The 286925-nt window shown below is 46.4% G+C and overlaps 8 protein-coding genes and 1 long non-coding RNA gene across 12 annotated transcripts; all 9 read right to left on the bottom strand.

Moving 5' to 3' along the window:
• Nucleotides 1-5305: 5305 nt before the first annotated feature.
• LOC134417007 (endonuclease domain-containing 1 protein-like) lies at nt 5306-10212 on the bottom strand. 2 transcript variants are annotated; one of them, XM_063153668.1, is made up of 3 exons: nt 10093-10212; nt 7726-8044; nt 5306-7132 (listed from the first exon to the last, which is right to left on the bottom strand). In XM_063153668.1, the coding sequence occupies exons 2-3, from the start codon at nt 8008-8010 to the stop codon at nt 6590-6592; spliced, it is 828 nt and encodes a 275-aa protein (XP_063009738.1). In that variant the 5' UTR covers nt 8011-8044; nt 10093-10212; the 3' UTR covers nt 5306-6589. The 2 variants fall into 2 exon arrangements, with proteins under 2 accessions (XP_063009738.1, XP_063009739.1); XM_063153669.1 differs by lacking the exon at nt 10093-10212 and adding an exon at nt 9597-9620.
• Nucleotides 10213-24758: 14546 nt separating this feature from the next.
• LOC134417903 (endonuclease domain-containing 1 protein-like) lies at nt 24759-43894 on the bottom strand. The gene is made up of 3 exons (XM_063155774.1): nt 43676-43894; nt 27331-27649; nt 24759-25322 (listed from the first exon to the last, which is right to left on the bottom strand). Exons 2-3 carry the CDS (start codon nt 27613-27615, stop codon nt 24783-24785), a joined length of 825 nt encoding a protein of 274 aa, XP_063011844.1. The 5' UTR covers nt 27616-27649; nt 43676-43894; the 3' UTR covers nt 24759-24782.
• LOC134417006 (endonuclease domain-containing 1 protein-like) lies at nt 37994-41625 on the bottom strand. Its single transcript, XM_063153667.1, has 2 exons — nt 41313-41625; nt 37994-39299 (listed from the first exon to the last, which is right to left on the bottom strand). The coding sequence occupies exons 1-2, from the start codon at nt 41595-41597 to the stop codon at nt 38664-38666; spliced, it is 921 nt and encodes a 306-aa protein (XP_063009737.1). The 5' UTR covers nt 41598-41625; the 3' UTR covers nt 37994-38663.
• A 7550-nt stretch (nt 43895-51444) lies between the features above and the next one.
• On the bottom strand, nt 51445-55599 carry LOC134417005 (endonuclease domain-containing 1 protein-like). The gene is made up of 2 exons (XM_063153666.1): nt 55288-55599; nt 51445-53269 (listed from the first exon to the last, which is right to left on the bottom strand). The coding sequence occupies exons 1-2, from the start codon at nt 55567-55569 to the stop codon at nt 52730-52732; spliced, it is 822 nt and encodes a 273-aa protein (XP_063009736.1). The 5' UTR covers nt 55570-55599; the 3' UTR covers nt 51445-52729.
• A 7757-nt stretch (nt 55600-63356) lies between these two features.
• Nucleotides 63357-70683, bottom strand: LOC134417004 (endonuclease domain-containing 1 protein-like). The gene is made up of 3 exons (XM_063153665.1): nt 70528-70683; nt 68162-68480; nt 63357-65185 (listed from the first exon to the last, which is right to left on the bottom strand). Exons 2-3 carry the CDS (start codon nt 68444-68446, stop codon nt 64643-64645), a joined length of 828 nt encoding a protein of 275 aa, XP_063009735.1. The 5' UTR covers nt 68447-68480; nt 70528-70683; the 3' UTR covers nt 63357-64642.
• Nucleotides 70684-80234: 9551 nt separating this feature from the next.
• Nucleotides 80235-86574, bottom strand: LOC134417003 (endonuclease domain-containing 1 protein-like). The gene is made up of 3 exons (XM_063153663.1): nt 86437-86574; nt 84084-84402; nt 80235-82065 (listed from the first exon to the last, which is right to left on the bottom strand). Exons 2-3 carry the CDS (start codon nt 84366-84368, stop codon nt 81505-81507), a joined length of 846 nt encoding a protein of 281 aa, XP_063009733.1. The 5' UTR covers nt 84369-84402; nt 86437-86574; the 3' UTR covers nt 80235-81504.
• A 5418-nt stretch (nt 86575-91992) lies between these two features.
• LOC134417002 (endonuclease domain-containing 1 protein-like) lies at nt 91993-97417 on the bottom strand. The gene is made up of 3 exons (XM_063153662.1): nt 97139-97417; nt 94303-94621; nt 91993-93165 (listed from the first exon to the last, which is right to left on the bottom strand). The coding sequence occupies exons 2-3, from the start codon at nt 94585-94587 to the stop codon at nt 92620-92622; spliced, it is 831 nt and encodes a 276-aa protein (XP_063009732.1). The 5' UTR covers nt 94588-94621; nt 97139-97417; the 3' UTR covers nt 91993-92619.
• A 2403-nt stretch (nt 97418-99820) lies between these two features.
• LOC134417948 (endonuclease domain-containing 1 protein-like) lies at nt 99821-103133 on the bottom strand. Its single transcript, XM_063155815.1, has 2 exons — nt 102694-103133; nt 99821-100659 (listed from the first exon to the last, which is right to left on the bottom strand). The coding sequence occupies exons 1-2, from the start codon at nt 102973-102975 to the stop codon at nt 100120-100122; spliced, it is 822 nt and encodes a 273-aa protein (XP_063011885.1). The 5' UTR covers nt 102976-103133; the 3' UTR covers nt 99821-100119.
• Nucleotides 103134-145948: 42815 nt separating this feature from the next.
• Nucleotides 145949-262965, bottom strand: LOC134417001 (uncharacterized). 3 transcript variants are annotated; one of them, XR_010027485.1, is made up of 5 exons: nt 262898-262965; nt 227125-227383; nt 203445-203526; nt 148258-148341; nt 145949-147653 (listed from the first exon to the last, which is right to left on the bottom strand). It is a non-coding gene; the product is annotated as an uncharacterized LOC134417001 (long non-coding RNA). The 3 variants fall into 3 exon arrangements; XR_010027486.1 differs by lacking the exon at nt 262898-262965 and adding an exon at nt 262715-262758; XR_010027484.1 differs by lacking the exon at nt 262898-262965 and adding an exon at nt 260890-261035.
• Between the last annotated feature and the right edge of the window lie 23960 nt (nt 262966-286925).

Here is a 286925-nt window from a genome sequence, read left to right as displayed (position 1 = left end):
TGTCCCGCTGTTTGTCCAGCAGAAAATGCAGATCCCCAGCTGGCTACAGCCCCTTTTCAGGGAGCTGTGGAGAGAAATGATCTCTCAGAGCCCCCATGTCTGGGCTAAAGAACCCCAGCTGCCTCAGCTGCTCCTCACAGGCCTTTCCCTGCAGGGCCTTCAGCAGCTCCATGGCCTTGCTCTGCACGGCCTGCAGAGGTGGCCTCGGCCCGTGGATCCAGCCTGTGCAGATCCCTCTGCAGAGCCTTCCTGCCCTCCAGCAGCTGAGTCTCCCTCCAAACTTGGCGCCATCCGTGATCTTGCTGAGTGCTCCCTGCATCCCCTCATCCAGATCATCAAGAAAGATCTTCAAGAGGACCGGGCCCCACACTGGGGACAGCGCTTGTGGCCGGACACCAGCTGCATGTGGCACTGTCACCAAGGCTCTCTGGGCCTGGACATGCAGGCAGCTCCTGAGGCAGCCAGGAGAGCACCTCTCCAAGGCCTGGGCTGACAGCTTTTCCAGGAGAATGCTGTGGGAGACTGTGCCAGAGGCTTTGGTGAAGTCCAGGTAGACACTTCTACAGCTCCCCCCTCATCCAGTGGGCCGGTCATCTGGTCATCAAAGGAGATCAGGTTTGCTATTATGTTCTGATTTTATTTTCTTAATTGTTAGGATTGGGATGAAAGGAGCAGGAGGGAGTGTTTCTCATTTTTATTTTAAGTTTTCATTAATTCTTATCTGTATTACAGTCTTACAAATTGTGAGTGCTGTGGCATTCTACTAAAAAGATACAAAATGGCCCAGTATCTTTCTCAACCAATTCTTTTAAGGCTAAACTATCGAATTAAGAAATGACACGTAAATTACTTTTACTTTTAGCACAATAACTAATCACTCCGAATCCATAAGGTAGAGTTTTCTAACAAATTACATAAAACAACCCAAACTCATGTGAAAAATAAGGTGAAGAAAAAGAACTTGCTGGGGCCCAAAATCCTCCCTCTTGCTTTACATATATTGCTCTATTCAAAAATGTTAAACCCTAAGCTTTTTACCCTTTGCTGATGCATACTTCTATTCAAACTATACACGTGCACTTTCAGGGCTATCAATGAATTCTGGAAGCCATCTCCAAGGCCTCAGGTCAAATGCAGTATTCCCAGTAAGGTCTGTACCTTTCAACACAGACGGTTTAAAATTCTCAGCATCCAGGCTTCCAACAGTTCCCAAGGCAGGACCAGCCTTTCCTGTGGCCCTGCTGGCTGGGACTGATGCCTTTATTCAACTGGATGTGCCCTCTCATCACTCAGGACAATCTGCTCCAAAACCCTTCTGGGATGCAAGATCAGGTGAACAAACCTCTAGCTACACAGATTCTCCTTCCAGCCCTTCTTGTGGATGGGTGTCACAATGGCCAAACTCCAGGCATCTGGCACCTCCCCAGGGACCCAGCACTGATTAGAACTGATGGGGTTGGTGTGTTGCTTTTGCACAGGCTGGATTTTTGTAGCAGAAGGGCCACAGAGGTGGCTTCTGTGAGAAGCTGCTGGAAGCTTCCACCTTGTCTGGCAGATTCAGTCCCTGATGGCTCTGAAGATGGAGATGCTGGTGGCCACAGCTGGGCCAGTTAGAGATGTTGGTAAAACCTCTGCAGTAACATATTTAAGAGGAAAATCAAAGCAAAGTGGCGTGTGCAGTTTGAATTGCAGCCTTAGATTAGGAGGAGTTGAGAACATGTGAGGGAAACAACATGGAGACACCAAGGTGAGTGTAGAAGGAGGAAGAGGTGATGCTCCAGGTACCAGAGCAGAGATTCCTCTGTAGGCCATGGTGTGAGTGTGGTGAAGCAGCAGTTCCCCTGCATGCCCTGGGGATTAATGGGGAATGCAAAGTTCCACCCACAGCCCATGGGGATACATGGGGAGTGCAGAGATCCACCCACAGCCTATGGGGATCCATGGGGAATGCAGAGATCCACCCACGGCCCATGGGATCCATGGGGAATGCAGAGATCCACCCACAGCCCATGGGGATCCATGGGGAATGCAGAGATCCACCCACAGCCCATGGGGATGCATGGGGAATGCAGAGATCCACCCACAGCTCATGGGGATCCATGGGGAATGCAGAGATCCACCCACAGCCCATGGGGATCCACGGGGAATGCAGAGATCCACCCACAGCCCATGGGGATCCATGGGGAATGCAGAGATCCACCCACAGCCCCTGGGGATCCACGGGGAATGCAGAGATCCACCCACAGCCCATGGGGATCCATAGGGGATGCAGAGATCCACCCACAGCCCATTTCAGAGCTGCCCACGCTGCAGTGAGTGGATGCTGGGGACCACTGGGAGACCTGGTGAAGAGAGGGGGCCCCTGCTCCCCTGTTACAGCAGCCTGTCCTTGGACTGCACCCAATGGAAGGATGACCCAGGCCAGGGCAGTTTGGGGAGGTCTGTGTGCCTGTGGGAGGGACTCCTGTGTCAGCAGTTTTGGTTGGACTGCTGCTAGTGAGAGTGGAGCCACACTGCAGAAGTTCAAGGAGAACTGTCTCCCATGGGAGGGACCCCACGGTGCAGAAGGGGAGGGACTCCTCTCCCTGAGCATTGGAAGAGAACCTTGGGTGATGAACTGACCAAGCCCCCCTCACTCTGTCTGCCTGTGCTGTTGGTGGGAAGGAGGGAAGTGTTGAGGAAAGAAAAGGTGTTTTAAAGGGCAATTTTACTTATCACTGTCCTCTGATTTCGTTAGTAATAAACTCAAGTTCTATCTCCAACTAGAACAAATTTGCCCTTGAGGCTGTTTACTCCCAATCCTTATCTCAACTCATAAATATTGATTAATTATTTTTTCCTCTCCTCTTTCTGGCAGTGACAGGGGAGGCTGAGTGAGCAGCTTTTGTGGGTTCCTGGTGTTTGACCAGTGTCAAACCACGACAGTTGTTCAAGCAGCCAGTGGCTCCAGAGCCTGGAAAGTGGGGGCAGTGAGACATGGCATGAGGAATGGTGAGGATGAGTGTGGTCCCAAGCCCCAGCCAGTGTGCAGAGGTGGGTGAGCAAGTCAGAGGGAGCCTCAGCCTGAGGTACAGCAGAGGTGTCTGCAGAGGGGCCTCAGCCTGGAATCACTCTGATGCTTTCATCCCAGCAGGGGCTGTGTCAGCATTTGATCCCAGCAGAAAAAATCCATCCAGGCAGAGGAGCTGGGAGGGCAGGAGCTGTCCAGCAAAGGCAGTGAGAGTGATGTGCTCACTTTGCTCTCATAAAAGCAACATCTTCTCCCAGAGGTGTGTGCAGCCCCGCTGGCACAAGGCAGGGCTCTGGCTGCTGTGGCCATGGTCGCTGGAGGCAAGAGGAGCAGAACTGCATGGTGCTGCCAGGCCGTGCCCCGTGTCTGCCCTGGCACCTGGTGCCTGTGCTCAGGTGTGCAGAGCCCCCAGAGCTGCCCCTGGGGAAGGGGCCTGGCCTCTGGCTGCTGGCCCAGCTGGGGGTGCCTGTTGCCCAGGATGCTGCAGCACATCAGCCAGCCCCAGTGGGGCTCTCCAAAGCTCAGGGCAGCTGCAGGGGCCCAGGGTGCAGCTCTGTATGCAGCTGAGGCAGGCCTGGAGCTCTGCTGGCTGCGGTCACAGCTGGGACACCAGCACACCTGGAGACACCTGCATGGGGCTGCCTCACTCTGCAAACCCACCAGAACCTGTGTTTTAGTGCAGCCCCCAAACAGGTTGGTCCAGGCTGAGCAGTGAGACCCAGCAGGACAATGAACAACAGCCCCTGAGCTGAGATGTCCAGTGCCAAGCTGGCACCTCTGAAAGTGACACAGCTTGCATGAGCTGTTGGCACCCTGGCACACTTGGTTCATGTCATTCACAGGAGAATGACTGGTGTCTGATGGTGACAGTTGTGTGGGTGTTGTGGCATCCTCTGATTGCATTTGCCCACTCAATGTCCTGCAAGGATGCTCTGGGCACTGTGACTTTACTGGTGGTTGTAGAAATTTAAGCGAGAAGCAAATTGTGGTTTATAGACGTGTCGTGGTTTGACCGGGAATGGGACATCTGGGATATGTTGTTTTGCTGTGGTCACCAATGGGTGTTCGGATTTTAAGATGAGCACCTGGTTTGACCAGTGGGGTATTGTATCCGCCTCTTGAGACTACAAACCCAAGGAGTTAAAAGCAGGGCTCTTGTCCTTCAGAGTCCTCCTGGGATTTCTGGCATGAAGGGTTGGGCCTCCCTCCCCAGGCCCAGTTGATGGTTGGGCTGGGGGAGGGGAAAGCCACGTGGCCCATCTGCGGTAGGCCCGGATTCGGTGGAAGGGTGGGAGGCATTGAGCGACCTGTTTATCCCCCTCCCCTTTTTTTGGAGACGGAGAGAACGCAACCTGTGCTTGGACTGTTATCTTGAAACTTGATATCATGTGCCAGCAGCACGGCTGGGAGGAGCAGGGGGGGGCAGCGAGCAGCCCAGCGGCCTGGGAGAGCTTTTAACCCTTGTGGATAGTGAGAACTAAACGGAACATTACCTTTCCTAGGAAAGGGATAAGAGTGGAAGATGAAGGAAGAAACAGGCCAGTAAGGGGGTCTGGCAAAGAGAAAGAGAGATGTTGAAGGAATGGAGGAAGATGGAGTGGCAATTTTGCTGGACTCTTTTGGTGTAGATCCATGGACTGTTTCCTGGTGATACAGAGGCTGCATTGCAGGGGGAAGCGGAGGCTCGGAGCCAGGAGAGTTTGGTGTTGAGACCCCTTGGCCCCAGGGGGTATAGAAAAATGGGAGGGACAGAGGTCCCAGAGATGAGAGTGTGCTCTGCTTGGAACGAGATGAGGCATCCTTAAAAGGCCCACCCTGAAAGCAGGCCTCTGCCCCATCCCATGCCTGGTGGTGAGAGCACCTTGGCATGGAAAGGAGATGTCACGAGATAGCAGGACTCCAGGTGGTGTGCTAACTGTGACAAGAAGTCCGTGGTACAAGGAAGGACTCCGTCTACTCTTCATAAGCTGAAGATTTGATTTTCTAAAGGGTGGTGCCAGACCGAGTGTGGATAATTTTGGGAAATGAATTGTACTGGGATCTGGAGGAGGAGGGGGAAGTGTTTCTGTGTAGTTTTCATTCTCCTTGTGTTTTCTTTTTTATTTGTGTGTGTAGTTTAGTAATTGTGTGTGTAGTTTAGTTAATAAACTTTTCTTTATGTTTAAGTTGGAGCCTGCTTTGCTTATTTCATGGTCACATCTCACAGCAGACATCAGGGAGAAGGTGTACTCATGGGGGCTCTGGCTTTGCCAGGCCCAAACCATAACAAGACGACATGACCCTGCAAGCCAGCACTGCAGCAAATCCCTTTTATTGTAAGCTCTTGCAAACTCCATGATGGGGCACACATTGGTCTTTGACAAGCATTGAATACATTTCCCCAAATCAGTTTCCCATCAATCTGCAGAAAAGCTTCAGAAGCAGAGCAGAGCATGACGGTGTCCAAGGAGTGCAGCACAGGAATTCAGCTTTGGCTGCTCCAGGCTCTCTATGGATCTGATGCCAAAGCCTGCCTGTCTGATACAACAGCTGCTGCTCTCAAGGTGCAATTTCAAAAGCCACCAAACAAAAGCATGTGCCAGGGTCACAGAATCACTGATTTGTTGTGTTTTGGAGGGACTTCTCAGGACCTTCTAGTCCACACTGCAGGCTGCAGCAGGATCAGCTAGAGCAGGTTGTCCAGAATCATGTATTGTTGGGCTTTGGGTATCTCTGGACATGGAGATCTCCAGACAGGATCTCTGGACACCCTGAGGCTCCCTGGTGCCACAGCCTGGCTAAGGAGGTGAGGGACAAGTCATCTGCACACTCTTGGGGACAGCTGAGGAGGAGAGGACTCGTTCCTCAGAGCTCTCTCCTGACATGGGCAGCAAAGCAAAGCAGCTGGAGGCTCTGCCCACATCTTTGTGCCTTTGAGCAGAGCAGGAGGTGCCCTGAGGGACAGAGCTGGAAACACACCAGAGAAGGAAGCAGCACAGACTCTGACCAGGACATTTGTCCCCCTCTCCTCTGCTCTGCTCAGACCCCACCTGCAGTGCTGCCTCCAGCTCTGGGCCCACAGCACAAGAAGAATCCAAAGCTGTTGGAGTGGAGTTCAATGGAGGCCATGAAGGTGCTCCAAGGGCTGGAGCATGGCTTCTCTGGAGTGAGGGTGAGAGAGCTGGGGATGTTCAGCCTGGAGAAGACTGCTGAGAGTGCAGTACCTCAGGGATCTCCAAGAGGGCTGGAGAGGGTCTTTGGGCAAGGGTATGGAGTGAGAGGAGAGGAGGGAATGGTTTCACACTGGTGGATGGCAGGGCTGGATGGGGTATTATAAAGCAGTAAATTACAGTGAGCAGGCTGTGGTATGAGTAAAAGTTCCCCAGAGCTGTTTTGACTTCCCCATCCCTGGAATGGTTCAACGCCAGGTTGGTGAGGGCTTGGAACAAGCTGGTGTAGTGGAAGGTGTCCCTGCCCATGGCAGGCAGTTGAGAATGAGATGATCTTTAAGGCTTTAAGGTCCCATCAAAACAAACGCACTCTGTGATTCTGTGATGTGTGTGAAAAGCCCCCGAGGCTATTCTAATGAGGCTGTGAGGCTTATTCCCGGGGACAGGCATTGTTGAACAGAGTAACCGTTCCACCGTAGAGCTTAGTCAACCTCTCCTCCAGCTCCCCCAGGCTGAGCTCCTCCACCTGGTTCTTGTCATTCTCAGCAATGGCCCCCCAAGCCTTTGGGGGCTTTTTGTCCAACATACAGCAGGCAGCTGACCAGATATGGCTGGGTCGGTTCACCCTGTTGTCAGATACGAAGGTGTTCCCAGGCACAGCACCCGTGATCACGTAGGTGGTTGTACAGCCCTGGGTCTTTTTGGGCATTGTTTTACACTCGTACTTGTTCCACTGGCCATTGTTGAGGCTGCTGTCCTGGGGCACTATGTTGGTCAGGGTGAAGGTAGCTGTCTTGCTTTCCCTGCTACACTGTTGACTATTGGGGTTCAAATGGCCTCGGTCCAAATCCTTCAGTGTTTTGTAGTCATCAAGGACAGCCTGGCTTTTTTTGATTTCGTCTAAGGTGAAATGATGTTGCCCTATGAGGACCGACTCTCTTTCCATCTCTCTAAGATTATTTTTACCTATAAGCTGCACAGGGAAAGAGAAAGAGGTGTTAGAATAGGGAATGGGAATAATGGAGAAGATTTCCCTGGTGCAGAAATCTCTGATGTTCAAAATCCCATTTACTGTCATTTCCGTGTAGGAAAATGTGTGAATCTGAGACAAATCATACACGTGCCCCTCCTGCATGAATGCAAGAGCTTTAAAGAACAAGCAGCTCAGAATCTGACTGCTCTCAGTTTGATTTGTGACCTTTGTGATCCAGCCTGCAGCCTGTGCTGGGAGCATGGATGCATGCATGAGACAAGGAGCATTTCCCACTCCTAGGACTGAAAAGTGAATTTGGTGATTCACCTCCCCTGCCAAATCTGCTTCCCTTTCCTCCTGTCTCCACAGCCCAAATCTGCCCAGAGCTCTCCCTGGATGTTCTCACACCACGCTGTGATTCTGTGATGTTATGTGTTGTTCCTACAGGTGTACCCCAGTCCTGGAATACCAGAGGTTACTTCCTGTAACCCCATACACAGGGAGATGTGCCAGAAAATGCGCCCTGGGAGGGCTACAGCTTCAGCTCACCTCTGAGTGGCTGGAGGGTGATGTGCTGTAAGAGGAACACTCACCTGAGGCTCAACAAACCACCACGTGTGAGGCCTCTTGGCATCTCCAGGCTCATATTTGTAAGCAGAGTACACTGGAATTCTCCTGTCTCTGTCGTACAGGGTGGCATAGTGATACGAGTTGTTGAAGCGCTGACAGATCCGGGCTGGGTTATTTGGATTCAGGGCATCGTTTGGGGGAATCCCATCATAGAAGAACTGAGGACAGCTGTCAAAGGAGTTCACCACCTCGCTGTGTCCCAGCCAGAGGCAGCTGGCCAACACCTGCAGCAGCAGCAGCCCCAGCATGGTGGCAGGATTTCAGTGAAGGGCTCTTGCTCCCCTGGAAGGCAAATGCAGAGGGACACTCAGCTTGGAAAGAGCAGGCCATGGCCTGGAGCATTTTCGTGAAGGGGGACAGAGCTGGCAAAGGAAGGAATTCTGAGAGACCAGGAAAGGAGTAATTTCTGTCCTCCTGCATATGGAAAAATTACGAGTATGACAAGGCTGAAACCAAAAACAGGGTTTAGGTGCCCAGAGGAGGCAGCAGTGGGAGCACTCAGCCTGTAGGAGGAAGGAGCCAAACCCACCAGGACTACAATCAGCTCTCACAGCAAAGGGATCTTGCAACTGAGGCACAGCCCTGGGACAAGGTCACCTTTGCCCACCTCCCTCCTGCTCTCAGCACCTTCCCACAGCACACACCTGCAGCTGGGCACGGACTCTGCTCAGCCCCCTGCCATGCTGTGCTGGGCTTTAATCTCATGGGCCATTGGGCAGGCAGAGAACAGCAATGCTGCACTGCCTACAGCTCTCTGGCCCCATGCAGGTTCACACAGACACTCAGCTCTTCCAGTCAGACCCAACACTGAACCCCAAATCATCCACCTGGGCTCCTGCCTCTCAGCTGACATGGGGCCATGGGTGTCCTGCTGCTCACCTTGCATTTCCACGTTATCCAACCCCAGACTCTGAACTTGCAGGCACACGGAGGGAGCAAATGAAGGGGCCAAGCAGATGGCAGCAGCAAGCATGAGAGATAACACCTCTATCTTATCAGCACAGTGGCTGCTGCAATGCCAGCCCTGAGGGGCAGCTCTTGCCCTGGTTGCTTGGAATTCCTGCTGATGCCCATCTTCAGCTTTGCTGATTGATTTCCCTGGACAGGCAAAGGCACCATTGCAGGAATTTCTTGGACAGCAACCTGTCCTGTTTTGTCTTTCTCAGTGCTGATGGGATTTTCAGCAGGCAGTAAGATCATTCCTTTATGAGAACAATGCTGAAAAGCTCCCTGGGATGATGGCAAACACACGAGGAGCTTTGTCTCCCTTCAGAGGCAGCACAGGTTTGGGAGAGCAGGGATGCTTCCATTTGCATTGCCAGACACTCATTGGACAGATTTAATATCATCAGCATTTGGGATAAGGCAGCTGGGACAGGCAGCTCAAAGGGTTCCTGGCACACAAAGCTGCCACAGCCTCTAAAGCACAAAGCCCACCTTGGGCTGGCCAGGGGCTGAGCTCAGCACTGCTGAAGGCTTGACAAGTCACCTTGCACATTTGCCCTTGTCTTCTTCTTCTCCCTGACCCTCATCTCTCCCTTTCCACTGGATTCAGGATGCTGAGCTGCACACAGCCCTGCTCTGACCCAAGATATCTGCTCCTTTTTCTCTTTTCCAGCCCTGGATCAGGAATGTGGTGACCAATGAGCTGCAAACTGAGAACTGCAACTACCAGTCTGAACTTTTTACAGTACTCTGCAAAGCATGCCCAAAGCTGCCCCAAATCAAGCAGAGAAGGGTCTGAAAAGTCCTTCTGCATGACCCACACCATGAGACTGAAAGAGATCTAACTAAGGTAATATCTAATATAACAGATTCATAGAAAAGAGCCTACCGTGAGAAGGAGCAGCACAGGATTCTGCTCGCAGCCCCTGTGGCAGAGGAGTCTCAAATGCCTCTGCTGCAGTGTCACACTCTCTGGGTTTATATGCTCTCCAGGAAGAGACAGTTGTTGGATTTCGCAAGAAGATTTTGAGTAAATTTTCCTGGGAATTTAGACCACACCTGTGTTTATCTAGAGGTTTTTTGCAAGGTCATGGGTGGAGTTTTAGTACTCAATAATCTCCCCCTTCCTTATTGTTCTACAGTTTGATATTAATTTTTAGGTAAGCCTTCTTGCGTTTCTTTCCCAAATCATTCCTTCTGTCTGTACCCTCCTGACTGACAGAAAACAACGAAGTCCGGCAAAATTCAGTGCATGCCTAAGCTCTGATTCCTTCTAGAAACTCAGCAGCTCCAGCCGAGGCTTTGTCCATATAGATATTTTTTTCTGAAATTCAGGAGAGATTTTTAATACTGGAATCAATAACGAGGAAGGAGAAAGAGCTTACCTCGTTGCAGAGTCTCAGAACAGTCAGCTGAACTGTTCCTTCTGTCTTCTCCCACGAGAAAGGAGAGTTTGAATCCTCAGGAGTGCACCTGCAATATATACCCTTTCAAAAATTTGCCCCTTGTTATAAACAAGTAATTCTACAGAATAGAGAAGTTTTCTATTTTTATTCGGGGGATATTTTCACACCCACCCTGAAATGTGCTGACTCTTGTTTATTATAGTTTCCCCAGAATTTCACCCGAAATTGCTGTGTTGCAGCATGGTATGTCAGGATAGGTTAACTATATACCCAGGCGTGAAGTTGCCCTTTTTGGTAAACTGTGAATTCCACAGAAAAGAGAAGTTTTCTATTTTTATTTACAGAATTTCTTCACACCCACTGTGAAAGATGCTGACATTGTTTTAGTTTCCTCAGAATTTCTCCCAAATTTGCTGCCTTGCAGCATGGCATGTCAGGGTCAGCTAACAGGGTCTGGTGGGTTCCTTGATCATTTCATCAATCCCACCAGCTGCAGCTGCTGCTGCTCCAGCACCTACACGTGTTTCTGCTCCCAACAGAACAGCTCTGCTGACACTGGATGGACTGGCCTGACTCTGATACACTCAGATATTCACAGTCTGTCCTTCTGCAGCCTCCCTGAACACCATTGCCATGGCCAGGCTACAGATATTCTCTTGCCTGGTTGCCAGGGCTGTGTGACAGCTCCATCCCAGCAGCCTGGGAAGGAGAAGGCTCTGGGGATACCTCAGAGCACCTGCCAGTACTTGAGGAGTCTACAGGAGAGCTGGAGACAGACTCTGCACAAGGGCTTGGACCTGACCCATGTGCTGGGCTCAGAGATAATTTTCTTGACAGTGGCAGGTGTGGGGCTTTGTTTTGGAGTTCTGCTGAACACAGAGTTGATAACGCAGAGATGTTCCTGGTATTTCTGGGCAGAGCTTTCACAGGCCAAGGCCTTTTGTGCTTTTTGTACTGCCAGACTGGCAAGGAGGCTGGGGGTACCTGGGAGGTTGGGAGGAGACACAGGCAGGACAGGTGAGCCCTACTGACCAGAGGATATTCCAGAGCATGTGACATCATGCTGTGGATATAAAATGAGGGGAAGGAGGAGGAAGGAGGGGGCATTTGAAGTGGTGGGTTTTGTCTTCCGAGGTAGCTGTTAGGTGGGATGGGGCCCTGCTCTCCTGGAGGTGGCTGAACACTTTTCTATCCATGGGAAATGGTGAAGGAATTCCTTGATGTGCTTTGCCTGTTTGCATAACTTTTGCTTTCCCTGTTAAACTGTCTCTATCTCCATGCAGGAGTTTTCCAGTTTTTCCCCTTCCAGTTCTCTCCCTGATCCCAGTGGTCAGGGAGGTAGGGAGCGGCTGTGTGGGACGTGCCTGCTGGCTGGGTTTAAACCACAGCATCGGGCCAAGCTGAAAGGGCTTGAAATGGAAGAAATGTTGGTTTAGACTGGATATTAAAAGGACATTTTTGACTGTGGGGTGGTGAAACCCAAGCACAGGTTGCCCACAGAAGCTGAGACTGCCCCATGCCTGCAAGTGTCCATGGCCTGGTTGAACCAGGCTTGGAGGAGCCTGGGATAGTGGGAGGTTTCCCTGCCTATGGGAGGGCATGGAAGTAGGCTGGTCATTAAGGCCCTTTCCAACCCCAAATATTCTGTGATTCAATGACCATTCATTCATTTAAAGCTAAATTGGACAAATTTTCTTCCATTTCCAAATGTCCAGGAATAATAGAATGATGAGTTGGTTGTTACCACTGTAAGTGTCCAGAAGAAGTGTGTTAGACCAAAGTTTGTTTAAACATGCTGGTTGAGTCCTGTGGTTTCTTTTGTCTCTGTTAACCTGGCAGTGATGTCTTAAACAAAGTGGGGTTTAGCCAGAATGAGGGAGAAGGCCAAGAAGAAGCAGATCTGGTGGAGGTGGGGCAAATTCCTCCTTTCTGATGGGGCCCAACTGACAGAACAAAGCAGGGCCAGCAGTGGTCACATCATTAGAAGGGGCCATAAACCATCGAAGACACCCAAAGTGTCCCCCCACTCCACAGTGCTGCCTGACCCAGTGTACAACATCTCCCAGGGGAAAAGTGGGGCAACCCCACATCATCCTGAATTCACAGAACCTACTGAACCCTTCAATGCAAAGGCCTCAACCCCCAAAGGATCGTCAAACTTTGGGACATCAAAGTTGGGAGTCTTGTTCCTGGATCAATGGAGGTATCTTATAAGAGATGTTTTTTTTTTTTTTTTTTTTTTAATGGCGGACAAGACAGTGTCCCTGCGCTGAGTTGTGCCGCGGAACTGTGCCGCAGAGCTGTGTCGCCGAGCCGGGCCTTGTAGCTGGGCCTCGGAGCTGGGCCGCGGAGTTGTGCTGCGGAGCTGAGCTGCGAAGCCGAGCCGCGGAGCCGGGTCTCGGAGCTAGGCCACGGAGTTGTGCTGCGGAGCCGAGCCGCGGAGCTGAGCCGCGGAGCCGGGCCTCGGAGCTAGGCCGCGGAGTTGTGCTGCGGAGCTAAGCCGCGGAGCCGCGGAGCCGGGCCTCGGAGCTGGGCCGCGGAGTTGTGCTGCGGAGCTGAGCCGCGAAGCCGAGCCGCGGAGCTGGGCCTCGGAGCTGGGCCGCGGAGTTGTGCTGCGGAGCTGAGCCGCGAAGCCGAGCCGCGGAGCTGGGCCTCGGAGCTAGGCCGCGGAGTTGTGCTGCGGAGCTAAGCCGCGGAGCCGCGGAGCCGGGCCTCGGAGCTGGGCCGCGGAGTTGTGCTGTGGAACTGTGCCGCGGAGCCGGGCCTCGGAGCTGGGCCGCGGAGCTGTGCCGCAGAACTAGGCCGCGGAGCTAGGCCGTGTAGCTGTGCCGTGGGGGTGTGCCGCGGAGTTGTGCTGCGGAGGTGAGCTTCGGAGCTGTACCGCGGAGTTGTGTCGTGGAGCTGTTCTGTGGAGCTGTGCCTTGCTCCCTTCCCTGCATTCTGCATCCCTTGAAGAGTCTCTGTTACTACCTTAGCAGCTTTGTGGTGCCAACTTGCTGCTGGAGAATTCCTGGAACTCTGAAACACCGGATTTTTAAATCCTTAATTTCCAAATCTCTGTATTTTTAAACCCCTAGACTCCTGTAACCTCGGATTTTAGAATCCTTGGATTCCTAAACTCTCGGATATCCTGAATCCCCGGATTCCTGAACCTCCGGATTTTGAATCCCCTGCCGTCTGGTTGTTTCTGGGGTGTTTGTTAATAATGGTTTCTACAAGATCAAAAGCTGTGGCTGGTATAAGTGATCAAGTTGGGCCCTCCAAAAAGGACGTGAGTGTACAGACGCACCCCTGCCCAGAATGTTTGAGTTTATTGGTGGCATCAGGGAGTGCTGTGGAGGAGAACTGTTTACGCTGCGAACAAGTGAACGACCTCCTTTTAATGGTGGCTGAGCTTAGGGAGGAAGTAGAAAGATTAAGGAGTATTAGGGAAAGTGAAAGGGAAATAGATTGGTGGAGTTCAGCCCTATCATCTTTAAGGGAGGTTACTAACCAAGAGACTGAGGATTTATATACCTCCCACTCTCAGACGCTAGAAGGGCATTTGGTGGATGAAGAGGAATGGGAATGGGTCCCTGTGAGGGGTAAAAATGGAAAAATCTGCCCCCCTCCATCATCCAGCCAAGTACCACTACAGAACAGGTATGAGATATTGGATCCAGAGATACAACTAGATGGTTTAGGAGAGAATTGTCTGCCTAGTGAACCTCCTAATTATGTTTCACCTGCAACACGAGTTATTACCTCTAGTACCAAGAAGAAAAGAAGGGTAATCGTCGTAGGTGATTCCCTCCTGAAAGGAACTGAAGGTCCTATATGCCGACCAGACCCATCCCACAGGGAAATCTGTTGCCTCCCTGGGGCCCGGGTACAAAATATTACTGAGAGACTTCCTGGACTGATTCAGCCCTCTGATTATTATCCACTGCTGATAATTCAGGCTGGCAGTGATGAGATCGAGAAGAGGAGCATTAAGGTAATCAGGAAGGACTTCAGGGTACTAGGTCAGGTAATTGACAAGGCAGGAGCACAGGTAGTGATGTGCTCAGTCCCTTTGGTGGCGGAGGATAAAGATGGAAGAAATAGGAAAATTTGTATCATTAACAAGTGGCTTAAGGGTTGGTGTCATCGACATAATTTTGGATTTTATGACCATAGCGAAACTTTTACAGCATCTTCTTTGCTGGAATCAGATGGGGTACACCTCTCCGTTAAGGGCAAAAGGATTTTAGCTCATGAACTGGCAGACCTCATTGAGTGAGCTTTAAACTAAGCTCGAAGGGGGAATGGGAACCAGCTGAGCTAATTGGAAGCAGGCCCAAGAATTGTAAACGTAAGATAGGGGTGAACCCAGTTGCCCAGATGAAGTGCATGTATACAAATGCACGAAGTTTGGGCAACAAACAAGAAGAGCTGGAGGCCATGGTACAACTGCAAAGCTATGATGTAGTTGCCATCACGGAAACGTGGTGGGATGACTCATATAACTGGAGTACTACATTGGCTGGATACAGACTCTTCAGGAGAGATAGAAAAGGAAGAAGAGGAGGTGGCGTAGCTCTTTATGTTAAGCAAACCTTCGATGCCATTGAAATTGAAACAAAGGAAGAAGGTGTCGAATGTTTATGGATAAGAATTAAGGGGAAGGCCAACTACGCCGACATCACATTGGGAGTCTGTTATCGTCGACCTGATCAAGAAGAAGAAGTCGACGATCTATTCTATAAGCAGTTGTGCAACGTTTCAAGAGCATCAACCCTTGTTCTTGTTGGTGACTTTAATCTACCAGATATCTGCTGGGAATTTAACACAGCAGTCAAGAGGCAATCAAGAAAATTCTTAGAAACTATGGAAGATAACTTTTTGTTACAGCTGGTAGATGAACCCACCAGGGAAGGGACTACATTAGATTTGTTATTTACAAACAGGGATGGGCTGGTGGGGGATGTGATGGTTGGAGGTCGTTTAGGGCAGAGTGATCATGAAATAATAGAGTTTTCAATACTTGGCGATATTAGGAGGAGCACGAGTAAAACTCGTACATTGGACTTCCGGAGGGCGGACTTTGGCCTGTTTAAGAGATTAATTCAGAGTGTCCCTTGGGAAGCCGCCCTTAAAAATAAAGGAGTTCAGGAAGGGTGGGCTTACTTCAAGGCAGAGATCTTGAAGGCGCAGGAACAAACCATTCCTGTATCCCGAAAGATCAGTCAACGGGGCAAACGTCCAGCCTGGCTGGGTAAGGAGATCTTGGAAGAGCTTAGGAATAAAAAGAGGACGTATCAGAGTTGGAAAAAGGGTCAGGTCTCCAAGGATGTATTCAAGAGGGCTGCTAGAGTATGCAGGAAAAAAATTAGGGAGGCCAAAGCCCAGTTTGAACTCAGGATAGCGACCGCTGTTAAGGATAACAAAAAATGTTTTTATAAATATATTAATAGTAGGAAAAAAGGTAGGACCAGCCTTTGTTCCTTAATGGACACAGGTGGGAATTTAGTATTTACAGACGAGGAGAAGGCAGAAGTGTTCAATGCCTATTTTACCTCTGTTTTTAAAGAGAAGATGACTTGCCCTCAAGACTCCCGTCCGTCTGGACTGGTAGATGGTTTTAGGGAACAGAATGGTCCCCACATTATCCAAGAAGAGGCAGTTATAGAACTATTGAAATGCTTGGACATTCACAAATCTATGGGACCAGACGGGATCCACCCCAGGGTGATGAGAGAGCTGGCAAATGAGATTGCAAAGCCACTCTCTATCATTTACCAACAGTCATGGATTACTGGTGAGGTTCCGGATGACTGGAAGCTGGCCAATGTGATACCCATTCACAAAAAGGGCGCAAAGGATGATCCTGGCAATTATAGACCAGTCAGTCTAACATCTATACCTGGCAAAATAATGGAACAGTTCATATTACGTGCCATCATGCAAAATTTGCAGGATGGCCAGGGTATCAGACCCAGCCAGCACGGATTTAGGAGGGGTAGATCATGTCTAACTAACCTGATCACTTTTTATGACCAGGTAACCCGGCTAGTGGATGCAGGGAAGGCTGTAGATGTTGTTTTTCTGGATTTCAGCAAGGCCTTCGACACTGTATCCCATAGCATACTCCTACACAAGCTAGCTGGCCGTGGTCTGGATAGGAATACCCTTTGCTGGGTTCAGAACTGGCTGGATGGCCGGGCCCAGAGAGTGCTGGTGAATGGTGTCACATCTAGCTGGCGACCAGTCACCAGTGGTGTCCCTCAGGGGTCTGTGTTGGGACCAGCTTTGTTCAATATTTTTATTGACGATATGGATGAGGGCTTAGAGTCTTTTATTAGTAGTTTCGCTGACGATACCAAATTGGGAATGAGTGTAGATCAATTAGAGGGGTGTAGGGTTCTTCAGAGAGACTTGGAAAGGCTGGACATATGGACAGAATCAAACGGGATGAGCTTCAATAAGTCCAAGTGCCGAGTATTGCACTTCGGCCATAATAATCCCCTGTACCGATACAAGCTGGGGATGGAGTGGCTGGATAGTGCCCAGGTGGAAAGGGACCTGGGGGTGCTGGTTGACAGTCGATTGAATATGAGCCAGCAGTGTGCCCAGGTAGCCAAGAGGGCCAATGCCATCCTGGCCAGTATCAGAAATGGAGTGGCCAGCAGGAACAGAGAGGTCATTCTTCCCCTGTACTCGGCACTGGTGAGGCCTCACTTAGAGTATTGTATCCAGTTCTGGGCCCCTCACTTTAGGAGGGACGTTGAATTACTTGAGCGTGTCCAGAGGAGAGCAACGAAACTAATAAAGGGCTTGGAACACAAGCCATATGAAGAGCGACTGAGGGAGCTGGGGTTGTTCAGCCTGGAGAAAAGGAGACTAAGGGGTGACCTCATCACTCTCTACAACTTCCTGAAGGGTGGCTGTAGTGAGCTGGGGGTCGGCCTCTTTCTCCGGGCGACAACGGATAGAACAAGAGGACACAGTCTCAAGTTGCGTCAAGGTAGATGTAAGTTAGAAGTAAGAAGGAAATACTTCACAGAAAGAGTGGTCAGAAACAGGAATCATTTACCCAGTGAGGTGGTGGAGGCATCATCCCTTGAAGAATTTAAAAAAAGACTGGATGTGGCACTTGCTGCCATGATCTAGCTGAACAGTTAGAACATCGGCTGGACTAGATGATCTTATAGGTCTCTTCCAGTCTTGAAAATTCTGTGATTCTGTGATTCTATGTTGGCACCCTGGCACACTTTGTCCATGCTACTCACAGGAGAATAACTGGTGTCTGATGCCGACACTTGTGTGGGTGTTATGGCATCCTCTGATTGTATTGGCACAAACAATGTCCTACAAGGATGCTCTGGGCACTGTGATTTTACTGGTGGAAGTAGAAATTTCACTGAGAAGCAACTTGTGATTTATACAAGATGTGACCCTGCAATGCAGCACTGCAGCAAATCCCTTTTATTGTAAGCTCTTGCAAACTCCATGATGGGGCACACATTGATCTTTGACAAGTATTGAATACATTTCCCCAAATCAGTTTCCCATCAATCTGCAGAAAAGCTTCAGAAGCAGAGCAGAGCATGAAGGTGTCCAAGGAGTGCAGCACAGGAATTCAGCTTTGGCTGCTCCAAGCTCTCTATGGGTCTGATGCCAAAGCCTGCCTGTCTGATACAACAGCTGCTGCTCTCAAGGTGCATTTTCAAAAGCCACCAATCAAAAGCATGTGCCAGGGTCACAGAATCACTGAATTGTTGTGTTTTGGAGGGAATTCTAAAGATCTTCTGGTCCAGACTCCAGGCTGCAGCACGATCGACTAGAGCAGGTTGTGCACAATGTTCTCTGCAGCATCTTCACGTGTGGGGCACATGACTTGGGCAGCAGCATTCCTGACCACCTCCTGACCTGACCCCCAGGAGTTCTTGGCTGATATTCCTGTGCCAAAGTCCTGTTGCCAATTAGCAAGGGACATTTTGCCCAGGTACAGGAAGTGTGAACCACATTGCAGGGAGTGTAAACAGAAAGCCACCCGGATATACAACAGATAAGCTGTTCCTCAGAAATCAGAGCTGTAACTTTACAATATAATCTCATAAAAGTTGCCAAACACGGAACTTTGTTTCCCCCATGGACCAAAGGATCTTTGCTGAGCTGCTCTCTCAAGCAAAGTTTAGAAGATATCACTGTCTTGATTCTCCTGTTTCCTTCTCTTTTGGGACATCACATGGCAACATGCTCAGTCCACAGAATGTGAACCATTGGTGTTACTGGAAATGGGCTTAGCCAGCTGCCTGATCCAAACATGAGCAGTGAAGTGGCTTGAGGTCACAGTGTCTCCTCAGAATTCCCAGAAAAAAAAAAATCTATCCCGAGTGACAAAAACCCCTGTGACACACTGGAGCCCAGAGCTCTCCCCAAAGATGGACAGACACAGAGCAAACTGCAAAATTACCCTGCCATGGCAGTGCAGCTGCACCTTCCCAGGGAACTCAGGTGCTTCCCACCCCACCGTGGGCATGGAGCAGCTCTGGGCTCAGCAAAGGGCTCCATCCCTATTGCCCATTCACAGCAGGCTCAGCAGAAAGCAGAGGCAATGGCAGCTGAAAGGTGCCTGGCAGCATGCTTGTGGAGCTGGGGCAGCCCTGTGCTCAGCTCCAAGCTGGCTGCCTGGGAGAAGCACAGAATTATTTCTGTTGGAAAAGGCCTCTGGCATCGTGGAGTCCAACTTTGGACCAATCACGCCCTGCTCAAATGGACCATGGCACTGAGTGCCACATCCAGTCTCCAGGAACTGGGATTTCACCACTTCTTCAGGCAGTCTATTCCAATGTTGAATCACCCTTTATGTGAAGAAATTCCTCCTGAGGCACCTTCAGAATCTCCCCTGGTGCAGGTCGAGGCCTTGCCCTCTCATAATCTCGCTGGTTGTCCAGCAGAAAATGCAGATCCCCAGCTGGCTACAGCCCCTTTTCAGGGAGCTGGGCAGAGAAATGATCTCTCAGAGCCCCCATGTCTGGGCTAAAGAACCCCAGCTGCCTCAGCTGCTCCTCACAGGCCTTTCCCTGCAGGGCCTTCAGCAGCTCCATGGCCTTGCTCTGCACGGCCTGCAGAGGTGGCCTCGGCCCGTGGATCCAGCCTGTGCAGATCCCTCTGCAGAGCCTTCCTGCCCTCCAGCAGCTGAGTCTCCCTCCAAACTTGGCACAATCTGTGATCTTGCTGAGAGTTCCCTGCATCCAGATCATCAGGAAAGATCTTCAACGGGACCGGGCCCCACACTGGTCCCTGGGGACAGTGCTTGTGGCCGGACGCCAGCTGCATGTGGCACTGTCACCAAGGCTCCCTGGGCCTGGACATGCAGGCAGCTCCTGAGGCAGCCAGGAGAGCACCTCTCCACGGCCAGGGCTGACGGCTTTTCCAGGAGAATGCTGTGGGAGACTGTGCCAGAGGCTTTGGTGAAGTCCAGGTAGACACTTCCACAGCCACCCCTTCATCCACTGGGCCGGTCATCTGTTCATCAAAAGAGATCAAGTTTGCTATTATGTTCTGATTTCATTTTCTTAATTGTGAGTGTTGGGATGAAAGGAGCAGCAGAGAGTGTTTCTCGTGTTTGATTTTAAGTTTTCATCAATTCTTATCTGTATTACAGTCTTACAAAGTGTGAGTTCTGTGGCATTCAACTCACAAGATACAAAATGGCCCAGTATCTTTCTCAACCAAATCTTTTAAGGCTAAAATATCCAATTAAGAAATGACACCTAAGTTATTTTTACTTTTAACACAATAAATAATCACTCAAAGTCCATAATGTAGAGTTTTCTAACAAATTACATAAAACAACCCAAATTCATGTGAAAAAGAAGGTGAAGTAAAACAACTAGCCCGTGCCCAAAAACTTCCCTCTAGCTTTATACATATTGCTATATTAAAAAATGTTAAACCCTAAGCTTTTTACCCTTGCTGATGCATACTTTTATTCAAACTATACACCTGTAATTTCAGAGTTACCAATCAATTCTGGAAAACGTCTCAACAGCCTCAGGTCATTAGAGTGCTCCCTGGAGGATCTGTACTTTTCAACAGAGATGGCTTAAAATTCTCAACATCCAGGCTTCCAACAGTTCCCCAGGCAGGACCTGCCTTTCCTAAAGCCCTGCTGGCTGGGACTGATGCCTTGGTTCTCCTGGATGTGCCCTGTCATCACTCAGAACAATCTGCTCCAAAACTCTTCTGGGATGCAAGGTCAGGTGGACACACCTCTAGTTCCCCAGATTCTCCTTCCAGCCCTTCTTGTGGATGGGTGTCACAGTGGCCAAACTCCAGGCATCTGGCACCTCCCCAGAGACCCAGCCCTGATTAGAACTGATGGGGTTGGTGTGTTGCTTTTGCACAGGCTGGATTTTTGTAGCAGAAGGGCCACAGAGGTGGCTTCTGTGAGAAGCTGCTAGAAGCTTCCACCTTGTCTGGCAGATTCAGTCCCTGATGGCTCTGAAGATGGACATGCTGGTGGCCACAGCTGGGCCAGTTAGAGGTGCTGGTAAAACCTCTTCAATAACATATTTAAGTGGAAAATCAAAGCAAAGTGGCATGTGCAGTTTGAATCGCAGCCTTAGATTAGGATGAGTTGAGAACATGTGAGGGAAACAACATGGAGACACCAAGGTCAGTGGAGAAGGAGGGAGAGGTGATGCTCCGGGCACCAGAGCAGAGATTCCTCTGTAGGCCATGGTGTGACTGTGGTGAAGCAGCAGTTCCCCTGCATTCCCTGGGGATCAATGGGGAATGCAGAGATCCACCCACAGCCCATGGGGATGCATGGGGAATGCAGAGATCCACCCACAGCCCATGGGGATCCATGGGGAATGCAGAGATCCACCCACAGCCCATGGGGATCCATGGGGAATGCAGAGATCCACCCACGGCCCATGGGAATCCATGGGGAATGCAGAGATCCACCCACAGCCCATGGGATCCATGGGGAATGCAGAGATCCACCCACAGCCCATGGGATCCATGGGGAATGCAGAGATCCACCCACAGCCCATTTCAGAGCTGCCCACGCTTCAGTGGGTGGATGCTGGGATCCACTGGGAGACCTGGTGAAGAGAGGGGGCCCCTGCTCCCCTGCTGGAGCAGCCTGTCCTTGGAGGACTGCACCCAATGGAAGGATGACCCAGGCCAGGGCAGTTTGGGGAGGACTGTGTGCCTGTGGGAGGGACTCCTGTTGCAGCAGTTTTGGTTGGAGTGCTGCTAGTGAGAGTGGAGCCACACTGGAGAAGTTCAAGGAGAACTGTCTCCCATGGGAGGGACCCCACGGTGCACAAGGGGAGGGACTCCTCTCCCTGAGCACTGGAAGAGAACCTTGGGTGATGAACTGACCAAGCCCCCCTCACTCTGTGTCCCTAACCTGTTTTTGGGAAGGAGGGAAGTGTTGAGGAAAGAAAAGGTCTTTTAAAGGGCTATTTTACTTATCACTGTCCTCTGATTTCGTTAGTAATAAACTCAAGTTCTATCTCCAACTAGAACAACTTTGCCCGTGAGGCTGTGTTGTGGTGTGCTGTATTGTCCCATATTGGCCTTCCAGGTCACTTTCCCAGGTGTGCCAATACCTCTCTCCCTTCCCCCTTACCCCCATGCTGAGTGAGTCCTGTCACTCAGACTTAATATTCCAGCAAGTAGTCGTGTGGTTGGTCAAGTTCAAAGGATGCCACTCAGGCCCAGGGGTCATTGGCCTGTCTGGGTGTCATCTTCCCCTGAGACCCTGCCCCTCTCACCTGGTTGGTGGCTCACCTGTACCTCCTCTCCCCCTGTCCCTGAGCTTAAAAAGGTGATCAGAGCATGCGGCCGGGATTCTGTTGGAGCAGTTGCTCACGTTCAGACCTCTGTAACCATGGAATAAACCTCTGGACATTAAACCCTCCAGCAGAATACTCTCCTTTTTCTCTTCACCATCGCCTGAAGCTATCCCTCCTGAGGTAACGAGGTCCCTTACAAGCCTGGACTTGTTCAGTGCCCAGCTGCAATCTCCAGCAAGCCAAGGTGTCTCTGGGGTGATTCACCGCAGTTGCTGCCTTTGGCCCAGCAGCGAGGGTCAGACTGGCCCAGGCGCAATCTAACTGGTAATACTGGGAGCCTTTTATTTCCAATAAGGCTGTTTACTCCCAATCCTTATGTCAACTCATAAATATTGATTAATTATTTTTTCCTCTCCTCTTTCTGGCAGTGACAGGGGAGGCTGAGTGAGCAGCTTTTGTGGGTGCCTGGTGTTTGACCAGTGTCAAACCACGACAGTTGTTCAAGCAGCCAGTGGCTCCAGAGCCTGGAAGGTGGGGGCAGTGAGACATGGCATGAGGAATGGTGAGGATGAGTGTGGTCCCAAGCCCAAGCCAGTGTGCAGAGGTGTGTGAGCAAGTCAGAGGGAGCCTCAGCCTGAGGTACAGCAGAGGTGGCTGCAGAGGGGCCTCAGCCTGAAATCACTCTGATGCTTTCATCCCAGCAGGGGCTGTGTCAGCATTTGATCGCAGCAGAAAAAATCCATCCAGGCAGAGGAGCTGGGAGGGCAGGAGCTGTCCAGCAAAGGCAGTGAGAGTGATGTGCTCACTTTGCTCTCATAAAAGCAACATCTTCTCCCAGGGGTGTGAGCAGCCCAGCTGGCACAAGGCAGGGCTCTTGCTGCTGTGGCCATGGCAGCTGGAGGCAAGAGGAGCAGAACTGCATGGTGCTGCCAGGCCGTGCCCCGTGTCTGCCCTGGCACCTGGTGCCTGTGCTCAGGTGTGCAGAGCCCCCAGAGCTGCCCCTGGGGAAGGGGCCTGGCCTCTGGCTGCTGGCCCAGCTGGGGGTGCCTGTTGCCCAGGATGCTGCAGCACATCAGCCAGCCCCAGTGGGGCTCTCCAAAGCTCAGGGCAGCTGCAGGGGCCCAGGGTGCAGCTCTGTATGCAGCTGAGGCAGGCCTGGAGCTCTGCTGGCTGCGGTCACAGCTGGGACACCAGCACAGCTGGAGACACCTGCATGGGGCTGCCTCACTCTGCAACCCCACCAGAACCTGTGTTTTAGTGCAGCCCCCAAACAGGTTGGTCCAGGCTGAGCAGTGAGACCCAGCAGGACAATGAACAACAGCTCCTGAGCTGAGATGTCCAGTGCCAAGCTGGCAGCTCTGAAAGTGACACAGCTTGCATGAGCCGTTGGCACCCTGGCACACTTTGTCCATGCCATTCACAGGAGAATGACTGGTGTCTGATGGTGACACTGCTGTGGGTATTGTGGCATCCTCTGATTGCATTTGCACACCCAATGTCCTGTAAGGATGCTCTGGGCACTGTGACTTTACTGGTGAAAGTAGAAATTTCACTGAGAAGCAACTTGTGATTTATACAAGATGTGACCCTGCAATGCAGCACTGCAGCAAATCCCTTTTATTGTAAGCTCTTGCTAACTCCATGATGGGGGACAGATTGATCTTTGACAAGCATTGAATACATTTCCCCAAATCAGTTTCCCATCAATCTGCAGAAAACCTTCAGAAGCAGAGCAGAGCATGAAGGTGTCCAAGGAGTGCAGCACAGGAATTCAGCTTTGGCTGCTCCAAGCTCTCTATGGATCTGATGCCAAAGCCTGCCTGTCTGATACAACAGCTGCTGCTCTCAAGGTGCACTTTCAAAAGCCACCAATCAAAAGCATGTGCCAGTATCACAGAATCACTGAATTGTTGTGTCTTGGAGGGTCTTCTCAGGACCTTCTGGTCCAGACTCCAGGCTGCAGCAGGATCAGCTAGAGCAGGTTGTCCACAATCATGTATTGTTGGGCTTTGGGGATCTCCAGACATGGAGATCTCCAGACAGGATCTCTGGGCACCCTGAGGCTCCCTGGTGCCACAGCCTGGCTAAGGAGGTGAGGGACAAGTCAGCTGCACACTCTTGGGGACAGCTGAGGAGGAGAGGACTCGTTCCTCAGAGCTCTCTCCTGACGTGGGCAGGAAAGCAAAGCAGCTGGAGGCTCTGCCCACATCTTTGTGCCTTTGAGCAGAGCAGGAGGTGCCCTGAGGGACAGAGCTGGAAACACACCAGAGAAGGAAGCAGCACAGGCTCCGACCAGGACATTTGTCCCCCTCTACCCTGCTCTGCTCAGACCCCACCTGCAGTGCTGCCTCCAGCTCTGGGCCCACAGCACAAGAAGGATCCAAAGCTGTTGGAGTGGAGTCCAATGGAGGCCATGAAGGTGCTCCAAGGGCTGGAGTGTTTCTGCTCTGGAGTGAGGGTGAGAGAGCTGGGGATGTTCAGCCTGGAGAAGACTGCTGAGAGTGCAGTACCTCAAGGGTCTCTAAGAGGACTGGAGAGGGTCTTTGGACAAGGGAATGGAGTGAGAGGACAGGAGGGAATTGTTTCACATTGATGGAGGGCAGGGCTGGATGGGATATTATAAAGCAGTAAATTACAGTGAGCAGGCTGTGGTACGAGTAAAAGTTACCCAGAGCTGTTTGACTGCCCCATCCCTGGGAGGGTTCAAGGCAAGGCTGGGGAGGGCTTGGAACAAGCTGGTGTAGTGGAAGGTGTCCCTGCCCATGGACACAGGTGAGAATGAGATGATCTTTAAGGCTTTAAGGTCCCATCCAAACCTAACCACTCTGTGATTCTGTGATTCTATATGTGGGAAAAGCCCCAGAGGTTATTCTAATGATTATGCGAGGCTTTTTACCGGGGACAGACATTGTTGAACAGAGTAACCGTTCCACCATAGAGCTCAGTCAACCTCTCCTCCAGCTCCCCCAGGCTGAGCTCCTCCACCTCATTCTTGTCATTCTCAGCAATGGCCCCCCAAGCGTCTTTTGGCTTATCACCCCTCAGGCAGCAGGCAGCTGACCAGATGTGGCTGGGTCTGTTCACCCTGTTGTCAGATACGTAGGTGTTCCCAGGCACAGCACCCGTGATCACGTAGGTGGTTGTACAGTCCTCGGTGTTTTTCTTCATTGTTTTATCCTCATAGACCCTCCACTGGCCATCGTTGAGAGTGCTGTTCTGGGGCACCATGTTGGTAAGGGAGAAGGTAGCCATTTTACTCACATCGTTATGCATATGCCCAGTGGGACACAAATGGCCACGGACCAAAACCTTCAGTCCTCTGTAGTCATCATCTACAGCCTGGCTCTCCTTGATATCGTCTGGGGAGATTTTGCATTTTTTCATGACGTATGACTCTGTTTCCATATCATTAAGATTACATTTACCTGTGAGCTGTACAGGGAAAAAGAAAGAGATGTTAGAATGGGGAATAAGAGTAATGGAGAAGATTTCCCTGGAGCAGAAGTCTCCGATGGTCAGGATCCCATTTTTTGTCATCTCAGTGTATGAAAATGAATGAATCTGAGAGAAATCATAGACATGACCCTTCCACATGAACACAAAAGCTTAAAAGGGCAACCAGCTCAGAATCTGCCTGCTCTCAGTTTGACTTGTGACCTTTCTGATCCTGCCTGCAGCCTGTGCTGGGAGCATGGATGAATGCATGAGACAAGGAGCATTTCCCACTCCGAGGATTGAAAGGTGACTTTGGTGGGACATCACCTCCCCTGCCAAATCTGCTTCCCTTTCCTCCTGTCTCCACAGCCCAAATCTGCCTAGGGCTCTCCCTGGATCCCCTCACACCACACTGTGACTCTGTGATTTGATGTGTTGTTGCTACAAGTGTATCCCAGTCCTGGAACACCAGAGGTTGCCTCCTGGATCCCCACACACAGGAAGATGTGTCAGGAAATCAGTCCTGGAGCTGAGGTTTCCCTGGGAGGGATACAGTTCATTCAAGGATGAACAGTTTTGCTCAATAGGCAAAAAGATCTCAGTGTGAATGGAATCTGTTACAGCAGTGCTGAGAATGTGTCCCAGAGCTGATCTGGGCCAGGGAGAATGTTCTGCAGCATCACTGCAAAGAACTTACAAATGATCAGCCTCTGAGAGGAGCCTGTCATCCCAAAAGTGTGCTTTTTTTTTTAGGGAAACTAAATACTCCAAAAAGGACTCAGGAGAAAATCAACAAAATCAAAGGATTTTTGGAAGGCCAGGGTCCAAGGTCTAGGAGGAAAATGCCAGGTTAGATAGGCATTGAAGCATTCTGGTCTAATGGCAAGTGGCCTGGTCCATGCAAGGCATTTGGACTGAGATTGTCTTGAAGGTTTTTTCAACATAAACCATTCTATGATTTACCAAAAAGAGAGAATGTGGAGGCTGCAGTGGTGCAAGACCAGATTAGGTGCTTGAGTTCCTATGCATAAGATGAAAAGATGATTTTTTTCATAACTTTAACATCATTTGGTTCATCTTTAGAGAAACATATTGAGCCTTCCTTTGGAGTAGGGCATATGGCTTCCTTCTCTGGCTCACCTTCCCCCAAATGCTGTCCTGCTGCTCTGTCCTTAGCAATGACAGGAATAGCTTCTTTATCTCTTCTGCAATTGGCCTGGCCTGTTCTCCTGAGGTTTGTCTGAAGGACAATTGTGAGGGCTCTCGAGCTTGTGGAGTTCTGTCTGTCTGCTGGATCCTTCTGGACCAAGCCTGAGCCAAAGGTGCTCAGGGGTCACTGCCCATGGATGGAGATCCCACCCTTGTGACTGGACCAACACTGATGCTCCTCACTTTGCACTGCCTAAAATGTCCCTCCAGAAATCTCTGCACAGTTAACCTGACCCTCTCATCTCCAGTGCCTTTTTCCCTGAGGCTTTGTCCCTGGGCCATCTCACCCCTTCTGTGTTTCTCCTCACTTCTCTCACACCAATCAAAGGCTGTTTAACACTTCACTGGGAGCAGAGAAGCTCTGCCAGGGATGCAGAACAGCTCAGGGCAAAGTGGGGATCAGAGCCCAGCAGGACTGTTGGTCCCTCAAGTTTTGCCTCTCCTGGATGCCTTTTCCCCATCCCTTGGTCAGCCAGCAGAGCAGGGCACAGGGAGGGGAAGCATTTGACTTTGTCATGTCATGCCAAGTAATGTGATTTGCTGTTCCTGTCAGGTGAAGGCAGAGAGCTGGGCACCTTTGGGATGTGATTCATCTCATGATTCTGCTGATGTCTCAGGTGCATCAGAGGAATCATGTGGTGCAGGTGTTTGAAGTTCAATGAGGAAATTCCCATCCAGTGTGTCCATTTGCATGTGTTTAGAGGGGTGTTAGGAAATACAAGTGGTAATTGAAATCCTGCAGCTCATCTCTGAATGGTTGGAGGGTCATGTGAAGTGCTGTAAGAGAGACACTCACCTGAGGCTCAACAAACCACCATCCTCGAGGTCTCTTCTCTTCTACAGGCTGGTATTTGTAAGCAGAGTACACTGGAATTCTCCTGTCTCTGTCGTACAGGGTGGCATAGTGATACGAGTTCCTGAAGCGCTGACAGATCCGGGCTGGGTTATTTGGATTCAGGGCATCATTTGGAAACGTCCCCGAATAGAAGAACTGAGGACAGCTGTCAAAGGAGTTCACCACCTCGCTGTGTCCCAGCCAGAGGCAGCTGGCCATCACCTGCAGCAGCAGCAGCCCCAGCATGGTGGCAGGATTTCAGTGAAGGGCTCTTGCTCCCCTGGAAGGCAAATGCAGAGGGACACTCAGCTTGGAGGGAGCAGGTCATGGCCTGGAGCCATTGGGTGCAGGGGGACAGAGCTGGGAGAGGAGGGCACCATGAGAGACCAGGAAAAGAGTCCTTTCTGTCCTCCTGCATATGGAAAAATCACGAGGGCAATAACAGTAGAACCTAAAACAGGGTTTAGGTGCCCAGAGGAGGCAGCAGTGGGAGCACTCAGCCCGTAGGACGAAGGAGCCAAACCCACCAGGACTGCAATCAGCTCTCACAGCAAAGGGATCTTGCAACTGAGGCACAGCCCTGGGACAAGGTCACCTTTGCCCACCTCCCTCCTGCTCTCAGCACCTTCCCACAGCACACACCTGCAGCTGGGCACGGACTCTGCTCAGCCCCCTGCCATGCTGTGCTGGGCTTTAATCTCATGGGCCATTGGGCAGGCAGAGAACAGCAATGCTGCACTGCCTACAGCTCTCTGGCCCCATCCAGGCTCACACAGACACTCAGCTCTTCCAGTCAGACCCAACACTGAACCCCAAATCATCCACCTGGGCTCCTGCCTCTCAGCTGACATGGGGCCATGCGTGTCCTGCTGCTCACCTTGCATTTCCACGTTAGCCAACCCCAGACTCTGAACTTGCAGGCACATGGAGGGAGCAAATGAAGGGGCCAAGCAGATGGCAGCAGCAAGCATGAGGGATAACACCTCTATCTTATCAGCACAGTGGCTGCTGCAATGCCAGCCCTGAGGGGCAGCTCTTGCCCTGGTTGCTTGGGATTCCTGCTGATGCCCATCTTCAGCTTTGCTGATTGATTTCCCTGGACAGGCAAAGGCACCATTGCAGGAATTTCTTGGACAGCAACCTGTCCTGTTTTGTCTTTCTCAGTGCTGATGGGATTTTCAGCAGGCAGTAAGATCATTCCTTTATGAGAAACCTGCTGAAAAGCTCCCTGGGATGATGGCAAACACATGAGGAGCTTTGTCTCCTTTCAGAGGCAGCAGAGGTTTGGGAGTGCAGGGATGCTTCCATTTGCATTGCCAGACACTCATTGGACAGATTTAATATCATCAGCATTTGGGATAAGGCAGCTGGGACAGGCAGCTCAAAGGGTTCCTGGCACACAAAGCTGCCACAGCCTCTAAAGCACAAAGCCCACCTTGGGCTGGCCAGGGGCTGAGCTCAGCACTGCTGAAGGCTTGACAAGTCACCTTGCACATTTGCCCTTGTCTTCTTCTTCTCCCTGACCCTCATCTCTCCCTTTCCACTGGATTCAGGATGCTGAGCTGCACACAGCCCTGCTCTGACCCAAGATATCTGGTCCTTTTCATCTTTTCCAGCCCTGGATCAGCAATGTGGTGACCAATGAGCTGGAAACTGAGAACTGCAACTACCAGTCTGAACTTTTTACAGTGCTCTGCAGAGCATGCCCAAAGCTGCCCCAAATCAAGCAGAGAAGGGTCTGAAAAGTCCATCTGCATGACCCACCCCATGAGACTGAAAGAGATCTAACTAAGGTAATATCTAATATAACAGATTCATAGAAAAGACCCTACCGTGAGAAGGATCAGCACAGGATTCTGCTCGCAGCCCCAAAGTGCAGAGGAGTCTCAAATGCCTCTGCTGCAGTCTCACACTCTCTGGGTTTATATGCTCTCGAGGAAGAGGCAGTTGTTGGATTTCGCAAGAAGATTTTGAGTAACTTTTCCTGGGAATTTAGACCACACCTCTGTTTATCTAGAGGTTTTTCACAAGGTCATGGGTGGAGTTTTAGTACTCAATAATCTCCCCCTTCCTTATTGTTCTACAGTTTGATATTAATTTTTAGGTGAACCTTCTTGAGTTTCTTTCCCAAATCATTCCTTCTGTCTGTACCCTCCTGACTGACAGAAAACAATAAAGTCCGGCAAAATTCAGTGCATGCATAAGCTCTGATTCCTCCTTGGAGCTCAGCAGCTCCAGCCTAGGCTTTGTCCATATAGATTTTTTTTCAGAAAGTCAGGAGAGATTTTTAATAATGGAATCAATAACGAGGAAGGAGGAAGAGCTTACCTCATTGCAGAGTCTCAGAACAGTCAGCTGAACTGTTCCTTCTGTCTTCTCCCACGAGAGAGTTTGAATCTTCAGGAGTGCACCTGTGCACTATATACCCTTTCATGTGCAATATATACCCTTTCAAAAATTGGCCCCTTGTTATAAACAAGTAATTCTACAGAATAGAGAAGTTTTCCATTTTTATTCAGGAGATATTTTCACACCCACCTTGAAATGTGCTGACTCTTGTTTGTTATAGTTTCCCCAGAATTTCACCTGAAATTGCTGCCTTGCTGCATGGTATGTCAGGATCAGTAAACTGTACACCCAATCATAAAGTTGCCCTTTTTGGTAAACAGTGAATTCCACAGAAAAGAGAAATTTTCTATTTTTATTTAGGGAGTTTGTTCACACCCACTCTAAAAGGTGTTGACAATTGTTTTAGTTTCCTCAGAATTTCTCCCAAATTTGCTGCCTTGCAGCATGGCATGTCAGGGTCAGCTAACAGGGTCTGGTGGGTTCCTTGATCATTTCATCAATCCCACCAGCTGCAGCTGCTGCTGCTCCAGCACCTACACGTGTTTCTGCTCCCAACAGAACAGCTCTGCTGACATTGGATGGACTGGCCTGACTCTGATACACTCAGATATTCACAGTCTGTCCTTCTGCAGCCTCCCTGAACACCATTGCCATGGCCAGGCTACAAATATTCTCTTGCCTGGTTGCCAGGGCTGTGTGACAGCTCCATCCCAGCAGCCTGGGAAGGAGAAGGCTCTGGGGATTCCTCAGAGCACCTGCCAGTACTTGAGGAGTCTATAGGAGAGCTGGAGACAAACTTTGCACAAGGGCTTGGACCTGACCCATGTGCTGGGCTCAGAGATAATTTTCTTGACAGTGGCAGGTGTGGGGCTGTGTTTTGGAGTTGTGCTGAGCACAGAGTTGATAACACAGAGATGATTCTCTTATAGCTGGGCAGAGCTTTCACAGGCCAAGGCCTTTTGTGCTTCTTGTATTGCCAGGCTGGCGAGGAGGCTGGGGGTACCTGGGAGTTTGGGAGGAGACACAGCCAGGACAGGTGAGCCCTACTGACCAGAGGATATTCCAGAGCATGAGGCATCATGCTTAGGGTATAAAGTGAGGGGAAGGAGGAGGAAGGAGGGGGCATTTGAAGTAGTGGGTTTTGTCTTCTGAGGTAGCTGTTAGGTGGGATGGGGCCCTGCTCTCATGGAGGTGGCTGAACACCTTTCGATCCATGGAAAATGGTGAAGGAAATCCTTGATGTGCTTTGCTTGTGTGCTCAGCCTTTGCTTTCCCTGTTAAGCTGTCTCTATCTCCACCCAGGAGTTTTCCAGTTTTTTCCCTTCCAGTTCTCTCCCTGATCCTGGTGGTCGGGGATGGAGGGAGCGGCTGCGTGGGACGTGGCTGCTGGCTGGGGCTAAACCACAGCACTGGGCCAAGCTGAAAGGGCTTGAAATGGAAGAAATGTTGGTTTAGACTGGATATTAAAAGGACATTTTTGACTCTGGGGTGGTGAAGCCCTAGCACAGGTTGCCCACAGAAGCTGAGACTGCCCCATACCTGCAAGTGTCCATGGCCAGGCTGGCTGGGGCTTGGAGGAGCCTGGGATACTGGAAGGTTTCCCTGCCTATGGGAGGGCATGGAAGTAGGCTGGTCATTAAGGTCCTTTCCAACCCCAAATATTCTGTGATTCAATGACCATTCATTCATTTAAAGCTAAATTGGACAAATTTTCTTCCATTTCCAAATGTCCAGGAATAATAGAATGATGAGTTGGTTGTTACCACTATAAGTGTCCAGAAAAGTGTGTTAGACCAAAGTTTGTTTAAACATGCTGGTTGAGTCCTGTGGTTTCTTTTGTCTCTGTTAACCTGGCAGTGATGTCTTAAACAATGTGGGGTTTAGCCAGGATGAGGGAGAAGGCCAAGAAGAAGCAGATCTGGTGGAGGTGGGGCAAATTCCTCCTTTCTGATGGGGCCCAACTGACAGAACAAAGCAGGGCTCAAGAGTGGTCACATCATTAGAAGGGGCCATAAACCATCAAAGATCCCCAAAATGTCCCCCAACTCCACAGTGCTGCATGACCCAGTGTACAACACCTCCCAGGGGAAAAGTGGGGCAACCCCACATAGTCCTGAATTCACAGACCCTACTGAACCCTTCAATGCAAAGGCCTCAACCCCCAAAGGACCGTCAAACTTTGGGACATCAAAGTTGGGAGTCTTGTTCCTGGATCAATGGAGGTATCTTATAAGAGATGTTGGCACCCTGGCACACTTGGTCCATGCTACTCACAGGAGAATAACTTGTGTGGGTGTTATGTCATCCTCTGATTGTATTTGCACACCCAATGTCCTGCAAGGATGCTCTGGGCACTGTGACTTTACTGGTGGAAGTAGAAATTTCACTGAGAAGCAACTTGTGATTTATACAAGATGTGACCCTGCAATGCAGCACTGCAGCAAATCCCTTTTATTGTAAGCTCTTGCAAACTCCATGATGGGGGACACATTGATCTTTGACAAGCATTGAATACATTTCCCCAAATCAGTTTCCCATCAATCTGCAGAAAAGCTTCAGAAGCAGAGCAGAGCATGAAGGTATCCAAGGAGTGCAGCACAGGAATTCAGCTTTGGCTGCTCCAAGCTCGCTACGGGTCTGATGCCAAAGCCTGCCTGTCTGATACAACAGCTGCTGCTCTCAAGGTGCACTTTCAAAAGCCACCAATCAAAAGCATGTGCCAGGGTCACAGAATCACTGAATTGTTGTGTTTTGGAGGGAATTCTAAAGATCTTCTAGTCCAGACTCCAGGCTGCAGCACGATCAGCTAGAGCAGGTTGTCCACAATGTTCTCTGCAGCATCTTCACGTGTGGGGCACAGCACTTGGGCAGCAGCATTCCTGAACACCTCCTGACCTGACCCCCAGGGGTTCTTGGCTGATATTCCTGTGCCAAAGTGCTGTTGCCCATCAGCAAAGGACATTTTGCCCAGGTTCAGGAAGTGAGAACCACATTGCAGGGAGTGTAAACAGAAAGCCACCCGGATATACAACAGATAAGCAGTTCCTCAGAAATCAGAGCTGTAACTTTACAATGTAACCTCATAAAAGTTGCCAAACAGGAAAGTTTGTTTCCTGGATGGACTAAAGGATCTTTCTTTAACTGCTCTCTCAAGCAAAGTTTAGAAGATATCACTGTCTTGATTCTCCTGTTTCCTTCTCTTTTGGGACATCACATGGCAACATGCTCAGTCCACAGAATGTGAACCATTGGTGTTACTGGAAATGGGCTTAGCCAGCTGCCTGATCTAAACATGAGCAGTGAAGTGGCTTGAGGTCACAGTGTCTCCTCAGAATTCCCAGAAAAAAAAAATCTATCCCGAGTGACAAAAACCCCTGTGACACACTGGAGCCCAGAGCTCTCCCCACAGATGGACAGACACAGAGCAAACTGCAAAATTACCCTGCCATGGCAGGGCAGCTGCACCTTCCCAGGGAACTCAGGTGCTTCCCACCCCACCGTGGGCATGGAGCAGCTCTGGGCTCAGCAAAGGGCTCCATCCCTATTGCCCATTCACAGCAGGCTCAGCAGAAAGCAGAGGTAATGCCAGCTGAAAGGTGCCTGGCAGCATGCTTGTGGAGCTGGGGCAGCCCTGTGCTCAGCTCCAAGCTGGCTTCCTGGGAGAAGCACAGAATTATTTCTGTTGGAAAAGGCCTCTGGCATGGTGGAGTCCAACTTTGGACCAATCACACCCTGGTCAAGTGGACCATGGCACTGAGTGCCACATCCAGTCTCCAGAGATTGGGATTTCACCACATCTTCAGGCAGTCTATTCCAATGTTGAATCACCCTTTATGTGAAGAAATTTCTCCTGAGGCACCTTCAGAATCTCCTCTGGTGCAGGTCGAGGCCTTGCCCTCTCATCGTCTCGCTGGTTGTCCAGCAGAAAATGCAGATCCCCAGCTGGCTACAGCCCCTTTTCAGGGAGCTGGGCAGAGAAATGATCTCTCAGAGCCCCCATGTCTGGGCTAAAGAACCCTAGCTGGCTCAGCTGCTCCTCACAGGCCTTTCCCAGCAGGGCCTTCAGCAGCTCCATGGCCTTGCTCTGCACGGCCTGCAGAGGTGGCCTCGGCCCGTGGATCCAGCCTGTGCAGATCCCTCTGCAGAGCCTTCCTGCCCTCCAGCAGCTGAGTCTCCCTCCAAACTTGGCACCATCTGTGATCTTGCTGAGAGTTCCCTGCATCCCCTCATCCAGATCATCAGGAAAGATCTTCAACGGGACCGGGCCCCACCCTGGGGACAGCGCTTGTGTCCGGCCGCCAGCTGCATGTGGCACTGTCACCAAGGCTCTCTGGGCCTGGACATGCAGGCAGCTCCTGAGGCAGCCAGGAGAGCACCTCTCCAAGGCCTGGGCTGACGGCTTTTCCAGGAGAATGCTGTGGGAGACTGTGCCAGAGGCTTTGGTGAAGTCCAGGTAGACACTTCCACAGCCACCCCCTCATCCACTGGAGCAGTCATCTGGTCATCAGAGGAGATAAGGTTCGCTATTGTGTTGTTATTTTATTTTCTTAATTGTTAGAATTGGAACGAAATGTGCAGGAGTGTTTCTCATGTTTGGTGTACAGTATTTAATAATTCTTATCTGTATTACAGTCTTACAAAGTGTGATTTTTGTGAATTTTACGGGATTCAACTAACAAGATACAAACTGGCCCAGTATCTTTCTCAACCAAATCTTTGAAGGCCAAACTATCCAATTGAGAAATGACAACTAAATTTTTTTTGACTTTTAATCCAGAAACTAATCACTTAAAGTCCACAATGCAGACTTTTCTAACCAATTACATACTGCTCCCCAAACCCATGAGGAAGAAGCTGAAGAACAACCGGCCAGTGCCCACAACCCTCCCTCTTGCTTTACATATATTGCTATATTCTAAAATGTTAAACCCTGTGTTTTTCACCCTTTGATATTACATAATTTTATTGAAATTACTTACCTGTAATTTCAGGGCTATCACTCAATTTTGGAAGCCTTCTCCAGGACTTCAAGTCAAATGCAGTGTGCCCTGGTGTGTTTGTGCCTTACAGCAAAGAAAGTTTAAAATTCTCAGCATCCAGGCTTCCAACAGTTTGCTAGGCAAGATCTGTCTTTCCTAAAGCCCTGCTGACTGGCTGGGACTGATGCCTTGGTTCTTCTGGATGTGTCCTGTGATCACACTCAGGACAATCTGCTCCAAAACCCTTCTCGGATGCAAGTTCAGGAGGACACGCCTGTAATTCCCCAAATTATCCTTCCTGCCCTTCTTGTGGATGTGTGTCACAATTGCAAACTCCAGGCAGCTGGCACCTCCCCAGTGACCCACCACTGATGGAAAGCAACAGTCCTCATGAATGAAATAAGGCAGAGTCCAAGCTGATCCTTTTCACTGTTGGGCTTCCCATGTATTTCCAAGCTTGCTGGGGATGGCAGGGCATTTCTGATTATTGCCAGGAGTGAAGGTCCTAGGAAGGGCCAGAGAAGTTGACAGAGGTGGCACTGATGGGGTTTGTGTGTTGGTTTAGCACAGCTGGGTTTTTGCAAGTGGGGAGGCCACATAGGTGTCTTCTGTGAGAAGCTGCTAGAAGCTTCCACCATTGTCCAGCAAACCCAATCTGTGGTGGCTCTGTCGAAGGACATGCTGCTGGCCACAGCTGGGCCAATTAGAGATGTTGGTGACACCTCTGCAGTAACATATTTAAGAAGAAAATGAAAACAAAGTGGAGCGTGCAGTTTGAATTCCAGTCAGAGATTGGGAGGAGGTGAGAACATGTGAGGGAAACAACATGGAGACACCAAGGTCAATGGAGAAGGAGGAGGAAGTGGTGCCCCATGTGCTGGAGCCAAGATTCCTCTGTAGGCCATGGTGAAGCCGCTCTGCTTCTGAAACCCATGGGAATCCACAGGGGATTCAGAGATCCACACACAGGCCATGGGAATCCAGGATATATTCAGAGATCCACCCACAGCCCATGGGGGATGTGCCCAGTCTGGAGCAGGGGGATGCCCTGAGGAGGCTGTGATCCACTGGGAGACCTGGTGAAGAGAGGGGTCCCCGGCTCCCCTGTTACAGCAGCCTGTCCTTGGAGGACTGCACCCAATGGAAGGATGACCCAGGCCAGGGCAGTTTGGGGAGGACTGTGTGCCTGTGGGAGGGACTCCTGTTGCAGCAGTTTTGGTTGGAGTGCTGCTAGTGAGAGTGGAGCCACACTGCAGAAGTTCAAGGAGAACTGTCTCCCATGGGAGGGACCTCACGGTGCAGAAGGGGAGGGACTCCTCTCCCTGAGCATTGGAAGAGAACCTTGGGTGATGAACTGACCAAGCCCCCCTCACCCTGTCTGCCTGTGCTGTTGGAGGAAGGAGGGAAGGGTTGAGGAAAGAAAAGGTGTTTTTAAAGGGCTATTTTACTTCTCATTATCTTCCTCTAATTGTGTTTGTAAAAAACTCAATTTCTATCTCTAAGTTGAACAAGTTTTGCCCTTGGGAGTGTTTACTCCCAGTCCTTATCTCAACTCATAAATCTTTTATTATTTTTTTTCTCTCCACTGTCCAGCTATGACAGGGGAGGCTGAGTGAGCAGCTTTTGTGGGTGCCTGGTGTTTGGCCAGTGTCAAACCACGACAGTTGTTCAAGCAGCCAGTGGCTCCAGAGCCTGGAAGGTGGGGGCAGTGAGACATGGCATGAGGAATGGTGAGGATGAGTGTGGTCCCAAGCCCCAGCCAGTGTGCAGAGGTTGGTGAGCAAGTCAGAGGGAGCCATAGCCTGAGGTACAGCAGAGGTGTCTGCAGAGGGGCCTCAGCCTGAAATCACTCTGATGCTTTCATCCCAGCAGGGGCTGTGTCTGCATTTGATCCCAGCAGAAAAAATCCATCCAGGCAGAGGAGCTGGGAGGGCAGGAGCTGTCCAGCAAAGGCAGTGAGAGTGATGTGCTCACTGTGCTCTCCTAAAAGCAACATCTTCTCCCAGGGGTGTGTGCAGCCCAGCTGGCACAAGGCAGGGCTCTTGCTGCTGTGGCCATGGCAGCTGGAGGCAAGAGGAGCAGAACTGCATGGTGCTGCCAGGCCGTGCCCCGTGTCTGCCCTGGCACCTGGTGCCTGTGCTCAGGTGTGCAGAGCCCCCAGAGCTGCCCCTGGGGAAGGGGCCTGGCCTCTGGCTGCTGGCCCAGCTGGGGGTGCCTGTTGCCCAGGATGCTGCAGCACATCAGCCAGCCCCAGTGGGGCTCTCCAAAGCTCAGGGCAGCTGCAGGGGCCCAGGGTGCAGCTCTGTATGCAGCTGAGGCAGGCCTGGAGCTCTGCTGGCTGCGGTCACAGCTGGGACACCAGCACAGCTGGAGACACCTGCATGGGGCTGCCTCACTCTGCAAACCCACCTGAACCTCTGTTTTAGTGCAGCCCCCAAACAGGTCGGTCCTGCCTGAGCAGTGAGACCCAGCAGGACGATGAACAACAGCCCCTGAGCTGAGATGTCCAGTGCCAAGCTGGCACCTCTGAAAGTGACACAGCTTGCATGAGCTGTTGGCACCCTGGCACACTTTGTTCATCCCTATTCACAGGAGAATGATTGGTGTCTGATGGTGACACTTGTGTGGGTGTTGTGGCATCCTCTGATTGCATTTGCACACCCAATGTCCTGCAAGGATGCTCTGGGCACTGCGACTTTACTGGTGAAAGTAGAAATTTCAGTGGGAAGCAGCTTGTGGTTTACAGACGACATGACCCTGCAATGCAGCACTGCAGCAAATCCCTTTTATTGTAAGCCTTTGCAATCTCCATGATGGGGCACACATTGATCTTTGACAAGCATTGAATACATTTCCCCAAATCAGTTTCCATCAGTCTGCAGAAAAGCTTCAGAAGCAGAGCACAGAATGAAGGTGTCCAAGGAGTGCAGCACAGGAATTCAGCTTTGGCTGCTCCAAGCTCTCTATGGATTTGATGCCAAAGCCTGCCTGTCTGATACAACAGCTGCTGCTCTCAAGGTGCACTTTCAAAAGCCACCAAACAAAAGCATGTGCCAGGATCACAGAATCACTGAATTGTTGTGTTTTGAAGGGACTTCTCAGGACCTTCCAGTCCAGACTCCAGGCTGCAGCAGGATCAGCTAGAGCAGGTTGTCCACAATCATGTATTGTTGGGCTTTGGGGATCTCCAGACATGGAGATCTCCAGACAGGATCTCTGGGCACCCTGAGGCTCCCTGGTGCCACAGCCTGGCTAAGGAGGTGAGGGACAAGTCAGCTGCACACTCTTGGGGACAGCTGAGGAGGAGAGGACTCGTTCCTCAGAGCTCTCTCCTGACATGGGCAGCAAAGCAAAGCAGCTGGAGGCTCTGCCCACATCTTTGTGCCTTTGAGCAGAGCAGGAGGTGCCCTGAGGGACAGAGCTGGAAACACACCAGAGAAGGAAGCAGCACAGGCTCTGACCAGGACATTTGTCCCCCTCTCCTCTGCTCTGCTCAGACCCCACCTGCAGTGCTGCCTCCAGCTCTGGACCCACAGCACAAGAAGGATCCAAAGCTGTTGGAGTGGAGTTCAATGGAGGCCATGAAGGTGCTCCAAGGGTGGGAGCATGTTTTCTCTGGAGTGAGGGTGAGAGAGCTGGGGATGTTCAGCCTGGAGAAGACTGCTGAGAGTGCAGTACCTCAGGGATCTGCAAGAGGGCTGGAGAGGGTCTTTGGACAAGAGTATGGAGTGAGAGGACAGGAGGGAATGGTTTCACCCTGATCGAGGGCAGGGTTAGATGGGATATTATAAAGCAGTAAATTACAGTGAGCAGGCTGTGGTACGAGTAAAAGTTACCCAGAGCTGTTTGACTGCCCCATCCCTGGAGGGGTTCAAGGCCAGGCTGGGGAGGGCTTGGAACAAGCTGGTGTAGTGGAAGGTGTCCCTGCCCATGGCTGGCAGTTGAGAATGAGATGATTTTAAGGCTTTAAGGTCCCATCCAAACCAACCCACTCTGTGATTTTTTGATTCTATAATATGTGGGAAAAGCCCCCGAGGTTATTCTAATGATTATGCGAGGCTTTTTCCGGGGACATGCATTGTTGAACAGAGTAACCGTTCCACCATAGAGCTCAGTCAACCTCTCCTCCAGCTCCCCCAGGCTGAGCTCCTCCACGTGGTTTTTGTCATTTTCAGCAATGGCCCCCCAAGCCTTTGGGGGCTTTCTGTCCAACATACAGCAGGCAGCTGACCAGATGTGGCTGGGTCTGTTCACCCTCTCTTCAGATACAAAGGTGTTCCCAGGCACAGCACCCGTGATCACGTAGGTGGTTTTACAGCGCTTGGTCATTTTTGGCATTGTTTTATGCTCGTAAGCATTCCACTTGCCATTGTTGAGAGTGCTGTTCAGGGGCACTACGTTGGAGAAAGTGAAGGAAGCCCTCTTGCTCTCTCTACTGAAGTGATGGCCACTGGGGCTCAAATGGCCAATGTCCAAATCCTTCAGTCCTTCGTAGTCGTTAAGGATAGCCTGGCTCTTTTTGATTTGGTCTAAGGTGAACTTTTTTTGTTCTATGAGGATCCAATCCCTTTCCATGTCTGGAAGACTATTTTTATCTATGAGCTGGACAGGGAAAGAGAAAGAGGTGTTAGAATGGGGAATGGGAGTAATGAAGATGATTTCCATGGAGTAAAAGGCTCTGATGGTCAAGATCCCATTTTTTGTCATCTCAGTGTAGGAAAATGTATGAATCTGAGACAAATCATACACATGACCCTCCATATTAACACAAAAGCTTTAAAGGGCAACCAGCTCAGAATCTGACTGCTCTCAGTTTGATTTGTGACCTTTGTGATCCTGCCTGCAGCCTGTGCTGGGAGCATGGATGCATGCACGAGACAAGGAGCATTTCCCACTCCTAGGATTGAAAGGTGACTTTGGTGATTCACCTCCCCTGCCAAATCTGCTTCCCTTTCCTCCTGTCTCCACAGCCCAAATCTGCCCAGGGCTCTCCCTGGATCCTGTCACACCACACTGTCATTCTGTGATTCTGTGATTTGATGTGGAGTTGCTACAGGTGTAGCGCAGTCCTGGAACACCAGTAGTTGTCTACTCTAGCCCCATGCACAGGGAGAAGTGTCAGGAAATCAGTCCTGGAACTGAACTTTCCCTGATAGAACTGCATTTCAATGAAGGATGAACAGTTTTGCTCAGTAAGAAAAAATATCTCAATTTGAATGCAATCTGTTACTGCAGTGCTGGGAATGTGTCCCAGAGCTGATCTGGGCCAGGGAGAATGTTCTGCAGCATTTGACAAAAGAAAATACAAATGATCTGCCTCTGACAGGGGCCTGTAATCCCAAAAGTGTCCTTTGGAAACTAAATACTCCAGAAATATCTAAGGAGAAAGTTAAAAATATCAAAGATTTTTTAGGTGTCTGGGGTTCAAGGTCCAGGAGGAAAATGCCAGGTTGGACAGAGCCTGGAGCAGGCTGGTCTAATGGCAAGTGGCCTGGCCCATGCAGGGGAGTTGGACTGAGAGGGTCATTAAACCTTGTGTTCCTTCCAACAAAAACCATTGTATGATATACCAAAAAGGGAGAACGTGGAGGCTGCAGTGATGCTAAGACAGAGTAGTTGTTCAAGTTCCTTTAAAAATTAAGATGTAAAAGATTTTTTTTTTAATAATTTCAACATCTTTTTGTTCATCTTTAGGGAAACATATTTAGCCTTCCTCTGGTGTAGGGCATGGGGCTTCCTCCTCTGGCTCAACTTCCTCCATAGCTGTCCTGCTACTCTGTCCTTACCAATGACAGGAATTGCTTCTTTTTCTCTTCTGCAATTGGCCTGGCCTGTTCTCCTGAGGTTTGTCTGAAGGACATTTGGGAAGGCTCTAGAGCTTGTGGAGTTCTGTCTGTCTGCTGTATCCTTCTGGGCCAAGCCTGAGCCAAAGGTGCTCAGGGGTCACTGCCCATGGGTGAAGATCCCACCCTTGTGACTGGACCAACACTGATGCTCCTCACTTTGCACTGCCTAAAATGTCCCTCCAGAAATCCCTGCACAGTTAACCTGACCCTCTCATCTCCGGTGCCTTTTCCCTTTGGGTTTTGTCCCTGGGCCATCTCACCCCATTCTGTGTTTCTCCTCACTTCTCTAACACCAATCAAAGGCTGTTTAACACTTCACTGGGAGCAGAGAAGCTCTGCCAGGGATGCAGAACAGCTCAGGGCAAAGTGGGGATCAGAGCCCAGCAGGACTGTTGGTCCCTCAAGTTTTGCCTCTCCTGGATGCCTTTTCCCCATCCCTTGGTCAGCCAGCAGAGCAGGGCACAGGGAGGGGAAGCATTTGACTTTGTCATGTCATGCCGAGTAATGTGATTTGCTGTTCCTGTCAGGTGAGGGCAGAGAGCTGGGCACCTTTGGGATGTGATTCATCTCATGCTCCTGCTGATGTCTGAGAAGACCCAGAGGAATCATGTGGTGCAGGCTTTTAAAGTTCAATCAGGACATTCCCATCTGTGTGTCTATTTGCATGTGTGTATTGGGGTGTTAGGAAATACAAGTGGTAATTTAAATGCTGGAGATCATCTCCAAGTCTCTGGAGGGTGATGTGAAGTGCTGTAAGAGAGACACTCACCTGAGGCTCAACCATCCACCACTCTGGAGGTCTCTTGGCATCTCCAGGTTCATATTTGTAAGCAGAGTACACTGGAATTCTCCTGTCTCTGTCATACAGGGTGGCATAGTGATACGAGTTCCTGAAGCGCTGACAGATCCGGGCTGAGTTATTTGGGTTCAGGGCATCATTTGGAAACGTCCCCGAATAGAAGAACTGAGGACAGCTGTCAAAGGAGTCCACCACCTCGCTGTGTCCCAGCCAGAGGCAGCTGGCCAACACCTGCAGCAGCAGCAGCCCCAGCATGGTGGCAGGTTTCAGTGAAGGGCTCTTGCTCCCCTGGAAGGCAAATGCAGAGAGACACTCAGCTTGGAGGGAGCAGGTCATGGCCTGGAGCCATTGGGTGCAGGGGGACAGAGCTGGGAGAGGAGGGCACCATGAGAGACCAGGAAATGAGTAATTTCTTTCTCCTGGATATGGAAAAATCACGAGGGCAATAACAGTAGAACCTAAAAGAGGGTTTTAGGTGCCCAGAGGAAGCAGCAGTGGGAGCACTCAGGCTGTAGGAGGAAAGAGCCAAACCCACCAGGACTGCAATCAGCTCTCACAGCAAAGGGATCTTGCAACTGAGGCACAGCCCTGGGACAAGGTCACCTTTGCCCACCTCCCTCCTGCTCTCAGCACCTTCCCACAGCACACACCTGCAGCTGGGCACGGACTCTGCTCAGCCCCCTGCCATGCTCAGCTGGGCTTTAATCTCATGGGCCATTGGGCAGGCAGAGAACAGCAATGCTGCACTGCCTACAGCTCTCTGGCCCCATCCAGGTGCACACAGACACTCAGCTCTTCCAGTCAGACCCAACACTGAACCCCAAATCATCCACCCGGGCTCCTGCCTCTCAGCTGACATGGGGCCATGCGTGTCCTGCTGCTCACCTTGCATTTCCACGTTATCCAACCCCAGACTCGGAACTTGCAGACACATGGAGGGAGCAAATGAAGGGGCCAAGCAGAGGGCAGCAGCAAGCATGAGGGATAACACCTCTATCTTATCAGCACAGTGGCTGCTGCAATGCCAGCCCTGAGGGACAGCTCTTGCCCTGGTTGCTTGGGATTCCTGCTGATGCCCATCTTCAGCTTTGCTGATTGATTTCCCTGGACAGGCAAAGGCACCATTGCAGGAATTTCTTGGACAGCAACCTGTCCTGTTTTGTCTTTCTCAGTGCTGATGGGATTTTCAGCAGTCAGTAAGATCATTCCTTTATGAGAAACCTGCTGAAAGTACCTTGGCATGCTGGCAGGCAAGCAAGTGGCTTTGTCTCCTTTCAGAGGCAGCAGAGGTTTGGCAGAGCAGGGATGCTTCCATTTGCATTGCCAGACACTCATTGGACAGATTTAATATCATCAGCATTTGGGATAAGGCAGCTGGGACAGGCAGCTCAAAGGGTTCCTGGCACACAAAGCTGCCACAGCCTCTAAAGCACAAAGCCCACCTTGGGCTGGCCAGGGGCTGAGCTCAGCACTGCTGAAGGCTTGACAAGTCACCTTGCACATTTGCCCTTGTCTTCTTCTTCTCCCTGCCCCTCATCTCTCCCTTTCCACTGGATTCAGGATGCTGAGCTGCACACAGCCCTGCTCTGACCCAAGGTATCTGGTCTTTTTTCTCTGGTTCATCCCTAGATCAGGAATGTGGTGACCAATGAGCTGCAAAATGAGAACTGCAGGTACAAGTCGGGACTTTTTACAGTGCTCAGCAGAGCATGCCCAAAGCTGCCCCAAATCAAGCAGAGAAGGGTCTGAAAAGTCCTTCTGCATGACCCACACCATGAGATTTAAATATCTCTAACTTGATATCTACTTTAACAGATTCATTCAAAAGAATGTACCGTGAGCAGCACAGGATTCTGCTCGCAGCCCCTGTGGCAGAGGAGTCTCAAATGCCTCTGCTGCAGTGTCACACTCTCTGGGTTTATATGCCCCCCAGGAAGAGGTAGTAGTTGGATTTCCCAAGAAGCCTTAAAAATAAATTTTCTTGGGTGTTCAGACCCCATCTCTGTTTGTCTAGAGGTTTTTTGGAAGGTTATAGGTGAAGATTGAGTACTCAATAATCTCCCCCTTCCTTCTTATTCTAGAGTTTTGATGGTAATTTTCAGGTGAGCTGACTTGATTTTCTTTCCCAAATCATTCCCTCCCTCCATACCCTCCTGACTGACAGAAAATACCAAAATGCTGCAAAATTCGATGCATTCATAAGCTCTGATTTTTCCTTGGAGCTCAGCAATTCCAGCCTGGGCTTTGTCCATATGTATATATATATTTATTTCAGAAAGTCAGGAAAGACTTTGAATATTGGAATCAATGGTGAGGAGGGAGAAAGAGCTTACCTTGGTGCAGAGTCTCAGAACAAGCAGCTGGACTGTTCCTTCTGTCTTCTCCCACGAGAAAGGAGTGTTTGAATGCTCAGCAGTGCACCTCTAATATATAAATACGGCATGCAGTCATAATTCGCCCCTTGTTATATACAAGGAATTCTACAGAATAGAGAAGTTATCTATTTTTATTCAGGGGCACGATCAAACCCACTCAGAAATGTGCTGACTGTTGTTTGTGATAGTTCCCCAGAATTTCTCCCGAATCTGCTGCCTTGCAGCATGGTATGTCAGGATAGGTTAACTATATACCCAGGCATGAAGTTGCCCTTTTTGGTAAACTGTGAATTCCACAGAAAAGAGAAGTTTTCTATTTTTATTTACAGAATTTCTTCACACACACTCTGAAAGATGCTGACATTGTTTTAGTTTCCTCAGAATTTCTCCCAAATTTCCTGCCTTGCAGCATGGCATGTCAGGGTCAGCTAACAGGGTCTGGTGGGTTCCTTGATCATTTCATCAATCCCACCAGCTGCAGCTGCTGCTGCTCCAGCACCTACACGTGTTTCTGCTCCCAACAGAACAGCTCTGCTGACACTGGATGGACTGGCCTGACTCTGATACACTCAGATATTCACACTCTGTCCTTCTGCAGCCTCCCTGAACACCATTGCCATGGCCAGGCTACAGATATTCTCTTGCCTGGTTGCCAGGGCTGTGTGACAGCTCCATCCCAGCAGCCTGGGAAGGAGAAGGCTCTGGGGATTCCTCAGAGCACCTGCCAGTACTTGAGGAGTCTACAGGAGAGCTGGAGACAGACTCTGCACAAGGGCTTGGAGCTGACATATGTGCTGGGTTAATGTTTTTGTCAGTGGCAGGTGTGGGGCTGTGTTTTGGAGTTGTGCTGAACATAGAGTTGGTTACACAGAGATGTTTCTGGTATTGCTGGGCAGAGCTTTCACAGGCCAAGGCCTTTTGTGCTTCTTGTATTGCCAGGCTGGCGAGGAGGCTGGGGGTAGCTGGGAGTTTGGGAGGAGACACAGGCAGGACAGGTGAGCCCAACTGACCAGAGGATATTCCAGAGCATGAGGCATCATGCTTAGGGTATAAAGTGAGGGGAAGGAGGAGGAAGGAGGGGGCATTTGAAGTAGTGGGTTTTGTCTTCTGAGGTAAGCATGAGGTGGGATGGGGCCCTGCTCTCATGGAGGTGGCTGAACACCTTTCTATCAATGGGAAATGGTGAAGGAATTCCTTGATGTGCTTTGCTTGTGTGCTCAGCCTTTGCTTTCCCTGTCCAACTCTCTGTATCTCCACCCAGGAGTTTTCCAGCTTTTCCCCTTCCAGTTCTCTCCCTGATCCTGGTGCTCAGGGAGGGAGGGAGGGGTTTTGTGGAACGTGGCTGCTGGCTGGTGTTAAACCACAGCACTGGGACAAGCTGAAAGGGCTTGAAATGGAAGGAGTGTAGGTTTAGAAAGGATATTTGGAAGATATTTGTGACTGTGGGGTGGTGAAGCCCCAGCACAGGTTGCCCACAGAAGCTGAGACTGCCCCATACCTGCAAGTGTCCATGGCCAGGCTGGCTGGGGCTTGGAGGAGCCTGGGATACTGGAAGGTGTCCCTGCCTATGGGAGGGCACGGATGTAGGCTGGTCATTAAGGTCCTTTCCAAGCCAAAATATTCTGTCATTCAATGACCATTCATTCACTCAAACTAAATTGGACAAATTTTCTTCTGTTTCCAAAAGTCCAGGAATAACAGAATGATGAGTTCTTTGTTACAACCACAAATATCCAGAAGTGTGTTAGACCACAGTTTGTTTCAGCATGCTGGTTGAGTCCTGTGGTTTCTTGTGTCTCTGTTAACCTGGGACTAATGTCTTAAACAAAGTGGGGTTTAGCCAGAATGAAGGAGAAGGCCAAGAAGAAGCAGATCTAGTGGAGGTGGGGTAAATTCCTCCTTTCTGATGGGGCCCAACTGAGAGAACAAAGCAGGGCCAGCAGTGGTCACATAATTAGAAGGGGCCATAAACCATCAAAGATCCCCAAAGTGTCTCCCAACTCCACAGTGCTGCCTGACCAACTGTAAAACCCCTCCCAGGGGAAAAGTGTGGCAATGCCCCACAGTACTAAACTCAAAGAACCCATTGAACTCTTTCATGCAGGGTCCCCACCTCCAAAGGCTCATAAAAGTTTGGGACGTCAAAGTTGGAAGTTTTGTTCCTGGATGAATGGAGGTATCTTGTATGAGCTGTTGGCACCTTGGCACATTTTGTTCATGCCATTCACAGGAGAATAACTGTTGTCTGGAGCTGACACTTGTGTGGGTGTTGTGGCATCCTCTGATTGCATTTGCACACCCAATGTCCTGCAAGGATGCTCTGGGCACAGTGACTTTACTGGTGGATGTAGAAATTTCAGTGAGAAGCAGCTCGTGGTTTATAGAACACGTGGCCTTGCAATGCAGCACTGCAGCAAATCCCTTTTATTGTAAGCTCTTGCAAACTCCATGATGGGGCACACATTGATCTTTGACATGCATTGAATACATTTCCCCAAATCAGTTTCCCATCAATCTGCAGAAAAGCTTCAGAAGCAGAGCAGAGCATGAAGGTGTCCAAGGAGTGCAGCACAGGAATTCAGCTTTGGCTGCTCCAAGCTCTCTATGGGTCTGATGCCAAAGCCTGCCTGTCTGATACAACAGCTGCTGCTCACAAGGTGCACTTTCAAAAGCCACAAAACAAAAGCATGTGCCAGGACCCCAGAATCACTGATTTGTTGTGTTTTGGAGGGAATTCTATAATCTTCTAGTCCAGACTCTAGGCTGCACCACAATCAGCTAGAGCAGGTTTTCCACATTGTTCTCTGCAGCATCTTCATGTGTTTGGCACAGCACGTGGGCAGCAGCATTCCTGAACACCTCCTGACCTGACCCCCAGGGGTTTTTGGCTGATATTCCTATGCCAAAGTGCTGCTGCCCATCAGCAAGGGACATTTTGCCCAGGTTCAGGAAGTGAGAACCACATTGCAGGGAGTGTAAACAGAAAGCCACCCGGATATACAACAGATAAGCAGTTCCTCAGAAATCAGAGCTGTAACTTTACAATATAACCTCATAAAAGTTGCCAAACAAGGAAGTTTGTTTCCTGGATGGACTAAAGGATCTTTGCTTACTTGCTCTATCAAGCAAAGTTTAGAAGATATCTCTGTCTTGATTGTCCTGTTTCCTTCTCTTTTTGGACAGCACATGGCAACATGTTCAGTCCAACGAATGTGAACCATTGGTGTTACTGGAAATGGGCTTAGCGAGCTGCCTGATCCAAACATGAGCAGTGAAGCGGCTTGAGGTCACAGTGTCTCCTCACAATTCCCAGCAAAAAAAATCTATCCCGAGTGACAAAAACCCCTGTGAAACACTGGAGCCCAGAGCTCTCCCCAAAGATGGACAGACACAGAGCAAACTGCAAAATTACCCTGCCATGGCAGTGCAGCTGCACCTTCCCAGGGAACTCAGGTGCTTCCCACCCCACCGTGGGCATGGAGCAGCTCTGGGCTCAGCAAAGGGCTCCATCCCTATTGCCCATTCACAGCAGGCTCAGCAGAAAGCAGAGGCAATGCCAGCTGAAAGGTGCCTGGCAGCATGCTTGTAGAGCTGGGGCAGCCCTGTGCTCAGCTCCAAGCTGGCTGCCTGGGAGAAGCACAGAATTATTTCTGTTGGAAAAGGCCTCTGGCATCATGGAGTCCAACCTTGGACCAATCACACCCTGTTCAAATGGACCATGGCACTGAGTGCCACATCCAGTCTCCAGAGATTGGGATTTCACCACATCTTCAGGCAGTCCATTCCAATGTTGAATCACCCTTTATGTGAAGAAATTTCTCCTGAGGCACCTTCAGAATCTCCCCTGGTGCAGGTCGAGGCCTTGCCCTCTCATCGTCTCGCTGGTTGTCCAGCAGAAAATGCAGATCCCCAGCTGGCTACAGCCCCTTTTCAGGGAGCTGGAGAGAGAAATGATCTCTCAGAGCCCCCATGTCTGGGCTAAAGAACCCCAGCTGCCTCAGCTGCTCCTCACAGGCCTTTCCCTGCAGGGCCTTCAGCAGCTCCATGGCCTTGCTCTGCACGGCCTGCAGAGGTGGCCTCAGCCCGTGGATCCAGCCTGTGCAGATCCCTCTGCAGAGCCTTCCTGCCCTCCAGAAGCTGAGTCTCCCACCAAACTTGGCACCATCCGTGATCTTGCTGAGAGTTCCCTGCATCCCCTCATCCAGATCATCAGGAAAGATCTTCAACGGGACGGGCCCCACCCTGGGGACAGCGCTTGTGTCCGGCCGCCAGCTGCATGTGGCACTGTCACCAAGGCTCTCTGGGCCTGGACATGCAGGCAGCTCCTGAGGCAGCCAGGAGAGCACCTCTCCAAGGCCAGGGCTGACAGCTTTTCCAGGAGAATGCTGTGGGAGACTGTGCCAGAGGCTTTGGTGAAGTCCAGGTAGACACTTCCACAGCCACCCCCTCATCCACTGGAGCAGTCATCTGGTCATCAAAGGAGATCAGGTTCGCTATTGTGTTGTTATTTTATTTTCTTAATTGTTAGAATTGGAACGAAATGTGCAGGACTGTTTCTCGTGTTTGGTGTACAGTATTTAATAATTTTTATCTGTATTACAGTCTTACAAAGTGTGATTTTTGTGAATTTTATGGGATTCAACTAACAAGATACAAACTGGCCCAGTATCTTTCTCAACCAAATCTTTGAAGGCCAAACTATCCAATTGAGAAATGACAACTAAATTTTTTTTGACTTTTAATCCAGAAACTAATCACTTAAAGTCCACAATGCAGACTTTTCTAACCAATTACATACTGCTCCCCAAACCCATGAGGAAGAAGCTGAAGAACAACCGGCCAGTGCCCACAACCCTCCCTCTTGCTTTACATATATTGCTATATTCTAAAATGTTAAACCCTGTGTTTTTCACCCTTTGATATTACATAATTTTATTCAAATTACTTACCTGTAATTTCAGGGCTATCACTCAATTTTGGAAGCCTTCTCCAGGACTTCAAGTCAAATGCAGTGTGCCCTGGTGTGTTTGTGCCTTACAGCAAAGAAAGTTTAAAATTCTCAGCATCCAGGCTTCCAACAGTTTGCTAGGCAAGATCTGTCTTTCCTAAAGCCCTGCTGACTGGCTGGGACTGATGCCTTGGTTCTCCTGGATGTGTCCTGTGATCACACTCAGGACAATCTGCTCCAAAACCCTTCTCGGATGCAAGTTCAGGAGGACACGCCTGTAATTCCCCAAATTATCCTTCCTGCCCTTCTTGTGGATGTGTGTCACAATTGCAAACTCCAGGCAGCTGGCACCTCCCCAGTGACCCACCACTGATGGAAAGCAACAGTCCTCATGAATGAAATAAGGCAGAGTCCAAGCTGATCCTTTTCACTGTTGGGCTTCCCATGTATTTCCAAGCTTGCTGGGGATGGCAGGGCATTTCTGATTATTGCCAGGAGTGAAGGTCCTAGGAAGGGCCAGAGAAGTTGACAGAGGTGGCACTGATGGGGTTTGTGTGTTGGTTTAGCACAGCTGGGTTTTTGCAAGTGGGGAGGCCACATAGGTGTCTTCTGTGAGAAGCTGCTAGAAGCTTCCACCATTGTCCAGCAAACCCAATCTGTGGTGGCTCTGTCGATGGACATGCTGCTGGCCACAGCTGGGCCAATTAGAGATGTTGGTGACACCTCTGCAGTAACATATTTAAGAAGAAAATGAAAACAAAGTGGAGTGTGCAGTTTGAATTCCAGTCAGAGATTAGGAGGAGGTGAGAACATGTGAGGGAAACAACATGGAGACACCAAGGTCAATGGAGAAGGAGGAGGAAGTGGTGCCCCATGTGCTGGAGCCAAGATTCCTCTGTAGGCCATGGTGAAGCCGCTCTGCCTCTGCAACCCATGGGGACCCACAGGGGATTCAGAGATCCGCACACAGGCCATGGGAATCCAGGATATATTCAGAGATCCACCCACAGCCCATGGGGGATGTGCCCAGTCTGGAGCAGGGGGATGCCCTGAGGAGGCTGTGATCCACTGGGAGACCTGGTGAAGAGAGGGGTCCCCTGCTCCCCTGTTACAGCAGCCTGTCCTTGGAGGACTGCACCCAATGGAAGGATGACCCAGGCCAGGGCAGTTTGGGGAGGACTGTGTGCCTGTGGGAGGGACTCCTGTTGCAGCAGTTTTGGTTGGAGTGCTGCTAGTGAGAGTGGAGCCACACTGCAGAAGTTGAAGGAGAACTGTCTCCCATGGGAGGGACCCCATGGTGCAGAAGGGGAGGGACTCCTCTCCCTGAGCACTGGAAGAGAACCTTGGGTGATGAACTGACCAAGCCCCCCTCACCCTGTCTGCCTGTGCTGTTGGTGGGAAGGAGGGAAGTGTTGAGGAAAGAAAAGGTGTTTTTAAAGGGCTATTTTACTTCTCATTATCCTCCACTGATTGTGTCTGTAATAAACTCATTTTCTATCTCTAAGTTGAACAAGTTTTGCCCTTGGGAGTGTTTACTCCCAGTCCTTATCTCAACTCATAAATCTTTTATTATTTTTTTTCTCTCCACTGTCCAGCTATGACAGGGGAGGCTGAGTGAGCAGCTTTTGTGGGTGCCTGGTGTTTGGCCAGTGTCAAACCACGACAGTTGTTCAAGCAGCCAGTGGCTCCAGAGCCTGGAAAGTGGTGGCAGTGAGACATGGCATGAGGAATGGTGAGGATGAGGGTGGTCCCAATCCCCAGCCAGTGTGCAGAGGTGTGTGAGCAAGTCAGAGGGAGCCTCAGCCTGAGGTACAGCAGAGGTGTCTGCAGAGGGGCCTCAGCCTGAAATCACTCTGATGCTTTCATCCCAGCAGGGGCTGTGTCTGCATTTGATCCCAGCAGAAAAAATCCATCCAGGCAGAGGAGCTGGGAGGGCAGGAGCTTCCAGCAAAGGCAGTGAGAGTGATGTGCTCAGTTTGCTCTCCTAAAAGCAACATCTTCTCCCAGGGGTGTGTGCAGCCCAGCTGGCACAAGGCAGGGCTCTTACTGCTGCGGCCATGGCAGCTGGAGGCAAGAGGAGCAGAACTGCATGGTGCTGCCAGGCCGTGCCCCGTGTCTGCCCTGGCACCTGGTGCCTGTGCTCAGGTGTGCAGAGCCCCCAGAGCTGCCCCTGGGGAAGGGGCCTGGCCTCTGGCTGCTGGCCCAGCTGGGGGTGCCTGTTGCCCAGGATGCTGCAGCACATCAGCCAGCCCCAGTGGGGCTCTCCAAAGCTCAGGGCAGCTGCAGGGGCCCAGGGTGCAGCTCTGTATGCAGCTGAGGCAGGCCTGGAGCTCTGCTGGCTGTGGTCACAGCTGGGACACCAGCACACCTGGAGACACCTGCATGGGGCTGCCTCACTCTGCACCTCTTCTAGAACCTGTGTTTTAGTGCAGCCCCCAAACAGGTTGGTCCTGGCTGAGCAGTGAGACCCAGCAGGACAATGAACAACAGCCCCTGAACTGAGATGTCCAGTGCCAAGCTGGCACCTCTGAAAGTGACACAGCTTGCATGAGCTCTTGGCACCCTGGCACACTTTGTCCATGCCATTCACAGGAGAATGACTGGTGTCTGATGGTGACACTGCTGTGGGTATTGTGCCATCCTCTGATTGCATTTGCCCACTCAATGTCCTGCAAGGATGCTCAGGGCACTGTGACTTTACTGGTGAAAGTAGAAATTTCAGTGAGAAGCAGCTTGTGGTTTATAGACGACATGACCCTGCAATGCAGCACTGCAGCAAATCCCTTTTATTGTAAGCCTTTGCAATCTCCATGATGGGGCACACATGGATCTTTGACAAGCATTGAATACATTTCCCCAAATCAGTTTCCATCAATCTGCAGAAAAGCTTCAGAAGCAGAGCAGAGCATGAAGGTGTCCAAGGAGTGCAGCACAGGAATTCAGCTTTGGCTGCTCCAAGCTCTCTATGGATCTGATGCCAAAGCCTGCCTGTCTGATACAACAGCTGCTGCTCTCAAGGTGCACTTTCAAAAGCAAGCAAACAAAACCATGTGCCAGGATCACAGAATCACTGAATGGTTGTGTTTTGAAGGGACTTCTCAGGACCTTCCAGTCCAGACTCCAGGCTGCAGCAGGATCAGCTAGAGCAGGTTGTCCAGAATCATGTATTGTTGGGCTTTGGGGATCTCCAGACATGGAGATCTCCAGACAGGATCTCTGGGCACCCTGAGGCTCCCTGGTGCCACAGCCTGGCTAAGGAGGTGAGGGACAAGTCAGCTGCACACTCTTGGGGACAGCTGAGGAGGAGAGGACTCGTTCCTCAGAGCTCTCTCCTGACATGGGCAGCAAAGCAAAGCAGCTGGAGGCTCTGCCCACATCTTTGTGCCTTTGAGCAGAGCACGAGGTGCCCTGAGGGACAGAGCTGGAAACACACCAGAGAAGGAAGCAGCACAGACTCTGACCAGGACATTTGTCCCCCTCTACCCTGCTCTGCTCAGACCCCACCTGCAGTGCTGCCTCCAGCTCTGGGCCCACAGCACAAGAAGGATCCAAAGCTGTTGGAGTGGAGTTCAATGGAGGCCATGAAGGTGCTCCAAGGGTGGGAGCATGTTTTCTCTGGAGTGAGGGTGAGAGAGCTGGGGATGTTCAGCCTGGAGAAGACTGCTGAGAGTGCAGTACCTCAGGGATCTCCAAGAGGGCTGGAGAGGGTCTTTGGACAAGGGTATGGAGTGAGAGGACAGGAGGGAATGGTTTCACCCTGATCGAGGGCAGGGTTAGATGGGATATTATAAAGCAGTAAATTACAGTGAGCAGGCTGTGGTACGAGTAAAAGTTACCCAGAGCTGTTTGACTGCCCCATCCCTGGAGGGGTTCAAGGCCAGGTTGGTGAGGGCTTTGAACAAGCTGGTGTAGTGGAAGGTGTCCCTGCCCATGGCAGGCAGTTGAGAATGAGATGATCTTTAAGGCTTTAAGGTCCCATCCAAACCAACCCACTCTGTGATTCTGTGATTCTATGATATGTGGGAAAAGCCCCCGAGGTTATTCTAATGATTATGCGAGGCTTTTTACCGGGGACAGGCATTGTTGAACAGAGTAACCGTTCCACCATAGAGCTCAGTCAACCTCTCCTCCAGCTCCCCCAGGCTGAGCTCCTCCACTTCATTCTTGTCATTCTCAGCAATGGCCCCCCAAGCCTTTGGGGGCTTTTTGTCCAACATACAGCAGGCAGCTGACCAGATGTGGCTGGGTCTGTTCACCCTGTTGTCAGATACGAAGGTGTTCCCAGGCACAGCACCCGTGATCACGTAAGTGGTTGTACAGTCCTCGGTGTAGTTCTGCATTGTTTCATTCTCATAGACCCTCCACTGGCCATTGTTGAGAGTCTTGTCCTGAGGCACTATGTTGGTAAGGGTGAAGGTAGCCATTTTACTCACATCGTTATCCATATGGGCACTGGGGCTCAAATGGCCACGGTCCAAATCCTTCAATCCTTTGTAGTCATCACGCACAGCCTGGCTCTCTTTGATATCGTCTGAGGAGATTTTGCATTTTTCCTTGAGGTATGACTCTGTTTCCATCTCTTTAATATTACATTTACCTGTGAGCTGAACAGGGAAAAAGAAAGAGATGTTAGAATGGGGAATAAGAGTAATAGAGATGATTTCCCTGGAGCAGAAGTCTCACATGGTCAAGATCCCATTTTTTGTCATCTCAGTGTATGAAAATGAATGAATCTGAGAGAAATCATAGACATGACCAACCCACATAAACACAAAAGCTTAAAAGGGCAACCAGCTCAGAATCTGACTGCTCTCAGTTGCACTTGTGACCTTTGTAATCCAGCCTGCAGCCTGTGCTGGGAGCATGGATGCATGCATGAGACAAGGAGCATTTCCCACTCCGAGGATTGAAAGGTGACTTTGGTGGGACTTCATCTCCCCTGCCAAATCTGCTTCCCTTTCCTCCTGCCTTCACAGCCCAAATCTGCCTAGGGCTCTCCCTGGATCCCATCACACCACACTGTGATGCTGTGATTCTGTGATTTTATGTGTTGTTGCTACAAGTGTATCCCAGTCCTGGAACACCAGAGGTTGCCTCCTGTAACCCCATACATAGGGAGAAGTGTCAGGAAATCAGTCCTGGAGCTGAGGTTTCCCTGGGAGGGATACAGTTCATTCAAGGATGAACAGTTTTGCTCAGTAAGCAAAAAGATCTCAGTGTGAATGGAATCTGTTACAGCAGTGCTGAGAATGTGTCCCAGAGCTGATCTGGGCCAGGGAGAATGTTCTGCAGCATCACTGCAAAGAACTTACAAATGATCAGCCTCTGAGAGGAGCCTGTCATCCCAAAAGTGTGCTTTTTTTTTAGGGAAACTAAATACTCCAAAAAGGACTCAGAAGAAAATCAACAAAATCAAAGGTTTTTTGGAAGGCCAGGGTCCAAGGTCTAGGAGGAAAATGCCAGGTTAGATAGGCATTGAAGCATTCTGGTCTAATGGCAAGTGGCCTGGTCCATGCAAGGCATTTGGACTGAGATGGTCTTTAAGGTTTTTTCAACATAAACCATTCTATGATTTACCAAAAAGAGAGAATGTGGAGGCTGCAGTGGCGCAAGACCAGATTAGGTGCTTGAGTTCCTATGCATAAGATGAAAAGATGATTTTTTTCATAACTTTAACATCACTTGGTTCATCTTTAGAGAAACATATTTAGCCTTCCTTTGGAGTAGGGCATGTGGCTTCCTTCTCTGGCTCACCTTCCCCCAAATGCTGTCCTGCTACTCTGTCCTTACCAGTGACAGGAATTGCTTCTTTTTCTCTTCTGCAATTGGCCTGGCCTGTTCTCCTGAGGTTTGTCTGAAGGACATTTGTGAGGGCTCTCGAGCTTGTGGAGTTCTGTCTGTCTGCTGGATCCTTCTGGACCAAGCCTGAGCCAAAGGTGCTCAGGGGTCACTGCCCATGGATGGAGATCCCACCCTTGTGACTGGACCAACACTGATGCTCCTCCCTTTGCACTGCCTGAAATGTCCCTCCAGAAATCCCTGCCCAGTGAACCTGACCCTCTCAACTCCAGTGCCTTTTTCCCTGAGGCTTTGTCCCCTGGGCAATCTCACCCCTTCTGAGTTTCTCCTCACTTCTCTCACGCCAATCACAAAGCTTGTTTGACACTTCACTGGGAGCAGAGAAGCTCTGCCAGGGATGCAGAACAGCTCAGGGCAAAGTGGGGATCAGATCCCAGCAGGACTGTTGGTCCCTCAAGTTTTGCCTCTCCTGGATGCCTTTTCCCCATCACTTGGTCAGCCAGCAGAGCAGGGCACAGGGAGGGGAAGCATTTGACTTTGTCATGTCATGCCAAGTAATGTGATTTGCTGTTCCTGTCAGGTGAGGGCAGAGAGCTGGGCACCTTTGGGATGTGATTCATCTCATGCTCCTGCTGATGTGGAAGATGCACCAGAGGAACCATGTGGTGCAGGAATTTGAAGTTCAATGAGGAAGTTCCCATCCAGTGCATCCATTTGCATGTGTTTAGAGGGGTGGTAGGAAATACAAGTGGTAATTTAAATGCTGCAGCTGAACTCTGAATGGCCGGAGGGTCATGTGATGTGCTGTAAGAGAGACGCTCACCTGAGGCTCAACAAACCACCATCCTCGAGGTCTCTTTTCTGCAGGCTGGTATTTGTAAGCAGAGTACACTGGAATTCTCTTTTCTTTGTCATACAGGGTGGCATAGTGATACGAGTTCCTGAAGCGCTGACAGATCCAGGCTGGGTTATTTGGATTTAGGGCATCATTTGGGGGAATCCCATCATAGAAGAACTGAGGACAGCTGTCAAAGGAGTTCACCACCTCGCTGTGTCCCAGCCAGAGGCAGCTGGCCAACACCTGCAGCAGCAGCGGCCCCAGCATGGTAGCAGGATTTCAGTGAAGGGCTCTTGCTCCCCTGGAAGGCAAATGCAGAGGGACACTCAGCTTGGAGAGAGCAGGTCATAACCTGGAACTTTTAATGCAGGGGGAAAGAGCTGGCAGAGCAGGGAATTGTGAGAGACCAGGAAAGGAGTAATTTTTTGTCATTCTGGATATGAAAAAAATCACAAGGGAAATAAGGGTGAAACCAGAAACAGGTTTTAGGTGCCCAGAAGAGGCAACAGTGGGAGCACTCAGCCTGTAGGAGGAAGGAGCCAAACCCACCAGGACTGCAATCAGCTCTCACAGCAAAGGGATCTTGCAACTGAGGCACAGCCCTGGGACAAGGTCACCTTTGCCCACCTCCCTCCTGCTCTCAGCACCTTCCCACAGCACACACCTGCAGCTGGGCACGGACTCTGCTCAGCCCCCTGCCATGCTCAGCTGGGCTTTAATCTCATGGGCCATTGGGCAGGCAAAGAACAGCAATGCTGCACTGCCTACAGCTCTCTGGCCCCATCCAGGTTCACACAGACACTCAGCTCTTCCAGTCAGACCCAACACGGAACCCCAAATCATCCACCTGGGCTCCTGCCTCTCAGCTGACATGGGGCCATGGGTGTCCTGCTGCTCACCTTGCATTTCAACGTTATCCAACCGTAGACACTGAACTTGCAGACACATGGAGGGAGCAAATGAAGGGGCCAAGCAGATGGCAGCAGCAAGCATGAGAGATAACACCTCTATCTTATCAGCACAGTGGCTGCTGCAATGCCAGCCCTGAGGGGCAGCTCTTGCCCTGGTTGCTTGGGATTCCTGCTGATGCCCATCTTCAGCTTTGCTGATTGATTTCCCTGGACTGGCAAAGGCACCATTGCAGGAATTTCTTGGACAGCAACTGGTCCTGTCTTTCTCAGTGCTGATGTGATTTTTAGCAGTCATTCAGGTGTGTGTGAAGTCCTGTATGAGAAACCTGCTGAAAAGCTCCCTGGGATGATGGCAAGCAAGCAAGGACCTTTGTCTCCTTTCAGAGGCAGCAGAGGTTTGGCAGAGCAGGGATGCCTCCATTTGCATTGCCAGACATTCATTGCCATCATTTTATATCATCAGCATTTGGGATAAGGCAGCTGGGACAGGCAGTTCAAAGGGTTCCTGGCACACAAAGCTGCCACAGCCTCTAAAGCACAAAGCCCACCTTGGGCTGGCCAGGGGCTGAGCTCAGCACTGCTGAAGGCTTGACAAGTCACCTTGCACATTTGCCCTTGTCTTCTTCTTCTCCCTGCCCCTCATCTCTCCCTTTCCACTGGATTCAGGATGCTGAGCTGCACACAGCCCTGCTCTGACCCAAGGTATCTGGTCCTTTTTCTCTGGTTCATCCCTAGATCAGGAATGTGGTGACCAATGAGCTGCAAAGTGAGAACTGCAGGTACAAGTCGGGACTTTTTACAGTGCTCTGCAGAGCATGCCCAAAGCTGCCCCAAATCAAGCAGAGAAGGGTCTGAAAAGTCCTTCTGCATGATCCACTCCTTGAGATTAATTTTTGTCTAACTAACTGAATACTTAACGTAATGTCAGATATATAAAAAGCAACCTACCGTGAGGACGAACTGCACGGAATTCTTCTGATAGCCCCAAAGTGGCAGAGGATTCTCAACTGTCTCTGCTGCAGTCTGAGACTCTTTGGTTTTATAGGATTTTACAAGTAGACTTTTGCAACAACTTGCGTGGGGTTTTAATACTCAATATCCTTCTCCACCCTTCCTAATCAAATGATAGATCTGAAATTTCATTTGACTTGGCTTGAATTTCTATGACAAGTATGAAATTCATTAAATGAGCATAATTGAAACTCTGCTGTGATTGCAGTCATGGAGAAAGATGGTTTTGAAGTAATTTAGATGATTGCTTTCTTTGTTGGGCTTCCCAGGTGTTTCAAATGCTGACTGTGCAGGGCGGGGCAATTCTGGGGACTGCCAGGGGGAAAAGATCCTTACGACATCACCCCAGGGAGCTGATGGAGGTGGGACTGATGGAGATGATCAAGCAGCCAGCCGGTGGTTCCAGAGCCTGGTTCCAGACGAAGCCATGGGGCATGGGATGAGGAATGGTGAGGATGAGTGTGGTTCCAAGCCCCAGCCAGTGTGCAGAGGTGGGTGAGCAAGTCAGAGGGAGCCTCAGCCTGAGGTACAGCAGAGGTGTCTGCAGAGGGGCCTCAGCCTGAAATCACTCTGATGCTTTCATCCCAGCAGGGGCTGTGTCAGCATTTGATCCCAGCAGAAAAAATCCAACCAGGCAGAGGAGCTGGGAGGGCAGGAGCTGTCCAGCAAAGGCAGTGAGAGTGATGTGCTCACTTTGCTCCCCTAAAAGCAACATCTTCTCCCAGGGGTGTGTGCAGCCCCGCTGGCACAAGGCAGGGCTCTTGCTGCTGTGGCCATGGCAGCTGGAGGCAAGAGGAGCAGAACTGCATGGTGCTGCCAGGCCGTGCCCCGTGTCTGCCCTGGCACCTGGTGCCTGTTCTCAGGTGTGCAGAGCCCCCAGAGCTGCCCCTGGGGAAGGGGCCTGGCCTCTGGCTGCTGGCCCAGCTGGGGCTGCCTGTTGCCCAGGATGCTGCAGCACATCAGCCAGCCCCAGTGGGGCTCTCCAAAGCTCAGGGCAGCTGCAGTGCTGTAACTGCGGGCTGTGGTCACAGGGAATCTGTTCTCCAGCCAGCTCACTCCCTGACACCAACGGGCTGTCACAAGAGATGCTGCCCCTTGATCTCTACGCAGACCTTCCATGGTGGTGGTGTGTACAGGGGCTCGCAGCTCCCTGCAGAAGACATCTGTGGTGCGGGTGACACAGCAGGAACACAATACGAGGGACTGTGGTGAAGGAATCGAGAGGGATCACTTGTTTGAGTTCTAAGGAAGGTTTATTTCCCCAGAGGAGTCAGCCCCAAGTGACAATAACTGAGGGCAAAAAGCTGTTTTTAGGAAGGCGAGGGAATAAAGGGAAGACACAACTTTTTACCAATAGGAAGGCCTTAGGGAAGGAGTGCAGGGTAAGGGCTATCCAATAGGAGCCAACAAGGGAAAGGAGCAAACCTTGCAGTCCAATCTTGCTTCGAGGAAGGGATGCAGGACAGGGAGCATTCCAGAGCAAAAGGCTGCACTGTCGTTTATAGACAGGGGCATTGACAAACGCTTGGCGGGAAAATCCTGGGGTAAACAATTCAGGACTAAACCATCAGGGGAGCCAAATGGGTACGTGGAATGAACTACTACAAACTTCTAAAAAGGAATGTTAAAACCTACTACATAAGAATAAACTGAAAAATACCAGACTACCACAGAATGGTAGCACTGTGTGTGGGTGACTGATCTGGGTGATGATGCAAACTGTGTTTGTAGCCCTCAAACAAACGGCCAGGGTATCAATGATCTCTGCCGCATCTTTGGGTGTGTGGCAAAGCACCTGGTCAGCAGCATTCCTGAACACCTCCTCACTTGGCCCCCAGAGGTTCTTGGCCTGATATTCCTGTGCCAAAGTGCTGTTGCATATGAGCAAGGGACATTTTTCCCAGGTGCACAAAGTGAGGACCTCATTGCAGGGAGTGTAAGAGAAACCCACCCAGATATACAACAGGTAAGCAGTTCCTCAGAAACCAGAGCTGTAACTTTACAATGCAACCTTTTAAAAGTTGTCTAACAGGAAGGTTTGGTTCGTGGATGGACCAAAGGAGCTTGGCCCAGCTGCTCTCTCAAGGAGAGGCCAGAAGATGTCACTGTCTTGATACTCCTGTTTTCTTGATTCTCCTAATTCTCTTCTCTTTTGGGACAGCACATGGCAACATGTTCAGTCCACAGAAAGTGAACCCTTGGTCTTACTGGAAAAGGCATAAGCCAGCTGCATGATCCAACCCCGTGCAGTGAAGTAGCTTGAGGTAGCAGTGTCTCCTCTCAGCAAAAATAATTTTTCCATGGTGGCTAAAATTCCCTGTGACACACTGGAGCCCAGAGCTCTCCCATAAGACGGACAGACACAGAGCAAACTGTAAAATTATCCTGCCATGGCAGTGCAGCTGCACCTTCCCAGGGAACTCAGGTGCTTCCCACCCCACTGTGGGCATGGAGCAGCTCTGGGCTCAGCAAAGGGCTCCATCCCTATTGCCCATTCACAGCAGGCTCAGCAGAAAGCAGAGGCAATGCCAGCTGAAAGGTGCCTGGCAGCATGCTTGTGGAGCTGGGGCAGCCCTGTGCTCAGCTCCAAGCTGGCTTCCTGGCAGAAGCACAGAATTATTTCTGTTGGAAAAGGCCTCTGGCATCGTGGAGACCAACCTTGGAACAATCACCACCTCTTCAAGTGGACCATAGCACTGAGTGCCACATCCAGTCTCCAGAGACTGGGATTCCACCACATCTTCAGGCAGTCCATTCCAATGTTGAATCACCCTTTATGTGAAGAAATTCCTCCTCATGTGCCACCAGAATCTCTTCTGTTGCAGGTCTAGGCCTTGCCCTCTCATCGTCTCGCTGGTTGTCCAGCAGAAAATGCAGATCCCCAGCTGGCTACACCCCCTTTTCAGGGAGCTGTGGAGAGAAATGATCTCTCAGAGCCCCCATGTCTGGGCTAAAGAACCCCAGCTGCCTCAGCTGCTCCTCACAGGCCTTTCCCTGCAGGGCCTTCAGCAGCTCCATGGCCTTGCTCTGCACGGCCTGCAGAGGTGGCCTCGGCCCGTGGATCCAGCCTGTGCAGATCCCTCTGCAGAGCCTTCCTGCCCTCCAGCAGCTGAGGCTCCCTCCAAACTTGGCACCATCCGTGATCTTGCTGAGTGTTCCCTGCATCCCCTCATCCAGATCATCAGGAAAGATCTTCAACGGGACCGGGCCCCACCCTGGGGACAGCGCTTGTGTCCGGCCGCCAGCTGCATGTGGCACTGTCACCAAGGCTCTCTGGGCCTGGACATGCAGGCAGCTCCTGAGGCAGCCAGGAGAGCACCTCTCCAAGGCCTGGGCTGACAGCTTTTCCAGGAGAATGCTGTGGCAGACTGTGCCAGAGGCTTTGGTGAAGTCCAGGTAGACACTTCCACAGCCACCCCCCTCCTTCACTGGGCTGGTCATCTGGTCATCAAAGGAGATCCAGTTCACTCTGCAGGACCTGCCTTTACTAAAGCCCTGCTGGCTGGGACTGATGCCTTGGTTCTCCTGGATGTGCCCTGTCATCACTCAGGACAATCTGCTCTAAAACCCTTCTGGGATGCAAGGTCAGGTGGACGCACCTCTAGTTCCCCAGATTCTCCTTCCAGCCCTTCTTGTGGATGGGTGTCTCAATGGCCAAACTCCAGGCATCTGGCACCTCTCCAGAGACCCAGCACTGATTAGAACTGATGGGGTTGGTGTGTTGGTTTTGCACAGGCTGGATTTTTGTAGCAGAAGGGCCACAGAGGTTGCTTCTGTGAGAAGCTGCTAGAAGCTTCCACCATGTCTGGCATATCCAGTCCCTGATGGCTCTGAAGATGGAGATGCTGGTGGCCAGAGCTGGCCCAGTTAGAGATGTTTGTAAAACCTCTGGAATAACATATTTAAGTGGAAAATCAAAGCAAAATGGCGTGTGCAGTTTGAATTGCAGCCTTAGATTAGGAGGAGTTGAGAACATGTGAGGGAAACAACATGGAGACACCAAGGTCAGTGGAGAAGGAGGGAGAGTTGATGCTCCGGACACCAGAGCAGAGATTCCTCTGTAGGCCATGGTGTGACTGTGGTGAAGCAGCAGTTCCCCTGCATTCCCTGGAGATTAATGGGGAATGCAGAGATCCACCCACAGCCCTTGGGGATCCATAGGGAGATGCAGAGATCCACCCACAGCCCATGGGGATCTTTGGGAAGTGCAGAGATCCACCCACAGCCCATGGGGATCCATGGGGAATGCAGAGATCCACCCACAGCCCATGGGGATCCATGGGGAATGCAGAGATCCACCCACAGCCCATGGGGATCCATGGGGAATGCAGAGATCCACCCACAGCCCGTGGGGATCCATGGGGAATGCAGAGATCCACCCACAGCCCATTTCAGAGCTGCCCATGCTGGAGTGGGTGGGTGCTGGGATCCACTGGGAGACCTGGTGAAGAGAGGGGTCCCCTGCTCGCCTGCTGCAGCAGCCTGTCCTTGGACTGCACCCAATGGAAGGATGACCCAGGCCAGGGCAGTTTGGGGAGGACTGTGTGCCTGTGGGAGGGACTCCTGTGTCAGCAGTTTTGGTTGGACTGCTGCTAGTGAGACTGGAGCCACACTGCAGAAGTTCAAGGAGAACTGTCTCCCATGGGAGGGACCCCACGGTGCAGAAGGGGAGGGACTCCTCTCCCTGAGCACTGGAAGAGAACCTTGGGTGATGAACTGACCAAGCCCCCCTCACTCTGTCTGCCTGTGCTGTTGGTAGGAAGGACGGAAGGGTTGAGGAAAGAAAAGGTGTTTTTAAAGGGCTTTTTTAATTCTCATGATCTTCCTCTGAATGTGTTTGTAATAAACTCATTTTCTATCTTTAAGTTGAACAAGTGTTTCCCTTGGGAGTGTTTACTCTGAGTCCTTATCTCAACTCATAAATCTTTTATTATTTTATTTCCTCTCCTCTTTCTGGCAGTGACAGGAGAGGCTGAGTGAGCAGCTTTTGTGGGTGCCTGGTGTTTGGCCAGTGTCAAACCACGACTGTTGTTCAAGCAGCCACTGGCTCCAGAGCCTGGAAGGTGGGGGTAGTGAGACATGGCATGAGGAATGGTGAGGATGAGTGTGGTCCCAATCCCCAGCCAGTGTGCAGAGGTGGGTGAGCAGGTCAGAGGGAGCCTCAGCCTGAGGTACAGCAGAGGTGTCTGCAGAGGGGCCTCAGCCTGAAATCACTCTGATGCTTTCATCCCAGCAGGGGCTGTGTCAGCATTTGATCCCAGCAGAGAAAATCCATCCAGGCAGAGGATGAGGCATGACAGGAGCTTCCAGCAAAGGCAGTGAGAGTGATGTGCTCACTTTGCTCTCCTAAAAGCAACATCTTCTCCCAGAGGTGTGTGCAGCCCAGCTGGCACAAGGCAGGGCTCTTGCTGCTGTGGCCATGGCAGCTGGAGGCAAGAGGAGCAGAACTGCATAGTGCTGCCAGGCCGTGCCCCGTGTCTGCCCTGGCACCTGGTGCCTGTGCTCAGGTGTGCAGAGCCCCCAGAGCTGCCCCTGGGGAAGGGGCCTGGCCTCTGGCTGCTGGCCCAGCTGGGGGTGCCTGTTGCCCAGGATGCTGCAGCACATCAGCCAGCCCCAGTGGGGCTCTCCAAAGCTCAGGGCAGCTGCAGGGGCCCAGGGTGCAGCTCTGTATGCAGCTGAGGCAGGCCTGGAGCTCTGCTGGCTGCGGTCACAGCTGGGACACCAGCACACCTGGAGACACCTGCATGGGGCTGCCTCACTCTGCAAACCCACCAGAACCTGTGTTTTAGTGCAGCCCCCAAACAGGTTGGTCCTGGCTGAGCAGTGAGACCCAGCAGGACAATGAACAACAGCTCCTGAGCTGAGATGTCCAGCCCCAAGCTGGCACCTCTGAAAGTGACACAGCTTGCATGAGCTGTTGGCACCCTGGCACACTTGGTTTGTGTCATTCACAGGAGAATGACTGGTGTCTGATGCTGACACTTGTGTGGGTGTTGTGGCATCCTCTGATTGCATTTCACACCCAATGTCCTGCAAGGATGCTCTGGGCACTCTGACTTTACTGGTGGAAGTAGAACTTTCAGTGAGAAGCAAATTGTGGTTTATAAAAGATGCGACCCTGCAATGCAGCACTGCAGCAAATCCCTTTTATTGTAAGCTCTTGCAAACTCCATGATGGGGCACACATTGATCTTTGACAAGCATTGAATACATTTCCCCAAATCAGTTTCCCCTCAATCTGCAGAAAAGTTTCAGAAGCAGAGCAGAGCACAGAACGAAGGTGTCCAAAGAGTGCAGCACAGGAATTCAGCTTTGGCTGCTCCAAGCTCTCTATGGATCTGATGCCAAAGCCTGCCTGTCTGATACAACAGCTGCTGCTCTCAAGGTGCACTTTCAAAAGCCACCAAACAAAAGCATGTGCCAGGATCACAGAATCACTGAATTGTTGTGTTTTGGAGGGACTTCTCAGGACCTTCTAGTCCACACTCCAGGCTGCAGCAGGATCAGCGAGAGCAGGTTGTCCAGAATCATGTATTGTTGGGCTTTGGGGATCTCCAGACATGGAGATCTCCAGACAGGATCTCTGGACACCCTGAGGCGCCCTGGTGCCACAGCCTGGCTAAGGAGGTGAGGGACAAGTCAGCTGCACACTCTTGGGGACAGCTGAGGAGGAGAGGACTCGTTCCTCAGGGCTCTCTCCTGACATGGGCAGGAAAGCAAAGCAGCTGGAGGCTCTGCCCACATCTTTGTGCCTTTGAGCAGAGCAGGAGGTGCCCTGAGGGACAGAGCTGGAAACACACCAGAGAAGGAAGCAGCACAGACTCTGACCAGGACATTTGTCCCCCTCTACCCTGCTCTGCTCAGACCCCACCTGCAGTGCTGCCTCCAGCTCTGGGCCCACAGCACAAGAAGGATCCAAAGCTGTTGGAGTGGAGTCCAGTGGAGGCCATGAAGGTGCTCCAAGGTCTGGGGTGTGTCTGCTCTGGGGAGAGGGTGAGAGAGCTGGGGATGTTCAGCCTGGAGAAGACTGCTGAGAGTGCAGTACCTCACGGGTCTCCAAGAGGGCTGGAGAGGGTCTTTGGACAAGGGTATGGAGTGAGAGGACAGGAGAGAATGGTTTCACACTGATGGAGGCAGGGTTAGATGGGATATTATAAAGCAGTAAATTACAGTGAGCAGGCTGTGGTATGAGTAAAAGTTACCCAGAGCTGTTTGACTGCCCCATCCCTGGAGGGGTTCAAGGCCAGGCTGGGGAGGGCTTGGAACAAGCTGGTGTAGTGGAAGGTGTCCCTGCCCATGGATACAGGTCAGATTGAGATGATCTTTAAGGCTTTCAGGTCCCAGCCATACCAAACAATTCTGTGATTCTGTGACATGTGGGAAAAGCCACTGAGCCTTTTCCATTGAGGAAGTGTGGCCTATTTCTGGGAACAGGCATTGTTGAACAGAGTAACCTTTCCACCATAGAGATTGCTCAACCTCTTCTCCAGCTCCTCCAGGCTGAGCTGCTCTACCTTATTCCTGCTGTTCTCAGCGATGGCCCCCCAAGCATCTTTGGGCTCGTTTTTCCCCAGGCAGCAGGCAGCTGACCAGATGTGGCTGGGTCGGTTCACCCTGTTATTGGATACGTAGGTGTTCCCAGGCACAGCACCCGTGATCACATAGGTGGTTGTACAGCCCTGGGTCTTTTGGGGCATTGTTTTGCACTCGTAGGCCATCCACTTGCCCGTGTTGAGAGTGCTGTCCTGGGGCACTATGTTGGTGAGGGTGAAGGTAGCAATCTTGCTCTCTTTACCGCACTGATGGCCACTGGGGCTCAAATGGCCACGGTCCAAACCCTTTAGTCCTTTGTAGTCATCAAGAACAGCCTGGCTCTCTTTGATTTGGTCTAAGGTGAACTTGTAATTATTTATGAGGGTCAACTCGCTTGTCATCTCTTTAAGATTATTTTTACCTATAAGCTGCACAGGGAAAGAAAAAGTGGTGTTAGAATAGGGAATGGGAATAATGGAGAAGATTTCCCTGGAGCAGAAGTCTCTGATGGTCAAGATGCCATTTTTTGTCATCTCAGTGTTGAAAAATGTATGAATCTGAGACAAATCATACACATGCCCCTCCTGCATGAATACAAGAGCTTTAAAGAGCAAGCAGCTCAGAATCTGACTGCTCTCAGTTGCACTTGTGACCTTTGTGATCCAGCCTGCAGCCTGTGCTGGGAGCATGGATGGATGCATGAGACAAAGAGCATTTCCCCTCCTAGGATTGAAAGGCGACTTTGGTGGGACTTCATCTCCCCTGCCAAATCTGCTTCCCTTTCCTCCTGTCTCCACAGCCCAAATATGCCCAGGGCTCTCCCTGGATCCTCTCACATCATGCTGTGATTCTGTGATTCTGTGATTTTATGTGGAGTTGCTATAGGTGTACCCCAGTCCTGGAACACCAGAGGTTGCCTCCTGTAACCCCATACACAGGGAGATGTGTCAGGAAATCAGTCCTGGAGCTGAGCTTTCCATGGGAGGGCTGCAGTTCATTCAAGGATGAACAGTTTTGCTCAGTAGGCAAAAAGATCTCAGTGTCAATGGAATCTGTTACAGCAGTGCTGGGAATGTGTCCCAGAGCTGATCTGGGCCAGGGAGAATTTTCTGCAGCATTGCTGAAAATAGGTTACTAATGATCAGCCTTTGAGAGGCACCTTTAATCCCAAAAGAGTCCTGGGGAAACGAAATACTCCAAAAACGCCTCTGGAGAAAGTTAAAAAAATATCAAAGGTTTTTTGGGTGTCCAGGGTCCAAGGTCCAGGAGGCAAATGCCAGGTTGGAAAGGGCTTGGAGAACGCTGGTCTGTCCTAGGTTGACTATATGATGCTTTTATCCCCAATCATCTTGTTCTGTTTATGCTGAATAAGAAGTTTTGCACCTTTAAGCCTTGTTCCAGAGAGTGAAGGGGGGAGAGAAGAAGCAGCACTTTGTTTTCAGACACTGCACTCACTTCTCCACATTCCTGCTCCTGGCCTGTGCTGTCTGCGGACGAACAGACAGCAGGACAGAGCTCTCCTTTGCTTTTAGTTAGTTTAGCTACCTGAGGCAAAGAAGTTCCCTGGACTGTGAATTTTTTTGCTTTTTCTTTGGACCTTTACAAACCTGCTCTGGCCTGAACACCAGAGGAACACCAGCAGCTCTCAGGCCGGGCCTGGGCCGCGGCATTTCCCGCACTGAGGGACTGCTAAGAGCCTGAGTGAGCTGAACTGCAACCCAGGGAGGGACTTCTCTGAGTTTGTCACCTTTTTGGGGGCAGCAAGCAGTTTCATTGTTTAATATCGTTTAAGTTTTATTGTTTAATAAACAGGTTTTTTTCCACTTTTCTCCAAGAAAGTATTTTCTCCCGGACAGGTTGCAGGAGGGGCCAATTGAATCTGCTTTCCTAGAGGAGCCCCTTTGGGGGTTCTCTCCAAAATTTGCCCTGAACCAGGACATGGTCTAACAGCAAGTGGCCTGGCCCATGCAGGGGAGTTGGACTGAGATGGTCTTTAAGGTTCCTTCCAACACCAACCATTCTATGATTCCTCAAAAAGAGAGAATGTGGAGGCTGCAGTAGTGCAAGGCCAGATTAGGTGCTTGAGTTCCTATGCAACAAATGAAATTATTATTTTTTTCATAACTTCAACATCTTTTGGTTCATCTTTAGGCAAACATATTTAGCCTTCCTTTGGAGTAGGGCATGTGGTTTCCCCCTCTGGCTCACCTTCCCCCGTAGCTGTCCTGCTACTCTGTCCTTACCAATGACAGGAATTGCTTCTTTTTCTCTTCTGCAATTGGCCTGGTCTGTTCTCCTGAGGTTTGTCTGAAGGACATTTGGGAAGGCTCTAGAGCTTGTGGAGTTCTGTCTGTCTGCTGGATACTTCTGGAGCAAGCCTGAGCCAAAGGTGCTCAGGGGTCACTGCCCATAGGTGGAGATCCCACCCTTGTGACTTGACCAACACTGATGCTCCTCTGTGGAGAGCCTGAGGGGCCATTCCCTGGTTTAGGGAAACACAAAAACTTCCCCCAAAAACCTGTTAGACCCTGTGGGCTCCTTCCCCGGTTCCTATGTCTGTTTCTATGCCCCTGAGTCACATCTCCCTATTCCCTGATTGGCCCTCATCTTTGCACTGCCCTGAGGCCAAGCTGACCCCCAGGCCCCTTGGCAGACCAAAATTTTCACCCTGTATGTTTGGGACCTGAACATCAGCCCGCTTGGCTGAATAAAACATCTCTGCATTTTATGCAAAGGCCTCTTAGGCTTCCTTACCCTAGACTATGCTAGCAGCAATTCAGCTTGCTACGCTCCTCGCATCTCACTGCTAGAAATGTCCCTCCAAAAATCCCTCCCCAGTTAACATGATCCTCTCATCTCCAGTGCCTTTTCCCTGAGGCTTTGTCCCTGGGCCATCTCACCCCTTCTGTGTTTCTCCTCACTTCTCTAACACCAATCACAAAGCCTGTTTAACACTTCACTGGGAGCAGATAAGCTCTGACAGGGATGCAGAACAGCTCAGGGCAAAGTGGGGATCAGAGCCCAGCAGGACTGTTGGTCCCTCAAGTTTTGCCTCTCCTGGATGCCTTTTCCCCATCACTTGGTCAGCCAGCAGAGCAGGGCACAGGGAGGGGAAGCATTTGACTTTGTCATGTCATGCCAAGTAATGTGATTTGCTGTTCCTGTCAGGTGAGGGCAGAGAGCTGGGCACCTTTGGGATGTGATTCATCTCATGATCCTGCTCATGTCTGAGAAGACCCAGAGGAACCATGTGGTGCAGGTGTTTGAATTTCAATGCGGACATTCCCATCTGTGTGTCTATTTGCATGTGTGTATTGGGGTGTTAGGAAATACAAATGGTAATTTAGATGTTGGAGATCATCTCCAAGTGGCTGGAGGGTGAAGTGTGTAAGAGGGACACTCACCTGTGGCTCAACAAGCCAGTACCCTGGAGGTCTCTTGTCAGATCCAGGTTCATATTTGTAAGCAGAGTACACTGGAATTCTCCTGTCTCTGTCGTACAGGGTGGCATAGTGATACGAGTTGTTGAAGCGCTGACAGATCCGGGCTGGGTTCTTTGGATTCAGGGCATCATTTGGGGGAATCCTCGCATAGAAGAACCCAGCACAAGTAGCAAAGGAATTCACCACCTCGCTGTGTCCCAGCCAGAGGCAGCTGGCCAACACCTGCAGCAGCAGCAGCCCCAGCATGGTGGCAGGATTTCAGTGAAGGGCTCTTGCTCCCCTGGAAGGCAAATGCAGAGTGACACTCAGCTTGGAGAGAGCAGGTCATGGCCTGAAGCGTTTTGGTGAAGGGGGACAGACCTGGCAGACGAGGTCACCATGAGAGACCAGGAAATGAGTAATTTCTGTCCTCCTGAATATGGAAAAATCACGAGGGCAATAACAGTAGAACCTAAAAGAGGGTTTAGGTGCCCAGAGGAGGCAGCAGTGGGAGCACTCAGCCTGTAGGAGGAAGGAGCCAAACCCACCAGGACTGCAATCAGCTCTCACAGCAAAGGGATCTTGCAACTGAGGCACAGCCCTGGGACAAGGTCACCTTTGCCCACCTCCCTCCTGCTCTCAGCACCTTCCCACAGCACACACCTGCAGCTGGGCACGGACTCTGCTCAGCCCCCTGCCATGCTCACCTGGGCTTTAATCTCATGGGCCATTGGGCAGGCAGAGAACAGCAATGCTGCACTGCCTACAGCTCTCTGGCCCCATCCAGGTGCACACAGACACTCAGCTCTTCCAGTCAGACCCAACACTGAACCCCAAATCATCCACCTGGGCTCCTGCCTCTCAGCTGACATGGGGCCATGGGTGTCCTGCTGCTCACCTTGCATTTCCACGTTATCCAACCCCAGACTCTGAACTTGCAGGCACAGGGAGGGAGCAAATGAAGGGGCCAAGCAGATGGCAGCAGCAAGCATGAGGGATAACACCTCTATCTTATCAGCACAATGCCTGCTGCAATGCCAGCCCTGAGGGGCAGCTCTTGCCCTGGTTGCTTGGGATTCGTGCTGATGCCCTTCTTCAGATTTGTTGATTGATTTCATTGGGCACACAAAGGCACCATTGCAGGGATTTCTTGGACAGCCACCTGTCCTGTTTTGTCTTTCTCAGTGCTAATGGGATTTTCAGCAGTCAGTAAGATCATTCCTTTATGAGAAACCTGCTGAAAAGCTCCCTGGGATGATGGAAACCACACGAGGGGCTTTGTCTCCTTTCAGAGGCAGCACAGGTTTGGGAGAGCAAGGATGCTTACATTTGCATTGCCAGACACTCATTGGACAGATTTAATATCATCAGCATTTGGGATAAGGCAGCTGGGACAGGCAGCTCAAAGGGTTCCTGGCACACAAAGCTGCCACAGCCTCTAAAGCACAAAGCCCACCTTGGGCTGGCCAGGGGCTGAGCTCAGCACTGCTGAAGGCTTGACAAGTCCCCTTGCACATTTGCCCTTGTCTTCTTCTTCTCCCTGACCCTCATCTCTCCCTTTCCACTGGATTCAGGATGCTGAGCTGCACACAGCCCTGCTCTGACCCAAGATATCTGGTCCTTTTCATCTTTTCCAGCCCTGGATCAGGAATGTGGTGACCAATGAGCTGCAAACTGAGAACTGCAACTACCAGTCGGGACTTTTTACAGTACTCTGCAGAGCATGCCCAAAGCTGCCCCAAATCAAGCAGAGAAGGGTCTGAAAAGTCCATCTGCATGATCCACTCCTGGAGATTGAAATATCTCTAACTAACCTAATATCTACTTAAACAGATTCATAGAAATGTATGTACCATGAGAAGGAGCAGCACAGGATTCTGCTCGCAGCCCCAAAGTGGCAGAGGAGTCTCAAATGCCTCTGCTGCAGTGTCACACTCTCTGGGTTTATATGCTCTCCAGGAAGAGACAGTTGTTATATTTCCCAAGAAGCCTTTAGAATAAATTTTCTCAGTTGTTCAGACCACACCTAAGTTAGTCCAGTGGTTTTTTGCAAGGTCATGGGTGAAATTTTCTTACTCGATAATCTCCCCCTTCCTTCTTGTTCTACAATTTGATGTTAATTTCCAGGTGAGCCTGCTTGAGTTTCCCAAATCTTTCCCTCCTTCCTTTCCTTCCTGACTGACAGAAAATACCAAAATGCTGCAAAATTCGATGCATTCATAAGCTCTGATTGCTCCTTGGAGCTCAGCAGCTCCAGCCTAGCCTTTGTCCATATAAATATTTATTTTAAAAAGTCAGGAAAGACTTTGAATATTGGAATCAATGGTGAGGAGGGAGAAAGAGCTTACCTTGGTGCAGAGTCTCAGAACAGGCAGCTGGATTGTTCCTTATGTCTTCTCCCAGGATAAAGGAGAGTTTGAATCCTCAGGAGTGCACATGAAATATATAGCCAGGCATAAACTTGCCCCTTGTTATATATAGAGAAATTTTCTATTTCTATTCTATGTGCACACCCACCCTGAAATGTGCTGACTGTTGTTTGTCATAGTTTCCCAGAATTTCTCCCAGATTTGCTGCCTTGCAGCATGTATGTGAGGATAGGTTAACTGTATACCCAGTCATGAAGTTTCCCTTTTGGGTAAACAGTGAATTCCACAGAAAAGAGAAGTTTCTATTTTTATTTAGGAAGTTGGTTCACAACCACTCTGAAAGATGCTGACATTGCTTTAGTTTCCTCAGGATTTCTCCTAAATTTGCTGACTTGCAGCATTGCATGTCAGGGTCAGCTAACAGGGTCTGGTGTGTTCCTTGATCCTTTCATCAATCCCACCAGCTGCAGCTGCTGCTGCTCCAGCACCTACACGTGTTTCTGCTCCTAACAGAACAGCTCTGCTGACATTGGATGGACTGGCCTGACTCTGATACACTCAGATATTCACAGTCTGTCCTTCTGCAGCCTCCCTGAACATCATTGCCATGGCCAGGCTACAAATATTCTCTTGCCTGGTTGCCAGGGTATTACTGCGCCTGAGTGGGTCGCAGCTGGTGAGAGAGAGATGGTGAATCTTGTTTCTTGAATCAGAAGGCTTGATTTATTAAGATATTATATAATACATTAAGACTATACTAAATAGAATATAGAGAGAGGTTTGCAGAGCAGCTAGGCCAGCTAAGAATAGATAGAAAAGAATCCACAACAAAGTTGTGCCCAAGGACTGAGTCCCTGGCTTACACTGGTGATTGCCCCTTAATTATAAACATAGGAAATGAGCCAATCAAGGTGTTCCTGTTGCATTCCAGAGCATCTGATAATAATTGTTTACCTTGTCTTCTGAGGCCTCCAGAAGATGCAGAAGTCCGAAAGAAAGGATTTCTGTGGAGAAATGTCTGCAACATCTCACCTTTCTAAATTGTGTAAAATAAAAGAAAAATGCTGATGTTGAATGAACAGGAAATTTCTTCACCTATAAAATATAGGATACTAATAAATCACTAAAACAGTGCTACAATATAAGAAAATTGCAAGAAACAATGCGAAGAGAATTCAAGTCCATGCAGCTGAGTTTCAGGAACAGTCCATCAGCTGAAGTTGTTTCTTTTGGACATCTGAGAATCCTTTTTGTCCTGAAACAGCATAACACAATTTTAAACAATTTTAAACAATTTAAAACAATTTGAACAATTTTTAGAATGTCCTTTTCTGGCCCTTCAGTGCTTCAGTGCTTCAGAGCTGCTGCCTGCTATTTTCAATCTTTTTTAATTTAATTTTAATTTTTTTTTTTTTTTTATCGAAAAGCAAAAGAGCAGCAGCCGAGCAGAGCAGTGCCAGAGAAGGAAAGTCCCTGGGGGCCCTGGCCCATGCTGGACCAGGAACCCCAAAACTGGCTCACAAAGGGGGACCAGGACCGGTAGGAGAAACCTGAGTCCCCAAAAACATAAGGAGGCCATGCAGTGGGGCCAGCCCGGGAATTTTTTGAGCCCAACGGCCCAGGCCAAACCCATGAGGAAGGCTCTGCATTTCCACAGGCCTGAACCCTGCTGCCAGCACAATGGCAGCACGGGTAGTGAGATGCTTCCTTTCCCCAAAACCACTGAGGCATGCCAGCAGCAGGGAAATAGAAGCATTCCCCAGAAATCCCATCTGGGGTCTGGGAATGTTTGTTTCCCACAGCAACACGGCACCACCCCCACCGGGCTGGGGACCAAAGGCAGAACTTCCAGGAGCCCCCTCCCCCTCACCCCTAGGGCACAAGAGGGGCAGCAGAGATGGTAGCCTCCATGGGACAGCAACCGAAACACCACCCCCCAAACCGCCGAGCTTAAAAGCCGGCAGCCGGCTGCGCCCGCACTCAGCTGCTGAGCCACGCCTCCTCCACGGAAGGAGAGGCCGGCTGCTGGAGCAGCTGCCGCAAGGGCAAACGGCCCGGGACGGTCCGAGCTCGGACAAGCCGCCGGTGCCATGGCAGTCTCTGACGCCGACACGGAGGACAGAGCTTCCAACAACGCCAGAGCCACTGGGACGTCCGGTGGAAGCAGCGGGGGGGAAGCCGGAACTGGGGAGGGAATCACACTGAGCGTGGGATCCGCTGCGGGCCACTCCGAGAGTCCCGCGGGTTCAACGCCGTTTTCTGCCACTAACTCTGGGACTGTCTCGGCTTGAGGCGGCGGGGACGTGCAGGAACACGCCGCCGCCGTGTCCCCCGGCCCTGAAAGCGGCGGCAGACACGACACGGGGCCGGTGCCGTCCCCCGCCGCTGACTCCGGGGTCCGCTGCGGAGGCGCAGTTGCAGTCTCCGTCGGAGCACATAACGGCAACAGTGGAGCTGGGAGAAGCGGCGGAGCATCGCTGTTGCTTAGCAACAGGTCAATCGCCAGAAGTGTTGTCTCTTCTGCCTTCTCCAACGCTGAGCCGGAAGCTGGAGACGCATCCTCGTCGTTGCCTAGCAACAGCTCAGGGGGCAGGGAGGCCGCTGAAACCGCGGGCGGGACCGCCTGGAGAGGCAGAGACGGGATCTCCTGGAGTGACGGCTCTGGCAGGGGCGTGGAGGAAACCTCAGAGACCGGTGCCGCCCCCATGTGTGAAGGAGGCAGAGTCTGAGAGGCCGGCGCTGCCTTGAGCGCTGCCTCCTCCCATCCCCCCGGACAGAGAGAAGGGGGGGAAGGAGAAAACTCCATCTGCGCATGCTCTGGAGCAAGAGTAAAAAAAACTTCTTCGCGCGGCGCAGTTTCACTCCCCCTGCCGTGAAGCCCAAAGTCATCACCCACCAGGTCTTCTGCCAAGGGGAGGGGAAACGGAGCCTGGCCATAACAATTAGAAATCCATTGGAAAAGAGCTGCTCTGTGTTTCAGAACTGGGAAAAGCTTTATAAATGCTGGGTAGATAGAAGGAAGGACACGTCCCTGACTGTAGACACACTGGATAATCGAGTCCATGCACTTCCAGACAAAAACATCTAAAGCGTACAGGACATCAGTAAAAAACCCAAAAAGCTTTGCCCATCGAAAGAACTCATAGAGATCTGTTTTTTCCAAAAAAAAATCTGTCTTCTCTGCACCAATGTTTCCAGAGGGCAATGAGCTTCTCCTCTGAAGGAGTAAAACAAACCACGTACTTCAAAGGGTATCTCCCCCATATAAACAGCCATAATTTTCTCGCGGCTGAACCCTCAGGGATAGAAAAGTGAACAGTACCTTTTTCAAAAGTCCAGCTTGCTCTGGCCAGCTCTGCAGGTATGCTGCTCTTGTCTACCATTTTCCTGAAGGTTTTCCAGAAGAAGGCTCTTCCTGACCAAGGTTGTGGTCAGCCTTGGCTGTGAACTCTGTCCAAATCAGGATCTTCAGTTCTTCAGCTCCTGGCTTGAATCCACTTTTGTGGTCACTTAAAAGTACCCATCAAATGCTACACATACAGGATTTTTACTCAGTGCAGCAATTTTGCTCCTCTGGTCTTATCAAATTAATTTCTACTCTGACACGACGGGTCACCAGACATTACTGCTCCTGAGTGGGTCGCAGCTGGTGAGAGAGAGACGGTGAATCTTGTTTCTTGAATCAGAAGGCTTGATTTATTAAGATATTATATAATACATTAAGACTATACTAAATAGAATATGGAGAGAGGTTTGCAGAGCAGCTAGGCCAGCTAAGAATAGATAGAAAAGAATCCACAACAAAGTTGTGCCCAAGGACTGAGTCCCTGGCTTACACTGGTGATTGCCCCTTAATTATAAACATAGGAAATGAGCCAATCAAGGTGTTCCTGTTGCATTCCAGAGCATCTGATAATAATTGTTTACCTTGTCTTCTGAGGCCTCCAGAAGACACAGAAATCCGAAAGAAAGGATTTCTGTGGAGAAATGTCTGCGACACCAGGGCTGTGTGACAGCTCCATCCCAGCAGCCTGGGAAGGAGAAGGCTCTGGGGATTCCTCAGAGCACCTGCCAGTACTTGAGGAGTCTACAGGAGAGCTGGAGACAGACTCTGCACAAGGGCTCGGACCTGACCCATGTGCTGGGCTCAGAGATAATTTTCTTGACAGTGGCAGGAGTGGGGCTGTGTTTTGGAGTTCTGCTGAACACAGAGTTGATAACACAGAGATGTTTCTGGTATTGCTGGGCAGAGCTTTCACAGGCCAAGGCCTTTTGTGCTCTTTGTATTGCCAGGCTGGCGAGGAGGCTGGGGGTACCTGGGAGTTTGGGAGGAGACACAGCCAGGACAGGTGAGCCCAACTGACCAGAGGATATTCCAGACCATGACACATCACGCTGAGGATATAACATCAGGGGAAGGAGGAGGAAGGAGGGGGAGATTGGAGTGGTGGGTTTTGTTTTCCGAGGTAGCTGTAAGGTGGAACAGTACCCAGTCCTACTGGAGTACTGAACACCTTTCTATCCATGGGAAATGGTGAAGGAATTCCTTGATGTGCTTTGCTTGTGTGCTCAGCCTTTGATTTCCCTGTTAAACAGTCTCTATCTCCACCCAGGAGATTTCCAGCTTTTCCCCTTCCAGTTCTCTCCCTGATCCTGGTGTTCAGGGTGGGAGGGAGCGGCTGCGTGGGACGTGGCTGCTGGCTGGGGCGAAACAACACCATTGGGACAAGCTGAAAGGGCTTGAAATGGAAGAAATGTTGGTTCAGACTGGATATTTGGAAGATATTTATTACTGTGGGGGTACTGAGACTGCCCCATGCCTTCAAGTGTTCGTGGCGAGGTTGAACCAGGCTTGGAGCAGCCTGGGATAGTGGAAGGTTTCCCTGCCTGTGGGAGGGCATGGAATTAGGCTGGTCATTAAGCCCTTTCCAACCCCAAATATTCTGTGATTCAATGGCCATTCATTCATTTAAAGCTAAACTGGACGCATTTTCTTCCATTTCCAAAAGTCCAGGAATAATAGAATGATGAGTTGGTTGTTACTACCATAAGCGTCCAGAAGACGTGTGTTAGACCAAAGTTGGTTTAAACATGCTGGTTGAGTCCTGTGGTTTCTTTAGTCTCTGTTAACCTGGCACTGATGTCTTAAACAAAGTGGGGTTTAGCCAGAATGAGGGAGAAGGCCAAGAAGAAGCAGATCTGGTGGAGGTGGGGCAAATTCCTCCTTTCCGATGAGGCCCAACTGACAGAACAAAGCAGGGCTCAAGAGTGGTCACATCATTAGAAGGGGCCATAAACCATCAAAGATCCCCAAAATGTCCCACAACTCCACACTGATGCAGCACGATCAGCTAGAGCAGGTTTTCCACATTGTTCTCTGCAGCATCTTCACGTGTGGGGCACAGCACTTGGGCAGCAGCGTCCCTGAACACCTCCTGACCTGACCCCAAGGGTTCTTGGCTGATATTCCCGTGCCAAAGTGCTGTTGCCCATCAGCAAGGGACATTTTGCCCAGGTACAGGAAGTGAGGACCTCATTGCAGGGAGGGTAAACGAAAAGCCACCCGGATATACAACAGATAAGCAGTTCCTCAGAAATCAGAGCTGTAACTTTACAATATAACCTCATAAAAGTTGCCAAACAGGGAACTTTGTTTCCCCCATTCACCAAAGGATCTTTGCTTAGCAGCTCTCTCAAGCAGAGGTCAGAAGATGCCACTGGCTTGATTCTCCTGTTTCCTTCTCTTTTGGGACAGCACATGGCAACATGTTCAGTCCACAGAATGTGAACCATTGGAATTAATGGGGAAGATCTATCCAGCTACCTGATCCAACACTTTGCACTGAAGTGGCCTGAGGTCATGATGTATCCTCAGAATTCCCAGCAAAATAATTTTTCCTGAGCGACAAAAACCCCTGTGACACACTGGAGCCCAGAGCTCTCCCCAAAGATGGACACACACAGAGCAAACTGGAAAATTACCCTGCCATGGCAGTGCAGCTGCACCTTCCCAGGGAACTCAGGTGCTTCCCACCCCACTGTGGGCATGGAGCAGCTCTGGGCTCAGCAAAGGGCTCCATCCCTATGGCCCATTCACAGCAGGCTCAGCAGAAAGCAGAGGCAATGCCAGCTGAAAGGTGCCTGGCAGCATGCTTGTGGAGCTGGGGCAGCCCTGTGCTCAGCTCCAAGCTGGCTCCATGGGAGAAGCACAGAATTATTTCTGTTGGAAAAGGCCTCTGGCATCGTGGAGTCCAACTTTGGACCAATCACACCCTGTTCAAATGGACCATGGCACCAAGTGCCACATCCAGTCTCCAGGAACTGGGATTTCACCACATCTTCAGGCAGTCCATTCCAATGTTGAATCACCCTTTATGTGAAGAAATTCCTCCTCATGTGCCACCAGAATCTCTTCTGTTGCAGGTCGAGGCCTTGCCCTCTCATCGTCTCGATGGCTGTCCAGCAGAAAATGCAGATCCCCAGCTGGCTACACCCCCTTTTCAGGGAGCTGTGGAGAGAAATGATCTCTCAGAGCCCCCATGTCTGGGCTAAAGAACCCCAGCTGCCTCAGCTGCTCCTCACAGGCCTTTCCCTGCAGGGCCTTCAGCAGCTCCATGGCCTTGCTCTGCACGGCCTGCAGAGGTGGCCTCGGCCCGTGGATCCAGCCTGTGCAGATCCCTCTGCAGAGCCTTCCTGCCCTCCAGCAGCTGAGGCTCCCTCCAAACTTGGCACCATCTGTGATCTTGCTGAGTGTTCCCTGCATCCCCTCATCCAGATCATCAGGAAAGATCTTCAACGGGACCGGGCCCCACACTGGGGACAGCGCTTGTGTCCGGCCGCCAGCTGCATGTGGCACTGTCACCAAGGCTCTCTGGGCCTGGACATGCAGGCAGCTCCTGAGGCAGCCAGGAGAGCACCTCTCCAAGGCCTGGGCTGACAGCTTTTCCAGAAGAATGCTGTGGGAGACTGTGCCAGAGGCTTTGGTGAAGTCCAGGTAGACACTTCCACAGCCACCCCCCTCCTTCACTGGGCTGGTCATCTGGTCATCAAAGGAGATCCAGTTCACTCTGCAGGACCTGCCTTTACTAAAGCCCTGCTGGCTGGGACTGATGCCTTGGTTCTCCTGGATGTGCCCTGTCATCACTCAGGACAATCTGCTCTAAAACCCTTCTGGGATGCAAGGTCAGGTGGACGCACCTCTAGTTCCCCAGATTCTCCTTCCAGCCCTTCTTGTGGATGGGTGTCTCAATGGCCAAACTCCAGGCATCTGGCACCTCTCCAGAGACCCAGCACTGATTAGAACTGATGGGGTTGGTGTGTTGGTTTTGCACAGGCTGGATTTTTGTAGCAGAAGGGCCACAGAGGTTGCTTCTGTGAGAAGCTGCTAGAAGCTTCCACCATGTCTGGCATATCCAGTCCCTGATGGCTCTGAAGATGGAGATGCTGGTGGCCAGAGCTGGCCCAGTTAGAGATGTTTGTAAAACCTCTGGAATAACATATTTAAGTGGAAAATCAAAGCAAAGTGGCATGTGCAGTTTGAATTGCAGCTTAGATTAGGATGAGTTGAGAACATGTGAGGGAAACAATGGAGACACCAAGGTCAGTGGAGAAGGAGGGAGAGGTGATGCTCCAGGTACCAGAGCAGAGATTCCTCTGTAGGCCATGGTGTGACTGTGGTGAAGCAGCAGTTCCCCTGCATGCCCTGGGTATCCATGGGGAATGCAGAGATCCACCCACAGCCTATGGGGATCCATGGGGAATGCAGAGATCCACCCACAGCCCATGGGGATCTTTGGGAAGTGCAGAGATCCACCCACAGCCCATGGGGATCCATCGGGAATGCAGAGATCCACCCACAGCCCATGGGGATCCATAGGGGATGCAGAGATCCACCCACAGCCCGTGGGGATCCATGGGGAATGCAGAGATCCACCCACAGCCCATTTCAGAGCTGCCCATGCTGGAGTGGGTGGGTGCTGGGATCCACTGGGAGACCTGGTGAAGAGAAGGGTCCCCTGCTCCCCTGTTACAGCAGCCTGTCCTGTGAGGATTGCACTCAATGGAAGGATGACCCAGGCCAGGGCAGTTTGGGGAGGACTGTGTGCCTGTGGGAGGGACTCCTGTGTCAGCAGTTTTGGTTGGACTGCTGCTAGTGAGAGTGGAGCCACACTGGAGAAGTTCAAGAACTGTCTACCATGGGAGGGGCCCCACGGTGCAGAAGGGGAGGGACTCCTCTCCCTGAGCATTGGAAGAGAACCTTGGGTGATGAACTGACCAAGCCCCCCTCACTCTGTCTGCCTGTGCTGGTTGTGGGAAGGAGGGAATGGCTGAGGACAAAAAAAGTGTTTTTAAAGGGCTATTTTACTTCTCATTATCTTCCTCTGATTGTGTTTGTAAAAAACTCACTTTCTATCTCTAAGTTTAACAAGTTTTGCCCTTGGGAGTGTTTACTCCCAGTCCTTATCTCAACTCATAAATCTTTTATTATTTTTTTTCTCTCCACTGTCCAGCTATGACAGGGGAGGCTGAGTGAGCAGCTTTTGTGGGTGCCTGGTGTTTGACCAGTGTCAAACCACGACAGTTGTTCAAGCAGCCAGTGGCTCCAGAGCCTGGAAGGTGGCGGCAGTGAGACATGGCATGAGGAATGGTGAGGATGAGTGTGGTCCCAAGCCCCAGCCAGTGTGCAGAGGTGGGTGAGCAAGTCAGAGGGAGCCTCAGCCTGAGGTACAGCAGAGGTGTCTGCAGAGGGGCCTCAGCCTGAAATCACTGTGATGCTTTCATCCCAGCAGGGGCTGTGTCAGCATTTGATCCCAGCAGAGAAAATCCATCCAGGCAGAGGAGCTGGGAGGGCAGGAGCTTCCAGCAAAGGCAGTGAGAGTGATGTGCTCACTTTGCTCGCCGAAAAGCAACATCTTCTCCCAGGGGTGTGAGCAGCCCAGCTGGCACAAGGCAGGGCTCTTGCTGCTGCGGCCATGGCAGCTGGAGGCAAGAGGAGCAGAACTGCATGGTGCTGCCAGGCCGTGCCCCGTGTCTGCCCTGGCACCTGGTGCCTGTGCTCAGGTGTGCAGAGCCCCCAGAGCTGCCCCTGGGGAAGGGGCCTGGCCTCTGGCTGCTGGCCCAGCTGGGGGTGCCTGTTGCCCAGGATGCTGCAGCACATCAGCCAGCCCCAGTGGGGCTCTCCAAAGCTCAGGGCAGCTGCAGGGGCCCAGGGTGCAGCTCTGTATGCAGCTGAGGCAGGCCTGGAGCTCTGCTGGCTGCGGTCACAGCTGGGACACCAGCACACCTGGAGACACCTGCATGGGGCTGCCTCACTCTGCAAACCCACCAGAACCTGTGTTTTAGAGCAGCCCCCAAACAGGTTGGTCCTGGCTGAGCAGTGAGACCCAGCAGGACAATGAACAACAGCCCCTGAACTGAGATGTCCAGTGCCAAGCTGGCACCTCTGAAAGTGACACAGCTTGCATGAGCTGTTGGCACCCTGGCACATTTTGTTCATCCCTATTCACAGGAGAATGACTGGTGTCTGATGGTGACACTGCTGTGGGTGTTGTGGCATCCTCTGATTGCATTTCATACCCAATGTCCTGCAAGGATGCTCTGGGCACTGCGACTTCTGTGGAGGGTGTAGAAATTTCAGTGAGAAGCAGCTTGTGGTTTATAGACGACATGACCCTGCAATGCAGCACTGCAGCAAATCACTTTTATTGTAAGCTCTTGCAAACTCCATGATGGGGCACACATTGATCTTTGACAAGCATTGAATACATTTCCCCAAATCAGTTTCCCATCAATCTGCAGAAAAGCTTCAGAAGCAGAGCAGAGCATGAAGGTGTCCAAGGAGTGCAGCACAGGAATTCAGCTTTGGCTGCTCCAAGCTCTCTATGGATCTGATGCCAAAGCCTGCCTCTCTGATACAACAGCTGCTGCTCTCAAGGTGCACTTTCAAAAGCAAGCAAACAAAAGCATGTGCCAGGATCACAGAATCACTGAATTGTTGTGTTTTGGAGGGACTTCTCAGGACCTTCTAGTCCACGCTCCAGGCTCCAGCAGGATCAGCTAGAGCAGGTTGTCCAGAATCATGTATTGTTGGGCTTTGGGCATCTCCAGACATGGAGATCTACAGACAGGATCTCTGGGCACCCTGAGGCGCCCTGGTGCCACAGCCTGGCTAAGGAGGTGAGGGACAAGTCAGCTGCACACTCTTGGGGACAGCTGAGGAGGAGAGGACTCGTTCCTCAGAGCTCTCTCCTGACATGGGCAGCAAAGCAAAGCAGCTGGAGGCTCTGCCCACATCTTTGTGCCTTTGAGCAGAGCAGGAGGTGCCCTGAGGGACAGAGCTGGAAACACACCAGAGAAGGAAGCAGCACAGACTCTGACCAGGACATTTGTCCCCCTCTACCCTGCTCTGCTCAGACCCCACCTGCAGTGCTGCCTCCAGCTCTGGGCCCACAGCACAAGAAGGATCCAAAGCTGTTGGAGTGCAGTCCCGTGGAGGCCATGAAGGTGCTCCAAGGGCTGGGGTGTGTCTGCTCTGGGGAGAGGGTGAGAGAGCTGGGGATGTTCAGCCTGGAGAAGACTGCTGAGAGTGCAGTACATCAAGGACCTCCAAGAGGGCTGGAGAGGGTATTTGGACAAGGGTATGGAGTGAGAGGACAGGAGGGAATGGTTTCACACTAATGGAGGCAGGGTTAGATGGGAAATTATAAAGCAGTAAATTACAGTGAGCAGGCTGTGGTACGAGTAAATGTTACCCAGAGCTGTTTGACTGCCCCATCCCTGGAAGGGCTCAAGGCCAGGCTGGGGAGGGCTTGGAACAAGCTGGTGTAGTGGAAGGTGTCCCTTCCCATGGATACAGGTGAGAATGAGATGATCTTTAGGGCTTTAAGGTCCCATCCAAACCAACCACTCTGTGATTCTGTGATTCTATGATATGTGGGAAAAGCCCCCGAGGCTATTCTAATGATTATGCGAGGCTTTTTTCCGGGGACATGCATTGTTGAACAGAGTAACCGTTCCACCATAGAGCTCAGTCAACCTCTCCTCCAGCTCCCCCAGGCTGAGCTCCTCCACCTGGTTCTTGTCATTCTCAGCAATGGCCCCCCAAGCGTCTTGGGGCTCTTCGTCCCCCAGGCAGCAGGCAGCTGACCAGATGTGGCTGGGTCTGTTCACCCTGTTGTCAGATACGTAGGTGTTCCCAGGCACAGCACCTGTGATCACGTAGGTGGTTTTACAGTCCTCGGTGTTTTTCTTCATTGTTTTATCCTCATAGACCCTCCACTTGCCGTTGTTGAGAATGCTGTCCTGGGGCACTATGTTGGTAAAGGTGAAGGTAGCCATTTTACTCACATCGTTATCCATATGCCCAGTGGGACTCAAATGGCCATGCACCAAACTCTTCAGTCCTCTGTAGTCATCACGCACAGCCTGGCTCTTTTTGATATCGTCTAGGGAGATTTTGCATTTATCCTTGAGGTATGACTCTGTTTCCATATCATTAAGATTACACTTACCTGTGAGCTGTACAGGGAAAAAGAAAGAAGTGTTAGAATGGGGAATGGGAGTTATGGAGAAGATTTCCCTGAAGCAGAAGTCTCACATGGTCAAATCCCAATTTTTGTCATCTCAGTGTATGAAAATGAATGAATCTGAGAGAAATCATAGACATGACCAACCCACACGAACACAAAAGCTTAAAAGGGCAACCAGCTCAGAATCTGACTGCTCTCAGTTTGACTTGTGACCTTTCTGATCCTGCCTCCAGCCTGTGCTGGGAGAATGGATGCATGCACGAGACAAGAAGCATTTCCCAATCCCAGGATTGAAAGGTAATTTTGGTGGGACTTCATCTCCGCTGCCACCTGCTCCCCTTTCCTCCTGCCTTCACAGCCCAAATCTGCCTAGGGCTCTCCCTGGATCCCATCACACCACACTGTGATGCTGTGATTCTGTGATTTTATGTGTTGTTGCTACAAGTGTATCCCAGTCCTGGAACACCAGAGGTTGCCTCCTGTAACCCCATACATAGGGAGAAGTGTCAGGAAATCAGTCCTGGAGCTGAGGTTTCCCTGGGAGCGCTACAGTTCATTGAAGGATGAACAGTTTTGCTCAATAGGCAAAAAGATCTCAATGTGAATGGAATCTGTTACAGCAGTGCTGAGAATGTGTCCCAGAGCTGATCTGGGCCAGGGAGAATGTTCTGCAGCATCACTGCAAAGAAGTTACAAATGATCAGCCTCTGAGAGGCGCCTCTCATCCCAAAAGTGTGCTTTTTTTTAAGGGAAACTAAATACTCCAAAAAGGACTCAGGAGAAAATCAACAAAATCAAAGGTTTTTTGGAAGGCCAGGGTCCAATGTCCAGGAGGAAAATGCCAGGTTAGATAGGCATTGAAGCATTCTGGTCTAATGGCAAGTGGCCTGGTCCATGCAAGGCAATTGGACTGAGATGATCTTTAAGGTTTTTTCAACATAAACCATTCTATGATTTACCAAAAAAAGAGAATGTGGAGGCTGCAGGGGCGCAAGACCAGATTAGGTGCTTGAGTTCCTATGCATAAGATGAAAAGATGATTTTTTTCATAACTTTAACATCACTTGGTTCATCTTTAGAGAAACATATTGAGCCTTCCTTTGGAGTAGGGCATGTGGCTTCCTTCTCTGGCTCACCTTCCCCCAAATGCTGTCCTGCTACTCTGTCCTTAGCAATGACAGGAATTGCTTCTTTATCTCTTCTGCAATTGGCCTGGCCTGTTCTCCTGAGGTTTGTCTGAAGGACATTTGGGAAGGCTCTAGAACTTGTGGAGTTCTGTCTGTCTGCTGAATCCTTCTGGACCAAGCCTGAGCCAAAGGTGCTCAGGGGTCACTGCCCATGGGTGAAGATCCCACCCTTGTGACTGGACCAACACTGATGCTCCTCCCTTTGCACTGCCTGCAGTGCAATGTCCCTCCAGAAATCCCTGCACAGTTAACCTGACCCTCTCATCTCCAGTGCCTTTTCCCTGAGGCTTTGTCCCCTGGGCAATCTCACCCCATACTGTGTTTCTCCTCACTTCTCTCACACCAATCAAAGGCTGTTTAACACTTCACTGGGAGCAGATAAGCTCTGCCAGGGATGCAGAACAGCTCAGGGCAAAGTGGGGATCAGAGCCCAGCAGGACTGTTGGTCCCTCAAGTTTTGCCTCTCCTGGATGCCTTTTCCCCATCCCTTGGTCAGCCAGCAGAGCAGGGCACAGGGAGGGGAAGCATTTGACTTTGTCATGTCATGCCAAGTAATGTGATTTGCTGTTCCTGTCAGGTGAGGGCAGAGAGCTGGGCACCTTTGGGATGTGATTCATCTCATGATTCTGCTGATGTCTCAGGTGCATCAGAGGAACCATGTGGTGCAGGTGTTTGAAGTTCAATGAGGAAATTCCCATCCAGTGCATCCATTTGCATGTGTTTAGAGGGGTGTTATGAAATACAAGTGGTAATTTAAATCCTGCAGCTCATCTCTGAATGGTTGGAGGGTCATGTGATGTGCTATAAGAGAGACACTCACCTGAGGCTCAACAAACCACCATCCTCGAGGTCTCTTCTCTTCTACAGGCTGGTATTTGTAAGCAGAGTACACTGGAATTCTCCTGTCTCTGTCGTACAGGGTGGCATAGTGATACGAGTTCCTGAAGCGCTGACAGATCCGGGCTGAGTTATGTGGGTTCAGGGCATCATTTGGAAAGGTCCCCGAATAGAAGAACTGAGGACAGCTATTAAAGGAGTCCACCACCTCGCTGTGTCCCAGCCAGAGGCAGCTGGCCAACACCTGCAGCAGCAGCAGCCCCAGCATGGTGGCAGGATTTCAGTGAAGGGCTCTTGCTCCCCTGGAAGGCAAATGCAGAGGGACACTCAGCTTGGAGGGAGCAGGTCATGGCCTGGAGCCTTTGTGTGCAGGGGGACAGAGCTGGGAGAGGAGGGCACCATGAGAGACCAGGAAAGGAGTCATTTCTGTCCTCCTGCATGTGGAAAAATCACGAGGGCAATAACAGTAGAACCAAAAACAGGGCTTAGGAGCCAATAGGAGGCAGCAGTGGGAGCACTCAGCCTGTAGGAGGAAAGAGCCAAACCCACCAGGACTGCAATCAGCTCTCACAGCAAAGGGATCTTGCAACTGAGGCACAGCCCTGGGACAAGGTCGCCTTTGCCCACCTCCCTCCTGCTCTCAGCACCTTCCCACAGCACACACCTGCAGCTGGGCACGGACTCTGCTCAGCCCCCTGCCATGCTCAGCTGGGCTTTAATCTCATGGGCCATTGGGCAGGCAGAGAACAGCAATGCTGCACTGCCTACAGCTCTCTGGCCCCATCCAGGTTCACACAGACACTCAGCTCTTCCAGTCAGACCCAATACTGAACCCCAAATCATCCACCTGGGCTCCTGCCTCTCAGCTGACATGGGGCCATGGGTGTCCTGCTGCTCACCTTGCATTTCCACGTTATCCAACCCCAGACTCTGAACTTGCAGGCACATGGAGGGAGCAAATGAAGGGGCCAAGCAGATGGCAGCAGCAAGCATGAGGGATAACACCTCTATCTTATCAGCACAGTGGCTGCTGCAATGCCAGCCCTGAGGGGCAGCTCTTGCCCTGGTTGCTTGGGATTCGTGCTGATGCCCATCTTCAGCTTTGCTGATTGATTTCCCTGGACTGGCAAAGGCACCATTGCAGGAATTTCTTGGACAGCAACCTGTCCTGTCCTGTCTTTCTCAGTGCTGATGGGATTTTCAGCAGTCAGTAAGATCATTCCTTTATGAGAACAATGCTGAAAAGCTCCCTGGGATGATGGCAAACACACGAGGGGCTTTGTCTCCCTTCAGAGGCAGCAGAGGTTTGGGAGAGCAGGGATGCTTCCATTTGCATTGCCAGACACTCATTGGACAGATTTAATATCATCAGCATTTGGGATAAGGCAGCTGGGACAGGCAGCTCAAAGGGTTCCTGGCACACAAAGCTGCCACAGCCTCTAAAGCACAAAGCCCACCTTGGGCTGGCCAGGGGCTGAGCTCAGCACTGCTGAAGGCTTGACAAGTCCCCTTGCACATTTGCCCTTGTCTTCTTCTTCTCCCTGCCCCTCATCTCTCCATTTCCACTGGATTCAGGATGCTGAGCTGCACACAGCCCTGCTCTGACCCAAGATATCTGGTCCTTTTTCTCTTTTCCAGCCATGGATCGGGAATGTGGTGACCAATGAGCTGCAAACTGAGAACTGCAACTACCAGTCGGGACTTTTTACAGTACTCTGCAGAGCACGGCTGTATCTGCCCCAAATAAAGCAGAGAAGGGTCTGAAAAGTCCATCTGCATGACCCACACCATGAGTGGGTTAATATCTACTTTAACAGATTCATAGAAATGTATGTACCATGAGAAGGAGCAGCACAGGATTCTGCTTGCAGCCCCAAAGTGGCAGAGGAATCTCAAATGCCTCTGCTGCAGTCTCACACTCTCTGGGTTTATATGCTCTCCAGGAAGAGGCAGTTGTTGGATTTTCCAAGAAGATTTTTGTGTAACTTTTCCTGGGAATTTAGACCACACCTGTGTTTGTCTCGAGGTTTTTCACAAGGTCATGGATGGATTTTTAATACTCAATAAACTCCCCCTTCCTTCTTATTCTGCAGTTTGATATTAATTTTTAGGTGAGCCTGCTTGAGTTTCTTTCCCAAATCATTCCTTCTGTCTGTACTCTCCTGACTGACAGAAAACAACAAAGTCCTGCAAAATTCAGTGCATGCATAAGCTCTGATTCCTCCTTGGAGCTCAGCAGCTCCAGCCTAGGCTTTGTCCATGTAGATATTTTTTTCAGAAAGTCAGGAGAGATTTTTAATATTGGAATCAATGATGAGGAGGGAGGAACAGCTTACCTTGGTGCAGAGTCTCAGAACAGGCAGCTGAACTGTTCCTTCTGTCTTCTCCCACGAGAAAGGAGTGTTTGAAACCTCAGGAGTGCACCTGCAATATATACCCTTTCAAAAATTTCCCCATTGTTATAAACAAGGAATTCTACAGAATAGAGAAGTTATCTATTTTTATTCAGGGGATATTTTCACACCCACCCTGAAATGTGCTGACTGTTGTTTGTTATCATTTCCCCAGAATTTCTCTCAAATTTTCTTACTTGTAGCATGGTATGTCAGGATCAGTCAACTATACACCCAGTCATAAAGTTTCCCTTTTTTGTAAACAGTGAATTCCACAGAAAAGAGAAGTTTTCTATTTTTATTTAGGGAGTTTGTTCACACCCACTCTAAAAGGTGTTGACAATTGTTTTAGTTTCCTCAGAATTTCTCCCAAATTTGCTGCCTTGCAGCATGGCATGTCAGGGTCAGCTAACAGGGTCTGGTGGGTTCCTTGATCATTTCATCAATCCCACCAGCTGCAGCTGCTGCTGCTCCAGCACCTACACGTGTTTCTGCTCCCAACAGAACAGCTCTGCTGACACTGGATGGACTGGCCTGACTCTGATACACTCAGATATTCACAGTCTGTCCTTCTGCAGCCTCCCAGAACATCATTGCCATGGCCAGGCTACAAATATTCTCTTGCCTGGTTGCCATGGCTGTGTGACAGCTCCATCCCAGCAGCCTGGGAAGGGGAAGGCTCTGGGGATACCTCAGAGCACCTGCCAGTACTTGAGGAGTCTACAGGAGAGCTGGAGACAGACTCTGCACAAGGGCATGGGGCTGACAGGTGTGCTGGGTTCAGAGTTAATATTTTTGTCAGTGGCAGGTGTGGGGCTGTGGTATGGAGTTGTGCTGAACACTGATTTGATAACACAGAGATGTTTCTGGTATTGCTGGGCAGAACTCTCACAGAGGCAAGGCATTTTGTGCTTTTTGTACTGCCAGGCTGGCGAGGAGGCTGGGGGTACCTGGGAGGTTGGGAGGAGACACATTCAGGACAGGTGAGCCCAACTGACCAGAGGATATTCCAGAGCATGAGGCATCATGCTGAGGATACAAGGTCAGGGGAAGGAGGAGAAAGGAGGAGAAGATTGGAGTGGTGGGTTTTGTCTTCTGAGGTAGCTGTTAGGTGGGATGTGGCCCTGCTCTCCTGGAGATGGCTGAACACCTTTCGATCCATGGGAAATGGTGAAGGAATTCCTTGATGTGCTTTGCTTGTGTGCTCAGCCTTTGCTTTCCCTGTCCAACTCTCTGTATCTCCATCCAGGAGTTTTCCAGCTTTTCCCCTTCCAGTTCTCTCCCTGATCCTGGTGGTCGGGGAGGGAGGGAGGGGTTTTGTGGAACGTGGCTGCTGGCTGGGGTTAAACCACAGCATTGGGCCAAGCTGAAAGGGCTTGAAATGGAAGGAGTGTTGGTATAGAAAGGATATTAAGAAGATATTTGTTATTGTGGGGTGGTGAAGCCCCAGCACAGGTTGCCTACAGAAGCTGAGACTGCCCCATGACTGCAAGTGTCCATGGCCAGACTGGCTGTGGGTTGGAGCAACCTGGGATAGTGGAAGGTGTCCCTGCCTATGGGAGGGCACGGATGTAGGCTGGTCATTAAGGTCCTTTCCAAGCCAAAATATTCTGTCATTCAATGACCATTCATTCACTCAAATCTAAATGTGACATCATGCTGAGAGTATAAAGTGAGGGAAAGGAGGGGCATTTGGAATGATGAGTTTTGTAGCTGGGTTTTGTAGCTTCCCAGGTAGCTGTTAGGTGGGATGTGGCCCTGCTCTCCTGGAGGTGGCGGAACACCTTTCTATCCATGGGAAATGGTGAAGGAATTCCTTGATGTGCCTTGCTTTTGTGCTCAGCCTTTGCTTTCCCTGTTAAACTGTCTCTATCTCCACCCAGGAGTTTTCCAGCTTTTCCCCTTCCAGTTATCTCCATGATCCTGGTGGTCGGGGAGGGAGGGAGCGGCTGCGTGGGACGTGCCTGCTGGCTGGGGCTAAACCACAGCATTGGGACAGAATTCACAGAATTCACAGAATAACTTTGTTGGGAGAGACCCTCAAGATGATCAAGTCCAACTCATGCCCCAACATCTTAACTAAACCATGGCACTGAGTGCCACATCCAGTCTTTTTTTAAACACTTCCAGGGATGGTGACTCCACCACCACCCTGGGCAGATCATTCCAGAACTTCTTCACTCTTTCAGTGAAAAACTTTTTCCTAGTATCCAGCCTGTATTTCCCTTGACACAGTTTGAGACAAGTTGAAACAGCTTGAAATGGAAGGAGTGTAGGTTTAGAGTGGATATTAGGAAGGTATTTGTGACTGTGGAGCTGGTGAAGCCCCAGCAGAGGCATCCCACAGAAGCTAGGACTGCCCCAATGCTTCAAGTGTCCATGGCCATGCTGGCTGAGGCTTAGAGCAACCTGAGATAGTGGAAGGTGTCCCTGCCTATGGGCGTGCATGGAAGTAGCTGGTCATTAAGTTCCTTTCCAACCCAAAGTATTCTGTCATTCAATGACCATTCATTCACTCAAATCTAAATTGGACTCATTTTCTCCCATTTCCAAAAGTCCAGGAATAATAGAATGATGAGTTGGTTTCTAGTGTCCAGAAGAAGTGTGTTAGACCAAAGTTGGTTTAAACTTGCTGGTTGAGTCCTGTGGTTTCCTTTGTCTCTGTCAACATGGGACTGATGTCTTAAACAAAGTGGGGTTTAGCCAGAATGAGGGAGAAGGCCAAGAAGAAGCAGATCTGGTGGAGGTGGGGTAAATTCCTCCTTTCTGATGAGGCCCAACTGACAGAACAAAGCAGGGCCCAACAGTGGTCACATCATGAGAAGGGGCCATAAACCATCAAAGATCCCCAAAATGTCCCCCAACTCCACAGTGCTGCATGACCCAGTGTACAACACCTCCCAGGGGAAAAGTGGGGAAACCCCACATCATCCTGAATTCACAGAACCCATTGGACTCTTTGTTGCACAGGACCCTACCCCCAAAGGATCAAGAGTAAGGACATCAAAGTTGCTGTCTCATTGCAGGAGCCATGGGGGTATCTCGTACGACCTGTTGGCACCTCGACCCAAATTTTCATCCTCACTTGTTAGAGAAGTATGTGGAGTGTGATGCTGACACTTGGGTGAGTGTTATGGCATCCTCTGTTCATGTTTGGACACTGAACCTCCTGCAAGGAGGGACATTGTTACTTTACTGCTGGTGGAAATTTCAGTGGTAAGCAACTTGTGGTTTATAGATGAGGTGAACCTGCAATCCAGCACTGCAGCAAGTAAACTTTATTGTAATTGCCTGTGTTGGGACTGAGCAAGGTGAAGGTCACAACCCTTACACTGCTGTGCTGGTAGCTGCACAGGTGTTGATAAGAGACCAGTTTTTTGGCTACTGCAAAGCAGCACTGTCCCTCTGACATTCCTTCCCCCATCAAAGGGGATAGGAGTGGGCAAGTTCCTGGGTGGGGACACAGGTAGGCCAGCTGACCTAAATTAGCCAAAGAGATATTTCATAGCATTTGACTTCAGCTCAGATATATAAGCTAAGGGAGAGAGAATGAAGGAGGGGTGTGTGTGAGTTTTCAATGCTGGCCTTCTAGAGGAATTGTGCCCTGCTTCCCAGGAAGTGTCTGAACATCATTGTTGATGTGAAGTAGTGACTGGATTTTGCTCTCTTTAGCTCTTGCACACCAGGCACACACCTTCCTGGAGAGAGTGTGTGGGTGTGGGTGTGGGTGGGTGGAGATTCCTCCTTGGAGTGGAAATGCCTCTCAAGGTCACTTCTCAAGGCTGAGCCAATGAGATTTGATCATGGTCATTGGTATGGGTGATCTCTATTTAATTGTTTTTGCTGGTTTTAATATAACTGCTTTAATATATTTGCTTCAATACTGCTTCATAGAGCACTATATTATACTAGTAGTTATAGCTTCCATACTGTGAACTAAATAATTCTGATTGACATATTTTTGCTTTATCATTATAATCCTAATCATATATAATTACAATAATATGCATGGTTTGCAATCCTCAAACCTATGGGACAAGTTGTATAAAGTTTCAATTACGTCTATATAATCCTTTAGATGGAAACAATTGACAAAATCTGGAGCTCAGATTGGATCCAGCTGAACCCAGACAGCTCCCTGAGAAGAAGTTTACCAAGCCAGGGAGTCCTTTCTGGAGCTCGTGACTCAACAGTAAAGTTTCTCTATTAACCTTTGCCTGAAGCTCCCATTCTGCCCACAAAACCATTTTCAAGGAAAAGGGACTCCCCACAAGATCCCTAAATGTTCATGGTCAAAAGGAACAACAAAAATCAGAAGACATGTAAAATTCCACAAGGCTTTATTAGTAAATTACACACTTGGCGTTGAAACTGTTATGTTAGTCCCTAAACTACTCTATAAGCAAGTTGGCAGTGGGTATCCTTTTATATAAATTTTCCTGACCAGAAAACAGGTTTCTCACTTCTTAATGGAAGATAGATATCATGTGACGTCTGCTCTCTCAGACCTTCCTGGAAATGAATCAGGGGTCTTTGGGAGCCTTGGGTTGTCTTGTTCCCTTCTACAGTCCATTTGTCCCCCTGTATTATGTTCTGGTGAGACCTCACCTGCAGGGCAGCCTCCAGCTCTGGGATCCACAACAGAAGAAGGTGGCAAAGCTGTTGGAGTCCAGAGGAGGCCACAAAGATGCTCCAAGAGCTGGAGCACATCTGCTCTGGAGAGAGGGTGAGAGAGCTGAAGGTGAGGGAGCCTGGAGAAAGGACTCTCGGGAGAATTTGGACGCCTTCCAAATGGTTTTAAATGAGGAAGGGACTTTGGACAAGGGTATGGAGTGACGGGACAAGAGGGAACAGCTTTAAACTGAAAGCAGATGGGGTTAGATTAGATGTTAAGAAGAAATTCTTTACCGTGAGAGTGGTGAGGCCCTGGCATAGGTGGTCCAGAGGAGTTGTGGCAGCTTCATCCCTGGAAGTGTTCAAAGCCAGGCTGGACAGTGCCATGGGCTGCTCCATCCCTGGAAGTGTTCAAAGCCAGGCTGGACAGTGCCATGGGCTGCTCCATCCCTGGAAGTGTTCAAAGCCAGGCTGGACAGTGCCATGGGCTGCTCCATCCCTGGAAGCGTTCAAAGCCAGGCTGGACAGTGCCATGGGCTGCTCCATCCCTGGAAGCGTTCAAAGCCAGGCTGGACAGTGCCATGGGCTGCTCCATCCCTGGAAGCGTTCAAAGCCAGGCTGGACAGTGCCATGGGCTGCTCCATCCCTGGAAGTGTTCAAAGCCAGGCTGGACAGTGTCACAGGCTGACCGCTTGGAGATGACCATGGCTAGCCCAGGCTCCTGACCCGTGCCAAGAGTGGCTGCTCCCTGTCTGCCCCTTGGGCTGCTCTGGGAGGCAGAAAAGCAGGGCTGCCTCACCCTCAGAGGCAGCAAAGCTGCTCTGTGCAGCTGCTGCTAGAATCCTGAGTCAGGGAGTCCGGAGTGAAGGAAAAGAGAGGGATCACTTGTATAGGTTCTCAAAAAGCTTTAATCTGACAGGATCCAGGAACAAGTGACAGTTCCAACAGGGTAACAGCATCTTAAGTATGGGGGAGGGAACATGGGGAGGATACAAACTTGGACCAATGGTGAGACAGCTGGGGGGGCACAAGGCGGGATACACATCATGACATCCAGTGGGACACAACAGGGGAGGAGAGCAGGCCAAGCAGAGCAATAGGTATTCCAGGGATCCAGGATGGACATAGAAGTTTCTGGAAACAAAGATAGGGTTTCTGTGAAGGACAAAGGATGAGGGCAGGGTCTCCCTGAGTGGCAGGGAAGATTCTGAAATAAGGGGTTGGTCTTTAGGTAGATGGACAGGGGAATGGGTGGACATTGCTCAGGAACAAACCAATATGTATGGGGTACAACTGAAACAAACAAATTTGAACTTATAACACGACAATTTCATAACAAAGAAACTTACTAGCACGGGACAGGGCTTGGAGCCACCAAGGATAGTGGAAGGTGTCCCTGCTCATGGCTCAGGAGCAGGGACGGTCATTGAAATTCCTTGAAACCGAAACTTTTCTGTGGTTCTATGACATATGGCAAAAGCTCCTGAGCCTGTTCCAGTCAGGATGTGAGGCTTATTCTCGGGGACAGTCACTGTCAAACAGAGAAACCTGTCCCCTCCCATAGAGCTCAGTTAATGTGTCCTCCAGCTCTCCCAGTGTGAGGAGCTGAACCTGGTTCCTGTCATTCTCAGCGATGACCGCCCAAGCCTTTATGTAGTTGTTGTCCACCACGCAGCAGGCAGCTGACCAGAGGTGGCTGGGTTTATTAACCCTCCCCTTGGCAATGTAGTTGTTCCCAGGCACAGCACCCACGATGACATAGGTGGTTTTGCAGTCCTGGGTCCTCCTGATCATCGTTTGCTGCTCGTAGTTGTTCCAGGCGCCGCCGTTGAGTTTCTCATCCTGGGGCACTATGTTGGTGAGGGTGAAGGTGGCCACCCTGCTGCTGTAGTCATCGTGGTGGCCATTGGGGTTCAAATGGCCCCGGTTCAAACCCGTCAGGTTCTTGTAGTCATGAAGGATAGCCTGGCTCTGGCTGAGTTTCTCTAAGGTGACATTGTATTGATTTAAGAGTGTCCACTCTTTTTCCATACTTTTGGGATAAGTTGGGCCAATCAGCTTCACAGAAAATAAAAAGAAAAAGGTGTTAGTACTGGGGATGAGCATAATTGAACAGATTTCCCTAGAGCAGAAGTGTCTGAGTGTCAAGATCCTGTTTTTTGTCTGTTCCTGATGTGGTACAATACCAGATTAGTTGCTTGAGTTCCTATGAGGAACTCAAAGTGCAATCAAACTGCAAACATTTTTTTTTGTTTCAGAAATTAATTTCACATTTAGTGCATTATATTTAGCTGTCCTTTGGAACACTACATATGAATTTCTTCTGTGGTTCATTTTCACTTAAATCAATCCTGCCCCTCTGTCCTTAGCAATGACATAAATTTCCTCTTTTTGTGTACATTATTTGATTGGCCTGTTTTCCTAAAGTCCTGAAGTTTGACTGAAAGATATCTGGGAGATCTCTGTTGGTTTTGGAGTTCTGTCTGTCTGCTGGCTCCTCCTAGACCATGTCTGGGCCAAAGGTGCTCAGGGGTCACTGCCCATGGATGGAGATCCCACCCTTGTGACTGGACCAACACTGACGCTCCTCCCTTTGCACTGCCTGAAATGTCCCTCCAGAAATCCCTGCCCAGTGAACCTGACCCTCTCATCTCCGGTGCCTTTTCCCTCAAGGCTTTGTCCCTGGGCCATCTCACTCCCTTCTGAGTTTCTCCTCACTTCTCTCACACCAACCACAAAGCCTGTTTGACACTTCACTGGGAGCAGATAAGCTCTGCCAGGGATGCAGAACAGCTCAGGGCAAAGTGGGGATCAGAGCCGAGCAGGACTGTTGGTCCCTCAAGTTTTGTCTCTCCTGGATGCCTTTTCCCCATCCCTTGGTCACCCAGCAGAGCAGGGCACAGGGAGGGGAAGCATTTGACTTTGTCATGTCATGCCAAGTAATGTGATTTGCTGTTCCTGTCAGGTGAAGGCAGAGAGCTGGGCACCTTTGGGATGTGATTCATCTCATGCTCCTGCTGATGTCTCAGATGCATGAGAGGAATCATGTGATGAACATGTTTGAAGTAAAATGAGGAGAATCCTGTCCAGTGGGTCCATTTGCATGTGTTTAGTGGGTTGGTACAAAATAGAAATGGTTATTGTAATACTGCTTTTAATGACTGGAGGGTGATGTGCTGTAAGAGAGACACTCACCTGAGGCTCAACCAGCCAAGTTTTAGGTCTTTTGCCTGGTCCAGGTTGGTAGATGTAAGCAGAGTAGACAGGAATACGCATCTTCCTGTCATACAGGGTGGCAAAGTAGTACTGGTTCTTGTAGCGCTGGCAGATCCAGGCTGGTTTCTGTGGCTCCAGGGCTTCATTCGGGGGGATCTCCCGGAAAAAAAACTGAGGACATGAAGTTTCAAAGGACTTCACCACCTCGCTGTGTCCCAGCCAGAGGCAGCTGGCCAACACCTGCAGCAGCAGCAGCCCCAGCATGGTGGCAGGATTTCAGTGAAGGGCTCTTGCTCCCCTGGAAGGCAAATGCAGAGGAGGGGACAATGAGAGACCAAGGAGGGGGTAACTTCTGTCCTCATGGGTATGGAAAAATCATCAATGCTATGGGGTTGTGCAGGGAGATGACTGGGGATAAAAGGATAGTGTTACAGGAGAAAATACATTTGCTCCTCCCTGTATGAAACACAGTCAGCATGCCTGGCCTCGCACACACAAGGAGGACTAAATCTAAGGTGGGCCTAAACAGCAGGTGGAGTGGAGTGGAGACACCATGGCCCAGGCTCTGTCAAAACCCTTGCAGAGGAGACACCTTGGTGGCGTTTTCTAGCTGATAATCTGCGTGACAACTGAAAACCATAAGAGACAAATGAAGATGTCCTGCTGCTGAATCAGCAACCATGGCAAAATTCCTCTCCTTGGACTGACGCACATGCCCATCCCAAGGTTACTGCAGGTACTTTACTGAGATATCCACCCCCAGGGCATGAGAGCCCCTCACTGAGAAAGATGTTTGACTACATGCAAACACCACCTAAATGTAAAGAAATAGTGTAAAAGTGAATTAAAAATGGAGAGAAGTGATGGAAGACTCCATTGTAACTTCTGGAGTCAATTGATGGGCTGAACCTGCCTTCTCTCCCTTAGAGATGCCTATTGGGTAAGAATCCGACTTTAAGCATGCTGAATGATTACCTCAAGCCAGCTTTTGCTGAGGAGTATATTGTTCTGAATTAATATCTCACTTAATATCTCAAGTAAGTCCTTCAGGGGGAGTGGCAGTTTCTGGTGGTGGATAAAGGTGTGCAGACCCAGGAGGGCTTTCTCTGGTTGGTGTGTGACCCTGAACAAGTCAGTCAAACGCTCCAACCCAGAGAACTGTTCAGTGAAGGATCCCTACCACAGGACACCAACAGGCCGAGAAGGGTTTTGGCTTTCATGTGGCAGTAACAGGCTGAACACACACTGAAGGGTTGTGCACATTTCCCTTTTTCACATGAGAGGATGAAATCTAAAATAGGCTTTAAGTGCCCAGAGGAGGCAATGGTGGGGGCATAGTCTGTCTGAGGGGTGTCCCAAACCTACCCAATGTTTAAACAGCTCTCAAGGCAAAGTTATCACGGAACTGAGATATGGCACTGGGACAAGGTCACCTTTTCCAGCCTATTTAAGCTGAGCTCAGAGCTCAGCTTTGCACTGGCACTGGAGAAAAAAAACCTTTGACAAAACAGGGCTGGGAAGCCCCTATTTCCAAACATGATCTCATAGAATCACAGAACATGCTGAGTTGGAATGGACCCATCAGGATCATTGGGTCCAACTTCTGGCCCTGCCCAGGACAGCCCCAGAAATCCAACCATTTTCCTGAGAGTGTTGTACAAACACATTTTGTACTCAGGCAGGTGTGGTGATGTGACCACTTCCCAGGGGAGTCTGTTTCAGGACTCAACCACTTTCTGGGTGAAAAACTTCTTCGTGATATCCAGCTTAAATCTTCCCTGACTCAGTTTCAGGCCATTATCAGTCCCTCCTGCTCTCATCACCTTCCCACAGCACACACCTGCAGCTGGGCACGGACTCTGCTCAGCCCCCTGCCATGCTCAGCTGGGCTTTAATCTCATGGGCCATTGGGCAGGCAGAGAACAGCAATGCTGCACTGCCTACAGCTCTCTGGCCCCATCCAGGTTCACACAGACACTCAGCTCTTCCAGTCAGACCCAACACTGAACCCCAAATCATCCACCCGGGCTCCTGCCTCTCAGCTGACATTGGGGTATTAAGCTACATATCCCCAGGCTCTGATGCAAGACATCTGGTCCTCTTCCTCTTTAGCAACCCTGTGACCAGTAAGCTGGAAACTAAGAACAGGAAGAACAAGTGGTGACTTTTTACAGTACTCTGCAGAACATGCCCACAGCTGCCCCAAATCAAGTAGACAAGTTCCTGAAAAGTCCTTTTGTATGACCCCCTCCACAAGCTTCAAATGTATTTAGCTGACTTAATGTCTAACTTAATATCAGATATATAGAAACCAGCCTACCGTGGGAAGGAGCGGCACAGGATTCTGCTTGAGCCCCAAAGTGGCAGAGGAGTCTCAAATGCCTCTGCTGCAGTCTCAGACTGGCTGTTTCTATATGAGCTCCAAGTAGGCAGAGCTGTTAGGTTTCCCACAGTGTTTAGAGGGAGTTTGTCCAGGAGTTCAGCCACCTGTGTTTGTCCAGAGGCCTCTTGCAAGGTCATGGGTGGAGTTTTAGTGCTCAATAAACTCACCCCTCCTTCTTATTAACAGTTTGATGTTAATTTTCCAGGTGATTTGGCTTGAAATTCTTTCCCAGATCATTCCTTCTGTCCTCCTTTACAGAAAGTGCTAAAGAGCTGCAAAATTCAGTGCATGCATAAACTCTCCTTGCTCCTTGGAGAGCAGATGTTGGAACTCAGCAACTCCAGCCTAGGCTTTGCCTATATGTATTTATTCCAAAGCTCAGGAAAGTCCTGAAATTTTGGAGTAAATGGTGAGAAAGGAGCAAGAGCTTACCTTGAAGCAGAGTCTCAGAACAGGCAGCTGAAGAGTTCCTTTCTTCTTCACCCTGGAGAAACACTTGGCTGATCCCTCAGGAGTCCCAGTGCAATATATACCTGGTCATAAATCTGGCCGTTGTCATAAACAGGGAATTTCACTGAAAAGAAAGGTTTTCTGTTATTATTCAAGGATATTTGTTCATGACCACCCTGAAGTGGGGTGACAGTTGCTATTTGCAATTTCCTCAGGATTTCTCCCAGGTTCTTGCAGCATCATGTGTCAGGGGAAAATAACTGGGTCTGGTGACTTATCTGTTCATTTCCTCATTCCCCATGAATGGGGACCTACATGTGTTTCTGTTCCTGGCAGAACATCTCTTGTGGCATGAGACTGACTGGCCTGTCTCTGAGTACACCCAGATGTTCACACTCTGCTCTTCTGCAGCCTCTCAGAACACAGTTAGTAGGGTCAGGCTGCATATTTTCCCTTGCCTGATTGCAAAGGCTTTGTAAGAGCCCTTATTCATGCAAAGCCTTCTTCTGGGAAGGCTCTGGGAGACCTTAGAGCTCCTTCAGTACCTGAGAGTGCTTCACGTGGAGAGGAGCTTTTGAGAAAGGTTTGGAGTGACAGGACAACAGGGAGCAGCTCTAAACTGACAGAAGGCAGAGCTAGATTAGATGTTAGGATTACATTTTAGTCTCTAAAAGAGCAGGCTCAGGGCATTCTACAATTGCCTGAAAGGAGGTTGTAATGAGGTTGAAATTGGTCTCTTCTACCATGCCAGCAGTGAGAGGACCAGAGGAAAAGGCTTTAAGATGAGACAGGGGAAATTCATATTAGATGTAGAAAAAACACTTTCAACTGTCATGTTGCCAAACAATGGAAAAGGTTGCCCAGAGAGGTGCTGGAGTTACCATCCCTGGAGGTGTTTCAGTGGCATTTGGATTTGGCCCTGGGTGATACGGATTAGTGTTTTAAGGTTTACAGTGGTATTGCTGAGAGGATGGTGTGACAGGATGACCTTTGAGGTCTATTTCAACCTTGAATTCTGTCATTCAGTAATTCTGTGAAACTGATTCCTTCTTCTTCTTTGCTTCCCAAGTATTTCACAAGCTTGCTGTGGAGGACAGGGCATTTCTGGGTACTGCCAGGGGTAAAGGTCCCCAGGACAGCCCAAGGAGGTGATGGAGGTAGGATTCATGGAGTTGGTCAATCATTCATAGTTCCAGAGCCTGGAAAGCTGAAGCAGTGGACATGGGATGAGCAGGAATGAGGATGAGTGTGGTCTCAAGCCCCAGACAGTGTGCAGAGGTGGGTGAGCAAGTCAGAAGATGCCCCTGAATGTACTGGGATGTCTTTCAGCCTAAAATAGCACTGATGTCCTGGGAACTGTGACATTACTGGTAGTAGAAATTTCAGCAAGAAGGAGGAACTTGTGGTTTATACATGAGATGACCCAACCAACCAGCACTGCAGAAAATAAATTTTATTATGAACTACTCAAGAAGTAAATTATCTGTCCTGTGATGACCTTTTGATTATGACATTGAATACTGTTGGGATCGATAAAATTAGAGGGTTTTGAGAAAGTGGTAAAAAAGACAGGCTTCAGACAGCAGATTTGTGAACATTGCTAATGCAGCAGAAAAGTTTTCTAAGCTGTAGTGCAGACATGAGAAATAGAACAATAGGCCTATGTGATTTGCCCTTTTAGGTTGCAACAAGTTTATTTAGTGTATTTCTTTAGAAGGTTAATATGAATGAGTCTCTGTGCTTTGTCTCTCATAAACGAGCCATTGTGTTAGAGAATAGGTCTCTGTTGTGTTAACTACAGTTACGTGTGTTTCATATGATTAAATAGAATTATTGTCAATATGTTTTTGCTCTATGCGTGATTGGCTGAAACTTGGACTGAGATGGCTTTATGCTATGCTGTAACATTACTTTTCCCTACATTCTATTTGAATCAGCGAGCTGTTCACATCTTTTGTCTCCATTGTCATAACAATGTACTGAGACTGATGTTTGCAATAAACAGCTCACAACACTGATTCTTGTGTCTCGTCTCTGTTCATAGTTGTATATAAGCTGCTGACAGCAGAATACATTGAATACATTGAATATATTGAACATATTTCACCAAATCAGTTCCCCGTACTTTTGCGGAAAAGCTTCAGAAGCAGGGCAGAGAATTAAGGTATCCAAAGAGTGCATCACAGAAATTTATCTTTGGCTGCTCAAAGCTTCCTTTATATCTAATGCCTCATCCTGCCTGCCTGATACCACAGGTGCTGCTTTCAAAAGCAATCAAACAAAAGCATGTCTCAGGATCACATTATCACTGAATTGTTGAGTGTGGGAGGGACCACTCAAAATCTTCTAGTCCATATCCTTGATCAAGGAGGGTCATCTAGAGAAGGTTGTCCAGAATCTTGTCCTTGCACCTGGAGTGCTGTGTCCAGGTCTGGGGCCCACAACAAGAGAAGGACTAAAAATATACTGGAGTGGAGTCCAGTGGAGGCCACGAAAATGTTTCATGGTCTGGAACATCTCTGTTCTGGAGACAGGCTGAGACAGCTGAGTGTGCTCAGCCTTGACAAGAAAAGGCTGTGGAGAGAAGTTCAATCCCCTTCCACTACCTAGAAGTTCACCAAGAGATCTGAGAGGGATTTTGGAAAAGGGCATGGAGTGACAGGACAAGAGAGAATGGTTTCACACTGACAAAGGGCAGGGTTACAAGAGATGTTCGGGAGAAATTCTGTACTGAGGGGGTGGGGAGGCCCTGTCACAGAGTGAGCAGAGAAGCTGTGGCTGTCCCATCCCTGGAAGTGTTGGATGGGGCTTGGAGCAACCTGGTGTAGTGGAAGGTGTCACTGCACAGGGAAAGGGATGGAAGAAGATGATCTTTGAAATCCCATAACACACAAAGCATTCTGTGATTCTAATGGCATGTGGGAAAAGCTCATGAGCCTTTTCCACCCAGGATATGAGGTTTGTTAGGGGGGACAGGCACTGTGGAACAGAGAAACCTGTCCCCTCCCGTAGAGCTGGGTCAAGTTGGCCTCCAGTTGTGCTCGTGTGAGGTTCTGCACCCGGTTCATGTTGTTTCCAGCAATGGCTGCCCAAGTCTTCATGGTGGTGTTGGTCTGGCAGCAGGCAGCTGACCAGATGTGGCTGGGCACATTAACCCTGTTATTGGAGATGTAGGTGTTCCCAGGCACAGCACCCGTGATCACGTAGGTCCTTGTACAGCCCTGGGTATTCCGAGCCATCGTTTGGTTCTCGTAGTCTTTCCACTGGCCTTTGTTGAGTGTGCTGTTCTGAGGCACTATGTTGGTGAGGGTGAAGGTAGCTGTCTTGTTGTTGTTGCCACTTTGGTGGCCACTGGGGCTCAAGTGACCACGGTCCAAACCCTGGAGGTTTTTGTAGTCTTGGTTGATAGCCTGACTCTGGCCAATTTGCTGTGGAGTGATCTTGTATTGATTACGGATGGACTTCTCTGTATCCATATCCATGGAATAAGCTGAGTTGATCAGCTTGAGAGGGTAAGAAGAGGAAAAGGTGTCAGTACTGAGGATGCATGTAATGAAACAGATTTCCATGGAGCAGAAGGCTCTGATGCTCAAAATTCCATGTTTTGTCATCTCAGTGTAGGAAAATGTATGACTCTGAGAAAAATCATACACATGCCCCTCCTGCATGAAGGCAAGAGCTTTAAAGGGCAAGCAGCTCAGAATCTGAGTGCTCTCAGTTGCACTTGTGACCTTTGTGATCCAGCCTGCAACCTGTGCTGGGAGCATAGATGGATGCATGAGACAAGGAGCATTTTCCCTCCTAGGATTGAAGTTGATTTTGGCGAGAGACCTTCCCTGCCAAATCTGCTTCCCTTTCCTCCTGTCTCCACAGCCCAAATCTGCCCTGGGCTCTCCCTGGATCCCCTCACGCCACACTGTGATCCTGTGATTTTGCAATTCTGCGATTCTGTGATTTTATGTGGGGTTGCTACAGGTGCACCCCGTCCTGGAACACCAGAGGTTGTCTCCTGTAACCCCATACACAGGGAGATGTGTCAGGAAATCAGTCCTGGAGCTGAAGTTTCCCTGGGAGGGCTGCAGTTCATTCAAGGATGAACAGTTTTGCTCAGTAAGCAAAAAGATCTCAATTTGAATGTAATCTGTTACAGCAGTGCTGGGAATGTGTCTCAGAACTGATCTGGGCCAGGGAGAATTTTCTGCAGCATCATTGGTATGAAATAAAAAAACATCAGCTTCTGAGAGGAGCCTTTACTCCCAAAAGAGTCCTGGGGAAACTAAATACTCCAAAACTTCCTTTGGAGAAAGTTACTAAAATCAAAGGTTTTTCAGGTATCCTGTGTCCAGGGTGTAGGAAGAAAAGGCCAGTGATGGGTTTGGGGCATGCTGGTCTGGAGGCACATGGCCTGTCCCATGCAGGGGGTTTGGATTGAGATGATATCTAAGGTTCCTTTCAACACAAACCACTCTATGATTCTATGATTCTACAAAAAGACAGAAGTTTTTTTCCCTCCCTAATGTGGAGACTGCAATGGTGCAAGACCAAATTAGTTCCTCATGTTCATGTGAGTAACAAGTGCAAATGGTTATTTTTTTCATATCTTAAATATGTTGTTGTTCATCTTTAGGGAAGCATATTTAGCCTTCCTCTGGAACTGGACATTAAGATCTTGCACATTTTCACTAAAATCTCTCCTCCTACTCTGCTCATAGAAAGGTCCTGAATGTGTTGTTCTTCTTTTCCTTAATTGATCTGGCCTGTCTTATTGAAGTTTGTCTTGAAGGACATTTGTCTCCTCTAGAGCTTGTGGAGTTCTGTCTGTCTGCTGGATCCTTCTGGACCAAGCCTGAGCCAAAGGTGCTCAGGGGTCACTGCCCATGGGTGAAGATCCCACCCTTGTGACTGGACCAACACTGATGCTCCTCACTTTGCACTGCCTGAAATGTCCCTCCAGAGATCCCTGCACAGTTAACCTGACCCTCTCATCTCCAGTGCCTTTTCCCTCAAGGCTTTGTCCCTGGGCAATCTCACCCCATACTGTGTTTCTCCTCACTTCTCTCACACCAATCAAAGCCTGTTTGACTCTTCACTGGGAGCAGATAGGCTCTGCCAGGGATGCAGAACAGCTCAGGGCAAAGTGGGGATCAGAGCCCAGCAGGACTGTTGGTCCCTCAAGTTTTGCCTCTCCTGGATGCCTTTTCCCCATCACTTGGTCGGCCAGCAGAGCAGGGCACAGGGAGGGGAAGCATTTGACTTTGTCATGTCATGCCAAGTAATGTGATTTGCTGTTCCTGTCAGGTGAAGGCAGAGAGCTGGGCACCTTTGGGATGTGATTCATCTCATGCTCCTGCTGATGTCTCAGATGCATGAGAGGAATCATGTGATGAACATGTTTGAAGTTCAATTACAAGAATCTTGTCCAGTGGGTCCATTTGAATGTGGGTAAGGGAAGTGGGAAGAAATAGAAAAGTTGGGTTGAGTGCTGCAGCTCATCTCTGAGTGCCTGGAGGGTGTTGTGCTGTAAGACAGCCACTCACCTGAGGCTCAGCATACCAGTTTGGAGATCTGCTTCCAGATCCAGGCTGGTAGATGTAAGCAGAGTACACTGGAATTCTCCTGTCTCTGTCGTACAGGGTGGCATAGTGATACGAGTTCCTGAAGTGCTGACAGATCCAGGCTGGGTTCTGTGGATTCAGGGCATTATTTGGGGGAATCCGTGCATAGAAGAACTGAGGACAAGTTGTAAAGGAGGTCACCACCTCACTGTGTCCCAGCCAGAGGCAGCTGGCCAACACCTGCAGCAGCAGCAGCCCCAGCATGGTGGCAGGATTTCAGTGAAGGGCTCTTGCTCTCTGGAAGGCAAATGCAGAGGGACACTCAGCTGGGAGAGCTGATAATGCACTGTGCAGGTGGGACATAGCTGGCAGAGGAGCTGACTATTCCCACTGCTCATTCATTGACAACTAAACTGGATTCATTTTCCTCCACTTCCAGAACTCCAGGAATGCAGTAATAACATCTTGGTTGTTATAACCAGATATGGTTATGAAGTATTTCTCAAACAAGTCCTGAGGTCTATGAGCTCATGGTTTTGCATTTCACTGGTTTTTAATAAAAATCTCTGCTCCAGTGCCTATTTACTGGATCTTCTCTGCGTGTCGAGTTAGTGGAGGCACTGCCTACATGTTGCCCTTAGCTGTGTACTTTCTGGATGAGAGATGTTCACTGAGCTCTGCTGCCCATTGATCCAATTCCCCTGTGGTCTGTTCCATAAGAAAAACCTCCATTTCTTCTACTTGTAAAAAATTCTCTTGGATCCTCCAGTCTTCTTACAGTTGTGAGATCAGAGTGTCCTACATGAAGTACTTTTGGTAAGTTTTCCATATCATGGCAAAAAAAAGACCTAACAGGATTTAGAGCACTTTTTAGTGAAATTGTTTTGAAGTCTGGATCTGGCCTCTCCCAGTGGATGTTCTCCAGATTTCTCCCTCAGTTTTCTTTCTATCAGATGCTAAATGCAGCAGTCCAACCTCATGATAAAACAGGGCAAGTTGGCAAGTAGGTGAGCAAATGCAGGGAAATGGAAACAGCTCTTATGACTGCAGTGGTGGAAAGAGGGGGTTTTGAACCAGAGGGCAGCACTGTTTCTACTTTAATGACTGAATGTGGCCCTCAGTGCCATGGTCTGAGTGACAAGATGGTGATTGATCAAAGTTGTGACTTGATGATCTTGGACATCTTTTCCAACCTAAATGATGCTGTGATTCTACTGTAAAAAAAAAGAGATGTCATCAAAGCCTTCTTCTGAGTTTTCAGTCCCTGTGGAAAAAGAAAGTGAATAGCTGAAGAGATACTAAGTACATGGAGGGCTGCAGGTGTTCAGGGCAAAGTAAATCTCAGAAGCCAAATGTACATGAGGAAACAAAATGCAAGAAACAGGAATGTCACTTGGACAGGTGGATTGAGGAGATTTGTGCTCTTCTGGACTGTTCTTCTTCAAGGGCAGCAAAGATCCCATGGCCACAGGCAGGATCTGTGAGTGAGGACAGAGAGGGAGTGTAGGTACCTCAAGGCCAGCACTCTTTACATCATCCAGGGTGGTGATACATGCAGGTCTCACCTTACGTGCTAGGTGTGTTCATAGAATCACAGAAAGAATCATGAAATGATTTGGACTGGGAAGGACCTTAGGGATCATCCATTTCCAAACCCCCTGTTTTGACACCTTCCACTAGACCAGGTTGCTCAATGTCCATTCCACCCTGGCCTTGAACACTTCCAGGGATGGGGCATTCACATGGTCACCTTTGCCAGGTGTACAAATGAGAGTGAGCTTCAAGTGATGAGTAAAACACTGACCCAATCAGACCAAAGATTAGAGGTAACAGAAAAGGCAACATCTGCTTCTTCTGTTCTTCCCCTGTGTCCAGAAGTGACCCTAAAGCACCTCTGCTGTGCAACTCCCCCTCAAGGAACATTTTCTATGTAAAAAATAGACCCCTTGTCCAGAGCCATATGAAAAGTATCAATTTTATGGAGAAAAGTGCAAGGAAAAGTAAGGATATAAAAGTTTGACTATGTTACTAAATACTCCCCCCCCCCCCCCAAAAGACAGCAGATGTACATTATCCATTTTAATCAATTTTCCTCAAGCCTTTCTATGAAACACTCCAAATGCTGGCTCATGGCAATCCTTGAATTTTGGAGATAAATTATTCAATCCATTTTTTTTGCTCACAAGGATCAACAAATTTTTTAATATTATACAGTTTAGCTGAAAAAGTTGGTGTGGGATTTGGATATCTTTGGTTACATTAACTCCATCAGACCAAGTGCCATGGTCCCTGTGCATGCAGAGCAGGTAACACTGAGGTGACAGAAAGGTCACCTCCTTGCCAACAATGAAGCACCACCCTGCTACTAACACTCACAGCTGAGAGCTGTCAGCCTCCCTGGGGTTACACTCTTTCAGTTTCCTTTGGCTTTGGAGACCAAAAATCAGTATATTGTTTTCACTTTCAGATCCTCACGTGGCAAAACCTCTGAACTGCATAAGACAGAGGTAGTGAGCAACCACCATGGGAGGCTACAAGCCAGGTTTTGAGCTAAATAGGGGAGAAGAATGATAAGAAGCAGACCCTGTGGAGGTAGGATGGTGTTTTTATCATGGCAATTGTCCTCCCTTACACAACTGGCTCAGCTGTAGGGGTGGTAGTTCCCACCCCTTGCCCTTGGGGAAGGTCACATTCACACCTGAGGGTTTTCATCCCTTCTGATGAGCCATGCATCAACTTCCCTGATGTGAGAGGCAGCTGAGAAGAGGTCATAAACCATCAAAGACCCCCTGAAGTGTCCTCAGACTCATTCCTGAGGCCTTCCAACAAAGGACTGAGAGCTCCCCCCCAGGTGAGGTACCTGGGCATTCCCACCCAGACTGAGCATATTTGAACTCACTGGACTTTTTGTTTGGGGGCTTTTCCCCTCACACCTGATGGATCAAGATTGTGACCATCACTTCAACCAACAGACATCAAAATAGCAACAATAAAATCTTGTCCCTGGATCCATGGGAGGTGAGGTCTTTCTACTCTTATCCTTTCTTTTTTTCCTTTATATGTTTTCTTAAGTGATATTTTAATGTATATATATATACACGCACACACACACACACATATATATATATATCCATATATATATTTATATGGAGATATATATATACAGATAGATATATATATTATATGGATATATAGTATGGATATTAATAAAAATAATACTAACCAAAATTACTACATACCTACTTTCCATTGCAACCAAATTGTTCTAAAATAAACCCTTCTGTGTATATATATATTCTGAAAAACACTGGTCATTCAGTGTTTTTTCATTCTAACCCACCCCAAGGGATCTATTAACAAGAACCTGGATTATCCTTCCCTTCTGGTCTCTCACATTCTGCAGTTGTTCCTCAGGTAAAATGGAAGTCCCAGCATATTAATGCAACTCTGGAGCCTGAATTCTGAATTTGTGGAATTTTATTTCCACCATGCAGTGATAACAACATGCTTTCTCATAAGCTATAGCAGCAGTCATAACTGCACTTGAATTTCAATCACATTTTGGTCTGTATACAAATTAATCCATGCTGTGGTTTCATACAGATACATTCTTAGGAGGATGAAACACCTTTACTTATTAATACAACCTGCTTATAAAGCCTCCTTTGATTTTTTTTTCCCTGGAAAATGTTTGTATATTAGGATTTCACCATGTATATGGACTCCTAAATGCTGTTGAGATTTGGCTGCTTTGAAGTTGCTCTCAGATATGCTACCAAGGTGGTCTGAGGCAGGGAGCACACACCTTCAAAAAGGGATTCACACCTTGCGAAAGGGATTATGACCTTGAGTTTAGCCTGGCCAAAGGGGGGCTGAAGGGCAGCCCAACAGCCGCCTACAGCTACTCAAAAGGTCAAGAACACCAAATTTGAGCTCTTTGTGGCAGAGCCAGGCACTGCAACAAAGGGCAGCACCCACAGACTGGCTTGGGAGGTTGCACAGCAGGATAAAAATTGCCTCTAGGCACCTACTAGAGCACTGGAACAGCTTGTTGGGAAATGACAAATGATGGATTGCAGAGGTGACTCAAGGCTCAGCCAGATGAAAACAGCTGAATTAGAGTCCTGTGGTTGATGTTGCCAAACAGCATTTCTTTGATCCTGTGGTAGATATATCTCCCATCTTCTACCCATCCCATCCCACCCTAGCCTGCCACACTCAGATATTGCCGGGAAAATTATGACAACACAGGCCAAATCCTCTGGTCCTGAGAGTTGTACTTTTAAGTCTTTCTATAGCCCAAAGTCACAAAAAACACACAACATACCTCAGAGAGCCAGGAAGAGGACACAATTCCAGAATCCTGGTTCAGACTCTTCTGAGGGTAAGACAGCAACTAGATGAAACCCCAACCACTCATCTCTTTCCTTTAGGAGAGACTGATCTTGTTCAACAGTGTCTGCACCAATTTTGTTCCTCTGCCAGCCATCCCCACACTCCAATAAATACAAGCTTTGCTGCTGCACGTTAGTTATGCCGAGGGTAATTAGCAGTTACGTCAGCATGGCTTCCAGTTTGACTGCTGGCTGACTCCACGTGGAAATGAGGCTGTTGATTGCAAAAGGAAATATGTCAGACCAGGCCTCAGAGGAGAAGCCTTGTTGCTCATGAGCAAGAGCAGCCCTTGTGCTCAGGGCCTTTGGTCATCTCTGCTGGGCTTGGCATCCCCTGGAGCCCGTGGACGTGGCAGGGAAGGGAGAGCCAGCTGTGTGCAGTGGGCAATGCTGATCAACCCTCACCTCTGAAGGTGCCACTCAGAGCTCACTGCCTCCAGCCAGAAAAGATGTGATAATGCTGTGTTGTAGGAGTTGGCAGACTCAAATCCTGGCCTAATTAAGAACATGTCTTCATTATAATGAGTTCACAAGAAACTGATCCTTGAGGACAGACTAACACAAGCAAACAGCTGTAGGAACTTGCTCCTTGCTCACCCCATCTAAACGACTTGTAGTCCCAGGAGCTCTGGTTTTGGCTAAGCAGGATTCACCCTGTTTAAGGGCTGGTTCTCAGCACTCCCTGTAGAGTCAATACAAGAGGAATATCCATGTTTCCAGGGCACAGCTTACATCTAGAAGATTAAGGGAATTGCACTCTAAAAGTGTTTCTTCCTCTCTGATGACCATGAGGATTCACAGAGGGCCAAGCTCTGACTTACACCTCCAACATTACATGACATGAGTCCTGATTTATGTTGCCATCTCTAAATCCATGATGTCTATATCATGCTACTTAGCCAAAGCATAACAAAAAAAATACAAAAGCCATCCATTTCCAAACCCCTTTCCTTTGGGACAGACCTTCAGAGCAAGCAGCCTCCCCTCATTCATTTTCTTGATGTGTCAATCCAGCAGGAATTTCAGGGGAGTTTTGTAACCTGTGTGGGAGGATGTTTTCTTGAGAGCATAACAAACAAATAATCAGCAGAGCAAGGAACAGGAGGGAAGGATGCACTTCATGGAATTCAGTCTGAGTGTTCTCAGACCAAGATGTTTCACGTGATTGTGGAAGACGACAGAGGGTAAGGAACAGAGATTGTTTTTCTTACTTCCTGGAAGGTTTAGCTGTGTGTTTTAAGCCTTACTCAAGCCCAAAAGAGCAGATACAAGATCACCTGGTCTGAAAATGAGCTCATGCTAAACTGGCCATGAACTAGATGCAAATTTGGGTTCTTGAGAAGTGAAGTCAAAAGGTTTTTGTACAGGTGACTTGCTCTGAGTCAGACCTCCTGCTGGACTAAGAACCAGCTCATGGATGCAATGAAGCAAGTCAAGAGTCACCTTAGGCCTTCTCTGGGCTCCCCTTGTGATCCAGCCTTAGTCTGCAACACTCCTCTTCCATCTCAAACAGGTGACCTCTGGGGGGACCTGTGATGCTTCCTTTGTGACTTGGTATTTTGCTGCAGATACCATTTCATGGGACATGACCATTGCCAATGGGCTGTGTGAGAAAACCTTGAGTCTGCATGCTATGGATGCCCTATTTTATACTTCTTTTCACTCAGAAAGATCCAGAGAACAAGATTATGGTAAAAATATACTTCTGTCCATAACAAGCATCTGTGGAAATTTTAAATGGGTATTTCCAGCACTAGGTCAACAAGATGTGATGAGTCACAAAATGTGGTAAGCAAACTCAGAATTTCCTTTGTTTTGTGGGATTCTGCACTGATGTGGTTCTGGAAGTGTTGTACATGGGCAGCATCTCATTTTCCAAGTAGGAGAGAGAGGAATGGGAACACGGAGTAGGGTGGATGGGTTTGCAGGGGTAGCTTGGAACAGGATGAGAAAATCAGCCATAAGAATAGGCAAATGCTTCAGTGATGAGCCAAGATTTTCCTCAAACCAAACCAGACAGGAACCTATCAGGGAAAAGCAAAAACCTGCATGTAGCCATCTTAGACCTCACCTCAGCCATCTCTTGGACAATGAAGGCACTTCCCCAGAACAAAACCTTCCCACCAGGGGCTGAGTGCCAGGTCTCAGCTCTCAGTGAGGGATATTTTCTGGGGCAGGGGAGGCAGCTGATGAGGTTAGGGAAGTGCTGGGCAGCAGTACCCACAGCCCAGCTGTGGGTCTAAGGAGAGGCTGTTTCATTCTTGAGAAACAAAAGCAAAAGCATTGCTGTCACAAGTAAGGAAACTGGCCCAGCAAAACTGGTTTACAGGAGATGAATTGAAATCCAGACTGGCTGATAAGAGGCAGATCCCATAACAATGAACCTTTGCAGGGCTTTTGAGGTGTTTGTGCCGGTTTAACCTCTGGGGTTAGACCACACCTGGTTGCCCTCACTGGAGCTCTTGGTTACCTTGGTAGAAAATGTCAGATTCACCAGTTCTACTAGAGGCTGTTGTGCCTGGACAATGCAAGAGCAAATATTACCATCATAATTTGGGTATGGGGAACCCTAAACCAGAAACTCATCAACCTCAGGGTGGAGGTACTGAATACAAAGACATGGATTTGATCCAATTGTCCTGTGGGAAACCTGAGATACAACATGAAGCTCAGGATGGAGCCAATCTTGAGCAGTCTGATCCAGCACTGGTGATAGATCTGCTGAAAGGATCTCAATTATCTTAGAGGTCTTTTCCAGCCTAAATGATTCTATGATCCTAAAAAAACCCTTTCTGCTTACAGAGGTTGGTGCAGAGGTTTCACTTCTGAGAATGGTGGGGAGAAGGAGTCGGTGTTAGTCAAGTCCAGCCTCAAATGTCAAAAGGCAAATCTTTATGCAACCATTGGTTTTGTGGGAAAAAAAAAAAAAAAAAAAAAAGAGTGCAGAGTTATTCAAAATAATACCAAAATGCAGGTCAACGTGGGCAAAGCTGGAGCAATAAGAAGATTGAAAAAAACAGGTTTAGCTCTCAGTTTCTATGTGCTGGTTCTTGTTTTTCAGTCGGCTGCAGATCAAAATCACAGAAATCAGCACAAAATGCAATGGTTGATACTTTCATGGTTTTTATAACAACTGTTTCTTATAAATACAGAGCTGCTATTGTCAGCCCCAACAGGGTATCTTGGGAGGCTGTACTACAGGAAAGACAGTGCTGAGAACATCATCCGTTCTTCTCCTACCACTGTCACACTTGTCCCTGAGTATTATGATCATAGAATCACATAAGGGTTTGAATTGAAAGGGAACTTCAAGATCATCTCATTCCAATCCCCTTCCATGGGCAGGGACATCTTTGAGAAGATGAGATTTCTCTAAGCCCCATCTAACCTGGCCTTGGACACTTCCAGGGATCCAGGGGCAGCCACAGCTTCTCTGGGTAACCCGTGCCAGGGCCTGCCCACCCTCACAGGGAAAAATTTCTTCCCAATATCCCACTTAAGCCTGCCCTCCAGCAGTGGAAAGCCATTCCCCTTCATCTTGTGCCTCCAGGCCCTTGTCCAACATCCCTTTCCAGCTCTCCTGGAGCCTTCTCTTCTCCAGACTGAACACTCCCAACTCTCTCAGACTGTCTCCAGAGCAGAGGTATTCCAGCCCTCCATCCATTCCCTGTGGATGCATTATTTGGAAGGCACGATGAGGTTAGTGGCACAAACTTGCCCTTAAAGGCCATGCAATTATTTAATATCAACCTTTCAAAGCAATGTTTTTCTGCAGGATTAAAAAGGGAACACCCCTCTTTATCGTAACCTAGGGCAACTTCTCAGCCAGATTATTCCATTACAGAGCTCTGCTCTCCTAAAGATCACAGGTGCCCTGCAGCTACTTGGGCATTATCTGTTAGTGCTTTTACCATGAAGTCTTCTGCTAATTTGAGATTCTTTCTCTGTGTGCTATATTGTGTATTGAACTTTAGTTTTTACTCTTGGAAATCACTCAAACGTTCAGAAAACAGAGGAACAGACATAAAGGTATTATTTACTCTCAAACTACTCCTTTATTCTCCAAATTATTTTCATTTAGCATCTATTCAGGCAGCTCATCTTTAAAAGGTTGCATGTTTTTTATCCTCAGTCATCCAAAGTAACCTGCAGAAACAACCTGTCCCAAACATAAGTAAATAGTATTTACTAAGGGGAGGTAAAAACTCACAGATTTTATTGGTTTGTCTACCAGAGACTGACTTTGCTGTAGAAGACGAATTTCAGTGTGCTACAAACACTGCAATTAATATATTTCAATTTCAATTTTGCAATTAATTGTAATAAAATTAGATGATTTTACCGATAAGCTTTGAGGAAAAAATAATATGCCAGTATAGAGAATTTCTTTGTCTACTTTCTGCCCAGTGATGTTCAAGGGCAAAACACACAAGGCATAAAACCTTCCAGACATTTTGTTGCCTGACTCTGTTCTTTGAAGAAACCTCATCATGAAAGTCCCATCTTCCCAACCCCAAAGCTGACAGGCTTTCAGGAACTGACACCAGCAATAAAACACAAGGCGATCAAGTTTTACTTTCAAAAAGCCCCAACTATTTTTAGTACGTACATTTCACTCCATCCTACCCAGAGCACTGCAAAGATGTCGCAAGGAGAAGGAGCAGAGCCAGGCCGCCACGTCATGTTCTGCAGATGGGGAAGAGGCTGGGGAAGAGGCTTTCCTGGAACCAGGGATGCTTTTAGGCCATTTTTTTTTTTTTAAGGAGAAGCAGAAGAGTGTCAACAACCCTGGCACAGGAAGGGGGCTGCCTGTGCTAGACCGTGCTCGGCGATCGCGCGCAGGAAGTGGCGCAACTCTTCCCCGTTCGCGGCGGCTGCTGAGACCGCGGCGCCCTGGTTTTGGTTGGGGATTGACACTGGTAGGAAAATTAATCCGCAAACACCAGAGGTTTATGTCCAAAACAGAGACAGAAGAGTCCTTTTACTTTATTGGAAAAAAGGGAGAGGCCATGGGGCATTCCCCTGGGATCTCTCAAATTTTTGGAGGATGCAGCTTCCTTTTTATCCCAATTTCCCGGCGACATTTCTCTTCTCTCTTTCTCCATTGGTACTTGAGAGGTACAGACTTCCCGATACACCTGATACCAAAGATTTCCCAAAAATTTCTCTACAATGTATAACCCTCCCTTTTAATTTTTAATTCTTACGGAATTTAGGGGTTTTTCTTCCCCACTGTTTCTTTCATCTCTGAATGTCTAATTTCATTTATTAGCAAACCTAAAGTTTATTTGCAAAAGCAGATATCTTTTTTCATTCATCAGTCAGTGGAATTCTTCCAATGGTTTCTTTTATCTTCCAGAGCTAGTTTTACCTACCAGCAGACCCACAGCTTGTTTGTAAAGACAAATCCACTATTCCTCTCAACATGAGCCCCATGAAGCAGCTGTATGGGATCCTTGCCTTGAAGCAGAAAACCTCTTTGTCTTTGCTGTGAGCCACTCCAGCCAGCAAGAGTTTCGCTGGCAAAGCACAATGGTGTGCGCTCAACTTGTGAACACAAGCGAAATTCTTTGTGAGAAATGTCAGGCTTGGTCTTCCTTTGGCTTGTCTCTGCTGTTATGAACAGCACCCTGCCAGCTGCAGGGTGGGAGCCAGGGTTTCCTGAGCTCTGACCTCAGCTTTCACAGGTACATGCCAAAGAACCATTGCAAACTCATAAATCCTCTGCCTCAGCCTCCCTACCTTGAAATAACCAACATGAAGCACTTGGGAGCTTGTGAGTGTCCCCCATGGCACAGCAGATTGTCCTGGAAAGGGCACTTAGCTCACCACCAACCTCCAGAAAAGTTCAATCCAGAATACACCGACCCTGGCAGCTGCCCGTCCCTCCAACTCACAAAAAATTCTTTGTTGTAGACTCCACCACATGCCTGGGCAGCACATCCTTACCTGCATTACCTAACTGCATTGGCTGCCCTTACTGCTGGGTGATTATTTTATTCCTTTTGTAAATCCTAAACATGTTAATTACTGACATTGCTGAAAGGTTGATTTAACATTCTGTCCATCAGCCCATCGAGGAGGAGGAGGCCAGCATTATTATAAAATTATTTAGGTTGGAAAAGCCTTCTAAGATGCCCAAGTCCAAATGCTAACCCAGCACTGCCAAGGTCACCACTAAACCTCATCCCCAAATGCCACATTTACACATCTTTCAGATCCTTCCAGGGATGGTGACTCCACCACTGCCCTGGGCAGCCTATCCAACACTTGACAGCCCTTTCAGTGAATAAATTCTTTGCTAATATACAATCTAAACCTCCCCAGGCACAATTTGAGGCCATTTCCTGTACTGCAATTGGTGATTCAGGACAGCTTTCAATAATTGAAAAGATTTTTTACACTAGACAGGCCAAAGGGGAAACAACCTACAAATTCGCCCTTTATTTCAAGTCCTAAAATCTGCTCTTTCCCTTAGTCAATAGTTCTATGACTAACCATAATTTTTCTTCTTTAAAGGTGCTTTGGAAGAGTTTTGAAATTCAGATTTGCAAATGCTTATAGCTGAACACACATATACCTGTCCTTTTGACTAATTTCTAACATAAATTATAAGAACTCAAGGTCAGAGTTCTGCAAAGTGAAGGAAAGAAGCATCACTACAGGCCAGATAAATGTCAAGCTTTTCACTGACCTCAGCTTCAGGGTGGCATGAAGTAGAAACCAGGTCAGCTTCAAAGAGATGAGCTCCTTATGTTGAGCTTACTGGGAATAAATGAGAAAGGCCAAACACAGCTCACACCTGATCTGGGGCAATGGAAAATCCCTTTTTAGGTGCTCTGACCATCATCATATGGCCAGGAGGAACTCTGAATGTGCTGCTCAGTGCACAGGGTGGTTATTGATGGGGACATCTACAAAGCAGAGAGTACCCAGGAGCAGGAGATGCCTTCACCTTGCCTGCCTCAGAGACTCCTCTGCAATGCTTAAAAACAGCTGCTAGAAATTGACTTGAGGAATTTGAGCAGGGTAAGAAAATGCTTTCACATGAAGAAAGAGGGGAAGTCGTGCTTGTCTTTAGAAATAAAGGGGTTGGAAGGAAAAGATGGATCCCAGAACCTATAAACCTGGGAGGATGAGCTTAATTTAATTCCAGAACAACTGCTGAGGCCACCTTTCTGCAAGCACCTATAAAGTAGCATGAGAGAGAGGGTTTGTAAAGACCAAATTTCTCAGTCCAGTCTCATTTCCTCTTGTGAGCTGGTAACAGACCTTGTGGGTAAAGGAGAGACAGATGATTTCATATTGCTTCTTTTTATAAAGACTTTGGATCATGTCTCCTGTGGCAGTGTTTGAGAGACCAGAGGCTGACACAATGTGTTGGGACGTCTGTGGGTCTCGGAATCTCTGCTGGTCAGTGACCCTGAGATAGGTTAGAAAATCTCTTTTCCCAGCCCAGCAGTCGAAGAAGGAGTCAGGATTCTTCTGTTCTGGTTCTCAAGGTTGTTTATTGTTTCTTATCTATAAAATTCTTTCTCCTGGCCTGCTAAGGTCTACCCAGCAGGTCAGACAGAGGCACTCTGACCACCTCAGAGGCGGTGTTGTCTTTTTGTACTAAAAACTACATGTACAATATTTACCATAACTTCCCAATACCTATCACCTATGTTAGACAGTGAGCTTCTACTCTAAAACAATCCAAAAGAGCCAACATCACCCAGAAGATGGAGGCTGGGAAGAAGAAGGAAGAAGGACAGGGCACGCCCAAATTCCTCCATCTTGGGACCCCGAGCCCCCATTCTAAAAACCTAAAAATCTATTTTTCACCCTGTGACAAACTATTATTCTACTTAGACCTTCTTGACTTGTAATTCTTCATATAAAGGTTGGTAATTGTTTTTTCCAAGGGCTAAATCAAAGGCACAGGTGTCTTGGGCTCTGTGCCAAGGTCTCTGAGCCCCCTGGGCAGTGGCTCAAGTCATCCAGGGCAGCCAGAGGATTTTCCTGGGTTCTGACATGTGGGAAGTGATGGGAAATGCTCCCAGAGTACTGTGGCCTTTAATCCACACCAGAGTAGAAGAACATGGGTTTCCACACAGTCTCCCAAGGTCCTGTTCAATGCCTTCACTGGTAGCTCAGCTGATGGAGGAAACCTTTTCCTTGTTAAATTCACATTCTTTTCCAAGCAGGAATGGAGTTTAAGGACATGTGGGAGCATGATTTATATTTAATAGGATCAGAACAAGCTAGAGAGATATTCTAGGTGGAGAAACACCACCTTGAAATTCATGATGATGATCATAACAGCATCGCAGCCATCAGTTTTCTGCAGACAATCCTAGAAATTGCCCCCAAAGCACCAAGTGCCATTTCACAGCAGGAGCACTCACAAACAAGGAGGAGGAGGAAGAGGAGAAGGGGTTTGCAATTCAATCCCCTAAATGTCTCACACCCCACTGATTCCCAAAGCATCAGTGAACTCTTGTTGGTGGTCAATGGCAACTCAAATCCCTGGAGCAAATACTGGCCAAGGATGGGAAGTGGAGGGAAGTTTTCTTTCCTGTGTTTTCTGTGCTGCAAGGAGCTTTGGCCATGAAAGGGAAACTTGGTGACTGGGAGCATGTGGGGTCACCAGCACAGATGCTTACCAGGCAAAAGTGAAAAGCAGAAGTTGAGAAGGTCAGATTTCTTGCACTTGAGTTCAAAAGAACTAGAATTTTCCCTTTTAAAAAGACATCTGGGTGCAGCCAGGGGCCAGGAGGTGCCTCAGTCAAGTGTTGTCCAGCAGCTCACTGGGCATTGCTCCCAGTCACTTCCTACAAGACAGAGCCATACTTGGTGTGGGGCTTTGCCAGGCTGCTCCAAATCCCTAATCCCTCTTGGGAGCAATCTCAGTGTGACCCTGTTCCTTTGGGGGGAAGCCACCAAAGGGAGAGAGCAGCAATTTTATGTGGGTACTGTGGGGTGGATAAAGCCCTGTGGGACCAGATAAAAAGCCATAATTCCTGGAGATGGGAGATGAACTGGCAGGCAAGCATTAGCCCTGCAGCCAGCCCCTTGGCATGCCCAGTGCTGTTTTCCATCATTCCCTGCTGTCAGGTTTCTCCTGCAGCAGTGCCAGTGATGGGCAAATCATGCAACACCTACAACGACTCCCCAGCCAGGCCCACTGGCCAGCCCCAAAGAGGCATCTCCCCTCCAAACAGCTTTCTGGCCAGAAATTCACTTCCTTTCATGAGACCTGGCAGAGAGGAAGGGCTGGCTGAGTGCCTGCCCTCAAGTTTTGCTCCAGTGTGCTCACCACTGCATCCTCTGGACTCCAGAGTGGTGTCCAGAGGTACCAGGGGATGACTGGGGGTCCTGGGGACAGGGCAGGACCCTAACCCTGGTTGCCCATGTCTATATCATGAGTCTATAGGTTTTTGTCTGGCTACACGGTGTGTACTTAAATATAAATAACCATAACTGCAGCATCCGATACAAATCAGCACTTGTGCATGGAAAAGCTTCAACTGCAGCTCTTCACCTGGAAAGTGAACCATTGGACTAATTTTCCTTGCTCTTTCCCCCTTGTGAAAATGATGTTGGAACAGACTTGCTGTCTCTGCTTTGCACTGTGTCCATCAGCACAGTCCTGGCCAAATTTTCTTACAGAATCACAGAATCTTTAATGATGAAAGGGAGGCCTTGAGATCAACCCTTCTGCCTGCCTAGAACAGGTTACACAGCACATCCAGGTGAGGTTGGAATGTCTCTAGAGAAGGATTCTCCACACCCTCCCTGGGCAGCCTTTTCCAGTGCTACCCTCACTGTAAAGGAGTTCTTCCTCATGTTGAGATGAAATTGCTTATGTTTCAGTTTATCGCCATTGCTACTTGTCCTTTCACTGGGCACCACTGAAAAGAGTCTAGAACCATCCTCTTGGCACACACCTTTATATTTTTAGGTATTGGTGACATCTTAGGCGTGCAAGGTCCTCCTGATCCACTGTGGGTAACAGGAGACAAGGACAGGAGAACAACCCAGATGTCCTGACAAAGAGCAGAGGATAAAAATACCACAACATTCCTGAATCCAGCTCTTACAGCTGCCTGTGAAACTTCACATGTTCAGTGGAGCTGAACATGTGAAGGCAGCTGCTTAATTCTGCTGCTAATGGCAGCCCAAGAAACCTTGGTAAAAAAAGAGGAAAACAGCCAACAAAACGAGTGGCAAACCCAATGAGTCGATGTCAGGAGTGAACGTGTGCCCTTCAAACTCACAGAATGGTTCTGTACCTGGGGTAATGTCATTAAGGACCAGCTCCAGAGGCACCATAAAAATGGAGAAAATGTCCCAGGGTACAGCTTGTGGGTGCAGAGGATGTGTTATCACCCAAATGATGAAGTCTGTCCCTAGGCTGAACTCAAGCCAATGGAAAAGTTGTCCCTAACAACTCTGCTGGCCTGTCCATGGTCCATAGCCTTGGAAGGAACAGGTGACCAGTGACACAGCCAGTGTACAAGCTGGTCTCTCTGGCTTTTAGGGTCAATTACAGGTTGATTTAACCTTCACTGGGAGGTCCAGCTACAGGGGAACACATCAGTGTGCTGTGCTGGAAATTATCCATAGTCATGGCATTCCATGGCATGGATTTCCACTGTGTGGGACTTTGAGATTTGGTAGGAAACTTAAGCACTGATCTGCTCTCTCTAGGCCTTGATTTAGACTTCAAGTGTTTGGTTTGGCTGGTGACTGGGGCCACTTAAGCAGGCTGAAGCAGCCCTTGCCACGTGCCCATCTGTCCAGGAGTTTGGCACCACAGAAGCAGTTTTCAACCAGCTCCTTCTCAAACAGCAAATCTGAAAGAAAGAAATAATAATTAAAAAAAAAAAAAAAAAAAAAAAAAAAGAAGAAAAAGGAGCAGCTGCACTTGTTTTTGCTGGAGGAAGTTCTCTGATGGGGAGAAAACTTCCTTTTAAAAACAAGGCATTCGTTAGCACTTCTTGTTCTTGTTCTTTTGCCTTCAGGTCATTGCAGTATCGCAGCCTTTTTGCACCCATCACCCAGCCTGCTGTTGCTCCAGTGGACAGTGATCCCCCCAGGAGTTCCAGTGGCCTCCACTTCTCCGGAACAAAACACAAAAAATACAACACTCTTTTTACCTTGCAGTCTTTTTCTTTTTCGCCTCTGTCCTCCTGTGCCATCCATTTTGCCTATGTGTCTCTCCCTCCTCACCCAAATCACTCCTGCTGGCAGTAATTTTTAGCTGTTGAGCTCAAGATCTAATACCAGCTAATATTTTATCTCCTGTTTCCAAACCAGCACTTTATAGCAGACAAACAAACCTATTTCCTCATTGCAATGATTTTTTATGTACCATAAACCATCTCTGCAGGAGAGATGGCATTGAGAAAAATAGCAAGTTAACCTGTATTGCATGAGGTTGGCAGAGAGACACAGCCCTGTGCTGGCCAAAGCAGCAAGTCCTGGCATTTCCAGGCTCCATTACCTGCACTGGGAGAGCTACAATGATTGAGGCTTGTACTGACACTTCCAGAGCTTTGTCAGCAAGAGTTGTTATTGAACTAAACTCCTGGCAGCTGCTGGTGAATAGGTTGACTTTGAATCAAAAATCTCTCAGGAGCAGTAATAAATGGAAGAAATTTTCAGGATGCATTTGTTTCCAAATATGCCAGGAAATTATCTGATATGCAGCTGACAAATGCTTGGAGGAAGTTCTCCTCAGAGATGTGATGAGCTGAAGGTGGGTTGTGGCCAAGGCAGCCACATGGGAGACCTCAGGCTGTAAGTGGATCCAAGCCCAGCGTGCAAGGAGAGGAGGGGAATCCTCCAAATCTCCAGGGCCGAAGGGGGAAATGACTATTTTGGCTGCTCATCTTAATAAAGGAGAAAATCTCCAGGTCCCAAAGCAGCTGGTTTGGAGACCAGCCATGTCTGTGGGTGATGTGGCTTCCATGAGTGGGTGGTGCACATTCCCCAGGGTCCACAGACCGGCAGAACCACCAACAAAACCTGGTCACCCCCCCATAATCATCCTTACATGGTCATCCCTCCATGGCTATCCCTGCATGGTCATCCCTCCAGGGTCATCCTTACCTCATCATCTCTCATGGTCATCCCTTCATGGTCACCCTCCCATGATCATCCTTTCGTGGTAAACCTCCCATGATCATCCCTCCATGGCCTTCTACCCACGGGCATTCCTCCAGGATCATCCTTACCTTGTCATCCCTCTGTTATAAATGATCAAATCATGAGCCAAAATTATCAAAAATTTAGCAAAGATTTATTAATTTGTCTGCAAGACTGAAGTTCAGTTTTCGAAACCATCACAGCCAAAGATAGAGTGTCGAGCCTGGGGTTGACACTGGGTGAACCTGGATCTGACCTCCAGAGTGTCAGAGTCTCCCCCTTGGTTCACCAATGCTGCCTCTTGCAGCGGGTTTTATACAGTTTATTTTGCCCCAGCAAAGATGACCGAATTTCCTCTGTATCTCTTCCCATGCATAGCTGGACAAAGGCCGAGTCCAGGTGTGCCATCCACGTCAATTGGCTTCTGGGAAGCTGTGTATTCAGATGTATCAGTTTGGCACCTGACTTACCTTGATAAATGCAATTGGCAAGGCGATAATTGCTCTTGGGTGGCTCCCGACAACTGAGAAACCAGTGATCATCACCCTGGAAGCTTCTATTCTTACGTTAAGGCGTCAATCATTATCTTAACTTGTGTCTGGGAACTAGTTGAATCTGAATAGGACAGCTGCTGCCGGCCAGGGTGCTCAAAAGACATGGTTTGGGTTTCACAGTACTTTATACGATACATTAATAGCATGAATTATCCCTACCATATACTACACTTCCATGGTCTTCCTCATTTATATTACTAATTTAATTCATGCTTCTTTTATAACCCAAATTGCTAAATTCCTTTTATTTCTACTTCTATCTGCCACCATTAAGGGTCTTTCACAAAAAGAGTAACCTTTATTACACTATCCTGTACTCTTCTTGTGGAACACCCTGATATTCTGTATTATTTACATTTGTTTTCACTCATTTCTCAAATTTTGACAATACTTCGGCAGTGTTGCTGGTTTACTTCCTTTCTCCCAATCTCATGATCTTAGATGTGTTGCCTCCGGACGCCATCTCTGGATCTTTGGGCACTATTGCTATCTGCATCCCCTGGACCATGGAATGGATCAGTCTAATAAAACAAGGAATTAGACAGGGCAGGAATAGGATTCCAGCTACTGAACACAGCACAAAAAACATAATTTTGTTCCACCAGGCCCCATTGAAAAATCTGTCCTACCATGAAGATTGCAAAATTGAATTCCATTTTTGAATGGGGACATGGGCCACCTTTTTGATTTTGGCTGCCAACCCTCCTATGGTCTCCCCATAATCATCAGTCTCAATACAGCATTTGGATTCACTGAACTTTCCACGCACTCCCCCTTCTTCGGCCAGCAAATAGTCTAAAGCTATTTGATTCTGGTACACAAATGCCCAAACCTGGTTGTGCTGCTGACTAAGTAAATCCAGGGCCTCAGAGGTGTCATTTGGTACGATTTCCACCACTGCCTGCAGCCCAATCAGTCTGTTAATTAGATAAATCGGAGTCCTATACCTGTAGCTTCCATCCTGGGCCCACGTGGCTGGTCCACAATAATCAATTATTCTTGCCACCGGCCACTCTTCCTCCCCCCAGGTTTGTTTACCACTTATTACAGGTATCATCTTCTTCAAGCTTCTCCTCTCCCTCCTCAGGGTCTCGTACAGTGGAGCCCCTAGGAGGTTACTCTTCATTCCAGGGAGAGTGAAGAACACAGGCCAGATTATGCCTAAGGTGCATGATCCTTTCCACCTTGGGGGTAACACATTGTATGCCTTATTCCCACGAATCCAGTAAATTCCATCTGGGGCTTTCCATCTGATGTTTATTCTCCCTGGTCTCCCCAGTATTCTTTCAGGCCCTCCAAGGATGGAAAAGGGTTGGCTCCAGGATTTTTGACCCAACACAGTCCTAACCTTTTGTTCCATTTGCAATTTGTCTCATTCTTCCAGCTCCAGTACCCCAAAGGGTGTTCTGGCAGCCAGACCTTGCTTGTGGTGTTTGAGTTCATCATCAGGGTAGACACACATGGAGTGTATCCCACCATTTCGGTGTACTCCTTTCCTTCTTGACTGATGCAGATGGTTCCAATCACGCTCTGGTCCAAAATCCATCTCTCGGGTCTCTGTGCCAATTTTGAGACCCTTGGATTGTCCCATTTCAGAAGCTGTTCTGGAGCCAAACCTTCCCCTTTCCAAGGCCATTTCTCTGCTGACTTCAGCCCCCCACAAATCCAGCAATTTGACAATCCTAGTTCAGTTGCAATTTCCTTGCATCAGGTCAATGAATGGATTCCTGTCCAGGGAAGGTAGTTCCCCATCAGTATATTGTTTCTCCAGTAATTCATACTGTTCTTCCAGGGTTTCTAATCTTTCCTGTTCATCTCTCTTTCTCCTCATTTCTGACTCCCTTAGCTTCAGTTCCTGAGTTATTTCTCTCATTCTTCCCTCAGGATCCTCACCATCTTTATTTCTCGTGAAGCAGACAACCCGGTCATATTGCAGGCACACCCTATCATCATTTGCCTGTGCCAAATCCAGTATGATTTGGTCTCTGTTCAAGGCAAATTTGCTATCAAATTTAACATTTCTTCCCATCCATTACATTTTCCCGTTCATCATGCATATCCCCAGCCTCGCATTGTCATAACACAATGGATGCACCTGGTGATATGCGACAAAAATCGATTCCATCTTTCCCCCAACCCACATGGTTCAGTTGCATTGGTTACAAATGGGGATTGACATTATTTCTGCATTTCTTTTCCATATCTGATGTTTGTACTCATCTGACTGCCCATTCCTTAGCCCTGCCTCGGGATTGATACACCAAATCCCTTCTTCCAATTGACACAATTTGACCCTCGTGCCATTTTCCCAACAGTACCTGCCAGGCTCCTTGAGACATTCTTCTGGGGCTTGGTATGCTGAGGGTCTCCCATCCCCTACAACTGGGACCACCTGAGTGCAATTTCCACACTCATCTGCAGAGCTCTCGTTTCCGCCTCTCATCGGGACCTCAGTGTGCAGACTCTGTGTCCCGCACATGGCTAGGCTCAGGCCAATCAGGATTCCCACCAGGCGTACTCCTCTGCCTTTGTGTCCATCCCCTGGGGTGCCACCAGCGGTGAGGAAGACCATCTTTGCGGCAGCAGGAGAATTCTTCAGGGAACACCTTCTTTGACCTAGCTGCACTCTTCCTTTTAAAAGCACCCCACCATGAAACCCTGATGGCATTGGAGCTGAGCGGTACTTTGATTGACTTCCGGCACTCCCCATCCAGAATCTCCGCTTTTGATCTAAGCTTTCCACACACCCCATTCTGAAAAATTTGAAACAACTCCTGTGAATCTAATTCAATGATTCCCAAATTTGTGGCTAAGGTTAGGATTCGGTCAGTCAGCTTGAGCTCTTCCTCCAGACACCGAGCGCACAGCCCCTTCGGCCACTGTCCCCTTCTCTAATTCACAGCCCTTAAATCTTGCACCAGCCTAAAGCTGCCATCTGTTTTCCTCACAGCCAGAATTGGGGTGTTGTGCCAAGACATGTAAGGCTCCAACATTCCTTTCTTTATCAATTCATCAATCACCAGCTTAAATCCCTTCCTCCCTTCCATGGAGATAGGATATTGTTTGACCCACATAGGGTCCTCAGGTCTCTCAATTTCGACATGAATCGGCTCTATGTCCAGCCTCCCAGCCTCCCCTTGAACATACCACACCCTCGGGTCTATTTTCTCTTCGTCTTGGATGGTGAGTTTGTACATCCTCACCTTGAGTCGGGATTTTTCCACTGCCAACCCAATCTCTAGAGCAACCATCATGTCCCGCCCCAGCAAACTGAAATCAGCATCCCATATCAGTAATATATTTCCTTTGTGCTTTTTATTTTCTGTTTCTATTTCTACATCTTTTATGATTGGAACCTCAAAAGGTTCCCCCTTTGCCCCGATTACCATCATGGAATCGTCACTCAGAGAACATCTCTTCGGTAGCTGTTGCACTGCTGTCCATTCTGCCCCCGAGTCTACCATAAACCACATCTCCTCCCTGTGGGGTCCCACTTTTATCAAGGGCTCCCTTTGGGTTCCGGACCCCAAACTGAAAATCCCCTGACACCCCTAATCTTCCTGAAACATTGCCTGGTCCTTGGCTTTGTTGGGACAATTCCTTTGGATGTGACCCTTCTGTTTGCAGTAATAGCACTCAAAATCTCGCCTTTGATGGTTCGATCCTTTTCCCTGTGAAGAGCCCTGTTTCTTCGCCAGTGCCTTTCTCGCTGTGTCCTTGCCTTGCTCCTGCTTTTGTGCTTCCCTTACTGCAGCCACCAATACCTTGGCTTGGATCTTTTGTTTCTCGTTGTCCCTTCTCATGTAGACTTTCTGGGCTTCCCAAAACAGCTCCTGCAGTCCCTGTTCCTGCCACCCATCTATCTTTTCCAGTTTCTGAATGTCCTCCCAAGATGTCGCCACAAACTGCGTTTTCAGCAAAACCATCCCCACCGGAGAATCAGGATCCGTCCCCGAATACATTCTCAGACCCTTGCGGAGTCTCTCCAACCATTCCTTGGGAGTCTCATCCTTCCCCTGGCACTCCCTGAGTACCTTTCTCATGTTCTGTCCCTTGGGTACCACCTCCCTGATACCCTGAATTATCATATTTCTCAGATTTATCATTTTCTGCCTCCCCTCCTCTGTCTGGGCATTCCAAGACGGTTTCTGGTTTGGCCATCTCTCATCCCTGCTGCCCCCCAGTTAGGGTTCCTCCTTTGTTTGCTGCCTCTCCTGATGGGCCGGGGGAGGGCCGCCTTTGGGGATGGCCACCCACCCCTCCTCGGTTCTGGGAAGAGTCCGCGGCAGCGGCCGCCCACAGGGGGTGGATTTACCGTGACCACTTGTTCACATGGAAGGGAAAGCGCCACAGCCCGCTACGGTGGGAGCAGCGGCGCCAAAACCTGACCCAGCGGGATCACTGTCCCGACAGGCAGCGCAGACACCGGCTGCGCCTGAACCAGTCTGGGCTGCGGCAGAGTAACAAGGTAAGGAGGTGGGAGAATCCCCAAAGGTTCCCATTCCCCTCCCGCAGCCGCTGCACATTGGAGGGCTCGCAGCGGGCATAAACTCGCACAAGTGCACCTCCACACCTCGGCACACTCAGCCTCCTCCAAATCCTGCGGGCGGCGATCAAACACGCAATCGCACAAGGACTCGCAAGTCCAAGCCCCAAAAGTGCCAAAAATTGGCCACACCATGCATCCTCCGATCTCCTTCCCTCCCCATTTTTCCATACAAAAATGGACCATTTTCTCCTTGGATCCACCCGCTCTCCTCGGACTTTCATCCCAATGTTCTAGCATCCACCCCAATGGATTATCTCTTGGAATTTGTGGCACAACTTTCCCGGGATCCTGGGGAGATTTTTCCTGGGATTTTCTCTGAAACATGCTCTTTCCCAGCCCCATTTTTCCAAAGATCCCTGCAATTTTTCTTACCTTGTCTACTCCGGCTGGGACGCTTGTCGTGAGTCCCAATTCTTTGTCTGATGTCAATTTCCTGAGCTTGCGAAACGACTCCAGTCTCACTCAGTCAAGCAGAGAACTGTTCTGCTGACTTTTTGACTGATCTCCGGTTTTCTTACCTGCTTTTCCCGGATCAGAATGCAGACAGGCTCCTAGAATTTTCTAGAACCATCTCTTCCCCCTCCTGACCCAACCATGACCGATTTTCCCCCCGAACTCCCTCTGAGCCTCGGGTCCTGCGTGTGTTAAGCAAAAAGCTTTCCGCTTCCCCCTTGACCAACCATGTCCCTCGCGGGATGGTGGAACTGTGATCGTGGGGTCCACACTCAGTTCGTGACAGAGGCACATCTCACACACACATTCGGTCACACCCCACTCAACCACACAATACTCGCGGTTCCTTTTCCCATGTGGATTTCTTTGTGCACGTAGATTTTTCCGAGTGGTAAAAACCTTGGGCTCGGAGATCCCCTGGATATTTCAGGGTTTTCCAAGAATTGGGCCCGTTTTTATCCCTCTTTGGCTGTGGCTCTGGTTTCAGTTCTGTGATTTTTGATTTGGCCTCGTGGACTCCAGTCCTGCTCAGACTGCTGAAATCAGCGGGGCACCTTCCAGGGGGGAAGGGGGTCCCAAACCCCAAATTCAAATCATGTTGGGTTGTCACCAGATTGTTATAAATGATCAAATCGGGAGGCAAAATTATAAAAAAATTAGCAAAGATTTATTAATTTGTTTGTGAGACCGAAGTTCGGTCTTCAAAACTACCATAGGCAAAGAGACAGTGTTGAGCCTGGGGTCGACACCGGGTGAACCTGGATCTGACCTCCAGAGTCTCCCCTTGGTTCACCAATGCTGCCTCTTCCCATGCATAGCTGGACAAAGGCTGAGTCCAGGTGTGCCATCCACGTCAATTGGCTTCTGGGAAGCTGTGTATTCAGATGTATCAGTTTGGCACCTGACTTACCTTGATAAATGCAATTGGCAAGGTGATAATTGCTCTTGGGTGGCTCCCGACAACTGAGAAACCATCGATCATCATCGCCCATGGAAGCTTCTATTCTTACGTTAAGGCGTTGATCATTATCTTAACTTGTGTCTGGGAACTAGTTGAATCTGAATAGGACAGCTGCTGCCGGCCAGGGTGGTCAAAAGACATGGTTTGGATTTCACAGTACTTTATAGGATACATTAATAGCATGAATTATCCCTACCATATACTACACCTCCATGGTCATCCCCATGGTCATCCGTCCATGGTCGCCCCTTCATGGTCAACCCTCCAGGGTCATCCTTACCTCGTCATCCCTCCACGGTCATCCCTCCATGGTTATTCCTCCATGGTCATCCCTCCATGGTCAACCCTCCAGGGTCATTCTTACCTGATTATCCCTCCGTGGTCATCCCTCATAGTCATGTCTCATGGTATTCCTTCACAGTCACCCCACCATGATGATCCCTTCATGGTCAACCTCCCATGGGCAACCCTCCAGGGTCATCCTGGTCATCCCTCCACGGGCAGTCTGGGGCCCTGTCCCCTTCCTGCCATCTTGTGCCTCCTCCACCTTTGTCTCCAGACCCCATTAACCCATCCCAGGAGGGTGACAGCTCCCAGCAGGGTGGTGGCAGGGGGGTGCCCTGCCTGTCCCCCACTGTCCCCACTGTCCCCAGGAGCGGTGCCACATCCTCGGCAAAGCAAACGGTGCTCAAAGTCCCCAGCCAGCCCTGCTGGCCATGACTCTGCATTATGGGGTGCCTCTGAACCCCGTTTCAGCCCCCAGTGTCAGCTCTCCAGCAGTGAAGGCCCTACAGAGAGGGGACACGGGACCCAAGTGTGTCCCTGGAGAGCCCAGCATGCCTTCAGCTGCTCCTTTCCCTGTCCCTTTCACCCACTGCCCCTCGCTGGCACCCTGCCCAGCCCAAGGGGACGAAGATGTTCCCTTTCTCCAGCTCAGAGCTGCTCTGGGTGTCTCTGCACGCTGTCCCCTGGCTGCCACAGCAGCTGCGGCAATGCCAGCCCAGCCCTGTGCTCGTGGTTCTGCTTCCCTCTAGTGACAGCACGGCCGCACATCAGCAGGACCAGCTCTTCCCTGGAGCCCGTGGGGACCGGACCCTTGGGATTGGAGCAAAGCCCAAGGATGGGCGGTGGGAGCATCTCCATCCCCACTGAGGTGCGTAAGCTTGACATGAAAGCTTCTCTGTCCATGTGAATAATCCTAATTTCTCTGTCCATGTTCTCTGCTTGCAGCTGTCCATGGACATTCCCTTCCCCAGCACAGTGCTGGGATGCTCGAGACCCTTGGGATGGGTGCTGGGAAAGGCTGATTTGGAGAGCAGCTGCACAAGGGGGCAGTTGGTGGGAGAAATGATCCCTTCCCACATACACACAGGCCCAGCTCCAAAGCCCTTCCAGCATTCATGCCTGTTGTGGTGTTGTGAGGGTCTCTAAGACGAGGTGAGAGATGAGAATTTGACTTCAATTTCTCAGAAGGCTGATTGATATATAATATTATATAATACTATATTATACTGTATTATATTACGTTATGTTATATATAATATATATTAATATATAAACATTATATATAATTATATATAATTATTATACATATATAATAATTCTTTATATAATATTATGTTATATAATATTATGTTATATAATATTATGTTATATAATATTATGTTATATTATATTATATTATATTATATTATATTATATTATATTATATTATATTATATTATATTATATTATATTATATTATATTATATTATATTATATTATATTATATTATATTATATTATATTATATTATATTATATTATACTATACTATATTATATTCTAAAACTATACTACAGAAAGAGAAAGGATATATTAGAAGGCTAAAACAAGAATGGATAATAAAAACCTGTGACTGACCAGAGTCTCAACACAGCTGGACTGGGATTGGTCATTAAATTAAAACAATTCACATGGAACCAATCAAAGATGCACCTGTCATATTCATATTTATGGGGAGAAGCAATCAGATAATATTGTTTACATTTCTTTTCTGAGGCTTCTCAGCTTCTCAGGAGAAAACATCTTGGTGAAGGGATTTTTCAGAAAACAGCATGGTGACACATGCCCACCATCCTTTTCCTAAAACAGCCTCATGGAACAGCAATGAGGGGACGGGTGAGGATGGAACAGGGACAGAGCTGGACTCCAGTCTAGTGTCTGGAGCACTCAGCTCGGAAAAAAGCAGCCCCAAATTCCTTCTTTTCTGATAAAACACCCAAAACTCATGTACAAATCATGGTTCCTTGCTCTACACAGGGTGTCAGCTATGTCTTAAGAAAAAAAATGCCATGTCTTAAGAAAAAAAATTGTGCCTTCTGCAAGATGCAAACTCTGTCATGTTTCACCACAGATTTATTTTTTACTTTAAATTCCAAAACATCTGTACACTAAGCATTTTCTTCAAGAAACCTGTTTCTCTCCACAATTTTTCTAGGCTCTCCTCATCGCTGTTTAACAGCTAGACTGCTTCTTGAGGAGCTCTGAATATACTTTCTATTAAATTTTAGCCACCCTCAAAGGTTGTTCCATCACCCAAACCATGATCCCAATATCTATTGTCTGTGATACTCCCAATGCCTCATCCCATGCCCCGAAAATGTGTTTTGGAGCTTAGGGGGCTTTGCATCCTGGTCCCTGGGACCACCACCCATCCCATGGCAGTGCCTAACATCCCCTCCTCTGCCCAGCTCAACATTTGCAGCCACTTCCCCACGCCTGAGACTCCTTGTGCTCCCATCACTGGGGACTGGCACCCAGCTCTGGAGGAGCATCTCCAGGTCCCCCACGTCCCCATGGCAGCCCTGCAGCCCCTCTGCTGGGTGCACACATCACTCCAGGAGCCTGTGGCAGACAGGCCCCACCACCATGGCTTGTTCACTGTGATTTATCCACTCCCTGATTGACTCCCTGCCTTCTGGTCAGCCAGTTCTGCATGTTTATTCACCGGGGGAAAACTTCCCTTTCCCTCAAAATTGTTTCTGTTCCTGTGCTTTCTGCTTCATCACTGCCTTGTTTTGGGAAAAGGGGCTTTTTGGGGAGGTGATTCATTGCTCTGTGGATTTTCCTGCACACTCACTTCATCAGCTGCCCCATCTTCTCCTCCTTGCTGCTGCTTCCCCCAGTTCACCCATTCCCCAGAGCGAATTGATTCACCATTGAGGTTTATTTTTGGCTTCCAGCTGTTGGGCTCCTTGCAGCTGCCTCGAGCTGGTAAATTCCACTCTGTTCCCCCAGAGTCTCTCCTCCTCCTCCTCACTTTCCTCCTGCTGCTACTCCTGGCTACATTCCTCCATCTAATCCCCCTGCTTCCTTCTCCATGCAAGGTTTAATGGTCTCAGTGTGCCCCACCGATGACAACCAGAAGCTGGAGGGCAGCAGGACATGTGGCATGAGCAGGGCTTCAGGGTAAGGTGCCACCAGCCTCTGGGCACCAGGCTGAAGGGCTGCCACCCATTCCCTGATCCAGGCTGAGCAGGATCAAGCCTATCCCTTCGTTCCTCCATATTCAGAAGGAATAAAATTCCATAGCTGTGATTTACCTGAGGTGATGCCACCAGCACAAGCTGTCCTGGATGGCTTTAACCACTGGTACCCACCAGATCTAAAGGAGCTGCTGTCTTTGGAGACGTGGAAAGGGGGGATTTAGGTAGCTTGGTGCCAACTGCAGCACCCAAAGCCAAGCCCTGGGTCTGTAAATCCCCCAGCTCAGCTGTTCTTTAATCCTGGAGGCGTCTCAGTTCTGCAATGCCCTTGGCACAAGGGAGATCCTGGCCCGGCAGAGGCTGTGTCCCAGGCAGCCCCCCTGACCCTTTCCTTGTGCCAAACCCTTTCCCTGACCCTTCCCTTGTGCCAAACCCTCCTGGATGTCCAAACTCCTGTGGGGTGTCAGCAGAGGGGTTTGGTCCCTGGGTGCTCTCCAGGCCACCCACCACAGGAACCAAGGCCACCCTTGGGCCACAGGACATAGTGGTGGTGGGCTGAAACCCACCCTCCTCATTTGGGTAACATACTGAGCTCAGCTTTCACCCTTTTGAGAGTTCTTCCTCACTCCTGGGGCTCTCCTTTAAAATCCTTCCCATTTTCCAGCCCCCTTTTCGCAGCATGGACCCCAAGCCTGGGCACAGCATCCCTGTGCCTTTCCCCATGTGCTCTCCCTGCCCTGGTTTGGCGTTCACTCACAGCAGCCCTTAGCTCAGGTGGTGTTTGTGTCTCCCATTTGGGTGATTATTGACCCAAAACCTGTGTTTTAGGGATTTTCCACTTCCCGAGTGCAGGTGCTCCAGCATTGGATCTCATCCCAGACCGTGCCAAGCTCAGGTTTACACAGCTGCAGGCACCAGGCAATTCATCTCATTCAGGGACTTGTTTTTCCCCCCATTTTTGCCCAGCAAACAGTTTCTTCTCCAGTTCCAGTTCCTTCTGGGGCTGGATGGAGTAGCTGGGAGCACAGATCCAGTGCCAAGTGGGCACTGCTGGAAGCAGACCTTTACCCACCCCGTTTGCAGTCACATTGGGGTTGTGCTGGGTTTGATGCGGGAACACAGGGACGTTCACAGCCTTTTCATGAAAATACATAAACTCAGAATCACAGAACAGTTTGGGGTGGAAGGGACCTTAACTAAATGTTCTAAATGTTCCAACCCCCAGATGATTTAGGGCTAAGCTGAGCACCTTCTGGAAACCTGACCAGGCTACAAACCATGTTCTCAGGTGTGAAATCCTGTAAAAGTAAGCTGCTCTATCACAGCTTTCTGTGATCCAGCCTCCACCAGGCACAAATTCCACAAACTTCTGCTTTCCCCTCTCCTGAATCAGCTCTGCCGTGACTCTGCACGTCTGGTTTTTCTCCACTAGGTCGCAGCATTAACTTCTATTTTCCTCTCCATACTAAACCAACAAACTGGGGACTTCTTTTTTCTCAGCAGGCAGCTCTGCCTTGTCACCCGTCCCCTTGTCACCCTCCTGGTCCTGCACGGGGTTCCCGGGGGCGGTGGTGACTCAGTGTGGGGTGGCCAGAGAGTCCCCCGAGGTCCCTGCAGAACGGCCTCGGCTCCTATTTGCATCTGGGCTCGCCTTGCTCATATTCATTGTGAAATTAAAAGTGAAAATATTTCTATTAATCACTAATTACATCACCAGCATGAAGCCTGGAGGAAGGGGACAATGAAGGACCACCAACGCACCCCTTATCTCTCCTCCCAGACAGCTCTTTCCCCCGGATGGTGACGACTGAGAAGCTTTTCCTGCTGATTTGCAGCTTCATCCTCACAAACTGGCACGTAGGAAGGTTTCTAGCATGGAAAACACGAGTGCTGTGTCCAGCTCCTTGCCCTGGCCCAACCCTGCTGCCATCCCTCCGAGGGCAGGACAGGATGCTCTGGATGCTGTCTCCTGGATGGGGCTGGGTCTAGCAGGAAATCTGGACCAGATGCCCCCTCCAGGGCTTCACATCTGCCCAGTCCAGCACTCTGGAGGTGTCTGGTTTGTGATGGGGAGCTGTGAGCTGCTCTCTGGACCCCTCCACATGGACAGAAAGGTCCCAGCGTGGCAGACAGGGCTGGTCCCATGGGAGATGCTGCTGCTGGTGACTCATCCCCCACAGGAGTGCCCACGGATGCTCTGGGTGCTGCCCTGGCTTGGGGAGAGCACAGCAGGGTTTGAAGGAGGCTTTCTGCGCTTTCACTGTGAGCAAATGGTGCTGGCAGTGGGGAGAAAGCCCTGCACAGCCCTGAGGAGATGATGGTGGGCTAAGAACTGGCTACAACACAGCCAGATTCCTCCCTGTCGTGTTGGATTGTGACAAAAGGCAACAGGGGCAAAGTGGGACACAGGAGGCTCAGGCTGCATGTGGGAGACACATCCAGCTCTTGCTGGGAGACACTGCTGCCCTGAGACACCTAAACTGTACCCCCCATCCTTAGGTGATTTAGGGCCAGAAAGTGGCTGATACCCTGGCTACAGTCCTGCTCAGAGCGGGTGGCTACACTTAAGATGTTCCTTGGACTCAACATTTCTATGCACGTTTGATTAAAATAAAAAAAAAATTGGTTTTCCTGCTTCTGCATGTCCTCAAGCTGCTTTTGTGCTGTCTCTGCAGCCCTGAGCTCTCCAGCTTACGAAATACTGGTGTTTCCAACAGCAACAGTGATGCAGAGATCCAGAGGTGGAGGAAGCAGCAAGGAGGAGCACAGGAATCCCCTGTGGCAGCAGGAAATGCCTGGACAGATGGGTGCCAGGTCCCCTTCAGAGCCCTCCAGGCATTGTTCCATGGTGAATTACCATTCCTCCTGCTCCCAAGTCTTTCTCAGCACTCTCCTACTCAAACCCACACTCCAGGGGCCTTCTGAGGTCTCAGCTCACTGGTGCTGTGCTCATCTCCCCAGCTCCTGTCCTGCATTTGGGACAGATCCTTTGCAGACCCACCAGCACTAATGCACTAAACGCACTAATGCAGGCTCACAAATCCTCCCCTCACTGCCCCACTGCTTCCAAGGGCGAGGTGCTGAGGCTGGAGAGTGTTTTCAGACATGGGACACGGTCAGGCAAACCCTGCCTGGCCAGAGGACTCTGCAGCAGCAGGAAAGGTGGATGTGCTGAGGCTGCAGCTGGGAGGGAGCCCGGGACACGCGTCCGAGTGCCTGGGGCACCGAGAGCACACAGCGTTCAGCACTGCTGCTCCCAAGGGCTCCGGGGCTGGAACATCTCGGGAGGAGCACTGCGGCCTCGCCCTCACGGTTTTCCTGGCGTTTGACCAAGCCCCACAAGCACAAGCTATTCCCAACACAAGAAGCACACGCTGGGCACCGCTGGCTTCCCTCTGCCCTCCCACTCCTGCCGTGCTCGGCTCCGCTTCCCCAAACACAATTCCTCCATCGCTGCCTCTGCTAAAGCAGCAATGGACCCAAGTCCTGAGCACCCGAGGTAACCCTCAGGTTTTTTTATCCCAGATCCAGCCTTTTTGTGCTGCCCTTGCTCTGTGACAGGGTTCACAGGAGCCACAGAGGGTAGGAGAGGTGAAGAGATCTCCACATTGCTCCTGAGTACTTTGGCTTGAATTATGTCCTGCTCTCTTCTTCCAGACCTGTGGCTTTTTACCTGCAGTGACCTTCCCTGACTCGTTGTTTACCTTGAGAGAAAGGGAACATTTGCTGCCTAGAGGAGCTCAGCTACAGCTTTTCAGTCAGCGATGAAAACACTCGAAAGCTAAGAGCAGCATTTGAATTTAAAAATCGTAATTACAGCGCCCAAGAGGCAGAAGTTGGAAGAGGGCAATGAACAAAGCAGGGGGTTGGAAGAAAACAAAGAAAGGCATGAGAGGAATCTGTGCTTTGAACACAGAGTCCTGAATATCTTGCACTGGCTACTTCAAAATGGGCACCCGAAATTAATAGATTCTTTGACCTTCGTTTCTCTGTGCTCTGGTTCTTTGTTTGTAAAGCAGAAACCACAATAGAGCCTCACCAAGGAAAAGAAAAGAAAGAAGATGTCATCAGAGCAACTGCTCCAGCCAAAGCACTCGGATGCTGCAGAGATGAAGAAGGAAAAAAAAACCCACCCAAACCCTGAATGGCTTTTCAGCAAGTGAGTACCAGCATCGCGTGCGGGGAGCGGGGCAGTGTCCTCTGGAATAAAAAATACCTCCCAAAAGTGTAATTAAGGATGAACCACACATGCCCACAAGGGTTCTGTGGGCAGCCTGAAGGCAGGCATCTCTTAACTTTTAAATGCTGTCTCAACCTTGTCACTTCTGGGGTTATTTTGATGCATTTTACGCATAGGACTCTGCTATATTAAGAGCATGTCTATGTATCTCACAAATAACCCTGCCTGCAGAGGAAAGCCTGGCACAAACAAACAGAGCCTCCAGGCTGCTCCCTCTGGTCTAAGGAGCTGGAGATACTGTGCTTGGGCAATTCCAAGAACAGAGAATGGACGGGGAGCAGCCCTGGGGAGGAGGATGTGGGGGTGTTGGTGGATGAGAAGCTCAACATGACCCAGCAATGGCTGAGGGCAGCCCAGACACAGCCCCAGTCCTGGGCTGCTTCACAAGGGTGGGCAGCAGGTCAGGGAGGGAATTCTGGCTCCTCTGCTCCTTTTCAGGTGAGATCTCACCGGCAGAGCTGCCTCCAGCCCTGGGGCTCACAACAGAGGAAAAAATAGGGATGCGTTGGAGTGAATCAGGAGGAGGCCACAAAGATGCTTGTAGGGATGCAGGCCCTCTGCTTTGGGGCCAGGCTGGGACAGCTGGGGGAATAAAAGGCTCCAGGAAAATCTGAGAGCCCCTTCCAGTGCCTAAAGGTGCTCCAAGAGAGCTGGAGAGCGACTTGGGACAACAGCATGGAGTGACAAGACAAGTGAAAATGGTTTCCCACTGCCAGAGGGCAGGGTTAGGTGGGATACTGGGAAGAAATCCTTCCCTGTGAGGGTGGTGAGACCCTGGCACAGGGTGCCCAGAGAAGCTGTGGCTGCCCCTGGATCCCTGGAAGGGCCCAAGGCCAGACTGGACAAGGCTTGGACCACTCTGGTCTAGTGGAATTGTTGGGAAGTTGAAACTAAGGGATTTTCAAGGTCCCTTCCAATCCAAACCATTCTGTGATTCTGTTTTGGTGATCATCACTGACCACACCATCACATTACTTCATTGAGCTTAACTGCTGGATCCTGATGGATTTATCACACCCTGGTCTCTGCAATGGCTGCTCTTGCTGCTATGGAGGATGCAAGAGGAAGGATAAAATCCACATGCCCTAATTCTGGAGTCCTGCTCCTTTAAAACAGATGTGGGAGGGAGGGTTGGTAAATCCTTGGACAGTTTTTCATCTTGCCTTGACTGGGCTGGGCTTTGGGCTCAGTCTGTTGTCTGGTCCCCTGTCACAGCTGCTGTTGTAATGATTCATCCATCTGGTTTTCTGGGAAAAGAAAATGAGCTAGGGAAATGTTGTTTGGTTGTTTTTTTTTTTTTTTTTTTTTTTTTTTGGGCTGTATCTTTCCTGAAACAGTTACAACTTTGCACCCACTGGAGTTAAGGGGGGAGAAGGAGTCTTACGCATCAGTTTTCGCCGGCTGGAGCAGAGACAGAAGTGCTGAGAATCCCATTCCTCAAAGCCAGACCGTGACAGTTCTGTCCTGAACTGTGTTTTCAAGGAATAAAAAGGATCCAGCAAAACCCAGCAGAAGATCCAGGCTGTATTCAGTGGGTGCACTGGACAAAACCTCGTGCTGATCACCCCAGGGACACCCGCTCCTTCCACTGGCTCCTCGCCTGCCTGAGCTCTCCAGAAACGATGTGGGATGAGCTGCAGGGAGGCAGCTTGGACACAAATCCATGTGGAAAACACAGACACTGAAGGTCTTCGCATTGGATCGAAAGATTTACTCTCATGAGTGGTGTAATTTATCACAAATCAGACAAATATTGGGGGAGAAAAATCCAAGGAGTTCACGCTGGGCAATGTTCAGCCTCAACGTGCAACAGGAATCCACACTGGACTTTTTCCTTGTCAGTGTGCACAGTAAGGATGAGACAATGTGCTCACCCAACTGGGGACACCAAGGAAACCCACTTCTTCCTTAAGGAAAGTGGCACAATCAAGTCCCTTTTTCAGCAGCCCTTAAAAACACTCTTATAAACCAGACAGCTCCAGAGGAGATCTCCTTCCTCTCCTCACTCCAGGAATGCATCTTCCTTGGTCCAAGCTTAGAAGTTGGCCTGGGGAAGCAGCAGCCTGCCTGATAACAATTATTTCTCCATTCAGACACATGTTAATGAATCTCCATCAAAGGGGTCAGGTATCAAAGTTCTTCTCTATGCTGCTGGAGCAAACCTTCCTGTGACAAATTCCTGCCCTTATTCCGGCTCCGTATCTGTTACAAGTGACTCCTGTGAGAACCAAACCCACCAGCACAGGAACTACCCTCCTTGCTGGTCCAGCACCCTTCCTCTCCCGTCCCCCCCTTTTTCTTTTTAGGTCCCCTTCCCCTCACCAGCCCTTCCTCGCGCTTGCCCGTTCCATGATTTCACCCGAGGTGGGTGGTGAGCTCGCTCTCCCCCGCGCAGCCTCTTCCCAGCGGCTCCGGGACCGCCGCCAGCTCCTCTCCACCCACGGCCTCTCCTGGCGAGCCCTGCCCATGCCAAGGCAGCATCTCACATCTGCGGGGCTGCCTCGGCCAGGGCCAGGGCCAGGGCAGCCGGGGAGAGCTCCTCTATCCCCCTGCAACCATTCAGGGGTTGGCATCTCCACCCCTGCATCCCATGGGATCCCCGGCTTCCCGCCCAGCACATGGCGATGGGTCACTGAAGTGAGTCTTGAAGGCTTGAACACTGCAAACCCAAATTTGAGCTTAGAAAGCAGATTTGAGGGTTGAAAACCAAATGAAAACTGCTTTTTTTTTTTTTTTTAAAACCCTTTTTTCTTGAGCTGCTCCTACACATAAAACCTCTGTGTGGATTTAAGCATTCCCAGCCTGGCCAAAGCAGGAGCACCAGGCAGTGAAGACAGCTGGTCCCATGGCTTTGGAGACTGGAGCTGAAGATGACAAAGCAGATTTGAATCAGATTTTGAATTTGTCAAACCAAAGTGTTAAAATTTAAACCAGAGCACAGGACAGCTTCTCAAACTTCTCAGGTTATTCGCTCTGCTCGTCTGCCATGATTTAAAAATATTAATCTTTTCACTATTCCTCCCAATGCCATTTCTGTGAGTCCATAAAACCATTTGCTCCTTGTCAGAGAATTCCGATGGCGGTGATTTACAGGCTTTGCTTGGAACGCAGCACGCAAGTACTTCACTTTTTCATTCGCCCTTTCCAAACGTTTTTAACGATCTGCTTCCTCAGATCTGTTTACATTTGGGACATTAAAAGCTAAGCAACAACTCCATTATGAGAAAGAACACCATAAAAATTCCACCATTGCCAGAAAACATCTCAATACAGTGACAAACGCAGCCACGCTCTCGTCCTGCTGCTCATCCGTGGGAAGACTGGTTTATAAATTATTCATGAGTGCCTTAAACTTTCCAGGCTAATCTCAACTAAAAACTGGTGGGGTTTTACACCATTGTTTCACTCCAAAGTTCTCCAACTGGAATTTTGATTTGCATAGAGAAATCTTGAAAATTTACTTGCACTGAATTTCTCTTTCCTTCAAGTTGTGATTTCAGTTCTCACACTGGAAACATAGTGGAGAGTCTTTACGTGACAACTTATTTGGAAGCCTGAAAATCCGTGATAATTCCTATGAATTTCCTGAAAATCTGAGGTTTTCCCAGAGGTGATTTTTAAGCAGGTTTGGATTTATAAGGATTTTGGCACCTTTCAGCAGGCAATCCCATCACTCCATGGTATTTTTAGTAATGACGGACCGTATGGGGAAGTATCAAGCCATTCTCTTCCCAGTGTGTTTCAGAGTAAGGATAGGCAAGATTGAAGACTAAATCATGGTAAAATCTGAGGAAATCACTTTGTGGTCCTCTGGAGGCTACTAACAGAGCAGCTCACTCACCTGTGCTCATGGATTTCACACCTGTCAGTCTGTTCTGGGATTTAATCCGCACAGTGGCATTGGAGTATCTTCCACATAAAATCATCAATTATAAATAAATCCCGCTGGGTTTTTATGCAGTAGTGTTACAGAAGGACAGACAGTGATGATATTTGAAGCAATGAAGTTAAAAGAGTTGTCTCACATTCCTCTTGATGTCCATGCTCTGCCACGTGTCGCTTGGCAAATTGTTGTCACAGCTGGCTCCTCCACACAGGGCTTTGATGCCCCTTCCCAGCCACTCCATCCCAGGCTGTGCTGCTCCAAATCAGGGTCACTGTCTGGCTTTCCAGGCTGGATTCCAGCCAGAATTACACAGGGCTTCACACACTGATTGCTTTGGGAAAGTAGAGAGCAAAAAAATTGTTCCTCTGCAACAATATGTGAATAATCCTTCCCTGTGAGGGTGGTGAGGCCCTGGCACAGGGTGCCCAGAGAAGCTGTGGCTGACCCTGGATCTCTGGAAGTGTCCAAGGCCAGGCTGGACAGGGCTTGGAGCACCCTGGGATGATGGAGGGTGTCCTTGCCATGGCAGGGGGATGGAACTGGATGGGCTTTAAGGTCCCTCCAACCCAAACCAACCTGTGACTTTCACTAGCACCAAAATACTGAACTCAAATCTTCGTGATCCCAAGGCTCACCTCTCCCTTTTTTTCTTTTTTTTTTTTTTGCCAAGGGGGCTTTAAAAAACTTCTTTGACACAGCGAAAATGGTTTTATTGACTTGTCCCCAGAACTGAAGACAGATCATCTGCTTCCAGGGCAGGTTCTCCAGAAAAGAATCCTTTAGGGGAGACAGACATGATGCTGAGAAGGCAGGACAGACAGAAACTGCACATAAGGGGATTTAAATACCCAGAAATCCAGGCAGCAGAGCAGGCAGCCACACATCTCTCCATGGACTGCTCTTGGAAAGTTGTTGGAGATCCAGTAGAATGAGAATGACATCATTTTTTGCCTCCTATTTCGAGGAGCTGAGTGGGAATATCTTCTGACCCAGGGTCTGTAACCACTCCACTGACCATTACACACTGAACATCCTCTTGCTCAGCAGCACAGGTGGGAGCACACAGCTGGTCCAGCTTTTCTCCCTGAAGCCCCAAAGTTCTGGATGTCTCCCGAGGAGATGCACCTGCAGCACCTGGAGAACAGAAGCCAGCAGTTTGATGGACCATTGTCAGAAACCAGGACAGCAGAGCTGTCCTGGTGACACCTGAAAAGTGACAACCTCTTGCTGCAGGCAGCTTAACCCAGGTTGGCTTCACTGCCCTCACTGGATCTGATTCATCAGATAGTTAGAAATTCTAACACTATTTTCATTAGGATTACCCAAACAAGGAAGAATTTGCTCTGCTGGCACCTTCACACTGCTGTGAGCACCAAGAGCCAGTTTTACTGCACAGCAAAGCTCTGCCAACACAAGCCTCTGCTGCTTCATACTCAGCAAAGGTCCCAGCAGGACTCAACCAGCCCACAGTAAAAGCCACAATTCCCGAATTTATCCTCCTCATACCTCTGCTGCCCATTCTGCCACTGGAAATGTGTGCTAAGGAAGGACACAGCAGATCCCACACAATTCTTGGTTAAGAAGTCCCAAATATTTTTTGGTTAAGAAGTCTCAAATAGGCTTGAAAGAATCAGGGAGCATCTTACAGAATATCACAATTTTGTTTCACTTACTGTTCCACTCTTTCACAAGCATCTTATGCCTGGATGTTTCATCAATTAATGTCGAATATTTTATCAATTATAATGAAAATTATAGTTCTGACCCTCAACTTATTTGCTGTGAAAACAAAGCAGTTTTTCACTATCACCCCAAGCCCCTGCTCAACACGATCAGGCTATTTTCCCCCCAGATTCCCAATATACAGTGGATTTCACAGAACATTCTTATGTAGAAGCCTGACATTTTTGAGACTGTGATGCAAGATCACAAAAATTTCAGACAAATTAATTGCAACAATTGAAATTTCGGCTTGAAGTAGCAGAATGAAGTGGTTTAGGATTCATTAATAAAAAATGTGTACACTGTCAGACATTTCTGAAACATTTCTGTATTAAAAATTTCCCAACAGACATCATTTTTCTCTCCCTCTCATCCAGCACATTTTATACTGATCCAGAAGCGAGAGGGTTTTTTGGGAGAAGCAGTTGACTTCCAGTGCTGCTTTTGGCTTAGTCCAAGTGTTGATTTCATTTTAACATCATTCCAGAACACTGGCAACGGGACAAACTTTTCTGGCCATGGAAACAATCTCCCTGTACATTGCATTTTGTGACTGCTGCAGGGTCTGTAAACGGGAGGATGGAGCGGATTTGCAAACAAATAATTTAAGTTTCCCATTGTGGTACCTGACTGGCAGGTGCAGGTTTTGTAGGTGCCATTTTGCACCCAAATCTCTGTGGCATTGAAGACTTGTCTTCCAGCAGCCTCACTTTTTTAAAAGGCCAGGAGTTGAGAGCAAATAGGATAAATTAAAAAACAAAACAAAACAAAACCGACTAGTTGCATACGCTTCCCTCTTCCTCAGGCATATTTTATGCTGAAATGCTTCTGTTTCCATCAGGCATTTTTTCTTCCTTTTTTCATCGTTTCTGCTCCTGTTGCTGTAAAGAAGATCCACCATGAGCAGGACACAATCCTGTGTGTGAGCACTCAGGCACACCACCAGCAGTGCTCACATCTGAAAATATCACGAGATCCAAGCACTTGGCAGCTCCATTTTTCTGACTGTAGGGTGCAAATAGCCTCTTGCCTTTCAACAGAAAGAATCAAAATGTTATTAACCTTCTTCAGCTGTTTCTGCGCCACTCTGTAACTGGTTTGAACCTTAAGATTAGTTTTTGTGTTAACAACTTTCCTTGAAGTCCAGACATTTTGATCCTACAAGCACAGCACAAGCAGCAAAACTCCAAACAGATCCATCTGCTCCTTCAAGGACTTCCCACAAGAAATCATTTAAGCAATTGTCTGCATGGGAGCTACTCAGGCAGTGGATGTACTTAAAACATGGTGGCAAGCCACACTTAATCCTGCACAGCTTTTAACCTGCAACACCAACACCACTTAATCCTGCACAGCTTTTAACCTGCACAAGAACATCTGTCAAACCCCCTAAAACATGCAGAGCTCTGCATCCTGCTGCTGCAAAACCCCCATGCTGCTAGCCAGTCTGTGTTTTCTATATTTCAGTAATTTGTTCCATTAATTTAAGGGTTTAAGCTACAGTCTTTGGTACTAAACACAGTACTCACCACTTCTCAAAGCTCTGTCTGAACAGAGAGCATGAGGGTGGATTTCATGAATGGAGGGGAAGCAAGAGACTTGAAAGAGGTCACAAAAGTCCCTTTTGGTTTTTGATTATCTTAATTAGAAATAAAGACCAACTCATTCCAACCCATCCTGCCACTGAATTCCAATAACCTTCTACTACCCTGGGTTGCTCCAAGCCCCATCCAACCTGACCTTGGGCCCTTCCAGGGATCCAGGGGCAGCCACAGCTGCTCTGGGCACCCTGTGCCAGGGCCTCACCACCCTCACCGGGAGAAATTTCCTCCTAATATCTAATCTAACCCTGCTTTGTGTTCAAAGCCATTCCCCCTTATCCTGTCACTCCCATCTCCTTGCCAAAATTCCTTCTCCAGCTTTCAATATATTTTCATATACATAAAAAAAATTGGAGGGGATAAAAGGTAGATTTGCTTCCAACAACCAGCCACAACACCAGAAATTCCTCTGAATATTCAAAAGTTGCTCCATTTGTTTACAAACCCCTTTTTGTTTGTTACCCCATATGGAATAGTGGAAAAAGCAGGACATTGCTGAACTCACCAGGACATCCAGGAAAACACCCCCTGCTACAGGGATGCCTTGCTGCAGGTTGCTGTGTGATGTGTTGCTGTAGGCTGGCTGTGTTATTAACTCCCAAAAAGCTGGATGTAAAATGATCAGCTGATTGAAGGATGATTTTCAGAGATTATCTTCATGGATAATGAGATCCTGCTGGAACTGGGGACAGGACCCACCCCTGACTCTGCCTCCAGCCAGCTGAGTCTCTGAACAGCTGAAATTTCAGAGGAATTCATATATTAAACACCCCTGGAGAGGTGGCTGAGGTTGTTTATGGCTTACTCTGTAAGGAGAGTACAAGAGGAGAACGGAAGAAGCTCTCAGGCTGGCAGGGAAAACCTCCATGAGATCTTGCTTTCAGCACATCCAGAGTATGGGAGCTGCAGATTGGAAGGTTTCCTGCTGCTCCTTTTATTTCCTCATACCTCACAGACAGATCATTAAGCCAGCAGGGTGGGGTTCTTCTTCTTTGATCCAAAATCCACACAGGGAAACCATCTCCCTTGATCTTCCCTCCCAGCTCTGTAAGGTTTTCCAAACCATTCCAAGGATCATCTTCACACAGAGGACCTAAACCAAGATCTTGGGTTATACATTTTTACAATTCTCCACCTCTCTAGAGTTTAAACTTGTAGCATTTCTGCAATTCCTTTCACTAAAATAACACACTTCCCTGTTTTCATACCATTAAAGCTTCTCTCTGGAGCCTCTTCTGTGAAAATTCTCGAGGTGCAATTCCCCAATCACTATAACCGATTTCAAATGGTGCTAGAAATTATTATTGACTCTGAACACCAAAAGAAATCAGTCATCCTCTAAAGGGGTTATGGAGATCTGCAAGGATGAAGAGCTATGTGCTGGACAGCATTTGACATTGGAGAATCCCCAAATACTTGATATAATTGTTATTAAAGCACTGGTGAGAAAACAGAGATTTAGACAGTGAAAATTTTCAACATCAACCATTAGACACATTTTTTAGTACAGTAAAATACCTCAAAAAAAATTCTGAAAGACTTCTCCAGATTTCAGCAGACTTGGACAATATGACCAACCACCTATGGTCTAATTCTCAGTTGCTGGCCATTTCCATGAGCACATCTAACCACCAACCTGCACTTTGGCAGGTCTTGTCACACAAAATAAGTAACACATTTTGATCTGCCAAGCATGCCACAACAAAAAGGCAAACACACAGGAGGGATGCCAACAGCATCCAGAACTCCCAGTGCTTCAATGCAGAATTACCTGTCTCAAATTTCATTGTCTGTCTTGTATGATACATGCACAAAGCATTTACAAGTGTGATGGAGTGGTAAGAAAAATACATCCAGGTAAGGCTGAAAACAGGTTTTGAGTTAAGAATTTAGAGAACATGTAGTTCCCTCCTTATTCCTCACCATGTTGTTTTCACTAGTTGGGGCATTAAAATCAACATCTTCAATAATGAGCTACAATTCTGTATTTTACTTTTTTGCCTTGTTTCTGTCTCAAAATCTTCTTGGGTTCTGAAGTTGTTGCTCACCACTCACAAATGTTACAAACACGATGACAGCAGAATTTCTGCCTTTGAAATGACTCTGTGCATTGCTCCCCCAGGGGTCACCTGGGTCACAGACCCACTGAGGGACTTTGTCTGGGGGTGGAGGTTAAATGGAATGGCAGAACCACAAAAGGAAGGTGTTGACTTTCTCTTCTTTTCCTCTGAAGCTCCTGTGGGTCCATTTCCCTGATGAAGGCAGGCATTCTTCCTCCAAGAACACTGATTTCAAATGGTGCTAGACAATGAATAGTTAAATCTAAACCACCATATGAAACCAGCTTCCTGAGGGAGCTTGAGTCTAGCTGGGAGGATATTCCTGTAACAATAAATTGGAAATGCCACAGAAGAATACCTAGCCACGTCGGGTTTTTATTTTTCCTGTTAAACAGTTGATGCTTTTTTCTTATTCTTACCCTTGACTTTGGTTTGAGTCACTCAAATGCTCACTTCTGGTTTTTATTACAGTGCTACCAACAGCGAGAGAATTGCTTGCAGCAGTGTCACTCAAGAGGAATTTTGTTAGTCAAGCTTGAACAACATGTACAAGGCTTTAACAAGGAATGAAGGACCTTCATCCTGCTTGTGCTGCTGTCTTCTATTAACACATTCTGTCTGCTGAGCTCTGCCCACAGCAAGACTACATCCAGACACGCCAGCAAGGGCAGCACTGCTGCAGAACTCCCTCTTGTGACAGCAGAACACATGAGATGTTACCGAATCTTCATTTCAACAGCAGCAGCACCAAGACCAGCGTGTGACAGAAGCTGCACGTCAGTGCCTGAAGGCTGAATATTCATCCCAAAGGTGTGCAGAGAGCCTGGAAACCTGCCCACCTGTCAGCAGGCTCTGGATGAGGTGGGATTTGCAAATTAGGGGAAAAGTGTTTCTCCAAACCTAACGCTAAGGACTGAGCTGATTAAGGGCTATTCAGACCTGGCACTTAGCACCTGGAGCCAGCACAGCTTCTAAGAAGTCTGACAGAGGGTTGTTTCCTGGAAATCTGCTAGTGAAGTGTGTTCTAGACAATTTACTCCCTTTCCAACTGATTTTTTTTTTCCTTTTTTTCATAACCTCTCCGCAGCCCCTCATCTCAGCTGGCAGCACAAACATCAGAGCAAAGCCCATCTGCAGAGCCATGTCGAGCAAGTCTCGAGTGTTTGCACAGCCCTGCTCCCAGTGACATCTTCTGTGCAGCACTCAGGTCCATCACAGCCTCTCAGAAGGGAACAAATCACCCTGGGCAGGGGCACAGAAGGCACCACAAAGTGCCTGCACGGCAGAGGGAGGCACAAAGAGGCCGTGTGCCCCATCTGGTGCAGAACAACAGTTTTAAGGAAAACAACCCATCAGAGCAGGCTGGGCCTCTGCACAAGCAGGCAGTTCCTGCAGTTACTGGAAGAGCTGTCACCACGCCAGGCCACATCAGCACTGGATTTATTGTGCAGCTTTTCTGTCCAGAAAGTGCCTGTGTGGAGCAGAGCAGGCAGGAAGCAGCAGGACAGAGCTGTGCCCGTGTCCCCAGGCTCTGCCCTGAGCTTGCAGCTGCCTGGGAATCTTCCACACAGGCTCACAAAACACTAATGGGTAAAATGAAGTTGCTTTCAAGTGCAGGCAGAACCAAACTCTTTTTTTCCTTCAGCCATGCAGAAGTCCAGAATTTTGCCTTGCTGTAGTGTTTTCAAGAAGGATGAAGCATCTTCATTTTTTCCCTCCTGCAGTTTATTGCACCTGGGTATGCTCCATATCTGCCTCTGGAAGCCCTGGGAAAGCTGATTTTAGTTAAATAGAACCACAGAACCAGTGAGGTTGCATGGTTTGGCAAGCATTCTGCACCATAACAAGGTTGGAGAAGACCTCCAAGATTATTGAGTCCAACCTTTGATTTAATGAACCATGCTCACTGAACCCTATCATGAAGGGCCAGGTCCACTTGTTTTTTGAGCACTTCCAGGGATGGTGACTCCACCACTGCCCTCAGCCTGTTCCAATGCTTAACCATTCCTCCAGTGAAGAAATTTTTCCTAATGTCCAACCTGAACCTCTGCTGGTGAAACTTGAGGCTGTTTGCCATTGTCTGTCACTTGTTACCAGGCTGATTCCCACCTCACCACAGCCTCCTCTCAGGTAAATGTTGGTCTTCAGGTAAATAAGGTCTTCCCTGAGTCTCCTTTTCAACCCTCAGCCAGTCCTTGTAGAACTGACTTTCCAAACTCTAAACCACCATGCAAGGTGAACCCATCTGCCGAGTACTGAGGACAGGCAAACCTTCTAATGGGGGCAGAAAACCACATAAAAAAAATAACTACACCTGTTCCTAAAGTTTCATCACCTGCTGACACGCAGCTCTGTCTTCATTTAGCCCAAGGACAATAAACCCAACCAGCTCAGACCAGGAATCCAACTCCTGAAGAGGGAAAATCAAGCCAGTGTGGACAGTTCTCACAAGGGTATCTGTCAGCAGCACAGCTAACACACTCCTCTCCAAGAAAATCCTCATGGGAAAAGCCCAAGAAACCAGAGATCCATCTGTGAAACAAGGAAAGCATGGACAATTCACAACTGTCCCCCCTGGACAAGCTTAATTCCTGCTGCAGCATCTTTTCCATGCAGCTGCATCCATGACATCCACGGATTTGAAGCTGAGGTCCAACTGCCTGGCTCTGCCTTTACCACCAACCTTAGGATGCTGCAGACCAGATAGCTTCTCCACGTGGCTATCCAGAGAGCAAATTCTGCCCTTTAATATCATTTGCACTTTTGAAGAAAGCATCTTTCAAAACCTGTAACAACTCTGCGTGCTCCTAGAACAGGCTAATGAGAAACACGCTGGCATCAGGGCTCTAAACTGTCATTTCTAAATTGGAAAACCAAATGAACTGCAGATAGAGAGCTATTGTGCTGCTCCAAGATGCCTCCTTCTAATTAGGTTCTGGAAGTTTTAAAACATTTTCAAAGCTTGGACTGCTCCATCCTTCCCAGATTTAATGACTGAAGAGCTGAGGGCAATTTCCTCCTTGAACTGGGAAGAAGAAGAACAGAGCAGTTAGTGTCTTCACATTTACAAGTAAGAACTCGGGAAACAGGAAGGAACCAACCCAGAATTCAATGACTTAGATAAAAAAGTGTAGATGGAAGAACATCTGATTGCACTTAGGTTTCTGCAGTCACAAATTAAGTGTTCTGTAATCCTCCAGAGAAAATTATGGGAATGACATGTCAGTGACTTTAAGCTCTAATCTTACAAGCTTCACAATTCATGCTTTTATTTGACATTGATGGGATCACTTGAATGAGTAAAGTTTTGACTGCAATTAAAGCACTGCAAGAATGAAGTTTACAAAGGCTTTGTTTTGCTGTTGAATAATTCTAGTGATTTACAGGTGGTTTAGCTGCATTTAAACACTTAGTAGGGAACTCTCTCTTGTCTGATGATGAAATGCAGAATTCCTGCTCTTGGAATGACATGGGAACTGTCTGTGACTCCAAGTGTCAGCTGTGGCCACTTTATCCCATTCATCAGGGATAATCACACAGAGCATGCACTGGGTGCGACTTGGAAAGATTTCCATGGTGGACTAATGATTCTGTTCAGGAAATTAATTAAAAAATAAGTCCTACTGCTTCCTTTCCATGCTCTGCCATAACAGGAGCTGTGGAAATGGATTTTGTTAGAGCTGCACTCATGACAGCTTTATGATCCATCTGAAAGGCAGAGCCAGAATCTGCAGACCATGGCCTGTGAGAACATCACATCTGACAAACTGTTCAACTTACTGGAACTTTTTAAACCCTTTTTTTTTTTTTATTTTAGTAATAAAATGTGTAGCTGAGGGAAGATGACAGAGTGACAAGTCTGCTCTGTCTGTGCCATGGGACGGGACTGTGTGAACTTCCTACTTAATGTCTGGCCATGGATCTCATTTATGAGCTGCTGCAGACACCCCATGGCATGATGGAGATGGAGGAGCCACTGAGAAATTATCTGTCAACTGAAAAACCAATTAATACAAACTGCAGTGAGAAAGAACTGTCTACCCAGACAGAGACTGGGATTGTGAAGTCAGTTACAGATGTCTTTAAGGGGTTTTTATTTTTTTTTGGTCATTTTCAACTTGAACTTAAGCCACAGCTATTGGGGAAAAGCTGCTTCATCTTTTCTTTTTCTGCACCATCAATCCCCCAGCGTTTTCACCACCAGCTTAATGAATTCCAACTATCAAGAGAGCTCATCCGCTCTGTAATTTGTCTTTTTTTGTTCCCTTCACTAAACAAGCAGGAAAAAATGTTTTTAATTTGCAATGCTGAATAAATACCTACTGTGTTTGCCAAGACTTTATTGACATTCATGGCTGTCCACAAAGCTGACTGACTTCTCACAGAGATGGTTTATCTCCTCAAGTAAAAAAAAAACAAACCTGCCCTAACGAGAAGATGTTAATCTTCCTTAATAAAATAAATGAAAAGCAGCAGTTCAATAAATAATCCTGTGGCTAGTGAAAGCCCTGCATTCAGGATATGTTCCCAGAGCAGATTTTTGTTGACAGCAAGATCACACAGCTCTGGGACACCCTCCAGTGCTGACTGCTGCCTCTGATGCTGCATTTCTTGTCACCTTCAGCAGCACCAACACCACTGCCTGTGGGCCATGAAATTCATTCAAATGATTCTAATACAAAGGGAAAAAATGAAGAGTTTCTTTCCTTGACCGAGTTATTTTCAGTCATTTGGTTTTCCACAGGCTCAGGGAAGAGGTGGCACAGCATTGCTGCTGAGCTGGGAACGAATGGCTGGGAGTGGGCAGAAACTGATTAAGCTGGCACCAGCAGAAGACATGAACTGTGGAATTACGCCTTGGATAGCATCAAATCCCATCTCTCTTGCTCAGCTGGTCATGAGGAGCTGAGATGAGTTTCAGCCTGCAAGAAAACACAGTTCTTGAACTTTCACAAGAAAATCAATACACTGAACTCTGAGGTTCTTACTCAAGTTTTACTGGATTTTTACACAGGGCTCAACCTTCCCCACAGGCCTGTCTGCCTGAATTTTTCCATTTGAATGTCTCTCACTGAACAATTCTGTCATCTTAAAATGAGCAACGTGCAAGAAACAATCAAAGCCTCCACAGCTGGAATTTAACATCATCAGAAGGTCTGTGGTGGCTTGATATAAACAGCAAGAAAAAAAACCAGCATTTGGATCATTTGGGAGGAAAATAATAACAAACCATTACTGAAAAGATTCCTACACTGATAACAGTACTTCACATTCCTTGCTGTGTTTTGTTTAGCTGCACTGAGAAGTGAAGAGATCTGGGGAACTATCCTCTGGAACAGGCAAAGAGCCCTCAAATGCAGGCAATTATTTCCCACTAGTGAAACATCCAATTTACCCATTATGCAGGCACACCATGCATTTCTCTCTGTACTTTCAATGCTCCTCAAAGCTCTGAGCAGCAAAGGTGTGATGGCTACAAGGTATTTGCAACAACTGATGCCAAGGAGGGACAGGGATGTGCTGTACCTGAGGAAAAACAGCTTCTACCATGCAGAGCTTTCTTTGTGTACTTCTGGAACAATTCATTACTGACAGGTTTGTCCTCAGAATCTGGAAGAAGAAAACACCAGAAGTTGTTTGAATTGTGCTGTTCTGCAAAAGGATGAATTAAAACACAACTTGAGAATCATTTTTGTCTTTTCCTGCAGGTTTTACACAGATTTTTACCCACGTTATGACTCCTCACAATCTGTACTTGTTTGAGTGCAAGGCAATCGAGGTGAGCCACTAACCCATCACTAAATACAGGCACCATGCTCCCTTTGGAAAGAGTAATTTTGGATTAGAGCTCACCAAAAATTCACCAAAAAAAAAAATTGCTGTCTTTGTTTCACAACAAAATATGTGTAGGCACTCCCTGTGAGATGTATCCAAAATACATCCAAACCTCCTGGCAGAATCCCTTGAGCTGCAGTCCACTTGTGCACTGACTGTGGCAGTGGTGCCACAGGGAAGCAATTCTTTGTGGAGGCAGAATCCATGAATAGCAGGTGCCAGAGCATCACCTGCTGCACACAGCAACATCCCTGACGTAAAAGTTGTCTCAGATTTACTCTGAACTCTGTTTTGAAACCTCATCAGGCTGATTTTGGGGATTAGCTGGGAAGGAAATCCTAAAAATACAAAAGCAGGCTTATCAAGCTGGGGGGAAGGCAGTAAGATGTTTTTGTGACAAAGGCTTCAGGATATGAATTATGCATCACCAAAAACTGACTTCAGTCTGGATGGGAGGAGGGAGATTTCTGTGCATCCAAATCCCAGCACAATAGGCACAAGCTGCTCTGCAGGGAATTACGTCCATCCTGTACAAACATTATCCATTTGAGAATCTCACTCTCTTTTTTTTTTTTTTTTTTTTTTTTTTTTGCCTGAGTATTATTTTATGCTAATTTTGTGAGAATCTGAGGCAGAAAACCACAAATAACCTGTGAAATCCTTGGAATCAGTCTCCATCCAATTCAGAGAGGGCTACTGAAACCATAAGGAAGCAGGAACAGTCTGGCTTCATCCTCCCTCTATTTCTGTCCACATTCCCACCCTGTGCCCATCACCATAGCAGCTGACTGCTCCTTCTGCACAACACCAACCTTTGGGGCAGCAGAGGCAGCAAAATAGTGGGGATTTTTTTTTTTTTTTTTCCCCAAATGGATCACCATCTTCTGGATAAAAAGCAGCTGATGTTGTATTTTAGAAATTGGACAGGACAGCCATAATAAAATATGTAGCTCCCTGTTGACTGCTGAATTATGTTAATGAGGGTATGATAATGAAGCAGCCACCCACAACAAAACTCACTGTTGATTGTCCATGTCCTTACATTATAAAAGCACATATTTTCATTGCCACTGCTCCCTGACACATTTAAAATCATCTCAATGGGGTCTGGGAGAAAAAGAATGGCCATTAAGAATAAAAAACAACCAAAATATTTCTTCAGCTTAAAATAGTCCTTCTGACTTACAGCTTATGGGACGTAAGAGTGATGAGCATCATTTTTAGCAACCACCCTGGCACCGTGGCTGTTATATAAGTTTCAATAGAAGCTCTAATCCCAGCCCTGAGCAGAAATGCCCCTGTCATGAAGCACTCCAAAGCCACACCTGCTGTTTGTGCCACGAGCTGGATCACAGCCACTTGTGTCCCTACAAAGTGAGCTCTCCAAGCCAGGCACTGCTGCCCCTCTGCTTATCTCCAGCACTGGATTGATTCGTGCTGCCCCACACTTCATCGTGGCACTCTGTCTGTCAGAGCATGCAAAGTGACCTGGAAGGAACTGCTCCTCTGGATCTTTAAAAAATAACAGCAAACAGCACCAAAACTTTTATTAGGCTGTGTTTTTTTTTTTTTTTTTTGTCTGATGTAACACAGACTCAGACCACTCCACGATTACCCAAGAGGAAGCGAAATTAAAATTATCACACAGAAAGAAGATAACAATTAAGAAAGATAGGAAGTTCAATCAGACCACTTCAAGTTTTAACCTCAGCCTAATTCCCACGCCTCAGGAACACACTGCTGAGGACCTTTCAGTGAAAGACAAATATTCTGTACTCCTCCCATCACATATGACACTGCAAAAAAACCCCTGAAAGCCAAGCCAGGAATATTTTCAGAGTGAAACAAAGCACTTTAGAACCCTTCCTTGTTATGCTGAGGAAGCAAAGAAGCCAGATGAGGCAATGAGCAACCTGGGATAGTGGAGGGTGTACCTTCCCATGGAAGAGGGTTGGAACTAGATGGTCCTGAAGGTCCCTTCTAAACCATTCTGTGATTTTATGAAGCAGAAATCAGTATTTTTTACAGATATTCACTTCCTACATTCTGCTGCTGCACAGTGACAAATACATATGTCAGATGATACATTTATATACTACATACTTCATAGCGGGAAAAACAACCAGTGCAGAGATCTTACTTCATCAGTGTACTGGAAACAGAAATTATTTACCTTTCAATCTGCACAGATTTATAAGCAGGTTTTCCTTCAAACAACATATTCCTCTGGCATATGCAAGAGGAGATCAGCACCTGGAATTTATAAAATGGTTTATTTAAATGCATGTTTGAATTTCCACTTCAGCCTCCCCTCATGAAATGCAGGGAAGTCACATGGTTATGGTAAAAATAAAGATTTTAGGGATTGATCAATGCCCTGCTAAGGACTGGAAGATCCAGGAGATGAGAAGGGATCACTCCATGCTGAGCAAGGATCATCCAGATCAACTGGTGAGCATCTGGCAGTGCTGCAATCAATCACATCTGCACAATCATGCACAGTTTAGAATATTTACTGAATATCCTTCCCCTGAACCCCTTTCACTACTCAGTTTGTGCATGTGACTTCTGTGGCAGGACAGTCACATCATGAGGGTAAAAGCAGACACTGTGCTTCAATAGTGAACACTGATGCTGGCACACACCATGGAAATTGCAGAGCTAATTAGAGGACAACATAATGCTCCATGTATTGAACACAGCCAGGCAAGGGATGGCAAAAGGGGCTGGTGGATTCTGAAAATAAATTTGGTTTTGCTTTGATCTACAACATCCATTGAACAACTCTAGCTGCATTAGAAAAATATGTCCCTGTCCATCAGAAAACACAATGAACATCCAAATTACTGCTGATCTTTGTACTCTCCTCCCCACAACTGGCTCCACCTTTTGAAGCTGCAAACAAGGTCAGCATCTCATAACTGGAGCACTAAAGGATGGATGAAGTTCTGATTTTCTTTGGGACCTGAGAAACTCAGTTTGTGCAGTAGGTGTTTACCTTCCCAGGGATTTCCAAGGAAGGAAACTACAGCAGCAGGACAGAGATCAAGACACACTGATCTAGAAGCTTCATATAAAACAGAATAAAATGACCTTGGTTTTCTAGTTTACTGCCTGAGGCAAGAAAGAGAGACATAAAAAAAAAAAAAAAAAAAAAAAAAAAAGAGAGAAAGTATAAGGAATAATGACACAATAAAACCTGATATAAAGGCAGATTAACAGTCTTTCTACTGCAGGCATCATAGGAAGATAAAGTTTTAAAACAGAGGCTTGAACACAAAGGTGTTTTTGTGGCATTTACAGAGAGTTGGGATGGCAGAAAGCTCCTTTCTGTTGACACAGAACTGGGCTGCAGCAGATTGCTATCAATCCACGTGTACAAGCCACACAAACATCCTGGAAGGAAAACAAAATGATGCACACAGGTGCAGGTCTGGAACCTGACTACAGAAAAAGAGAGAGAATAATCAGATCCATTACTGCAGTGGAAATCTGGGAAGAGAGGAGATGCAGAATGTGCGCAGAGAGAACATAACACCACTGTGCACATTAAAAATATGATTAAAGAAGACCACCAAAAAACCCCAGAAATCATGGTTATCCAGTCAGGATGGAATCTCCAATGATTGATGATGATGAAAGTCTGACCAGTGTAAAAAAGGAAGGATGAAGAACTAGTGTTGATATTTGGTTAAGAAAAAGCAACTGGAAACGTCAAAGTTTCCAATGAATTCAAGAGCAGATGTCAGTCTGGAAGTGGTGTAGGATGGAATCACAGAGGTGAACCCTAAATTGCAAATGACTGGTATAACTTCCTAATTCTAAAAACGTGGCCATTACTGAACTAAGGAAAAAGAACCTAAAAAAACCTCTAGTGATTCAGTCAGTGAGAGATTTCACTGTTTGTTCTGCCAGCATTCAAGTTCTCCTGTTTGTAGACATAAGTTAATTCATCAATTACTAAATGAGTTCAGTTAGTTCACAGCGTGTAATTAATTTATTCTCCTCTGTTAACAGGAACATCCTAGTGTCACTTTGTAGTATTTTGCAAATTCAATTACTAGACACAATGAGAAAAATGGAATTTTGAAGGCAAAAATTAAAACTGCAGGAAAGGCAGATGCAAAACCTATGGAGATAATGTACAACACAAACAGCATCTGGCAGCAAGGTCCTTTCCCTGCCCAGCAGGGCTGACTGTTCTGAATTAACTTTTCTGTGGTTGGAACAGGTCTGGGAAGTTGGGTGCAGGGATGTGGCAGCTGCCAGCCCATGGTGGTGTCCCCACAGCCATTTCCCTGCAGCTACACTGACTTCTCATTTCTTTCACCCCTTCCAGTCCTTTGCAAACAGTTCCATCAAGAGATCCCTTCATTTCTCTGTGGTTTTAACAGTGGCCAAGGAAATTCACTCAAGAGGAAATTCACTCCCCATAATTCCTACTGTAGCCACTGTGAAGGTTAAAAGGATTAAATGGTTGAAGTGATGACTGGGATAATAAAGTATGTGCTGTGTAACGCCAGCTGCACAGGCCTTGACAGAGTAAAGCTTCAGAAAAAAAAAATAGAAGAGGAAAGCCTTTAAATATGAAACCTGACAGTCCCTTGAACATATCTGCACTCCAAAGGCCATGTGTAAAGCAGGAGCTGGGAGGAGAGCTCTGGGTGGGTGTTGGGATGGAGGTTTCAGGCAGCACCTGCAGCAGGGCCAAGGTGGGAGCAACCCCAGGTAGGTCAGGTCTGCCTCTCACACTCACCAGCCCTTCCAGCACAGAGGGAAAACAGCACTGGATGCACCCTCAGCCAAGGAGGGCAACCAGCTGAACCACGATCACAGTAATGGACTGCAATTACAGCTTCATTAACAGGAAAATTAAGTTAGGTTTCAGTAAAAAGCCATAAAATTTTTCTTTACACACAGGGCTGGAGCTCTGGGAAGGCCAGTCCTGGTTCCATGGGTGATGCAGCACCAGGCAGGGACTCGTGGCTGTCCCCAGTGTCCCCTGCCATGAGACTGGGACCCTGCAGGCATCAGCCACGTGGCCTGTCTCAGCTCTGCCTGGATTTTGGCAGGATTTAGGTGCCTACACTCTGGAGGGATAGAACTTTCTATTCAGGAGCTGCTGGGGCATCAGCGTGTGCTGTACCACAGCCAAAGGTGTCCCAGCTGGTGTGAGGGAACCTGCTTCTCACCTAGACTTTGCTGTGGTAAAGAAGCAGCCTGAACACCACTAAGTGCCCTGAAAGAGCCTGAAATCCACCCAAACCCATCCCAGCACCAGAGCCCTTTCCAGAACAAGGCTGCACAGAGGCCCTGGTGGCCAGGCCCTGAAGCACCACCTGAAAAGCAGGAGAGCCCCTTTCTGTGCCTGCTCAGCCTTCAGCTTCACTCCACCCTGGAAAACTGGAGCAGCACAGATGCAAAATGTGAGGCTGAACACATCTCTGCATCTTTGTGTGGCTCCTGGTACCCAACAGGCTGCTCCACACCAAAGCGGAGCTTCCCTGTGCTCCCTGCCAGGCACACACAACCTCAGAGCAACTGATGCCCAAATCCCTGTCTAAGGTGTCATAAACAAGGCCCCTCTGGAGTGTCTCTCTCTACAGTGCTCATTCTGATTCCAAAACCCCATGACATCCACACCCTTGCCACCCTCCCAACACCTCAGGGGTCCCCCCAGGCCTTTCCAGTCTCGTTCTGTCCCAGGAATGGGAATGGAGCTCTGCCCTGGGATCCAGGACTTTTTTTCACATCACTTGTAGGAATTATTTCCTAATTCTGGCCTAGGCAGTTCCACACCCAAGGGCAAAAATCCAGCATGGATACAATAAACTGGGCATCTGTGTGCTTTAAAAGCAAAGTACTGGATATTTCTAATGAGGGTACGTGGTGCATGTACAGGGAGACACAGCTAAGCATTATTTTGGGCTGAAGCTTAAAATACACAACCCTTCCTGAGCTACTTCTGTATTTGTATGGAAAATTTGGTGATATTCTTGATAAAAAACGAAGAATTAAAAGAATTTTGAAAGTGCCTAGAAAGACAGTAACAGGAAAGACAGAACAGATTCAGACTACAGCACAGCAGTGCAGTGAGACAAGGAACTATGATGCTTATGTTTGAGGTGTTGTAATTTAAGACAAACTGTAGCAGAACCGCTACAGCAGCTTGCTAATTCTATTACTAATCCTTACATCACACTTTCCAGACTCCTTATGGATCTCCCTCCTAACAGCCTCTGCTTTATCAGCATTTTTTGGCAAAAGGAATTACAGTAACTTCTGCTACGAGGGAATAATTGTGTCAGGGGGCTGGTGAGGAATATTCCCTTGCATTTCCAGACTGGAACAGCACTTTGCTTAGTGTGCTCTCTACAACACCTAACTGGAACAACCCTCATCCTGCCCTCAGGACTGTGAAAGCTGTATTATGTTTCCAGTTAATGTGAGGATAATGTGTATCCTGTGTGGATGTGACAAGATAGACTAAACCAGCTAAAATAACTGAAGTAAAAACGCATTATATTGCACTGGAAAATACCATACAGACTTATAAAGCAATGCAGACTCAAAGCAAGAAGTCAGAAGTCTGACAGACCACAAGAATACAGATTATGAAGCCATGAAAATTCATTTAAAGCTGGATAATTAGGCCCACACCACAAATACTTATTCTTCTTCTCCTTAAATACAACAGGCCTCACTTAATGTGCCAATATTATTATTACATTGCTTTGTATCACTGCCCATGGGAACAAACCTCTTTCTTTAAACATCCCAGTCCCAGGTATTTTCAGATGCAAAGGAATGAAGGGGAAGGACTGGCTACAATGCCCCAATCAAACCTGTATTTTTTCCTGCTCCAATCCATAGTTCTGTACCCTGAAAGTCAGATGCTGAGCATATCTGCTGCATCACTTCCCTGAATCCCTGCCAGCTCCGTGTGCAATCTGAAATCCCCTGCGGAGATTTGCAGCACACCGGGAGCCCTGCACAGCTCCGCCTGCAACCCTTCCTGTGAGGGACTCCTGAGCAATGGCTTTTATCTCATTAATTCGGTGTTTTTTAGGAAACTACTTTTCCCTGCCAGTTTTTAAACCCAGAGGAATTTTCTAGATGCGCAGTGACAGCGCATGAGTAATAGCTCCCTCATTAAACGACCGGGGAGTCATAAAACAAAACAAATTGTTCAGCTTCCCAGTGTTTTTCCGATTTGCTTTCCCTTTCCAAGTCCTGTAGTGCTCACAAACATCCCAACTATCTAAGTGACGTCATTTCTAGTCAGAATTCTTAAAGGAAACAACATGTCCTTTGCCTGTTGCTCAATTCTCTGGTATTCTTGCAGTCATTTATTTGTGCCCCTGAGTAGTTTCAAGTAATTTTGTTTTTTTTTTAAATCAAGAGCTAGTTGTGCCCATGTGAAATATGTTCTTCCAAAACACACCATGAAAAGCTTGTGTGGCATGGGAGAGGAGCTGTGTTGTGTTTACTCCTGCTGGGAAAAGGTTCTTTATCCCATTTTGGTACCTGGGAACCACAACTATACAGAGTATATATTCAAGGAGTATTTTGAAAGGCCACAATTTCTGCACTGGTTTGTGAGAATGAGACAAGATCTCAGTCTCTTGTGTTTCTGTTCAGGATAAAACAAAATACCAAAACAACTCTGGGAGGTGAAAAGGCTTAAAAATATTTGCATTTAGTATGTATTTTGGCAGGCTGGCAGAAGCATTAATTATTATAGTTTTCAGAACAATCCATTAAGGTGCTCTTGCAATCCTCACCTTAAGACAGCAAAGGAAGGACTGAGTAGAGTCAGTCTGAGGTGACCTGAGTTCAGTGTTCAGTGGTTTACTGAAAAATGTGGTTTTCTACAGGAAAACTTCATCTCCTTTCGCCTGAACAAAATCTGGGAGCCGCAGAATGAAAATCATTTCAGACAGCCTGAACATCTCACACCACCGAGATTCTAATTCTTTTTAGATCTTTTAATGAGCAGCAGAAAGCAAAGGAATGAGATAAACTGGGAGTTCCAGACCACAGTCCCCAACACATCTGGCAGCCTTGAAGAGATCCATTACACACACCAGGCTCACTGACCTTGCAGATTTCTCCAGGATTAGAAAACAAACCAGCTGAAAGCCTATTCGTCTTTACAGGGAACTGTGCTCGCTGTATCTACAAGTAAATGTTTATATGCTGCTGAATAATCAGCAGCTTTAAATACACATCTGAGTCAGGCAAAGAAGTGATGAATGCCAGGGGTAAGACTACTTGAGCAAAAGGTGAGCAGAGAGCCCAGCCCAGAGCCTCAGCGATGCTCAAGAGCCTCACTGCTGATGACTGCACTATGAGTTCAGTATTCAAACCCCTCTAAGGACACAGGCTGTCAGAATTTGCCTCTTTACACTGCTTTATAATTGGCAACAAAGGTGGGAACAACTTGCCAGCTTTGCTTGTCACATCATCCTTACGCCAGCGCGCGGAGGTACCGCTGAGGAAGGGGGATTTCGTCAGGACTGAAATACATCGCAGACACCGCGGCAGATGGCTCTGGGTGAACTGGAACGGAATTGAAAAGTTCAGGGTATTTTAGAGAGGGTTCATTTAAGATGAAACGAGGTAACAGCTGAAGAAATGCAGAGCAGTGAAGGGAGAGAAAAACGTATCCTTGTCATCCTTCTCCTGACATACGGAGATGCTCAATGAACCGAAATGATTGTAAATATTTTGGCATTTGCACCACGGCCACAACTGAATGCTGACTTGTCCTGATACCCTGGAACCTCCCCACACATACAACCCCCACTGCCCCGCACATTTTGCAGTCCAAAGGGTGAGGAAATCTCTCTTGTCATCTGTTTAAATGCAAAGCACAGGTGAAGTGGGGACCTTAAAAGAACATGCCAAAGCCAGGACTGGAGAAGAGTTAAGAAATTAAACTTTTAGAGAGATAATGGAAACACCCAAGGTTATTAGACTAGTCTGAGAGAGCACAAATAACCCTCTGAATCTTTAATAATTGACTTTTACAAGGACTCCATCACCTCTCCCTAAAGTCTTTAGTACTGGCTGCTGCCAGAGATGTTACTGGAATGGGCACATCACAGGTCTGAGACTCTGCCCCAAGATACAACTCACTTTAACATTCCAGGAACAAGCCTGCTACTGAAGCAGAGTTTGGACAGCATTCCCAAAGCCACAGAGCCCATCAGGCCTGTGGACAGCTCCTCATTAAAAGAAGCAACAAGCAACAAAACCCCAACCTCTTTTCCAGGCAGTGAATGACACCAGCATGAGACTGACAACTTTCAGGATGAGGTCACCTCCGTTTCCCTTCAGAAATGAAGCTGGCAAGTACAATTAACAATAATTAAAAACTCCTTTCACAAAGGGACACTACACTTTTATTATCTCTGCTGAAGCCTAATCAAAAGCATCACAATGGGCTTGTTGATTTTATTTTTAAAGCAAGACATGACAGAAGACAGAAAGAAAACTGGCAATTAAGAACAGAAACCCTTTTTTCTTAGGTACCATAGTACTTTGGCTCAAAATACATATTGTCCCCCTGCTTCCCTAAAAGAAACTCAGTACTTACTAGGTAGACATGGGAAAACATAACCAAAATTTTTAATTTACCAAACAAAGAAGCTTAATGGATAAATAAAAGTGCTTGTGATACTGAAAGTTATATGGGAAGTGTAAGCAACAAGCTGTAATCACAGTCATGAAAACTTCCTGCCATTGGATCCCAATGATTTTCTTCAGCACAGAGTTCCAGCTGCAGTAACTTCCTTTGCATCCCAATTTACTATTAAAAAAATATAACGATACAAGAGCCAAACACCATCCATGGATTCTGCTGCACATCTACAATTCAGTAACAACTTTATAAATCCTTTAAAATGTTTTTATTTTTGCTGTGCACATTGAGAGTCCCACTGCTCTTTATCAGGGAAGGTATTTTGCTATCGGTGCATCCTCCTGTACGCAGGCAGACCTGCCAGGTCAGATTTACCAGCAGAATTTAGGGTGCAGATTAAACCCTGGTAACTGGCTTTCACCCAGAAACCTGAGTGCTTAAATCACTTCTAGATGTGTGATTACTTTTGAAAGATTTAGTGTTACAACCCCAAAACGACCCTGCTGCTGCGCAGAACACGCTGCGCTCCTGCGTGATCTGAGAGGGGCACACGGGTCCCCCTCTCCCAGGAGCGTGGGTGGATGATTCTCCCAAGACTGAGCCAATTTTAGGACAGGAGGGAAGCCCAGGGACTGAGGAGTGAGGGGTTAAGTGGGAAGCAGGCAGAGTGCAGGGTGAGCCCTGCAGCTGGAAGCCCACCTGCCCCCGGAGCGATGCCCGCTGGACGAGGAGCGGTGCCAGCCCACAGCCCGGAATAGCAGCAGGGCTGGAGGAAGGGAAGGAAATGTACGGTCTTGGGCAAGAGGTCACCCCTGTGTGAACACATCAGCACTTCAAGTGTGGTTTTGCAAGGGCCTGACTCCACAAATCCCCACAAGGGTCATGACACGAGGCCAAGGACCAAGGACGCTGTGACACGATCCGGTCACTCTGTCACTTCACAGACAAGTGTAAACAGAGAAGTCACATGGCATCCATCCCTAGTGTCACGCAGTGACTTCCTGAGTGCCACCCAGGCTCAGAACACCTCCTGCAACATCTCTTAGCCCACAAACAGTGCCTGCAAAAATGGGAACCTCGAAGCACCTCCTATTCCCGGCACCCATCCCCGCATCCTCCGTGACTCAGGAATCCGTCTCTGGATGCCAGCGCGCACTTCCCGCTTCCTCTCCCTGCAGTGCACACAAACGGGGCTGAGTGCTGACACAGTAAGTAGATTGACTGCAGTATTTTGCTTTTTGGACTGAGTCCCAACTTCAGTCTGATCTGGTTCTCAGATAGGAGGCTGTACATTGTCACAGCGTTTGTAAGAGCGGTTGCTACACTGATTCCACCAGATAGGCGAGGCTGTGCATCTGCATATCAGAAAACCAGATCCTGCACGCTGCAGATGCATCAAATTTTCTCAGAATAATAAAGTGGAGAGACACTGAAACCAGCATGGAAATCAGTTGATGGGCTTCTTCCAAACACACCAGTATAAATACAGGTCAAATTTGCATCACTATGTTTTTAAAGCCTTTTGAAAAGCAAATATTTTACAACAGTTGGGACAACAAGCCTGGGCGACAGCAGATTTGGACTGGTTTGTCCTATTACTACAACACTGGCTGTGGATCATGCCACAGAAAAACTCAACTTCCAATCAATTGCTCAAGTAACAGGTGAAATTTTCCCAGTGCTCAGCATCCAGATGTCACCACAAGCTGGAATTAAGCACACAGGTGCTTTCTGCTGCCTGGCTCATTGAAAATCATGCCTTTCAAAGGATAGTTATACACTGAAAATGGAGATGGATTAACCAGTCCTTATCACTAAATATATCTGAAGTACACAAGCAGCTCAGAAGCTCCTTTCCTACCTACTATAATCCTAACAGATCCCTGCATGTTTTCTTTGAAACTATTTTATTAAGTTTACTCAGGAAAGAATGCAGCCTTGCTCATCCACATGGCACAATCATTATCTTTTAACAGCTGTACCATTTTGAGACAATTTTTGACAGGAATTCACACGCTATCATATTTGATTTGAAATACACATATTTTAGACCAAAACCTTAAAGCTTCCAGGCATCTCCCGAAGGACTGGAGGAAGAAGATCCTCAGACCCCTCACTTTGTCCTAGTTGCTCAGCATTTCTTCTGGTAAATGAACTGTAACATTTTAAGCAGACAAATTGCCTCTCACACATGTATTGGTTCTACCAGACTGACAAAGACAGACAAATAGTGAAAACTTGTTTCTGGCAGTAAATAACAAGCTGCTTTGAACTATTTTTCAGCCCAGAACTGCAAATTAACAACTCCACGCACAGTCTCCATCACAAAGCACTGTAATATGTAAAAAGGGTGCTATGAATTTTAATGCAGAAGTGTGTGACGTATCTTCCAGATGGGAAGCATTAGAAAAAAATGTTATTACACACACATATTTTTAATATTAGGCAAATGAGACATCTTGCATGCAGCCACGTTCTTGGGGCAGCTATCACAACTGAAATACATGGCTGATCATAGGGAATTAAAAAAATAATTATTCAAACAAAACCACAAAATCACAAGGGATGGGTGATGTATTTTTTTACCACCCTCCTTGCCCTATCCTTTTGCAGCAATTTAAATGGTTTCAACACGTTAAAAAAAAAACCCAAAACAATTTAAAAAATATGTATCTTGTTTCTTGAAGCTGTCTGGTTCTTCTACAGACACTATCTCAGCATTATGCAGCCACTACAGCCATGAGCTGCTGCTTTCTGGTTTGCTGAGATGGTGAAAAGTTGAGTGGTTCCCCTCACTTTCCCTTGAGCAAAAAAACAAGAAAAAGTCTGGGTAATGAAAGCATTAGAAGATAGAACCTCCAGTAATAAAATCTATTTTACAACAGCAGGAAACAAGTTTAAGATAATATGTAGGGCCTTCAGGGAGATATTGAAACAGCTTTCACCCACCAAAAGGAGCTCTAAGAGAGCTGGAGAGGGACTTTGGACAGGGACAGGGAGTGACAGGACACAGGGAATGGCTTCCCACTGGCACAGGGCAGGGTTAGATTTGGTATCAAGGAGAAATTTTACACTGTAAGGAGAGTGAGGCACTGGAACAGGCTGCCCGGGGAAGATGTCCCATCCCTGAAGGGTTCAAGGCCAGGTTGGATGGGGCTTGGAGCATCCTGGGATAGTGGGAGGTGTCCCTGCCCATGTTGGAACAAACGATCTTTGAGGGCCCTTCCAACCCAAGCCATCCTGTGATCCTGCAACTTCATGTCATGTGGTGGTTAAAATGTGAGCTGAAAGGCTCAGAACTCTCTGGGGCAGAATGAAGTGAAACAAGCCAAGCCAAAAGGTTTTGTTTCTCATCAATGCACCCTTGATCATGTTGTTCACAACTTTCCCTGTAGGAGCCACAACACACTGACCCCTTATGTAACCCAAGCCTTGGAAAAGTCAGTAACTCCACTCCTGCAGCAGCTCCCTGCACCTGCCTCTACAGGTAAAAAAGGATTATATGGATCAGAACTGCTGTGTTTATGAAATTTTGGTTTATTTTTTTGCTCAGCAAGCAGCTAGTTTATTTTCTTAAAATAAAAGGTGTGGCTGTGTTGGGGAAGAAAAAAAAAAAAAAAAAAAAAGGAAAGAAAAACAACATAATGAAAAGGAAGAACACACCCATATGGAAAAAAATGGCCAAAGACAAAGCAGGCTTATTGCAAATGCTGCACAGCCCTGTCACTGACAAAACCAAACTATGAATTAGCCAGAAGGGAAACTTCAAGGTTCTCATCCCTGTGTGCACTCAGAATCTGTCCACACTTCCACAGAGGTCTCACGCTACTCTTATGATTGTTGTGATAAGTTTTACTATCAAGCAGAACAATAAACAAACTTCTAGTTAGCCCTGCCACTGTAAATATTTTGACTGTGTCCCTGCAGACCCACAGGTGGCAATTGGGAGCAGAGTTTTTTGACAGAGCAGTTCAGTTCCTGCAGCTCTCAAAGTGTAAACACCACCAGGACCTCTGCTTAGGTAAGGAATGCAAATGTGAGGGTTTGACAGATCTACAATCCAGCAAGTTTGTATTAAACACACCCCACGTTCCTCTGGATTTTATTCTGCACAGTTACTACAGCATTTGAACATCAGCAAGTGATTTGAGCTGTTTTAATGGTAAGAAACATCTGCTTAAGTACAGCAAATTGTTTCTGGATTTGTCTAGGATTAGAAAATGAGTAAACACTGAGTACTGTACAAGCTGTCTTGGCTGCAGTTCCAAGCTCTATAGGAAATATACTCTGCAACAGGTGACCGTGCTCAAGACGAGGAAGATTCCACAGAAATGGTTCAAAGTCTGGAGCACGTCTGCCATAAGGAAAGGCCAGAGAATTGGGGTTGATCAGCCTGGAGAAGGCTCCAGGGAAACCTCACAGATCCTTCCAGTGACTAAATGGGCTTCAAGAGAGCTGGAGAGGGCCTTGGACAAGAGGGAATGACTTCACACTGCCAGAGGGCAGGATTAGATTCGGTATTTGGGAGAAATTCTTCATTTTGAGGGTGGTGAGGCATCTTATCTGGCTGCTGATGAAAACCTGCAGGGACTGGTGTTTTCAGAACACTGCATATGAATATATTCCTTAGCAAATACCTTTCTGGCAGCTCAGACAAGCCCTGTCACTTCCTGCAGTCACTCACCTCTATTTGGGCTTGAAAAGGACTTTTGCTCTATTACAGTAAGTATTGAGAATGGACTGTGTGCAACTCAATATGACTTAACAGGGCAGCAGAGACCTCACCTTGGACAACAGCTTGACTGCACCTGACTACAGAGAGCTCACAGCTGGGGCTGTAACTCTGCCATAATTAATAAAAACAGCTACAGATTAGTCACAGTGAGCTACATCCAACCTCACAGCACTTATAGTTAAATATCTTAATAAGAGACTTGTCAGGCAGGGTCTGGTAATGATTTAAAGTTACTTTACTTTCCCATCTCCTTCATTAAAATTAAAGGAATTCCAAGTTTAGGAGCTGTCTTTATGCTGAGGCATTGCAGGTTTGTAATTCCAGCATATCCTTCACCTTCACACCTTTTATTAGTCAGGTAACTTTCAGCTCCTGGGAATGGCCACTACAAGCTGCAAAAAATCATATGGATTAAAAATCTCTGTCTGGGATTTTGTTAGAGCCAGAAGAACCTTCAAATGCATAAATATGGTCTGACATCTTTCTGCAGGAATAGCACCAGCATGCAACCAGCTGACCAGGGTGAGGGTTACTGTTTTATGCCCAGACACAGAGAAGTTCAGGCAGAGTAAATCCCATGCCAGGGGAAGCAGGAGAGGCCAGCAGGGTCTGTGTGCTGCCCTGCACACCCCTGTGGCAGCCCCCGGCCCCTCTGCCTGTCTCCAGGAGGGTGGCTGTTCCCAGGTATCCTCACAAAACCAGCCCATAACACTACTCCAACTCTTTGCTACCTCCCTCCCCATGCACTCACCCCCTCCCACCTCCTCTCTCACTTGCCAGTCTCGTTTCCCACCCACTCACCCTTTCCCTTACTCACTCCTAACCCACCCATTTTCACATCCCTCATTCATCTCCCTGCTCAGTCACACAACCTGAGCCTCAAACACCTCCAGTACACTCAGGGAGAGGAACTTTGCCTCCCAAGACCTTGCCTGTGCCTCTCTCATCAACATCCCCATGCCCTGCATCCAGAGTTTGAGGGGAGGCGCCTTACTACTCTGGGCTCCCCAATGTCCATGGAGCTCCATAAAATCAATCTCCACCCACATCACTGCTAATCCTTCCAGCCATCCCTTCTGGATGAGCCAAACACTTTCTTTGGACAGAGTGGGGATGGATGGAATAAGGACTGAGCACTGCTGCCACATCCATGCATGCTGTGCCTCCAGCAGGCACCCAACACACCCCAAACCCTATCAAAACTCTGCTCCTGGAGGCTTCCAACCCAACCCTCCAAACCTCTGGGGTACTCTGGAAATAAAAGCAGAGGTAATGCTTCAGGAACATGCAGAGGACTGGGCTAAAGGTGCTGGATCATGTCCACAGGGCAGCTCTGAAGGGCCTGGCTCAAGGCAGCGTGGCTGTGCGCCAGCTCACACCACCCACCCACCCTGTCCTCCTCTCATGGGGTGACTGCAAAGAAAACAAAGTCCACTTGTCCTTTTTATAGGCAACTGAACTATAAAAAACTGAAGTTTTTTTGTTTTTAAAGGGGGGGTTATAGATCTAGCTCTTAGTGGTCAAGACAAAGGAAAACTTTCGAGACAACCCTTGCCGGGCACCCGAAGCTTCTGGTAGTGAAGAGCAAGCCCTGAGGAAGAAACAACAAACAGGCAAACCCCAAATCCCACAGAAGCAAGCAAAACTATAAAAAGAACAATAGTTATGAAGAATTTGAATGGAAAGCTGGGATGGGGGGTTGGGGAAGACTCCAGTAACTAGACTGCAACTTCCACTAATTCTGTCACTAATAGAAAACTAGTTTTTTTGGTTTCCCTGCAATGCCCTCTGCAGACTTGTCTGCACACAGAGCTTCCTCACAGCTTAATTGCCACAATGGAGTTAAAAATCACTTAAATTTTATCTCCTCCATACAAAAACATTTTCATTTCCAATTCAAATTGGTCTTTTCAGGTAATTTCAACAATTTCTCAAATGACACCAGAACAGACTACTCTTATACTAAAATAAAATATGCATCTGAGAAATTATACTATTAGCAGTTCCATTTAAAATCTATCTTCAATCAGTAGAATTTTCCCAAAGCCTGAAAAACTGAACATGCAGCACTTAAGATAAGTGATACATTTAATATTCAAGAGCACATAATACTATTCCACTCATATTTACAGGCTGTTAACACCCGAGCGAATTACTGAAAGATGAGAACGTAGACTTGAAATAATATGAAATATTATGAAGTAAAGAAATGGAAAAATTTAGGGCACATATTAGGCAAAGAAAAATCTTGCCATTGAACTTGGTGGGAAAGATTCCAGAGGATCAAAGTGGAAGGCCCAGTTCTTAAAGCATCCCCAGCCATAAAGTGCAGGGGAAAAAAAAACAAAAACCAAATGCACAACCACCCAAAACCACGCAGCAGGAGACATGTACTGGCACGACCATGGCCTGGATGATCTAATGCACTTTCCATCTCTAACATCTCTGATTCTGTAATTCCATAGGAGCTCTGAGCACAGGGCTGGCCAACTTCTGCAGCAACTCAGTCGACTGACTGGTGTGTGGTAATCACAGCGCTCAATTAAAAGAAGGCCCTTGGAGCTGGGTGCTGCAGCTCCTTCCCATCAAAGCCCTGCCAGTAGGGATGTGACTGGCAGGGGCTCAGTAATGACAGGGTTGTGGGGAACTCTCCTAACACAGGCACAACAGAATTTATGTCATTAAAGAGACAACCATCACCTTCCTTGCAAAACGCCCGGGGTCAGCTTTTGACAGTGGATTTGATAACACAAGAGCTCAACTGTGTCAACATTTACGTATGCAAATAACTTCGCTCCTACGTGCGAGCGAGCCTTAAGAGCGGCTGGATCTATATTACACAGCATTTTTAACTATTTAACTCTTGATTTGTGCGCTGAGAAAATCTTCCCTCGGGGTAAAATACCAGCTTGTTTCTCAGATCATGCGCTTTGTTTGCTGTTTTCAAGCCGTTAGGTAAGCACACACTCGTGGGAAGAGGACGGCGCAGAAGAACGCACGGCATGGCACGAGCGCACCTCTGGTGTTTTACAGGAGCTTGTGGGAGAAAAATGGATTATTGCAGCTGCAGCAAGGATCAATCAGGAAAATTGGGAGAAAAATGCAGAAGAAGAGGAAAAACTCCAAAGCAGTAGAGTAGAAACAGAGGCATGTAGAAATATAATCCTTCCCAACTGTGCTCTGCCTGCTGGAACCCGGCTGCCCAAACTACTGCTGCCCCAAAACCTCCTGCAGAGAGAGGGGTTCAAGGGTATTTTGCTTTTTTTTTCCCCTCCTGGCCAATGGAAATTCTATCCTGACTCTGATTACAACAGGAGGTGACTTGTGGAATAACAGACAAAGGGAAGTTTTTGGAAAAGTATGAACAGAAGAACAATTTGAGATGCTGTTTGCAGAAATGCCAGTTTGATAAATGCTATGAGGCTATCAGGCTCTATAAAGTTTATTTCTATATATTTATATAGAACAGTAAGATTTAACGTTGTGATTGGTTATTGGGAAAAAATTCGTGGCTCCGAGGATGGGCAGGCCTGGCACAGATTTCCTAGAGAAGCTGTGGCTGCCCCTGGATCCTTGGAAGTGTCCAAGGCCAGGCTGGACGGGGCTTGGAACACCCTGGGATATAGTGGAAGGTGTCCCTGCCCATAGGAAGAGGGTTGGAATTAGATATCTTTAAAGTTCCTCCCAATCCAAACCATCCTTTGATTCTATGATCAATAACCAGAAATTTTAGCAATGAGTGGACTCCACGCTGGCACTACACAGTATCATCATAGGTACTTTTCTTTTTCTTAGGTACTTCTGATCTGAACAGATGCTGAAGTTAAATGCAGACACCTAAAATCCACATGCCAAAGGAACACAGGAAAGAGTGTACAACAGAGTGCTTGTTTTGGAGAAAAAGGTTAAATTAGCTCTTCCTTGAGCTCCACAGTGATGAACAGACAGGGAAGGTGAGGTTTCCTGTACATGCTGATGAACTTCATGCAGCTGTCACTGTAAGTGACAGTGTCACCTTCTCTTTTGCTTCTGGCCATGAATTCCTCCCACCTCCCCATCAGCATCAGCAGCCCTGCAGTCATGTCATGGCATGGAGCAGCTCTAATTTCCCAAGAGAAAAGAAATGGAGAAGAAAAAACACTTTTTCAAACCAGCTCAGCAAATTGAGCTCTTCAGTTTGGATCACTCCAAGACCATGAGGGATGGCCATGGAAGGAACTGACCTTGAAACCACATGTGAAACCTGCAGAGCAGGTACCCTCTGCTCACACTGAAACACCGAAGGCAAAACAACACTCAGCAACCACTGCAACCCAAAGCCATGTGCACAGAGGACAACACTGTCACCTTGAGAGAGTATCCCACTGGTTAAGAGCTCACTTCTCCCAGGGCTGGACATTTCCCAGCTCCTGCAAAGTCCCTGAACCAGCACAGGCTTCAAGCAGAGCCTGGGCTGAGGCTGCTTTCTGCCCTCCCACTGGAGCGGGGCCAGCTCAGAGGAATTCAAAACTCACAAAGCCATAAAGAGAAAGCCCTGGAGGGCAAGTATGACTCCATGAGAAAGAGACTCCCAGGAGTAGGGGCAGAGCCCTGTACTCTGGTCCCTTCTCCAGGAACTGCTCATGCCTACTGCACTGAAGATTAGATAAAATGTATACACAGCTCCCTTTATATTAAAGCTTCAAAAATACATCCTATGAGCTATGTAAACACACCTAAGAGCCAGTGAGAGCTCTGCCCTAACAGGAGAACAGCATATTCCTACCTGTATTCTTGGAAATATTTTTATACTTGGTGGATAAAAGTAAATCAAAGAGCAAAGCTGAGATCTTCCCAGGTATGACTCACTGCTGCCAACCTCGTGTTTTGGCAATAAAGCTGCATGCACACTCTCACCTGAGCCTGTAATAACAGGTCATGTGGGGAATTTCTGTAGCCACTTGGGTTCTTAAAGGTACAATTCAGGTGCCCAAACTTTGGTGAGAAGTGAAACTGCCTGTTAATGTGCATTTGCTGCCCCAGGGAACACCTGCAGTCCCAGCAGGACACGACAGCACTGCCTAGAGCTGTCCCGGTTTGGCAGCAGAAATAAATCCAATTCTGGATGCCCCATCCCTGGAAATGTTCCAGGGCACACTGGACAGCGCTTGGAGCAACCAGGTCCAGTGGAAAGTGTCCCTGCCCATGGCAGGGTGTTGGAATTGGATGTTCTTTAAGGTCCCTTCCCACCCAAAATATTCTGTGAGAAGGAACTGAGGTGATGAGGCAGCAGAGATCACACACACAACTCTCTGAAAATGCACAGATAGGAGTGGCTTCCATTCATACCTCATGCTGTTGGAAAACATGTATTTTTTATTTGCCTCAATTACCTCTTTTTTTTTAGGTGTTGGTGTTACCATTCCAGCTGAGTGATGGAAGACTCCTCACTCCTCTTTTCCAGGTCCAATTTGAGCTCACCATTTCCTATGCAAACTTTAGCTGCAAACTCCAGATAGCTACAGGCCATAAAAAAGCCTTGAAAATTTATAAAACAAACAGCAGCCTGTGAACTTCCACATGGGAATCCCTCAGACATCACTAAAAATCAACATTATCAAAACACTACCTAGACCTAAAACATCAAGCACTTGGTACAAGACATCACAACAAACACCTGTGCACCCAGTTTTGGACTGTGTTTTCCTTACATGCAATTTTATGGGTTGTGTTTCAATAGATACTATTTATGATGAGGGCAGGTTTATTAGTTGATTTTTGTTAGTTTGCTTTTTTTAAAATCCAGACTTTCATTAACTACTGCAATGAACAATACTCTGCTTCAGAGACAGAGTTCTGTTCCACCTGCCTCCATGTGCTGCCTTTTTTTTAAACTTAAGATAAAAACCAAAGGCATGGAAAAACATCACTTCTGCAACATATCATTTAGATTCCTTCAATAATATCAGGTGACATTTTCAAAGCTGCCACTAAAAGGAGATATTGCATGCATGACCAACTCAGCATATTCTATGATTCTGTGACCGTATGTAAAAAAAATCAGGTTTCAAAATATGTTTTATTCAATTTTTTGGGTGAAAACCAACCCTGTGCACTGCATCAATGGTAAAAGCCACCTTCCCAAACCAGATTATTTTGAACAGCAGCACTTTCCCTGTCCCATAGGTGGATACACAGCAGAGAACTCAACATTCTAAGACTCCTTCTCCTCAAACAGGGCCTGCTTGGGATTTTTCAGTAAATGGAACTGCTCCACTGTGATCCTGAGGAAATCTGATCTGCTGCTTCAATACAGGTTTAACAGTTAACAATTTAGCAGCAATAAAAATCTGCAACTTCCTTTCTTTTCATCTGAAGTGATAAGAAAACAATGATTTTTTTTTTCTTTTGGAAAAAGAAAAAATCCCTTCTGAGAACATTTTGATAAGGTTATGGTTAAATAAATGATTTTCAGGAGACACGCGGTTAATTTACAAAAATACTTGGCGAAAAAACCTATCTTTGAATATCTAATTCATATAATGTTCCCCCCTTTATTTGTTTAATTCAAGTCAAATATTTTCCTCCACCCTTTCCTTTTCATAGGCTTTTCACACCCACATAACAACCAAGTGACTCTTCCCTGACCCGGCCTCCCACGCCTTTGGTACAACTGCTCCCCACTCCTGAGCTCTTCTCCCAGGATCCAAAGGAAGCACTTAAGGAAGGGAAAGGAAACCCAGTACAATGCTGAACCTTCCTTTTTCTTTTTTTTCCCCCCCTCAATTAAACCACTGGGTTTATTTGGTGTTCCCCACGGAGAGCACCCTCTGCAGATGTTTTGGAAAAAAAGGGAAAAAATATCCCTGAGTGCTGTCTGTGAGTGGCAACACAGGTGGGTTTGGGATGGCAAGGTGTGCTGGTGTCACCATCCAGGGAAATAACAGCAGTGGATCGCTCCCTTCATGGAGAACCTGCAATTCCTACAGCTCTTTGGAGAAGACACGTCACAGAGCAAGACCGAGTCAATAATCACTATTCTGCTTTTCCCATTTTCAAATCATCTCAGCATTCCAAACTGGAAATCCAAGAGCTACAGTATCCCGTATCAGCATCCTCTCCAAATGGAAAACACAGTCTTAATGCTGGTAAAGCACCAAAGGGAAGTTAAATATCACTGCCCTCATTTCAATGACAACTAAAAATAAACAACTTGCCCAAGAAGCTCCCCCCTCCAAAGAATTCCTCCCAAATACAGCGACAGAGTCTGCAGCACATTCAGGGAGCACAACTTCCAGACCCATCTCTCTCAGCCAACGTGACTCCTTCCAGCCAATAGTATGTTAATGATTCGGGTTTTTTTTCAGAAACCACTAATTGATATCTTTTTTTCCCTTGGCATTTCACAGAGCCACTTAAAAATAACATAGTTTCTATTTTAGGCATATTTTAGGGAAAAGTATCATTAGATTTAATTCCAGGGATGAACATCTGATTTTCATGTGAAATTCTAGAGGACCAGAGCCTTGTTCATTCAGTGTTACAGGGAAATTACAGTTTAGCCGTGACTCTGGGATGATGTGGTCCCAAAGCTGGAGCTCTGGCCCATCCCCTTTGCTCAGCACCAATATCAGCAGAGGTTTGTAGCTGAAAGGTGGGAGGGAAAAGCAGTTTCAAACTGTTTCTGTCAGGAAACAAATCCACCCTGATCAAGAAAGTTTCCCCCTCATTCACAGACTCCTAACCTGTGGCAGGGCAGCCAGTGCTTTCTGCAAAAGCTCCAGTGGAAAAAAAATAATAAACGAAAGCACCTCTTTAAAGCTGAAGGGCTTTCTCTCAATCCCATTTAGCAAGATACCATCTCAGCACTGAAAATAAGCACATAAACTTACCAAAGCAATATCAGGAGAAGCATCAGAAATAAAGTTCAGGCGTTACTCAGCCGTCAGCACCTCAGCTCCTCCCTGGCACCAAGCAAACCCCACGGCAGCAGGTACCAGAACTGCCTCCGCTCTGCTGCTCACACCCGAACGCTCACAGCCGGGCTCTGAATCTGCCACCAACAAAAGAAACCACAGGAAGACTGCTTCCCTAATGCTTCAGAACTGAGTCAGTGGGTCAACAATTCCTTCGGTTTAGGAGCCAGACCAATTCCCTTAAACACCCCTTCTTTTCTTTTTTTTTTTTTTTTTTTCCCTTTCTGATGGAGAAGCCAACTGTCTCCTGCCAGTGGCAGCCCATCTGCTTCCAACACAGAACCAAACCACTCCAAACCACCACCTCGTTTTGGCACAAGCATCCGTCCTGACGCAACTCCATTTTGTCTCCCACGTCTGGGAAAAGCCATGAGAAAATACTTACAATGGGAAAGGCAGCCGGGCAAACTGCTCCGCGTGCACCTTGCGCAGGCTGTGCCGGCTCGCAGCCCACGCTCCCATCTCCCTGGCACGGGGTGCCACAAAGGAGAGCACTTCTTGTGATCCCACACCTGTCCCCCGGTGTGCCCAGGCACAGAATAGCCCGGGCGTGCATTTCAGGAGCAGTGGCTGAACAAAGAGAAAGCTCCGGAGCTGCTAGCCCTCTTCCCCATCCATGACTCAAAACCGTCTGGTGGAGAATTGGTTTCGTAATAACCCTTTAGTACCACCTACTCACATCACAGAGCGATTCTTGCAGCAAATGCACAGGAAATCACCAATGACTGCCAATGGAGCTACTATTCCAAGAACCAGCTCTTTCGGTTATTCCTTCTTTACTTGGAAACCGAGATGCTTTTACTTTCCCTATTGCAGAGGGTGTAGGGTTTTTTTAAGATGAGCCCTTAACTAGGATCCTGTAAAATACTTTGTTGATAAATCACCAGCTGAAAACTTGCCCACTGTATTTAAAAAAAAAAAATGAGAGAGAGAGAAAGAATTTCACAATAGTCATTCCAGAAAATACAGTAACTCCTTTCTGGAAATAACTCACTGGACAAATCAAGCAGGGAGAATTAATTTTTGGAGACAGTCTGCATCCTGCAGAGCACACAAAGGCGGTGCTGTCAGCCACGTGCCTTTGTGACCACCAACAGCAGACCCCTGACTCACCCAACCACGAGATGAGTCGCTATGAATGAGTTTCCTCTTCTTCCACGCTCCCCAGGGGTGCTCTGTGCCATATCCTGAGCCTAATCCCGACTTTGATGGAAATTCCAAAACTCATCTGGGAAGGCTGTGGCCACCAGCTAACGACGTGGCCATCTGCTCCCTCCTGCTTTGAGTCACCTGTCAGCAATACAAAAGGAAATTACTCAGCAGCGAGCACGTGGAAGCCTCTGCTACAGCCTCTGGCGTACCCCTTACGGGAATGCAACATTCTGGAGCACTGGGATCACCCTGAAAGGAAAGTGTTACGTCCTGTAGCACTCCCATTCAAAAAAAAAAAAGTGAAATTTGGTTTAAAATAAAGACAAAAATGAATGCCAGGAGTGCGGGGAGAGCGCGTTTCAGCTGGGTTCTCGGTGCCAGCATCACGGAGGCTGCCATGGAAGGGGGGACAAAAATAAAAGAAGACATTTCACAAACACGAGACCTTCACTGTGCGTGACAAGAAAAATAATTAAAACAACTGAGAGAACTAATCTGTGGCTGCTTAGGAAGTTAACTCTTCGAAGGAAGTGATTAAGAGAACAAAAGCAAAGTGTTATGTTTATCAAACAAGTGAACTTAACCCATGGAGAGGGCTTACTACTGTGAGTAAAGGTGGAGTATCGTCACAGCCCTCCCTGCAGGCATCAGTTCACACTGGGCTGGGATCTTAGTGATTATTAATTAATTATTATTTCAAAGAAATGGGTCTTATTAGAAATACGAAGAACAGCTTTGCCAAAACAGCAAACACTAGCAGAAAGGCAGGCACAATGTCCCGTGCCTCTTTACAAAATCCCCTTGATCTAATGCTTATTCAGGACAAAATTCACTAGTATTTTCCTCAGAAGACCTGATTAACCACTTACAACATTCACAAATTCAGTCCCAGCAACAGACATTTTTTGTTTCATCACACATCACACAGCACACAAATTCAGCCCTGTGAAACAAGGCTCCCAACTTCTCCCCAAAAAAGCAACCAACAAATACGAGACAGTTACTACAAATGCTGCTTTGAATCTCCAGGAATCTCACAAAAAAATTAATTAATACTAAAGATCTAATTGTCTAACCTGCTTCTGCATGCAGAAAGAGCCAGACCTGGTGCCTCTACAAGGGGGGGGAGGGAAGCGTTTCTTGTTCCTGTTTCGTACTTGACTTTTTCCTGCGCAGGAGATGATCTAATTATCCAACGTGTCAGTATATTGCTTCACCCTTCCTCGTGTGTCTCTTTACATTAACATATTTTAACAATTCAGCTCATTAGGAAGGAGGCGAGGAACAAAATGGTAAATTATCCTTAAAAATCAATCACAAAGGCAGAAGTCTCTTCCCATGTTTTGTCCTGTACCTCTCCAAAACTCTACCGGAGCACACAACCAACGATGCTGAAAGCAAAAGGGTCACAAATCTCCCCAAATCTCACATCCCCACGCTGCTCAGATGGAAGTGTACCTGTTGAAGGCAGGAGCCTGATGGGTGAGCTGTGCAGGGGAGTAATTCTGGGTCCTGCCCAATTGGAAGGGAAAGAAACTCCCAAAAGCCAGCCCCTTATTGTTCCCAACCGTGCTGATGCTCAGCTGCAGGCACTGTGGCTTCGAGGGGGCTGGTGGATCTCATGTATAATAACTGAGGATGGGTGATGAAAGCCAGCCATCAAACCACACAAGGCTGCTACCCATCGCCTTGAAATGGATCTGAAAAACCCTGAAATCCAAATATAACATGGACAGCACCTACATTTGCATATGAGGGATGCCAGCCGAAGTTTCCGAGCCTTTTTACCAAATGCCTTCTTTTACAGCCAGTCAACACCCAGCCCTGCCAGCAGACACGGATTTGAGAGATGATCTTGTGTTTTAAACCTTCCCCCGAATTCCTACGACAGGCTTAGCCTGAGCAGAGTCCCCATGGCACACAGTAAAACCACGGGATCTCGGGAAACGTTTCTTCAGCAAGTTTTGTGTATAATAGCAGTGCCTATATATAAATGTGTTTACGGCTATTCCCAAAGAAGAGCCTGTTCTGAAGCAGCTCCTTTATTGTGATCGAACAGCCTGGATTCATTCCCAGTTTTAAGCCTTATATAAGGCCTTCAAGGAAACAGAAACTTATTTTGTACAAAATCGTGCCAGTATAGTAGTAGGTGCAACGGAATTATTCTGTTACACATTAAGTTTTACTAATAAAAGATCTGCACTGCCGTCATAAAGTCAAATGCTGCTTCCCACTAGTACAAACAAATATTTCCTGCCAGGTATGTCCACTCTGACTAATAAATAACACAGCTTTCTGAACTGCTGGCTGCAGCATCAACCTGTTAGATTATCCCTGTGTCCTGGCAGGAGGGAGCACAGCCCAGTGTGGGCTCACTCCAAAAACCCTCCAGGATGCAGCACTGCTCAGGCCATCTCACAGGTTTGGTTCCCACATCCCCAGGCAGGCTTCTGGCACTGCTCCAGCAGGATCTACACTTCCCAGGATCACCACAGAGTCAATTCCCTCCAAATTCAAATTGCCATCAGGACCAAAAAGCTGGGTATGTGATTAGGTCTTAAAACTCAAGCTCTTGTACTCAAAATAAAAACCACAAAATTGGTAATAAGCAGCAGAATCTTTAAAATGAAAAATACCACCGAAACCCGACAAACCAACAAAAAAACCCCACTTGACAGAAATGACAGGTTGTGATTTAAATGTTATGGTGGTCTCCACGCTGTGTTGCTGCAGAGAATCTGTTTGGGCAGAACACATCAATGCCTGATGTGGGCTGGGAGGACAGTGCAGCACAGACACAGCCAGGGAGACAGAAACAGCCACTCTGGTGCCATTTAGGTGTCCACATCCAAATAAATAAATAAATCAGTCTCCACTGGATTAGCACATGCCCTTTGCACAGCACTTCACTGACAGCACCAAGGCTTTTTCCCCACGGCCACGTCCCATTTTGTGTTACCACGCAGAGGCAGCTCAAGGACTAAACCAGATCAAAACTAAACCTCCTCTTGCTTAAGATTAAATTATTACAGGACTGACCTTGCAGATACCTTGGCCCAGCTTTTCAGAGGGGTTCATGACCCAGCGCTGAGGTTCAGCACAAAGCACAACACTAACATTCTCTTTGGGAAAGAGATGCTACTCACTCTTCTTTATCCTCCCATTGCAAAGTCTCTTCCCTGGGAAGGGGGAAACTTGAATTCTGTTTTCTCCTCCTATGCCCACAGCCTGGCACTGGCACTGATGCTAATTTTGATACTGAACATTTATTTATGAGCAGAGTAGTGACCTCTCACCTCTCCTTCTGAAACACGCCGCTGCTCCCGAATCACATAAAAGATTCAAAACGGGATGACTGACACTTACTCTACAGAGAAAAGGGCTTCTAAGGGCATTTGGAAGTCTATGTTTTAATTTCTTTTCTTAATTCTCTTTCTGTGTTTTATCCAAGCAGTTTAAGCAGACCCCAAGCCAAGGCACCATTTAATATTGCCATACCTGTTTCTTCCCAGTTCAAATGCTGGCAATTTCAAGATTCTTAACTCTTCTTACTCATCCTACAGGTGTCTGCTGTGTAATTTTAGATCTGCAGTTCCAGGGTTGGCAGTTTTTTAGATTGCATTTCATGGGTCTGCACACAAGGCATGCTCACAAATGCATTCTGGAGCTGCAGAAGCTGACAGGAATGGCTGAATTCTGACCCTGGCATGGAAAGGATGACGTGAGGGGCAGGCGAGGCAGGATGGAATTGCTCTCCTGACTTACTCTGGTAGCTACAACAGATGGATCACATAATCCAATGCAAACAGCCAGCAAGTTTCTTGGTAATGAGAGAAAAGGACACGATGACCTCTAGGTAAAAACCCTGGGAACAGCAAGCACACATAAACATCAACCTGAGCAACTTTAATTCTGTGCCAGAGCCCGAACTGAAGATAACAGCAAAGACAAACACCCAAGACAGATTTAATTCAGGCTGTAATTTACTGCATGAACATGCCAGAATTGTGGTACAAACCTCATGCCTTTTAACACTCCTCATTGTAAGCCTATTCTTATCTTGGTGATGAATGTAGGATTTCAGAAAGTTTTTTGTTTGTTTTTTTTCCAAGCCTCTTGCAACTTTGGTGCTCTCTTCTTTAGTGGGGAGGAAGCTGGAAGTACTTCAGGTTATGAGCTGGGGTGGAATATGTCCTAGTACTGATCCACAAGCACAGGGCATCTCACAACAGGGTGCTGATAATAAATTGTTGCACAGACAGAGACAAGCACATTACTGCTACCTCCCTCTCCCCTCCTCACCAATAAAGGGAATCTTAATTTAAGATTTATTTTGTTGGCAAAGTTGACTCAGCTCCTCCAATGGGAAGCAACAGCAGCATGAAGTGTGTTTTCTTGGTATGAAGGTACAGATCTCTTAGCATATGCTTTAAATAACAGACTCAAAAACTCCCTGTTCCTTCTTCTGATTAAGAAATCCTTGAACAGCTCAGTTCCCCAGCACTCAGAAACCCCAACAGGGTAGCAGGGGCCATAAACACTCATTTTATGCTCCAAACACAGGAACACTTCAGAAATAATGAGCATTTGGAGGAGGCTGGATTTTTGGGGGGATTTCCTTTATTTTGAGTGCTCCAAGCTCATACCACTAGATGGCACATTTGAAACTCTTGGCATCTCAGTGAAATCACAAGTCTCTGCTCGGCATCACACCGTGCTTATCCCCTCCTGGGATGGAAAAGTACAGGTAAAATGATATCTCAAGAGGCAAAGAACCAGGACAGGCAGACAATGGCATGGAAAAATGTGCCTGCTTGGGAAGGCAGCGTCTGCCAGCCTGCTGAGGGAGGGACTGCCAAGGAGAGCTGAGCTCCAGCACTTCCAGCTCTCATCTAGTGTGGCCTTGGTAAATCTCTTCACGTCTTGGGAGAGTATTCCAATATATGAATGCCACATGGAGCTGAGACAAGAGGAAAACGGCAAAGGAGGGTGAGAGTTGAGCCTTTGGATGCACAATGCCATGTTCCACCATGAGCTGAGCAATGCTCCCTGAAAGCTCAATATACCAAAAACCATCCACAGCCTCTCCAACACATCACAAACTGATGGCAGGGAGACATTCAGGGCACCACCAAACAACAGGGGAAAAAGCAGCCAACCCACAGCATCCCATGCAAGATGTGACTTTTCCAGAAATGCCAAGCACTTCCCGCCCCACAGACCTCCATGACAGATAAGCAAAAACACAGCAGCCCATGACACTGAGTCACAGCCCCATGAGCAAGTCACCTCTTGTGCAGGACACGTTCTGGAGTGTGCCTAGATGTGCCCTGCTGTGCTGGCCTTGGCAGGGATGCCAGAGCCTGGCAACACCACTTCCTTAAGGCTCCTGGCTGGCTCCTGCCGCCAGTTCCTTAATTTAACTCAGCCCACTTAGAAAGTGCATTAGCACAAGCATGTACCAACATTCCAAGCAAGCAAGCAACATTCCCTCAAAGGAGAACAAGTCGGTTCAGCGCCACCGTAACGATCGCGGGCGCTGGGAGCTGGTACTTGTCATGGCATTGCACCCCACATTCCCTCCGTGGGCAGCTTCAATAGACAGGGATTAGCAATTTACTAGGAGCACTTCAACATCTGACTCAGTCTTTGGAATGGGCATTCGTGTCAATGGAAAAAAGAAAAAAAAATAAAAAAAAAAAAAAAGAAGCAAAAATCCTGTCGATTTGAGCTGGAGAAGGAGAGGGATGTTGATAGACCCCAAAAGGGCAATGGCAGAAGCAGAAGAGTGCTTCTTGTCTGGGTGGAAGAAAAAAAAAACACCATATTCCTTCTTCCAAACAAGAAGAGCTCAGCCCCAGAACTGCAGCCAAAAAAATAAAAAGCTTTCCTTATGTAGGACTTAGCGCTGCAGTGCCCAAAATGCCCTCACCACCATCATCATCCTCACTGAAGGACCAAAATACAATCTTGAGGCAGCACAAGAAAGCTCTGCCATAGCACCATCCATCCTACCATCCATCCTACACTCTTTGGGAATTCTGCTCTCCCTGCTCCATCAGTTTGGCACTATTTGGGCATTTGCATGCTCCTGGATACACAGCATGGACCTGCTGGGCAAATACTCCTCAAAGCACACCAGAGAACATCTCAGTGTCAGTGTCTGCAGCTCTGCCAGCAAGTCTGTAAGGCATCAACTCATGGCTGCAGCATCCTGCTGAAATAGTCCAGCAAGGCCTGCAATTTCAATGGACAAACAGCTCAAGAGGATTCAATTTCAATCGTAATGATGCAACAATCTCATCTGAATCTTTCCAGTTCCCTCTGGATGCAGCTCTGTCCCTCTAATCATCCCTCTCTCTAGTGGTGGATGATGCTAAACCTCTCACAAGTTGAAATATACCATGGTGCCTTGACTGCTTTTAAATGAAAACCACAAGTACTACAACAAACAAATTCCTCAGTGTACCTACAAACCCCACTGCAGAATTTTGTTGGGGGAAGAAATGGTAGATCGTCTATAAATGAAAATCCTTGGGATTCTGGTTCAGATTTTCCTCCTAATGAACCACTCAGCGCACTGCATCCCAACTGAAAGCAAGGAAAATACTTCATAAGTGGGATCATTCTCACTTCTCTTTAAATACCTGCAGCACAGATGTTGGTATCTGGGTTAGTCACAGGGAACTCCTTTAAAGTCAGTGCAAAGGAACTGTCACTTGCATGACATGATTCATCTGACTTATTCCAGGCAGTTATTTGGGATGTTTTCCCTCTCAGAAGGGAAGCCAGGAACGTCACAGCCCTGTCAGATGAGTTACAGTGATACCAAATTCTCAAATGTTGCTTTGAGCTACTGTAAAAAAAGGGAACTTTTAGATAATGATTTGTGGCATAAACTTTTATATACTTATTTAAATGGAAAACCCTAAGTAAGAATGTTGCCCCTTAAGAGTTTTTGTTCCAAGAATTTTCATCCTCAAATCTGCAAACTAAATTTTGCAGCACTGGCCCAAAACGCAGAGATGGACAAAGAACTTTGGGCAATGTGAAAGTAACCGATCCATTTCCCTCTTAAAAGAAGTAATTTGAAAGCAAACACAGTAACCTAAAGAGCAGACAGCGGATTTCATCACGCAATACCCTTTTACGTTAATAGAAGGATTTTTATGAGGGAGGAGGAATAAACTTGTGGTTAAGGGCAAGATGTTCAAAGTGCACTGCTAGCTCAAGACTGTATTTTTCACGACTGACTCCACCTCAATGTCACACACATTATGTTTATTGCCTCAGATCTACATTTTTGGAGGGGACACAGTCAGAGAAGGAAGTATTGGGAGGAAGATGAGGCCGTTTTTCTCTAGAACAGCATCAAGAGCTGAGCTCCCCCTTGTATGGAAAAGCTGACTGTGAAGAGGATGGATCTCATGGACAGTCACAAGGACGTGGCCATTAATGAGCAGAGCTGAAACTCATGACATTTCTCTGGCCTCTGCAGCAGGGCTGCGTTTGATGTATCTTATCTGGAAACTCCCTGGCCCCTCAGCCTTGTTCTCAGCCTAAGGAGAATGAGCACCAGCATTTCCTTAACCTCGCTGACCTTGCTGCTCTCCTCCTCAGCACACAACCACAAGTCTATAAACAGCTTTCTGAAGAACTGGAGAGAGCACAGGGATCACCTTCTGTGGAAGGTGATTGTGTGTCCCTGGGCGTCACTGGCCTGGCCGTACCCTGCGCGTGTCCGTCTGTCCGAGCTCCCCATGCCAGGATGGACTGAGTTCCCCATGCCAGGACTGGCCTCTGAGGCACCACATTCACAGCAAACCGTTCTGTCATTTCTGAGCTCACTCCTGCTGGTGCAGAATCAGAAATGAAAAAGTAATTCAGACAATCACACAATGGTTTGGGTTGGAAGGGATCTTAGTGCTCAGCTCATTCCAGGGTTGGAACCCCCACCTTCCAACCCCCTGCCATGGGCAGGGACACCTTCCACTATCCCAGGCTGCTCCAAGCCCTGTCCAACCTTACTTGGAACACTTCCAGGGATGGGGAAAGCACAGCTTCTCTAGGCAACCTCTGCCAGGGCCTCGCCAGCCTTACAGTAAAGAATTTCTTCGTAATAGCTAATCTAACCCTGCTCTCTGTCAGTTTAAAGCTATTCCCCCTTTCAATACATGCCCTTGTCAAAAGTCCCTCTCCAGCTTTTCAGTTCTCTTTTTATTTATCTCCCATCTACAAAAACAGCCCCAGTCCACTGTCTCACGAAAGCTCATAACTGAATTACTGCATTATGGTAGATTAGCAGCTTCTTCTGAAAAACCTGCCTGGCTGCCAGGGAAAGTCAACATCCTCGGTCAAAGAGCACCCAACAATTAATAAACTTCATTTAGCTGCCACCAAATGATGTCACCAAGAGCAAAGTACAACAACAGAAGTGACAGCCAGGCGGGACACGAGCTTTTCCCAAGTATTGTTTGGGCAACAAGGGAACAAACCCCTGATTGTTGGGTGGCACACACACAGCTACCTACGTGTCTCCCAACACATACTGGGAGATGCTCGGGCAAATTTATCACTGGGAGAGAGAACATCACCTCCAACAGACTGCAAGCTGAATCATGTAAATTTGGGTAAAGAGAATCCCATTAAAGAAGCAAAATTAAGGCTAAGTGTATCAGATGAAAGACTTCATTTCTAAAGCCAGCGCCTGAGTGCAAATTCAAGCTACTTCGAAGATATTCAGGTCATTCAGACAATTATTTTAAAATGGCAGAGGAAGACAGCCTGATGATCCATGTATGGAAACAGGAGCCAGAAGCTCTGAATCATTCATAACAACACTTAGCAGCTCTATCATCTGCAGATCTCAAAGCCACTCCACAAAATGGATATGAATCGCTGGCAGCCAGCTGTGGCTCCTCTGCACTGGGTTGGCATCACAGGGCTGCACTGGGAGGCCTGGAGAGCACCAGGGTGCTTTCCAAACAGCAGGCAGTAATTACAGCTTCTGTCCCTGTTTATCCACCTACCTACCTGCAATACTCATTTAGCATTCCCATGGCTGACATTCCTGCGGCTGCATCCAATCTCCCTCCACAGGAACCTTTTCATTTAATTCTGTGAATTCTCTGGCAAATCTCACTTTTCAGAATTTAAACAAAAGAATAAAATTGTGTTTTATCCTACCCCAAACAGCCACATGGATTCATTGGATCCCTCAGCACCTGCTGTATCTGAGATCTTTCATGTTATCCTTGTACTGATGAACAACAGAGCTGAGCCAAACACACCTTTCCCATCCCTACATCCCTGAGTTTTTCCTCACTCAGACTGTTCAGACTGAAACCTTCAGATTTACTTTGCAAAATTCAGGAGGCTAACGCACAGAGAAAGTAAGTGGTGTGCTGAAATAACAGGATGGCTCTCCAAGATAAAAGCAGGCTCCACATCACCCGAGTCCTGGCCTCCCACCTGATCCACTCAGGGCTGCTACACCCAGTTTGAACATTTACCTGGAGGTTGCACAAGATTCCTATGAACTGCCTGTGCCCCAACACCCCTCTGTTAATGCCAGCAGCTGTCTCCCAGGGCAGAAGCAAAGGTCTGAAGGGGTTTTTGCCTTTTAACAGAAGAACATTTTGTTAACATTGCACTGCTATTACCCATCACTGTTTCTGTGGCTGTATCTGAAGCAGGTTCCTGCTTCCACACTGCCTTTATCCACCCCATTCCTGCTGTGTCTGTGTGCCAAATACCAGGGATATCAGCTGCTGCAAGCTCCTGTCCACGGAAGATCTGAAGCACAGCATGCTGGAACCTTAAGCAGATATCAAGCTCACTGTCCTGCAGATAAAAGTCCAAGACAGAACACACTTCCCAGAACAAGAGATGCAACTAAACAGAAAAAAGCTGCTACTAAAACCCTGTCGATTTGTGCTGGGTATGAAAAACCCAAGACACCCAAAGTCTCTTCTGCACCGTTCATCCCTCAGTCAGTTTTCCTACACATTAGAGGCCCAACTTAAACCCACACCTAAGAATATTATTTAATAAAGTCTTTACTCTGTAGCCCATTTTTAATCACTACTACTACAATTAATGCAGGATCAAAACCTCACATTCTCTCAGATGCTCCCTTTTAACTCCATCTGCCCCGACAACTAAGTCATAATTCAGTTTTCAATATTCTCTTTCTTTCCCCTCCCATGATGGGTTGATGGAAAGAGAAGTAAAATTCCTCTGCAGGTTAAGCCTGAATTAGGAGGGCCAAAGATTTTCTCCCAGTTTTCTCCTAAAACTGGGAAATGACATGTTGCACATAAAAACATGGACTAAATACACTTTGATAAATGAGATTTTTATCTCGTAAATCCACTTTGGGGAGTAGGGTCCTCATTTTTCCATAAAGATTTTTCTCTCATCTTCTGGGAGTTCTCTGTACCATAGAAGCTGCCTTGTAAACGTGTTTGATATACTTCTCCCAGTACTGCAAACATCATATAATGGAACTACAAGAACTTCAAAGGAAGTGGCTGCTTAGGGCAAAGCTGAAAACATTTATTGTCACCCAGACATGCTTTTATCAACTTGCTCAGGCAGAGTCATTTGTGATACACCTTCCCCAGATATGCCTTCAAAGAGAAGCGAAGCTGCTTCCCCTCCACACTAAGCTCCAGAAAAAAACATTTCCTGGTCAAGCCCAGTTGGTGCCAAGATCTTCCTTGGACAAGCCCTGGTGCCAAGCAGTGCTGAGACCTGCAGCTCACTGATTTTAAGGACTGATTTTAACAAGCACAACTTCCTGCATTTCAAAGGGGCTTATCTGAATGCCTCTTCTTCCAAACGCGCTGGATATTTCTAAGATTTGTCATGTAATTTCTCCCCTCAGCACATGTACCCACATCCCTCCACTGGCCTCAGCCAATACCCAGGAATTAACTAACTCTCTTCATAGCTCCATCAGTTACACAAAAATAATGAGCCTTCCACCTCTTTCCAGGTCCAACATTTGTGTCACATTATTTTCACCTCAAATATAATTTAAATTCAGCAATAATGGTCCCCAGTCTTAACTAGGATTACGCAGACTCTGAAATCAGTCCACTATGTCTAATTATGAAGTCAGGAAATCCCATTTTTTAGAAGACAAATAATATTTTCATAATTACTTTTATTGTCGTTCTTTCAGTTCATAGAGGAATTTCAGAAGTAACTGTTACTAAAAGTTAAGGCCTGAGTGCACAAGATCCTAATTTCATGTGGATTGTTGACATGCATAAAACGCTTTGCTAGATAAGGACCTACCAGGAGATCTCCAATTCTCCAAGCAATTCCAGTGCAGTCCAGTAGGGAACACAGCTCTGCTGAAACAGGGGAACTCACACGTCCTCCTGCCATTCCCACTCTCCCAACTCTGCATTATATTTAAAATAAGTTCATTATTTCTGTGTCTGGTCTTCCCTTTATCCTGTTTGCCTCCATCTCCCAAAAACACCTGCTTTTTGGACATTAACTATTTTCTTTCCACAGCATTGACCAACTTGGCAGAATACTTTACTCTGCCAAGTATTTTTTCACTACAGTGACTAAATAAGCACAACACAATCACTTCTAAAATTTCATTTGCAGCAACATTACCAGGTAAATGCCAGAGAAAGCTTATCCTGCTCTGAGTAGGAGGCTGGACAGGAGACCTCATGAAGTCCCTTCCAACTGAAATTATTCTGTGATCCCATGATGTGAGTATCATGTTATAAAAATCCATGCAGGCTTGTTCATGTTTTTTTGAGTCTCGTGGAGAAAAAAAATCAAAACAAAACAAAACTCTTGTCTTCTGCCAAAAGTAGGGAATTGGGTGGCAGCAAAAAAAAGAAAAAAAAGGCCTACCAACTTTCACTTCTTCTGGTAATGCTTCAAACTTGTCCATACTTCTCCGAAATTATTTTCATCTTGGGATTCGAAAATTCCCTACACCCAGCTTGTTCCATTTCATAACACCATTCATACTCACATGTCTGTAAGCAAATTCACTCTGGCATAGTTGGTGATGCCTTATTTATTTCCCTGTGAGCTCCTCTTTGGAAAGAACAAGGAGATGGAGCAACCAGATGGGTACAACTGAAGAAAGGTCACCAAGAGAGACAGTATGTTCTTATTTACCGTCCAGATTTGAGGGAAAATTTGACCATGCTCTTCCACCCAACCGTGCTGCCCTCAGTACATGGCTCTATTCCCCAGAGTTTGAGTGCAGACTTTAGGTCAGCCCTAATTCTGTTTTCACCCCACCTCAGCTCAGCCTCTCCTCGAGCCTCCCCCAGCCCACGCATGTACATGTAGCGCTGCACACGTGAACCAAGCTGCTTTATGTCTCCTAAAACCTTGAGAACTTAATCCTTTGAGAACCAGTCCCCTTCCACGTCTTCCTCCACGAGCAGCGACACGGATGTGGAGCTCTTGGGTTAAATTTTTCCAGCCAAGCCCGGGATTTCACTCCCAGCACGGCGAGCGCGCGTTGGCCATCGCATCCCGAACTCTCCACCAGTGCTTTGCTATGTGCTGGCTGCTCTCCATGGCAAGGAAAGGTTAAGGCTACAGAAGGTCTCTCCCAGGTTTCAACATGCCAGCATTCAAGAGCGAAGGTTTAGGACTCGGCGTGCCAAGTGAAAAGGAAAGGATCGTTAGCAGAATGCTGGGGACAAAGGTACTGCAAGAAGGATGAAACTTCACTCTGGAAAGACTGAAAATAAAATGCATTTTGTGAAATCCCTTTCCTTTGCAGAGTCAGTGTAATCCAGATTTTTCTGCAGTTCTAATAGGAGATTTGAGAACTATTCTGTACAAGAAACTTCCAGCTGGGCGCAGGTAGGAACTTCAGGTTTAAAAACTGTCAATAGCTTTGTCAGCCAAACCATGAAAGTCAAACTCGTAAGTAGCTACAAGATTATACAAATTCCCCATACTAAAACTCCCCTGAATGCTCTTTTCATTGTAAGAAAGGATTAGCAGCATATAAACAATTTATGTAAGGAGACTTGAACAATTTTATTGTGATGTGCTATTTAGCATTTGCAGAGGCTCCAATTATAAAACTTTTACTTAATTTCCCACAAATCACCCAGTGAAATAGCATGTTTTGATTTATTTAACAGCAAGAACCCTTGGTAGGAGACTGTTTTACTAAATGTGGTCATGCAGCCAGCTCTATCATCACATTGCTTGTGGAGGCAAGTTCTGTACAAAAAAAGGAAATCTTGCTCACTGAAAATTAACCAATTGTTCAATCTTACCCAGCTTTGAGGAAGTTCATACAGTGACTGCAGTGATACTGAAGATTTGTGTCTCCAAACAACGTGGCCATGTTTGGATCACAAGGGATACTGAATAAACAGCTTAATGCTATCTCTAAAGAAAAGCCGAACTCCTGGACCATGAAGCAGGAGAAAGGAACTCTGATATAATACAGCACACTCAACTCTCAAAGACGTCTGATAACAGGAAGCTGGAGTAACCTAGTTAATGAAAAACCATCAATAACAATACTATTCTTTGCAAAGCCAGCTCCTGGCATTTTGGGTGGTTTTATTGCCTTGGCCATGGTATTTCCGAGCGGCACGGATCCAGCCTGGATGCCAGAGCAACGCGGCCCTGTTCCTCTAACACAGCACCTGAGGGCTTGTACACAGCACATTTCCTGTCTTTGCACAAATCCTCCACCACCAGATGCCATAAATCCTCCACCACCAGAGAGCCCAGAGTCAACAGGGCTGCTCTGCTGTTTGGCCACTTCAGTGTCACCACCCCAAGCTCTGCTTGGCATGGATGTCACCAGCCTGACCATGCACACCAGCTCCAACAGAGGACTCCTGGCATGCTGGGGTTGTTCTTGCAGTGCACCAGCTTTGGATCTTCTTTAGAGAGACAACAAAAAAGCCACTTGCATCCTCAGGAGAGTGATGTCTTCCTAGGAGTGCAGGTTCCAGCACACAGAGGTCCACCAGGACAAAATACGTAACCACACGTGCCCCAGGCAAACTGCAGCCCCAAAACAACCAAAGCACTTGTGCCTGTTCCCCTGAAGGCACAATACAGGTGAAATTTACACCTATTTCCATTTTTTCCATGCCCAACAACTTGCATTACACCAGCAGCAAATCCCAGGCTGCTGACAAAGGTGGACTATACAACAACACAGTGATACTCTGTAGGGTGGAAAGTCAGTAAACAAAACAAAAATAAAAATGCAGATGGTATTTAGCTAAAGCAAACTGTATGGTTCACTGCATACCTAGCAGGCCAAGAAGGAAGGGAAATTCCTTCTCAGGGTTTATGTGAACAATGAGTTTCCCTGAAAACTCCAGGAGGCCGTTCCCAGCTCCTCCACTGGCACCATTACTAGGAAAAGCAAATGCTGGAAAGGTTGTTTCAGTTCATTACTGACCTCAGCTGAAGTCTGAGGACCAGTGAACTCCAGTGTGGATCAATGTGACCTCTTGCTTCAGAGTATTATTGTTGTTACAGTGTGTACAGCACAGAGCGTTGCTTGCGAAAGAAAATACAGCTGTGGATGTGCCATCACGCTCAAATCCACGTTCCAGCAGTCACAGGTCTGACCAAACCCTGTTCCACTGCTGCTGCTCAGTCCCATGCTTAGGATACAGCCAAATTTTCCCCCATTTTAAGTCAAAGCATGAGAACAATGTAATGGGTGACTTTAGGCAAGCAGCAACCCAGATATTCCACATAAAAATCAGCAAGAACTGCTGGCACCCTTATCAAGATTGCGCATAAAATTCACATTTTGGGCTATGTCTATCACTGTTAGCAAGCTTTGGACAATTGGGCATGGAAATGCAAATGAATGGGCCTCTAAAAATCTTCATTAAAATATGAAGATGCTTAGGATACACGCTTAGGATACAGCCAAATTCTTCCCCATTTTAAGTCAAAGCATGAGAACAAATAATGGGTGACTATAGGTGGGCAGCAACCCAGATGTTCCACATAAAAATCAGCAAGAACTGCAGGCACCCTTATCAAGATTGTGCATAAAATCCATGTTTTGGGATGTGTCTATCACTGTTATCAAGCTTTGGACAACTGAGCATGGAAATACAAATGAATGGGCTTCTAAAAATCTTCATTAAAATATGCTCAAAATTCCGTTAAGATACTCTTTAAATCTTCTCAAAGCAGAGAGATGGCACCAAATGCATCTAATGGCTATTTTCAAAAGAACAGTGGCTCCTCTGCTGCATTGTTTCTATTGCATGAAAATGTCAGAAATGGTTGAAATGTGAAAAATAGGAAAGTCTCCCCGATTCAGACCAAACCACAAACCACTTTGTAAGATCATGGAATTCTACAAGTGAAGAGACAAATGAACAAACATGCACACCAATAAAACTGCACAAGAAGAAACATGCCAGCTTCTATTCATTTCCATTTGCTCCTTTCTGCAGATTAGGAATAAAAAGGGCTATAGCAGTAAAGTGTTGCTGGGGCTGGACGTAAATGTTGGAAGTTTTCATTAGAGAATGCAAAATCATTTTCAACATGGCTTCAGTTCAAGGCAGGGATGTGAATGGAAAAAGTTACAAAAGCATTTCAGAACCTCAAAATAAGGAAGACTGGAATAAACATGAAGTCATCTATGGATAATGCTCTTCAAATATGAATTCCTACGCTCAGTTTTTTGGTAGTACTTTGATGTGTGCTGTGGTTAAGCAGAGGGTTGAAAGAAAGGACAAAAACTAGGCAGGTTCTCCAGCTGCCATGTAGGTGCAAACTCATTGCTAAGTTTTGGTTCTAGAAGCCAGTTAAAAACACTGGCACTAATTTTAAGTTCCTATCTCTTGTTTTCATAGGGGCTTAAATCAGTGAAGAATTTCTGAACCTACGAACAACTTCATGTATTATCCTCATTTTACTGACAAGAGGGACACCAAGTCTACCCCAGGCATGACCTAGCAAGCCAGGGAGTGGAAAATTCTGCTCCTCTCATGTCCATTTTTCAGCAAAAATGAGGACAACCTTTCCTCCCTTAAAACCTTGGAAATGGGTGGCAAAACTACAAATATTTTAAGAACAATTCACTGATCTACCATTTTAAATCCCAGATTAAACAGAGCAAGAAGGGACAGCATCACCTTGCTTATCTACTGTACGCTGCATTTCTACTTAGTCAGCTTCTTACACCCAGTAAATGTATGTTAGCACATTCACAGCTTTTGAGCAAAGAGGCTGAAATCCAAATTTCAAAGAGCTCAGTTATTTTTTAAGTCTGGAGAAATACGCATTAAAAAGAATTTTTAAAAACCCACACGCAGTTAATCATTGAATACAACTGCCACGCCAGCAAATCTATTAGTGAGAATTTTTTCGTCTTGGGTTGGTCACTGAAGGTGTCAGGTTGGGCAGGGACTTCAAGATCACCTAGTTCCAAACCCCCCCACCATGTATTACTGCACAATTTTAATTTAAATAAAATCTTATTTAGCTGATGGTAATGACTACCCTTCATGTAAACTCCTCTTGCTCTTCAACAAACCTAATTTTAGGTTCTAATCAGCTTGCAACTCAACAGAAGCAATCAGAGTACTGGCATGAGCTGCTATAGGAATAGAGTTTAACCATTAATTGTAACTCATCGTGTCTTCTTTGTCAAACCTTCATGGTCACTTGGAAGAATTCCTGACAGTAACAATTCTTGGTTCTTACGGATTGTGTTGAGACAACAACAGTAATGAATTAATTCCATTTCCTTCACATAAGGAAATAAAAGCAGAATCATTAGGGTTGGAAAAGCCCTCTAAGATCACTGAGTCAACCATTAACCCATCACTGCTAGGTCCACCATTACACCATGTCCCTAAGCACCACTTCTACCAAGAAATACTTGGTTATTATTAGTCCCCATTTTCCAGATAAATTAGTCCCCATTTTCCAGATAGGAAACTGCAACACGGAATAATGCAATCACATACCCAAGATCACAGGCAGAGAACTCTAATTTTAACCTTTAACTTTAGGGTTCTGATGTACATTTGCCCTGCTCAATACAGCTGACTGCTGTTCTTCCGAGTCCTTGCAATGACAAACACAGAGTTCACCGAGCACTTCAGAAAATCTACATTTTCAGAGACCAACTGGCCTGTACTGCAGCCATGAAAATTAATGCAAACATCAGAAGCCACACTTACACATGTCATTAAGCACTTGGCAATCTTCTTTTAAAATCAGGGCACATAACCAGAGGGTCCTTTTTGCTTTAAACTTGTCATCTTGCCATTTCCCATACAGCCGCCACTTCCCCTTGCACAGACACACATTCACAGAGTCACCACGTTTGCTGGTGCTACACAAGCCAAAAGAACCAAGACCTTCCAGGATTAAATGGGAAATGTTTCATGCGAAGAACACAGAAATGCACCCAGTAAGATTTCTGGAACAGCTCCAGAAGGGGCTATCTAAGGTAGTGCTACCAAAATCTAAAGGATTTCCGTTTGTCCTTCCTTCCTTCCCTCACGCAAAAACCTCGCGAAGGCGTTAAGGAGCACTAAATTACCCGGCGATATTTAAGAGGTTTTTTTGCTCCAGCCACCAGCCAAACCAAACTTTTCTTTGGTCGTTAATATACCTCTGGTCTCATAACTCTAACAACCTGCACTGGCAGCCAGGGACCAGGAACAATTCCGTACCTTGGGAGAGCGATCCTCTCGGAACTCAAACGCTGCCAGCCCCACGTTTTCAGTCCAAAGAGAAATAACAAAAAAAGTATCAGGAAGTTCTACACTTCTGAAGCGACTTTCTAAAAATATCCTACCCCGCCAGAGCAAACAGCAACAAGAACTTGCTCATCAGTTTACAGTAATGTAATTTCCCTAACACGAAAGTGCTGGCAGCAACCAACAGCACACAGAAATGTTCATCGTGGTAGACGTGGATGATTAAAACAAAAACCTATTATAGACTGAATTTTGGCTGCTGATGTCTGCTGGAAGCTGCTTTGCAACCTCCAGTGAAGACAGCTGGGATTTCCACCTGTAAAACATGGTTCTGAATCTAAACTCCCCCCTTTTCTTTACTCAAAAAAACCATAAAAGTTACTGGAAAAGGAGGCAGCTCTAAGCACATATTCAATGTAGCTAAAATAACAGATAATCATAAAGATATAAATAGCTTTTCTGGCAAAATTAAAGCACTATTAAAAGGAAAGAGACACATGAAGAATTACCTCTGCTCTTGCTGACAGACACGTAGTCAGAACAAGATAGGCTGCACGCTTGGAGCCGTTAATAAAAAGAGGAGCAAGCGAATGAGCAGCTTTCGGGTGAATCCAAATAGTTTTTGTTTCTGTGCTGCAGTTTCACCACTCCCACAGGGTCATTTCTACATTCGCTTTATAGCGAAAGCAAAGTGCAGGTCAGAGTAAGAAAGGGAGGAGACCAAAAAACTCCGCTTTATCAGTCAAAGTTTGTCTCATTCTTGCTGTCTTCTTTTCAAAGGGCTGGTGTGACCAAAGGGGATTTAGAGGGGGTGCTCTGCTGATATTTAATAAACCAGAAGCTGGGCTCATCTGCATTTTACATGATCTGATTGGTAAAAGCAGGAAGTAAGAAAACCTTTCAAGTATATGATTTATGGAAAGATTATCACATGAGTAAAAAGCACAGAACAAGGACCAAATTCAGCTTTCACTTGCAGCAATGGGGGTCTGTTCTAACTCTGTTGCCTTTGGCAGATTTATGATGTTCAAAATAAGATAAAATACTTGGTCTTCGTAAAGACATAAAGCCATTTTAAAATCAGAATTTAGCCTCTGCTTTTTAAACACAATCATTGGTTCAGGTCTGTTCAGTGAAGAATTTTTGTACTGCACAAGAACCACATGAACTATCTGGAGAGTATTTTCCAACATATTTCTGCCACCTCTACCACTCTGCACCCAAATAATTCAGCTACTCACTGCTGTGCTACACACTCTTGTACACTTGCACACCTCTGCATTTCAAAATATTAAAAGACAGGGCAGCCCACAAATGCACTGGAAATTCTCTCCTGCATTTCACAAAGGAAGTTAAAGGGTTCACTCACTTTATTATATGGGGAACAAAATACAAGAATGATTTTATGATGTAACATCCAGCAAGGTATGGAAATTTTTGTCCCCAAATGACAGTAAGAAACAGTAATGGTCTGTTTTTTTGCTCTGTTGCCAGCAATTAAGTCTACATTTCTATGAAGAGCTGGTAAATTATATGAGCCACAAACCCTTTTTTCTCCCCTCTATCTCACACATGGATTTCTCCACTAGAAGGGGAAAGTGTTAGAGGTGAAAGAATATAGGAATGTTTACCAGGATGCCACTTGAGTGCTGAGGAAAAACAGAGAGTAACAAAGAGCTAAGAACTGAAAGCAAACATTGTGAGACAGTGAAACAGAGCTCTCCCAGCAGAGGCATTTGTTTCAGTGATGCCCTCACAGCTCTGCTGTCCCCTGAGCAGCTCAGTCAGATGGCAAAAGGTTAAAAGCACTGAGGAAAACCTGAATCATCTGACCCAAAAATGGAAAAGAGGAGAGAGAAAAAAAAATACACTGTGGTACGAGCTCAGTTTTAATGTGATGCTCTCTTTTAAATAGTGAAGGACTCTCCTCCCTTTTGACAAACACTTGGTGAAACACAGACTTTACGTTTGCAGACAACAAAACCATAATGGCAATACATTTTCTGAGGGGTCAGAAACCTCAATTCTATTTCACACAGCGTAGCAACAAAACATGAATCAACTGGGTGAATATTATACGTGGGGTTTGTGATACTGTCTGGTGTTTGAGAACAATGTGATTTTTATTATTATAATCTGACACACAGATTCAATGAAGACAGATTTCTCTGCACTGCCTGAGGAGACATGGCACAGGCCTCATGTAAAGAGCTGAGCAATAATGTATGTGGTTGAAAATACAACTGGTACTCCCTAAAGTGGTTTTTCATAGTCTTTAAACACCAGATCTTCGAGCATTTTCCTGTACATCAAAACAGCCAGATTTGTCTTTAGCATGTGGGGCAGCAACCCCAAGAAAGATTCCAAACAAGATAAAAAGTTTTCTTTTTTTTTCAAGTAACTGTTTATCATACTGTCCAGGAAGTGGTGCAAAATCCTGAATAAAAGTGAGTTCTGATTATAAATCTGTATTTTCTGGAATCCTTCCAGCATCTCTAACCATCTGCAGGGAATAGGACAAAGCACTCATGTACACAAAACACCTTCTGGGAGACTCTGCACCCACACAGCAGTGACTAGATTATTGGTATGGATCAGGACTAGGTTTATCTTACACACTACAGGTGCCAAAAAATTACAGGTTTACTTTAAACTACCTCCTCAAGCAGCTGTCAGAGAGAGGCAACTGACAATGGTGAATCTTGTTAAATTCCTTAGAAATAAAAATTTACATGAACATCAGAGAGAGAAACAGCTTTGCAGGTCAGCATGACAGGGAAGCAGACTTCTGAATTCCCTCAGGCAAAAGATACTTTCTCCAATTGGAACACCAGAGTTTCCCAAAATGAAATCTTAGCACAAAAAAATCTCAAACCTGTTGCTGTCAGCTTCTTGCTAATTAACTCAGAAATTACTGGCAGATTGGAGATGAAGGAAGGTAATGGAGTCACAAACTCACATAGATGGAACAAGTCAGAAATGAAACAGAAAAGAAGTAAAAAAAGTACAGAACACCTTTTCAACATTGTGTGTTTCACAAACTTTGCCAGAATTAAACTAGAGGGGAAAAAAAAGTGACAGAATTGCTGCTGGATTCCTGAATTCCCCTCTTCTACAATCATCATCTTATAAATCAAAACTCTTTAGAAAAGATAATGAAGATCTGAATGATCTAAACCAAATAAATTTCAAAAACATTACTTTCTTCACTGAGAGTGAAGACAACTCAGTGCTGGTTTGAGTTATAAAGAATTAAAACCATCCAGGGACCTACAAGACATTGTGCATATCACATATCTGATGCTGCCAACCCATCTTTGTACCACAAGTAAGTAATGGCAGAAATCTTTCAACTGCTACATTTGAATTCCATCACTCACTTCCTCCGGGTCCCCACCAAAAAACTGCGGAAAAAAAGCAAATTTCAAAAATTCCTTTTAGTTCGATTACACACAGGAACAGGGAAAATAAATGCATGCCTGTCTACCAGTTCATTCAACACAGGAGGGATTAGTCACTTTTCTGAGCACAATATTAGGATGTTTGTTGACTGTGGCCAGTCAAAGAGCGACGACTGATAACGGAGCCATCAAATTCACTTCCCAGTCAAAAAGTCACAATCCAAAGACAGATTTCTCAGAGGGAGGGTTAAACACAGGAACAGAAGAGAAGAAACTGAGACTTGGAAGGTTCCTGTGGCTCGAGGTTTAATGGTCATGCAGTTCCTTCAGAGGAAAGGGAGTATTCCTGCATGACACAGCCAGCAAACCATGTGGGACTCACATCCTGGTGAAGGGTGGCAGCTCCAGACACTTGACCTGGGAGGACAGCTTTATGCACAGGAATGTTGGCATCAGGAATGGAAAGCATGGGGAAAGGCATTTATTTCCAGGAAGGCATTAGGAGAATATTGCTCTTGCTGTGAGAGTGGTGTCTGGAAGCCCAGGGGATGAGCTGAGTAGGGTTTTGCCACAGTTCTCAATTCCAGGAACAATGGCCATCCTGGTGTCTGTGGGGCTGTCAGGAGGAAGGCACAGCTGAGCAGCATCACCCAGGATGAGCACACTCCATTAAGACCTCTCAGGCCCTGGATGCTCCCAGGGCAGCAATGAACTAAAGGGAACCTGTGGGCACCCAGCATGCTGCAGGAGGATTCCCAACCCTTCCTGGGCTCCCAAGCAAACCCAAATTGCTGTCCCTCCTCATCACCTCTGTCCACCCTTGCACTCACAAGGACACTGCAAGCTACATCAGCTTCAGAAGCCATTCCTGTGCACAGTAATAATACTGGTCTCATTTACACATCCATTAGAGCGACTTAAACGAATCTGAGGACAGCTTTGACTCATTTAGCAAAATCTGACTCATGCTTCTTGGGTATGGAAAAAACTATTTTGCAGACTTGACTCCTGCAGGCTCTGAAGGCCTGAATCTCAGTTTAGTTTTATTTAACAACAGCCACATTATGAGATCTCAACTTCCCTGTGCACCTTGAGCAGTGGAGCAGAGCACAGGGAGAAAACAGAAAGCACAAAGGGAGTTAAAAGAGTCCCCCTTGGCTTAAGCAGGAGCTCATAGCACACACACTTTTTGGGGGAAAAGTATCTCTACCAAAATGAAACATGCCTCTTTTTAAACTTTTGTTAAAAAAGAGGTATGTTTCATTTTGGTAGAGATGCTTTTCACACCCAAAGCCAGACTAAGAAGTAAGTCAATATTAGATGTTTGCTTAACCAGCTTAGCCTCTGGATAAAAAGGCCACATTTTCCTATTATGAAAGTTTTGTTAAGATTAAACTTCCTTTGATTTCTGAGGAACTACTTATCTCTTGGGTACCTGGATGGGATCCTGTGAAGTTACATTCCATGTACACGAGAATCACTAAACTTATTCAAACTAGTTACACAATAGGAGAGTTTTCCTATTTATTTTTTCACTGGTGCTCTCAGTTATCATCCGAGTTCTCCTCCAATGGGATTTACAAATTCAGCTTTCACACAGTGACCGTGCAAATATTGGAGTTCCAAAAGCCAACAACAAAACCCAAACATATAAAGTATTTTGTACTTCCAAATATATCCTTCCCTGGTGGATGGCACTCCATTTAAGAGTGGCTCAGCAAAATTATACAGATGATTATTTATGTCTGTGTAAACATCAGACCCATTCTAAGGAATACTCAAAGGCCACGACAATATGAGAATCCAGGTCACATTCATGTTTACTCTGAAAGCAGCAACAATTAGAGCAAAGACCAATTTCACTTGACATTATTTTTTTAGGAACTGCTAATTTGTGATTTGTAGCACCGTGTGTTTTATACAGGTTTTGTTGTAAAGTTGGTTGTTTTTTGTAAATTGAGATTATGGTTTGACCCTTGGTTCTCCCCATGTTCCTCCCTCACAATGGTTTGTCCCTGAGTTGTTTGTCCCTTGTTTTCCCGCCTGTCCATCAAGGTGACCGATCCTCTAGTCCTTCCCCTTATGTCCTTATAAGTTTATCTCCTCCCTCCTGGTGCTGTCCATCATTGTAACCAGCCCCTCCCTTTATTTCGAGAAATTTCTATGTCAGTTATCCCTTACTTAAGATATGATTTGCCTCCTGAGCCTTTTCCCTCCCCTGTGCCATCCTTATTGGTTCAGTTGTGTCCCATGCTCCTCCCCTGGGCTTTGTTTGTTGGTTCCCTCATGTCTCCTCCCATCACACCCATCCCCTTTATCAGTGCCTCCCCAAGGGTCCTTCTCTGACACCATTACTGCTCCCACCTGGGACAATAAAGCACCTTGGCACCCATACGAGTGTGCGCTCTCTCCTTCCTTCGCCTCAGTTCTTTGTAGTCCTGCTCTCGCCTGCACCACCCACGCTGCATGTTATAGGTAAAAGTTATGTTAAATTAGGGTATAGTTCAATTGTATTGTATTAATTATGTTATATTAAATTTATTATGTTGGGGGGGACACTGATTAGAATGTTCTAGGAGAAGGGTCCAGGGTTTGGTGGAAGGGCGATCTGGAGGGGCAAGGCGAGGTTGAAGAGGGATTGGATGGAAGATCTGACCATCATTCAAAGCCCTGCAGAAATGACTGGTCCAGAATAAACGGCGTTAAAGACCAATGAGAAGCCTGGAAATGGACCAATGACTATGCAGATCCAAAATGGACGGATCCTGGACCCAAAGGACATAAATGGGGGGAGCTTGGTTGGGTCAGGGTTCTTCTTTTTGGAAACTTGTTTTCTGGGGAGAACCCTGTGCACTTGGGGGTAGCGCACACTGTTCTGTTTTTGGCTTGCTGTGTGGGTGCCTGGGCTTATCCTGGGTACTCCATTCCTTGTAGCTATTTTAATAAACGAGAACCTCTTTCTCCAGAGAAAATTTTGGCCTCGTTAACATTCACAACACCGCAGACGGAACCACTACCCAGGGTTCTTGCGAAGAACCTGGGAGTGGTGGAATCCGTGGTCTCCACCGGCACTCCAGGATCGGCCAGCCACCACATGTCAGTTTCTGTGGCTGTGGGACGAGACTGCAGCGACTCATTGCAAACTCAAGAGCCTCAAAATGCTTCATAAGCTAGAGAACCTTCCAAGGAGGCAGATTCGTTTACTGAAGAGATCTAAGAGAGAAAATACGCTCAAGATCAACCTGATCTGTCTCAAGTGATGGATGCATGGTTCTGCTGTGCCAGTGGGTTTGAGAGGTTTTACATCAGATGCTGAGGAAGTCCAGAAAATGACATCATCATTCAACCTTCAGCCTTGGAATGCAAATTGGCTTCCTCCCAGCATTTCCATGACCTGAAGGCCAGAGTCCCACAGAATCGCAGAATCATGAGGTTGGAAGATGCTTCTAAGATCATAGAGTCCAACCTATGCCCTAACACATCAACTGGAAAATAGCACCAAGGGCCATGTCCAGTCTTTTTTTAAACACATCCAGAGATGGTGATTCTACCACCTCCCTGAGAGCATTCCAGTACTTTATTATTCTTTCAGTGAAAAACTTTTTCCTAATATCCAACCTCTACCTTCCCTGAGACCGTGTCCTCTGGTTCTGTCAGGGCTGCCCAGTGGGAGAGACCGACCCCACCTGTCTACAGCCTCCCTTCAGGAAACTGTAAAGAGCAATAAGGTCACCTCTGAGCATCCTCTTCTCCAGGATAAACAACTCCAGCTCCTTCAAACGTTCCTCAACTCCTCCCACAGCAGGCATGGCTGTGTGGATGGAGTTGCCTTCCAGACCCAAAGGCTTCTGCTGCTCCTCCAGGCTGTGCTTCCCCACTGACTGCTCTTGCTCTGCCCTACCAAAAGAGGTGGGAGGGAGATCCAGGTCCTGCATGGTTTTCATTTCCCCCAGGTAAGTAATTAAAAAAAAAAAACAAAACCACTGTGCAGCAATTTGATCAGAAAGAGTTGTTGTTCAAGAGTTGTGGATGGGGACTGTGAGGTTGCTGCCGGCCAACTCACCTACCCCAACAGGGCAATCCCTCATACCAGCTGAGGAGCAGTATTCCAAAATTATTTTCTTCCATAGAAACACCTCCTCTCTCCTCACAAAATCATCTCTAGTAATTATTAAAATTAGTCAACCAGCTCCCAAAGTCACAAGCTGCAGACTAAAACCAGAACCAGCCAAAAACCTCACAAATACAACAATTCTGCACTGCAAAGCACCAACTGCGTGGAAATGTGCTGATTTCACCAAAAAGCTCTATAAAAGGCAACAAGATTGGCCAGCAGGCCAGTCTGTCCAGCTTCCTGCCAGGCTGCCTGCCAGTCCCAGGGTGGGTACTCCCAGCTCCCTAATTCAAAAAATAAAAATCAGCTATGAGAAGGCTTCCAAAGGATGGGGATTTTGCTTCCTGTAGCTCTCTGATTAAAATAGATGTTGCACAGGTGTGTGTCAGGAAGGCAGGGACAGCTCTGCTATATACAGCAAGAATGGCTTCTCAACAACAGAAAAATTGTATTTTGAAAGACAGATGCCATTGCTAACAGCACAGGAGGGAGAAGATGAGACATCTCTGCATAAATCTGTGAGTGGGAAGACAATGGCAAAGAAATCCAAACAGCAAGACGATAAATCAGAGGTGGGGAATCCCTGTCTTATCCCTTCTGCAGCGTGCACACAGCTATTGTATTTAATTAAAATAAATTACAGCTCGCTTGTGTACAGCCTGCAGGGCTTTTAACACCCCTGAACGGAAGCCCAGGGATGAGCAGCCGCCCTTCAGGAGCTCACTCTCCGTGTCTCCAGACGTGGGATGCAGATGCTATGTCACAGCACAGCCCCAGCAAGGCTGAGGGATGGAGGCAGAACAAAAAGCCCAAACAGTTCTGCTTTTACACCATCCACTTCCTCAGCCCCGTCCCTGGGATCCTTGCCAGGATGCTGGTAATGTTTGAAATGGAGCAGGCAGAGCTGCCCAGCAGTGTGGCAGCTGCTTCTGAGCAGGGATGTTTCACTGGAGAGGGGCTTCTTGTAACAGCAGTGATTTAACACTCTGCAAACTAAATTTCTGCAACACTTGGCTGAGCAGGATCAATGCACTTTCCTGGTTAACCACTGCATCCACACCCTCTAATTCCTGCTTGAATTCACTCCACATATTTGCAGCAGCAGCACCTGAGGACAAGAATGTCTGCCTGCACTGAGGTTCACACTCACTGTGCCCCAGTCTGGCACAGGAGCATCAGTCCTGCACTCCTGAGGACCAGGAGGTGCACAGGTGCTGAAGTGCTGTGCCACCCACCTGAGGATGCTGCAGAGATCACTGATACCCTGGCAGTGCTTTTGGGAGGTATAAATTGAGTTTCCATCATCGCCCAGGCCAGCCACCCACACACAGTGCTCCCAGGTTCTGGGTGATTTCTGTGCAAGATCAGCCTGTGAAGGTCTGTTACACCAGGAGGTTTAGAAAACTCTCAGCTGCTGAATACAATGAAGAAGGAAACACCTCTTGACAGACCATGTCCTGCACTCCTGAGGACCAGGAGCTGAGGAGGTGCACAGGTGCTGAAGTGCTGTGCCACACACTCAAAGATGCTGCAGAGATCATTGATACCCTGGCAGTGCTTTTGGGGGGTACAAATTGAGTTTCCATCATCACCCAGGCCAGCCACCCACACACAGTGCTCCAGGCTCTGGGTGATTTCTGTGCAACATCAGCCTGTGAAGGCCCGTTACACCAGGAGGTTTAGGAAACTCTAAGCTGCTGAATACAATGAAGAAGCAAACACCTCTTGACAGACCATGTCCCCAAAAGAATTGGAGACACAATGTACCCAACAGGACTCTGGATTTGGAGCTGCTCAGAGAATGCTCAGACTGCAGAAAGGAGCATCAGCTCAGCATCAACCTGACCTTCAGCAGCTGCAGAATATCAGTCGATCCACAGCACTGAGGAAAAAAGAAATTTCTATTTATTCCTGTCCTTAGGAAGGCCTAAGTGAGGAGGAAATGGATTTTAAGTAAGCTCAGAGAAGTCCATGATAATACTAATTCAAGATTTTGAAGTGCTTTACCAACAGCAAGTGAAACACACAGATCTCTGACAGGAGAAATGAAGCAGGAAAATGCAAAGCAGCTTGTCCAAGCTTATGCAACAGATGAGAAGCAAAAACAACACACAGATCTCCAGGCTCCATCTCTGTGTCCTACCATGCTTTCATTTTAAAAACCTAAATCCATTTTGCACTCCAGCAAGGTTTTCCACATAGGTTTAAGTGTTAATTCTGAGCTGCTTAGACTTTCCTTTTTTCTGATGTGGTATCTCAGCCATTATCTCCTCATCTGTACACATAGAATATAAAAGGAATTAGTATTTCAGAGCCAAGGAAACAGGGAAAAAGAAGGAAGTCCTAAATTTTTATCTAAAGCCAATTTTTTTTTTCATATGGGCACACTGAATACAGATTTGAAGCAGCACTCCATCCTATGAAGAGAGAAAACATTGCTTGGAAACTAGGAAAATTGAAATTGCTAAGATGCTACTAAATATATATATTTGTGATGCTTCTATTTGCTGCACTAATATCATGTATAATGCATTTTATGTATTATCTGCTCAGATGCAGACACACCTCACTGCAGGCAGAGATGAGGCAATTATCCAAAACACTGACAAACCATCCCTTAGCCCCACGAAGGGCAGTGAGTCACACAGATCACTCCAGCACACAGCTCGTGTGGCACAAGGCCTGCTCCTACAAAAGACACATGAAAGGTTCTCAGTGTCCATGCTGGTGCCAGAGTTTTCTCTGTGGAGCCACCTCACCAAAGAGAAAAGGCACAAAAAGGAAATCTAAGAACTCATCTTAGCAAGCTCCTCTTTTTTTTTGCAGAGCACACATTAAACTTACAGGTACTTTCACGTCTGACAGAAATTAAAAGCTCTCTTTTAAAACCAACTGGTGTTTTTATGTTTCTAAGTCATCCAGAAGACAGCACTGTCAAATGGAGAGTTTCTCTTTGAATACCCACTGCCTGTGTGAATGGCTATTCCCCTCACTGACCCCTTCAGGGTTTGTGTCCTTTCATGCCATCCACACCCATGGACCTTCTCAGAAGAAAAGGGACCCCTAAAGGGGAAAATGGCTTTCTTTACCCTTGCTGTCTGCAATTTTCTTTTCAAACCCTCCTTCTCGTTCAGAGTAAAGGGGAATATGCTCTAAGATACCTACCTGCTCAGAGATGAGCCAGGAGTGAGCTCCTCCTGAGGTCAGATATTGGGCTTTTACTGATGAAGAGTTAAAATATTAGTAATTTATTGTTGTGCCCGAGATCTGAAGCAGCCCTGGTGCCCTCACTTCACAGGTACAAGTGACAAACACAAATGACAAAGCCACGTGGTGGAAGGTACATGAGTTAGCAGAATGCTCCCTCAGTCAGTAAAGAGCTTCTGATCATCTGGTCCCTTTTAAGATCAGCCTCACACAACCAACCAAAAATTCAAAGAGGGCTATGACACAAAATACTTTTACCAACCCTAAATATGTCTGTGTGCATGGTACAAGTGTTTCTTTTCTGCAAGACATCAAGTGGAATCAATACAATGCCATGACACAGAGTACTCTTGCCAAGAGCCTACAGGGCAGATGGAATTTTGGAGTCCATCTTTTAAATGCAGAGGTTGTTCTCTACTGTGACTGTAACAAAAGTTATTTTGGATCATTTTAAAGGACATCATTGAAAAAATGAAGGTTTATGCCTGGCAGTAAAAGCACTTGATGAAAATGCACAGTCAAAATGGAATTATCTCTGTTTGGCAGGTAAGGCCTGTAGGAATACAAAGCTCCCTTTTCCAAAACAAATGTAAGATATTTAATCTAATTTATTCATTAATCTGCTCAAAACCTTGGGAAAGCTGCTTTGCTTCCTTTTCTGAGGCAAGAAAGAGAACCAAGAACTGCAGATCACAAACCCTGATTATTTTAAGGAAATGTTTATGTGAATAAGACCAGAACTTACTGCTGTCCTCAGCACGCAACCTAAAGGATGATTCAAGTGTCATAAAAAGGTTTGGATTTGAAAGGACTTTAAAGATCATCTTGCTCCAACCCCCTCCCATGGGCAGGGAACCTTTCCACTACCCCAGGTTTCTCCAAGCCCCATCCAGCCTGGCCTTGGACATTCCAGGGATGGAGCAGACACAGCTGCTCTGGGCTACCATAGAGGTTGCAACCACATCTGATGTTCAACTTGGAAAACATCACAGAAAGAAACCAGCAGCAATTCACAGAGATACACACCTCAGGTCAAGGGATACCATCTCTCCTTGAATCCCTCTCTAACCTGCTGGTTATTTCCCTGAACTCCAGATGCCCAGAATTTTGACCAAAACCACATCTTTTTCTTTACACACGCGATGCTCTAGATGAGCTATTTAATACAGAAAACTCCTCACATACTCTTGGTAATTCTTAGCTGAATTACCTCCTTGCCTGCCCCCAGTAAGCAATAACCAATTTAAACAGTGTTTTCTCAAGGTGTCAGAAAGCCACAAGAGGTTACATAATGCATGACTACGTCACAGAGACAGACAGAGCGGGTATCACAACTTAACGACCCTCACATACCTGACAATTCATTAAATCAACCTCTACCCCAAGGACTGCACCACCACCAGCCCAGGTGCAAATGGAAGAGGAAATTAAGGCAGTCTTGGATAATTTCATTGGTATTTTATATGAATTTTGAGACAGACCTTTTTTAAAATTAGAAGTTCCACCACACCATGACAAGTCTCTTGTTCTGTATCTGGCTCAGAATTTCTCAATGCAATTTAGTACCTCTAACAGAAAACTCACTGTAAATCAGCAAGCAATGAACAGGGAACATTGGACAACTGCAGCTTACCAGAACAAATGTTGGCAACTTCATTATCACTTCCAGCACTGACCACATGTATTGCAGGGAAAAAGCTGACCTGGTTAAGGACTTTTCCATTTCTATCTATGATCTCTCAGGGAATGTGCTAAGGAAACAACTGTCCTACTGAATCATTTCAAGAATTTAACAGCCAAGATGATTTATTACCATAAAATAGGTCTTGGAAACAAAGATATTTGAGGAGACTCAATAGCTATTAAATCATTGTGGAAAACATGATGCTGAAGGAATTGCAGATGCCTGACACATGTTCTATCACTATTTTTTTTTTTTAATATTGAGTGTCTATAAAAAGCAACTCTGGAGAATTACTTTAAAACTTTTATGACAGAAAAAATTAAAAATAAAGATACAGGTACAAATTAAAATGGCATCCATAAAAGTACAAAACAATTTTAACTAAAACACCCCACAAAGGCTGTTGGAAAAACTGGAGTCACCAATAATTTCAAAACCTATGCATTAAAAATAACACTTCTCGCTTAGTAAACAAGCTGAGACGCATTTTTGCAGAGTTATAGATATTTTAGAGTTGAGTCAATACATAGAAAACCTCACATCATCTTATAATGAGTCCACTTGTTAGCTGGTGTGAAACCAGATTCAGTAAAAGCACCTTGGGTTTTGTTATTACAACTGCAGGGTAGATGTTGTTATCACACAGAACACGCTCTGCTCAAGACAGTTGGAAGCAGCTCTCTTTAAAATGTGCCACTGAATAACTACAAGTGAATCACAAAGATGGTCTGCAAGGCTTGCTATGCAAAATACCACTGAAGAACACGCTGCTCTTTTGACCAAAATGGAAAAACTCTGGTGCTAAACCTTCCACTAGACCACGCTGCTCCAACCTCATCAAACCAAGAACTCTTACAGTACCCAGTGAACATTTTAAATGTATTCCAAAGTAATCAAACTACAGCAGCTTCAAAGTAAGGTCCAAACTCTTCTTACACCTTATTACAGACAATACTAACAACTTTTGGAGGCCAAAATCCCTTTCCAGCCCTTCCTGCCTTCAAACCTCTCCTCTTCACATCCCTGCATCACCACAGCTACAACAATAATTAAGACACAACCAAACCTTGACCTCCTTTGTGCCTTGACACAGTGATGGCAAAGGCAGAGAAAAGATCCACGTGGTGCCCCTCACATTGAGCTCAAAACCAGGGGACCCAGACAGTTCTACAAACTGCACTCACAAACCAGGAAATGAGGAAAACTAATGGCCTTTATAATTAAATGGATGTCTTATAGAAAAGCTGAGCAACAGACTTACAAAATAGTAAAATGAGCACTCCACTTTGCTTAATTTCGTGTCGTCCTGGTTCACTTGTGCAACTCAGCCACCGTTCCTTTTCCTGCAACACAACAAAGAAAACAAATTCTGTTAAAAAAAAAGTATTTGCTTGAACTGACGTTTCTCATTACATTGTTAAGTAATGCTTCAAGCTTACTGCTTGCTTTTAGTCAACACTGGAAAATATTTCCATCCTTCTTGACTGCTTCTCTGATTTTGATTGCCAGAGTATTCCTGAAACTGCTCTATCAAGATGAACCTTGGAGACTGCTTGGTGATTTGAGCATAACACTGACAAACTAGAAATAAATTCCAAAGCCTACTGCGGAGTTGACCAAAGAAATTCCTGGTAGCCACAGATAAAGTGAATAAACATTTTTTTTAAAGGGTTTTTATTGCTCAAAGATATCTTTGTGTTGTCCTCTTAGATCTGTGAGTGTTCCTTGCTGGCCTCCAGCACCTAATTCAGAAAGGTGATGGCTTGCTCTTGGTTTGGAGTCATACCTGGTACCCCTGTGTTCCAGGCACCCTAAGACACTTCAGTGGGAGTTGAATATTGGAAGGGTTGTTCCTTATGTCCTGTTCTATGCTTTGGATTCAAATCTATAGAAACAGAAAAATTATATCCATACCTTACTGGGAACTGAAGCAAAAGAAGAGCAAGCAACCAGAAAAACAAACAGAAAAATCTAAGTAGAGCTGTGAGAGTACTGTCCTGAAAAAGAATGCTCTGGTTAAATAGGGAATACATTCCCTATTTAACCACATAATTAGCAGACTTCCAGCAGAAGTAGCAAAAAAGAATTCCTCATTCCCTTACTAGGCTAAGCAGCGACCTGGAAGAACTATTCAAACCTCCATGAAGAAGAACTGGATTGCTCCAGATAATGGAATAACTAAATAACTGGGGACAGAGTGGAAAATGAAGCCCAGAACATCTCATCGCTCAAGGTCAGTGCAGTTCTTGTTCTGCTGAAAATGGTAATTTGCAAGGGGGAAAAAAAAAGTATTAAAAAAAAAGAAAAAGAAAAAAAAAGAGATGGAAAGAGGAGGACAGCAGTCAGAAAGAATCCTGACTCTGGCTGCCAGGAAGGGATAACAAAGCAACAAGTAAATGCCAGCGTGGATTTGTCAAACTGCTTCCCTTCCTTTTCCAAAAAGTTAGAAAGCCCCAGGATACAGAAATAATTCAGTGATCACCAGAATCACCTGAGCATAGCCGCTTTTATGCGATGTCATTCTCCCAAAACAATAAAAGATCATGGATTTTAATTTTAATTTTTCTCAAGTGACCACCAGGTCTTAGCAAATGGCATCCAACCTTCAGCCTCAGAAGAACCCCAACACATGCAGAAAGAAGCTGAGCATCTCATTAATTCATCAGAAAACTATGCACAATAAGTGTTTTCTTAATCCTAAATTCTAAAACCTCAATATGAAATAAATACATGTATCATTAGGGGGTATGAAATCATCAACTCATTTATAAGGGGCACAGTTAAACTTGAAGCTATTTAATTTAGCAGAACAATAGAGCTTTATGGAATGTGTTTGTCACTAATGACCTGGACAATATTTTTGTTATTTCTGCCTCTAAAATGCACAGCCAATATTTGTGGTTTTTTTAAAAAAAGGGCATTTCTTTCTTAAAATGTTGTTGTGCAGGAAAAAAAACAAACAAAAAAATTAAACTCAGAGTACAATCAAATATACAAAGGAAAACCACTCAAGTACAGATTTCATCATACTCCTCCAGATTTTAAATAGATCAACATATTTTGGAGATGGGTGTGATTTTATGCGAGCTGTGCCCCTTTAAAATTGGCAACTACATTTAATTCAGTGCTGCTTTATTCCAAGTTCCAAACTCCAGTTGAAAATAGATCTCACAATGGAATCCTACAGCTGAATATACTCTGGGAGAAAATTAATGCTTTAATTTATTCCAAATTCATTTGCATGACAGTATATCATTAGTATATACAAAAAAAAATGTATTATACCAACAGAGGGAAAATTCTGTGCAAACAGTGAAAGAAACTCACATCCCACCAGTGAGATGAGCTAGAAACTTGAAGCAACAAAGCTGTTTTATTTCTCTGAGAAACAAACACATTAAAAAACCACCAAAAAGAGCTGTTAATAGTCTAGACTGTCATTTTAAAAAATATTGTATGACCTTAAAAAAACCCACAAAGCAAATGTGATTTCTTGCATGTCAGTTATCTCCTAAATAGCTGAAAAGGGCCACATGGACAATCAAGTGCAGACTAAAAATAACTCATGTAACCCAACTCACCTACTAAGCAAGTTTTCCTACCTCACTGATTAACCAGTTGAAGAGGAAAGAAAACACACACTCACTCTGTAACTCCATCAACCTTGTTGTCCTGGAAACAATTCTACAAGAGAACTACTTAACTGCCAAAACATCTTCTGCTACTACTTCTGGGGTTTTTTTCTTCCCCTACTTCCCTCTCTGCACTGCTCTCAATGTCTGATAAGCAGCCAGCACCAAACCTAAGCCATCAAATGGCACAGAGATTGGATCTCCTGCTCTTAAAAGGAAATAAAGAATTCCATTTGAGTATGCAGCACCAGTAGGGAACACCAGTTTTGCACAAAGGCTGTGGAACGGACTGCGTCATTTTGTTGTTGTTGTTTCTGTTAAAAAGTCCTGTTAACTGAACCTTTCATTTTAGGAAATGACATCAAGTTGTGCCAGGGGAGGTTAACATTAGATATTAGAAAGAATTTGTTCATGGCAAGAGTGGTCAAGCACCAAACAGGCTGCCCAAGGCAGGGATGGAGGCACTATCCTGTAAGTGTTAAAAAAAAAAAGGATATAGCAATTTAGCAATTAAGGACATCATGTGGTGGCGAACATGGTGGTGCTGGCAAGCTGGTGGTTGGATTTAAGTGACCTAAAAGGTCTTTTCCAACCCAAAAACTCCATGATTCCATATAAACCAGCAAACCTACAAGGTGAACTCAGCCTTCCATATTCATGTGCCCAAGTACCTGCGGTGAAGGGCCTTTATCGCCCACTCTGTGGGAGTGCAACAAGGTCATAAACCACAAAAAAATGATCTTCTTTAGGTTTTATGGTTACTGTCTGGGTTTAGAAGGGAACAATACTTTCAAACCCAGGTCTTGGCAATTTCTGCCACATTGCTGGCCACGAATTAAAAAAAAATTCCATGTCCCAGTACTGGAAACATTTGTGCCCTCCCTTTCTTGGTTTAGAATCCTTTTCCGAAACAGGTCTGTGCTTTTAATAGAAGAGAAATCTAAATTTTAACCTCTGTAGGATATAAAAACTGGGTTTAGAAACCAGCTTTATCTAGGAAACAGCAGGTTTGTTTCAGACCACAGCTTTACTCTCCACATCCCTCCATACATTGCTCTTTTTGCTATGCAGCCTGTTTGGGTCAGACACATCAATTTGGCCTTACCTAAATTGCTCAATCCACTGCAACAAATATACTTTAACTTAAACACTTATAAATTCCTTATTTCTAAACTAGCAGTGTTTTAAAAAAACTGGCATCCAAGCCTCTCAGTCAGCCTGCCCACACACACTGCCCACACCTGTTTCTCCAGTAAAATGCCAGAGTCTGCACTGGTCTCAGATGGGAAAAATCACAATTCACTGTTTTCAAAAGAAACCTGTTAATTACCAAAATTATTCCCACAGCAAGTCCAAAGGGATTTTGGTTCCTTCAGAAGATCCATGATTAAACACAGCTACACTCAGCAGTTTTATTCAGTGCGGTGTCTCTGATTTATTATCTTCACTCTGCTAAGGAGAGCTGCGTTTTCCCTCGACTTCCTCCAATTCCCAACGTATTCACAAGGGTTTTTTCATGTTCCTTAGCAATGCTGGTTATCCATCTTTCTGTACCTTGGATTTTCATTATCTAATTGTTACCCAGAGAAGCTGTGGCTGCCCCAGCCCTGGAAGTGTTCAAGGGCAGGCTGGACAGGGCTTGGAGCAACCTGGGACAGTGGGAGATGTCCCTGACCATGGAAGGGGGGTGGATCAAGATGGTCTTTTCCAACCCAAACCATTCTGGGCTTCTAATATGCTTTTACATTGATTTTAAAATTGCATCCTTGTATCTGCTTTTCCAGTGACTTATCTTTAATATATCAATGTGACTCACAGCTTTGTTTTCCCTTTTGTCCTGTGATTTTATTCTAGACATTTAAAGCTTCAAACCTCTGCATTTCTAAGCATCTTCTGGAGAGATGACAGAACCATAAATGGATTGGGTAGGAAGGGACCTCCAAGATCCTCTATTTCTTACCCCTGCCATGGGGAGGGACACTTTCCACTAGACCAAGACCTTCCCCTAGACCAGGTCATATGTTTACCTAGCAAAATTAGCTGAAATCCCAATTAATCAGGATCTGGAATCGACACCAATTAACAACTACCACTAAGAGAGATCCAAAATCTCAACCTCACAGTCTTGAGCTGCCTCTGCGTAACGTCAGATAGGGATTAAAATTTCTCATCTCCTCCACTACAGACCCAGCTGCCTCAGCAGCATTTTACTGCACAGGCTCAATAAACATTCCATGTGTCACCAAGCAGGCAGGGAACATCCACACAAGCCTCTCTTAACACGTCAAAGATCCAGGGATTTTCAGCATCCCATCCCTCGTACTCAGCCGCAGAGACAGAGAGGAGGAAGGTATTTGGAAACTTGGTACATATGAGCAAATTTAAGATTATGAAAATTGTGGTGCCTTACAGTAGCAGCGCTGTTACACGCGTTACAAACACTGAATTTTGTCAAACTATTTCCAGTAAATGCAATTTTTTTTCCCCACCTCAGCACTAGAAATTCCCAATGCATAGTATAAATGGTTATGTTCTGCACTTTCTAGCTCAAACGAGGACCAGGTTTTACCAGCCAGCTTTTAGGAGTGTTCAGACCCTCCCTCTCTGGTACAGAAGCACACTGATCTCAGGCTGGAAAAACATCTCTTATACTGATTTTTTCCTTCTTATTTCAGGCAAAAATTCCAAACCATAGCAAAGCTTTTGCCTTCTGCTGCCGCTAAATACCAGTTGCTGCACGAGTAAAACAGAAAAAGGCTGAAGTTATTTTAAAACAGCTACTTTTCTCTACTTAAGTGTTTAGTTTTCAGTAGTTGACTATGTTATGGATGGGAAATTAATGCCCAAAGTGATGCAAATACCAACACCCCTGAGCAGGGCAGTGGCAACAAGTGAATGAAAAAAACTTGCAGGGTAATGTAAAAATACAGTATGGAGAGTTGAACAGCATTATTAACTGGGGAGAAAAACCCATAAAGCCAACACAAATAAACAACATCCTCTGATGATTCTTTTTAGTCTCAAGCAGTATTGCTACAAAATACCTAATCAAGGTGACACAAAGAACTTCTAAACCATTTCTTAATTACTTGAGGCTATTTTTCATTTTACTGCTTCACTGCAATTTCCATTAGCATGGGAAATTGTACCATTTTTTTCTCCAAAGAGGTATTTCCAGTGAAGTCAGTGTGGATTCAACAAGACCGGGACCATCATATAAATAGAAATCAGAAAATAGTATTTCCATAAGAAACCACTCAGATTTATTGGATTAACAGGCACTTACAAGTGACTCACGCTGACACAGCCTATAGTAATCCAATCTATTTGAGATAAGAATAAATTCAAAGGAAACCTTAAATTTAGAAAAATCACCTCTGTGGCAGCACACATAGCTGGCTTTATTACACAAAATCACATTAAGTGTTCTCTCCAAATGGGGGGACAAATAAATTAAAAAGCTAAATTCTAGCAATTTTTTTTCCATGAGTGCAGCATGTCCTTAACAGCAGTAGCTGCCACACTGAGCATAATTAGAGAGGGATAAGAGAGCCCTGTGTGGCAGTGCCTTGTGGAACACAGCAGTTTTCCTGTCCTACAACCCCACAGGAATAGCTGTGCTGAAGGAGTGGGAAGAAGAGGAGCCACCAAAGCCACCTCACTTTGTCTCAGGAGAGTTAAGGCAGGTTGTTAAACCCACAGTGGCAACCACCATTTCTCCTGCATGCACACTGGTTTTCCTTTCTGTCTGGGATTTCTTGGGGAACTCTGACTTATCTCTAGGGGATGTCACTAAATCCTAACAAACACTGAGGTGTTCTGGCTCAGCACACTGAAGCATCAATGCTTGCCGGGAACCCTGAAGGATGCATTCACAGCTCTCACACCTCCTTTAAAACACGGCAGCAAGCAGGGAGCTGGGATGGAGATTATTTCTATAAATACTCCTCCGCAGCAATAAAAGAATTTTTACCTCTTGATATTGCCATGAATAGCAACAGTCTGGAAAAAAAAGTATTATTAAATATTACAGAGTCATAGAATGGCTTGGGTTGGAAAGGACTTTCAAGAATGTCTAGTTCAGACTCCCTGCAATGGACAAGGACACTTTCCACTATCCCAGGCTGCTCCAAGCCCTGTCCAACCTGGCCTTGGGCTTTTCCAGGGATGGAGCAGCCACAGCTTCTTTGGGAAACCTGTGCCAGGGCCTCAGCACCCTCAGAGGGAAGAACTTCTTCCTAATATCCCATCTAAACCTGCCTTCTTTTCACATGTAAAGAAAAAAGCCAATATAAGGAAAGGTGACACTGGCCAGAGCAAGGGGTCATGCACTGAGCACTGGACTTTCATCTCAATCACCAATTACTCTAAGATATAATGAAATACCACCTGTGTGTAAGGGTATTTGAAAGCCACAGGACAGTTGAAAACCATGTATGCTCTGCCATCCATAAAGCAAAGACACTTCTCTGTATGCAGGGATGTAAACCACTGAGCCCACAGATGAAAACTCATTTGTAAGAACCAGCTGCACACTACTGAGGCCAACAAAATCTTATCAAATGCAGACTTCAAGGCTGGAGTGACTTATTTAGAGAACTGCTGTGCTGCTCTCACCTGCAGTACCCAGCGAAGTTAGATCAAGGACAACAGCACACACCAACTACATCGTGAGCAGGAGGCTTTAATTTTTTATGCACGCTTTCCTTCAGGCATACACACCCACTCTCAGCAAACTCCCGTTAATGGCCATTCTGGAATCCTGAAAAGCAGTATGTTATAGCCTTGGGCTAACTAAATTACAGTGAGCTATGCTGAAGCTGCAATCACAGTGAAAAGCTGCTGTATGACTTTTACCACAATAAAGATACTCCCTCAGAGAGTTTCTTCACAGTGTAAGGCTTTCAAAAACACCTCACCATAGCCTGCACCTCTGTGAATTTGGTCATGACAGCCTGGAGCCTTGCCCAAGGACACTCAGCAAAAAGATCAAAAATTAACCAGTAGTCAAAAAAACAGTGATTATACCCAAGATTTTTAATGTGCTTCAAGTGGGGATGTGGATCCTGGCTTGAAGGAGTGCAGAACAGATGAGAACTCAAATGGCAAAGTGCAAGGCGACAAGGCACAACTTGCTCTGATTGAAAGACAAGGTTAAAAATCACATTTTCTGTCACAATGAATTGGGTTTTCAAAGTGAGACCTCCCTGCCCTTGTGCTTTTTTCAGAATTGATTTCTGGAGAAGTTCTAGCCTTTACATTACAGTAAAATGCTGTAAAAATTTTCAAATAGCTAGATTTTGTGCTAACCCTAATTCATAATCATTCTGGCCTTGCAACCGTGGTGTGAAATTCACTGAGCTAGACAGCTGGGAAGGGGAGGGTGTGAAGAGTGGGGGTGGTGTTGTGTTTTTTTATTATTATTATTATTGCACTTCTGGTGTTCAACCCTTCTACTCCATACAAAATCCATATTCAGGAGTCTGGGAGCATGAAGATGCTTTTACGTACAAGGATTTGGTCAGGCTCTAAAAGCATCTGCATCCCTGTTTGCAATGAATGAATCTCTCTTCAAATTTACTTTGGTGACCAAAATATGTGTTTCTAGCCTGTAGTCCTGACTTGCGTAGAAAGTGGTGCTGCTCAGAAAATTGTTTTATCCATAAAAATAATTTTTATCCCTTCAAAACTCTCTAAAGGACACCGACTGAGAAATGCTTTCCAATGAAACCTGAAGAAAACTGCCTGAGCTCACAGTGCTGGTACAAAACTAAGCTTTAAACGAAGTTCTAGGAAAGAACCACCAGCTTTTCACGTAAACTTGTGGTGAGTTTTCACTGAAGCCCTCAACCCTGCCAACCCATGGCTAAATGTCATATTTCATTTCCTATCCTAAATCAGCCATAACAGGAAGATGGTTTTGCTCTGTCATTTTCAGACATCATTAAAACCCAGCACTAAGCATAATTCTGGATAGTGGAACTTGGCTGTGGACTGAAAAAAAAATCCCCAACATTTAGACAATCTAAGAAATTCAATTCAGCTTTTTTTTTTTTTTTTTTCCTACTGAAATGGGCCTTGGGCACAGCTCTTCACCAAAGACATGGTTTTATTTTTCCACATGCTCTTGATACAGGCTGGATCAACATCATGAGGTGTGCAGATTTAAACAGAATTACTTAGGTTGGAAAACCCCTCTAAGATCACAGAGTCCAACCATTTACCCAGCACTGCCATGGCCATCATTAAACCATGTCCCCAAGTGCCACATCTTTAAATCCCTCCAGGGACAGCAAGGGACAGACAGGGACTCCACCACGGCCATGGGCAGCCTGTGGCAGGGCCTGACAACCCTTTTGGTGAAGAAATTTTTACTAAAATCCTGCTGCAACTTGAGGCCGTTTCCTCCCATCCTATCACCAGGAAAAGACAAGCACAACCTACGTGCAGCTGCTTTGTAACACAAGCACATCAGAAAGCCAAACTTCACTCAATTTCTTACACAACTATCAGTCAACTTTTAATTATTCCCCCCCCCCACCAAAAATCTTCAATTCTTAACAACTCTTTAAAGGCCACTTAAGGCACACCAAGAGCTATGAAAAGCAACACTGGGCTGTTTCATGGATCATCTCCCAAGGTATCACGCTCCAAAACACACAACATCACTGTGTTTCTGCCTCTGCAATACTGTCTTCAGGCAGCTACAAGTTGTCTCAGTTAGAAAACATTATCTTGTGCATGTCCTATTAAAAAAGATTAATCTGTTCAACACCTGATGATTCACTCACCCACATGTTAGAAGTCCACACAAAAATGACTCATTCTGTCCGTAAGAATATTCACCTGGGATACCCAAGTCCTCTCATCTTTTCCAGAGCTGGTAACTGATTTTTCTTGCAAAGGATGGTGGCTTCCCCATGAGAGCAATGGGTGACATGAAGGAGAAACAGACATGGGACTGGGCCCTGGAAATTTTATACACCATCTACTCTGGGGGTACCAGTTGTTGCTTTTTCTGGGTTTGGATTGAAGGCGCTTGAGGCAGTAATTTGTGTTCAGACTCAGGTATTTATTATTTCTTGTTAGTAAAACAGTCTCACTACTGAGAGTTCAGCAGCTTTTCATTAGAAGGCACAAAATGGCAACAATCTCTTGTTACAAGGGCTTTTAAGAATAAACTATCCAATTAAGAACTGACACCTGGATTATTTCCCCTTTTAACCCAATAACTGATCCCAAAGAGCTGCAATGTGGACTTTTCTGCCCAATTACAAAATGCCACCCAAAGCCATGGAGGAGGAGGAAGAAGAAACCCAGGATGACACCCTGTGCCCTCCATCTTGCTTCCATCCACAACACACTAAAAATCCCCAAACCTCAATTTCTCACCAAGGGATACACCTACACTGCTCTCTATAATCTATTTCACACTTTTGTGGGTTCCAGTCTATCTTGAAGCCTGGGAAACTTTCTCCATGGATGAGGGTCAGAGTCAGTGCTGCCCTGGGGGTCAGGGCACCCCAGAGCAGACAGAAGAATATTCCCAGTGCCCTGGGTTTCCAAAATCTAAATCTAAATCTAAATCTAAATTATGATGATGATGATGATGATGATGATGATGATGATGATAATAATAATAATAATAATAATAATAATAATAATAATAATAATAATAATAATAATAATAATAGTACTTGAGAGTTAAGTCTGTGGATAACTGAATAACTGGCAGAGGAAACAGTAAACATTCCACAGTGAGACAGCGGTTGAAGGCAGCAACTGATTTTAATCCTGACAACTGATTTTAATCCTAAGAATTGATTTTAATCCAACAACTGATTTTAATCCCAACAACTGATTTTAATCCCAACAAATCAACGTCAGCCAGATTTGAAGGAGTTCAGGCTACTCCTCCATGACCTGGACATTTTCTCCCAGGAAAGGGCTGAATCACCCTGGTAGGGACAGCCAGTGCAGGGCAAATCCACATTTTGGATTTGCTTGGCCGATGACATCAGACTTGTTGTGCTCATGCAACAAATCAAGCTGAGTTCTAGGCTGGAACTTCATGTCCAGTTCTGATACCCACGCTGAGGAGACGCCAAGGGGCTGGCAGGAGTTCAGGGAAGGGTCTGGAAAAGAGTGGGTCTGGCTGGGATACAGACTCTGTGACGCCAGGCCAAACCCCTCCTGCGTTAGGGAGACGAGTCCCTGACCTGGTTTTCATAGGTACTTTGTGAATATGACAAGTAACAAACAGCTCCTCCATCCTTGGAGAGAAAGGCACAGCAAGATATTACAGCTGGAAGGGAAACAAGCTTGAATTGGAAGTAACTTCTCGCTTTTTAGCAACAGCAGTGCTAAATTTTTAGCATTCATTGGTGTTTTATGGTGGCAGAGCTTCTAAGAGCAGTCCAAGATGCACTTCTGAGGAAAAGTTCTTATCTTCTTTCACAGAGAACCACACAGGCTTGATAAAGAGACGTGAAACTAAAAATTCCATGGAATCACAGAATAATTTGGAATGTAAGGAACCCCAAAGACCATTCAATTTCAACCCTCTGCCATGGGCAGGGGCATCTTCCACTATCCCAGGTTGCTTCAAGCCCCATCCAATGTGGTTTTGAAAAATTCCAGGGGTGAGGCAGCCACAGTTTCTCTGGGCAACCTGTGCCAGGGCCCCCCTATTCTCATAGTCAACAATTTCTGCCTAAAATTCAATCCAAATCTACTCTCCTTCAGCTTTAATCCATTCCCTTGTCCTAACACTGCTTGCCTTTAACTAAAAAATAAAAACCCTGAAGTTAGTATTGAAGTTAATTTTTGTGTTTAATTTTACTATTACTGCTACATAATGCCTGCTGCTTTATGCTGTCTCAAGATCAACTGTGCTCCCTTGCCTTGAAAGAAGCATTTCATAGATTGTTTTCCTCCTTGGTAAATTTATCTGCAAAAATACAGGCATGGAAAATACCCGGTTTGCTATTTTTCTTGCACCTCATTACCTCAAGAAGTAACATGGAAAATAAAGAGAGAAAAAAAAAAAAGAGAATGTGTGACCTTAATTTGGGAGAAAGCAAATGGTAACTCTGATTGTGTATTATTAGAATATGATGAGAATTTATGCAAGAGGACACTGGTTTAGCCAGAAAAGCACTTAACAGAAGTGACTAAAGACATGCTTGCTGCTTGCATGACACAGCTCTCTCTTTCCAGCCCTCCTATCATCCAAACACATTTTACTGCCACCCCTTCAGCAAATCCTGAACCTGAATTTTTGACTGAAGTTTAGACAGTGCTTGGAGGCACCAAAGTGCACAGCACACCCAGTTCAGTAACCCAGGAAAAAATAAGACTTTCAGATGTACTTGTTCTACCAACACCTTGCATTCCATGAGGAGAGAGGAACAAAGAGAACAAACTGGCCAACGCCACAAATGAGCCCTGAGAAATAAAAAACACAAAAGGAAATTATCTAATGAAAGAAGATCATTTCCTGACACAAGAAATAAAGTATATAATTTCTGAACTTCTGTTTATTTTTAATTCTGTAAGTCAAAAAAATAAAACTAAACCAAGAAAGGCATAACTGACTCATTTTTAATTCTGAGTCATCTCAAATCAGTGGATTCCTGTGTCAGACTATCTGCCCCCAAGAAGGTAAAGGAATAAGGCAATTTCTAATCCGCCTAAGAATCAGGAAATTCACACAGCAGGTGTGAACACTAACAAACCACTATTTTCACTTTATACCGAAACAAATAAAATTCAATCAAGCCCTCTCTATGGAATATAACAAGAGTTCTGAAGACAGTAGATAAGATAAGCCAGGCTGTTTTACACAAAAAAAAAAGTAGGGCAAGTCCTTTCCTGGCTCGTCCCACTAGAATTACAGACCTTGAACTTGGGAGAAAACAAATAAAAAACCTCTTGACAGCAGTAAGAGATCAGGGCAACCTCCTTCCCACTGCCCTGTGCTGGGGGCTGCACACACAAACCACATCCTGAACAGCACCAGCTCTGCTCCTGATGCCACCAGGCAGCAGCTCCTCACCTTCCCTTGCATCCCAATTTATTATTCTGCACAAGCAAACACACTGGGTTTATGTAATGACTGCCACTGTGTCGCTCACTCCATGGGATTTGGAGTTTTAACTCCTTGAGGATGCGATCCTAGAGAAATTAATGCATTCCAGGAGCTTGGAATGCTTGTATTTCTGGGGAATTTATCACAGAAGTATTTAGCACAGTGGTTTTAAATCTTCTAATTTTACGAGGAGATTCGAACTGCTCAGCATTTTTCTGAAAATTCTTGTTCCCAGAATTACCAAGTTACATAAGAATCTCATATGCCAATAATGAAACATTTTCTAGTCTCCAAGGTAGCACAGAAATGCCAGAAATTTGTCTGACATTCCTCCCCCTTCCAAAAAAAACCCCAGCAGGCACGTAAAAAGAACTCAAAGTGTTATTTATAAAGCCTCATTAATTATCAATTATTGAAATACCAGTAGCCCAATTGCTCCTGAATATTTGGTGAGGAATGTTGTTGATAATTTCCATGCATTCCTATCAGGTCTTCTTTATCCGGGGAAAAAAGGAGAAGAAAAAAAATAAAAAGAAGAAAGAAGGAGAGGAAGAGAGAGAGAAGAGAAGAGAAGAGAAGAGAAGAGAAGAGAAGAGAAGAGAAGAGAAGAGAAGAGAAGAGAAGAGAAGAGAAGAGAAGAGAAGAGAAGAGAAGAGAAGAGAAGAGAAGAGAAGAGAAGAGAAGAGAAGAGAAGAGAAGAGAAGAGAAGAGAAGAGAAGAGAAGAGAAGAGAAGAGAAGAGAAGAGAAGAGAAGAGAAGCTGGTTTGCATCACAGTTTTCCAGCCTTTTAAAGATTGCAAGTACCTGATGTTTTTATTAAAATAAGTATCTATGGCTTTAATAAAACACATGAATTAAACTAAGATGTTTCCTCCCAGTATCATGGCATCAACCACTATGGGATCAGCGTTTGGAATAAAATCAGCAGGAGCACTTCCCCATCAATGACAGCAATATACAGCCCTGTTAATTTATTGCTCATTATTATTCATCATTACTCTGGTTCAAAACAACTTTCAGCAGAGGACTAGCTGGGAAACTTTGCATTTTTCCTTAGCAAGTATCTATGTGAAACATTAAAATGAAACACCTAAACTATCTGCTCCCAATTACAAAGGCTGTTTATATGGTCCACAAATTCTCCTACAGTACAAAAGTAGATTTTTAAAGATTAACACACACATTAGAAAGTTCAAATCCTAGCTAACACTTAAATATTGGTGTCTTAAAGCTATTTTAAGCAAAGAGCAGCGGTTGAGACGAGTGTGGAGCTATGGCTACAGTTCTGGAAGCTACCAAACATCTGATTAATCTCATGGAAAACGATAGCTGGATGTCCAGTGAAGTATCCAAGCTCTTTGAGCTGCTTACAAAATCTCCCTTTTCTCTTTATTTGCTTTAGGTGGTACAGTGGCATCACATCACCTGTGCCTGCCCCTAGATTAAGACAAGAAAATTGGAAAAATTCCTTCTCACTCCCTCTTAACCTCCTCATCCCCGTTTCAGACCCTGTGCAAAACCCAAATGTTTTGCACAGGCATGTTGTAAAACTAACTTTAGGTGTTTAGTAGAGTGACAAAGGGAACCATTTTGGATCCCTGTGCAGAACTAACGCCTCAAACTGCAGTTCTGCTCATTTGTATTTCAATCCAGCTCGTGTGCTGGTATTCCAGCAGCATATGGCAGTGTGTACTTCAGCTGGAAGAGCTTCAAGGAGGAGCAGCAGCATCATTCTAAAAAACTGCTTATATACCAAATCCAGTTGGTTTTTTTAAGTGAGTTTCACTTAAATCTTCAGGATGCTCATGATTTTCTACCAGCAAAAAAACCCCTCCACATCCAGAACCAAGTTTCCTTTGCCCAATTATCTTCAGACTGTTACAGGCTTTTTATATGGCAGAACACCAAGAAATAACTATGAAAGAAGCTCAAGTTCCCTCTTTAGAACCATGATGATAAAAAGGAGATAAGATCTTACTACTTGTTGTTTGGAATTATTCCACCAATTAGGAGACTCTGGATAAAGTTCATCTCCCTTTAAAAATCAGATACCCAGGTGAGATTAATCTTAATCCAGTGGGATAACATGGATGTCACTTTTTACAATGCTGGTTAGGTGAAACCCTCAGTTGCAGGGGAAACAGAGCTCTGAAAACCTGCAGGAGAGATGGTATTTGCATCACAAATTCACAAATCTGAGCAGGAGTCACCATAAACCAGCCACATGTTGTACCACAGCCCACACCTCAGCAGAGTCTGAAATCCCATGTCAAGTGCCTAAAATAGACACCACCAGAAACATCATTCCTGAAATAACCTGAGGACCTTACAGAAGGTGAAAATAGACAACTTGAAGGAAACAAACTCTCTGAGTAAACACCAAGGTGATTATTCACTGATTGCAGAGGCCTTGATACCAACAAATCTTACCACTGATTTCAGCCAGATTTCTGCCTGAGCAAGGACTGGGGGATCTTTCCCTTGAGAATTGCTCCACAGCTAACTACAAATTGCTGTATCTAAAGAAGGTCAAGCATCCCCCTGCATACTGTACACAAACCTTGCTTCAAACCAGTTATCCCAAGTACTCTGTACAGCCCCATCTGTGGAGCAGACAATTCCTCCAGTGAGTATTGTCCCAAACCACAAGAATTCTGTGTTAATTTTCCTTAATTCTTGGCAGACATTAACTGAAAACACCCCTCTCTGTCCTGACACCATCCCTGAACATTTGCATTCAATCCACAATTATTTGATGGGAACAAATAAACACAGAGCTTTCAGCGTCCTTCAGACTTCCAGAAAATATCTTTCCCCAAATTAACATAACAAAGACATCAGCAAATGCCACTGCTGAAGCAAACACCTGCTCTAAGGTTTGGTGGGCAGAAGAGCTTTTCAAACCTGCTAGAAACCGAGATCAGCTAACACTGAGCTGGAAGAAACCCCAGCCCTGCATTATGTAATCTACATAGTTTTTAGACCAGTCTGCATTCTTGCAGAGCCCAAAACTGAGGAAGCTACAGACAGAACAAAAGAGAACAGAAAAAGTTCATCAACTTCAGCCCAGAGGCTGCTGAGGAGTCTGAATTTGCACACAGGACTGCCCATTCACCCACACAAACCTGAGCCCTGCAATCGTGTAACAACCAGGGTAAAGCACCACAAAATTTCCAGCGAGTCAGATCAGTCCTTTATTTGGATGAACAACCACTAACCACTAATAATTTAAAAGACCTGCTTCAGGGTTTTCCTTTTCTTGGTAGTGTGTGAATAAGTCCAGACACAAACTCATCTTAAAAACTCAGAAACAGCTCAGCTGATGCTGCCACTGACCATACGGAACGAACAGAAAGTGGTAAAACACAAATTCAGTCTGACCTTTAAAGACAGATTAATCTCACTCAGTTTCTGCTGTTGAGTATGCTGGGGTTTTTCCTCATTTCACAGAACTGCAGAATGGTTTCAGTAAAGAGATCTTAAAGCCCATCCACTCCCACCTCCTGCCATGGGCAGAGACATCTTGCACTATGCCAGGCTGGGCACTCCAGCGATGGGGCAGCCACAGCTTCTCTGTGTGACCTGTGCCAGGGCCTCACCACCCTCACAGTAGAGAATTTATTCCCAATATCTCATCTAAAACTGCTATCTTTCAGTTTGAAGCCACTCCTCCTTTTCCTGCCACCCCATGCTTTTGGAAATAGTCTCTGAAATGGAATATATACTGCTAGAAATGCAGCCTCTGAGGACATCTCCAAGTTGCAAACTTTTCACTTACTTATATAAGAATGAGGAAAAACAGGTGAAACTATCAAGCACCCAAGTCAAACCAAGCTGTTTCTTGCAATCAACATTATTTTGTAACACCTTTATAGGTGATTTAAAATTCCACTCATATTTTATATTTTTAGGTCACCCACAGACGTGTAACTTCTTTTCAACCAAAGTGACTTTGCAAGCTTTCTCCTTGCTTTTAATCAAGCATCAAATTGCTCTTTCTTAACCATCATGACTGAAAAAACTCTCTACAAGTGCAAACATTGGTGAGTTCAGAACACTGAAATACCAGGGTGGGATTTATTTCACTCCATCTCAAATACCTGCATTGGGTCTAGGAGGATTCTGGGTGTCCAGATCCCTCCCTACAGCTCAGGGGATGCAGACAGCAGCTCATCTGACCACACAGAGATGGTGGCAGAAGGATGAACCAAACTGCTCATTCCACTTCACTGGCTGGGGCAGCATCCTCCAATTATTCCAGCAGGGTGAGAGCCACAACAAGGAGAAAATTTCTGGTAAAAACTTTCTTGTGTCGTTTTGTCTGACAGGAGCATCTCAAAGTGCATGGAAGCCCATGAAGCTCATAACTTCTTCCTTCCAACAAAAGCACAACAAGAAAGAAAAGACAGAAAACCAAGCTCAGCAGCACAGAGAGACTTCCCAGTTCCAGACAATGCTCCATGCCTGGAAATTTCCAAGGCCAGGTTCAACAGAGATTGGAGCAACCTGGGATAGTGGAAAGTGTCCCTGCCCATGGCAGGGGGTGGAACTGGATTGTCTTTAATGTCTCTCCCAACTTGAACCATTCTGTGGTTCTGGAACTTCCCAGCCCCATGAAGGTACCTGACATTTATCAGCATCAAACATCACCTCTTGAAATGTAAGTGGCCAAACTGCAGGATTTTGGAGGTGGATAAACTCCCAGTGTAGTCACTGCAATGTAAACACTGCATTTTTAGACACCATTAATTAGCACTCCTTCAAACAACTCCCAAAAGCCACATCAGAGGCAGAGCTTGACCCAGTCCTGACCTGTGTGCAGGATCTTCACTGCTGAAGAGTGGCTGCATTGCTGATTACAAAGCACTCAAGTTCAGTACTTGAAACAGTAGTTTTCTCTATTTTTAGCTGTGCAACTAAAAAAAAAAACAAAAAAAAAAAAAACCCTGCTTGAGCATGAGGGTTGGACCAGGTGACCTTAGTCAGGTCCTCAATAAGCTCAGGCATTCTGTGATCAAAAAACAAGGAAAATGCTATAAAGAAAACTAAAATGAACAGACATAAAAAGGGGAAGGTATTAAGGGTTGGACCAGGTGATCTTAGTCAGGTTCTCAATAAGCTCAGGCATTCTGTGATGGTAAACAAGGAAAATGCTGTACAAAAATACCTAAAATGAATAGGCAAAAAAAGGGGAAGGTATTAAGGGGAAGGTATTATGGAGTCTTTACCATATTAAGGGTCTTAATATGGTAAAGACCCCATATTGCACATGGAAGAATAGATTAAGTGCAACTTAAAACAAAATAAAGAACAATGTTAAGAAAGAGTTCAAAAGCATGTCCTTCAAAAACAGAAGTCATACTGTGATTCTAGGAAAAAAAAAAAAAAAAAAGACTTCAACAAACTAAATGCAAAATTTTAAGCTGAAAATACTGAGAACTGATGTGTAAGAGGAAATTTTATCAAATGCACCAGATGGGTGAAGCTTATGAGAAAGCCTGCTAGGCCAGTAGGTGACAGAAGATAAAAGGCTCGACAGGACCTGTGGGGAAGGGGAAAAAACCTCAGCAATTCTTCTTTGCCACATGAAAACCCAGATGAAGTCAGTGCTCAGGACAGAAGAGCTCAGGGAAGTTCCAGCGCTGGCGCCTGCCTGCAGAGAGGAGCAGGAAAGGGGATCCTGTGCGGGAAGCTGAGCACTGCTCACTGCCAGAGCCTGCCAGGAACTACACAGCCAGCAGCACCTGCACACAGCCAGATTTCTAAGGAAACCAAATTACTGAAAATACCAACTGATGGGCTGCAGTCTGCAGGTCACAGGTAGGAGGGCTCTGAAAGGGCTCTGTGGATTTGGGAGTCCCTAAAAATTATCAACTGCACAAAATCTTGAAGAAAACTCTGCTGTAGAGCAGAAAGGAGGAAGGATCTTATTAATCAACAGTTAATTTACATGCAGAGAACATAAACCCTTATACACACACATAAAACCAGACTCCTGTACAGGTCTGGAGTTAGACCTCTCTCATTTAACTGAACAATAAATTATGCTGAAAAGGGTACACTGTGGGGGTCACAGGTCTATTGCAGATAAACCAGTAAATGCACCAAAGCAGTTATCCTCAGCCTTTTTTCCCAGCTAGTTATTAAACAGCGTGACTGGGAGAGAAAACAGAAGATGAAATTCAAGTAGATTAATTCTAAGGCCCTGTATACAGATACAAACAACCAACTACACACTGAAAATGAGGGGTTCTAAATCAGTCTTTTTCCTGATTAGGAGAGACCTTGAAGTCACTGCAGATAGCTTTGTGAAAATACAGTTTTCACAGTGGTTGACAACAGGAGCAGTGAAAAAGCAAACAGAATTTCAGGAGTAACTAGGAATGAAGAGAGGTGGTAAGAGGAAGGAGCAGTGGTACATTGCACTCATGTGCAGCCCTTTTGTGTCCTCAACTCTCTACTTCCCCAACCTGCAGCTGCAGAACACCACTGGAAAACTTATTTCATGCTACAGATCCTTTAAATCTGGCCCAGTTTTACAAACATTAGATGTTTGCTACGTTAATGCTGAAAAACAAGAACAAGCTCTACTGCTCAGGCAATTTCCTACATCTAAACATCTAAAACGAGTGTGCTTTTATGAATGTGGAGATTGATTATCTTACCTAATTTCCCTCATTCAATATTTTCTGGCAACGCAGAGAGTGACAAACCAACAGGTTCCAACGAAGTTGGTTCTGAGACTAAAAACTCAGAAGATGAAAAATATGAACAAAGCAGGAGTGCACCTTTTAAACATTAAACATCATCCTCAGACATCCAAAAAGGTGAATCCCTGGCCCACCCTGTATTTCAAAGGTGAAATTACAAATAGGCAGCACTGGAATACTCTGCCCAGAGAAGTGGTGGAGTCAAAAAATGCATGAATATGGCACTTGAGGATATGGTTTTGTGGTGAATAAAAATGGTGGTGCCTGAGGGCAGAACTTGGTGATCTTAGAGGTCTTTTCCAACCTTAACAAGTTCCAACCTTAACAAAATCTTTTCCAACCTTACATCAATTCTATGATGAAGAATGACATTGTATCTCAAATATTATTAACCATTCCTACAAAGTATTTTACAGTGACTCCACATTTACAAGTGTACCAAAACAGGACAGGGATTTTACCACAAACTCAGCTGAGCCACGTGCAGAAGTGGGCAAACCCACCCTGCTTTTGGCAGGAACTTGGTGCCATTTCAGCTCTTCTTTCCACAGGGATCTGGGCTGGGATCTGTTCCCCAGCACTGTTCAATGAATTCATAAATGACATGAAAAGGGCTCAACAGTGAGATGACAACATCTGCTGATGATAGTAAAGTTATTCACAGTAGCAAAGGCAGTAAATAAGTAGGAAAAACAACAAAAAAAAAAAGAAATGCGTGCAGATAACTCACAGGACATTAAAATCTTGAAATGAAATTCAGGAGTGAAATTAATGAGGACTCTCAATGAAATTAAGGGTGAAGTAGGATGAGTGGAGGTGGGGCAAGTGGCCCTATTTCATGTATGTAGGTCAGCAGGCTTTGAACTGACTCAACACTTGCAGCAGGCAGAGCTCTAGAAAATTATGGTTGCAATGGAAACAGTTATGTATGAATTACTTAAACCTTTTCCAGTGCAAGGAGTGGATTTTAAATGGAGTTCAGGCTCAAAAGTTGACAAAAGAAGATGGTTCCTCACTGAACGGGCTGATGTGTTAGTTAAGCTGGAGAACCACAGAGCTTTACACTCCCCACTGCTTCTCACTAACGAATTCCAAAAGACAAATCCAGTAAACACTGCAAAAAAAAAACCCAAAAACACCCAGCTCAGACCATCCCTGTCCTACAGACGTCAGGACAGTGAAGGGTGTGCAGGAGGAGGATCCTGCTCCCATTCTGCTCCTCCATAACCCACCTGTGGCCACTGCTGGAGACAAATCACTGCTCTGGGTCAGAAAATGACAACAGCTGCTTCTCTCCTCCTACCTTCAATACCTTTCTGCAATCGTCAGGCTTTTTTGTTCTTTTTTATTCTATTCTAGACTTTCTGTGTTGTCTATCAAGGAAAATCATCATAACTATGCTGGAAAAGCATATCCAAAATGCCCAGCAGGAGCAGCTGGAAGGGTGGAGGGATCAGGTGCCGAACATAAAGTCTGTCACCCTGTAGATAATTCTGTTTGCATCAAAGCTGCAATGCAGCTTTGCTCCCCATAAAACATCCACCCACCAAAGTGCAACAAAACAGTTCCCTCATTCTCAAAGGAAAATCAAGCCTAAGTAAAAGGGTCCATTCATTATCTGAGTTCCCTTTTCCACAAAGGTGGCTTGAGTTTATTGCCCTTTCCTGAATTTCCCCTACATTTCCACTCTTGTTAGAAGGAAAAACTCCCTTTCAAAAATCACCTGGATTTCCAAGCAACAAGATGAAAAGTTCTACCTATTCCAGGAAACACTCCTAATTCACTTAACAAAATTAATGGGTATTTTAATGACACTTTTAGACTACCACACTGTAACTGACTCTTGATACAGTTGATCTGATGGTTTAAAAATAGGAAAATATTAACCACTGTATCAAAATAAGCTTTGAAAGAGTTACTATATCACTATTTCCCTTTTTTTTTCTTCTCAAAAAGACACCAAGTTACTCCAACATGGAGCAAAACAACTCTTCTGCCACAGAAAAGAGAATTCAAAAGGAAATTTTACTTTTCTGGGTGCATATAGCACCAACTCTTAAAGCCAAGGCTACAGAAGCAACTTCTGTGTCAACAGGTACTGAATCACTTTAAGAGATTAAAATTATTGAACAAATCACTGCCTCTAACCACCTACTCCCTCCCTTCAGTCTTGTAAAACTTCCCAGGGATAAAGATTGTTAGAACATAACCTACATAAAAAACATCAGAAATCAATTCTGCCTGTTACTGTATTTTCTTTCACACAGCACAGCTGCCTAAATTCAGCACGGCTGTTTTTATTTCTCTTACAAACTATGTTAACAAACTCTGTGGGGCTCTTCACTACCCCTGACACTGAAGCACAGGCTTGCAGATGAAGGCTGGGAAAACTGACAGGGTCAAACATCAGAGTGGGGAAGAGGAGGATGATTTAGGGGGATGTACCAGTGGTCAAATGCAACTCCACTCAGCTCTGGAGAAGTCTGGAACAGCAATGGAATATGGAGAAACAAGCATAGATGAATTAATTTTATATACAAATATATCTAATTGCACACTTGAAGTTCCTGGAATGTTTGCCACCAGTGCTAAATCATCTAAATCCAGGCAGAACCATCCATGGAAAAGATGGATTAATTTCTACAGGCACCTTTTTGGAGACAAGTCATCCCCTTCAAGGGGATCTGGAACAGGAACTGTCAGGAAGCTGCTCCCTATGGCTTCAGCAGCACCTGAACCTTTAAGCTTCATGAGAAAAACCTCACCCACAGCATTTAAACAGAAAAATGGAGATATTTGTATGTGTTTGGGATGTTCTGTAGATGCATCCAAGCTGAAACCCCTCTGCGTGCACTCCTGGGAATCCTGCATTAGTGCGTCTGATTGCTGCTACACCAGGCATCCACAAATCCACTCTTGTGCTCTTTCACAAGTACCCAATTCCATCTCTGACAGTTACTGATGCTGCTTGGAAAGATGAAGGATCTGGATCCACACACACCAAGCACCTTCATTCTACCTACAGAGTGTCTCAGCTCTGCATCCTCCTCACTGTGCCTGCTGCAGACACTCTGCCAGCACACTCCTTCCACATGTGACAACAGCATTTGCCTGAAAAAAACACTTTCCACAGCTCCACGCTGAAAGGAATTAACAGGCTGAAGAATTACTGCAGAGAGAAAACCATTCTGGCATTTCAGATGTGGTGACAACCAACCAATGGACACGAAATCAAGCATCAGGGTGGAAAACTGCAGCTGTACTCAGCTGGTACCTGCAAATATTTGCTGTTGAAATTAGGTAACATCTGTAAAAGGTGAGAGTCCTTACTGGATATATTCTATTTGTATTCCCTCAGATCACAGAGCTGCCACCACACAATTCTTATTTCTTCTTGGACCCACCATATCTAAAAAACAATGATCTTCTTGTGCTGTGGAAAGGCATGGAATGTGAAATCCCATCCACATCCCCACAGAATCCCACAAACATTTTGGCAGGAAAAATTTATTATGTAAAGCCCAGATGGCATCCCAAATATTTCTACTTCAAAATTTAGGGCTCTTATTTTTTTTCCTTAAAATAAATCACACAAAAGCATCACGCCTAAAATTAACTGTACAAGAGCATCAGGCAAGGTAACCAGACTTAACTGAGCAGTTATTTGGACTATGGGAAGAATGGGAATGTGGTTTTTCTCCATTTAACTCCATTTTCAGAAATGAATATTTTTCTATTCAACTATATTTGAATGACTGGCAGAGAAGGAAGACATAATGAGCAAATACATCCAGTAATATATAATACTCAGAGAAGAACTTTTCCAGTTCTCTGAAGTCTAACACCTCTGCCATCAACTTCTGAAGCAACACTTCAAACTTTCAGAAACAAATTTGCCATTTTTTTGTTACTCTGACACGCTTCTTTTGCTTAATATTTGTTTTTTCCCCACTGTGCAATTTCAGCTCTGAATCTGGGAATATGTGACTTCAAAATGGTTTTAGCTGCTGCTTCACTGAAGCAGCTAAACCTGATTATCAGTTTGGTTCAGCAAGGACTTAGGCACTGCCCACCCTTTAAGCTCTGGGATGAAGACCAAGCCTTGATTCCGACTGTCATTTTGCAGTGAGCCCACTCCTAGATTCCTTTTATATCTATCACTGCACTGAATGCCAAAGAAATCTCAGTGTACTTGGCATGAAGGCTGCACTTCCTATATTTATGCTCCAACTAATGTATGCTCCATTTTAGTCCTTCCCAGCTTAAAATCATCCCAGGGAAGACGGCGTGAAGTGCAAACCACTCCATGCAACTGTTTTACTAATACAAAATTCTGATCACTGCCTTCCCATCACCACCTTTCTCGTGCATTTTCCATTTAAACCTACCCAAAATATTAACCCAGAAGGAACCATGGTCATTTCTGTCCATCATACAGCCATATATCAGGCTTGTTGCTCCACCTCAAAACTTCCAGAAAAATAAACCATTACTTTTTAATTGTACTACCTTAACTTTGCTGGCAGAAGCACGTTTGGATTCTTCAAGACGTGAAGAAAGTGAAACGCTCTCTCCAGGCAAGAATTCCTTATATCTGGCACGCTAACACTTCATCCTTTTTAATTATTCCACAGGTGGTTGCCTTGGAAACTGCCAAGTAGCTCTTGGATGTGAGGGACCCAGCATGAGACAGTGACAAGCCTTTGTAGCCACGGCACTCGGATCCACGTTGGATGCAGCAGGAGGACGTGCAGCAGCCACAGAAAACCTGCAAGAGATGGTTAAAATTAACAGGCATTAATTACACTGCTCAGCCCTTCAAGCAGAAAACACAAGGAATGCTGACAGCCTCAGAAGAGTGGGTAAAAATCACATTTTAGAGGCATCTGCTCCTGCAGCTCCCCAGCACAGCTCCCCGGGTTTCACCTTCGGAGGACGGCGCTGAAATGGAGATGCCGGCGGAGCTCAGCCCTCAGGATCCAGCAAGATGAGATTATTTTCCCCCTCAGCTTCCAGAGAGACCTTCCTGAGTGTCTGGTCCAACTGCCTGAAATTCAGTGCTATTGTTTTGCTTTGAATAAAAATAGGGTGACTATAAATAGCTGCCTTTGCGAATGCTGATTCACTGTATTCCGTATCACACAGCAAATTGCTCCCAACTTCACTCAGCCTGAAAAACTAGGAAAATTCTCTTTACTTTAAACACAGCTAGAAGCCCAGCAAAGCATCCAATTCTGCATTCATGTCGCTGGTCTAAAAGTATAGAAGATTTTCCTTTTCCCTCTGGTTTCTCATAACTTCAAAAGCTGCTAATTTGCACATAAATATATAAATAAAACCACCAAAAACCAAACCAAAGTAAAACCTTATTATGCTTTCTGCTACTGATCAAAACTATAAATTTAAATTTTTCAAAAATCTTTTTTGTTTCCCCATTTTCATTTCTTAAACAAAAATACAGGTTAACATAAGACTTGAAAATAATCATTTTCATTAAGACTATCCATGATGGAAATGGTCACTCCTGCACTCAGAGGCCTCCCTCTCTTTACTGATATGATTAGTATGTCAGAGTCAGTGATTTCTGGAGACCTCACTCATATATAAGTGCCTGGATTTGTGCTATCACAAATTGCCTGGCATCACCTCAAGAGCAAGAGGTGGATTTGCTTCCACCTGTCCATGATGAGACACCCAAAAGACACCAGAGCACATTTATTAATTCCAGAGCTGAGTTTTACTAGAACCAACTAGATTAAATATACATTCATTGCACAGAAAAAAATACAGCGAAGTAAGAGAAATGAAATGGTTTCTGAGTGATCTCCTCTGTGCCCACTTTGCCCTTCCAGGGCAGGTCCTTCTCTCTTTCTTGCCTTTTTCAATCACTTGCTTGATTAATAATTAGAAACTGAAACAATTTTCTTTCCCTCTGTCACTGAATCCCACCAAGGACAAAGCAAATTCTGGTGGGTTCCACAGTTTTCCCTTTCTTGCTTCCCTCTCCACACCTCTTCCAGACACCTCATTTTCCCGTTTATTAACAAAGTTTCTGAAAAACGACATGACAAAACCAGGAATTTTCTTTCCCTTGTTCCCAGCAGTGCCAGAAGTGAGACCTGTTTAACCCTGTCTGGATTCAATTTAGGATGAAGGCGATTTTCCCCAATTCCCTCATCCAACCAGCCCAGGGCACACTTGCCATCCAGCCATCCACCTCCATACTTTGGGAGGGGAAATATGCCTCCTTTTCAGCCCAAAAGGTTTGGTTTGGTTTGGTTTGTTAAGCATCTTTTGGGAATTTTTCCCTGCAGAAGTGGCATTCTAAAACACTGTGGAAAATCCAGAGCATTTTCTCTGTTCTCCTCTTCCTAGTGACAGCTTTAACCTCCTGCATGTCCTGCTAATGGAGGAGAAAACCTCTCCTCTGCCCCGGTTCCCCCAGGTGTCTCTGGCAAACCAAGCCTGCAGAGCCTCAAAATGACCCTTTTATCACAGATGGTTCTCTCCCCTGAGGAAAGGTGGATTTTTACATCCCTGCCTCAGGCATCTCAACAGTACTCTCAAGCACATCCTCACTCTGCACTCATGATCCCATTTTGGTTTTTTCTCACAGGGCAGACAGGTGAACTTTATCTCAGACCAAATCTGCTGCTTGACCAATTTCCCAGTGTTAGTCCTTTCAACCCACTGAGGTGTTCTGAAAACCAGGGCATCCAGTTCTCAGCAGGCACCAATGCCTGTCATTTTCATCTACCCTGTTCTCAGAGCAGTATCACCCTGAGATTAAGTCAAAAATTGTGCTGCAAGTCTTCTTCTAACTTGATTTAAATCCTATACTTTTCTACAGGAATGCCTGAACAAGCTGATTTCTGAAGTCTTCACCTACAGGAGGTGATGAAACCACTGCATCTCTTGCCCATCCTAGCATCTCAGACTAAGTAAATAACTTTAAAGACTGTAAGAGAGTTCTTGCTAGCTTTTAGCTTTTTTCCCTTTTTTTAATATGTAGTTTGGAAACCTCTATACAATGTATTTATGTTAAACATGCTCATTTTAACACATAGTCTTCAGGCATTTGGTGAATGACCCCACTTGTGCACTGGTTTATCTCTGCCGTGTCACTCCTGCCCAAACTTCTCAATCCCAATTTAATCTCTGCCTGTCTGGTGATCTGTCTGCATTCTTGGGCTCTTAGACTTCCTCTCTTTTCATATAAAAGTTATGCATGGGAGCCATGGGATGAACTCAGTGAAAAACCTGGATTTCTTTTGTTTTCTGTAATATTCATCCACCTCATACCTGGATCAACACGGAGTTTTCTGACCAGCCCTTGGAAGAAAGGGAGGTCACACTGCAATTCTTTTCCAGACCTGTATGGAAGAGTGCTACTGACTCTTCGAAATACAAATAAAACCTTCTGTCTCAGCCTTGAGAGGACACAGGTTTTTGTTTATTTCCAGCCTCCTGGCTCCATCAAGGTTCTCATTTTGCCTCTCCCACCCCTGCTCCGGAACACTGAGTCACTGAGTGATGGAGGAGCTCTGCTCCCTCCTTCAGAATGAGCATCATTAAACACACTAAAAGCACTGTAAACTCCAGAGCTCCAAGTTATTAGTAAAATACATAAAACATGGGACTCATGAATAGTAAAATTAAAAGCAAGATGAATAAAAGACTTTTAAGTAACGCCCCTGGTCCACTGTGGTTTCTTTTTTCTTTTTCAACTTGTTCTCAATCCATTAAAAACCTAATTTCACAAATCCCTATGCATCTTTGAAATAAGTCTTTCTTTCCCTGTTTGAACATTTCCAGAAACTGCTGGTTTTGTCTCCATCCCTGTCAAATTTCCTTTCTGACCAGTTTCTATTCCATCCTCCAAAAAGCTGCTTCCCAAAAAAACCCTCAGATACTTTCAGGGAAAGCTCCATCTCCTCCTACCAGAGACTTGCACCTGGTGGCAAACACATTTTCCCCCCTGTTGTGGTCAAAAAAGACCCAAGAAATTCCAACGCCAGCCATGATGCATCCCACACTGGAGTTTTCAAAAAGGCCCTAAAGGTCAGCCTGCCAAAACTTTAATTAACAAGATCCAAGTTCTTATTTCCCCTTTTCCTCTGCAGAATTTCCTGTTTGGTTCATGTCTGGTACATTTTAGCCATGACTTCTTAGGGCAAAGCTCTTTGCCCTGCTCTTGGTTTCAGTCACAGCTCAGTGAATAGATGGATGACCATTAGTTTAAGCTTTTGGTTTCTCTAGTTGTAGGTTTTTTTTTTAAATTCTTCAGAATTGATGCATAGAAGTGATACACAACCACAAACACCTTTTTTAGCCAACTAGAAAATTGATATTTCCTTGATGACTGTACTTTTACATCCCCAGAAGGCACCCAGACAGCTTGAACCGAGTCCAAAACTTCATTTTTATTCAACGTTTCAAATACTATATAATATATAAATATATATATCAGTTATAAGTTATAGATACAACAGCAGATTGAAACTGCATTGAGAGTGGAAAACTCCAAAGCCACTGCATTAAGGTCTCAGAAGCAATTAATAATTTAAGATTCTTTAAAAAAAAATAAAATAAAATAAAAAAGAAACACAAAAATGCCAAAAAAACCCGAACAACTTCTATTTCAGCATTGCTCACTGATCTTCTCTTCTAATCTAATAGCCATTATTTTCTACCTGAAAAGAAGTTAAATGGTATTTTAGCAAAAGGTGTCAATCTTGGATATCTTTTTTTTTTTTTTTAAAGCTTGTCAACAATTTCTTATGTTTTACAATTTGACACATAATAAGGAGAAAATAGGAGCAATCTTCTGAAAACTTTGAAGGCTGGCAAGAATCCCATCTCTTCAGGAAAAAGAGGTCTTGTGTTGTAAAGAAAATTATTTACTATTTGCTGTGATGGGTTTTTAAGGTTTTCTTGCAAATGCTTGGTAAATAAAAAGGCACCTTTCTCTTAAATTATTTTGAAGTATAAACAACTAAAGCAGATCACAAAGTCTTCTTTAAACTATTCCACCTCCAGTGAAGATCAGCACAGCTTGGCTACTTTACAGCTTTGCTATGGTAATACACATCTGCACAATGAATACTGAAAGAAATATTTTTAAAAAGAGAAACGATAACAACAACAAGAAAAAAACCACCACCAACAAAAAAAAATCAAAAACAAAACCAGAAAAGGCACTCCTTGCTGTCTTCAATAAAAACCTAAAGTAAGAATTTTAAATGAGAAATATGGTAATCTCCCCTATAAAAACTGCAGGTTGCCAGAAAAATTTCTCGAAGCAAGGTTTTCCACAGATTCAACCAGAAGATTTTACAAAATACAGGTGAAAAGGATTATCAGGACACAAGGCACCGCCTGGACAGGAGTACCCAGGATGAGATGCCAACCAGAAATGAAGTAAAGAGGGAAGTAAAACAGGCAGGAAAGGTATCTAAGTTTGGAGGCCCAGTCAGTAACAGCAAGAAGACCTGAAGAAGGGAATCACAGAATTATTTAGGTTGGAAAAACACCTGTGTGCCCAACCATGAACCCAATACTGTCATGGTACCACAGCAGAACATCCTTGGGACAAGTGTGGCCAGGCAACTTTGAGAAGTTTCAATTAAAGCGGCCCAAAATCAGATGGTCACTCAAAAAGATGTTTTTGAGTTGAATGAACACTTGGTCAGATCTCAAGAAAAAGGATTTCCACACCAGTGGTGGCAACAGCTCTGATAACCTGGGCTGTCAGGAGCTCCTGGTCAAAAACGGAAGAGGAAAGAAGATTCCTCTGCAAAACAAACCTGTACAGCTGAGTTATGCAGCTCCCATGGGTAAAATGAGACCTGCACCAGCTGAAACTTGTGAAGGTGAGCTCTTGCTGAAATAATTCACAAATTATCCAAAACCAAATCCATCTCAAAAGAAAACAGAATACTTTTCAGTCCTAAATACAAGGAAGTTTTGGTCAGTGCTACCAGGAGAAACATGGAATCAACCACTCAGCACCTCTGCATAAACAATACTGGAGTCTTTTGGCAAGAAAACACAGGCCAATTTTATGTAACAACTTTCACTACAGTAAGAGTTCCTGGTAAACTGAAATGAAAACAACAAAAATTATTTTGACAGTACTAAAAAAATGATCAGTCAAAACTTTCAGCAGTATCTGGAAAAAAAATCTTTTTCCATCTATACAGAAAACATCAGTATGTGATGCTCCAGGAGATGGGCACATTCTGAATTTCTAATTTGTAACTCAAGAGTGTTTTGTGGTGACAGACAGTCCCTTGCCCAGGCTGCACAATCCTCTCTTGCTGGGGTTGACTTGTCCCTGGATCTTGGTCTTCACAGTTTCAGCTCTTTCTTCCTCTATCTGAGAAAACCTCACCCTCCTCAGACTACAGAAGCACAATAAACTAATACCATGTCAGTGTGATGCGAATCTCAGACTTACAGAGGCTAAAGATGCTCTCCTCTTATTACAAACCACAATAAAGTCTTAAAAGCATGAGAGCTGGCACAGAGATTTCTTACCAAATGCTCTCCTAAGAGAAATAATCATTCCATTGAGAGAACAAAATTATTTAGTGTGAAGGTCACCTGGTTTGGCACTAAATACTGTTCAACATCTGGTCTTAAGATAAATACCAATTTGTGTCTTTAAAATCTTTACTAAAAACAGTCATCACATACTGAGGATTTCCACACTCTACCTGCCAACACTCAGACTAATTTGCCTCATATAAGCCCTCCAGTAAATCCAAAGCCCTTTTCCCTTGTGTATAGCTACCAATTACTACAACACAGATACTGAAAACTCAACAGCAAGGTAAATGTTAATACCTACATAACACTTGAACAGCTTTTGCCAAATCAAGTAACTATAATTTTTTTTTTCATTCCAGCATTCTGACACACACCTGGTCGTGAAGTTTTGGTGTTTAACACCAGAAGAATGAACCCAGACACACTGCTGGCTGCAGGGCAACACAAACAACCACTATTCCCATTAGGAAAGGGCCAAGAACCAACATATTCCCACCAGAAAAGGAAGAGCCAACAGCTGGAAGTAACTCTGTGGCTTCACCATCTGCTGCTGAAGCCACCTTCACCCATTTCTCACCCCTGACTGTTCATTCCCCTTCATGCAGCTGTGCCATGATCTAGATCTTGGTGCTGACCCTGGAGAAATCTGATTTTGCTGCTTTTGTGGCTGGTTCTACAGAGGGTTCACCCATGGTTATAGGAGCACCAAGCCAGGACCAGGGTCCAGCTGGTATCCAGCAGGAACTGGGGGATGCTAAGTGCTTCTTTCAGCAATTCTGCTGGTTTATGCCAGCTTAAAAATCCCCATGAAACTATGCAGAATTAGGCATATCCAAGTTAGAAATGCAGCAAAACACACAAAAAAAATAAAAGAGAAAAAAAAAGAGAAAGAAGCAAGCATAGACTGTTTGTCTCACAGAACAAATTACTAAGAGAGATACTGAAATCCTCATTTCTAAGTAATTCCCTAATAAGCCAGCCTGCCCTTCTGAAAAGCATTTTCAGCAGATGCCTGTTAATTTTTCAATTTTTCAGTCAAACATAAGCTACTGAGCTCGAAACAGAGAGTAACAGCTCCATGCAATGACCTGCAACACCCTAAATGTCAGACTAAATTACCCAACAGCTCCTTCTGCCTCCCATCTCTGAAATGCTGATATATTTTAGTTCCATCCCTAGCTGTGTCAGATCAGCAGGCTTTAACAGTTTCAAAGACAAGAGTCACATGCAATGATATCCCTGCTTGGAACAAATCCAGGGGTTGAATCTGATTTCTTCACGTCGAAACAAGCAGCCCTTAACATTTGATCTGGAATTCGTACCTTGTTAGGAGGGAAGCAGCAGGAGTCTCACCCATTCCTGGCTCCAAGCTGGTGATGAAGGAGAAGGAAAAGGAGAAGGAAAAGGAGCTGTGCTGTGCTAGAGCTGGTCACCAACCCCATCAAAACCCTCAGCTGTGAGTGCAAGAATTGATAATTTTGCCTGCCACGAGCAGACAGCCTCTGTGAGTCGGGAATCTTCACGTTCAGGAGCTCTGAGGAGAAGGGTCAGATCACAAACCTTGGCTTTCAGCATCTCTCTTCGTGCCTCAGTATGTTATGGGTGAGGGAAGATGCCTTCTCTCTGCCTCAGTAACTCGTGTAGTATTGCATGCTTTGCAAATTAACAAAAAAAAAAAAACTCTGAATTTACAAGACGTGTAGCACTTGGCAGGGTTTCATAACTGCTGAGTGAGTGACTGAGATGAGCTCATTTAACACAATTTTGAAATAAATGTATTATTTTCTATAGCTGAGCCCATACATTCTGCAAGGCAACGGGAGAAGGGAGGGATGATCCAGAGCACGGCCTGAGCAGTGTGGCCTCTTGCCAGTGCCCACACACATTTATCCCTCTCTTTTCCAGCCTCTGTCACACACACACACACACACCCTGGAAAGAAACAATCCGCTCAGGGCAAGCAGGAGCATCTTCCAACCTCAGCCAAAATCCTATCTGCACTTTAAAATAAAGACTGTGCTCGTTGAACTACAAGATCCTTGACATACATAGCAACAACTGTCAGAGAAGTAGAAATAAAACAAGCGGGGGGGGGGAAATGAAAAAAATCAGGGTTTTTTCCAATTCTCTCCTGCTTTCAGTGTGACCAGGAAAGTGGAATTTGTCACCACCATGGGCAAATTGTATTTTTAAATCCAGCATTTGTGGACTGGGGAAAAGTGGTCAGGAACAGCCATGGATACACAGGATGGAAATGCTGGGATATCCAAACCCATCACTTCTCACACCCGATGCTTCTGGCTTTACACACCTTAAAAACCAACCACTGCACAGAAATATCTACAGCAACACAAGGCTTTAAAGTCCTTTTACACTTCCTGCAAATTCTGTGTTTAGATCTGCTCCTTTAAGTAGCTCAGGTGTGGGATTTAAGACAAGCTCTTCAGCTGAGTGAGCTGCACGTCACAGTCAGCATAAAAATCCATTGCTGGAGATTCCTCATCCTATCATTTATACCAGTCAATAATATTAACTAGGTTTCACAAAAAACAAAAAAAAAAGAAAAAATCAGTGTTATTTCTAATTACCCCCCCCAAAAAAAAGCATTTCAGTCTTTCAGAAAATTAATACCTGATATTATCAGCCTGCAGTACATGCACAAAACCACCCAGTTAAGAGATAGCAGCAACCAAAGGATGACTGAGAAATGATTTTTTTTCTGCATTTTAATTCCAACACTGACTGCCAGACTGTCTAAGAACGAGACTGAGCAAGCCAGGGGGACAAGTGGCAGCCTACTCATGTACCAGCAAATCCAGCAAGGGCTGAGAAACAGGACAAATGAACCCATTTTCAGCTCGGACTGATCTGGTTATATCACCAAGCCGAGCTAAAACCAGCTTGGGAATCAGAGCAGAGACACTGCTGGGGCTGAGTAAGCACATAAAGGAGGCCAGAGGCATCAATCAAATTCAGGAGGGAACTGTGTAGGTAATAATCACATAAATATGTGTGTTTAGGGATAATCTAAGCAAGCTTTGGGTTTTTTGGTGGTTTTTTGGGGTTTATTTCTTTTTTGTTTGTTTTTTTTTTTTTAATGAATATATTTTAAAAAATACAGAATATTCCCCTCTTTTTTGCAAGCCAGACCTGTTCACTGTGGAAGGATCCCTGCTTGATCAATGCTGGAAACACTGAAATTCTGTCCCTGAATTACTGTGTTTATGGTCCAAGTAATGCAAAGGTCAAGAATGAACACACCCAGAACATAAAAAGACACCCACTCCTGTACATTAGAGAAATATTTACTTAATTAGTCATGAAGAAGTTCATTTACCCTTTGAATGACTGAAAATACCTTAAAATTGCATCAGTTTTCCCTTTGCTATAAAATAATTAAAGGCCTAAAGCAGTTCCACATGAGAAACTCATTCCTGACCACAAGTAAGGCATGCACTGCAAAATCTCCTCGTGGAAAAACAATTATTTTGATTTAAATAAAACAGTGAAATTATTGTTAGTAATACTAGCTGCAAGCTTGCAGGAATTTACTAGCTCAAGCAAAAATTACCAGCAGTTAAAAAAATTTCTATAAAAATTCTACATAAAATCCCTTGATTTGAAACAAATCAAGCCCTTTTGTGAGCACCACAGTAAGTTATACTCAACTATTACATGAGTATTAAGCTAACCCAGTTTTCTTTTATATAAGTTGCCAAGAGAATGCTCTTTCCCTTCACCCTTTTCTGATTTCCAGGAAAAAACGTCTTGAAAAACTGCTTCTGCTAAAATTACTGGAATCTGAAGTATGACCAGTAATTTAAAATCAGCAAAGGATATTACTTATCCCTAAAAATTTAGAGATAAAAATATTTTTAAATCTAAGCACAAAAAATTTTTTAAAAAATCACAGTAGTCATGACAACCCCATTCCCTTTCCTTCTGCTCACCCATGTCATCAATACGATACCTAAAATAATCCACGGTAATTAAAACTGTATCTGCAAGAGACATCCACTTGTGCAGAAAATAATTGGAGAAGAATTTACACCAAAAAGTGTTGTGGTTTAATGCCAGCCAGGAACTAAGCTGCACACAGCCCCTTGCTCCCACAGCTCAGGGGGATGGGGAGAACTGGGAAAAGTTAAAAAATGGGGTGGGATAAGAGCAGTTCAATAATTTAAATTAAGTCAAATATTATTATAATAGTAGTATATAATATAATGAGAATGGAGATAATAAAAAGAGAGACAACAAGGGATGCACAAGTCAGCAGTCACTGATTTGAAGCCCAGCATATCCCAAAATACCCCTGACTCCTGGATAACATCCCTCAGTGTATATACAGGCCATGATGTCCATGGTATGGAATATCCCTTTGGCCAGTCCAGGGCCACTGTCCCACTCATTTCTTCCTCAGCACAGCCTGGGAAATTCAGAGTCCTTGACTTGGAATAATCACTGCTCAGCAGCAAGCAAAAACATCAGCGTGTTATCAACCTACTCTCACACTGAATTAAAACACAGCTCTGCACCAGCTACTGGGGAAAATTAACCCTATCCCAGCCAAAAACAGGACAGACTTAGTCCTGACAGTCCTTATTTTATGCCATTTTTCAATTCCTGGAAAAAAATATGGAGAGGATTATACTGGGTGCTGCTGAGGGTCTTTTGAAGAATATATCTGCCAGGCACCATCAACACAAGGTTAATAATTTGATATCTATCTATATAAAGTCAACTGCCCAAGGAATGAAGGGGATTTAGTTTTTTCTGGATTTTAGCAAGGCTTTTGGCACTCCCAGCATCCTTTAGGGTAAGCTGTCCCACTGTGGGATGAGCAAGTTCTGGGTGACAAACTGGCTGAAGGGCAGAGCTCAGAGAGGTTCCAGGTGCCTGGGGACTGTCACCAGCAGTGCTCCTCAAGGATCAGCCCTGTTCAATGTATTTAGCAATGACCTGGATGCCTCAACCCCTTAGCAAGCCCTGAGTTGGAATAGATGATCACTGTAGCTCCCTTCCAACCGCAATACTCTACTCCATGCTAACATTTACACCTGGGTGTAAAGCAAGCACCAAGTGGGAAAAACCCCACCCAATCCTTTCAGCAGAGCACTTAGTGCCCACCTAAACCTTCCAATAAAATCTCTAATTTCACCAACATGACTCAGTTGTTAATTTTCCTCCCATTATTTGAACAGCAGGTGACCTGTCCAGAGATGGTGAAATTATTTGGGAACATCAGAGCACAGCCCTGTAATTCTGCACCTCTTATTCAATCCATACAAGTATTTTAAGACTGTAGTCAACTGCACTGCAGAGTCTGATTACAAGAACAGAATAAAACTCATCAGGACTATTTCTGGGACTTTAATGACACAGTGGCCAAGGTAGCACCATGGTGTCTATTATGTATCCACACTTGACAGACTAATTTTATTCTAACCCAGTACATTCCCCTCCAACTGCTTGACTCAATTCTTACAACTCCAGAAAGACTCTAAATCAACACATGTTAAAAAAAAGGAGAAGTGCAATGTTAATAATTTTTGACTGTGCTTTCAAAAGCATATTGTGGCATATACTGTCGTCATTTTGAGAGACAAAAGACCTGGATTCTACAGATTTTCACAGAAAAACTCCACACCTGTAATAAAACCTTATTTCTAACAAAGCACAGCAATCTAATAATGGAATATTGGGATTTCTATCAATTGTCCACACCAAGTATCAGCTGTCCAGGTACCCCTGTAGGTAAAGGAGGTCTTCCTGAACTAGCAGAGCTTCCATTATGATTCACTTCACTAAATCCAATTCTCTCCATGAGAAAATGAGGAATCCCATCCTAAACTTCTTAAGGCATCCCTCCACTGACTGTGAAGTCCAGAGTGACCTGCTCAGATCAGTCATTCCCTGACATGCTGTTCCTGGAGTCTGTAGGGATTCATCATCTTGTTGGCAACTCTAAGTTTCTCCTAGATGCTTTCAAGGTAGTGCTCCTGTCCAAAAAATTAAACACTTGGCAAAAGGAAGATTTGTACTTCTGGTATCAAAAATTATACATGCAAGCTCAGAATATTAATTAAAGACACAGTGACCCCATGGTCATCAGCCAAGGAAATGATGCTGAGGACAAAAACATTCTGCCCTCCTGCTCTCACCACAACCTCCCTCTGTTGAAAAGATGATTTTTCATCTTTCTAAGAGATAAATGCACCATTACATCTGATTTTATTTCCTGAAACTGCTCAGTCTTTTATACCTAGAGAGGATACAACAGATAGACAAGAACCTTCTTTAAATGGTCATGTTTTAAAAAACACAAGAAAATTCCATTTCTTTTTTAAAAGCCAGGCCTGAGCTGCTCACGGTGGAAGGATCCCTGCTTGATCAATGCTGACAACACATGGACAGCACTGGAATGCTGTGAGGGGAGGAAACAGAAATTAAATGGAGGTAGCAAAGCACAATTTCTCCCCTTCACAATATAGAGCAGTGACCTATGTCTTATAATTAGACAATATTGTTACCCACATAAAACAACGTGCAAGACTGAAAGATTGAAACACCTAATACTAATTTACTCAGCATTTGGTTAGAAAACCAAAACAGAACACCAAAATAAAAATTTTAAAAACCCATGGAAATATGCCCAGCAAACTCAATGCTTTCTCTAAAAAAAAAAAAAATTAAAAAAAGATTAATCAACTCCTAAGTTTTCTAACCCAAAAAGAAAATTACCTATTACTGAGTCTCTGCCACACTGAGATCCAGAAAGGCTCCTGGGCTGTTTTAACCTGCACTTCACTGACACAGACCTGGTGTCAGCAAGAGGTTGGATTCCTTAAGCAAGCACTGTCAGGTCTGATCACTGCACTCCCTTCCAAGCCTCCTACTTTGTCATTCCTGTTATTGATTCAACTGTATTCCACAGAAGAGAAAAACACCCTGAACAATACCAAGAATAACATCCTTCCTTTCCTGTTAGGATCCATTTTTGTCAGTCATCTTCCTCTCCCAAGCAACTTCAAGGCATCTTCTGACACACAGAGCCATAATTCCACTGGAATTTATCAGTCCTGTGGTTAAAGCAAGCTGAGCAAGCTTCACCGTCAGTGGCCAACAGCTCTGAGATAACTGAGAATAAATGGAGTTGGGAAATTCTCTCTAGATATCAGTTTCCACTGTTTCTGTTGGAAAAAAAACCCACTTGACCAGCCCTTGTGCACTGAGCAGATCCTAGCCACCATTTTCACACAAGAATTTATAAAATTTATTTCTTTATTTCTATTCTATTCACATTATACAGAGTGCATACCTTCCCTTCGTTCTTCTCTGTTCTGCCACTCTCTGTTTCAATTTAAACTTGAAGAATGTGTTATCAAATAACATCAAATATTGTTATCAAATAACATCAAATACTGTTATCAAATTCAACAAACTGACTAAAGCAAATGAAGGGAACAACCAAAGGCCCTGGAAATTGTGTCTGGAGAAACTGACGGCCAAATGGCCACGGACACACTCTGTACTTTTCCACTGTTTGGTTAAAAGCTGTTAAGACAGGTCACATGGAGAGATGGAAAAGCCTTATTTAATCCCATGTTGGTTCAATTACCTTTCATCTTCAATAAGCCAACTCCACTGGGCTGCAGCATCCATTTCCCATAAAGACAGTTCCAAAAACAAGTGTAAAAACACTCCTCTGCCACCCAAGGCACTGTGTGTGACTGCTGCACCCTGCATCTCCATCAAACCTGATGCATCTGGGTAAAAAACAACAGATGGATTTGGGTAAAGCCCCTGAGAGCATGAACTCCTCTGCTGCAGCTCCCAGAACTATTTACATGACAATACAGACACAAAAGACACCGAAATTGCTTTACTGCAAAAACAAATCCTTCAGGTCAAAACAAAAGATCACATTCTAACATTGACAGCTACACAATGTACAGTTCTTTGTCATTCCCAAACTCACCCAGCACCCCAATACTGCTGCCACCTGTGGCACTTAAAATCAGAAAACCCACTCAGCAACCAAAACCATTATTAGTTTAAAAAAAAAAAGCTTTAAGGGCGGAAACAAAAAAGGACAAAAAGATTTTAAAGAAGGAGGGAAAAAATTACCAAATATTGAGTTTAGCAAAAAAGACACATTTACTACTGGAGAATAGCTGATATAACCTTTTGATTGTTGGCTATGATTGTAAGATCAATTTTAAATTTTCTGCTTTATCCTTAGAATTTTCAGAAATCCAAATGCAGATGATTTCTTGAAAATTTTGTTAGTCATGCAAAACTGGTTTCTTTCTTTTAGGCTTATACTGGCAGAAATTGGCAATAATTGCAGAGAAACCACAACAAATCAGGCTACAGTAACAGGATCTGATTCTGTCCACCTTTACCATATAAAAGATGGCAATACGGTGTTCCAAACAGAGAGTTTTTCACCAGCACTAAACAAGGCAAACAAGTACCAAATCTGATTATTCACTGAAAAAAACAGCATAAAAATCCCAAAGTATTGTGGAGACAAGGAAAGCTTTCCCCTTTAGCTGGTTTTTTTTGGGTTTTTTTTTTTTTTTTTGGGGGTCTTCTAATTAGAGCAAAATAGATGCTTCACGTTTGGTATATTCTGGAAATAAATCTACAAGAACTTGGGAAAAGCACTGCAGTTCTGGCAACCAGCTGCTAAACGCTCTCTTTCAGCACGTCAAAACTTCCTCATCCCCTGCCCCTGTTCAGGAATTCCTTTCCCCCATCCCACATAATCCACCTGGGAAGATGAAGGCAGAAAAAGCTGCTTCACTCATCCCTGATCTGCTCCTCGCAACACCTCACGGGGCTGCAAAACACCAAGTCTGGCAAATGTGTCACGGAGGAGCCTGAAGGCTGCAGAAATTGGGATTTCACGAGGAGTGAGTACACTCCTGGTGGTAAATGCACACGGGATCCTCATGTGCTACCCTACAAATAAATAGCAATCCCCACCTCAAATTCCACCTCCTGGCAGTGGTGCCATTGCACTGCTCCTTCTGAAGATTCCACCCCTCCTGCCTCCCTCCATCCTGCCTCCCCAGCTGTCCGTCCCTCAGTCTCCCAGCTGAGTTTATGAGGATTTAATTTGCTACTGCTCACGGAACAAGAAGTCAGCATTGATCTGTTTTCATTGCTCTCAAAATCTGAATGATTATCCTGAATGACTTCCACAGGACTCGCTTTTAGTCAGAGGTTAAGAATCTCTGTTGGAAAACAAAAACCTGATCAAACTGATGTGTGTAATTGAATGTAAACTTACAAAGCAATTTTTAATTTAAAGGGCCTGAATAATCACAAATCTGCTTCGCTACAACACTGCAAATATTCTGTGTTACTATAATTATTCTCTGTGTTAACACTCTGACAGAACCATCAACTACTCCGTAGTATGAACAAGAAATGTACTTCAATATTTATTCATCCTGAGATCAGCTTCTCTTATTCCAGTAATCTAGTGTAACTTCTCAGCACACAGAATTCCACCCACTTTTTGGGGGAAAAAAAACCCAAAACAAACCAGCAAAACCCCCCCAACAAAACCCAACCCTTATTTTTAACATTCAGCGTTGCAGCCTCATCCTCATTCTCCCCATAAAATTAAAAAGGATCTTAATCTTTCCTCTGGGTAGTAATATGAGGTCTCATCTTCCCCTTCCATGCTCAGAATTTTCCAAAATTCAAATTAGATCATTCAGAAAACCAGTGCAGACCTCTAATGACATCAAACAGTGTTTCTGCTCATCCATCAATTACTGTTTAGAGTATTCCAGGCTATTTTTAGGATGAGTGATTGAAAGGTCTTTTTAAAAATCATAAAGACAGACTGAGAAGCCTCAGTCATTAAAACTTGTAGAGTAAATAAAAAGAACTACTTTGCTGAGTCAGGTCATACTCCAGACTTGTAGAAAGTTCTGCAAAATAGAGAAAATCTCTGCAGGGTCAGAAAATCAAACTGTGCCCTGACAAACCTTGACAATTTAGCCCAAATGATGAAGAATTAATTGACTCAAGAGGCTGAAGCTTGAGATCTGCAGAGTTCCCAGTCCTGTCCATAGAGTCAGAACAGATCCTTAAGAGTTTGGAACCAGGCTGGATCCTCATTTTCCAACAATTGAGGGCCTCACACAGAATATCAAGTTTTTGTTAGAAGGCAGAGACTGATTCCACAAAAAATAATGATAAAGTCAACTGAACTGATGGGAATATAAATGGATAGACAGGAACTGTAGCCTGCAGGAAAAGTAAAATGCAAAGATCAAAGAAATGAGTGAAAAATTAAACTGTGTTAGACACAGATGCTGAGGGGAAGGTGAAGCAGTGCGTTCCCACACAGAAATTTTAACAAAACAACAATTCAACAGTTCCAGACCATGTGTTTTATCAAAGGGAGATTTCACTGGTTTGCTTTTTGGTCTGACAAAATGCAACTACAGAAACAAGTTTCAATATTGAGGAAAATGTCTCCCAGTGATAGTTTATGACGCCAGAGATATAAAATCACATTCATTCCAGAAATATTATTTTTCAGGAAGATATAGTTCAATCTTGACCATCTACCATGGCAAAACTGTTAGTACATTTCCCAAAGTGACTTTGAACTGGCTTGTGCTACTTTCTGTAGCCTCAGGGACTATTACTTTGGAGGAGTGAAATGATGCATTTTCACTTTTACACATCACAGGGACTATAAGCAAAGTAACAACAAGATTTCTACACTGAAAGCCTGTAAGATTCTATTCTATACCACAGCAAGGCACCACACTTTATTAATAATCTCTGTCTTAGTTTCTCTTTCTCTCCATCTGGTGTTATTTCCGTGCATCCTTCAGTTACTTCAAATTTGAAACCATTTTTCATTTTCTCGTGTCATTTTATTTGAAGCATATGCTTCAGTTATCATCTTTGTCTGCATGTGTGATATCAATAATGATTCTATACAGAAAGAGTCAGATTCCAAAGTCTTTATTAGGTAACAGCTTGCCTCAGCAACATGGGCAGTCTACAAACTATTTAAATCAATTAGACTAATTTCCATATTACTCAACCTGACACAGACACTGTACATCAGAATCTAAGTAAACACATATAGACAAGTAAAAGAAAATCTATTTGCAAACACTGTGAAACACCAACAAACAGATTAAACGAAGATTACAGCCAACGCCGCATCAAATCCCAGCCACTGATCCACCTCCCACCGTGCCCTGACCAGCAGCAAACACCACAAACATTTCCCAGAAAGGTGTAAGGAACTCCTTGCCACACAAAGCTGTAAAGTAAATGGTAAAAAAAGGGATAATTTCTACCTAAATGTCACCTATTTCTGGCAGACGAACGCCCTCGAGAATCCGTGTTCTGCTTCACCAACAAAGTAATCCCCGGGAGATTTCCTCATGTCATCACACTCCAGTTTTGTCCATTACACAACCCTTTTTAATTTCTAGTAAAATCAAGTGTCTTAATCAACACATTACTATATGGCACCCATTCAAGACAGAATTTTCAGTACCAAACCAGTTAATAGGAAAAGATAAACAATTAGTTCTTTAATATCACGGTCTGTGTGTCCTCCTAGTGATAACTATCTGAAACTGCACTGATCTGCTGCTGCAAGCTCCTGTCCTTGCTTTAACTCCTAATTTCCTTCATTTTGCTTTGATTTTGGGAAATTCCAGCTGCCAAGCCACATACTGCTCGCTGTTACTCACCCAAATAAAGCTCCCACAAGCTCAGCACCAGGGATTCACTGGGGATAAAATCAAGATGCAAAGATAACGAGTAACTACGGCAAAGCAAATGTAAAACCAATAGAAGAATTTAATATTTCAGAAGAACACACAAAGTGCAAAGTACTTCAAGGTTTAGGATTTTAAGCAACAAAGAAAACTAAGTTACCCCAACACAATTTTCAGCTAAGTCTATGGGCCAGTTTCACCCAAAGACAAAACTTTTAAAATGTGAATATACACGAATGTTCCTCCAGTGTGATCACTGCTGAAGATTCATGGACTTCATTTCTACAGCGCAGCTGGACTACAGCTCTGCAGGCCAGAGGCTTTAGGTCACTTCATCTGAACCCTTTCTATCACAGGTTATTGCATTTCATCCAAAACAGAACTTTATCTGAGGTTTTTTTTCCACCTGTCAGGTGGTCATGCACTCACCCCAGAACTGAAAAAAAACAATTAAAGAGATATCCCCAGATTATTTCAGATGAATGACAACACCAACCTACAGAGAAATGCAAAAATCATCAAAGGCTCTACCAGACTGAAAGTTCACCTGAAACTTAAGCCAGTATAACTTTTTGGGATAACCTGCAATTCTTATGATCACACTGCATCCCCCCCAAGACTCAGGACAAAAGAAAATACACACCAGAAGATGAGGATGTTGGTGCCACAGCTACAAGTTTAAAACCCAGACAACGAGAGGAAAAAAAATACTACAATACCAATATCAACAAAACAGTGAACATGAATACATTGAGGAAGAACCCTTGGTTCTTCCTACAGGGGTGACAAAAACCACAAAGTTGAATTTCAGGAATCTCACTGCTATAGAACAGTTTGAGACATGCAAGGGTTATGACAGACAAGCTATTGACAAATGCTAATTGCCAATAAAATTACCATGGAAATTCACAGAATGTTGCCAACTTTAGGTTGACAGGCAGTGTGTCTTTCTGGAAATAGAGTTTATAGCTGTTATAAAACAGCATGATGACTGGCTAAAACCACAGTATTGTTAAAAGTGCTCGTAAATTTAAGAACTATTTGTATTTAAGAATTTCCCATTGTTATCACTTCTGTGAAGTCTGGCAAGTTGCAGTGTATTGTGCATGGTCATCAAACAGAATAACCTGATTTGATATTAATGAGTGTATTACTAACCCCAGAAATTCACATTTATCTTCAACTTTCAAACTGACAGATCATGTTCAAACACTCACGTCTGTATTTTCATATACTGCAAGCCCTTAGATCAGTTATAAATAAAAGCACTCCTTTAAAGTTGTTCTAGCTAGTCTTTACTCTGCTAGGTTAGGTATTAGCCTTAAGAAGTATTTTAACTAATTACTATGAAGAAAAAAATCCCTACAAAATAGAAAAAAACATTCAACTCTAATATTTCATCCAGGCATTTTAGGATTATACTGTTATTTCTAAAAAATACATGTACTTTTGAAATACGTCACTTCTTCTAATCTAGTTTTAAAAAAAATTAAAACCACAGACATAACCCCATGAAAACTACTTCAGAATTCCAATTCTTCCTTCAGACACGCTTTTCATCTTCCCTGGTTCCCACACATGCTGACCTGCCACAGTTTAGTTAATTTATATATTGCTCTATGAGGACCATATTTCACTTCAAAGAACACATTTTGGTTGGAATCAACTCTTTTGCATTATAAATGTCACACAATCCAAAAGTGTGTTCTATGTGATGAGTAATAAAGCTTGGCTGCCTGTTTCCTTTATCACACACACATATATATGCTTGGGGGTTTTTTATTATTGCCAAATCTTTCATGTCTTACAGAAATTTGATGGCTACTTCCATCTCCTGAGCAACAAGAGACAGGACAAGAAGAAACTGCTGCAATTTCCACCAGGGAGGGTTTAGGTTGGATATTATGGAAAATTTATGCACCAAAAGAGTTGTTGAGCATTAGAACAGGCTGCCCAGGACACATTAGAGTCCTCACCCATGCAGGGATTTAAAGGACATGAAGATCTGGCATTTGGGAACCTGTTTTTCTCAGATTCTGAGGGAATGGTTAGGTTTCATGATCTTAGAGGACTTTTCCAAGCTTAATAATTCCATTATTCCCAAACAAGCTTAGAAGCAACCAACAGCATTAGAACTCTGCATTAAAAAAACAGAATTATTAAATTTCAACAGGTTTTGCAAGTAACTAATTACTTTTTACATACTTGAAACTCAAGAGGAAAATAGGAACACGGAGCAATTTTGCTGATGCTGGTTTTACCTCATTATTTCAAACCTGACTGCATCACTTGCCAATGTATGACTCACAGTTTGCCAAAGCCTGAGACTGTCAATACTTTGTACATGTCAGTGTTTGTTTCCACGCTCCCACTGCCTGATTTGGGTTTTGTGAGCCAAATTTCTCTCTGAGCACCCTGTGCCTCCTGCAGCATCACCTCCATTGCAGGGGATCACCATCCTGCACTGCTGCACAAACCCTGCAGCAGAAACAAAAGTCAGGCGGTGAGGCAGCAGCACAAGAAGGAAAAACAGCAATCAGCTGAGTTTTTCTAAGAAGTACATTTTTAGATGTACCATGTAGAAGGTTTTCAGGAAGCGGCTGGTACCGGAAGCCAGTGACCTCACAGCTTCATGTAAACACCACACAATGACAACATGAAAAGGAGCAATAGTTTCTCACTGCTTCTTTCTTGTAGCATGTTCACTGTTCACTCAGTGCCACCCAGCAATGAAAACTGCAGATCAAAGGGATCAGGTTCTTACAGGTCTAAAAATGAAGATCAATGCAACACTCATGCCATAGCTAAGCAGTTAAACATAATTAAGTATCTGTAATATCACAACCTTTCAATGATTTTCTTACATTTTGAATATTAACTTCATTATGGCAAGCCTCAACAGGCAGATGATGTGACCCCTCACAGCCATGCCAACCACCAAAAATCCATATATTCTCTACCAACCCACCCCTTTTCCTTCCCTTCCAAAACCACCTCTCTCTACCTCTTAGCCACCTTTTAAACCATCATGTCCATTAATTACCCTTTCCTCATCCTCACAAAGGATGGAAGTAACTGTTAAATGCCACCATCTGCAATGAGAGCTGTGCTTCCCCATTCTTTTTCTGATTTGAATTGACTGAAGACTATTTGAAATGTATTTATCACTGTTTGACATGTGTTAGAGTGGCTTCAGGTTCTATTTATCTCCTCTTCTTTTAAAGCAGGTTTAATCCTTTCTCCATTCTTTATGTTGTTTCTTCTTTAATGAACTTAGCCAAGCATTTGGATTTGAAGCCTTGATTATTTCTACCCAAATAACACAAAGATGTAACCATTCTCTTATGAGCTCTTATATCACTGATTAGAACATTCCACATTTCTCTATTCTCACATCTGCAGGATCTCTGTCTGCTTTACCTCACTGAGCAGAGTATTTCCAAATGAGCTGCAACACCTCCAAGAAGACCTCACCATCCACTTTTTAAATCCACCCATATATCCTGGGACAGTTTTAAATCTTGCTAAAAGAGCAAAAATTCAATTTTTTTCAACACATGGGCTGCACTAAGTTCTTCACATGTAACTAGTCTTGGTTGGTGGATATGTTTAGATGCTAAGAATTATAAATTTGTCAGGTTGGGGTGAGTTTTAAAGTTTTTTTCCCCACTAGTCATCCTGGCTTTTGTTTATGGCTTTTGATAAAACTGAATTAGGAAAGCAAAACCAGGAAAATCTACAAAAAGAACTTTAAAAATAGACTTAAATAATAAAAGTAGGCTGAATTTCTACAGCAGCAGATGTGGAGTCATATACCTGGGTAAAATACATATTCCCACCAGGTGAACAGCTCCTTAATTTGGAAACTATGAAGGAGGAAAAATCCTAGCTCATTACTACGTGACCATGGATCATCAGAGTGACACACCTGCTAAATAAAGCAACCATGACCCCAATTTATGGCTGCCTGGAAAATTCACCTAATTACTGTGCGTGCCCTGCTTAAGGGAACTGGATTCACACTGCAGCATGGAAAGAAAGGTGGTTTTAGGTAGCAGGAATGGCAGCAGATGCAAGTTCTGTGCTTGGCAGATTGAACTGGCCCCGAGTTTAAGATGACAAAAATGCCAAAAAAACCCCCAAAAAACCAAAGAAATAAGGGCATTGTTTGAGCACTAGCTGTAGCCTTAGAGTGATTTCTCAGCCAAGATCAGTGTCAGAGTCACAGGGCAGTGGCTGCTGGTTCTTGTTGCCTCCCAGAACTGAAGAAGGAGGATGAGCTCCTGCTGTGCCATCCTTTGCTCCATCCACGGTCTGTGCTCAAGCATTCCATGCAGGAATCAGCTGAGGGCAGAGAGCAGAAGCAGCACCTGCAGCCTCCACCCTGGGCCCGAACAGGGCAGCCCCAGCTCCAAAATGAAAGGCAGGACCATGAGGTTTGTGAGGCAGGAAATGGAGGGCGAGCCGAGCGCTCGTTTCGTGCAAACAACAGCAACACGATCAGGAACAGTTCCTGAAATCATGTCTGTGCTTTGATGAGCCATTCCAAGCGCAAGTCAGAGCCCAGCATGGCGAGCTGAGCTCACCACAGAGCTCCTGGAGGAATACAGAGATCCTCAGGGAGGGACACTGTGTCCCCATGCTGGTTTAACTGTTCTGGCTGCAGGCAAAGCAAGGTGCAACGCCAGCTCTGAGCTGAGCCAAGAATGCAGGGCAGGCACAGTTTGGGAGAATGGAAAATTCAATACTGAATGCAGACTGGAGGCTTTGTTTGCTTACCTGACTGAAGAGGTAGTAACTGATAGAGTTCCTGGTCATAAAAGCATTAGAGCAATAAATAGGCAAAGAGGCATAAGGCAAACCCTGCAATTATCATTAAAAAGTGAGCATGAAATGGCTCTTCAAAATGTTAGGCTGGCAATTTGAAGACTTTTAAGGTCCTGGATGCTCTGAAAATTGGAGTCTTTCTTCTAATTCCAATAATGGGAGTAAAAAAAAAAAAACTGTCCTTAAGATGGAGTTTGATTATTTTGAAGTTCAAATTATATAGCAATTATACAACATCAGGCTTCCTATATCAAGTGACAAGACTTAGAATCCTAGGAAACCATTTCCAGTTCAATATTCTTACTAGCAGTTAGCATTAATTCTCAGGAATATCACAAACATCATCAGCAATAACTGTCTTAGACAAGAAACCAAGGTAAGGAAAGAGAATTATCCAATACTGAAGAAATAATGAACAAAACTGACCCAATCAAAAGTTCTGCTATTTAAAATAACCCCTTTAGCAATAAAAAAAATGAACAGGAACTGCAAGATCATCCTTCAGAAAGCAAACAAAAACAGATATTGTAATTCTCTGACTGTAACAAAAAAAAAAGAGGTTTCCTCTTAAGAATTCCTTCTCTTAAGAGAAACCAGAAGAACATACATAATAATTCACAGAGAAAGGGAAATTGTCACTAGCTATTGATGCAATAGATTACTGAGAACAGGAATATATGGACAATGCTTCTCCCTGTTTTTTCAAGTCCAAATGATCAGTAATAACATCTGCCACAACCGTTCACTTGTTATTTCATCAGTACAAACACACACCACTGCTACTGAGCACTTCCAGCAGCTGAACTCCCCCAAACACATCAAAAGCAACACTTTTAACACCTTAAATAAGTTGTAAGATTCACACATGCACTAGGGCAACATAACCTCACTGAAGATCTAATTTAGACTAAGGAGAAGTAATAAGGACTGGTAATTTTACGGGCAAGCAGCCTAAAACATTTATTTGGAAGCTAGAAGTCCCTGGAGGAATTCCTACATTAGTAATAAGTCAAACCTGAATGCCCCAAAACATGATAATTAAAGGGCAGAACAAATCCTTTAAGAGAAAATAACCATAGTTACAAATGCATGGTAATGAGTCATGTTAAAAGAAAAACAAAATATTTCCAGTATGTGAGCCAGATGACTGCTGGACCACATCAGTTTATGGTAAAACACAAGAACAGATTTTTAAACATTTTAAGATAAGCTCTTCAAAAGACAGCATTATCTTGGGCCAACACATTAATCTAGTAGCAACACAAAGACATATCTTTCCATGAAATCTAAATTTAAGATCCATGCATTATATCTACACTAACTTCTGCACCACAGCTCCAGGCATTTGACATCCCTGAAGTTAATTCCTCCATCAGTTCCAAGTTTCTTTCAATAAAAGGCACCAAACCCTTCTGTGTTTACACAACCAGGTTGAACACCAGCACTCATTAGGCAGAGCAATAAGCAAATCAACAGGAAGCACAGCCAGTTGGAAGGATTATGGAAGCTCCCAGAAGAAATCCAACATGCAGGAAGATCAGACAGCAAAGTGGGAGCCTCAGAACTGCTGCCTTGTCTTGGAGCTGAGCATGAGATAACATCTTACCAGATGGATACACAGCTATCTTCCCCACCAAGAGGTGGGTAATATAATAATTATGTAATAATATAACACAGAGTTTATAAAAGTCAATTGATAGGCTCCTGAAGTTGGCAAAAAATGCCTAATAATGTGTACTAGGAACATGAATTAGTAATAAGCAGATATAATATAGAGAAGTTCAATGAACTCTTCAAATTTGATTTTTGTGTACAGAGGAAAGTTCTGTTTGACTTTTTATATTAAACTGTGGACAAGGCAGCGCTGGGTTAATGGCTGGACTCAATCTTAAAGGTCTTTTCCAATGTGAATTATTTTATGATTCTACTCTGGTCTCCCTATGTTAGCCACTTGTCTCTTCTTCACAGTCTCTGACTTTTAAATCTTACCCAGGTGGGGTTTCTGTGTTTCTACACTGTGCCAGAGATTCTCACAGAGAATCCCCTCCCTATCTCCTCTGCAGTGCTGGTGACAGTGACGCACACACCCCAAATTCCCCAGGGGCAAAGGGGGCTGTGGATGGAATTCTGGACATCCCCTCTCCCTGCAGGGCTGGACAATCCCAGCCCCTGCTGCCCAGGTCCAAATCTCATTTACAACACTCACAGGAGATGAGGGACTTAGCAGCAGCACTGCAAATACAAACAGCTTGAATTCTGAGCTACCAGTGAAGCTGGTTAACATAATGTAATACTTAAATATGCTCTTATAAACCACAGGAGGGATTCAGCAGTAGATGGTACTATTAATATCAATATTACTTAACAAAACCCTTGAGAGACACAGAATGTAGAAGTAGAGGGGTCAGCTGAGTAAGATTAGCTGAAAAAACATGTATTTATAATCTTCATCCATTTTAAACTAAATGCTAGCAGGGAAATTCATTCTGTAGTCAGTTATGCAAGAAAGGCTGCTAGAAAATCATTCTTAAAATCAAATATACTGAAAACCTTCATCCATCTAACATACACAGTGGAGATACCAGGAAAACATAATTTACAACCACAGGACAGGAAATCTAGACAGGCCCCGGTCTAGAGGAAAAAACTGGAAGGATTATTTCACAGGAAGAAATTCTTCCCTGTGAGGGTGGGGAGGCCCTGGCACAGGGTGCTCAGAGAAGCTGTGGTGGCCCCTGGGTCCCTGGAAGTGTCCAAGGCCAGGCTGGATGGAGCTTGGAGCAACCTGGGACAGTGGAAGGTGTCCCTGCCCCTGGCAGGGGTGGCACTGGGTGATCTTAAAGGTCCCTTCCAACCACAACCATTTTATGACTCCACAATCCCATTCGTACTCCAGAAAACCCGAAGTTATGAGCCACACACTGCTGCAATCCATGGGAAAATTGCTTTAAGCAGCGCTGAGAGCCCAGGATGGATTTTGCCCATCCCTGTGCTTTGGATCCCTGGTGGCAGCGATGGACAGAAGGGAACAAAACTCTCATCAGGATGGAAAGCTGGCCCAGAGAAGCTGTGGCTGTCCCTGCATCCCTGGAAGTGTCCAAGGCCAGGCTGGATGGGGCTTGGAGCAGCCTGGGACAGTGGAAGCTGTCCCTGCCCATGGCAAGGGGGGTGGCACTGGATGATCTTTAAGGCCCCTTCCAATCAAAACCATTCTATGACTCCACAATCCCATTCCTACTCCAAAAACTTCTAAGTTATGGACCACACACTGCTGCAATCCATGGGAACATTGCTTTAAGCAGTGCTGATGGATTTTGCCCATCCCTGTGCTTTGGATCCCTGGTGGCAGTGATGGGCAGAAGGGAACAAAACTCTCATCAGGATGGAAAGCTGACCTCAGGACAGAGAACCTCCCCACTGCTGTCCTTCCCTGCTGGAATTTCTGCTCTTGCAGATTCTTTCTCTGCATATCCAGAATCAACAAACCACAGAGATAACCCAGCTCTCAGGAATGAGGCAAAGTCTCCTTCTGCTGCAGGAAACGCAGAAAAACAACTGAAAAAAACAGACAAATCATGAATGCCACTTGCAGGGAAAGGACAGACTTAGTCACCTCATTTTTTGCTTCCTGCAAGGCAGCAGCAGCCTGAAAACAAGTCCTAGGATGGACACTGACTGCAGGCACAACCATGAAGGAACATTTCAAGGGAAAAGTCGTGAACTGGGAAAGAATCACTGCAATCTCTTTCAAAAACATGATGCATATCTGTCCACGTTACCAGAAAGAACAATGAACAGCTGAACAACATTGTTTAAGATCTTTACAAAGATTTAAGTATCAAATATGAAAGCTAAATAAGCCAAGCAGAGTTTGCCCAGGAGAAATGTTGCAGGCCAGAAGAGGTGTCGCTTTATACGTAACATTAGAGCTATACAATAATTAATGTTGACACAGCTACCAAAGAGACTGCATCTGAAAGTCTCAGAGCTGACTTACAGTTTTCATCTAGCCAGGGAGGTTTTTCTGAAGTAGCAGAATTAGGAAAAAAAACAAATTACAGTCCTTGTCTAGCAGGAATTGTACGCACATCACAAACCTGTGCTCCAAAGCAGACTTTACTTTGGGTAAATACAATTTTTTCATGGAAACAGATCTCACAAGAAACTGCCAGAAGACCCATTAGCACTTTATCAGCCCACAGCATCTGGAACAGAATTAAACCTCTTCATGATATAGGAGTACTTTGTAATTGCACAAGAGAACATCAACAAAACTGATAACTACAACCAGATATATCCTACAGAGAACTCGACCAGGGGAACATTAGACATGACAAATTATGTTTATACTATTTACCTGATCCAGGCAACCAGGAGAATAATCTTCCATAAACCTTCTCAGAGTAACTTTACCCACAGGAACACAAAATTTGCTTCACAGGAAAAGGCTACAAGGGCTTGTTTTTGAAAGCAGTGGTCTTTAAACGACAGGGGATTGCACTATATCCTGGAAAGGGGGAAGGGCACAAAAAAGCTGAAAAATGGAGCAATGAGAGCTCCAATTTGGAGCCTGAAATCTGCTGCAGGAATCACCCTGCACATCTGCTTGCAGCAGCAAAGGGCTGGATCCTGCCATCCAGGCTGCACAATGAGGATCTATTTTCCATGCTTCTGTAATTGAAAGAGTGCTCTGACAGATGCTGCTCTCCCATCACAATGCTGCAGGCCTGGGTTAACCTATCAAACGTCCCTACCAGCATTTTTCCCCCACTGTATTACACAATTTTGGGCTCCAGCACAAATTATTGCTGCTTATAGATGTGACTCATTCGCTGCTGAAGTGACGCTGCTTTTGAGGAATTCAGTTTTATTTAATAAATAAACAGCATTTCAGCTCACAATTCCTGGTTGCTTCTCCACAGTCACCATCTCTGCCTTTTTTGTCCCCAACATTCAGCAAGGACTTGCCTGGGAATGTCAGCACTTCCATTAACAAGGACTGGGAGAACAGAGGTTCCCACTCAAATCCCACTGAAATAGGACAGCTGAGCTCTGCCCTGCTTAACTTCTTTTCACATCAACACCAGCAACACATGAAATCTGCAGTTTCTTGAAAACCAATAAGAAGGCCTTCTCCTAAGTCACAAAAACACAAAGGAAAATAAAATTTCATCTCCCCCCCTCCAAAATACCTCAATAATAATTATCTTGTTATTATTAATAAATAAAATTTCACTCCCTCCAACAAAAAACCCTGATAATAATTATCTTGTCATTATTAATAAATAAAAATAAACCAAATAAAACAAACCACAAAGAAAACCCCCAAGAACACAAAAAAAAAAAAAAAACCTCAGACAAGTAACAACAACAACAAAAAACCCCAAAAAACAACAAAACAAAACCAAAACCAAGAAAACCCACAAGATATAGCTGTGCTATAGTACAGGCTGATCAGAACAGCAGATACAGGCAGTGTTAGCGAAATTTTGTACATTTAATTGCTCCAATCTTATTATTTCATGCTGTGTCAACACCAAACAAATTTAAAGCAAATTTTAATGCATTTATATTCAAAATACTGATTTTTAGATCGATATTGTTTTAAAACCATCTGGATTACCAAAGGCAAGCTGTTTTATGGGAAAGCTGCACAACCCCCTGCCAGAATTAGCTGTGGCTCCGACGGGACAGTAACCTTTGGAGAAGCAGCTGATCCCACACTGCTGGATCCAGTGTTTGGCTTTCAGTTTATCCAAATAACCAGCGGGCTCCCTGAACAGATGCCCACGGACAGAGATGAGGAGGGAGGAGCAGGAATGAGATGTTCTGCATGGAACAGGGGCTCCAGAAGGAAGAGAAGGAATGAGATGCTCTGGCTGGAAGAGGGGCTCCAGGAGGAAGAGGAGGAATGAGATGCTCTGTCTGGAACAGTCTCCAGGAGGAAGAGGAGGAATGAGATGCTCTGACTGAAACAGGGGCTCCAGGAGGAAGAGAAGGAATGAGATGCTCTGTCTGGAACAGTCTCCAGGAGGAAGAGAAGGAATGAGATGCTCTGTCTGGAACAGTCTCCAGGAGGAAGAGGAGGAATGAGATGCTCTGGCTGGAACAGTCTCCAGGAGGAAGAGAAGGAATGAGATGCCCTGCCTGCAACAGGGGCTCCAGGAGGAAGAGAAGGAATGAGATGCCCTGCCTGCAACAGGGGCTCCAGGAGGAGGAAGAGCAGCAATGAGATGCTCTGACTGAAACAGGGGCTCCAGGAGGAAGAGAAGGAATGAGATGCTCTGCCTGGAACAGGGGCTCCTTAAAAGCAGCAATGAGATGCTCTGCGTGGAACAGGGGCTCCAGAAGAAGAGAAGGAATGAGATGCTCCGGCTGGAACGGGGGCTCCAGGAGGAAGGTGGGCTCTTGGAGCCGGAGCTGCCGAGGAAGCGCCAGGCACTCCATGCAGGGAGCCCACACGGCAATCCCTGGTCTCCTCCGGCAGAGGGCAACGCTGGAAAAATCGCCTGGGAAGGAAGGAGCGGAGCGTTCATTCCACGGAAGCGAGGCACCGCCGGCATCTGCCTCGGAGCGCCCGCAGCCCGCGGCTCCAGCGGCTTCTGCTCCCCTCGGACCTCCTGTGCACAGCGAAAATAAACCCGTGCTGCTTCCCACATATGGGATCCTGCTCTCTGCCCATGGGATAAATGTAATCCCGACCCCTCCAGGGTCCTGGAGCACCGCCACGAAGCCAGAGAAATCAGCATGTAAGGATCGCCCGAGAGCTACGGATGATCCCATCAACAGCCAGCCGAACATTGAAGTTATGCTCAAATTAAAAAATAAATAAATAAAGGGGTGGGGAACGTCGCTGCAGAATGATACAGCAACTACACCCTGCTCGGGAGCATTAAGGGCGCTTTCAGTTTACAAAACACAGGCGGATAATGGCCAGAAATGTCCTTTTCCTCCTCCTGCTGGAAGTAAACACGGCGGCTGCAGGCTCCGCGTCCCCCCCTGAGAGCCGACAGCGGCTGCGGAGCAAGAGATCCCCCAAGTTCCAATAATCCAAACACAAGGATCCTCCTGCTCCAGACACGTCTCACCAGCACCCGAACACCGAAACCACCCTCCTCTGTGCTGATGTAAATAATCATCGGCATAACACCCGGGGAAATGCTTGTTTTAGTTCTGAACCTCGGTTTGATTTTGCCTTGTTTCCTCTCAAGGCAAAATTCCATTTATTCAAGGCCAGTACCTGCCTTCATTTTACAACTCTGTTTTTGCAGAAGCTCCTGAAGTTGTGTTAAAATTCAGCAACCTGAGCGTAATGCAGGTGTTATTCAAAACAGCACATTTTAGGGGAATTCCACACACAATGCTATTGAACGAGCTCAAAAATCATCTTGCTTTTCTGAAAATCTGAAAGCTACCAAAAAATATACCCAATGACAGCAAAGATAAAAAAAGAATTAGCCCAATTCAAAGTATATTTTCCAGAGAGATCCAAACATGCTCCACCTGTAGCAGGAGAAGTTCTGTGGACGATGTTCATTATAATCATTATAATGATAATCATGTAATAATATGATTATGATATTTATATTATTATTTTGCTAATAATCATTACAAAAAACAGGGATTACTTCAGCTCCACACTGAAACTGGTACATCTTGGTGTAGGTCACAGGTAAATTGGGGCAGAAACAGCTGAATTTTGTAACACTAGAAAATTATGTTTATCAGGTTTCCCTCTCCCCATCTTGTTCACATCACCTTCCCCCCCCCAGACAACTAATTGCTGCTTCTGGTAATTGGCAAGATGGCACACATGAAAAATAAAATAAAATAAATAATAATATCATGTCACTGTTACTGGCAGGCTGACTTCACAAGTTTTTTGTTTAGATGAGACTACTGTTCAGCACTCTGCACATGTAAGCACACCACGGGCTTGGCTGCAAGAGAGCAAGGATTTGAAATATAGGACAGAAAAACCAGGATGACTGCTTCAGAATTTACCAACTCTGCTGATTTTCTACACAATTGCACAATTTACGTTCCCTAATAGAACCTGTTCCTTACACAAGACACATTCAGAGGAGTGTTTGTAAAATCAGGGCTTACAAGTGGTGTTATAAATGCCCTCTCAATCTTTTTTTTTTCACCATTTCCTTTGCTTATATTTTAGTAAGAAATTTCTATCAGAGAAAGAATTGGGGAAAAAAAAAAAGAGCCACTCATCATGGGCTCATTAATACTTCATAATTATGAAAAACTAATTCTCAGGTAACACATTTCAAGTATATTGAAATTCAGCCCACTGAGAGACAGAGTAGGACCATCTCTCTTCATCCAAATTACTTCCCACAGGTCATAAACCACTGTCAAAAGAAAACTTCAGTGTCCATATGGACCAAAATTATTTAAAACAGGAATATTATTCCAATTATCGCCTTTGTTTGTCCTGCCAATTAAATCAGTTTTATGTAAGAAACTTGGATTTTCAGCTTGACTGCTTTATTACCATCATGAATATTTCTGCCTCACAGACGTCACCATTTCAGGCATTTCCAAACTTAGGTTTGGAACAACACGGGGACATTTAAATTCCTTCCAGAGCTCCAAGAAGTTCATGAAAATTCCTAAATCAGGACCCAGTGCAAGTGTTAAATTCCCAGATCAGGAATCTAAGGAAGGATGAAATCTCTCGACCTTGGTAAGGGTAAAACTCAGCACAAACAACTCCCATTTCCAGCCTCGCTGTTAGACAACAACACCACGTCTGCTGCCTGAGGTGCAGCATCCTGAGGGACTGGGAAAGGACAGGGGATTTTTCACTGCATTTGAAATGAAATCCAAAGCCGAAAGAAAAATATTGTTTATGCTGAAATTCATGACAAAGAGTTGCAACCCCCTTAATTCCATCTCCAGCCATTTAGAAACCCACGAGTCGGGATCCAAAATTATCATCAAACTGACTTGAAAGAACTGCTGGGGAGAGGCTGCTTGTTTTTTAACTTGCAATTTCAGCATTCCCATTTGCAAGTGCTCTAACCCTTTAAGTGACAGTATTTTCAAGCTCTTATTCTGGAGCTACTAATAATTCCAGGAGCAACATGTTTATGGAAAAACACCGTGCAAATATGGCATGAACTACAGCCAGTCATGCTATACACGAGGTCAAAAAACCACGATTCTCTGTTTTTATTTATAAACACAAAAGAAATATAGTAAACACGTGATTACAGCAATTAAAATCTAACTTGGATTAAAGAAATCCTCTTAATTTTAACAATAAACAGACTCATACAGCATGAACAATCTCATTTTTAAAGTAAGTTCACAATTTCCCTTTTTATTAAAACTGACAAAAGGTTTTACTATTCCTACCGCAAAACCAATACAAACACTAATTTAAGTATTTCCTTTTCAGTTGCATTTTGAATACTTACGAAGACTAAAACATCGACCTTTTTGCCACCGAAACTGACAAGGCATAAGACCCTAATATGACACTTTCTGTGTATCTTAGAGAAAAATGGAGATTGTTCCTATAAAAACTGACAATATACCTATTTTTCATAGCCCCTTTTTTTGTATACGTTGTATTTGTCACCAAAACAGCTCGGTGGAACACAGTGTGCAGCACGCATTGTGCCTTGTCATGAGCTGACAGCAAATCAAGAGAAGGTGAACCAAATTACAAAACCAAAGTATTTTTCTTTCCCCCCCCTTCTCTCCACCTGACAGGATAAATGATCTTACTTATATCAAAGAGAAATGGGATAGGGGATCCAAAGGGCTCGTTTTACGTTAACTGCATCTCACCAACAAAAATAGAGAAAGCAATTTCCTGCTGCATCAATTCCATGCCAGCGCTGCCACGTACACTCCGAATTCTGAGGCATATCCAGCTATCCTCACATCTCCAGCATGTCACCTGCTCCCCATAATTTCCTCTGTTAGGGCAGGGCTCCTTCCCTGCCCCCAAAAATACAAAGATAACACGGATATGGCAGCACAAACCACCCAGGCTGAATAAACATCTTTCTGTGGGTAACTCCGTGTCGAATTACTCCTGTAACCAACACAAAGCACCAGCTCTCTCTCTCTCTCTCAGGACATGTCACCACCCCAGTTCTTTTACCACTACAGTGCCCCTCACTCCTTTCTGTATTTGTTGTTTTCAGGCCAGATTTCCTTCTTCACCCACAGTGGTCAATATCTGGAAGTTCTCATCATTGCAAAAAATTGCACAGAAAAAGTCAAGATGGTAGAGAAGCTGAAGAATGTGAAGTATCATAAACTATTCCTGATCCTTTTACCGGACTAGAGCAGCATAAAACTGCAAACCTCATCTTTCTATCCTCCTTCTCATGTTCTGTATTTATAGGGTATTAAAAACCTCCTCCTCCTAAGCAAAGACTTGTTTCTAGTGCAACACCAAAAGCAGTTTTAAATATCTGTGTATAGTCTTCACCATTATAAAACCCTCTCTTCCTCTTCTCAACCCAGCCTCGTTGATCTGCTGTTATTTAACTCTTGAAGGCTACTTGAGACTCACCACGTTACTAAAGGTTATGTAACTCTTAAAAATACTCTGATTTTTTACATTTTTGACAATAGAAACATACACAACAAAACACACAGTTGAGGGGTCTTTTCCCACCCCTCCTCCACTTATTCTAAACCAAAACATCTCAAGGATCTAGAATAGTGGATTTCCATATTTTTTTTTCCCAGCTTGCAAGCCACAAAATCTTTAGCAGTGCAGAAAACAGTATAATGAGCATAAGCCTACAGAAAACACAATGTCCTTTCCTCTGTGGCTTCCCACTGACCCTGAGTTGTCCAATGCCTGCAGAGCCGAAAGCTGCTGATCTAGAACCGCGTATCCCCTTACTGTTTGCTCTGCCACCCGAGAAGTTGCATTAAAATGGCATCACGTTCCTTAACTCCAAACTGACTCGCCTTTCCTCCACATAACCTACTAACACCCTGTGCTCCAGAGCCTTTCACAAAACCCCATTCCCAGGAACAACCACCCAAAACCAAAACACCATCGCTTAAGACGTCTCTTTTTGCCACGGATTCGGACGTGGAGCAAGTCCTTCACACAGAACACTGCCCAACCCACCTATAAATAGGCTCAAAGCTCCAGGCTCAGGAGACTGAGAGCTCCACATGATCCTTGCAGCGTTCCCCGGCTTCACCTACATAAGAGCCGTGCCGTGACACTGCCGGGCTGGGCAGACACCGAGCTGCTGCTGTGGCTTACGCAGGAGAGCACGGAGGGAGGGGAAAGAAATTAAAAAAAAAAAAAAATAGAAAAAAAAATCACTGGGCATAAACAGCTCTCCTCGGGAGAGAAACACCTCCCTCTCCGGAGGCCAGAGCCAGCCACGGACAGGCTGTCACGGCTCGGCCATGACAGGAACAGCAGCCAGGGACAGGCCCTTCGGAGAAGGTTTAATGGGGCCAGGGCCGAATGGACGCTCATGGCGAGCAAGGGCCTGGGGGCAATGGCAGGAGGGGGCTGGCCACATTCCCTGGCATGGGGGGATTCAGCCTCCGTGGGCAGGGAGCCAAAGTCAGGCCCGGTCAGACTCCTCTGGGCTGGGGGACTGCAGGCTCTGCCCAAGCTGGCAGCCAGTTCTGCTCTGCATCAGACCCCATAGACAGCATAGCTGCAGACCCTTCTGTTCCCCATCAGACCCTACAGACAGGACAGCTCCAGACCCCCTTGTTCCCCATCAGACCCTATAGACAGGACAGTTGCAGACCCCCTGTTCCCCATCAGACCCCATAGACAGGAGAGCTGCAGACCCCCCTGTTCACCATCAGACCCCACAGACAGGAGAGCTGCAGACCCCCCTGTTCCAAATCACTCTCCCATGGACAGGAGGGCTCCAGGGTCGCCAGTGTCACCCTATCAGATCCCATAGCAGGACGTCTCCAGGTGCCCATCAGACACCCCCAACCCCCCAGACAGAGGAACTCCAGATCCCTGTGGTCCCCATCAGACCCCCAAGGACAGCAGATCTCCAGACCCCACGGTCCTGATTAGACCCCCAAGGCCAGGAGATCTCCAGACCCCACGGTCCCGTCAGACCCCCAAGGCCAGGAGATCTCCAGACCCCACGGTCCCCTCAGACCCCCCGGCCCCGGGGGCCACGTGACCGGCCCGAGGCACCGGCACGTGGCCCCGACCGTAACAAACAGGCGGGTGGGCGAAGGGGGGCGGTGGAGGGGGGGCGAGCTGCGCTGCGATTGGCCGGAAGGACGCGGAGCGCGCCGGGGGGGGCGTGTCCCCGCCGCACCGCCCCGGTGATTGGTCGGCGGGGGGGCGCGGTGGGCGTGGCCACCACCTCCCCCCCCCCCCCTGCACGCCCCCCCTCCCGCCCCGCCGCCTTGGTGCAGTGCTGAGGAGGCGCCAGGCGGGGGCCGCGCGCGCTTTTCCCGCCCTCGGCGGGGCCGCGGGACCCCCCTGAGGGCGCCGCTCCCTCACACCCGCCATGGCGGCACCGCCGTCACCCCCGCACCGCTCGCGGCTCCCGGAGCTGCGCCACTCGGCAACCCGCGGCTGCCAGGTCTTGTCCCCGCACCCCACTTCACTCTGAGCCCCGGCAGCGCCGCCCGCCGCGAGTCCGCGGAGTGCGGGACCGCTCCGGCGCTCCCCACACGACCAGCGCTTCGGCCCCTCTCCGTGCACGCACCCACCTGTGGGGCGCCCTCGGCCGCCTCCATCATCGCCCCGCTTAAAGCGCTTAAATATCCCCGCGGCGGCACCGCCTGTGTCACGGACCGGGGCTGCGAACGCCAGTGCGGCCCTCCCCGCCTCCCCCCCCCGGCCCGCCCCGCTCCGCATCTTGTTTTCTCCATACGCACTTGGAAATGCGTATGGAGAAAAGCGGGATCGGGGGGGGCACCGCTGTTATGCCCGCTCTAACCGGGATACCCACGCAACACCGAGGAAAACAACGCGGCGCAGCCCCGTTCTTTCTCCCCCCCACCACTCCGCGCTGTCACTTCGCTGCTTTCCCCATGTCGCGACGCACACACCCCCCCCCCCGCCATGTCGCGACAGCGCCCCGCGCACCTGCCGCGCCGCGTCCCCCCCCCGCCCCCGACCCGCCGTGTCCTACCGGGGGTGCAGGGAAAGGGACGTTCCGTTCTCCCTCCCCGGGGGAAGCAGCGCGATGCCGGCGCTCCCCCAGGTGCGCGGGGGCTCCGCGGGTGCGGAGCGGGGGGAGCGGCGGGGAGGGGGCGGCAGGAGCCGGGATGGAACCGGGATGGAGCCGGGATGGAGCGAGCCTCCCTCCCCCCCAGTTCCCCGTCCGCCCCCCCCCCCCCCCCCCCCGCCGCTTGTGTTTACCTCAAGTTTGAATTTTATCTGCGCAACATGAGCTGGAATGCGGACATGGAGGGCGGGAGGGCGCGCACACGCCCGGCGCTCCGCGGGGACACCGCGGACACCCCGCGCACTCACACCCCGCAACCCCTCCGCGCACACACCGCGCCCGCGCCCCGCGCCCCCCGCCCCGGTCCCGCCGGTAACTTACCTCCGCCACCGGCTCGCCTCCTTCTCCTCCTCCTTCTCCTCCTCCCCGGGGGAAGGTGCCGCCCGCAGCCCCATCAGCGGGGCGGACACCGCGCTCCCGGCGCGCCGAGACAGGTGCAGCCGGGGCGGGCGGGTCGGGGGGCACCGCCACCTCCCCGACGCCTCCCCGGGCTCCCCCACTGCTTCCCTCCGTCCCTCCCCACGATGTTGTTTCGTTATATCATGTCCATCATGTGACACCCGGAGGCCTCTCTATGGAAACTTAAAGGGGACTTTCACGTCCGCCGCCGCCGGACCCGCCGGTACCCCCGGGGGGCTGCGAGCTCCGCCGGTGCCCGCTTGCCCTCCCTCTGCTACCTCCCTTCCCTCCCCGGGGGGCTGCGCTGCCTGCTCCTACCGCCCTCTGCTTAAAGCAAGTTGCTGCGCTTGCTTCTTCTATTATTATTTATTACGGGTTGATTTGATGTTTGGATTTTGGGTTGGTATTTTTTTTTCTTTTTCCCCTTCTCTTTTCGCAGAAAGGAATAACCGGGGAATAACCGGCCGGGCAGGCACCGTGCGGAAGGATGGACCCCGCTCCTGGAGGCTGCGGGATCCGGTGCTCGTCTGCGGCCGCGGCGGATCTCCGGTGCTGGAAGAGGGAGAAAAACAACAACAAAAAAATTTCAAAACAACCAAAAGAAAAATAAAAATAATAGAAATAAGGCAGAAAAAAACCCTTGTTTGTGTCGGACTGAGGAGGAGCAGATGTGAGCGGTTCTGCCCGTGCGGGGTCGATGCGGTGGTCGCTACCGCCGCGTTGAACTCCGCCAGTCGGTAGCGAAGCGATTTCACCGTCCCGACCCGTCGCACCGCCGGCTCCCGACAGCCGGCTCTGTGCCGAGCTGCTGGAAGGAGCCGCTCCTAGGGATGTGCGCTGGCCACTGCAACGCTCCCAGCGAGCAGGCAGCCCTCGCGGAAAGGCAAAGGGAAGATGCCGACAATTCCCCGTGGTTCGGGCAGCCCCCGGTTCCCCGCGCATCCCGCTGCCCGGCCGCAGCCGCCGGGGGTGCGGGGCCGGCCGGCGGCAGCGCCGCGTTCCTCCGGCTGCTGTTCCGCCTGCGGTGCTGAAGTGGGTTCTATTCCCTGCTCTCCACCAGCCCCCTGGATTTGGGATGAGGGAGCTGAAGCCCATCAGCTCCACGGTCCCACCGCCGGGCTGACAACGCGCAGGGCGCTCTCGGGATTTTCCCTCTGGAAGGCTCCTGTGGGAGGCCCCCAAATTCTGCTCCCAAACTGGTGGCATCATGTCAGTGTTGGTGATCAAGTGCAAGGCTTTAGGGGCTAGATTGAGAAGGGAGACATAGATTTGTTGTTAAAAACGGAATGAGGAAAAGCAATCCCGCATTCACTCCTTCTTTACAGCTTCCAGCAGCTCCTTAGCAGATTAAAAAAAAACCATGATCCACAGATGCAGTAAATTTTAAATTGGGGGTTTAATTTCTTCAGTGTCCCACCACGTTTTCTTGAAGGGAGTCATATAAACGATGTTTTTTTAACTGCTGGGTTGGTGCTGATGGCTGTCAGCCACGGGAGGGGACCGGAGCTGCCCGGCCACCCAGCACAGGCCCAATCCTGCAGTGACAGTGGAGCATCTCCGTCAGCTCTCCCAGTTGTGCCTTGGACTGGGAATACCTGTTCTCTGCCCCTCTCGTTTCCAGTGCCCATGCAGTGAGCTGTATATCTAACAGATCACTGTTTCAGATATCTCTAGTGTTATTTTTTTGTTTTAATTTTTTTTTTGAGTTTTGTAAAAATTACTAATGATTTTAACTAAAAAGAGTTAACGAAGTGAGGAGCAGTTCATCCTCCTTTCCCTACTTCTTCTCAGAGCCTTCCCTTCATCCACCTTCCACACTGTTTATGTTTATCTCTCCTTGCCATCCAATTCTGAGGGAATTTCCTCTCTGGGCTCCTTTCTGCCATTTATCCAGGCTGTCCCACTGCTGTGGAGCCTAACTACAATTTGCCTTGCTTCCCATATCTCCGGGCCTCATTTCCCTGCCTCGCTAAACCTCTTTTTATTCCATATTCCTTTCTTCCGATCATGCTTAAAGGAGGAGGAGGCTGGAGCTGGGATTTAAAGTAGTCTTTTAGGAGTACTGCCAGACCTGATCTGTTTTACTCTGCTGCTGCTGCTGCTGTGGCTGTTCTGCTGTGTCATGGGAAGAGTTTCCTCTCCACACCAACCCTTGGAAGCGGCACCTCGGGAAGAGCCGCTCGCTGCGAGCCCCGGCCGTGTTTTACAAAGCCCCGTGTAAGTTTGTAAGGATTGAGACTGGAAGGGGAAGGCACTGCTGCCTTCCTGGGCTCTGACCTGGAGAGCTGTGCACGATTTTGGGAGGTTTGCAGGAGGCAGAGTGGCGGCAGCAGCAGTGACAGCGCGTCATCGCTCAGCTTTATTTCATTTTCTCGAGCCAAGACACTTTAGGTTACAGCCCAGCAGAAAAGGAAAATGAAACATTTCTGTCAAAAGAGAGCTATTTCCCAAATTTGCTCTAAATTATTGCAATATCTTGCACTAAAAAAGAGCAGAGATTCTGTCTCCTCTTAAAAAATGTTGTTAGTTATAAAATCTTTACGATCTTGGCTCTCTCCCCCTCAGCCTGTCTCCTTCAAAAACTTGCTTTCAAAAATGTGAAGTTTAAAGATGACTCTTCTCTCTCTCTCTCTGTCCCCTCTCCCAAATTTATGTTCCTTGGAAAGGCCTGAAGAAGCCTGAGGCTGTGTATGAATAAACACCAGCATGCACATACACGTGTGTATCCATGCACACACACAGGATTTAAAGCATCCCATTGAAGTCCACATATAGGAAAATCCTTGATCATGTGATAGGCTTTAATATCTGCCTTAAAATTAATCCCTAACTGATGGACTCTGTGGTGGCAGATCACAGGAGGCTCAGTAGCTGGGGTTCCTGTGCAGGTTTTAAAAAACTGCCAGATAAAATCCCCTGTTTGCTGTTGTATTAATTTGTTTGCTCACAGCAGCTACCTGGGAAATGCTCATCTAGTGAAACCAAGTAAGAAAACTTTATAGGGCTCTGATCTTGTTTTTCCACAGTTAAAAAGAAAGACCTTGTCGTGAGGTCAGGACATGATGTTATTACACAAGGAAATGGCTGAAGTTGGCTGCAGAGTTCTTCAGGTGCTCTGTTGGAGATAACACTCCTGAATTTTATTGGAGCGTGAGTTTTGAAGCTGGTCCTGCTTAATTCTCAGAGTTGTCTTTGCTTCTTTTTTATTCATTTTTGTTGTTGACACTGAGTTTTCTTGTTTCACTTCTCTTTCCTATTCATTTCTGTCTTTAGTTCCCACGTGTTAGAAAGTGCAGTTTCATTTAGACTCTTGAGAGAAGAGTCTGATTCCAGAGAGCAATTTGCAGCAGTATATTTTCCTTGCCACTCACACAAAAACATCACTACTCCAACAGATATAGGTATAAACAATGCTGACAGGCCCTCAAAACCTAAATCAGATTGTGAAATTGAGGCAAATAGCCCAGAGAACCCAAAATGTTCTGGTTTCTGAAATGCTGTCTGCTGTCAAAAATGGGGTAAAATAAAGCTTTGTTTACGTGTAGAGCAGAGTGTTTGTTGATCGAGTTTCTAAGGTGATGTAGCAGGAAATGCTGTTCTTGGGGAAAATGACATGAACAAAGCATGAAACTATAATTCAGCAGCTATTTGTCAACTGATAGCAGAAGAAAAAAAGCATATTTATAAAGCAGTGAGAGGTTTTCACTGAACTTTTCCTCTCATTTGCTGGCATATATGAAGGCAGCTTCTCACCTGCTCTGCTCCTGGATATAACTACTTGCAAGAGCAGGGCTAAATCATTTATCAGAAGGAATGTTTCCATCAGATCCAAATATCTCCACTGGCTGCTGTTTCTACGTCATGTCACGGATGAGATTGATGCTCAAGCAAGGTTATAATGTACCTGCATTTTCTCCAGACTGGTGCCAAGCTTGCTGAGTCATTTTCCCTGTTCCCAATCTGCAGCCGGCTGCTCGCTCACTATTCCCTGTTATTTGTGTGGGTCGTAAGCTCAGCAACAGATGAGAATAAATGCTAATATTTCTTTAGGCTGCCTCCCTAAGGAAATAAAGGTTCTGCTGCCCTGCTTTTCTATGCAGGTACGTGTCCATCCCCCTCTCCCAAAAGCTTCTGAACCCATTAATGAATTCCAGACAAATTTGGGAGGAAACAGACACTTCAAACTCAGTTATATTTCTGCGAGGTGCACACGGGCAGGAGGGGAAGGCTCGGATCAGGAATTGAAGCAGAACTCAGCCCTGACGCCTCCAGGCTGGCATCCACCTTCAAGCCACCCACCAACCCTGGCAGGCAATTAATCTCTCTAGTGTAGGGACTCTGAGCCACAGCTCTGCCCTAGCCTGCCTAGTACAGTTTTCTCTGCCTGGCAAGGGATATCAGGGAGAAGCAGAAGAGCTGGGCTAACTCAGGGAATGAGCTGCTTTCAAGGCAAAATAATGGAGGGATTTAAGGAGTATCGCTATAAGCAACGGACAAGCTAATACCTGGGAATGGCTGTACATTGTTTGTGGGAGTGATTTAGCTATTGTGTCAGTCCCAAAGCAAAGCATGGCAGAGGAGCAGGTCAGGCTGTTCCTAGAGCCAGCACAGCTGTCAGTCTGGTGCTGTGTTGCTCTTGGCACTAAAGCTAAAGGCCAAGATCCCCCACCCGCACCTCTTCCAGACGTGGATGCGTTTCCTCTGCAATGCCAACATCAGGCGAAGAGCAGCCTCAACCACAGGCTTTAGGCCACTGCATCTGACAGCCCCCTCTCCCATCTTCCTTTCTGGCACAGCCTGGCTGCAGCTGAGGCTCAGAATTGGTTTGTGTTTGAGAAGAACTGAGCCTGGGGTGTCTCCTCATGGGTGGTGCTGGGTCTCTACCTTGGCTGGAGCCCTCCCGGCTGCCTAAGGGAGATGGGAGCATTCCAGACCTGCATTTCCACCTCAGGGAATGCTGGTCAGGTCAGGACTGCAGCCAGGATCAGATCCATTCCCACCTGAGAGCAAAGGATTAATTTATGTGTCCTTTCTCCACCAGCTGATCTCGCTGGGAGCAGCCACAGGAGGGGGGACACCCTGACGCTGCACATACCATACGCGCTCATCTCCATTGCAATTAGTTCGATGCAACAAACAGCTCCAGCATGACAAACTCCAGGCTAAAAAAAACCAGGACTTCATCTGCATAAACTGGATGCACCAAGTATGTATTGTGTGTCACCTCCCTTATGTCCCACATTTGTTCCTGCAGCAAATGGCATATGCTCCAGCGATAGCACGCGGTCCGAGCGGACTCCTGGAAATACAGCAGGGATCTGATGCTGGTAGTCTTTGAAATTAAGACATTAGTTGTGATCCTGCTTATGGACCTCTTCTGGAAGGAAGGGTTTTGCATTTAAATTAAGATTCATTATCCTCTGATGAATAATCTATAAAATTGGAGCCAGCCTCCACATCGATGACCAAGTTATTATTTTTGGTTTAGATGTTAGGCACCAGCTGAGACCAGGGGCCTCGTCCTCCTGGCCGCTGTGTAGTCACACCCAAGGAGATAACCTCTGCCTTGAAGAGCTTACAAAGCAGAACAACAAAAGAGTGAGCAATATAACACTCAGGCAGAGCAAACACGGTGACCTTTTGCAAATGTCAAGTTAATACCATGATCTGGAAGTGGAAGGGGCTTATCAGGGGGTGGGTGGGTCAATGAGGATGGGACACACTTCAGGGGGGGTGGGAATGAGATGAAGGAAAAGCCACAGCAGAAGCTGCCTGGTGTGAGATACAGAGGAGGCACATGCAGAGCATTCCGTGGTCAATTGGCACATCCAGGGTAAAAAACAGGGGGAAGAGTTTGATGACCCTGGCCACAGCTCACAGAATAACCAACTCCCCAAAGCCTCACAGCCTGGAGAGGGGAGCTGCAGAGGGCAGGGGTGGACAGAGCAGTTCCTCCTCCGCGCCGGTTCCGCACAGCAGCGGGAGGTGTGATAACCCTGTTTTGGGGCTGTTTCTCTCCGTGGCTCAGCCTCCTGCAGCTGTGTTTGCTGCAGCTGAGCCTCAGGGCTGGAGCGAGATGTAGTTCAGCTCTAAGCTGCTCCAAGTCCAGCAGCACATAATTGAATATTAACAGGAACAGCTCTAGGAGCTGCTGGGACTCAGGAAGTCACAATTCCTTCTCCACCGCTCCTTCGCCTTCGTGGGAGGTGATTGCTGGAGGCCTTAATGGATGTGAGATATAATATGTTTCCCTCACATTAGCCCCAGTTAGCAAACTGAGGCTTTAACCACATCCTACCCTCCCCGATCATTTCCTCATGCACCTCTTCAGCAGCATGAGAAGTGCAGTAGCTGCAGCCACCCCAGCGACCGAGCAGAGAGGTGCAGAGAACACTGATTTCACACCTCATCTCCCCAGTGAACAAAGGGGTGCCACCTTTAAGGAGCATCAAATTTGCCAAATACACATTATTGAATTCTTGGTCATCCTCCTGGAAACAGGAATTATTTAGTTGCTGGACGGGGATCAGCATACAGTCATAGCTGTGAGCATCATACAAGATTCATGAAGTGATATTTAAGTTGAAAACCTTTGGTACCATGCCTTTGTTAAATATTCAAGGTAAAATAGAGCAGCACATCCATAGGCACTAGGGTCTGTCCATGCTGCCTGACCAGCTGAACTGACTAGTTGCCCTCTCTAAAAATATAGATGGGTATCTTTCCCTCCTCAAATTCACACTGCATATCTACACTGAGAAGTTCAGTCTTCAGTCATGGTACCTTTATGGAGGAAGCTGAGTGCTTTGCAAGAAAAAGATGCCCACAAAACCCATCCCTGCCATCTGATCATTCAGAACTTGGTGCTAGTTTAAGAAGGAAGAAGGCAACATGTTCAGAGTACCAGAAAATTCCCAAAGACCTGAGGGCTGTGCTGCCCTCAGTCAAAATCTAAAGTTCTTCCTCTCATCATTTTAGTCTCTTTTCCTTTTTTCTCTCACTTTAAAATTCACAATATCCTTGATGTATCATTTTCCTTCAGGTCCACCAGCACTTGTTCATTACATAATTGCTTTCTTTTTCAAAAAACATGCTCCTATATCTCCTTTTTTTCTTTTTTATTAGTTGAAGTACAGTGGACTCTACCATGAGACTGCTCCTGGTTTTGTTTGATTTCTCTTTTCCTTTATCACTACCCAGAGACATCCAGCAGATTGTTTCATAATCTTTTTAGAGTTCAGAGAAAGTATATTTCTTCCAGATAGGAATATAGCCTGCAAACGTCCTCCTCCTTTTTCCTCACCACCTGCTCCTCTTGAACAACACTTCTGGCAAACTTTATCCATGTATTATTCCTTTCTTCACAAATTAGATGTTCATTTTAGGGAAAAACGAGGATCACGCTGTTTCCCTGACATGCAGCGTGTGTTGTTGCAGGGCTGCTTGGCCCTCCAGCTCACTCCTGAGTTTTTGGAGCCCTCAGGAGCGAGGACCTCGGCGCCACATTCATCCCCAGCAGCCCCACGCTGTCTGTGGGAGGTCTGCAGAGAAGGAGGCTCCTCACTCTGCTTCTGGTGCATTAGGGAAGGGAATTGGTGGAGCTCTGCAGCGCACAGGAGGAAGGGTTGCTTTTGTTATTGGCCAGGGAAGCTCTCTGCTGCCTTTGGTATCGCTGGCTTCCTGCTGTTGGTGGGTAATTAATTAACACCAAAGGAGTGTTTGAAGCTCTGCTAAAGTGCAAACACAGGATTTGTGTCAATATTTCACATTCTGGCCAGGCATGGGGAAGGTGGAAGCCCTGTCATGCCTTGAGGAGACAGTCATGGAACAGGGGAGATGGAGAAAGTCCACGAATTCTCCTCAGTGCCTTGAGCAGGATCCAAACATCCCTGAGAGAAGCTAATCAACTTCCAGAGAGGAATACTTACAAACCAATTCAGAAATTTTAATTCATATAAATTTGCTCTGAATTAGAAAGCTTTTGGGTTTAATTTGTGGGGTTTTCTTCTTTCCCTGATATCCAGTAACAACAATTTTCACCAATTTATTTCTGTGGGACCCAGAACAATTGTCAATAACTTTTTTATAAGTCTCTGCTGCCTTAGAAGGCAGTTTTCATCTTCTCACATGTTTTTTCCCTTCTGGAAAAAGCAAAGAAGATCCTCCAATTTTTTGGAACCACTCATGATTCTCATTGCTTTTCTCCAGCTCCTGTACAATTTGTCTATGACATTCTTCTATCTTCTCCTAGCACAGCATCCAAACCCACACCTGGTATTTCCTTGTTAGAGTGGAATCATTGCTTCTGATGTTTCATTTGTGTTCATACACCCTAGAATAAGATTTTCCTTATTTTGAAACAGCTGTGTCCTCTCCAGTGCTTCTTTCACAGCTCTTTTTCTGTTGAAAGCCTGCTTGACCAGAGTTTTGCCACTTTGCATTGACATATTTTGTTGCTTTTTACTTTACTAAACCAAATCTGGTTGATTTTATACAGTTACTCTGATTTCCCAGCCACATTTTGGAACACATCCTCTGGAGTATTTATATAGTCTTTATTTTGTCATCCAAATAACTAATGCAAATATTAGAATCAGATCCAGGAGCAAATCCTGAGGGAGCCCTTTTGGAAAACCTTCTAAATCCAAAGGGAAGGAATTAGTAATTCTTGTGTGAATACATTTATTTTCTGTTAAGTATATCTTAAGATGATTTGACAGAGGTCAGAGTTCCTGGTCAGCTTATGGAAATGTCATGTGAAATTGTGTTAAAAACCCTGCTTCATTCAAAATACATGACATATGCTCCATCTTCCTCATTCTACAACACAGTTGTTGGGTTCAAAGATGGAATCTGGATGGTTTTAGCAACACTCCTCTGTGACAAATGCGGTCTGACTGACTGTATGTTTTTCTATTGTGAGTCAAATGCTCACAAAGAGATTGTTGCACAGTTTATTGTATTACAGATTTTGCATTACACGCTGAACTGGCTGCTGTGTAATCCCCCGAGTCCTGCTTCCCCTTCTTTAAAGATGGGCACTGTGTTTGCCCTTCTCCCCTGCTCTGGGATCTCCTCCCTTCTCCAGGAGCTCTCCTGGATAATTGCTACTGAGTCAGATTGCTCTGGCCAGTGCCTGAAGTGCTCTAGGGGGAACTTCATCCAGTCCTGCTGACTTGAATTTGCCTGACTTCTCTGAATGATTTTAGTGGTGTTTATTTGCTAGTTTGGATTGTCCTGCCCTCTGCAGTAAAAGGGGTCCTGATAAATACCACTTCATAATATTTTAAAAAAATATTTTATTTCCTTCCGTAGCTAAAGCATAAAAACTAATGAACGCTCCAGTCTTTTCTCTATTGTTATTTCTGTTCTCTCATTTTCCATTAATTCAGTTATGTATAATTTCCATTGCCTCCCTCCTACTTCAATACCTTTGCAGAGCACCCTTTTATCACCCTCTATATCCCTTCCTAATTGAAACTCATTTTGCCCCTGGTCTTTCTCATTTTGGTCCTCCATAGTCACACTATTCTTTTAAACACATAATTTTCCTAGCCTTGTTTCCCACCTTTGTACAGCTTGATATTCATCCTCTTGTTTTCTGCTTCCCTTACTCCTTCCTTTTCTTGGAGGAAGATGTTCCATCATTTTTCTTATCTCTCAACTTAATTAACCCCCATCTTCCTGTCCTCAGCCCTCTCCTCCCTTTAGTCAGTCCAGTCCCAGAGAGCTCCAATGTCCTTGTCCCACAGGAACTTTGCTCCACCCTTTGCACTCCTGCTGCCTCCAAACACAGTTTCACACCCTCCCGCTGGGCTTGCAAGGCAGTTTTTGTACAGTCTCTGTTTGCAGAGCACCCTTTGGCTCATTTGCCAGACAGGAAACTATTATTCAGTTTAGTCCATTATTGCAGATCTAATTAATAATGAGTTTGTCTCTTAAACCCATGCTCACCTCTGCAATATGCCAGTCCTTGCCCTGCCTTTTTTCTCCATCCAGAAGGATTGGAAGAGGACATTTCCCATCTCCTCATCTCTTTCCCTCTTCTTCCCAGGGCCTGAATTTAGAGCTAGGAGGCTTCATTTAAACCCTGTTTAGGGTGGTGGATGAGGATGATGCTCCTGCAAGCCCTACAGAGATCACCTGCCTGCTGAAGCTCCCCTCTCCAGCTCGGTGTGAGACCAAGCAGGCTTTTAGGAAAAGCAATTAAAGGGTCTGAGTGAACCATGCATTGAAGCATCCCTTTACCTTTCAGATTTTATAGCATCCAGCACAGAGATGGCTTTTTTTTTTTTTCCCACCAAAAACCATGCTGCTATCTTTTAATAAATCAGACAACAAACCCAGGCCTATATAAGATGTATTAAATTAAGTCCCCAGCTCTCTGGGTCACTGTTCTTCATAAAATGATTACATCTCTAAACAAGGAAGAACACAAACCTGCAAGGTCACAGAGACCTGCAGCTCCACGTGGATCCACTTGTCTCTCGTGAACTGCACCCAGCTGACTCTTGCTCAAGGCTTTCCTTGGGCTCTCCAGGCTCATGGGCACTCTCCACTGAGCAGGTCCAAGGACTGAGGGAGCCTTTAACCTGGGTGAATATATCTGGGAGAATATATCTGGGTGAATATATCTGGGTGAATATTATCTGGGTGAATATATCTTCTACTTTGGCACAGAGCATTAAACAAGCAGCTCTCAGAGGGGCTGCAGGTGAAGCTGGGCATTCCTCCACACTGGAGGCAGCCCTGGGCTCACTTGGTGGGACCCAGAAGAGTAGAGATTATTAGGATAAAAAGGCTTATTGATGTCATTACCTGCCTATAGGAGATTATGGAAAGGACAACATCAGATTTTGCTTGAAGTTGCACAGTGATAGGATGAGAGGAAACCAACCCAAGTGGCAGAAAATGATGTTAAAGCCAGATATTAGGAGGGGAAAAAAACACAAGTAAAGTAGTTAACAGCTAGAACAGGAGTCCAGAGAGCTTTTGGGATCTCTGTCCTCCCTTTTCTCAGGGAAAGGCTCTGGGAAATCTGATGGAAGGGTGTGAAAGAGGAGCCTGGAGATCCCTGAAGATCTTTCCCTCCCCAAATCTCTGTGATGCTGAAATCCTGGATGGGTGGGTCTGGGGCAGTCCTATTGCTGTCCTGCTCATTCCAGCTGATTGCCAGCAAAATTACAAAGCTGCCCCAGCTGTTGGTTCTGTTTTGCATAAATTTGTAAAGGTACTCTGTGCAGAATCCAAAGACTGTATAATAGGAAAATCCCAGGTAATTACGAATTCATTGGTTTAAACCTGATCCCAAACAGCATCAAAGAAAATCTGATATAGGCTGTGATTAGTAATGAATTAAAGGATGCTAACCTGATTGATATGCCTGAGCAGTTTTATGGAAAGTCTGTCATGTCAAACAAATGAATGTTTTTTTAATGAGAATGTAAGTTTGGTTAATAAAGATAAGCCTGTTATAAATTAGTTAGATTTCTGCAAGTTATTGAACAGTTCCTGAACACAGTCCCAATTAAAGGAAAACGGTACAAAACCTAATCTGGGGTACTAAATGGATTAAAAACTATTTCAGCAAGAGATCTTATAATGCAATTTGAAATTCAATTAGACTAGAGATATTGAAGTCTTCCATTTATTTATTTTGGACCCTGGGTTGTTCAGTGTCTTTGGGATTGACCCAGAGGAAATGATAATAATCATCACTGATAAACTTGGAGATGACGTGGAAGTTCCAGACTCATGGCAGGAGAAAGCCAAGGAAATAAGGGGAATTTAAATGCCACAAAGTGCAGTGTCACTGTTGTTAAATGTGTGGATTGTGTTGGCAAGAAAAAAGACAACAGCCCAGAGTGTGGGAACAACAAAAGAGCCCAAATAATCCACTAAATGGGAACATGCTGAGAAAATTTTGCAGTACCCCAACTCAACTAACAGCAATCAAAATTAATTTTTTTTTTTTTTTTTTTTTGTTCCAAGAAAAAAGACTTCAGGATGTTCTTGAAGATGAAGAAGAGATTGATTTGCCACCCAGGATAGCATTCAAAGAGCTGTTGCCGGGAGGTACATTCACCACCATGCAGGGATTTATATCAAGACAGGAGGAGGATATTGCTGCTACCCACCTACTTTGCACCTTGCAGGCTCTTGGGACACCACGGCCACGATCCAGGGTGCCAGCCACCATCTCCAGAAGGGACCAAACCTCCTCAGCCTGCTCCAGATTCCTCCTCATCCTCCCCCTTCCTCACTGACCAGCCCTGGGCACCAAGTGGTTTGTTGGTACAAGAGAGGCTGCAGCCTCCCTCAGCTGTCACATCCCGAGTCCCTGCCAGGTTTGTGTTGCAAGAACTGATGCCAGTGTTTTTAGCCCAGAGTGTATTTGGCCCCTAGTGTTCTCCATGACATAGAATAAACATTAGGGAGGAGATTCAGGCTTCAATGAGAAATGCTTTCCCATGATACGTTTTCATTTTGGCATGCACACTGCTTATGATGAAAGGATCCTAAAATAATTGTATTAGATGAACCGTCTGTTCTTCTTGCTTTGAGGCCAGTACAGCATGACATTTCAGAGATAAAATGTTGTGGAACAGCCTCTGACTTACAGCCCAATGGAACTTTTCCGGAGCCATCCTTCTCTCTCTTTTTATTTGCTTGAGGTTTATAACCTGAAAACGTCAAGCTTGCATCACACTGTTGCCAAAAGATCGTCCTGTGCATTAGCTAAATCTTAAATTATCACCAAATTAAATTTTTTTCTTCAGAAGTCTGATTCACAAGCAGTCAGCTCCCCTGTGGAAAAAACTCCACCCTTCCAATTCAAAGGAATTCCAGGATTCACAAGAAGTGCTAGGTTTCCAAGAGGAGACTATCTGTCCTCAGGGGAACTCATGTCTGCCTGGAAGTTCAAGTGAGTCTACGGGACCTTAAATCAAAGGAGCCCAATGCCAGGTCAGTTGCTGAGTAACTGATCCTGATCGTCACATTTGGACCAGCTGGATGAATGACAGCAACAATTTCTTGGGATTGCATCTGGAGTCTTCGGCTTTTTCTTCCCTGCAATTAACTCATGACTGCAACCTTAATGAGGGAAAATGATTTTGAGTTGCAGAGAGGCGGGTTTGTGCCACGTCCTTTGCACAAAGGTATGTAATGATAAAACCTCTGACTCATTACGTGCATTGCTGAGATTACTGCAATTACAGGGAAGTGAGGGGAGCCCCTTGCCAAATGCTTTGGGAGCCACAGGTGAAAAGCACTAGCTCAAAGCCACATCATTCCTGCTGGGCCAGATCCTGCCTGGCTCCTTGGGAAGTGCTCTGCAGCTGGAAACCAAAGGGAGAAAGGTTCAGCAGGTGCTTGCTGCCCTTTTATAAAATAGCTTAATTAGAAGGAACTATAAAGATCACCCAGTGCCATGGGCAGGGACACCTTCCACTCTCCCAGGTTGCTCCAAGCCCCATCCAAGCTGACCTTGAACATTTCCAGGGATGGGGCAGCCCCAGCCTGTTACAAACTCTGCTTTGTGGGGTGGGCTGGGATCCCATCACGCTGCTCTTGCTGGACGGACACGGTGCTCCTTGAAGGAATTCAAGGCTGCCTCTCTACCCTCACCAGGCCACTCAGCAGCAGCCCTGGGGGACACAAGCTGTCCCCAACACGTGCTGTGGCCTTGATGAACCTGGGAGAAGTCTCCCCTGCATGCCTGCAGCTCTTTGGCTGTAGGCAGTGACCACGCAGGGCACAAGCTGAGCCTTCACCAGCACAACTATTTCTGTCACGTTCACTTGGGATAGTTGCTTCATAGCTGAGATTTTTGAAAACTACTGAGGACAGTGATAAATGGAGGATGCTGGAAGTCTTCTCAGCCTAAAACATGACAACTCCTGGCTTGAGGAGCTTGGGACTGGCACTCCTGCCTGCACCTTAGCGAGGAAACGGGACAAGCCGAGCAAGGCAGTTCTGTTGGATCATTTATTTATTGTTCTGTGCAAAGCACAGGGTGTAACTATCACCAGTCATTTTTGGCTATTGAGCTAGCACCAGACATCACTATGTTACTATTAGAGCAAAACATATTAGCTCATCATGAATTTACTTTTAGCCACGGCTTTCCTGTTTTTGCGCAATGCTGCAGGACGTGAGACAGATCCCACAGTCACAAATTCCTCCTGGGTGGAGACTTGCTTGTTGCAAACAGCCCCATGGGTGTGGGGGCATTGCAGGAGCTTGTCTGTGGGACTGCTTGGAGCTTGGTGTGATCCAGCAGGGACATCTACACCAGGATCAGGGCACAGGAACAAGCGTTGATAAATTTTTAGTGTGGTCCCTGGTCTAGTTTTGGCCAAGGCTAATGAATGCTCTCCCAGATCATGTGGGGGCACGAGTCTGAGCTCTTCTGCTGGGCAGTTGGACTAAGAGTCCCTGTTCTGGAGGATGAAGGAGCTTGTCCTGGTGGTCAGATGCTGCCAGTTGGAATCAGGGCCAGAGAAGACAGCCAGTGTTGCTGATACTCCTCTGCTCTTTCACAGCAGAGTACACCATTACCCAGGTGTGCTCCAGGCCTTTGCTTTGTCACAGACTTTTAATGCAATTAACACATGTATTTCCTAATGGCTTTAATACTTCATTGCTAATTTCCCCCAAAATATGTGGAAGTGCATGAAATAGTCCTAAAAATCTCTTGCTCTTCAGTTTATCCCATTTTTTTCCAGCATCTCTTTCTGCCCTTGTACGACTTCTCCAGATAAACACTTCAGAGAGAGGTGCTAGGAAATACTCAACAGTTGGGGTTGTCCCAAAGCAGAGCACTTGGCAGCACAGCCAGCACATACAAACCATGGCTGGGACACTGCCCTGGGCACTTGCCTGCTCGTTCTTGGGGATTGTTGATGTGGTTTGCATGAGAACATCCAAAAATGTCCTCTAAGGACCAGGAACAGGCACTACAGGTGTATATTCTGAATTGATCCCTGTATCTCTCGATCCACCATCTCTCATCCATGGGATGAGGCTTGGCCTGGGATGTTCTAAAAGGGGCATCAGCAGTGCCCATTCTGAGAAAACAGCTCCCTGCTTCTTGGGCCTTCTTTGTGTGTCCAGAGCTGGGCAACAGAGCTGGGGAAGGGTCTGGAACACCAGGAGGGGCTAAGGGAGCTGGGAAGGGGCTCAGCCTGGAGCAAAGGAGGCTCAGGGGGCCCTTGTGGCTCTGCACAGCTCCAGACAGGAAGGGACAGCCAGGGGGGATCAGGCTGTGCTCCCAGGAACAGGGACAGAACAAGAGGAAATGGCACTGAGTTGCACCATGGGAAGTTTAGGTTGGATATTAGGAAAAAAATTGTTTATGGAAAGGGTGGTCAAGCATTGGAACAATCTGCTCAGTGAAGTGGTGAAGTCCCCATCCCTGAAGGGATTTAAAAGAGGTGTGGATGTGGCAGCTGGGGACATGGATTAGTGATGGGCTTGGCAGTGTTGGGTTAGTGGTTGGACTGGATGACCTTAGAGGTGTTTCCCAACCTTAATGATTCTGTGATTCCATGGCCATGTCCTAAATCTGTACCCAAGAAAGACCAATGAGCACCAGCCTGTCCTGTGTGCCAGGGCCACCCAAGCCCCCAGGAGAGGTCCACAGCACAGGGTCCTGTGGCACAGGGTGCCCCTGAGGCAGCACCCATGGAACCCTACCCATGCTCTCCTGCCTGGCTCTTCCTCTCACTCCCAGGCTGGCCCCTTGCTCCTTAAGCCACCAAACACACAATCCCAGAGGAGTTTGGGTGGGAAGGGACATCCCAGACCATCCAGTTCCACCCCCTGCCATGGGCAGGGACGCCTCCGCTGTCCCAGGTTGCTCCAAACTCCATCCAACCTGGCCTTGGACACTTCCATGGGGAAGGAGCTGCTGAACCCTGCAGGTCTTTCCTGACCCATCCTGGAAGTCACGGGGCTGTGCAGCCTCGCTGGGGATATTACACAAACTTATCTTCTGTTGACACTTCAGTTTTTGTTAATTTTGGGTAAACAGGCTCCCTCCAGCAGAATAAGCTGTCTTTTGCATTATGCTGACTTTTTTGCTGCTATAATATAAAAAGCACATGGGCTTCTGCTGACGCAGTTATTCCAGCAAAATGTTTGAGTTTAGCCTAATTCTTTGACAATATTCCCAGATTTATTACATGCAATGAACAAGCACAGAACAAGTATTTCACTGACAACCTCTGGATAGGAAACAGACACAAAGAAATCATTTCTCTTCTCTGCAACATCCTAATTGCCCCTTTTACTCTCTGATGATCTGAAAGATTGCCAGTTTCCTTCCAGGTTTCCTTACTCTGTCTCATGCATTAAAAAATCTGATTTTTTTCTAATGCCCTTCCTTGTTTGCAGTTTGATTCTCCCTTAGTGTTTTCAGTATCTAGATGATACCAGACCTTCCAAGGTTTAAAGCCCACAATTTCAATATATTTTAAGTGATTTTAACATCACATTTCTTTTCATATGTATCTGTGGATATTTAACACAATTTTTCTGCCATGCTACTGATTTTTTAGTACTATCAAGTTGTGCATTTTAATAAATACTAAAATAGCTGAAAGACAGACCACTTGCAAGTGAAAATCAACTGCAATTTTAATGTTACGTAATACAGCTTTATGGGGAAAAAAATCTCGTAGAACTGGGTAAGGAAAGAAAGCAGTGGGAGTCAATAGAAATGTAACTCACTTTTATAGAAGTTATTTTAAAATCTGCAGAGTTAAACAGAGAATAATTTAATTTTTACAGAGTTTTTAATAACCTCTAAAATTCTATTGCACTGATTTAATATCGGCTAAGAGCTTGAGAGAGAGGTATAATTTCCTGATAAATTCTATAGGATCTTAACATAGGTTTGTAACCTAAAAATAATTTTATGCCCAAGAGAGCGTCGTCTCTAGCAGGAGACTGCCTCCCCCCAGCTGAATCTCTCTGTAAGATGTTTTAGCTCCAGAACTCTTTGCTTGCATTTTTTTCCCCTAATATTTCATCTCCACGCTGTTGGGAGGAAAAGAAGAAAGAGGTTGCCTATTTCTTGTCTGCTTGGGTTGCCTATTTCTTGTCTGCTTAATAAACTCAACGTGTTCCCCTGTTTGCCCAAATCTCTGCTTTTGGGAGCTCCATATCATGTCATAAATGCGAACTTGTTCGAACAAACAGGGATTTATTTACGGCGCTGAAAGAACTTTTTGTGCTCCCTGCCTCATTTGCAACATTATTCCCGATTGATTTCTGCCCTACCTATTATTGACTTGCCAGCAATATTCCAGAGTAAGGTTGGGTCTATGTCAGAAAAATTTGTTGCCTCACACTGAGCCTTTTTCAGCATCGTTTACTCAATATTGTTCCTCTACCCAGCTGCTGCTCCAATAAACCAAAACAGCTCGCTGTTGTCTGAAATGAAGAATAATTGGAAACACCATGCCTGCTTCTTTCAGCACAAGTAACAATTCGGCCATTTAGGGCTCCTCTAACACTCCTGAGTGCTGAACAGCTCAAGCCTTGGCTTCCTGCTAGCCAGGAATATTCAAACTCACAAACTCCTGGCAGTGTTTGCCTCCGCACTGCCCGAGGACGGAGCGCTCGGGGTGAAGCCACACAAGGGATCTGAATCACCACATGAAAAAGCTGATGGGCTGCAGCAACTTACCTGAGCACTTCCCAGCCCAGGGCTTGGGAAGTAAGAAAGCCTTGAAAACGTTCTCCAGGAAAAAGTCTGCTGGCGAGATCTTTGGGGCTCCCTTTGCTTCCTGGGGTTCATGCAAATCACTTGTGATGCTCCTGGCTTTGCAGTGTGAGGATGGAGAAAACCACCCATGTTTCACCTTGGATGTGGAAGCTCTCAGAGGATTGGATGTGGGACCTTGGAGGACACACAGGATACCAGAGGTAAGGCTGGGATAGATCCCTCCAGGGCTGGATGGCAGCCTCCTGCTCCAGGAGTCCATCCCCCAGAGGGAGAGGGAATCCTCCAGGACCTCACTGGGTGATTACACTGAGCTGTAAACCCAAGCAAGGCAGTCCCCTGGGACAGCAAAGGGGATGCAGACCCAGCACAAAGCACACTTATCATATTTGCAGTTGTCCCCAAGCAAAGGGAGGAATGATGAGTCTGACTTTAGGTTCTTAGAAGGCTAATTTATTATTTTATGACACTATAATATATTAAAGAATACTAAACTAAACTGTACTAAAGAATGCAGAAAGGATACTTACAGAAGGCTAAAAAGATAATAATGAAAACTCGTGACTGTCTCTAGAGTCCCAGCACAGCTTGGCACTCATCGGCTATTGAGTCAAAACACTCACAGCAGAAATCCAATGAAACAATCACCTGTGGCAAACAATCCCCAAACACATTCCAAAGGAGCAAAACACAGGAGAACCAAATCAGATAATTATTGTGGTTTGTTTTTTGTTTGGTTTTTTTTTTTTTTTCCCTCTGAGGCTTCTCAGCTTTCCAGGAGAAAAATCCTGGGCAAAGGGATTTTTCCAGAAAATGTGAGTGCCACACACGCCAGTGTTGTCTCCTTCCCAGCAGCTGGCTCTGACTCATCCCTTGGTTTCCCATCCTAGCTATGACTTGTATCTGCAGGGTGATGAACCTGTGATGTCACCTTCTTCCTGGCTTTGACCCTCCTATGACACATCCAGTGGCAAAATTGTCTCCCACACTTCTGCCTCTTTGAACTTCAAGCCCTCTCCCGTTGTCTTGGGATCACAGGGATGCTCTGTCAGGAGCTCTCTTTTGCTTAGGTAAACAAATTTCAGTCTTTAAACACAAATATCTCCTCACTATTCAGGAAGACGTGGACATAACACACTCATGAGGAACTGGTTCACCCTTGCTCATCCAATGGAGAAGATGTAGGACACCCCACCATCCTTTGATCTTTTCAGTCAAAGGTTGGACTTGCTGGTCTTGAAGGTATTTTCCAACCTTATGTTTCTATAATTCTGTGTTTTGAAGGGATTTTCAACCACCACCAGTTTCACTGGGGAACCAAACCATCTGGGAATGGTTCTTTCCAACAGAGTCCAACTTTGGCAACGAAGATCTGTGAATCTTTCCTGGAGGAAACCACCCCCTGCACAGTCTGAGCCCTGGTTTTGTTGCTTTTTTTGAAGGATATAAACCCAAGGTCCGGGATGAACATAGAGCAAAAGCGACTGACATGATGAAAATGTCTAAAAAAATACATGGAGCTTTTGGTACTTTACTTTTGGACCAGAAAATGTAGAGCAGGAGAACCCATGAGTTGTCCAGAGGATGGATGGATGGATGGATGGATGGATGGATGGATGGATGGATGGATGGATGGATGGATGGATGGATGGATGGATCCCTATGTGACAATGACATAATGTTGGTCCAGCTCCCAGCCTAGGCATCCCACTGGGCTGGATTTCACCTGTGCTCCAGGCAGGAAAGAGGAAACACCAGGAAAACCCATCTCTGATCCCATTATTCATGTTAAAAAAATAAAACCTGTAATGAGGGAGGATGGGGAGATGGAGCAGAACTCCAAAAACAAACCTCACATCTGGAGGCACAGCATGGCCTGGGAACATGAATCTGCTCCTGCCCTTCAGCACAGGCAGAAATTGAGGCAATAAAGAGAATAATGAGGTCATTTTGACCCTCCAAAAAGGTAATTCCCACCCACCATGCAAGAATGGGTGAGTTAAAAATGCCCAACACCTCTGTGAGTAAAACAGGCTCCTGTGTCTTTTCTATTGGTAACAGAAAAAAAAAAGAAAAGCTGGAGATGGACACACAGCCCAGCAGAGCCAGCAGGAATTCTCAGGGGAGATGTCCTGGCTCTACTGAAATGGATGGAAATCCTGCCACCAGATTTTCTGGGATTTCAGCCCAGGACTTTTGGACACTTTCTGCACACTTCTCTTGCTGTCTCTGCATGATATAGTGAAGCTGCAAGAAGCATTAGATTGCATCATTGCCTGGGCATCCCATGAAAAAAAGCCTTGGCAATGCTTTTATTGGGCTACTGGAGTAATTTTTGCCAATTCATGTGGCAAATCTCTGACTCTGTTTTCAAAGTATAACTGGCTGGCACAAAGGCATCCTATGTTATATCACATTTATTTATTAATCCCTGGAAGTCCAGAATGGTATGAGGAGAGCAGTAGAGCCTGTCTGGAAAATGTGTTGCAGTCCATAAAACACTGTCCTTTGAGTGTGAAAGGTTAGACTGAATTATTCAGTGATCTTTTCATTATTTAGAGGGGTTAATTATGGGATCAAAATGGTGCATCCTCCACAGTGCTGGGTGGTGCCTCCAATGAGACAACACAACCTGTCTGAATGGGGCAGGGAGAAAATCCCCTTACCTTCACTGTGAGCATGAGGAGAAATTCCAGCTGGGTGGCCAAGTATGCAAAGGATGCCTGAAGGAATCTCAGAATGGTTTGGGCTGGGAGGGACCTTGGGGCTCATCCAATTTCAACCCCCTGCCATGGGCAGGGACACCTTCCATCATCCCAGGGTGCTCCAAGCCCCATCCAACCTGGCCTTGGACACTTCCAGGGATCCAGGGGCAGCCACAGCCTCTCTGGGCACCCTGTGCCAGGGCCTCATCACTCTCACACAATCAACAATTTTTAAGAAAATTAGTAGATTCAGCCAAGAAGAACATTTGGAAGAACAAGACCTTCTGTGGTCCACGGCCAGGACATTACTTTCCCACCTCACATGTAGGATGCAGCTGAGGATCACTGTATTGCTCAGGTTATGGAATTTGGTTTTATAAACAGGGAAACTGAGGCACGTGCAGGGGAATGAGGGCACAGATTTGCTATCACCAAACAGGTTGGATGTGGAATGGAGGGTGTTTGCTCCATGTGCTCCATAAGATCCCCCTCACACAGGCAAGGAGCATCACTGCCAGCTCACGCACAGCATTTCCTGCAGCACCTGCCTTTTCCTTGCAAGTCTCCTTCCCAAGCTGTGAGGAGGCCAAATCCCACTTTGTAAGATGCACCTGGTGAAGCCACCATCCTCTAGCTGCCTTGTTCTCCACGTGGTGGGAGAGTCCTTGGAGAGAAGGAGTTTTTTGAGGCCGATCCCTGTGTGGAAGCTCTCCCTCCCCAGGCTGTGCTCGGGCCGTGGGTGGCGCGGCTCATCCCTGCTGAGCTGAGCTGAGCTGAGCTGAGCTGTCACGGGGAATTGCCTGGCTGGCAATGAGACCAGTGCCAGCTGGGGTGTCACCACCCCTGCCACAGGCTGCAAACCCCAGAATTCACTGCTGGTGCGGTCACTGTCCTCCATCCCAACTGCAGCAGTGTGGCAGTGCTCACAGGGGTTCCTGGATAGGGGAAGAGATGAGGATCTGACTCCATGTTTCAGAAGGCTGATTTATTATTTTATTACATATATTACATTAAAAATATACTAAAAGAATAGTTTAAAGGCTATAAATAGTTAAATAGCTAAATGATCGTTAATATAATAGTTAAATAGTTAAAAGAATAGAAGAAATTATTTCATCAGAAGGCTGGCTAAGAATAGAATAAGAAGGAATGATAACAAAGGTTTGTGGCTCGGCTCTCTGTCTGAGCCAGCTGGCTGTGATTGGCCATTAATTAAAAACAACCACATGAGACCAATCCCAGATGCACCTGTTGCATTCCACAGCAGCAGATAATCATTGTTTACATTTTGTTCCTGAGGCCTGTCAGCTTCTCAGGAGGAAAAATCCTAAGGAAAGGATTTTTCATAAAAGATGTCTGCGACACAGTAGCACAAAATGCTGCCAAACAGCTGCTGAAGCGTCTGCAGGAAGAGCAGCCGTGGGCATTCGGGGAAATATTGTGGCTGAAGTCATCAGAGCTGGTGCAAGGAAACCATCCAGAGCCTGCAGTCAGCACTGGGTGCAGGAGCAGTGGGTCAGGGAGGCAGATGGAGTCGTGCACACACAGCACATCCATCGTGACTCAGGGCCTTGTCACCGCCGTGTGACCGGCAGCGGGGACGGGACAAAAACCCCAAGGGCTGGAGCAAATCCCAGCACTGAGTGGTGCACAGTTGGCTCAGAGGAGGCACTGCTGGCTCTGCAGGGCTCCTCCTCCTCACACAGAGCTCCCTTTGGAGGGGAGATGGGCTTGGCAAGTGCTCCAGCCCAGGGAGATGTGGGGAGCTCAGTCAGAGTCATGAGTGGTGTGAGATCATCTGGCTGGGCCTTGGTTTCCCCAGCGTGGGGGTCCCTGCACATGCCCATGTGCTCCAGAAAAGCATCACACAGGGAAGGAGCCACCACTCACTTCACCACTGGCAGATCAGGTCACCTGCTGTGGTTTTGAAGCTTTTCTCTTCTTTGAGCTTGTCTGGAGTCATTGGGTCTTGCTGGGACTGTTTGATGTTTAAAGAGCCCATGAGAGCCTGCTCCCTCACATCCTGTGGAAGGGCAAACTTCTGCCCAGCTTATCAGTAGCTAAAAGCCAGAACTTCCTGACCATTCCCTCCAAAACTTTGCCTCCAGTCCCCAAGGCATTGATCACAGAATCAGGGAATCATGACAGCAGGAAAAGCCCTCTGAGATCATCAAATACAACCATTAACCCAGCACTGCCAAGCTCCCCACTAAACCACATCCCCAGCTGATGTGTTCACATGCCTTTTGAACACTTCCAGGGATGGGGACTCCACCACTTCCCTGGGAAGCCTGTGCCAGTGCTTGACAATATTTTCAGTGAAGAAATTTTCCCTGATGTCCGATCTAAACATCCTCTGGTGCAACTTGATGTTGTTTCCTCTCATCCTATTGCTGGTTCCTGGAGAGCAGAGCCTGATCTCCCCTGGCTGTCCCCTCCTGGCAGGAGCTGTGCAGAGCCACAGGGTCCCCCCTGAGCCTCCTTTGCTCCAGGCTGAGCCCCTTCCCAGCTCCCTCAGCCCCTCCTGGGGCTCCAGACCCTTCCCCAGCTCCATTCCTTACTCTGGGTGTGATGTTTCTTTCCTGATCCTGTTGCCCCTTTCCCAATATCCTCTCACAACCACGAGCAGGACAGAGCTCCCCACCATGCACAGAAAGCAGGATTTGCTTCTTACACAGGGTTTGCATCAACCATTCCAACCAGTCTCACACTGGCAGACCATACTGAGCTCTTTCTCTCCTGAATGATCCCGTCTTTCAGAGTTATAATCCTTCAGCAGACAGGGATGACCAGCCATCCTTCTCCCTGGGTGGAGAATTTGCCATCAGCAAGTATTTAAATGAGCAGAGTTTGCCTGGGGAGCCCGAGTCAATCCATCCATCCATCATCCATCCATCCATCCATCATCCATCCATCCATCCATCCATCCATCCATCATCCATCCATCCATCCATCATCCATCCATCCATCCATCCATCCATCATCCATCATCCATCCATCCATCCATCATCCATCCATCCATCCATCATCCATCCATCATCCATCCATCATCCATCCATCCATCCATCCATCCATCCATCATCCATCCATCCATCCA

The sequence above is a fragment of the Melospiza melodia genome, chromosome 4 (assembly GCF_035770615.1).
Source record: "Melospiza melodia melodia isolate bMelMel2 chromosome 4, bMelMel2.pri, whole genome shotgun sequence".
Taxonomy (NCBI): Eukaryota; Metazoa; Chordata; class Aves; order Passeriformes; family Passerellidae; genus Melospiza; species Melospiza melodia.
The sequence above is the reverse complement of the archived record's forward strand: the minus strand, read 5'-3'. Positions and strand labels throughout refer to the sequence as shown.

Excerpts from the sequence above, each read along its gene's own strand:
- LOC134417003 (XM_063153663.1), bottom strand. The coding sequence starts at position 84,368 with ATGCTGGGGCTGCTGCTGCTGCAGGTGTTGGCCAGCTGCCTCTGGCTG. Across the intron at positions 82,066-84,083 it reads GGTGGTTTGTTGAGCCTCAG|CTCACAGGTAAGTGTAATCT; the intron begins GTGAGTGTCTCT and ends TTCCCTGTACAG.
- LOC134417006 (XM_063153667.1), bottom strand. The coding sequence starts at position 41,597 with ATGCTGGGGCTGCTGCTGCTGCAGGTGTTGGCCAGCTGCCTCTGGCTG. Across the intron at positions 39,300-41,312 it reads GGTGGATGGTTGAGCCTCAG|CTCATAGATAAAAATAGTCT; the intron begins GTGAGTGTCTCT and ends TTCCCTGTCCAG.
- LOC134417005 (XM_063153666.1), bottom strand. The coding sequence starts at position 55,569 with ATGCTGGGGCCGCTGCTGCTGCAGGTGTTGGCCAGCTGCCTCTGGCTG. Across the intron at positions 53,270-55,287 it reads GGTGGTTTGTTGAGCCTCAG|CTCACAGGTAAATGTAATAT; the intron begins GTGAGCGTCTCT and ends TTCCCTGTTCAG.
- LOC134417004 (XM_063153665.1), bottom strand. The coding sequence starts at position 68,446 with ATGCTGGGGCTGCTGCTGCTGCAGGTGTTGGCCAGCTGCCTCTGGCTG. Across the intron at positions 65,186-68,161 it reads ACTGGCTTGTTGAGCCACAG|CTTATAGGTAAAAATAATCT; the intron begins GTGAGTGTCCCT and ends TTCCCTGTGCAG.
- LOC134417948 (XM_063155815.1), bottom strand. The coding sequence starts at position 102,975 with ATGCTGGGGCTGCTGCTGCTGCAGGTGTTGGCCAGCTGCCTCTGGCTG. Across the intron at positions 100,660-102,693 it reads ACTGGTATGCTGAGCCTCAG|CTGATCAACTCAGCTTATTC; the intron begins GTGAGTGGCTGT and ends TACCCTCTCAAG.
- LOC134417903 (XM_063155774.1), bottom strand. The coding sequence starts at position 27,615 with ATGCTGGGGCTGCTGCTGCTGCAGGTGATGGCCAGCTGCCTCTGGCTG. Across the intron at positions 25,323-27,330 it reads GGTGGTTTGTTGAGCCTCAG|CTCACAGGTAAATGTAATCT; the intron begins GTGAGTGTCTCT and ends TTCCCTGTACAG.
- LOC134417002 (XM_063153662.1), bottom strand. The coding sequence starts at position 94,587 with ATGCTGGGGCTGCTGCTGCTGCAGGTGTTGGCCAGCTGCCTCTGGCTG. Across the intron at positions 93,166-94,302 it reads CTTGGCTGGTTGAGCCTCAG|CTGATTGGCCCAACTTATCC; the intron begins GTGAGTGTCTCT and ends TTTTCTGTGAAG.
- LOC134417007 (XM_063153668.1), bottom strand. The coding sequence starts at position 8,010 with ATGCTGGGGCTGCTGCTGCTGCAGGTGTTGGCCAGCTGCCTCTGGCTG. Across the intron at positions 7,133-7,725 it reads GGTGGTTTGTTGAGCCTCAG|CTTATAGGTAAAAATAATCT; the intron begins GTGAGTGTTCCT and ends TTCCCTGTGCAG.